Genomic DNA, 251,047 nt, shown 5'->3' with positions numbered 1-251,047 from the left:
ATTGAAAGTGAACTACCTCATGTTCATAGTTCTCAATTTTACATTTGAACTAACTTCACAGTCCAAAACAATGAACTCTTTCATTCTTTTTTTTCAGTAACTTCCTCCTACCCATCCATCCCGGCCTCAAATCATTTGCCATCAATTACTGTGCATTACCATACACTAACAGACTGTCATTACTTTTAAAATATAAGGAAAAACCACTGGGAGTGGTGTATGTTTTATGTGTACATCCGGTGAGTTTGCCTCAGGTGGAGGAACTTCGCAGCTGTTGGTTCATGGTCTCTTTCAGAAGAAGGGTCGGCTCCTTCACCTCAGTGTGTTTCGAGCTCGTTAATGAGGCTGTTTCTTCAGAGTATACAGTCTATGATTCAGACATTTTTTTCTGTTGGAATCTGCTCATAAAAGCCCTTCACATGTTTTGTATCGCAATTAAACCAGTAGTTGTTGATATATGAGTCAGATATTTCAAACCAATGTGGTGGATGGACAGGTCAATGTCATGATGCAAAAATTGCAGATTTTTTTTTTTTTCTTGGTAAAACAGGTTAAGGGACATGATTCATGCAGAGCAAAGACTTTCCCACGCTGAAGGGATTACTAATTAAGAGCTATTTGTAATTAGATAAACAATGAACACAGCGGGAAATGGCATTCAGATGTTCCAGCTAATGTGGTTCAGCTTAAACAGTGACACTGTAGATATGAGGCCTGGTCAAAGCTGTTGAGTAGCTGCTCTTTGTTTGGGTGAGATTCCAGTTCAAAGGCCATAACCATGTTAGGTCAGGGCTTCAGGCGGCTCAACAGACCTGCAAGCTACTAATGAAGGTGAAGGTGAGCTCACAAACCAGAAAGCGGCGGGAGTGAACCATGGATGTATTGTAAGATTTTTTTTTCTTATAATATTTCCATGTAATGAACCAAAAAGTTGCATTGTAGGAGTGTCACTTTGCGCATGTTGGCATTTAGCTCAAAGCACTGTTGTGTTTACAGCCTCACAGAGCATCATGGCTGTCATACTTCCCTGTTGTAGACTTAACACTTTCAGGCCTTTTATAGCATTACAGCCAAAAACTCTCTGCATAACAGTTGCAGTCCTAGATGTGTGTAAAGAGTCCATATTTCCCCATATTTTCTGAACCATTTTTAGCTGGGGAAATTTATAAAGCTTACCACATAACTGTATGCTTTGTTCACTTATACACTTTGTGTAAGCCAAGAAGTTGTTTTCAGAAAAAGAACTTTATTTGAAATTATGCCATTGAGTAGGTTTAATGAAACCGCTGCTGATGCAGATGTTTACTGACAATGCCTCGACATCCTGATGAATATCCATGATCACAGGACAGTATTCTCCCAGGCCAAAATGAAATCTGAGTTTCTATGTGGTTGGATGTGATTAATATGCAGCCTTTGGTGTTAGATTTTCACCCTGCAGCTTATCACTTCATGTATATAAAATAGTGACAATATATTACAATACATACAACACTGTGCTTGGAAATAAATACAAATGGAATGGTTTCTTTGTATGTGTACTCCGGTACATTACAAAAGACTATGAAACAAACATTACATTAAGATGCTGCTACACAGTGCAAAATAAATCATTGTAAAAACAAATTTACAACAGCTACATAGCAAATTAATACCCAGTAGAGATCCAGGGACTTTAATTGTATGAGTATAAAAAGGAATATTCTCTCAAGATTTGGCAATACTTGTGTTTGAATTATCCCTGCCAAGATCCTTCATTAACACTGTCCACCAAGAGCTCAACCATCTAAGCCCTATTTCTGTGCTCCTACAACTTCTGCGCCATTTCACTCAGGTCATCCATTCATTCTAACCACTGCACTGTACAGCAGTGCACTGGATTGCATTGACAAAACGACCAAAGAACTAACTGGCGCAGGCACTCTCAGGCATGAAACACAGAACCAAGTAGCATTTGTAAAAGAGGAGGGAAAAGCCGTGGAGAAGGGTCGCGTTACATCTTGGACTGTTTGATTTCCTTCTCGTCATAGCTGGAGTCAGAGCTCCTCCTGCGCTCGTTGTGGTGCCCAAATGAGTCCTTCCTGGCCATTTCCAAACTCCTCCTCTTCTTCTCTTCGGGCTCTATGTTGGCAAACTGGGCTTCTATCTTGGCTGGGTCAATGTAGGTATAGAAATGGGCCATTACGGCAAAGATGATGCACACTAACACCAGCAGAGAGGCGAAGAGGATGTACTCGGCCCACTAGTGAACAGAAACACACACACACACACACACACACACTCGCGCTGTTAATCCCCATGACAACTTTTAGGCAAAACAGTTTTTAAAATTGCGATCCAGGAATAGATGCCATTCTGCTGTTATAAGTTTCAACCAATATAAAGCATAACATGTTGAACTCGGTCGAGGTCAGTGAGGACCATACATGTCTACTAATGGGTAAATATAATCCACCCACCTGGTCTTTTAGCGTTGCAGCCTCGGCGACAATGAGCACAATAATGTTCCCTACGGCAACGGTTAACAGCCAACCGGCCTGCAGCACAGACTTCATGTTGCTAGGTGCCTGGAGAGGAAAAGGAGATTCAAATGGAACCACGTTACAGAAAATGATCAAAGACATAATGACATAATCCTGAAGGCCACGGGGTGGACCCAGATATCTCTTCATGGACTGCCCCGCAGAACTGGAAAGCGTTGTTGGGGAGTTTTATGTCTGGACTCTCATGCTCAACCTGCTTCCACCGTGACCTGACTCCAGACAAAGGGATCGAATGGATGGATAGATGAAGACACAGTACTATGTCTCTGGCCAAACTGACATTAGGAAAGTCTTTATTATGCAATTCCTCCTTTATTATTTGGGTTTTCTGTAGTTTACAAGCTGCCCTGACAGTGTCACGTAGGTGAGGAAAGCATCCTTTACCTGTGAGTAGGAGAACTCCAAGCCAGTGACAGAGAAGACCACCTCTCCTGCAGTGATGAGGAAATACTGAGGAATCTGCCAGGCCATGTGGACGGTGTTAGGGCTGATGTCCATCACTGATCGGATGTCCTTCGCACACTACAGGACACGGACAGGTGCTCAGATGTGCCACCTCACACAAAAACTCCCGTTCGAGCTGTTATGTGACTTAAAATGTGTTTGTGACTTACATTTTCTGTAAATACTAATGTTGGCGGGATGATCAAGGTGTAAGAGCTGCCGAAGCCCAGTTTCTGAGTGTAGACACACACGTCTCCAGCGTTATTCATGATCCGAAACTCGGGTCTGACATAACAAGAAAGACGCCGATCACAATCACAATCCAAAGCACCAAAGTGTTTTCTCAAGTTTAACAGTATGTGACGTATAGGATAATGAAATACAGGTCTTACTCTCCCTGTGGTACTCCAACATATTCTGACATGCTGTTCTGGACTATGTGCCCGAAGTCCTGGTTACCCACTGTTATATTCAAACCCGAGCCAAAGCCACTGAAAAATCTGGGGAAGGAGAATTCAGCACACGATAAGTGAGAAGTCACTACAAAGTTTTGCTATAAGCTAAACAAACTCTGGATGTTACGATAATGACATAAATCATTGTGTGTTCATGAAAAAGCAGAACCTCTGTAGCTTTGCTGAGAGTAAAATAATTATTTCAGAAGATGAAACAGAAAAGCAGACATCTTCTTCAGGCCTTCCACACAATTCTCACAAGCTTAATAACAATGTGGTACTTACCTGATGGCATTAGCGCCCTGTTCCGGCTTTTCTATGATGTCTTTGAACTGCACATAGAAAGATACTTTAGAGCCTCAACATCTTTTTTACTTAAATTTGATATAATCCATGAAAGGAAACACAAAGGGTAAACACAATGAAAGTCCAACTGAAGTCACATTTAGTCATTTTCTTTTTACTGACAAAAAGATTGGGGGCGTGTCTGTGTTTGAGTGACAGCAGCCGGAGGGGTGTGTCCATGTTCCAAGTGTGGCTCATGTGCTGTGTAGCAAACTGCATGCTAATATAGTTTAAAATGAAACAATGTAATTGGAAATTCTCCACCTAATGGTATCCAGACAAATTAAGGTAAAAATACATTTTCTGGCCACACACCCAAATAAAACGGGGGGGTGTGGCAACAAACAAATAGGGGCAGGGAGTGTTGGGTTTCATTTATGGTAGCGTAACATCATTTAGGGGGGAAAGGGCACAGTGGAACACCTGAGACTACTCAAACATATGGAGGAAGTTTAGAGTTTGCATTCACTGAGGATCAGGGGAAATTAGAAATAAATCCCTGTTTCTAACATAAGCCAAAATAAAGGCCTGCTATATTTGAGAATTTACAGTAAATTTCTCCCTTTTTTCTGATTGTTATATGTATGCTGGAGCAAGCATAAAATGTAATTTCAGTCGGACTTTAACCATCTCTGGCGGGCGTACTCACAGGGACAGGCCTGGGTAGGACCCCATCCTGAATGATGACTATGGTACTCCGACTGCCATCCACTAAACGGCCTATGTAATTGGCATTAGGACCCAGAGTCAGTTGAAATGGGCCATTAAAGGTCAGGTAATCCTCATTGGCCTGTGGGAGAAAAAAATGATTCAACACCAATATGACCTCCAACCTTTACGATCCATGAGTATGGAACAGACCTACTAAGCTTTAATATTTGGACAGTTAGTGTTGGTGTAGTGTCTTACTGTGAAGGGCTCCAAGGTAAAGTTGTTGGCTCCCGCTCTGATGGCCAACGGTTCCTCTATCATATTGATGAACTTCCCTTGGCTCTCAGTGCCTGTTGGGAACTTCGGCAGGGTTTGCTAGAAGAGGAATGTGAATTGTGCTTCATAAGGTCTTGTGTGTTGAAGTTGCCCAAATATGTGTTATGTGTGTTATTCTTACATCAATCTGTAACTGGACCAGAGCAGCAGCCACAAATGCAAGAGCAGCAAGGAACATCCCTACAGTCATCCTCTTTAACGGACTGCAGAACAAACACAAGCCTTTTATATAAACAGTATACAAACAGCTTATTACAGTAAATCAATGGTTTTTATCACACTATAATACAGATGTAAGACGCAATTGTAAGGACATTTTCAAGTGTTAATTATTGTATTTCTCAACTGTTATGTCTATCTGGTGCATAAACACATGATGAATAATTGAGAATATAATATAATTACTAAACTCACCTGAAGTTTAAGTTGCACTTGGAAATCAATGGGTAGATCACACTGTCCATGATTGGCACCAAAACCAGGATCAAGATAGGGTTGACAGTCTGGTGGGAAGAGAGCGAGTCATTCTTTTAAAGCCTATTCCATCAGCTCCCGCCAATACCAGACAGAAACACCACAACAACAAAAAAAAAAAAAAAGAAAGTAACGTGTAATCAACAGCAAGTGTCTCACCTGCATCTGATCGGGCTGGATGATGAGTATTCCCTGTTGAAGAAGAAAAGGAGAGATAGGATTTTAAAACATTTTTTCCCCTGTGGTTTCAGCAAACAAATGGTGAATTGGCAAACATGCTAAAAAATGAAATACATACAAAGTCACCGTTCATGGTGGTCGCCTGGAGAGTCCATCTTGAGCCCTGCGGAGGAGACACAGCTCTTATTTAGTCTTTGGAGGCTGCCATTTCTGTTTCTACTGAAATTTGCTATGAATTAGGGACTTTTTTGAATATCTCAGTTTGACCAGAAAGATGGAAACGTTTGTTAATGGACTTGGGAGATATTCTAAGTCTGAGTTTCATACAGGAAGTATATGAACTCGGTGGTTACCTGCTGGTCAAAGAGAGCCCAGAACATGGGCAGCGGGATGTAGAGGAATAGCACCTTCAGCACCATCTTCACCTGGGCAATCAGGAGTTTCTGGACCAAAACAGAGGAAATGATTAGGATACTTATGTCACTGACTGTGCTGTGTGTATTTTCATACGCTGGTGTGTGTATATTGTGCTTACATCGTATTTCTCATCAGCCCAGTCCATCCAGTGGGTCCTTCCGGTGTATTGAGAAGAACGATTCCTTAAGCTGTTCTGGATAGCAAACTAGAGAAAGCAGACAGGACATTTTCATAGGAATTTTGTAACAACAATCTTGTCCAAAAACATTTGGAGAAACAACAGGTGTGTCTTTGAGGAGCCACTTACCCCAATGCATCTGCAGACTTTCACCATGATGTTGCCTTGAGGGGCGTTCTTTGTGTACATACCACTTCCAACAATGAACACAACTGCAGACACACACACAAACTACACCTTTATCTGCACATATGTACATTTGACCATTTGTCAAAAGAAAATTATCTGGAAGTAAATGAGGTAATTGTCACAATATTATTATCTGTTATCTTATATTCATTATAAATATTTATGGTACCACCTTAAACCTACTTTAATTAGTGCAATAAAGGTTTTATAAACTGAAACGAATGGGTTGGTTAATGTTTAGTCTCGTATATGTTAACAGCTTCAGTAATAAGTAACCGTTACTTATTATTTTGCATCCTGGCAACCTCAAAAACTGTTCTTACAGATGGCTTATTTCTGGTCTTTAAAAAGCATTAATAAATCATTACTATCATTAAGTTGGTAACACCCACCAGACCCACAGCAGACATTATACAACCGTCTACAAATCACTTAATGTACTTCCTTCCACACTATTAACCCTCTAGACCTCTTAGGTCATCAGTGTTCCTAGGATTTAAAAAAAAAAAAAAAAAAACAGGGTGAAGCTACGTTCACTTAGTATGTTATAAACAGCTGGATTAAACTTCCAGAAGATCTTAGATGTGCCCCACATCTGGCTACTTTTAAAAGCAGGCGGAAGACTTTGTTGTTCATCTGAAGCAGTGGTTCACCTCTGCTTTTAATCTTTTAATTGCTGCTGATCATTACACTGCCACTTCATTATTTTTATTCTTTTTTTCTTAACCATTTTATTTTTCTATGCTCTGTTCCTTTTATTTTTTATGGAATTGCCTCTGTGTCTGAAATATGCTATATAAATAAACTTGCCTTCACTGATTCTGGATTTGTCAATGAAGGTGACGGAGTAGCTGTAATTTTAAGATTTTTTTAATGAAGTAACTAAAGTTTTTGTCATTATTATAATATATTATTGGTATTTTTTTGTCTGAGGGTAGAGAGGGTGTTTAATAAAGTATGCATTATTACAAAGCACTGATCTGCTCATTACAGTCAATTAAGATGCTTAAAAAATCTGGTTCTTACTCAGAGCCACCACCATGAGAGCAGCAGGGACACCAAAGGCCAGTGGGTAACACTTCTGCTTAGTGTGAATACCACATTCCTGAGCTGGAAACCACACAAAGACATAAACATACTGTTAATTTATTTCGATATGTGCTTGTCAGTTGCGTGTTTCCTGCTCTGTGAGCGACCACTCCTACCTCTGAGGATGGGGGTGATGACAGTGGACAGCAGACTGCCAGCGTTGATGGACAGGTAGAAGATGGAGAAGAAGGTGCTCCTCTGCTTCTCCTGTTAAACACAGGAAGTTAAACAAGGCTTAGACAAAAGGCACTGATGCTTGTTTATTTGTGTGTTGTGTGTGTAGGTGGGGGGGTTCAGATCATATATGATGCCTTTTTCCAAACTCTTACATAACATCTTATTTCACCAGTGCGATTAATACAGAGAGATAACCTGTGTGACTGGCCTTGAACAGTGTAATAAAGCCAGGGAGACAGATGTACACGTGGTTATTAGTTAATAGACAACTAACTGGAATGAAGCAGAGATACAAGAAGTGCTGACGAGATGCCATTGATAGCTGAGTGAGGTGTCTTTTTAAATGTTGTGTGTGCAGACGTGCGTGCAAGAAAGGGAGAGACTTAAAACCTGTGTCCCGCACGTGGTGTATGTGTGTGCATGTATGCAATATAAAATTGAAGAATTGTGTTACAAAATTATTGGTAACATTGTATTTTACAGCTCTGACATTTTCTGAAAATATTCCAGGTCATTCAGAGGAAGTTTCCTGGAAAGAACTAATTTTTTTTGGTACAAATTACACAGAAAATTCATCTTTTCGCTTCTTTTTTTTTTTTTTTTTTGAAAAGAGAACCCATTTCATAATTATTATTTTCTTTCTATATTTCTATATTTTCTTGTGATATTATTATAATATGATATGATCTCATGATTACGAAATACTTGGAAATACTTCATAACTACATGATCTGGAAATCATAATTATGAAGGAGCTATATAATTTTGTTTTGTTGTGCTTCTGTACCATTTGGACTCAAACAAATATTGTTTTACTATCATCCTATTATTGAAAACTTTATTCTTTATGTATGATGAATATTGTGCTTGTGTTTAGAAACATTTTCTAAATTAAATAGTTCTGTCTGTTTTTAGGGAATTCATCTGAAACTAGAGACCATGCTTCCAGTATTTAAGGACTATACTGGGTTTCTGCAGTGGTGTCATCTCCCCTCCCTGTGTATACACAATCTAACCTGATGGTCTTCAAACTGGTCTCCACCAAAGGCAGCCACACAGGGTTTGATGCCTCCCGTTCCCAGGGCAATAAGGAGCAAACCCACCATGGACAGAGCCCTGGGAGGAAAACACAACACAGACACAATGTCATTATATGTCTCTGAGCGTTTATGCATCGTATTTCTGTTGTGTTGCGCCCTTCTGTGTGCGCTCAACTCACACGTGGAATTTCATGTTGTCGGGAGTGCCATCCTTGTTTGCATCTGTGATGTCATGGATAGCACCCACAGCCATGACGACTTGCCCGACTGCATAAACGATGGACAGGTAAATAATAGTCCTGTGCAGAGGGAGGAAGAGAAGGAGGAGGAGGAAAGAGCGAAGAGTTAAACAGGTGTACATCTGGTTCAGATGGGGAAAAGATAAAGGGGCAAAAATCCAAGGATGAAACTTAACAGCTGATTCTGTAACATATTCTTTAACATCTACTCAGGTTTTAAAGTACCTAGACAGACGCAGGAAGGCACAGCGTACAGCATTTAAGTCGACCACTATATTAATCGAATTACAGTGTATGGACAATTAACACCTTTAATAAGCAAACTGTAAAGAAAAATGCCTTTTGGTCTGGTTTCAGGTTTAAGATTTGCAGGATCTGAGACTCACTTGAACTTGCCAAGCCATGAATCCGCCACAATGGCTCCCAGGATGGGTGTCAGGTAGCAGAGAGCCACGAAGGTGTGGTAGATGCTGGTGGCAAAATCATCATCCCACCTCAGGAAGTACTTAAAGTACAGCACCAGCACGGCTGCAGACAGCGAGGCGGGCGGAAGGAGAAATGGGAAGTAGTAAAAATGGGGTGGGTAGAGATGCAGGAAAAGGTGGAAGGCATATTCAATCCTTTTATTTAAGCAAACATAGCAATAAAACTGGAGTAATACACCATTACAAGTAAAAGTACAGATGTATGATAAACATATCCTTCAAGTATCAACAGTAAAACTAACTCCTACAAAAAAAATGTCCCCTGTGAATGTTACATTATTATTTTTTATATTATTGACTTATGCTTTTAATATATTTGTATATATTGTTGGATATTTGAATCTTTAACAATGAATCATATCATACAAAGTACTAAGTACATTTACTCAAGTTCTACTTGAGGAAAAATTGTAGGTACTTGCACATAACTTGAGTGTTTCCATAAGCTTGTAAAATACAGTGCACCGGTGGTTTCCAGTTTTTTGGGCTTGTGACCTTGTCATGTTTCAAATGTCTGTGACTTGCTAGCGTCGTCGTAACACTGTTGCCAGTTCGCACACTGAAGAAGGGCGGCCGCAATGCATGAATAAACAATGTGCGTGGAGTGCTGTCCTACTTTTGATTTTGGATTGTCAGCAGCTCCACCACAGATAAAATCCCCTCTGAACTTCTCTCAAGGTTTTGTTGTTTGAGGCCCAAAAAAAGGTGAAATTATCCAAAATTTCACGAAAAAGCAAAGATTAATTAATATTAATTTGTTTATTAGAACTTCTTTTTTTTCTCCTCTCAAAACTCCCCAGACTTATCTTGTGACCCTTTGAAGGAGGGATATGAACCACTGCACTCAGAGTAATACTTTAGTAGTAGTACTGTAATACCTAATTTTGATTGCCTGCCATTTACTTGTAATAGAGTACTACTACATTTTATCAGTGTTTTTACTTTGGTAAAGCATCATGTATTTTGTGTGTGAAGTCTTATCGGTAACTGTAGCAGAGAAGCATAAAGTACCATGAAATGGAAATACCCAAGTAAAGCACAATAATTCAAAACTATTTTTTTAAGCCCAGCACTTGAATGGCTCTACTTTCCACCACAGGATGTGCAGGTGAGGCAAAGAGAAATAAACTAAAGGGAAACTGTAAAAACTGCATCAAATCCAGAACAACCAACTCACCTCGCATGCCATAGTAGGAGAAGCGCTCGCAGAACTCATTGACCACAATGAAGAAGATGCTTATTGGGTAGCCACAGACTGTAGCCTGTGAGGAGGATGGGAAAATGTAAGGATATTATATCACTAACATTAACTGAAGGGGCATATCAAGTATATAACTAATTAGTTAAAGGCTTTTTATTCTTTAGCCAAACACAAGTGACTGGAATTGCCATTAGGATTTTTCATGATCTTCTGTTTTCTTTATTCCCAAGGGTGAGGGCATATTTATTCCTCTTTAAAATTCAGTCCTGTTGGCTAATCTAAGCAGTAAACAATATATTTCTGCACATTGTAAATAGTACAGTACACTAAAGGTTGGACTTACGCTTTTTTTCTTGGGTGTCTTCATGGTGCCGTTGTCTGCAGAAATAAGTTGTTTTAAATTACACATCACATATACTGATTTCCTCTTTCCTTGTGAACAAATACAACAATCAATGTGCAAAAAACTTAGTAAATAAAGTGTAATGCAAGATATAAACAAAGAATGTTCCTCTAAAACTAGCAGGAAAAGAAATCCCAGATGTAAGCATGGGTTCCAAAGTGGTTCTCCTCCAGCCTGGGACTCACCTGCCATGGCTGCTGTGTGTGCCTCTCCAACTGTATCCTTCAAAAATAAGAGACAGAGAGACTAGTGACCCCCTGTCCAGATTCACAACATGAAGACCGAGTCGAGGCCCGGCCAGCTTCTTATGCAACCTACCATCAAACCTCCTGCACCGCCCACTGATGCTGGACTCGCTACGGACATCATGTCCAGCGCCTCCCAACATGCAAATCACTGTTATTCCAACCTGCTAGTACATTCTCTTCATCATTATCAGACTTCTATGTGTGTGTGTGTGTGTGTGCATGCGTGTCAGTGAGTAATTACTTTATGACTCTGGGAATTCAGTCTTGCCTTACAGATAAAGAGGAATGGTCAGGTCAGCTGATAAATGTGACAATACTCATAGTGTTTTTCTCATGTCTAAGTTTCCTTATTATAAGCATGTGACTGCACTATATTAAATGTATTCAACTGGCTGTTAAATTATGGCATTACAATAAAACATGTTTTTGCAAACAGTATATGCACATACAATGAACATGAAGTGCACACTTGTAAGACCTGGAACCCCGCTTTCATTTTCAAGTGTAAACACAGATAGACTGCTTTATTCATTAGTAGATAATAATAAGAATTTAGCCTGAAGCATATGTCTACACACTTGCACACATACATTTTGTTTTGTTTTTTTCCCATACACAAATGTAGTATACTGTATGTACATATATTGAATTTACATAGGTGGAATATCTGTCCATATAAAATAATGGATCAATTTCATATATTGACATATACATCGAGTTATATGTTCATGTCTATATGCTTATATTTTTGACATGTTATGAAAATATGTATCCACATGTTGATATTATATACAATAGGGTCCAAAAATCTGAGACTACTTTCCCAGGATGGAAGATAGACAATAAAATGAAAACAAAATTTCAAAGAAAAACATATATAAGAACAGCAGCAGCTGAGTCTGGATGAAAAAATATTCAGTCTTCCGCGCAAGAAACAACATTTGTAACCTGCCTCCCAAAAAGATGGACATATGTCATTTCTGGCAAAAAAAAACAACAACTTTTTTTTTCTGTTTTTTTTTGTTTTGTTTTGTTTTGTTTTTTTTTAATCCATTTGGTTAACAAGCTCTTTGCAGCATCAACTTACAGCACTGACTACCTTCTATATTTATGAATGAATGCCAGGTATTCATTTATCAGAAAATCAAATGCGTAGATCTGACTTGAATGAGGAAATGTTTCTACATGAAAGGCACACTCTGGGGGTATATTTCTATGACAGCAGGAGTAGTGACTAAAACACAAAGATATAAAAAGACATACAGAGGCGAAGCTTACAGAAATATCAGTTATCTATCAAATATTTCACAGAATAAAAACGCATACAAACGCACACCATGAAACAAAAGCAGAACTCACGCCGGACACATGATGCTCAGCAGCCCAACTCTGACACAATGACACAGATAGGGTGGCTGTCCAGTGACCCAACAGGACACACAACAAGATATGTGAGTGTGTGTTTGTGTGTGTGTATGGAAGAAGGGGAGGGGGGGGGGGGGAGTTCTGTCAGTGATATGAGGTGGGATTAGCTGGTCTTTTGCATGACAGCGAGCACAGTGGGGATTTTGCTAGAGTCAGCATCCCGATTCCACTCGACAACGCAGAGCTCCATTCACTGTGACACTGACCAACATTTGTCTCATAGCCACACACACACACACACACACACACACACACACACAAAAAAGAAACAGATATTTCATTAAGGCTCATGTATGCAGACAGCCTAAAAGACATATATGTGGTATTTTGTATATTTTAGGTCATAAATATGCAATAACACTTTTTGCACCTCACACCAGAATACAGTGTAATCCAGTGTGACACATTATCAGCCAACAGTGTCAGCATCCTTAGAAATATATACAGTCTAATGTAGTGTAATATAGTTATGAATATGTTAATACACTTGGGTTACTCTGGAAATTGCCATAAATGTTATATGGAGATCCTCAACTGACAAAATGTGGTAAAAGGTATATAAAAAACTGAATACATGAATAATTAATACATCAATAAATGATACTAGCTGAAGGATTAGAATGATCTATAGTTAGCGAGCTAGCTTTGTTAGGGTTAGCTTGCTGGATAAAATGCTTTAGCTACTGGATGCGGTCAAAAGAAACAATGTGTACAACTTTATATTTGCTTTTACATTCTGTCTTTTTCATTTTCCACTAACATTTTTCACATTTTGTCAGTTTTGGTTCTCCATACATATTCACAGTGTTGTTGCAGCTGCAAACATCTGCATGTGTCGAAGTCGTTCAGCTTTGACATTAACAGTAATTGTCCACCAATAAGTATGTATAAGGTAGGTGGCAAATTATCTGCTCTTTATAAAAACACTGGGAATAAAATGCCTTCACATTTTTTCACACCACAAACTTTCAGAGTTAGTTTAGTTGGGTGCTATTTTAATGGTTAACCTGCATTTAAGATATAAAGAGTTAAATATTTTGATAAACTGAAGAAGTCACTTATAGATCTTCACAATTTTATAGCAGTGGTGCTTGTGAATTATCACTTGATCAGATACAGACATGAGTTTTAGGAAATGACTTTCTCAACGGCTGTAAACTGTGATGAAATTTGATATGCTAGGAGTATGGTGTTGTAACACAACCTGACCAAAATCTTACGCTTCTCTTCCTTGACTGATAATAATTGAACAGAAGGGCAGAGGACATATAAAATCAAGGCATGGAAGAAGGTATTATTACAGATTTTATTTATTTATAGGTCTTAGACATATTTACATGAGCAGTCATTAAGTAAAAATGATTTTTTTTTCTTTTTTTAATTTTATCTCACAGATAATAAAAGGCATCTACATGACAGACAAAGAAACAAAGGGGTAGATTACAAATGGTCACACCCTTATCTTGCATTGCACAGTCATCTTTCTAATGTCTTTGGCAAGAGTGGTTTTCTGTGCAGTAGGTAGCCTTGGTAACAATAGAAAATATTGCACACACTTTTTTTTTTTTTCTTACTTTTCCTAGAAAATAGGTTAAAAGATCATGGTTCACTTGGCTTTAGACAGTTTTTGTACACGTCCGTTGGCCTAAAATAGAGTGAATGATTCTTTCAAATGTTTTCAGTGAGAGAAAAGATAAACTCTGCACAGAAAAATGCATCTGCTGCAACAGGGCCTCGACGGAAAAGAACAGAAAGAAGAAATGTAAAAATACTCGGCTGAAAAGAATATGGTAAGGTTACAGCAGTGGCATTTATCTCTAATAAAAACTTTCTTTAAACACTCTCTTACAAACAAAATTGAGCTCTACAGTTAAAATAGATGAGGTTTAGACTTGGGTCAAAATGCAAATGAAGTTCCTTATGTTTGTTTCAGCCTATGGACAACATCCCATGGGTGGGGTCTACGACACCAGAACAATTAAGATAACATAATGTTGTCAGTCACAGGACTAGATGCATATCTTACACAGGATAAAACAAAACTGTCTGTATGGCTTACACCTGGTTCCATGGTCTCCATAGGAAACAAGAACGATGGGCCTACCGATAACAGGGGCGTGAACATCACATGTCCGAGCTCAGGAGAAAACAAACCAGTGGATCGTGGCTTTACAGTTGTTTTTAGCTACTGATTCCTCTCGACTGGCAGGCATGAGACCGGTGTGAAACATCCTCATCAGAGTGAGCCATGGGGGTTGGCGCTGGCCGGCGTGCCACTGATGGCGTTGAAGATGCCCATAGAGTCAGACAGAGTGCTCCTCACACCATCCTCCACCGGGTTTATCTGGGAGAGAAGGTCAGTTAAAAATAGACATTTACTTCATCCTGTTTAAAAGTCAAACGCACGCATGCAGCTTAAGTCTAGGGGCTGTAGGGAAATAATTTGGAGGGGGAGGGTCACAAAAACATGGTATTTTTCATCACCCTGTCTCCGTGTCAAGGCGTTATTTGCCTCATTAAAATGGACTATTTGCTAATGATTACTTTCCGCCACACACCAGCGAGCAGCACACTTTCATTTACCACTTTAATGCCATAAGGCCACAAAGGTGCCACATGAGACCAATCAATGTTTTGGTGTCTTTATTTTTTACTCAAATAAGAGAGTTGGAATATTCACCATATTGTTTTTTATGTAAAATATATTATTTTGAGATGTTGGGGGATGTTTTTGCTATTTTTTTTTTTTTTTAATTCAAGGCGAGGATCCAAAGTTAATGTGAATAACGCTGGACATGGTCTTTCATAGTTTTGCATAAAATGACATATGCGATTCACCCGCACCCTCAGCTCCAATAACTTCCCTCCAGTCTGCTCTGTTCCTCTACAGAGAACAACAATAACTTCAAATGACAAAAGCAGCGTTACCATCCGATCTGCTCAGGCCAGCACAAAGAGAGCAGGAGATAAGAGACGTGGTTAGCGAATGTGCAGAGGATCGCAGCAGAGACACAAGACAACATCTCGCAGTTGGTTTTGGAAGAACAGATTAAAGGACCACCAGAATAAATCCAGGTACATAAAAACACAAATTATATGCAAATAAAATGCATATAGAGACAACAACAAAAATGCTAGAGCACATTAAATTTCCGTCTTTCTATGAGTTAACTCCTGGGAAACTTGCTGCTGCTGCAGGATTCATTTTCATTTGTCACTTGCAAAATATCAGCAAAGGTGTGATGAAGCAAAGGTGCACCTGAGGACCTGAAAAAAGTTCTATAAATTCACATCAGACCTGGTTTGAATACTTTTTATAGAGTGTACTTCCTGGGTTCTAGATAGATGGGATTTGTCTCACTGGACAATAAAATATGTGTCAGTTTTCAGGTAACCTTTCTGCAGCTGTAGTGCAGCTGTTGTAAAGTGTAGAGACTCATGCAGTCTGAATGCAATAACAGCTGATTGTGACGTGAACGATGCAGCACATCTGCAGCAGAGTCTTTGGAGTTCCTGCCTGTTCGTGCATGATGTTCGACAGCTCCCTGGCCAGGTCCCGGTAGTTGGCCTTCATCTCATCATGATACTCCTGCTGGTCCTCCTTGATCAGCCGCTCGTTCACCCCCAGCGCCTGACCGCAGGCGTCCACAAACTGCCTGAGGAGAGATCAATATACATTTTTAGTGACACTTAAAAACAGGCATGAGGCAACAAGCAGACAACAGGAAGAGAAAGTTTCAGAGTTAGTTGGTTTTTTTTGTAATATGGGGGAATTGTCAGGGGCAAGGTCAGAACAAGTATTGTGTAATAAAAACTCAACGTAATATCAGACCATCTTAAAAAATGTAATCACTAAGGAGAGATGAACAACCATCCACAAAAGACAACCATAAATGATGCGTGTTAGTCAGTGTGTTTGTGTCATTAACCAGTAACATAAAACATAGATATGGGCACAAATAATATGTAAACAGACGACACAATATATATATTAGATATTTTATTTACTTTAGACTTCATTTAACTCACAGCGTACAAAAATAAAAATAGGCACACATGATCTATTTTATCAATTATGATGAACAGAACAGGCAAATATATTATCAGAGCATGAGAGACTAATGATTAACACATAATAATATTTTTATACTATTATTAGAGGATTTTATTACTGTTATTTTTGTTTTGTTGTCATGTTTGTTATTCATGGTGGTCTGTCCCTTTGTCTGTCACAGACAAAGGGACAATGCAGAGAGGGAGGAGAAGTCGTGGTTTTACATGTGCAGATGATTCCGTCATCAGTCAGTACCTGAAAACCTCTTTGAGCTGTTTGACCTTGTTGTCAGGATATTTCTTGGCACTGCCGTCGTCTAGGAAGGCCCTGGCGTAAGCAAGAGGACCAGCATTTACCTGGAAAACGGCGGGCGTCAAAGATCATACGTTACGTCTAAGTAATTCATAAGAAGTAAAATCATTTAAGGCCTTGTTATCAGTACCTGAACACTGATGCTGCCTTGCAGTTTGAGCTGCAGCCGGATCATGTCCACCTCCGTGGCCGAGCACAGCAGTCGCAGCTCGGCCACCTTGGAGCTCATCTCGTCTATGGCCACCTCGATGGGGCTCAGGTCGGTCTGGTGTTGGTACATGACCGCTATTCGCTTCTTTACGTAAGGGAAACAGTGGGTGGCTGGATGGAAACGGGGTTGAGGGAGAGAAGGTATTATTTCAAGATGCTAGCTCAGATACTAACACATGTAAACACCTCTTTTATATAGATGCTGATATGTTATTTCTTGATGTCAACATCAATAACCGGGATATTAACTCTGTTCCATGGTGCATATAAACAGTCACTGATGGTAAGGTCTTCAGCCAAGTCATAATCAGTCAGCGTGATTATTAACAAGACAACACCTGAACTTTGGGATGAAGTGGAGAGTACAGTAATAAACCTCTATCTATCTGAACGTTTCAGGTGATTGACACCAGGGCGAGACACCTGTGAGGAGGTTGTTAACCACAATAACAGATGGCAGCCAGAAAGATAGTGTTGTTCTGTGCTTCCTGCCATTGCTACTGTGATAAGGCTGGAGAGAAAAACTTGGTTTGGTCGTTTACTCCATATCAAAGCCACATTATATTTGCTATATCTTTGCATGACCTACTGGTGAGAACGGTCCGGCGTTTACACTGCTCCTCCACACCTCCCTGCTTCTTGCCCGACACGGTGAACGGCGTCTCAAACACAAAGCGCCGGATGTTGTGGCTCTTCTCGAAGTCCGTCTTCCTGTCCTCAAGCTCCTTGTCATCTAGGTACGGTGTGACATGGGTCACCTGGATGTAGGCGTACTTGGAGTCTAGGTCCTTTGGGTTCACCTGTCGATGAGTAAGGAACAAAAATGTTTTGGTTTGACTCAACAAATTTGTTCATTTTAAGCCTCAGTTTCTGAATACAGGCTGTGTTCATTTCTCTGTGGACTGAGCACTTTGATACTGTCATAGTATTAATATAGAACCTAGACCTGCTTTATAATCAAAAAAGACATGGACATCTACCTTTATACTATATGGGACCTTTAAGCTGCATGTTTTTCTGCTCCAATATAAACCACAAGCCTGGCTAACCTGGCTACCTCACTACTGTACAGTAACCTGAGGACAAAGAGCATTTCATTAGCAAACTACATTTTCTGAGAAGGTTTCAGGTTACGTTAGAACAGAGGTTCTAAAACTTTTTTCTGGCCTGCCCCCTTTTCAGATGCTTAAAAAAGTGCACGCCACCCACCCACCTCACAATTTTTTTTTTTTAATCAATCTTTAAAAATGAGAAGAGGGGCAACTAATAAAAATTCAGGTTGAATTTTAGTGAAATAAAGGTCGGCACATTAGTCACAATCAGGACTGTCACATCCACTGAATATTATATGTTTAGAGAAATGTTATTTACACAGACCGGCTGGTGAGGATGTCATTTTGCCTGGGACAATCAACCTCAGTCTTTTAGAACATGAAGTATGTAGCTATAAACATGTTTACTTGCATACTTGCAGCTTCATATGCTGAAAAAAAAACGAGAATAACAACAGAAAACAGAAAGTATGTCTCAATCAAAAGCATTTTAATCTCTGAGCTGTGGGAGTTGTGTCTTTTCTGAATGCTGTCCCTGAACTCTGCACTAGCAACCTACAGTAACATGTTCCCCAAAGACCATTGCATAACTCCATACCATTTACTATCAGCCATATAAACACACAAATGTGATCCCACCTTGCCGGAGTCCTGAATGATCTTGACATTCTCCTGTCCAAACTTGTCAGAGTAGAGCTTCAGGAGCCTCTGAGAAATCTCAGACAGCGGCGTAAACTTTGGCTCCTTGTAGATGTATTCCTTTCCATCCTCATCCTCGAAGAAGCCCTGCAGAGGAGAGGAAGACGTCAAGACATGACCTCTGTCAGCGTGAGCCGCATCATCACCTGGATCTATCTTTAAGTTCGCAGGATAAAAGGCTGAGTCAAGCTTTGAAAAAGAGTGTTTCATTCAGAAAATTTTCATTTATTTATTATTGTTATTCATTTTTTATCTAAAATATGAAAACAAACACTTTTTCCAAAATATTTTTTTATACGAAATACGATTTCTTAAATTTGACCAAAATAAGGAACAAAAATAAAGAATAAGAAATATTATTCTTATAAACAGATTGCATAGGAATATGGAAATTCATAGTAGCATGCAAATATTTAAAAGGGACCCTAGATACATCAACATGCAGATAACATCTGTTCACAGTTGGAATCATACAGTTGGTTTAGGGCCATGGAAGCAACTCAGTCACGTATGGAAAAGTACACAGACAAGGGTGTGGGTGGAAACAGGCCGGTATAATCACTGAAGGGGGGGGGGGGGGTTCCACAGAGCTTTATCACATACAGTAGATTTACAGAAAAGAGTGTCTACAGCTGAATATGCTTTTGTTTACCTACAAATATGCCAGCATGTCTGCATAACTACTACTACTCTCCCACACTACAGCGACATTATGCCACTAATATGACTAATGAAGACATCCGCCCACAAACGGTATTACTATGTAAGGACATGGAAAAAAAGACACACCAGGCTAACACACACACAGAGTGAAGTCCTTACACACTTACCGCAGCCTTGGAAGGGGGAGGAGAAAAAAAAAGAGAAATCTCTGTTAGTGCCAATGTGCATGCATGCTTTTATTAGGAGTTCTTTGTTTCCCCCTCTCTTGGAAACTTGGGCCTCACCTGTCCAAAGAAGGCCACTCTGAAGTATGTGCCCAGCAGCCTCTTGCCAGTGTGCATCACCTCCATCACTTTGGTGTAGGCACGGTGGAGGGTGTCATACAGGTGTGTGAGTTTCTGTTCCACAGAAATACAACAAAAAAAAAAAGAAAATGTCACAAGAATCATCAATCGATGCTAGTTAGCGGCTATGTAAATACACGATTATCATTATTATAGACATGGTAAATAAACAGCAGTTATGTTTCTATTGTAGGGTTATTGCAACTTTTTGAATCTAACACACACTCCATGTTGCCTGGAAGATTTATGTTATGCAATTACAACACAACTCTTATATATAAGTGGTCTGAAACTGTGTTCAAGGTGCAGAATACCTCAAAGTCTCTGCGCTGTTCATAGATGGGAATGATGAGCCTGTAGACATCAGCGATGAGCTCATAACGCTCCGCCTTCCAGAGGCCATCAGCGCACTCCTCCAACAGCTCCATCAGCACCTCCTGAACAAACAGAGGCACAGATAACTGAATGCAAACTCTAGTAAACCTTCCCCTCCTCTTTGCAGTTTCCAGCTCAGAATATTTAATTTGTTGCGAGGAGGGACATTTCTGCTCGTTCTTATTTGTCTCGGAGGTCGCAGCAAACTTAAGTCCCTGCAAAGACAGCAGACGTGGGAGGAAATGGATGCCTCATCTCCTTTGTTTTTATTGGCGGAAGACACGCAGTCCATCTCATAAAGAGAAAAGCTGCTCAGAGCAGATGGGCGGTAAATGCACTTCTCATTGCCTACAGATCTGTCGACCAACTTATAAATGCTCACACATTCTGTAGCCATCACTTTCAATTTCACTGGGATATCGGTTTGCCAGAAGACCTGGTCTCAGGCCTCTGTTGAGCCTCCATGAGCAGGACACTGAATCCTCAACACCTCTGGGAGCGCTGACCCTGAGCCTTTGTCAGATGTCCTGTCTGTTCATTCTGCCAGCTCAGTGATTTTCCCCAGAAACAACACATGCACCAAGCCCTGTGTCAAAGTCTACTGCATTTTCATTTTGTGTACTGTACAGAGCAATTGATACTCTTTACAGAGATAAGGCTGTCATTATGTGACACGTGATGCCAATGGAGAACTTAAAAAAACATCCTAAACGCTTGGTCAACACAGAGATAGATAGTCAACCCACAGTCTACAGTATATGGCGCTTAGAAAAGATTACAATAAATATCTAACCTCATTGAAGTGAACATCCTGCATCCCTACATCCTCCATCATGGCCGCCTCCTCGTCGATGTTTGGAGTGATGACGCGGAAAGCAGAGCATCCCTGTCTGAACATACCTGACAGAGAGGACACAAGCAGAGAGATACAGAGCCAAAAAAATACAATTACTTCTCACAGTCTAAAAACAATGACGGAAATTTTTTTTATGACCAAAACTAACTTAAAAGTCATCTTTGAAACCAAATACTAAGAAAAAAATGTTACATTTTTGTATTGAATAAAAGCTAAGTGAAAGGCAGATGAATTGACAAATACACAAATATATGCATCTGCATCCCAGGGATATCGCTTTGTTAACATATTTACAGACTCAAATATTGGCATAAGTTTCCAAAAAATATAATACTCAAGTTAAGTACAGATACTACAAAATGTACTCAAGTAAATGTACTTTGTTACTGTCGGCTCATTTGAACAAAATCCTTCTCACGTTTCACAACAAGACACTTTTTTTTCAAGTCATGGTGGCAGTAATAAGTTTCCATATCCAGCAGTGGCTTTCTCATGCATTTTGCAGGGTATCTCTTACTAACACGTTTCAAATTGTATGTAAAAGTTGACATTGTGTTTGGAACTGTACAGTAAAAGATTATCATTGTTATTATTATTAACGTTAAACTGCAACTTGTCATTCTGATTGACCTCATCTCAGCTCCCACTCAGAACAAATCAGCAGTAAGAGCGGGCGAGACGCCTCGAGGGGAGTTCAGCCCACTCTGATTTGACAATGACCTTTCAGAAAAACCTGTAACATTACACAACAGATCCCCTCCTCGGTCTGAACACAGTAACCAGTTTGATACGAGAAGAAACTCTTATCTAGAGAATGCAGTGTTGGAGTGTTTTTAACACGGGAATGGACAGATGACCCTTGGACAAGTGCTCAGGTGGCAGATGAGAGGGTATGTTCCTGTGTGGGCGTGTGGGTGTGTAACATGGGAAAACGCGTGCTGACTGCATTTGATCCAAGCAGCAAGAAGCTAGGAACTCTTGTAGATTTTGACCAATCTTAAGTCAAGTAAATCAATGATTATTTGTTTTTCCAATCGTCAGTGGTGTATTGATTTATTGTATTATAGAGCCACTAAAACAAGAGGAGGAATCTGCATCATTAGTCTAGTGACATGGACTCTTACAACCGCCCATGAACTTTCTTTAGAACATCAGATTTATTTAGTCTATTAAACAGTCATTCCAGGATAAGCTTCTTTCAACTGTGGTAATTCTCACCACTGACTCATTTATATGGCCTCTGTAAAGCAGGACCATAAAAATTGGAGTTCAAAAGGTCAGTGATTATATATATACTAATGAAGCATACCATTACCAGGAGACACACACTCCTATATCCACGACTCACCTTTTCTCCACAGGTACTCCGCCACCAGAGCAGCAACATGCACGTAACACATGGCTGTCTGCAGGTGCAAAAAAGCAGAGTATTAAAGTGTTGCAGCTTCCTGTAGAGCTATACCCACTACACCTAAACTTAAAAACGGACTCTTAACAAGCATTGTAAAAAAAAAAAAAAAAACACCTCGGAAAGGTCTCCATTCTTGTTGTGGATGCGCGCCATGCTGTCCAGCCAGGTCTTGCGGAGCTCGGGCGTGCTGGTGTAAGACTTGGCCAAGCTGTACTGGAGGTCCACCAGCATCTCCGGGTCGTTCTCGTGCTCCTTCATCTGCTCTGTGGCCATCAGCACTGTCCTGATGCGCTTTGTCAGGTCCTTCACATCTGAGGGAAATGCCGTATGCTGGAAAGGACAAAAGAGGCAAATCATATCAAGGATGAAAGTATCAAGGATTACACTTCCGTGGCAAAAGAAAACTGGAAAACTGGTTGTGAGGTCACCATGACCTTGACCTTTGACCTTTTTCCGCCGAAATCTAATAAGCCCATCTTTAAATCCAACTGAATTTTCAAAAAACAACCCCAAGGCGTTACTGACAAGAGTGGGACAGACCAAACAACCTTAAAACACAACCAAAACCATAAAAACAGAGAAGGCCAAAGGTTACTCCATCACTTTTAAGCCAGCCTCCACCCCTCACCTTGATGTTCTTGTCACTGTTGGCACAGTTGTTGATGATAGAGAGAGACTGCTGGAAGCGGGTACCCCCGATGCCAATGACGTCAGCAATCAGCTGACTGACAGCAATTACCACCTGTGTGAGTTGTGAGGGAAGAAAAAAAAGTGATCAACGCAACGCCAATGCATGAATTCAGAGCTCGCAGAAAAACGAAAAAGAAAAGTCGTCGTATTCATGACTTGGCATAGCACCTACCTGCAGGTGCGTCCGCACAAAAGACCTGCGGCCCGTGTAGTCAAAGTTACTTTTCATGAGGAAGTAGAGAAGATGGGCGGCATCACTGCGAATGGAGCTCAGCTTGGAGTTACAGCACTTCAGGATTTCATAGCACAGAGAGGCACACATGTCGGCGCGGCCGTCAAAGAAGGTACAGGGGAACTGGAGGACGTAGGGAGATATATAATGCATGGCAATTTATGCTTCGAATATGTTTTATTGTCATGTCCTATTTTATTTCATTGTTTTATTTATAGTATTATATTAATATACACTCACATTTATAAAACAGATATGACGGTATAAGGATTGTCCTAAGAATTCGAACATTATCCAAGAAAAAGAAAAACAAACCAAAAAAGGGGAAAAAGTAAAATAAATAAATAAATAAATAAGTGAACAGATAATTAAAAAAAAGTGAAAACTGACAAAAAATAAATGTGTCAGTGCTAAATACTGAATAATATGTAAGGTATACGTAGTCTAAACCCTGTTTAATGCTTGGCAAATTATAATTAGGCTTTGGGATATGTAAAGAAAGAGAGGAACTATCAAGTGAAATATAATAAAAAGAATTTCTAAGTCAGATCATCTGCCTGAAAAAATGGGATTTAATAAGGTTTCACCTTGTAGATGAAGGTCCTCAGTGATGTGAAGACCTGTTTGAGGGCGGCCTCAGACTGAGGGATCTGCAGGAAGCACAAATGCACCTGGAAAACTTTCTTCATCAGGGGGTTGTGACCCAGGTCTGAGGTCAGCTGGGTCTGTGGACACAGGAGGACCAACAAACCAGAATGTGAGACACGAGATGTCACGCTTTGCAGTTTTAGTGTAGCATGTACGCATGTATGACTGTCTCAGCTGACACCTTGAATCCCATGATGAAGATGCTGAGTGTGTCCAGTACAGTCAGACAGACCTCTGTGGACACATTGGCCTCCAGCAGGCACTGGCTGTTCACATCTGCTTCTGTATGAGAGTACACTGGACAGAAAGCACAAGGTCGATGTTTGAGATATCACTTTATTGGAGTGATAAATATGACTTTTGCAGAAACGCAGCACATGACCTACTTTGGTTTGATTGCTTTTGTGATAAGTATAAATGACTTATTTCTGGCAGCAAGTTCTGTGATTTTTATTGCAACTATTACTGGCTGCCATTAGAGGTCAACAAAACACATTGATTAAGTGACGCCCAGGTCCCCAAGGTACAAACATGCCTTAATTCTATCATGTTAACACGGTGCTATCCAGCTATAATTGGTTTGTTAATGTTAGATTAAAATATTTGAATAAAAGTGAGCTCTTATTTTGAAATAAGCTTTCATATGAGGTGACTCAAATTTAAAGATCAGGTTTAGGTTCTATCTTAACACTGTGAAAGTTTTAAAGAGCTCAGTCCACAGAGAAATGCACACAGCCTGTATTCAGAAACTGAGCCTTAAGACGAGCCGTCAGGACTTCTGTAACTTTGTGATGTCACAACAAAGCAGTCACTGCTCTCAGCCATGCCCCAAGCCCAGCCCACCTGGAAAAGTGTAAATGGGACCTTCAAGTAAAATTGTTAAAATCCAATTGAATACAATTTATACTTATTGTATGCAGTATACTTATACTTAGTTAATGTACATAAATATAATTATACGAGAAAGCTGTTGACAAAACAGACCATACAGTAAAAGCTCAGTGGGTTTTACTACATATTAAATAAAGATCCAGATGAAAAATGAAGTTTATTTTAAGTTTTCATGAAAGCTACGGACTAACATCTCAAAAGCCCTCTCAGTCATTGTGCGTATACTTTTTTGCATCTGGGAAAGTCCTGCTGCTTTATGTATGATGTCTTCGGTCAAATGCTGTAAGTTGTCTGACAAGGGGAAAGTAACATTACAGCACAACTGTTTGCATACGGTATTCATGTACATCTCTACTAAGGTTGTCTGTAAAGATGAGACAGGAGGAGCTTACTGTTGTTGAAGGTGTGAGCATTCTCCAGAGCTCCCAGCTGCTGGAGGCGAGCGTGCAGGATCCCCGCCCTGTTACGAGACACAGGTAGAGTCAGAGACTTCCTGTCTGGAGCTACAGGCCCAGTCCCCTCCTGGTTCCTGTTGGGGAGAGGAAAAAACACCATTACTGATAAGTTAAGTTAAAGGTCCCATATTGTACACTTTTCTTTATACATCTCAATGTAGTTTTACATCTCCCCTCTCAGGCTTCTCTCTGAAGCTCTAGTAACAAAAGGTTGGTGAGCCAATCAGAAGAGAGACGCTGAGCCTCTCCTCTGGTTGGCTGACTGTTTTCTGAGTGATTGAATAAAAATATAGCAGATTTCAGGTAAACACTCAGAGAAACTAAATCTGCAAGGTTGGATGGTGGGTTCAGGTGGGTGGGGCTTGGAGCACGGCTGAGAGTGCTGACTGCTTTGTTGTGACATCACAAAGTTACATTTTAAGGCTCAGTTTCTGAATACATTTTCTCTGTGGACTGAGCACTTAGATACTTTCACAGTATTAAAACACAACCTAGATCTGATCTATAATAAAAAAAGACATGGAAATCTCTCACTTTATACAATATGGGACCTTTAAAGTATTGGAAAGTTAATACATAGATGAAGAGGGACAAAATTATGAAATAAAGAAATTGGCAGTAAGTAATCATACAGCAGATTCACAGTTTGCTAGAATGAACAGTCTGAACTTTGGTAACAAAGACAAATGGAAGCATCATGCATTTAATTAAGTAAAGTGAGAAAAAACAGACAGGAATCTCTTACCCATGCAAGAGGGGCCTGAGGCCAGGACATTAACCACAAAACAACTTGGCAGCAGTGTTAGAGATGAGAGAACAAACCAACAGCAAGGGGTTAAAAGATTCAGTAAGAAGTTTTGTTTGTAAGTCATGTTATTGCATAGATGGTGAAAACATTATCAGTTTCAGTTCAAGAATAAACTCATAATTTGAATATCACATGAGATATGTGACGTCATCAATTTCCTTGAACAGAGCAGCATGTACTCTACCTGGCGATGAATCTCTTGCCCATATATCTGAACTGATGGAGGCAGACTCTGCAGGGCAAACACAACCAGGGGAGATCAGTCAGAGACCATTAACAGAATCAAGGCATCAGGCATTCAGGCTGTATTTACTTTATTGTGCACGAGCTCCTACTTCCAGCAAAGAAAAATAAAATCAGTAAAGTCTAATTATTTAGAACAAATATAGTCGTTTTCTAAAAAAAAACCTTTACCCTGGTCTGTAAGGGCAAAATTATTGCCCCATTGTACTGAACTTTACAGGGTTATGATTTTAGACATTTAGAAGGTCAGTTTACTCGTCACAAGGAGTACCACTCAGTAAAACAGTTGCATAATGTCCTCTGTGGTTCTGAAGGGCATTCTCTAAAGACAATATCCAGCTGCATTATGTGAATTGTAGATTTGATTCATAATACAAACTAAAAGTCAGGATATATAGGCCTCTGCTGTTTCAGGTTGTGTTTTGCACAGCTATGAAAGATGGGGGACAGTGTTTTATTATATAATTTTTTTGTACTTTGTGTTGTATTGTGTGTATTTTCCTGTGGAGTTTTGTGTTTTGCTTTCTTTATGCATTTTATTGTTGTTTTATGCAATTTAATAGCCCATCTACGGAAATACAAAGAGGGTTAGGCTGTAAGTACTGTGGTATGTGGTTTTACTTTGTGGTACTGGTTGATGCTGTATAGTTATCTCTGTAAAAGAAAGTTCGACATAAAAAAATGATTTAAAAAAACTAACAATAAATGTACCCTTTAAATATTTAAAAACCCTTCAAATGTTTGATGTATTATGTTTTTGATTTTTGACACAATATCTGAATAACGCCTTGGGGGAATTTCTTCAAATTTGGCAAGTGTTGGACTCAAGGACAAACTGAGTAGATATTGGTGATCAAAGGTCAAAGGTCAAGATCACAATGACCTCACAGAACATGTTTTTTGGCCATAACTCATGAATTCATACTTTAATTATGACACAGTTTGACTCAAATGTCTTTAAGGATAAAATTAAGTTTTAACATTGTATCCCCACAAGTTAAAAGGTCAACTTCACTGTGATGTCATTATGTTCTGCAGAAACACCTCTGGCTATTATTCAATGCTGTAACTTTTAATAGTCTGGTGGGATTAAATCAAAGGCTAATAATTATTTCCAGCTGTAATTTCAGCTAAATCTTACTCTCGACCACACATGTATGTGATCATACAGAGGTCGTCTAGTTCTGTACTTACTCTATTAACGTAAAGAAGTCCATTAGTTCTGAGGAAGCTGCTTTGTTCCAGTAAGCAAAAAGGGCCTCTGAGAATGACGAAATGGTAAGAAAATAGTAAGAAAAGGTTTACTCTAGGGCTGTTGTTAATATCAGCTTGTGTCAAAATCAAGTACAGCAGGCTGTCCTACCCTCTGACATGCTCTTGAGGATATGCAGAAAGCACATGAGCAGGTTTTTGATCTCATCCCTGTCCAGTTTGTCACAGCGCAGCACAGTGCTGCCCAGAGCCGACGCACACTGGTTCTGATGCATAGGAAGAAAGCAGAAGGAGACAAAGAAGAAATCAGACGGCAGAGTTGCAGAAAAATCAACACGTCAAACACATAAAGAACATCACTCAATCAAGCCAAATGTCAGAGATGAGAAATGTCAAGTTTTCTCCTCGGAGGAGAAAAGGACACAGGAGCCAAAAAGGTAACATTTGCCGAAGCCGTTCTGTGCTTCGAGATAGAAACACCAAGAAAGACATTTACAGCTACATTATAGCATGTGAGGAAATAAGTGAAAAGAGGTCAGTTCAACCTCCGCATCGGTAAAAACACACTCCCTCATGTGGGACACGCAGAAGAGAAGAATGTTGGGAGGATTTTGGACATATTGTACAGATGTGTTTGAATTCACTGGGACTTCAAGTACCAAAAGCATCAAATATGGTTTACTGACACAAATCTGTACAATTCTAGCCAAAACCTGCTGGTGGAGGGGTCACAAAGGTCAAACAGAATACTTGTATAGGTATGTTCTCTTCCTGATTTCCATCCACACTCTGGCCTGCAGCCGGCTTGACATTATCACTGTCACTGTCCTGCAGCAGGTCAGGCAGGGGTACTGTGAGGAGGGAGAAGTCGATGGTGACCCGCTTAGTGGCACAGTTCAGAGGTGGGGCTCGATCCTCGGGGTCCAAGGGGAGAGGGGGCACGTTGACCGAGTGCCTCCTAGTAAATCTCTCTTTTTGGTGGAGTTGGGAAGTTACAGAGCGAGGAGAAGGAGTGTGGGAGCTCTGGACGAGGGGGGGTGTGAGGAGAGCATGGATGTCCAAGGGTGCAGATTATTAAGAAAAAAGTCATGGGAATGGTGTTTAATGTTTTCACCTGAGGAGGAAATTTCATTCACTTTCTCACACTGACAACCTCAGTCAACACATTTGCACTATATATGTAAGTAAATATATGGATACTATATACACAAATAGGGACAAAAACATATATATTTTTTCAATACATCAAAACCGAAAACCAAACAGCAAGTCCATCCCTCTGAAAACAAGACCTACTGAATGAGAAAGTCATACTAGAAAGTATCATCATTATCATTAAAGGTCCCATATTGTATAAGGTGGGATTTCCATGTGTTTTTTGATTATAAAGCAGGTCTAGGTTCTATATTATTACTGTGAAAGTATCAAAGCCTCAGTCCACAGAGAAATGTACACAGCCTGTATTCAGAAACTGAGCCTTCAAATGAGCCATCAGGACTTCTGTAACTTTGTGATGTCACAGCAAAGCAGTTTCAGCCATGCCCCAAGCCCCGCCCACCTGGACCCACCATCCAGCCTCACAGGATTTGGTTTCTCTGGATGTTTACCTGAAATCTGACACATTTTTATTCAATCACTCAGAAAACAGTCAGCCAATCAGAAGAGAAGCTCAGAGCCTCTCTTCTGATTGGCTCACCGACCTTTTGTTACTAGAGCTCCTGGGAGAGGAGATGTAAAACTACATTGAGATGGTTTTTGGTTCTTAAAACCACAAATATATCTTCTTATGGATGTCAATACTTAAAATAAACACAAAAGTGTAAAATATGGGACCTTTAATGTTGCAAACGAAAAACTGTTAACAGTATGACAGATAGAGGAAATAAATTTTACAACACCCCTAATGGGCAGGGGCATATAAAATGTTGGGGATATCACAACAGACCGCTTCTCTTCCACATTGAGTGACCATTTAATCTGTATAGGGAGAAGATCTTTCATATGGGACAAGTAGTCGGCAAAGGGGATACATGTTATCTGTATCTATACAGGTCCTTTACTGCAGTCAGCTGAGGAACTAATGAACTGATGAGGATCTCTGGAAAGATTTACAGGTAAAGGAGAATATTAGATAGATTACAGAATGTGCCCAATAAAATAGAAGTTTGGACACAGTGTCCAAAATTCATGCATCCATGTACCTTCTCCAGGGAGTTGGTCTTGTCACTGCTCTTGTCCAGCAGGCTGTTTCCAGAGTCGGTGGAGACCAGGGAGCCTCTGGAGTCTGCGTGGTGAACCGAGCTGACATTGGGAGTGGAGCTGTGAGGGGACGCTGCAGGGGCAGAGCACAAACAATAAATAAATAAATAAAACTCTAGTTTGTTACATGTCAGAAGATGGGATGAAGTAAGCATGGAGAAGAGTAAATGCATTTGTAAAAATAACAAAATCATTTGTGGTGAAAAACTGGTGTAAATTTAAATAAGCCTTGGCTCGACGTATCAAACACTGTACATCTTTGTGTTTGTGAGAGAACTTCATGTGCTTGTCACTGATAATGGAGGAAGGAGTCACCTGTTCCAGAGATGACCCCAAACACATCTTTGTGGAGAGCATTTTCTATGCAACTCCCGGGTTTCTGGGGAGTCACGATGGAGTTCGGCACCAGAGAATCCTCCCTCGCATTCTGGGACAGAAAGCAACAAAGCATTACATTACAGGGCTTTTATTGTGAAATTACAATAAAAACATGCTTTCAGCTTAGGATAAAACACTAATGTTGCTTTAAAAATGTTTAAGCCAGTGACATGTTGAGCTGTCATTAACCCGGGACTTAATGTTTTGGAGGGATGGCAAGTCTGGCGCTGGCTGGGAATAGATGCTATTCAGCTTCCCAGCACTAGATGTCAGGCTTACACTGAGGTTGCTGAGAGGTGCTGAGTCCTTGATGTCAAGTCTGTGGACGTTCTCCTGAAGCAGGCCAAACAGAGGGAGGTACAGGGTGGCAAGTCTGGCCTGTTGGCTCTGGAATGACAAACAGAAGGGTGATCATGGATTGAAAAGTTGTTCAAAGTCCAACTGATGAGAAATTTAGTGGGTTGAAGTTGCGTAGAACTCACTTTCGCAGCATAGCGGTCGTCGAATGTGTGTTTGATCATCAGTCCCTTGAGCACCTGGATGGCGATCTGACGGATCTCTCGGAACTCCTGGAGAGCCCCGCCCACCTCCCTGAGCAGCAGCCCCACCAGGAAATGGTTTCGACAGAAGTCATCAGTCAGAGAGTAGTCCAGCTGGAGATCTGCAGCGGGCGTCAATCAACAGAAATCACTCTCAAATTAAAGACAGGAAGTCGTTGAACAGAACAGGATGCAGAGAACAAGCATCATAAAAATTGCATTTCACTTAGATGAAACTGTGTTAACTGTTTGGGGTTTTTTTTTTGTTACCTTGGAATCTCTGTATTCTGCCTTTTCCGAAGGGCATGGGCAGATTGAGAGGAACGTAATGCTCGTGGCTGCAAACAACCCGCAGGAACTCAAACTTGAACTCATATAAAGTCTGCCAGGAACACAAGAGAAAAGACATTATATGTAGGCTTAGACTTCATGTTTAATAACTTGGATAAAACCATTAAAGAAAAAGTATCAGCCGAGCCTTTTAACCTTTGGGTCTCCGGGCACAAAGCAGTTCATGTAGTTGTTGATCTGCTTGAATACGAAGCCTCTGTCCATGAAGGTGAAGCAGCGCTGAGTGGAAAAGGGAACAAATGCAGTAAATGACCACACGTTCAAAATCTGAACTTTTCTTTGAAATGAACTGAATCATTGTTTTAAATGAATATAAACAATCTGGAGTAAGGATGGTTTATACAGGACTCTGCAGTAGAGGCTAAAACTAATCAACTTATTCAATCACAGTGCTGCATTGCAGGTAAGAAGTGCCAACCTTGATGAACACTGCCAGGCTGTGGTTGGCATTATGAGCCGCGTCCAGGTTGTCCTTGTATTTCTGGGTGATGTGCGGCATCAGCATATTGACCAGAGTCTCCACTGCGTGATAGAAGGATGCAGAAAAACGCTGGTTCCTGGACAGCTGGACAAGAAAAAGAGGAGATGAATCAGGCTCGGAGGAAAGGGGTTAAAGAAAAAGAGAGAGAACTAAAACAAAGACCGACCTTGACCTTTCCACTCTCCATGAGATAGTGAGCCATCGATTTCACCAGAGCTTCAAAGAAGAACCACGAGTGCTGCGACATGAACACAAAGTCAGCGCAATCAAAACTGTCATAGTAAATGTGTAACAATTAAAATCACAAAATGCTTAAAAATACATTTTAAAATACATTTTAAAAAAGCATAATCTCTTCTCTGTGTGGACTGGAACAAGAAGTGACAAAACAAACACAGATTTGGAACAAAGAGCAACACTGCCACACAAAGGCAAAAAGCAGTAACCACATATTTTGTCAAAATGAAGTTTAGAATCAGACTTTTCAATATCTGTTTTATCATAAAAATTATTGAGCATAGAAATGTATAATTATCAGGTAAAGCAAGAGTGTATTTATAAATGTATCATTTATACACTGACTTTTCCCAAGCTGTTATCTGTAATTGAAAAAAGATCAAATTTGATGAACTGATATCTTTGTAAGGAGAGGCAGTAGCTACGTCCAACCATGACAGGGAAGACAGGAAATGGTAATTAACTAGCTACCTTTAAATGTAATAATATGTACTCAATGCTATGCACAAATATTTAAAGTGGACAGAGAAAATTAGATTTCCTGTTTCTATTTATATTTCTTTTATTCTGATATTGTTGTTATTGTTGTTTTTACTATATTTATTTTGCTTCTATTAGCTTACTGGTAGGTAGTTATCTTCTATTGTTAATTCTTACATTCTCTAATATGGTTAAATTTCAACATTAATCTCCCTGCACTGGATATTATTTATATATATTATACCTTTGCTATTCCCAGTGTATTTTTCTTTAATTGTGCAATTAAAGAAATACAAAAAAAGGTTTATAATGGGAGGGTAAGATAATAAAAAACTCTTTTTTTATTAATATAAGCAAATAGTTTTTAGCGATGAATGCAGGTTACCTTTAGCAGCTTGTTGCTAGTTAGGAAGTCAGTAGATGGCTTGAGTATGGCTGTCATGGCTTTGGCCAGCTCCTCGTGGACTGTCTTCACATTGGTGGAGGAATAAGGCTCTGGCTTAAACACGAACTGAGCGGAACGAGGGAGGAAAAGAATCCGATTATATCGTCTCCATTTCTACAGAAACACAGGGGCACATGAACACACCGTCTTGGCATGTCTACTGCACCTTGACATAAGATCTCAGGTAATGCTCAAGCCCCTCTTCGTGGCACTGCGCCACAACATGCACCATCACCCTGAGGAGGAAGAAAGAGAAACAGATGATAACATGAAAATATAAAAGAATAAGAAAGGAGGACGTGAGGGATTCCTAAAGGGAACAAACCAAATTTGAAACTTTATGAACTTTAAGGTGCTGACACCTCATTTACATGCTGCCTACAGACCTTCAAAGACTAGCACCACTCACAACTGAGATATCAAACACACCGATGGTGTGTGAGGGCCATAGGTGACTGAAAAAGGCTTCAGGCTATTCAAGAAAAACAGAGGAATATGCTGCTTTGAAATGAGAAGCAAATAAAAGTGGTATTATAATTTAAAAACAGACAAAAAAAATGTGTATGTAACTTTTCATAAGCGTGTGTGCACGTGTGCGTGTGGCCTGCCTGGTCACGTTGACAGCCACATCCTCATGTGTGGCTCTGGTTAGGACACAGAACAGCTGGTTGAGGACGGTGGGCAGAAAGTTGACCATCACATGACCCTCCATTGCATGGAGACTCTATTAGAGGTGAGAGACGGGAAGCAAGAAAAGAAAAAAAAAAAAAAGTTAAATGAAAGTCGACTGTGGCTCTTTACATTCCCTCGAAGGTTAGGTGAATAGATTGTATGTGATGGGGCATGAAGAACAGGGTGTGTTTCTTTTCCCTCAGGGCATTGTGGATAAGTGGAGCTCTGCATACCTTCAGGTATTTCACCAGCTCCCCCTCTGATGCTTGTTCTGACATCTCCATGCTTTGACAGTGGTGGAAGAAGTTGTGCAAGTGCTGGTCCTAAAGGAAACACATTAATCTATATTTCGCTTTATTTGCATTTTAGCCCAGTTTTTTTGTTTTTTTTTTTTTTCCATCAAGAACATCCTATAACTTACTGTGAACATACTGTAATCAAATGAGTGTCTGTGTATATACCTGAGTGTAAACCGTGGAAACAAGATGAGTTGAGACTTTGAACAGGGGTTTTCCTCCATCGACCCATTTGACCTCTGAGGCTGAGTGCTGCAGAAACAAGTAGGCAACAATTATCGTCCTGGATACCGAATAAAAACTGCACTGTGTCGATCAATACGGAAACCAGCCAATAGGAAAACAGCATGTTAATACTTTAAATATTCAAATTATTTTCAACATCGAACTGTTTCTCTATCTATAATCTTTGTAATATGGGGAGGTTAAGCTGATTCGGCATATGGCTGAAGTGTACTGTAAGATAGACTAAAATAAAAGCTTTTTAAAACAGGCTTCTTATGAAAACAAATGACATAAATTAATTCTTTTCTCAAAAAAAATTTGCTCACAAGACACACGTGTCCAGAATTATATTCAACACATGCAGTTGAATTTGAAAGCATTAAGCACAAAACGCTAATCTGATGAGCCACTCCTGTATACATTATACAAGAGTTTTAATTACATTTACATTAACCCTATTAGCCCTACATCAGTAAGACTAATTGGGATCGTAATGGTAGCGTGCTATTGATTGACTTGCAGATTTGCAAACATTTTATGTGCAAGACTTTATGATCTGGAAAAGGTCCCATTAACCATTAACCACTAACTGCATCTTAATGGTTTTGGAAATTGGTTTAGGACCAGTACATGAAAATGCTTTGACCGACAAAACAAATTAAGTCTAAAGCTCTAATATCCTTTAAAAAGAAAAATAATGCAGCAAAAATGACTTGCAAAAAAAAAAACAAGAAGGTAGCCAGAAGGTCCTGAGAGCTCAGCTCAGCAGGTTATGGGTTCACAGCACTCTCTTGACTTTTATTACACATATTCGAAAAAAAAATAAATAATAAAAATCCAACGTTAATATTAATCATCTGTTTTTCTCACCTTGGTGACACCATCCTGGGAGCTCAGGTAGCCGGCGGGTAGATTGGCGGCCACAGACAGCTGCTGTTCGCTCATGATGACTCTGCCGTCCCTCAGCAGAGGCAGCCAGGCGGAACCCACTGTGGATGAGGAGCAGGTAACAGTCGGGTACAGAAGCCACAGCACGGGGATCAGGATTTCAAATATCTCCACTTCCTGGAGCTACTCATAAAACAACCATCACACTGCGTAAAAATGTGCCTGCATCAAACTGCAGCTAATTTACATTAACTGGTTATTTCATATTTTGTGGGATGCATTTAAAAACCCCTGCTCCTGTTTCCATTCTGTGGGAGAAGAGCGAGCGAAAGCTCCCACCTGGAGTCTCCACCAGGTCTTTCTTCTTGCTGTTGCTATCACAACTAACGTGATAGAAGGTGAAGAGGAGGTGATGCTTCTCGTGCAGCTGGGTAGGCAGCTCTATCTTTATCTGAAGGTGAGACAAAAAAGATTCCTGGGGTTCAGTTCCCTAATACAGCCTGCAGAGTATTTCCAGTGGGGATTCAAACAACATGAGCAGGGATGAGAGATGCCTGCATACTTCAAAACACACTGCTGTCAAAAAAATGACATTTTGAATGGGAGCATATGTCAGAACATATTTGCGCCTCTCTACTATACTAATATGAGTAGAATGAACATAGATATCACCTCATCGTAGAACTCAGGGTTCTGCTGGTGGTGCAGGATGGCTGCATGCGCCTGCTTAGTGAATAAAGGACCTCCTGGACGTCCGTAGATGCACTGCGGGAGATAAGCAAACACGGGCAAAAGATGAGCGCGAGCTTTTACACACAGCCATCACAACACGGGATGATGAATAAGGTTCCAGTTGTCGGTTTGCAGAGGCAGGACAAGGTCACAGGGCCCTTCATGCAAGAGGAACTTTTACAAATAGATTTGTTCTGAAGTGGCACGTGCAAGAGATTTTAGAGAATTTGTGGGCATCCACAATTTTACTTGTGCTTCGAAATTTCTCTTAGGTACGAACAAAATTCATGACCTGTCATATGAGTCGTGAACAGATTGACTGGCGTCCTCACAGGAGTAAAAACACACTTGAGCTAAGAATTATAGTGAATGGATTTGTAGTTCGACATCAACATTTAATTAAAAAAATATCTTAAACTAAATTTAAGCAAACTTAATATTCTTGCCACCATACCATCTCCATTATGGCTTTATTTACTAAGAGATCTTTTAGATTTTAGTATCTTTATGCAGGTCACTGTCTAGTATCTCAATGATTGTGACTGCATCACAAGAACAATGGACATACTCATGTATAACTTTGCTTTTGAAAGTTTTTGTTTTTTGTTGTGAGTTTGGTGAATCTGACTTTGAAAATTCTGACAAACAAGCCGCGCAAAAAAAATCTGTTCGAAAATTTTAGAATACGAAAATGTTATTGCATGAGACCGATTGCTTTGGAAGTCACGAGTAAGTCACAAGTCCTCATTATAAAGTCCAAGACAACAATTTCCATGTCAAGACCAACGTATCCCAAATCAAGTTTCAAGTCAAAACCAACAAGTCCAAAGTCAAGACCAACTGGTCAAGAAAATTCCAAATTAAAGACCAGCAAGTCAAGTCAAGACCAACAAGATCCAAGTCAAAACCAATGGGTCCCAAGTCCTAAACTCGTTCAATCAGACATCAAGTCCAAGTCATTTGACTCGAGTCAACACCTCTGTTGGTTTGAATTTTGTCAATCAGCTCAAATGAAATTTTTTACATGACGTGTTAATGTACCTTCAGCGGCTGGGCTTCTTCTTCATCAGAATCCTTGAATTCAATGCAAACAGCGATATTCCTCGCCTGAAAGGGGGGGACAAAAGTGGAAAAAAAAACAAAAAAGACAGATTATAATGGAAAAGGAAGAACTAGTTCCATGATGTCCCTGTTGGCCTAGATCCAATTCCAGACTCCTTCACTACTGGGCCTCTCTGTGCCCATTTCAGACGTCCATCAGTTTCAAAATAAGAGGGAAAATATTTCAGGCCAAGGATTGCCAGCTCTTGGTAAAATAAAAGAGGGCAGGGAGACATGAAGGAGAGAAGGCAGGTTGGGTTCCTATATGGGGCTGACCTTGTGAAAATAACATCCCACTATTAATATATTAACCAGAGGCTGCTGCTCTGCGCAGGGATAATGCTATCCAGCTCCACTCTTTGGCTGAACGAGCTCGAGGCGGCTGCCAGTTGTGCCACGGGCTAAACAGGAACGCAAAACGATGAGAGAATGCCTGCCAAACAAAAGCATTACTTTCCAAAAAGAGTAAGCCATTCTGAAATTAAATTTTATGTAGATAAAGTATTGACAGTGCAGATCAGGAACCCGCCAACAGAAAAGCTTAAAATTAAAGATATAATCTGTTACATGAACTCCTATGCATTGCACACGAAGTACCTTAGCAAAGGATTTCTGCCCATCATACTTGAGGTGTTTCGGGTAGACATAGAGGTGGTTTTTATAGATGGTGAATGGTTGGGAGCACTTAGCGATGCAGGGCATGAACTCCTCCACCTCCAGAAGAGCGCTGCCTGGCCCATTGCCTTCAAAGTTCCTCACGGGGATGTAGGAGGAAGTGACACAGTCTGCAGGCAGGAAACGGGAGGAGTTGCAGAGTTCAAGCCTAAAGACTCCTGATTATAAATAGATGGGTCAAAGTGGTTTTGTAAATATTTAGAAGGGTTTACTTGTTACATCAGGGGCCACGCTGTCAATAGTTACATCTAAGTTCCCCAAGAGCACGGGGAGTTTGGCCATTTTCTCTGGTCTGTTGGGAAAACAGAGATAGAAACAGCGATTACAAAAATGAATCAAAACAAGTCACGCCGACATCTTAAAAACAGGGAAGAAAGAGAGAGGAGGAAAAAAAAAAAACAAAAAACGGACTTTCTGAAGTCAGCGAGCAGTTTGAACATGTCCTCATCTGACAGCTTGCTGCTGTCCTGTCTGTAAAGAGCTGAGAAGCGAGCACTTTTGTCCAAAGTTCCTGACGCATCTTTGAAAACAGGCCTGCAGAGACAAGAAACAGAAACATTTAATGTTTTCATTTCGGTTCAACGTTAGTGCACCTCCGGAAAGGCTGCTTTGCCTTTAACCATTTACATTCACTTTATATGCAGCATATTAAAACTTCATCACTACATGGTATCATGACAGGAGTGAGTAGGTTGCCTTGATTTTTAGAGTTAAGTTTTCCCTCAAATAGTCTGTATTTATTGGTAGAACAGCAATAAATAGACACTATTCTATTTCAAAACCAGCATCTGATAGTTCAAATTAGCAACCACAAGAATGCATTGTTTCAACATAACCAATATTAAGTTATAACATCACAATAACCTCTCTATATTGTGATATAGCTGTGAGCAGTTGATGGGCTTTTATGTGCTGGACTAGTTCTTGATTCTTGCCTTGCAACCATAGACTGTATATATATATTTGGACATAGCTTTGGCGACATCAACTTTTCCAAGGTGCGAACATGTTTCTTTCAGCAGTAAATCTTGCCATTTTAACTTGGGAGTTTTTTTGAATTAGACTTGTGAGCTACTCCTTGTATTTGTTGGGGACTGGGCCAGATCGGAAGTTCCACATCCCGGGCACACACACAGAAATACTGCATGCAGCCGGAGCCACACTCTAATGCTGGTAGCCAGATTTGGTTACTCTTGAACAGATGTTTCCAGTCTTTATGTCAACCTATGCTAACAGGCTGCTTTCTAACATACATCACAGTGGCATCAATCCTCTCATCTCACCCACAAAGTAGATTAGCACATTGTCCAAAAAGTGACACTATCGTTTCAAAGCTAATTGACACAAAGAAAAAAAGAAAACAGGAATGCACAATGGTTTTTCATACCTTGCAGCCCAAGCAAATGGCATCCTGTACTGTCCCAGTCTGCTACAGGCTGTCTTAGCATTCTTCAGCACCTTTTGCGCCACCTAGACAAGATTTTTTATATATTTATATATATTTGTATAGATTTAAAGCCACATCCTCATCATCTCTGCAAACGTGCATACCTTTGCAGAATCTGAGCTCTTCATATAGGGTTCAGTGCAGTGAGTAATCCCTCCCTGCAGGACCTTCTCGATCCTGGCCACTAGGAAGATCTCTGGATGGGGGCACGTGACTGAAAACACCCCCTGTCTGGGGTATTGGAGAGCCCCCTCAGGGAGCCCACTGGCCAGCCTGCAGCCTCCCAGCAGACCATCACCCCGGCTGCCGTTGATTTGCAACTCCTGCCCGCTCCCGGAGCCTGACGTCATCTGTCGGACCAAAGGATGATTGAGATCCACGTGGAAGTCAGCTGAGATCTTTCTACTGTTCTGGACGTCAAAGAAGGACAGGACCACATAGAAAGGCTCCACCTTTCATGAAAGAGGAGAGGGAGGGAAATATTTTTGTCAGACAAACAAAAAGAGACGAGGAAGAAAAAAAGGAAAGTGACAGTTTAAACTGATCCTCCCTAGTGCACTTCTCATTTTCCATCAAGTCAAAATGTACCATTGATGTAATTCATCCTCCCATTCACTCTTTCCACTATGCGTGTCCATTACACAAACCCATTTGTGAGTGAGTGGACCAGAGCTAATAGCTGTGGTTCCCCAGCTGAGTGCTGAGCGTAGAGGAGGACTCCCTCCACAGAGGCAGAGACGCTGGAGAGTGACAGCAGGAAACCGGCGTCAGATTGATGCTAATGCGTGGTGGGAGGCCCAGGCTGGTTGCCATGGTAGCAACAACTCCCTCTGCCAACAACACCAGTTTTGACAGGGGGCCAGCCAAGTGGGCCATCTGAACTGTCTGTGATCTTCTTAACTGATTTAGACCTCGCCCTCGTTTGCTAAAGGACATTTCCCAGAATTATGCAGCAAATACATGTGCACCCAACTGACCTGTGCCTTTCGCTGTCAACATTGATAAAAAAATAGATCAATAAAAATAGATCAATAAACACCATGAACTCTATTTGACTGTTGGGTTTTCACTGGAACATACATTCGTTGTCGGCCCCTCTTCATTCTCTGCAACGCAGCCCTGCAGGTTGAAAGACAGGTCGTTACAGGTGACCAGGACCCTCTTCCCAAACTTCTCTTCAAACTGCCGCACGTCTGGCTCGATGCCGGAAAAGTCCAGTTTCTGTGGAGGCAGGAGATGCTGTCAAAAGGCTTTAATTGCAAAAAAAAAAAATAATTAGGCGCTGAAATCTAATTGACACTGCATCGACAGACTGCAGTCAGGTGTCATCTTCGTCACCTGTGTGTAAGGATCCAGGGTGAACAGTTTCAGGCGAGCTTCACTTCTCATTTTGGACTCAATATCTCTGGCGGTCTGTTAGAAAACAAAGCAAAAACTGCAGTTTAACATCACTGGATAGTTTCTAAGAAGAGGGATGGATTTGATCGTACCGTCCCTATGAGACACAGCACATGAGCAATGTACTCAGGAAATCCAAGGACAGTGTAGATCATCTTTGTGGTCGATGTGCAAAACAATGTTAATTCACATCCTCCTTTGTCTTTGTGAAGCCCAAGTCTGCTCCCATTTTCTTCATCGCCCCCTCTTCTCTTCTGCATTCTTCTCATATGGATTTTGTTTACTTGAGACGATCATTTACACTGACCTCATCTATACAGCACTAACGACTAAATCAAGTTTTTCAAGGTCAGTTTTACTTGTGTGAAGAATTACAGTTTGCAAATTCTGGCCTTTATTTGAAAATATTATAAGGTCACATTTGAAAGGTTGTGTTTGTAAGAAAAAATGTAAAAAGAAAATTATTGTAACATGTTTGATTGCTGCCCAATAAAAATATGGCAGGTCTCGACTTACCATTAAAATACTTTGAACATGACAAACATTGTTTCTTTTTAGGTCTGTGTTCATATGTTAGTCTTTGCAAACTAGTTGTTCCACGTACAGTACCTTCCTACTCTTAGATGCATGACCTTATTTTTTGGACACTGCTGTAACCACAACATATTATCACCTTTAAAGTTGATATGGCTAACGTGTTGGAAATATCTGCTTCTATAGCTGCTAAATGCTCCACTATGTTCACCAGCCGGTTGCTAACTTTGTCTCTCTGCTGTGTGGCGCTGGGCAGGTTGTGTACAGTGAGTTAATCAGAGCTTGTTCTCCGAAAATAGCTCTTTGCTGTAGCAGAATGTGATGCTGATGAGAGCTGTGAGACTGGACCAAAACATTAAAACAGCACCCTTTAAAAACCAAAATAATAAGCTCAAAGATATGAAAAAAAAAAAAAAAAAAATCTGTAGACCTGAGAGGAACTGAGAGGAACTTTGGGTTTGTCATTTCAAGTGACCCCTTTCACGTAACATTTGACCCACTGCTGATATAAAATATTAAGTAGAGCAGCCTTAAGACTTTGCAAATCCAGACTACACCTCTTAGTGTTTGTTTTCAGACTGCCACGTTCCATTCCTGCTCAGCACCGGTGTTGGCCTCATCTGGCCTCTACATTTGGAGACCATACACAGCAAAGCAGATGTTTGCTTGGTTAGCAACAACAGGAAAATGTGGGGACCTGGATGCAGAAAATACAGCTGTTTCGCTATTCCGCTAAAAGCAAAGCCCCAGTTACAGCTTCCAGAGCAAAGCATCTGGGCACCCACGGCACCTCCTCGGCACGTGGACACAGCTAATCCATACAGGGTGAGCTGAGGCTGGTTTTATGGGCAAAAATAGTTGCTGAGCATCGTTTTAACGTGTTATTATAGATGGAAAAAACAGACTACCTGAAAGCTGTCTTGAAAACTTCCGGAGGAGAGGTCTGTTTTTCCATTCTCCTCATCTGTTGGAGAGATCAACATGAGCCCTGTGCTTAAGCAATTATATGAAAACATAATGACGTGTTGGTCTCTCCATCTCTATGAAAAGGGAAGGAGAATTACATGAGAAAGAACTATTGATAATGAAGTTGTTTATCGGGCATGAACAATTTGCATTCCTACTGAATAGAGAAAAGATTCCATGGAAAACAAATTGAAACAAGAAACATGAAAATAAACACAAACAGCCTAAGGAAGGCAAATAAGTACATGCAAAATTAATCAAGCTGCTAAGACAGACAACAAAGATGTCAAGGAAATGGAAAAGGTGCACAAAAACACACCATCATGCAGGTCTCCATTCCTCTTCTCCTGCATGGCCTGTTCAAAGCTGCTGTGGAGAATCTTGTTGAGGGTGCTGATCCACTCCTCCATCTCTGCTTCACTGTCTGCAGCCAGCAGGAACGTGCTCTTATCCTGCATCTTCAGCTCAAAGGCAAACCGACGCACTTTGCTGTTCTAAAAGAACACAAATACAAACATAGACTGTATAGAGTCCATTCTGATCCTTTCTCAAAATATTTACAAGCCCATTTTCTACAAAAACAATTTAAAGAATGCAAGCTTTAATGTTTCTAAATTCACTTTGTGTTCTATGGTTTCAAAAGCTCTAGAAAGTGAAGTCCTTTACCTGAACGACACCCATGCATGAGTCAAGGAAGATGGTTCCTTTGGGCTCTTTGGAGGTGTTTTCATCTTTGTAGAAGTTGAGGTTATAAGACCCATCTCCAAGCTGAGCCAGATGGAAGTACCTTCTCTTGAAGGACTAGAGGACGAAAACAGAGAACGTCAACATTGCAAAGGGCTTCTTACTCTCTATTATAGGCTCCCTTAAGCAAAGACTAATTTGATTTCCTTACGTGCAAAGGGAGAAAGACAAATGTTGTAATAAGATGCTACTGATTCCCTGAAATTATTGGTCCGACAACTTAAGGGAGCTATTTGTAAGAAGTTTTCTCTGCAACCAAATGTGGTTTCTCGCAGCACAATGGTTTCAAGAACGATTGAAGGCTACAGTGAGTCGCTATCAGAAAGTGACGAAGCGGGCCAGGGCTAGCTGGTTAGCATGCTAACTTCAGTAGAGGCAAAGATGTGATAGAAACAAGCGTTACCACTGGCGTTGCTTTTCACAGCTAGAGACAGCTCTTGGAGAGTAAAGGAATGAAGTCTAAGTCTAAGTGAACTAAGTAAACTGCTGTTAATACTAAGTTGGCCGACGCAGTTGACTGGTTTGTTGTGACATCACAAAGTTACAGAAGTCCTGACAGCTTATTTTAAGGTTCAGTTTCTGAATACAGGCTGGGAGCGCTTTGATACTTTCACAGTATAAATATAGAACCTAGACCTGCTTTATAATTAGAAAAGACATGGAAATCTCACTTTATACTTATACAGCATGGGACCTTTACAGTCAAAATTACCAGTCAACATTAAATGTGAAAATGGATTGCGAAAGGCTGTGTTGCTTTAAGTAGTCAAAGAAGAGAAGAATGAGGGGAGGGTAGCTGCATTTAATCACAAGTACAACTTTCACTCCTGTACTCACCCGCATAGTAACACTGATTGCACTGTTCATGTTGCCTTTGTACAGCCAGCCATGTTTAGACACTCCTCCCTTCTGAGATCCCAGGGAGGCTGTGTCCTGCGGGAGGAAACGCAGAGGACACACGTGAATGCGTGTATTCAGCCTTTCAATGAACAAAATCGCAAAGAAAGATGGATGAGAATTACAAACATTTATATCTACAGTATGTAGTGCATGTCTCGCTATCTTCCATTAATGCTCAAAACATATACACACTCCCACACACGTGTTAATTTACACATTTTGCTTTGAGCTTAAAAATCTGCCCTCAAGACCAGCGGGAGGAGAGAGGGCTGCATTGACTGTGAGACGAATCCTCTTCATTATGGTCAACATTAAGATCAACGCTGCACTTCTCTAATCTCAGGGGGTTTCAGCCATGACGGCATGTGCATTAAAGGTCACTGGCCTTCAGTTAAATCAATGCCCAAAGCGAGGTAATTATTGGGAAGGGATGTCTCTTTAAAATGCTACAAATGTCATGAAGATGTTAGTTATTCTGGGAAGTGGGTCGAGAGCAGCGACGAAAACAGCCAGGGGTGGTTTGTGAGAGAGGAGTGAAATTAAATAAATGCATGTGTGAGTAGAATAGTGTTTGTGCTCTCATGAACAGGGCTCAGTGAGGCCTAGAGGAAGTTGTACTTCCTGCCCTTTTGTTATTAAAACTTAAAGGGCCCTATCTTACACCCGGAATGCAAAAGTCCGACGCAGTTATCATTTTCCCGCCCAGCACTAAAGTTGTTTAAATAGCTAATACACATGCGCCCATCTGTTAGCTGTCGGCTATTCCTCGAATGAGCAACCAAGAACCTGGTCACAATTACGGCACAGTACTTTATTGATATTTTAAGAGTAATATGAGCCTACAAAGGTGGGTACACAGCGCACGTCCACTGTGTGCTGTGAGAAGACTGTGGGACAAACAGGGCCTCCTGAATGAAGTGGAGAGAAAGTTTGGGATTAGTGGGCGTACCTCATCTTTTTCCACATCTTCGTCCACCTCGAAGACGTGAGCTGCCAGTTTCTCAGGTCTTAACACCTTACTGAGAGGAAAGGTAGAAGGAAACTTTTTTTTTATAGGTCACAGCACCAAAATATGAACATTTGACTCACATCCACATGCACACATACAGGCAACACCCTTAATATACAGGTTTAAGGCTGGGTATTGTTTAGAAATGAGTTATTTGATTGGAAGAGAGGCACTCAAATAATTACTTCTGTATGTTATGGAAGCATGTATAGGGATTTCAGTGTCTGTCTTAAATAGATTCATACAGACTAGTCTTGGCTATGGTACAATTTTAAAAAGGCAGATTTGAGCAGATTCTTGATTTATGGCTCAAAGGTAAGAAAGAGGCTACAAACTATAAACCAAATTCTTGACTGTGTGGCTCAAAGAAAAATGCAAAAAAAAATGCAAAAAAAAAAAAAAAGGGTTTTTTAAAATGTATTTCAAGACTTCTTAGGAATGTTTCTAGCTTTACAGGATTTAGCTGAAATCCAGCAGCTGCTTCTCTTATGTGCAGCTCAAACCCCCAGACGGACACTTTGCCCTTTGACTTTTACAAGAACCCAGTTCGCTCTGGGGAGCTACTAGCGTAAGCAGTGTCAAGGCCAAGGCCAGGGCTCGTCTAGTTTTCATTCAACAATGTTTTAAACATGACACACAACATCTGTAAAGAACATTCCTGTCCTTAAGGAAAGTGGCTCAACCTTCGGACAAATAATGCACTGTGGGATTTCCCTTAGGCTTTAATGATATCAATCAGCAGCAGTCCCAGAATAACCCTGCTTATCCTTGGTAGAAAAACAAAGGAAGCTTTCTATTGTTGTAGTGGATGAGTGAGGAGCCTCCGAGACACAGGTTTCCGTGTTTCTAGGGTTCTGGCTGAAACATTCACTCTGGCTGTATACAAAGGGCAGTGTCACTGAGCACACAGCATTATCATCTGGTTCTGCCTCTTAAAAATATTTTTTTCTTTGCCACTGTGGCCGAGTGCTTGCTCTTGGTGGGAATTGGTGGGTCTCTGTAAATAATACTATAAAGAGAAGGTCTAGACCTCCTCTACTTGAAAATGCCTTGAGATAACTTCCGTTGTGAATTGGCGCTATACAAATAAAGTTGACATATTAGCTGGAAAGCACGTGCATTTATCAATCAATCAGACAATCAGACTTTATTTGTGCAGCACTTTTCATACAAAGACTGCTTTACCGTATAAAAGAAATAAAAACACCTCCCCACCTCCTCACACAGACAGAAAGACACACACACACGCAACATAAATATAAAGCTTGGAGAAAATACAAAGCTATGAATAGAAGTGTGATATAAACAGCAAGATGGCTTGTGCTTTCTAAATTAACACATTTTAATCATCTTTTTTTTTTTTTTACTTTTTTTTTTTTTTTTTTCAAATTAACACCATTATGGGAATTTATAGTCAACTGGCACAAGAGCAGATTGTTGAAAGCAGAGGAGCAGGAGGAGGAGGGGAAGGTGTAAATCTGTTTTATTCACTGCTTTAACACCGAGACGAGTCATAGATGTCTGATGTTTGTGGCACTTTTACGCCCTAACTAAAGCTAATTTATGTCATTTTAAAGAGATAACAGTCAAATAATAATCTTGTTCAGTACTTTAAAATTAGCAGCGCGTGGAGACATCCTGGAGATGAACTAACTTTTCATCTACCACCACCACCACGATGTCGACAATTCAATTTGTCCAATACTTTGGTTAATGACCAAATACCTGGTCTTTGTACATTTGGTGAACAATGTACCTACTGATACTGGGGGTTTTGGCGTAGTGAAAATTTGAGCTTCCTACATGTTTCGCCTACTGTCATACTGTTATGGGGTTGAGATTTTCAAGTGAATGAGTTGGAAAAGGTTGAGAACTGCTGCTATAGACTAATATATCCAGTCACTGTTACCCTGTCACATGGCAGTGACCTTGGCTGCACACATGCTTCTCAGTAGAGTGTTAGTAGAGTACTAACATACTGCTCTTTCACTATGAGTGAGCATAGAGAGAAATTTAAAAAGTCTCAAATCAGTGAACACTGAGATGACAGGCTGATGATGGACCTGTTAGGAAAATGGTTTGCACCTCAAAACACCTGTCAATACAGCTGAAGCGCGCGCACACACACACACATACACACACATACACACACACACATTTCCTGTGCACTCACTTTGGGAGCTGACGGAAGTCTCCAGAATACTCCTCGTACTTGTAATTGACCACATGCCAGTCGGACTTGTAGGTTTTGATGCACTGCAGAGACAGAAATTGAAGCAGGGGTGAGGAGTCGTTTCAACAGGAGCAAATGTGCTTATATACATGGTCCAGGCACGGACCAGCTCAGGTTTCTAAAATGACCTCGGAAAAGTGGTGGTATGCTTGAATTCCATCCAAAAACTATTTTTATAAGAAGAAATCTTCTTGGATGTAATTTGCTTTTGACATTCGGCTTTTTTGGTCAGACTTCAAGCCTTGACGGAGTTTTAGCAGATGCTCAAGAGTTTGGTGCTAAGGCCACAGAAATGTATTACATCCAACCGAATTAACAAGCACGAATATTCATGGTCATATACATCACTGCAGTTCTGTCTGAATGATCCTGGCACAAATTTAGCACATGAGAAAACCACAGCAGACAAAAAAAAAATCTAATTTCATTAAAGTCTTAAATGAGAGCACTTAGACACTTTGACTTACACCGCATTCAGACAGGATTAATATTAAAGGGGGGGCTGAATAATTAAAATTTCCCTTCCACCCTCATAATAATAGTCATATTTCTGGATGGCATGTTAGCCACTGGTAAATTACAGGTGCTTGTTCTGTAATAGCTCAATATGAAGCTTGATAAAATCTCACACTCTTTCTTCAGTTTTCTGGAGAACGACGGTTCACTGTCGAATCTCGTTACTTTCGTTTGTATAAATGGCGGCTGTGGCACAGGAAGAAGCGCAGGTCATCCACCAAATAGGAGGGATGGCAATTCGATTCCCAGCTCTTCCTTTCTAAGTGTCCTTGAACCCCAAATCGCCCCTGGTGTAACATCAGTGTGTGGTAGAAAAGTGTTATACGTGGAGAAAAAAAAAAAAGCACTTTGTGAATAGGTGAATGTGGCTTCCACTGAAAAGTGCTTTGAGTGGTTGATAAGACTAAAAAGTGCAGTCCATCTACTATTCTTTATTCATTTCAAAGTCCAATGACTTCTTTGGTAAATTGTAACCTTATGTTTTTTTTTGAAATGGCAACATCCGGGGCTGAAAAATGAAGCCAACACAGAAGTGATAAAAACACTCCAAAAGTGAGTCAATCCCCATAGACTCTCATGTTAATAAGTCCAACTTTACAGCAGAAATAAACATGTTTACAGCCTGGTGCAATAACAGTTTTGGTCTCTATAGCTAATTCCCTCCTTTATGACAACTGTATGGGAGGTGATTTTTTATATAACTTAACTGTTTACATTTTATTAAGGCTTGAAGTACTACATAGTTCAGCTGCACACACGCCCCAATTCTATGCCCATTTTTGGATTAGCCAAGGGGTTTGGCGGAGTCAGGTACTGCCAAGATGGCAACGGCCCACAGCTTCAAAACCGCTCTTCAGAAACCTATGGGTGACGTCGTGGAGGCTACAACTATGTTTGTTTACAGTCTACGTTTTTATTGTAGTGCTTGCAGATATAGATACGGACTACGTCTCTCCAGACCTGTCTCCACAGTGCTGTGATAGCACTGGACAAAAGTCTGGCTGCATACATTATCATTCTACTATAAGGGGAAAAAAATGCGCTGGCTTGTTGGCAGAATGCAGCGGTGGTGCCCCTGCAAAATAGTGTCACAGTGGAACTTGTTTTGGAGGACATTTGCACATCAGGAGGCGAGCACTGTCATTGAAATAGCTGTTTACCCACAAAGAAAATGCCACAAAAAGCAGCAAAGACACTTGTTGAATGTGTGATTGTATCATCCAAATCCTCATCAAAGCTTGCCATTTTCAGTGTGTAGGTTGCTAGCTTGGAGCTTGTTGTTGTTTCCCAGGCAGGGGACGTGGGGAGGCGTAGGGGTGAAAAATATGAACACTCCCCTATTTATTTCTCCCTTTGAGAAATAAATCCTGTCCAAATGGAGCTTTCCTGTATGATTTTGCGACTCAGACAAATACCACAACATTTTGTAACATCTAGTCACAAGGTTTCAAATCAACGTGTTTTTTGAGGGATTATCTTGGGTAAAAACACTTCATTCATTCTTACAGAGACAACAGGAGCCACATGTGACACAAGCATAACAAGCTAACACCAGTTGCATCACTTGATGCGTGATATTCCGATACGTTTTCATCAATTCTACGAATTCATAAAATACAAATGTTGAGTGAGGAAAGGGGTTACTTAGAGGTGGAAAAATAAATTCTGAGATAGAACATCCCATCTGTATAAGTAAAGGGTGCTGCTCCAGATGTTGTTATGATGTAATTCCTGGCTGAAGCCATGGGGGACTATCCCCTATCAGGCTCTATCAGGCCGCACCCCAACCAGCCCCAGCGCACAGCTCCTCTGAAACAACATGACGTGAACTACCAAAGAACTGTGGACTCCATCTGCGGCCAATACTCTGTCAGGAAACATGTGAGGGTGGAGAACACAAATGGAAGTTCACTTAAAGGCCAACAGCAACATTTTTGACGTGCACCGTATCGGTTTTCCCTCGTCTAGAGGTCAGCAAACATTTTTCTTTTTCACTATCTTTCTCTGAAATCTAATCAGTCTCCTTTATCTATATACCACAAACAAATTACAATGAATCTTTGGCTGAATTCATGGCTGAACATTAGAGTTCCGGCATCTGATGGGTGATCAGGGTGTAAGAGTCTGGATGGACGCAAAGCATCTGTGTCTCCGAACAAAAAAAAAGTGGGCAGTCCTTTGGTCACAGCAGAGAGGTTGAGGCTTTGGCCAAGGCTGACTGATAAATAATGAACAAAGCAGGCTTATGTCCAGGTATGTATTAGTTTTACCTCTTGGACAAACAGCGAGTCAGCTTCTTTCTCAGCAGTCTCTGGCACGGTGGAGAACAGGGTCCTGCCCTGGCGCCGCAGGGTGGAGATCTGAGGAGAGAGATGGAAAGTAGGCATGAAAAACAGACTGATAGAGGAGATTGGCACAGCGCGTTCATCCTCATTCATCATCGGGTTTCAGACTTGGGAACCCCATTGCATTTAGCGAGTTGACTGACATTTTGAACCAATTTTCAAAGTGGAGGATAATAAATCTTGTTGGATAATATTAGGAACTGCTGGAATAGGAAGTAAACAAAGTTTAAGAGATCCAAAAACTATTGGCGGAGTCTGGTCTTCAAATTAGAGCAATCTTAAAGGTATGTCTACAAAGACAGCATCGTCGTCTCACACACATCTGACCGAACAGAAACACAGGCCATGATTATGGGTTGTGTTTTACTTGTGCTATACGCCCATAAACGTGAATATTTATGCTTTAAGTCTATTTCCCTGTCTTTTATTAACCTTGGATTTCTCACAAATCCATCTTGCCAGGCTCCAAGCTATTCGCTTGTTGCCCAACCACAGTGGTTCGGACCAGTCAGCATCCTATGGGAGGAACTACTGGCAGTATCTTATATTCTTTTTACACCAAAATTATTGAGCATAAGCAGGTTTTTTGAACAGGGGTAAACCACTGCCAGCCGAGTTTGCCTGAGAGGACACACAAGTGCAGGGACCAATGTCATCACATGCAGTTACAGATGCAGGGGAGAAACAGTGAGCTACTAGCCCCGGACTAGTGCGGACTGGTGTAACAGATCCGTAGCATCTCATCCTTTGGTTGGTGCTCCTGGAGCCTCAGTATGAGACGCTTCGATCGGTGATTGTGTGTTTTTGAAACTTATTTCAGGGCTGCAGCTCACTGTTTCATCCACGAGCACAGTGTAGGCACAGTGGTTCTGGTTTAACAGCACTGTGCTGGGCAGGTGACAGGTCTGTTTACAGTGTTTGTGCTGAGAGACATCACAGCTCGGAGCGCATTAAGCCAATAATTAATTTATATAAATTATATTTTCAATAATGATTTGACCTGGATGTGAATTCAGATTCTAACTTTTTCAAACGCCAACAAAATCCTGATGTTTGTGCTGTCAGTGAAAAGCAAGAGACATAGACAGTGATAGACAGGTGGTTCATCCAGTCACCTTCCAAGTATTATTTTAAAAGTGCCTGCGCTTTTCCAACGAAGCCTTCACAGATGGCTCTGTGTAACAAACCATCTGGCACTTCAGGTTCCCATTTTACAGGCACAAGTACAATTCCAAAACATGAGTGACCTACAACTCGATACTGTGCTTGGACGCATGCTGTGCAGGCACAGACGGAGCATTGGAGCTGCTGCTGCTGCTCGGCTCACTCTACGCTTCCTATGCAGGCATGCTGTTTCTAATTTTATCTGTGCATATTTATGGACGTGTTGTCCAAATCTAGGTGTTTTATTATACAGTACGTATGCTTGCTTCAGTTGCATCTTCAACTCAAACAAAACTACACAAGGTATGTGTGTGACTCACTAAACTTTAAAGGAAGAATTGCCCAACAGTGGTTCAGGACAGTTTCAAACCATCCGTGGGTGACACTGACAGAATGATATCAATCTTCTCATCAACTTAAATAAACATGTTCCCAAAATGTTAGATTATTCACTTTATTAGGCTTTGTTTTTTTTTTTTTTTTTTGTTTTCCCTCTTACACAGCTACAACAAAGATTTGAAAGCTTTTCCAAGCAGCTCAAGTCTATTGTAGCCAAACCACTGCATCATTGACCTGAATGACTGATTTTTCCTCACTTTAAGATGTTTTAACTTATCATCACCACCAGAGAATTATAGTACTTGAAAGAACTTTATTTGAACTGTGTACAGATTAGATAGGACTGATTAAACTGAGCTCAGTGTGGGCTACTGACACGTCTTTGATGGCTACTGCAAGAGTGAACTGGACAAATTAGGGCAGGGGTTTGATAACTGTATATATTTCCCAGTGTAAGAATAGGAGACTTATGACAAAACTAGGTCATTGTGCCACTGTGTCCCACTCATCTTTGTGGCTTGAGTAGAAAAGCAGAACACTAAGTGGGAGCAATGACGGCTGCAGCGTCCAGTAGCTTAGAAGACTTGCCAGCCCAACAGTCTTGATGCCCCGAGGTGCCTTTCGCTTCCCAGTTATGGATCCTCGCTCTCCTCTCTTTTGGCTGTGTCCGTCTAATAAGGCTAACAGAGGGGAAGAATTAGGACTGGAGTAGGGGGATAGGCTGCAGAAGATTCTCAGAAGTGGTTGGTTGGTTTTTTTTTCTTTTTCTCTGAGCAACTCAAAAGAACCAAAGCAAATTCTTCCATATATTAGAATTTTAACTTTGCTTGAAAGAGTAGTTCCATATTTTGGGAAACAATAGTGATTTTATGTATGATACCAGAGCTTTGAGGCTTGTGGTGGTATTTCAAAGCAGTGAATCACTGTGTCGGAGATTGCTTCACAATTGCAATAATCATGTGAGTGATGATATTAGCAGGACATCTACTCTGATACATCTACACTTGATGACCAGCTTACTGGCTCTTGTTTCATGCTGTGTTTAGCATACAGATATACTCCAGTTTTTATCTTCTAATCAAGCTCCAGGCATGAAAGAGAATACTTCCCAAAATGTCAAGCTACTGCTTTACCGTCAATGTCATGTGGACAGGATAAGATAAAACTGCAGGGGCTAAGTTTCCCTGTGATCTGTGACCATAAAACTCAAGAATGATTAGATAATGGCAGCATTTCATTCATGGGCGAACGACCAATTCGCATAACCCACTGTAACACAGTATGACACTTCACAGGCACTTCAGCTGCACTAGCACAAGTTCTAGAGTCCATTTCTCTGTCTGCTTTTTCACCAATTCACTCAAAACAAACAATCCAACACGCAAAGCCCGTCCGTTCGACCAGCCACTCAAGGGCCACTTTGACCGAAGCGTGTAGCTGTCAAAAAACCGCGAGGAAGAACTGCTGGCTGCCAATTAACAGCATTCCTTTCACAGCCGTTAAACTTTGGGCTTTGACGGCTTCCACTGGGCCAGAGGAGCGTGTTCCCAGCAACAGTGGTGCTGCAGGGGAGGCCGGGTGATGCCTGATAGGGATTCAGTTTTCTAACATGGAGATATGCGGGCAGAGAAGATAGGGACAGGAGGAGGGAGACGTGTCTTCTGAAGTCTTTCTACTTTGAGAGATGAAAGTGACTGCAGAGTGACTGTTTTGTGAGCCCATATGGTTACATGTGTGCTGTGTCAAAACTTTGAAGACTCTGGCTGACCTGAAGATTCATTTCATTCTAACCTGACCACAATAGCCTGCTTTAAATTAAAACTTTATACTTGGGTGGTTAGGAGCTACATTAAAGCACTTAATTCAAACTCTATCAAAGGATGGGTCTGTATCTGTACTATACTGCATGAAGGGAAAGATAATCCATAACTCAACACTTCACCTCATTTTACCTCCTTCCATCATGCTCTCTTTTGCATGCCCCATTACCGTGTGCATGTGTGCGCATCCATTTGTGTGTTAATCTGTGCAGCACGTGCACATGCTAGACCCACATGTCTGGCCGGCTCCCCCCTGCTCTCCTCGGCCCAGCCCAGTGATGTAAAACATATGGCAGGTTAGACAGATGGACGGACTGGGTTGGACCAGACACACACACACACACACACACACACACAGAGCGTCTTGGGCAGTCACTAATGGCTGTGCACTGTAGACGGCCTTGTAATGAAAACCACTCATCATCTACTGATTGTGAAATGGTCTGAAAACAGACTGTAGGTTGTAGATTTCCCACCACATACCACATAAAGCCAGAAAGGAGAAGGTCTTAACACAACAAATACATAGCTTATAAAAGAGTCAGTCATTTCCGAAGACAGCCGGGCACCTGTAGCTTTTTAGCACGTTACTCAAATAGGTGGAAATAGTGCATTTGCTGGGGACTATTTTTAGCTGCAGATTAATACACATTTGATGCTCTAGTGAACTTTTACAAAAGGAGGATGGTTGATGTGGGATTTAGTCAAAATGAACCCCAGTGCCCATGTTCATCATAATGAAGGAACATGTCATCCAGTGCAACTCTTTTGGTCTAGTTTTTGGAGAGGAATAATGATATGTCAGTCTACGGATACACACAGTCTCATTAGTAGGAAGTAATCAAGTGTGATTGCTTCTGATTGATTTTTTTCAAAAGAGTTCCAGAGTTAAGGAACATTGGAGCATGAGCCTCCTCGTGTTTTCTCTTTCTCTCTCAAACTGGGAGTGGACCCCGCTCAGACCCATTCTCAGCACTGCGGTGATGTAATGTTGAAACGGTCTTTGAGCTCCTCTGAACACAAGCAAAAGATCTGCAGAGCGTGTAAATGTTTGTAAGACCTTGAGCCAACGATTACATGCAGTGCATGTACAACCAATTTCACACATGGTTTCCCCAGATGATATCATAATTTGCCTATATGCTGATCTGCTATGCTATGCTGGACCTGATTTCCTTAAAAGACACCAGTCAAATGCAGTGAAGTAGAACTTAACCAGCTTACACAGCATGAAGGACTCCTAAAAGACTTTCTAGTGTGTCCATGAACTGCACTGGGTTGCAACAGCTATTTGTTGATCCATCATTAATTTTGTGTGAGGTCCCTCCGCAGTTCTTCGTAACTACTTGATAGTAATGATTTATTCAGTTGGGTTGCACTATTAAGACATAAAAAATATATTAGCTATTAAAGGCTTTTGCAAATTGCTACCAGTTAGTGCTATCAACTAGCAATTAGCAACCAGTGTAATGCAACTACAGTTAGTAGTAACTACTTGATAGTTTTTAACTAATTAAATATGAAAATGCACATTTCAATGGGGATGGAAAATAATTTTCTAAAAGTTTAACAGTGCTTTCAAACTTCTGCATTAGCGTGGACGCAGCCTTGATCAACACCAGATTCAAGGTCGTTTCTCTTCCACTGAGTTTGACCTATGAGAGGGGGAAAGCTAAACAAAAAATTACATACAAGGCTCAATAACTCTCTCCATGTCTCACCTGGAAGTCGTCGGTGGGGAACTGTAGCATGTCCCGAAGAACATCACTGATGATCTGGGTCTTCCTCTGCAGAAGCACATTCTCATAGTCCAGAGGCTCTATGATCTTCGGCTTTACCTAAATGAGCATACGACAGAGTCAGTCCAGCTTTCCTTTACATGTTGTTGGGTAATTTATAACAAAGCTGGAGTCTTTCAATTATTTTTTTTTTTTTACACATAGCTGTACAAATAATAAGGGTGTCATTGCATGGGTTGTCACAGAGGGAAATCTGGCGTGTTCATTTTGTCTGGACAACAAGTTGCCATTGTCCTTTCACAGAGTAACTGGCTGACATCTACAGCAGCGGGAACTGGCACAGAGACAGAGATGAATGTGGGTTAAGAGAGAAGGAGACACCAGACGAGAGAGGCCAGGGATGGATGAGTATGTGTGTGTCGCTGTACCAGTCACTGTGTCATGATCTCACATGCGCAACCTGGACTAGATTGTCAATAGTGGTGCCTGCGGCTCTGAGAATTCCTAAGAATGGGCATCACCTCCTAATATCAATATCAATACCCACTGCAGGAGGATATATAGTCTTCATTCCAAAGTAAATCCTTATAACTGAGAGGGCTCTGTAAGCTTAAATGCTTGACAGTAAGATAGCTGAGCTCCTCTGACACTGAAGACATCAGCTCTCACATTCCACAGTAGAGACCCAAAGGGATCCACCAGCTTGCCCTCCCTCAGAGGGCCTGACTGTAATATCAGAAAATAGATCTTCACATATGACACACATGTGCGACTTAAGTAAACAAAGCTTTGATCTGTTTTAAAGTTGAACCAAGAGAGAGTTTTAGTTTTTAAATGCTTCAAAACGCGGACACTTCGTTATATCACAAAGTAAAGCTGAGATTGACGGGAATGCTATTAGTATTAGCATTGGACAAATTGGATTCATCCTCTGAGGACCATGAATACACACAGTTACATACAGTTTCTGCAAGCAGATATTGAGATATTTCACCAGATAAGTGAATTTTTTTTTTACCTTTGATAGAAAGTTAAAGGATCAGCAAAGTCTATAAAGTTCATTTTCTGGTGACCATGAATTTCTGTACATTTCAGTAGCAGTAGTTTGCTTTCTGTCTGGATCAAAGAGGTAGATTGACTGACAGTGCCGTCACCCAGAGCCAAAATATATATACAAAGTCGCCTGTGCTGTAGCTTTACCAGACAAAAAATAAATAAAATGGACTTGTACATGTCTCTATAAATTTTTTAGTTGCTGTACTCTTCTTGCCTGATGTGGCCATTAGGCATGAACGCGATCCAGATTATTTGGATTAGCCTCCTGGACCGTCTCCAAGAAACACATAACAAGCTGAGGCCAATTAAACAGTCGTCTGACCATAAATTTACATTTTGATTCGTCCGACCAATCCTCCTGATGACGTAATGAAAATATCCCAGCGTATCTCTCAGGCCTTCGAATGTAAAAGATCATCTGATAAGCAGAAAAGCGTCTGCTCTAATTTCCAGATGGATGATTGCCATTCAGACAGAAGATAACAACAAGCAGCTGTGAACTGTGTGACTTACCAGTAATTATCTCACATGAATACATTAGAGAGCCAGTGATGATCAAGATTGTTGAGATGTGATTGTTGTTTAGCTCTCTAAGGTCAAACACTGTTTACTAGTTTAAAAATAACCAGTGAACTATGATTTTTAATCTTGATTTGCTGATCAAAATGCAAATTTTGCAAAAATAGTAAAATAGCAAATTCTTTAGTTTCCAAATGCCAGTCCTACGTCTTTGAATAGAAATATTAATAGAGTGATAAAAGAAATTATGGCGCTTTGAACCACTGGTGAACCTCTAATCTTTATCACTGTACCAACTCTGCAGCCAACTTGTCAAAGTCCCTGACTCTGAGCCCAGGACCGATCAATGAACAAAGGGAGCCACAAGTGCTCCATTTCCTAAAAAAAGATCAACATCCAACCCCCTGGAGAGGTGCACCCTGAAGCTGCCATTTCCCATTTCCGTCCAACCCCTTTCAAAAATCTTCAAAGCTACTCTTGAAAGGGAATTTAAGAGATTAAAAAAAAAAAAAAAAAAGCTTGTTTAAACAATCAGATCACATTCGATCTATTTAGCAAGAAACTCCCGAAAGAGGGAGTGGATTTTCGAAAAACTTTGATTTACTTCTATTTAAAAGATGGCACAGCACAGACTTACCGCTGCCACCTGTGACCCAGCCTCCACCTCTGCCTCAATCTCAGCCAGGCTCTTGTACTGCTGTGGGGACTCTATCACCATCTCCCTTTTGGGGGCTTTGCCTGCCCGGCCCTGCATGGTGGTCGCTCCTGTCTCTGTGTAGCCTAAAACCAGGTGTTGAGACTCACTGCACACACGCTGCCATGGCGTAAAGTTGCCTGCAGTCTGTTGCTGGTTGTGAGAGCTTTGCCGACGTCCAGTGAGATTCCCTCTTTACTCAATCACAATAGCCCAGCCTCCCTCTCCCTCTCCCTCTCTGCCTCTCATCAGAAGAAAAGGGCCCCTCCCACCCTCACAGCTGTGCAGCTGTATGGGTGGATATGTGTGTGTGTGTGTGTGTGTGTGTGTGTGTGTGTGTGTGTTTGTATGTACAGTATGTGATTTGTGAGAGCAGGAGTGGAGGAGAAATCGACCACACCCCCATTAAAAGCTTAGAAGAGGCCCAGAGATCATGTTGTCCTCTGCCTGCTCCACCTGCCTGTTGTGTGTGAGCTGAAAACATGAAGTGTTAGACAATAGGTTTTCTCACACATTTTCAATGCTTTGTCCTGATCATAGTTTACTGTCACTGAAAAGTATCACCCATTACCCAGGCTGCAATTCCTCATGTTTTTCAAAAGACTTGATAAAACTATGAAAACTTTGGTGAATCTGGTGAATTGATCAACAGTTTGCATTTGTTATATACTGCATGAAAGTATTTAAGGTCCCATATTTCACACTTTTCCCATGTTGCATTTGAAGTGTTGATTTCCATAAGAAGAGAGGGTCTGAGCCTCTCTTCTGATTGACTGACTGTTATCTGAGTGAGTGGATGAAAATATAGCAGATTTCAGGTTAACACTCAGAGAAACCAAATCCTGCGAGGTTGAATGGTGGGTCAATGTGAGCCAGGCTTGTTGAATGGCTGAAGGCAGTGACTGCTTTGTTGTGACATCACAAAGTTACAGAAGTCCTGACGGCTCTTTTTAAGGCTCAGTTTCTGAATACAAGCTGTGTGCATTTCTTTGTGGACTGAGACTATGATACTTTCACAGTATTAATACAGAACCTAGACCTGATCTATAATCAAAAAAGACATGGAAATCTCACTTTATACAAAATGAGACCCTTAATTCTTTATGCACATAAAAGCTGGTCTAGGTTCTTCTCTAGTATCAGTTTTGATTGTCAGATGGATCCTACGTTGGATCCCCAAACTGCATTACAGCTGAAATATCTAAAAATAACTGTTAGCAGCCTCAGTAACAGTATTCAGACACTCAATCTGTGTTGATAAAGTTCCAGTCCCCGCTGATATTTCGCTCTGCTTTGAACTGTTCCCGCGTCGTATCCGCTGCAGCAGGCACCCACAGCAGGGTCTGTTAAAACACACTTCCCCCTTATCCGGCTCGCAACACACACTAACACACACTCCTGCTGCTTCAGAAACAGTCTGAGTTGCCCCTTGTGTCTCCGTCCAGTCAGCATTCCTTCTGAGGAGAATCACTGGCCTTTAATGTTTGAACAACAGAGGCACCTTGGCTTGGCCGGAGTGTGTGTTTCAGAGTGATGACATTTAAAGTTTTCAATGAGGAATTATTGTGGGTAAATTTATGCTAATCCCTGTATACTGACGATATTTTCTTTCTCTCTTAAGCTGCATTACACAACTCCCAAACCACACTGATGTTTACAAGCCACTGAATCTTTCTGACTCAACAAGCATGATTAATAACTCATCCAATTATGTCTCTGGGCTGGGAAGTTAGGGGCTCTCTTGTGCACTCAGAGTAGGGAGGGAAGAGGGGGCTGACATGTCACAGGTCGGGATGACTTCAAAGGCCATCGTCTCTCTGTTGCAGTTTCAGCGTCACTGCTCCTAGCAAAATGTGGCACAGAGGCGGGCACGGGTACGCGTGCACGTGTGTGAGTTTCACTCTTTGTACTGCAGGCTTCTCTGATGTGTGAGGCACTGTGCACAATTTGCATAACTTGTTTTAACAGTACTTTCTTCAAAGGGACTTGCTGATATGTACCATCCAGAGAAATAACCTATTTAAAAAAAAAAAAAAGACAGGAAACTGCACAGAGGCTGTAAAATAAGGGCGTTCCACTTAACCAACATGGCAACTGTGAGATGAGGCGAGGTGGAAAAAGCCACAGGAATGACCATCATGACTGGAGCATGATAAAGTACAGTATCTAATACAATAGGGCAGCCACTAATGATTACTTTCATTAGCGTGCCTTTAGAGAAGGGATGTTATGGTTTCACGTTCCATCTAGTGTTTCTGCCAGTTCTATGTTTTCGTAGTCACTAATTATCATTTTTGAACATTTCAGTAAAGACTGTTTTACCTGCCATTATCGACTGAGTTGCTCAAACCTGACACCTTTGGTCCAGACTGAAATATCTCAACAATTATTGTATGGATTGTCATGGGATTTTGTCCAGACATTAATGGTTCTCAGACCAACTTTGGTGAAACCCTGACTTTTCCTCTAGAGGCACCACAAGGTTTAGGTTTGGGGTGAAATTTCTCAACTATTGCTGTAACTACTACTGAGTGCCATTAAAACTGACAAACTTATTCCTGTTCCCTTCAGAATGAACTGTAACAGCTGTGGCGATCCCTTAACTTTTCAGGAATGTATTACGTCATAATAATTTGTCTGCTTCAGTTTATGGCCAAATACCTGCAAATCTAATTGCTCTTTCAAAAATAGAAATAGTTTGGCACCATAATTTTCTATTACATCATCAGGGGCATTTGCAGCAAATCCACAACAGTTTTTAACTATTGAGCCTATATTTACCTCAGCTGCTGAAGGTAATAGGCCTTTATTTGAGGCATTGATATATACAATTGGTCATACCGGTATTTCAGTATGAAGCTTCATTTTTATTCACTCCCATTTGCCCTGTTACTATAGCTCATTTCAAATTAAAAGCCCCCTAGCATTTCAGTGGACAGAAACCCCTTATTTCTACTGTTTACATGCTATTCAGATCTGCTAGTTTCTTTAGCAGAGCAGTTACATATGACGTCTGTCTCTCTCCCTCCCACTCCCTTAGTCCTAGTTTTGCTCGCTGTGTCTTGGTTATTCCTCTGCCTCCCTTAGCTATAATGGTACATGTGATAAATGTAGTTTATTTGCTGTAATGGAAGTCCAGTAGCCGGCATGAGCCAACCCAGCATAGCTCCTTCTCTAACCCAGGGTTGCTGGGTGACTGCCCATAACAAGAGGCGTAGTCCTAAGCCCACGGCTAGGGCCACTGTTGTGCCAACAAAGTGTTGAAAATAGCAAGATTATTTTGTTGAATTTATTAAATCAAAGCGGTTGAAATGTACATTATGCTTCACTGGCATGAACATTTTATGACAGCCACCAGGAGTTTATGTGTCGATCATTCTCCCGGACCCAGCTTTTAATTGGCTACCAATTTTTATTTCATATCCCTTTGGTGCAATTTGCTTGTGTGATGGGGGTCTATATAGCCCTGCCTCTGCTGAATTATCTTTATCACAGGTGGGATAATCTATCTCAAATAGATATTATATTGGAGATGCTGGTGGTAAACATTGTTTTGCTATAAAACAATTAGATTCTGATGCTCAAGCTGGTTGGTTAATGCGTCTTTTCGCAGGCTTAATAACTTGAACAACACTTGGAAAAGATGAAACTAAATGGCAAAACTCAATGTGTGTTGTAAAGGATATTTTGGGCTGAAGTAAAGTAAAGTAAATCCTGCACAGGTCTCTGACTTGACTTTCCCCTGGCCTCGGTCTCTACTGGACTGCTGACTGTACTGTGTCCCCGTCGTCCTGCGGAGGCCTCAGTGACAGCGTCACCAGCTCAGCATGATAATCAGCCTCTTGTCAAAGGCCCCGGCTGCTCTGAGGTCATCCCGCTTCATTCACCCACATCTCTGGAGCGCTCTCACGCCATCACGCTTCCTGGAGCTATCGCTGGTAACATGCCAGCAGTACCACGAGGATGCGTGAACTTGTGTCTGAATGTGTGTGTGGTGGGTGATGGGAGTGCAAATTAGTTCACAAGGCCTGCTGCGTAAGAGTTTGACGTAAAAAAAATTATTGTTGCAGAGAGAGAGAGTGAGGGATGAGGAGTCTTAATGGGTTCAAGCTGTGTTTTTACACAGCTTGGACCCATTAGGACATGTGAGCCTTCCACACCCTTCCCAAGAGGAACACACACACACACATAGATACATATATATAAACGCAGAGCATCACACAAGTCTGTGGAGAATTGCATAAGGCCTGGTTGACGTAATGTTTGGGAGCCGACCGTTACAGCAGGCGCCCTGGAGAGGGAAAGTGTCAGGGTGTTGCCTGAAGTGAAAAAAAGTGAAACGCCACACAAAAATGCTACGCACACAGACGCAGTAATCATATGCAAGTTGGCTCCCAGACCTAAAACTTGCTTACATGCCACGAGCCATTGTCTCTCACCCAAACTAAAAATCCAAAATGTCCTTTCATCAAAGAGCAGATCGGTAGTCTGGTTTACAGTCGACATTATATTACTTTTCCTACAGGTAGTACATGGAAAAACATATGGGACAAGTTAAATATGATACAGGAAAGGGGAGTTTCCTCAGTCTGTATGATGTCAGAGCACTCAGAGGTGCTGAGAGCTCGGCTCACGACTGCGCAGCAAACATCGGCCGAAGTGCAGAAACATCCTGAGCGGGATTAAATGTGGATATAAAACATGAATTCACTCCCATCCAGTCTCCTGTCTGTTTGACAAAGAGATGATCCACAGTTTGTGACCAGAATACTAGAAGTTTGTCTCATTGTAGCAGGACTTCTGAAAGTGTTTCGCACCTACTATCCAGTATACAATATTGAATAGTGTATATGTAACAAATTGGTCAGTAAATCATGAAAACATTACAGGAAAACTAAAAATTAAAGTGCTATAAGTGACTGGCAGCCTGGATCTATCAAATTCAGCATTTGAACACTGTCAATATCTCTCCTTCCATCTGATCTCACAACAGCTTTCTGTCCCATAAAAGATCTGGGGCCAGTTGCACGAAACACCTCAAGTTTAGATTTTCGTTTAAGTCTGCATTAAGGTTTCTATGAAATAAAAATGGTTGCACAAAACACCCAGTCTTTTTAAGGTTTCCTTGAAATGTTTACTTTAGTATTTAAGGTTTTCCTCCTGATCTTAAGGGATCACTTTAAGTCAAAAGACCTTAGCAACCAAACCAAGGGAAAATATTAAAGGTACCTCTGACCCTTTCTTAACCACAACATGACCAAGTTAATGGTATAAAAAGTCAAGAAAATGAACGCATCCCAAGAAAAGTGGGAGAACCCAATGGACACTTAACAATGAGGAACTGATTACAGATTTGACAGTCAGTTTATGATTTGTCCAACTGTCTAGCGTTGGATCCCTCCACTTTCCACTGCTGCGCTTTTTCCACCTCCTTCGTTAGTAATGATTGCTCCACAGTTTCATCCCACGGATCTTTCCAGTCAGTTACAGTCGAGGTATTTCATGTCCACAGATCAGCGGCGTGCTGGGCCACTCACCGAGCGCTTGCTGTCTGCTGAACAATGTGAAGTTCCCGTCAAAACAACAGGAGGATGAGATAGCAGCGCACTCCTTTAACGTTACTGGCCTCCCAAAAGCGATAACAGGTATCACATGCTAGTGGAAGCAGACAAACAGTCTCCATGGAAAGAAGATAATTTTACTGATGTAATTTACTTAACTTTTTTCCTTAACTAAGGAAACCTTTTAAGAGATTCTGTGCAACAACCTTAAGTAACTCCCTCAGCTACGGAGGAGTTAAACCTTAAGTGTCACACTTAATCTTAAGGTGTTTTGTGCAACCGGCCCCTGATGTCCACGTGCACTTAAAATGCAATTTACTACAGGTCCAGCCTGTAATAAATAACACCTGGGGGTGTTTTTCTTGTTTGTTGTTTTTACTGTTGCTTAATTTTTCATGTTACAGAGAAAAGATCTAACATATAAAAACAGGTTTTCAGAGGCTCATAGATGACAACAGCATTGCAACAGAGGTCACGCCCCTGCTAACAGAAGAGATGAAAGTCAAAAGACCAAATTAAAATAACCTAGCCTCTCCAGCTTAATAAATGCCTACATTACATTGTGGCCATATATTTTGTATACTTAGGAAGCACTGGATGCCAGAGTCTGCATTCTGGTTGTGAGACCAAGGCTCAGTCCTGGACCCTTCCTATGTTTTCCAGCTCCAGAATCACTATAATTTGGATTTTACTGGGCAGATATATTCCTCTGCAACTGCAGATGTAATTGTTGGGAAAGGTTACGAGAGGCCAACCACAGCTTAATGGTTGCAAAGGAAACATTGCATCCAAAAGTGATAATGGGTTCTAGTGAATGTCCTTGACTCAGCTTGCACTTGCAATCCTCCTTAACCCCCTCGCTATTGATTGTCCATTAAATCTGTTTGATATAACAAAGGGCAGGTTCCTGGCTAATGGAGCTAACTTGAGTAAAGTAGCTTAATGTAGCAGTGCATAAATCCAAATGTCAGACAACATGGCTATAGGAAAAAAAAAAAAAAAAAACTCAAAAAGAATCTAAAAGACCTAGATCCTACTTTCCCTGCTCAGTAAAATCAAACCAGCACAATCCTGAGACTTATTTCATATTTGCTTGCAGCCAAATGTTAAGCTTTTGATGTGCTTCGCCAGTAATTGTGTGATTGGGGGCCACTGAAACATACCCTCAACTTCTCCGTGTGGTTCCTCAGGGGAGTCTATTAGGAAGATTATTAGCTGAAATTCTGCTGATGTGCACAGTAACTCATGTTTAATCCGACAACTTTCCCCCCTATCTGTAAATTATTCATTTTTTCAGCTGGTTTCCATTCTCACAAAAGACGTACTGTGTTATATGGAAAATAGAAGTTACAGTAATTTCAGAAAATTCTGCTTTAAAGCCAATTTATGGGGAAATTCAGTCGGATGGACTGGTGTTGTGTTTCTGGGGCTAAATCCTCCTTATAATACATAGACTGAAATATACTTATTTATTGATTTAAACTCATTTTCACCTGTAATTTTATGTGGAAAACATGCTGGCTAACAAAAAAAAAAAGAAATAAAAATGTATAAAACAGAGGAAAATGATTGGAGATTACCCACATACATGACAGCAGAGAGGTTATATTTTGAAGTGGGCTTTACCAGGGCAGTGGTGGGAATCCAGAGTTGAGATCCCCTCAGACTCAGAGTTTCCTCTTCCTCCTCCAGAGACCCCAGCTCCATCGTCCCCTTAATGTAGCCACAGTTCCTCTGAAGGATGGAGCGCAGCCCCTCCAACAGAACCACGCTGTTGGTGCATCCCATTGTGCCACCAAACGCTCACAGCCACCATGCAGGGGAATCTCAGTGATGGAGCAGTGTTTCTTAACACTTTAATTTCAGCTCCAGGCATGTGCAGTAGTCCCAAACTTGATCACTTAACCTTGAGCTCCTCCACATCTAGAAAAAGTCCTCTTACAGGTGAACTGACTGAGGTGTCAGGTTTGGAGGATCCCCAGTCACTCCACCTTGAACAAAACCACTATCTTCGAAAGCGAATCTCAGCTCAAGCGCTGGGCCGCTGAGCCGTATCCTCCTGTGTGCGGCTCAGTGGGGAACGGAGAGATGAGGGATGAGTGCACTAAGCAGAGAAGCTGAGCTGCTCATTCACTCGCAGCAGGGCGTTGACTCCTCTTCCTTCCTCCTTCCTTCTGCTGTGGGATAAGGATGCTCTCTCCTCCTCACTGCTTTTCTCCCTCTCCCTCCTTTCTCAGCCTCGCTATCGCTCACTCATGCCCGTCACTTTCACTTCTGCCCCCCCCCCCCCCGCTCACTTTCTCCTCCTGGCTCTCCCTCCCTCGCTCTCGCAGTCATTTCTCTGACTCTGCATGCTTTGTCAACAGTAAAGGCACACTGTTAGCAACAAAGACGCACACACACTGACTCACCCACACGCGCACAAACCGACTGCTGCAGACAATGTTTTACTCTTTCCCTCCTTCCTCTTTCTCCTACTCCCAGCGACATTACAAGCGATGCAGTCATCTTTCTGATGTCATTTACATGCACTAAAGATAAAAAAGAAATGTCTTAACTCCTCTTGACCTCTGTTGCCGGGCCGACAGGAGCCTGCTACGTCATAGGACAACCAGGACAAACCTGACAGCCCTCTGCAAATCATCTAATTAACGTCACAGTTTCCCACACAGCCGCTCTAGCTGAAGGTGTTAGCTGAAGGATACAGGCTTTTTTTTTTTTTATGTAGGCTAATTTAAATGCATGCAAACAATTCCCTGGATTTTCTTCCGCTTTTCTCCAGAAGCTGGTGTAAGTATTTCATCAGCCGCTGACACACTCACCTATCCACCTAGTGTATGTGGCAAATGAGTAAAAAGTAGAGTTATGTTAAGAAGAAAGTGAAAGGAGGCTGTGAAGTGGAATCAGTATGTTAATAGTATTAGGACTGAAGACTAAAGGGTTGACTTAAAGAAAGCCTATAACATTTACTGTATAATGGAAATGACAACAGCAGGATAACACTTTATGCTAATTAACATTCGCACAAAGAGAGAAGCGTCATTTGATCAGTGAACTGACTCAGTAACGTCTGCAGTACAGAAATACCTAGAGAAATGTTAGATAACACTAGTCAACATAAGCTATACATGTCATATCAGATCCAAAGTCCTTAGCTGTAAAACCCGTGAACGTGTTGAACTGAATTTCAGCTTTCAAAAGTCACACAGACTGGCTTTAAAGCAACTTTAAAATGTACAAAAGTACATCCTTACTCTCGCAGCCTACTCCTGTTACACCTATAAAAAAGTGTTCCCAAGCAGCAAGGTGTAAGCCGAAGGTCCAAGGGAAGAGCCATCACACCAAAGACAGACTCCATGGCAGGAGGTTGTGGTAGTGCGTCACTCTGCCAGCCTCCATGAAACATAAAGACAGACAAACAAGGACGGCGACCAGGACAAAGATGCAAATCTAAATAGAGCACCGCAGGAATGACCCGGAAATTAGTCGCATCTTAGCGCTTCCGAGCCCTCGCTCCACAGTCTATGGGTTTTTTTGAATGGGTTTTTGGTTAGATGGCTGAAATAAGGTCTGTGGTTAACGCAAGCTCAAGACATTTTCACAGTTTATTCTATGAGGTCAGTAAATATCCCAGTCAAGAATTCTTTAAGCTTCTCCGTTCCCTAAAAAAGGATGGTTGCACTTTTGCAAACTATTACTAACTTTGTAACAGTAAAGGCTTTTGTAGAAGAGGTCAGAGCTAAATCAAACTATAAGTTGAAAGTTTAGTGGTGGTTTAGGCTTAAAAAAAATCACAAAAGTGATAAAAAAAAAACATGTCATCATGAACTTTTGTTTATCACAGATCTTATTTTATGCACTAATCCAAAACACGTATGTAAAAATCCCATTGGCTTTTTGTCGAGGAAAGAAAGTGACAAAAGGTGGAAGTTTGCTAACACTAGCTTACATTAGCCATAAGCCACTGGTCATACCAGTCATAATTACTCCGGCCACTTAACTTGTTTCTTTCAATGCAGTATTTTCAGACCCATTCAAAAAGCTTCGGCAGCATTCTCCTTTCTCCATTACATTAGGGCCGGTCCTCAGAGCGTGCATTAATCTAATGAAATCCAAACTGCACCCCATAATGCACCCAATAACCTTTTCACACAGAAATCTGCAAACCGGAGACCAACACCAACCTGCAAACCAACATCGCACCAAACCCCAAAAATATTTCCTTAGACTCCACAAAGTACATTCGCCACTTGTTTTCACGCGCTGTTGTAAAAACAGGGAGCAGAATGAAGTGGAAGAGATCAAATCGCCCTCAATCAGCAAGGCAAACATAACGCTCTTCTCAGACGGTCGTCTTTAAATCCACAAAACAATGGAGTACATCCTTCTTTGATTATACATTTTTTCCTTAAACTTTATGTGCTTTTGCAATGTGGATTAAAAGAAAGCTTTTCATTGTGGTGAACCCTTAACAACACAGTCTTTTATTTTGAAAAAAAAAAACAAACCCCAAAACAAAACAGACAATTAAATATCAGAGTTCAAGGTTGGTTTCCTGGCAACAGCTCTTATTTTATTATGTAAAGATGTGAATGAGGGATATGTTTGGTGGACAGCCACCAATCATGCCAATATAAATCACTGCTTTTCCCATCTCATAACCCAAATACCTCAAACCAGACTTGTATAGAGATTTATAGGGTGAATGACTAAATGAAACCCTCACTTCCATGACTAATGGCTGTGAAAGTACCACGCAACAGCTAAACACAGCACAGAAACACACTCAAAGGATCTCCACAGCTCTAAGAGAGCACAGGTCTTTGTTGGGGTGTTGAGATTCCTACAGGATGATTACAGTATGTCTCTACTGTACCTCCAAGATTTAGGAGAGAGATTGCCAAGGTAGAAGACATGCATCACTGCTGCCTCCCACAGGCCGCTCCGAACACTGCAACAACACTGAAGCCTGATGACTCACTGGAAAAAAAGCCAGACGATGGTCCTTACCTCATCATTTTTAATAAATCTCAGGAACCCTCCCTCCACTTCAAGATGAATCAGAGCAAACAGAAATGATGCCAAGCAAACTGCAAGCCTGTATAATAAAAGGCTCGAAACACGTAATCACATGAAAGCTTTTGACAAAAACATACTGTAATGTGACCCAGATAGCATGCAAAGCAGAGCGATGATTCAACACACGGCTTTGGCAGCCAGGTTGCACTGAAGCGGTTTGACGTAAGGGGCATGGAAAAAGGATCTATGGTTTGTTTTGCAAAACTAGGACTGAGAGATTTCCTCTATTTTGAGTTTTATTTTTGTCTGTATAGTCAGGCATGTGTGTGCGCACGGAAGGAATTTGATTACCCGAACAAGTTGATGCATTTGCTTATTAGCAGTAAGTAAAGGTGAGGATGAAATGTCATTAGCTTTAGCTCCAGCAGGATACATCATCTGGTGACCATAAATGTACAAATTTCGGTGCCAATCCAAAAATACATCTAAAGATATTTCCCTGAATAAGTGACGTTTTTGATGTGTGGCTTCAAATTGCTTCTAAAATTACCAGATTTTCCTCTGTTGGCAAATTAGATTTTCTCTGATCTTAAATGCAACGTGACATTTTTCAACCACCTGTTCTCACAGGGGAATTTGGGGTTTTTCTAATGAATTGTTACAATGCATGTTAAAATGCAACAGCATTGTCAATATTCCTAGACTCTGGAAGATTTAAGGACTGTACCCCAGAAGTTGCGCAGATCAAGGCACGGCCATGTGAATCAGAGTAGCTGGAGATAATTCTGTCACAAGTGGGATCTAAAGTTGGATCTATTCTAGATAATTTGATTTTTGTTAAATGAAAACTAACTTCATAGTCATATCCTTGTTCAAGGACTTCTTTCCAAGTCTCATTCAAAAGTGGAGGCCCAAGATTGTGTTCTCACTGAGCTTTTTCTATATTTAGTGCCACTTTATCTGTGATAATTCTCCTCATCTGGAACAAATGTGCCAATACTCTCATCAGGGACCTAAATTCAGGCTAACAGTAATGAATGTTGGTGTAGAATCTGGGTTACACTCATGCGATTTGAGTTTTGAGCAGCACATGAAAGGCCTGCAGGTACCCTGGCAGACTGGAACAGGATCCTTGTGCACGCTGATTAAAAGAAAGATCTCTGCCCAGGCACAAGGTTCTGGCTGCGTTCAATAGTCTTCGAGGCTAAATAACCAGTGATTGTGAAAAACTGGCACGCTGCCATTGTTTATATTATTTTCTAACTAGGCCGCTGGTTAATTCTACCTAACTCTGCCTAACTTTAACATGGATGGGAAGGATGCTAAGGCAGCCAGGAGGACCGTGAATGTTTTCCACACTAAAGTCTAATGGCTATTTTTACACATGCAGCAGAGAACTGGATGTGCAATTGTGTCAATTGGGTCAACTGGGAGTAAATTTTATGGTCACTGCTCATTTTCTTCAGACAGAGCTGGCTGCACTGCTGATTCAAATAGCAACAGTTTTGTTAATTATGGTTGTATTAAAGAAACAGAACCATTTCAAATAAATGACACCGGTTATACACATAAAAGTCAATTTAATCATCACGGACGGTCCAGCTCAGCCTGTGAAAGCAATTGTAATATGTCTTCTCTGTAACCCTGATGATGTCATAGTGATGATAGTGATGAGGTGATGTCATCAGGGTTATTTCAGCTTAGGGAGACACCACATTTAACAGAACAGAAAGTCTGCATTAAGAACTGCAGGAGCAGAGTTTGAAAGGTGTTGACCAGTGGTTCTCAAACTGTGGGCTGGGGCTGCAAAATAGTACAATTTGGGTGAAAAGATATGTGTTTTTAAATGTTTTATAACATATCTGAAACTCCAAATAAGCCGATGAAAGAAACCTGTCAAAATGAATAGCTGGGTAGCAATAGGAAAAATAAAAAGAGAGTCAAGAAACAGATGGTGAATCGACAAGTGATCTCTCCACGTCAAACAAAAGAGAAAAATTGAGCTTCTCTTCAGCTCAGTGCTGAATGTTCGATCGTTATCATTAAAATAAAAAGTGCTCTGAGAAGGTTTGATGGGGCCCCTGTGTTGTTACGGCGTCATGGGCCATGAGTTGGAAAAGGTTAGGTACCACTGGTTTGGTTTGGTCTAACAAAATAAGTTATAGGTTGATCATGGGAAATGTAGGTTCCAGCGTTTTTGGAGTTCGACCCTAGTCTCTAATATTAGTTAGTAAAAACAAGATATCTCTTTATTCAAGTGCAAAATTTAATTTCTGGAGTGCCCCTTTAAAACATTAAAAATCTTATGCAATAATATGCAAAACATGTTTTGCTCTATTCAATAGACAGTACAGTGTTTACAATATGCTTACACACTATTTTTACCCATTCAAAGTAGGCTAGCCGACTTCCTTACGGTTCCAGCCTATCCTACCATTTTTGTACAGCTAAAATACAGTTAAGAAATGCCTCTTGCCTCTGGTCGAGTGGGTGGTGACACAAGGTCCTTAAATCCTGAAGTCACAGTAATTTACTATACTGATGAATTTCCCAACTCTAATACATTGTATTGTGAGTCTTTTACTTTTACGTTAGTCTAAGTATTTTATGAATATGATTTAATTTGCCAGCCACATCTTTCCCTGAGAATTTGATTCGTTCAGTCATTTATGTATAGTATTGATCATGTCTTGAGTTTGTTTTTTTTTTTTTGCAGTAATTAACAGAAATCTGTTGGGATCGCAGTTTAAGTTTGTGAAACTTCACTACCAATCTTCCTACTTACTTACTACTGAATGTAATGCTGAACCCAAGGCAGATTCCTCCCATAAACAACAAAGTAGCCTAAAAACACTGAAGATGTTGCAATAAGCTGAAATCTCCCTCACACCCTCGCTTGAATCAACACTGCGGGCCATGTAGCAGAGAGAAAAAAAAAAAAAAAAACACGCAGTAACTATCCAATTAAAATGCTGTGGTACTCAAACAAGAACAGACTTCTTCATTTGTGAGCCTGCGGGCTGTAAAGAATGATGACAGCCCTGTTTGGTGAATTTAGTGGAAACTGGCAACACGTCAAAACCATGTCATGAAAATAGGGATTTTTGTATTCTAGCGATGCTGTTCTCTGTTATCCGTAAAGGAGGAATGAAGTTTGGGGCTCAAGGGCGGACAGATGACACTCTACGTACACAAACACACGCGCGCCAGACTGGCCTCGGGTGGTAACAGCACAGAAGCGTGAGGTAGCCTAAATAAAGAAGGCATGGAAACCACATGGCCAGGAGAGCTCCAGCCTCAGCTATTAGCAGCAGTGACTCGGAAGTCAGCCACAAACCAAATGCCCCGCTTCATCGCAGCTGCTGTATCATGACACAGATATAGGTCAGCAGTGCTAAAGCATGTGAAAATCTGCAGATTATCTCTGCCAGGTTTTTTTTTTATGGTCTAATCAGACCAAATCCACTCTTAAGTGGAGTTCCACAGTTTGAACCACTATAAATGGGAGGTGGTATTAAGGTCTTGGGATGCATGTTATGAGGTTACTGTTTCTCATGCCCAGTGTCTAATTTAGAGGGAAATAATGTACAGAAGTAGAGAGAAAGATGGAAGAAAAAAAAAAAGAGTTGGCAAACAACCCAAAAACATAACAAGACAAAGACAGGATTTGGGTGTTTGGATGCATTTTTTCTATAGCAAATATATGTGTGCACGTGAGGAAACGTGACCCTCAATCCAGCGAGGCAGGAGACGGCAGAAACAGTCTAAGTAAGCACTTCCAGCAGTTGGAAGTGCTTATCAAAACAGCAGGGGCTGTCTTTACTGCTCTACCGCTTGGCCTCCTCTTTGTTTACTAAGGTATAGCTGTCAGCCGGTCACACCAGCCCCCCCTGCCTGGTCCCCGGGCTGGACTTGGATCTACATGATTTATCACATATGCAGATATTCATAATTGATGGTCTCCTGGGTACTTAGTGTGACATCGAGTCAGAGAGGAGAAAGGGGGCGCGTTTAAAAATAGCCAGGACACTTACCATCATCTCATCCATTATTAAACACAGCCCAGAGATCTGATCTGACATCCATTATGCCACTCCACACACTGTGGACTAAGACAGAATTAATAGGCTACTATGACATAATTGCTATGTGCAGAGATGAAGATTAAAACTAAATAATGGAATGTGTTCCACGTGTGCCAGGAAGCGGTGCATTCATGATATTTAACACCTGTGGTCCATTTACAAACTACTTCCTGCATCCTCATTCCTGCGTCCTTTCGGTTTAAACCTCAAAAATCACTTTGATACGTTTGCATCATGCCAGTTAGGCCAGCAAGCCTGCTTCTTTCTGGGTGGAACTTGAGTTGTCGAGGAAAATTCTTTGATGTCCGCTATACTATACAGTATATATTTGCTTTTACCATACCAGCATGTCAGCACCATATCAAATGGGCAGGGGGAAACAGCTGCACCAGAAGCACACAGTCAAAAATAGAGGGACAAGAGAGGCACATTTTTCTCAGATGTGCCATAACAGGCGCTTAATTAGGCGTAAAAAGCATTTGCCTTTGATTCACCCGAAAGACGCAAAATGAATAGATAATGTAGTTTTGGTTAACTTTAAATAGCCATTCCTGCTAATTCAGCCTGAGCTAAATGAACCGGGGTCAGTTAAAGGTTTACACATACAGCGAAAGTCAGTTTACTATTCAAGGGGATTACTACTCTGCCCGAGAAAACAGTTATATAATGTCTTCTCACTCTGCAAACGCTTTGACAAGTCTGAGAAAATAACCCTGATGTTGTCATAGTGATGCCATCAGGTTTGCATCAGCCTGGGCTTCGAGACTTATTGGAGCCTGGGCTAAAAGACCAGGACCTGTGTTATAAACTGAAGGCATTTGAAAGATGCTGACATTTACCAAGTGAGGACAGTTTAATCAAATATGCTGTTTGTTGCATTATGGGAAAGGTAGTTTTCGGTGCTTTTGGAGTCCCCAGTATTAGGACAAAAAAAGTCCCGAAAATTGACTTTACATGAGAATCCATTCACAACGCCAAAGATGTCCGTTGTATGTCCTGCCCCTCCCACAAAACAGCCGACCATCTACTTTATAACAACCGATATCAAGTCAGTGGAGCTGTTGCACCGACGCAAGCGCACCACTGAGGTAGAGTCAGCAGCCAGTTAGCTTAGCTTAGCATAAAGTAGGGGGAAAGAGCTAGCCTGACTCTGTCTAAAAGTAAAAAGCTACATTTGGGTGACTTGGTGAGAGCACATACACTTCTCCATACACAAACGTCAGCTAATGTACTGCCCTATTGGTACACTTCTTTATGCTTTTGGTTCTTAAAACCACAAACATATCTTCTTATGGATATCGACACTTCGAATAAAACACCCGAAAAGTGTGAAGTGTGGGACCTTTAAAATCAGACCAAACTGTCTGTGCCTTTGGATTTCTTCATTACAGGATCAGTAGGCACGGCCGTAATTGACAGCAAAAGCCATTAGTTGCAGAAAAGTGGCATATTGATCGCCATTATGTAACAAGACACAGCCACAGGGGTGGTCACGACAGTGCTGTGGACAAGTCTCTAAGGATGAGCATACAGAAGGTAAACTGAACCACAAACGGTAGAGTCTACAGAGACAATAAAACACAATCCACATTCAAGGAGTAACTTATGAGGGAACAGCTCTGGTCATTTTTTTTTTTTACCTCTGTCATTGATCAGCTGTTTCTGTCAACCCTATCTGGTTGCAAGGCCAACCTGATGGGGTCAGATGACAGAGGTGTGCATGCACTGGTAAGTCTGTGCATGTGTATGTGTGTGTGTGTGGGTGTATGGTCTTTCTTATCCCTTTAGAGTTGGTGGTGTATATTTCAGTTACCTGGCAACCCCTTTGAGAAAGTTGTAATAATACACACCCAGAGGAGTCACACAACAGAGAATATGCACATATTCATGAGTGAATGGTCCAACTTTTGACTAAAAAGCACTGCCCTTGAGCAAGGCCTTGGATTTCGTGCTATATCTAGCTGCTGTTCTGTAGCTCCCTCTGACCTCTGACCTCCTGACCTGAAAATATTATTATATATTGCATGTTTGTATTCACTTTTCCTGTGTGAGTGCACAACAGCGGAGCTTTTCCTCCTACCATCAACACGGACGTCCTGACAGCCTCGGAGACGCTTTGCCTCAGCTCTGCGGCGGTGCCCGGCTTGTTGAGCCCCCGGGTAAACTTCCTCGCTTCAGGTGGAGCAGACGCCATGGCGCGGCCCACCTGTCATCAGACGGCCAGGTGAATGGAAGACCAGAATATGAGAGGCTGTGCCAAGCGGCGCTGCGCAGGCTGAGGTCCCCCGCTCCAGACCGCTCGACGCGCGTAAATGCGCCCCTGACGCGGGTTTTATCTCGACATTTACGCGTCACCTCAACTTTATAGCAGCTCGGTCGCGGTAGACATCGTGGTGCTGGATTTCCCGATGATGATTTCCCCGGCCAACAGCAGCCGGAGTGCAACATCCAAAGCCTGCTGCGCTCTGTCCCGCAAGCGGAGGTCCCTTGCGCAACTGTCACGCCCCTCTTCCTCGGTATAATAATGCCCCGGTGGGACGGCACTGTAAACTAATGCATCCATCATACCTGACGGCTACAGTAAATAACATGACGGCCTTATTTCTACAATGTGGCTGTGAGACACTGAACAGTGACTTTATAGAGTCCAAAAACACCACTTTGTTGTTTTTTTCCCCCCATCTTCTGGCTCATATAATAACATGGATAGTGTTAAAAAAAAATATCACAGGCAATTCAGGCAACAATTAATGCCTCGATTGCTGCATGAAAACGAGCCGCATAAAGTATTTGAGCAGAACTAAATGCTATCTTAAGGTTATAAAACAACAAACCGCACAGTCCTGCCGTAGGCACACGCTAACATTGCCACCTACTGGCATAATTATTGTTTTAGCCATACTACTGCAGGAATGCTACACAAACACACCCTGTGCACTAGGATTTAGGCATTTTATGGCGTTATGCGACCACACAGAGGCAGCAAAGTAATACTAATAGTTGATTCTATTGTGATGCGTTTAAAAACAATCGGGAGAATACTGAGAAATATTGTGAACTTTGTGAAATGTTAATGTTTTTAAGCCTTAAACATTGAAATCGGTTACTACAACAACAACAACAACTACTACTAATAATAATAATAATACTATTCATAATAATAAAAAAATAATAATAATAATATCCGCGACTCGGTGGGATGGATGGATGGAATAATAATAATAATAATAGTTTAATAAGTATTTTAACCCTCTCGATATTTTAGAATTTGTTGAACAAATGTGCAAACTGCTGGGACATTTGCCCCTGTTTATTTGCACCGTCACAGACTCTTTGTTTTACAGTGCATGCAACGATGGAAATGTATAGACCTATCAGCAGCATCTCAAAAATCTTTCAATTAAAAACTATTTGAGACAGCACAGTGAGACCCTGAACGCAGCATATTTTCCCTAGGTGTTGTATCCATAGTCTACGGCACAGCGGCGCTGAAGCGCCCCTCCCGGCTGTGTAGGACCGTCCTCCACCCCCAACACCAACCCACAGCAACCTGATACCGGAGACGAGCGGTCCAGACAAGCCTGCAAACGAGGCGTTCCCAGCCGCCCTGCCTGTCTGTCTGACTGCCCAGCGGAGCTCCAAACCGTCAATGCCAAACGCTGCCGAGGATCAGACGAAGAGATATCCATCTTCTTCCCTCGCCGTCTGCCAGCGCCGGAGTAATGATCTCCGTCTTTCACAAACCAGAAAAGCTCGCTGTAGGCGCGGTTTACTTGTGATTTTTTTTTTTTTTTTGCCACAAGGAAGATCGTGAAATATGATGGGACGCGAAAAACTCACTGGCTAGCTATTAGGCTAGCGCCAGTTAGCGTCGATAGCAGTGCGCTTGCAACATAACCGAGCTAATTGGCTAAGCTCTGTATGCCGAATTCCTGCCTGTAGTGTGGAAGGAGTGGATGGTTTTTGAAAGTGTACAACTGGAAATTATCTGTGTATAGGCAAATTATTTGTGCGTTGGTTATTTTTATGATATTTAGCCTGTTTGCCTAAGTTTTCTAGTGCCAGACGGTCGCCCTAGGCAGCTAGCATGTTAGCAAGCAGATATGGACGTTGGTCGCTGGCTAGTTGTAAATGGCAGATCCGTGAAACAAGTTAGCTGCTTGGTTCATCTGCCTGCGTTCTGCCGGAGCCGATAGCTGGACCGACTCAACTTTCGCCAGCAGTTCGCGCTAGTTATCAAATCACTTCAGCCGACCTCAACACAACAGCGCCCTTTTTCGCGTCGGTTCTCAAATGTGTTGTTCCATGCCTGAGAGAGCAGTTCAAGTTATTGAGCTGACGTGAGGAAATCAAGGGGGGGGGGGGGGAAGAAGACAAGAGTGGTCGCTGAAAAAGCAGAGGTACCAAGAATAAACAAGACGAGACTCGGAGGAGCTCCAACTACAGCACCAAAGTCGATGCACACTGTCATGGCTGGGGGCCGAATTACAATGAAATCACTCGCTAAATTTGGCTTCTGCCTGACTATTCTCCTGACTTCTGTGGCTGGTGAGTGGCTTATTATTAAATTGATTTTTTTTTTTTTTGGGGGGGGGGGCGGGGGGGAAGCGAAATGGGCTTCTCATAAATATTTGATGCCTTCCTTTTGGTTTCTGCTGTCTGTATTTCGTTCACATAACCGGGTTGTTGCAGATGTCGCTGCTGGAAGCGACTTCAGCTTGTACCCAAATTAAGTTCCTGGGCTGGGGCAGCCTCAGTGTTATTTTTGTATAATAATCTTTTAATATAGATAGTCTTCCTTGTGGGCAAACAATATCAGGCATAATTCTATTATATCATCACATACTTGTGTTGTGCTTGTGTGCCTGTCTGTCCCTTATCTGTCCTTTCCATCTTGCCTGTCTGCCTGGCCCATTTCTGTGAGGCTCATCTCATTGTAGTTAAGTAAACCTTCGCAGATATCGCCTCCTGAACAGAGCAGCAAATGCAGCCCTGGCTCCCTTTTAATCATTCTGTGTACAAAGGCCTGGAAAAACACTGCCAAACATACCGCAGTCCTTGTCTGCCAAGTTGTGCCCCCTGTTCAAGACTTTGGGCTGAAGCCAGGCTTCTGTGAGACCTTGAGCATGATAAGATAGTAGCAGGGCTGCACAGAGATGGAGGAACAGTGCATGCAAGGGAAAAATGCTGGAATGTGTGGGAAGGCAGGAAAGGTATTTTGCAAGATGGGAAATTTGGGTGATAGAGGTTCAACATATTGCTCAGGCTTTGGCAGTGTTTTAGAAAACCGGCGGTCTTGTGTAGCCTGGTTTCCTCATCCGGTGTTACATCTGAGTGGTGTGGGTGTGAATGTGTGTACAAACAGGCTCTTAATAATGTATTATCATTTCTGTGAGTGCGTGTTATTGTTGTGGCTCCTCCATACGTTCATAGACAGGGTATTATCAGAAGCCTATAATAATAGCCGCTCTTGCAGAGGGAAATATGTGAGTGTGGAGTGTAATTTTGAATACTCAGTGTGACTGCTCATTACTTAACATAGATAATGCTGAGAGACTCTTTCCCTATTTGCAACTATTTGCATTTATATTTGCATTTAACAGACAAGTGGTAGTCTGAGGTTGTTTTTTTTAAATTACCACTTTTAATAAAATGAAAATCAAGGAGGAAGGAAGAGGAGGAGGGAAAAACGTATTTACTTTAACTTAAAGGTCCCGTATTTTACACTTTTCAAGTGTTTTATTTTAAGTGTTGATCCATAAGCAGATGCTGTATATTTGTGGTTTTAAGAACCAAAAACCATCTCAGTGTAGTTTTGCATCTCCTCTCTCAGGCTTCTCTCTGGAGCTCTAGTAACAACAGGCCAGTGAGCCAGTCAGAAGAGAGGCTCTGAGTCTGGCTGCTTTGTTGTGACATCACAAAGTTACGGAAGTCCTGATGGCTCATTTTAAGGCTCAGGTTGTGTGCATTTCTCTGTGGACTGAGGCTTTGATACATTCACAGTATTAATATAGAACCTAGACCTGATCTATAATCAAAAAAGACATGGACATCTCACTTTATACAATACAGGACCTTTAAGATATGGAAGAGGCGTGTTTCAGAATCAGAATCAGAATCAGAATCAGAATCAGAATCAGTTTTATTGCCAAGTATGCTTTCACATACAAGGAATTTTTTCTGGTGATTGGTGCAATTGATCAGCAACAGTGGGGCTCTCTAGCCTTGTTGATGAGGCTAATAGCAGATGGGAAGAAGCTATTTTTGTGGCGAGAGGTTTTGGTCCTGAGGTTTTGGTTCAGCAGTGAGATCAGGACATGAAGCATCTCCCCCACCACAAATCATTATAAAGAACGAAATGTAATGCTGTCATTTATCCTGAAAGATTTCTCACAGTGAAATTGCCTCAATAAGATCACCTTTATGAGACGTGATATTCAAATTAGTAGTCCCCTGGAGCGGTTTAACGACTACCGTGAATGGCAGAGGATTGACGTATCCCCTCAATAATCAATACTAGGACGATTAATGGATACCTAAATGTATGCGTGCCATGTAAACAGCCAATAAATCCAAATCGTTGCACTGAGCAAAATTAATTAGGGCCGCAGTCAGACTTTGTAATGGCTGTAAAGAGACAGGACCCAAACCACTCACTCTATACTGCTGTTACATTAATGCAAAGCAGAGATCCCACCGCCTACTTCTTGGGATGCTACTTGTAATGATGATGAAGATGATGCGAGGAAGCAGAGGGCCTAATAGTCTGCAGGAGCATGTTAGTCATCTGTCTGACCTGGCACCTTTCCCTTTGCCCCCCCAGCTCCAACAACATTACCGCCTCCCATCACTCCCTTTCCCCAACTTGCCTATTACCTCCGTTCGGTTCTTTTTCAAATTATTATTAATTTCCTTCCGACTGTCATGTGTTTAACCTGTTTGCAGCGGAGCTCGGGTTGTCCTTCCGCTCCCTGTCCCCTGTGACTAATCAGCGTGTGGGTGTGTGCCTGCTGCTACAAAATCTGGAGTAGAAACATTTCCAAGCATGGCACAAGCCTGCAGACACTACCTGCGGTGTGACCACAGGTGTTCCTAAGCAGTGCCATTAGTTTGGGGCTTTTCTTGACACTCAAATTTTTAACAAGTAAAATCCAAACTCGTAGCATATTGATGCTCAAAATGTATGCCACAACCCACATCCAGGGCGTGTTTTTACTGTTGTCCCAGGTAAGCCGGAGGTTTGGGGGTCCAAAGAGGATTAGAGCAGATGTATTATACCATAGCATAAAATGGAATGCTCATTTGCTCTGCTTGTCCAAACCCTGAAGCTGTGTCTTGTAGGCCCCATACTGTGGCGTTGACAGCCAACCGGGCCGTTTCTCTGGGCCGCCGTGGGCCATGGTCGGGGGGAGGGGGCTCTTCAAGCTGTCAGCTCCGCGGTCACATTAGCAGCTCAGCAAAAAGTGAAGTTACTGGCTCGAGATTACAGACGCAATGCTTGGTGCCGGCGAGTTTGCTAGCTTAGACTGGAGCCTGCAGAATCTGATGAGTTGGGTACAGGCTGCTGTCAGACTTTGGATCTGATCAGTTTTTAATAATGAAGTTTGTCGGAGAAGACCTAGATAGGGATGAATCAGAATTACTGAAATGCTGAGGAACTGGCCTCAATAATGGCAGCTTAGACACGTTGAAAACAAGGAAAGCAAGGGTTGTAACCATGCAGAGTGAGTGCAAGATATATTTATTATGGGCTGCAACTAACAAATATGCATTGTCGATTAATGGGGATCTCCACTGATTTCACATCAGTGTGTTTCCAGGTGTTGTGGAGTACTGCAAATTTCTGAATGAACTGTTGTCAGTCTGGTCGCTTTGTGGGTAATGTAGGCACCAGGGGCCAGTTGCACAAAGCACCTTAAGTCCGACTTAAGATCTCTTTAAAATAAGAACTGATGCACAAAGCACCTTCTAAGTCTTCTCCTTAAGGTTTCCTTAAAATGTTCACTGAAGTATTACAGATTTTCTCCTTATCTCGGTCTTATATTTAAGGAATCACTTAAAGTCAGTTACGCCGTTGTGCAGAAGACCTTAGTGGCCAAACAAGGACGAAGAGTGAGTGGAATAAAACAAGGCAGCGTCTTTGGTTCATTAGGTTTGACTCATTGGACCATTATTATCACTGGATCATTTTCTCTTTCAAAAAATGACACAAGGGATTAACTGATTATAAAAAATAACCGTGTTTTTCTGCAAACAGACAATGAAAATGAAGCCACCAGCTTATACCAAATTCATATTTTTGTATGTTGGCTATAATGAAGGCCAGAGACTGTAAGAATGCAGCACGAGAATGAGGAAAAATCAAGTAATAAAAAACAAATTTTTATGCATGAGTAGTGTGGATGTGTGTGTGATGCGATGTCAGAATCAGGAGCATAACCACTGACCCTAAAGCGAAACTGCTGAATGCGCAATATGGTCTTTTTGGGATGTGATGCTGCATTCCACTGGAGGTAAACACGAGGATAATAAATGTAGTAAAAGCTCATAACATGCTAAAATCAGTTGTAAAACGGTGAAGCAGTCCGTGTGTAGGAGTAAAAATAGAGGTGGTTAAATGATGTGTTCTCACTCGGAGCCAGCAATTTGGAGCAAAGCAATTTACACAGTAAGAATTAAAAAAAAAAAAAAAAAAAAAAAAAAAAGTAGATGTAGAGGCTGGAGGGTATAACAGCACTGCACGTGCTCCGATTCAGTGTTTTGCACTCAGTCCACGTCGTGAGATATTTCATGAGATATCCATTATTTCGTGAGAAGCGATGACACTGACTGCAGCTAGAAACGGACCAATGAATGGAGGAATGGAGGGGGTGGGAAAGGGGGGGGGAAAGGGGGGGGGGGGGGGCATTTGGTCTCTAATACAGCTAGCCTTGTACTCTATTAGATGAAAAAAATCAATGTCTGCTCCTCTTAGTACCTTGGAGTTCTGAGCAGAGGTAAAGGCAAAGTGAGATACAATAGCGCAGTGTTCACTCGATCTTCTGGTTTGGCAAAAAGGAGAAATTAGTGGATGTTTTAGAAAACAAAAGGTGCAGCCTTGAGATGGTAACTCAGAGTGACAGCCTATGATTAACATGAAGTGTTCTTGACTAGCAGCGACAATAAGTCTAGAGCGTGCAATAAATGTTGCTCAGGGTATGGACTGAACTGATTTGGATAGAGGTTTTTGTGTTTTCATGGTCAGACGTATTAAAGAGACGAGTATTAGCCACTGCAAGGCTTTAAGGTGAGATTGGACCTGTTATTTTCATTCTCTGGTAGGTGGGATGACTAATCTGTGGCTATTGCTCTCTTTGTAGTTGTCCCCTGTATACCGTATATGTTTTAAGCCTGATGTGTTTCGACCTACATCAGCTTACAATAGTTGCAGCAGCAGTTCTTGGTTCCCAGTGTTACAAGGAACAAATGAAGAGGAAGAAAAAAAAAAACAGCTGAGGAGAGCAGAGGATGTTTTTTACAGTGTAATGTGTTGCCCTGTTTTTAAATCTGTCCTTGTAAACACTTTGTAATCTCTGATTCTGATAGGTGCCACATAAATAAACTTTATTAATACTATTGTTATTGTGTATAGGACAAGATACATACTTAGTGGGACATTTTACCGTGTAAATCAACTTGTGGACAAACTCCAAAATAGTGATGCTGTTTCTATATTAACTCAAATCAATTTATTACTTATCAGTCAGTATATTCAGATACAATACTTCAGTAATTAGGTACAATGGCCTGGATGATTCATTGGTGGAGCTCTAGTGAAAAGGTCCATTTGATCATAATTGTTTTAATCAGTTAATCTCGTAGTTATTTTCTCAATTAATTTAATCATTGAGTCTATAAAATGTTTAAACCAGTTTGTTTTGTTTTTTCTGGTCCACATTGCGAAACCTTTATTAAGTTTACTATGATATAAGAAAATGAAAAGCAATGTCAAAGCTGGAACTTGGAAATATTTGATGTTTTTGCTTATATACATTAATTATTGAATATCAGGTTAATTGCCGATATCCTTTTGATCTTGAATTGTTTCGTCTTTACTCTTTTTTTTTTTTTATTTTTTTTTTTTTATAAAGGGAAGAGGTCTTAGTTTGCTGTGACGTCACCACACCAGTTAGCTCTCACAGGAACAGGTGAAGCCCCGTCATACCAGACAACCACAGGCCTCCGGGGGTGTGGGCGTGGGCGGATGTGTAGGGAAAAATCAGCCTGTCATGCTTTTATGTGGGCCGTCAAGCCCGTCATTCATCCATCCATCCGTCCATTCATTCATTCAACAAGGAAATGATGTTGCCATAAACAAAGGCTAAATTCAGACGCAGCCTTAAACAAAACTTTTGCTTGTTCATAAATAATCTGAGATTATACCCCGCCCCCCCGTGGTGTGATAGCAAACACCACTTTTGTCACTATGTCGTCTGTGTTTTCGTCACACAGTCAGGAAAGTTACGGTGTAAAGGAGGAGGGAAGGATTTTGGTATAAATGCATCATGGTCAATAATAATGGAGGCCTCTGAGCTTTGAGGGTAGTATAAACCCCAGGATTAGCATAACTGTACCAGACCCAGACAGACACAGACAGAATGGTGGTGTTTTTAAGGGGAGGGGGGCAGTCCCAGGGCAACAGATGGGATAGATTAAAGCCCACACGCTCACCCCTCCCTCCCACATCTTTAAATTCAACCAGGGGACTTGGAAAATTGGGGGTGTCAGCAAATACCCTTGAATCTCATCCATCCTACCTCAGCAACAAGCGTGCACCCAAACAGCAGCAGCAGGCACGATTAGGGGCGAAGCGTGTCTCTGAGGGCGTAGCAGCCTGAGCCTTTTTTTTGCAATATTGAAAATACCGTGCACGTGCGCACAGATAGAGCCTCTGTGAGCATTTTTGTCCGTGCGCGGCACGTTATCGGTGGCAGGGTTCTCGGTGTGTGCTCACCGGCAAAGGTAAACAACGTGCAGAGAGAGACGGGGGAGGGCTGATACCGACACGGAATCGGAAGTGTTGAAAGGCAGCGCTGTGGCAGCTCTTCATCCTAAAGGCCAAGCGAGAGAGCACAACTTATATACTTCACTGGCTGCGGACGGTGCACGCGTGTCTGCAGAGGAGATGGGCTGTGCACGGGTGCATCAAGCACGTTTCAGCCTTTAGTCAAGAAAGCCTCTTCTGTTTTTTTTTTTTTTTTTGCTCCCTCCCCCTCCCACCCTCTTGTTTCTGTCTCTAATCCTGGATGTGAACTCGGAACCAGTTGTGGAGAGAAAACAGCCGACACATCAGTGCACTGGGTGACTTTTAATCAAGTCTCAGACTGCCGTGTCCTGCGTCGCTCCTGTGGGCCTTGGCAGTAGGAAGGAGAGAGCCAGATTAGATCGCTGTTGTTTTTTAGCAGCAAGGCTGAGGGGAAGGGGGTAGTCCGAGTGGGTGGGAGGGTGTGCTGAAGGCCAATTGGGGGGGATTAGCAAATAACTGGGCCATGGGTAAACACTCAGCAGTGCCCGCCATCATCCAATGAACAGGCTTGGAGCAAAAACTACTCTGTACTCTTTTGATATGACTCTCTCTCTCTCTCTCTCTCTCTCTCTCTCTCTCTCTCTCTCTCTCTCTCTCTCTCTCTCTCATCTGCCTCACTCCACTGGCCTTGCCTGCATACTCTGACCCACAATCCAATACTGCAGTGGAAGCCAAGATCACACAGCAAGCTCTACAGAGCGGACCCAGGGACAGAGCCTGCCACGACCAATCAGAGATAGACACAGACTGGCGTCCAACCAGAAACACAGAATTTAGTCAAAGAACCAACCACAGGCAAGCAGAGCTGCAGGCACACCAATGGAAACTAGCTACAGGAGTGCTCCTATGGTTCAGACTGCAAATGAGTAAAAGCTGCTTTGCCAGGGTTTGACTTCCACCCCATGTTACGCGGTCCCCCTCCTCAGTTTCCCCCATGTATTGAGCAACTAAATCCAATAAATATATTTCAGACGGCGAATATCCCCTTTTTGTTAAGAATCTGGAGGAAGTGGGAATTAAAGAAGCTCCTGTCTGATCAGTCCGTGCTTTCCATTAATCTCATGCACGCTTGTTATGTGCAGCCGCGCCGGCACAATGAAACTATTTAATGCGGTGCACGTCAGTCAGTGTGTCATAATGTTATTTCAGTCAGACATTGGTCACGGGTTGAAGTCGGCGAGGGGAGGGGGGTGAAGGTTTAGGGGATTGTGGACATGGTTCCTGGCGCTGTACTCCACCTTAGATGACATGAAACAAAGTGAAGGATAAAGGATAAAACTACTCTTCACATGCATCTTTGTCACAAAGCTTGACACCTACTTCACACCGAGACATTTCTTTTTTTTTTTTCTTGCTTTGTATTAATCCCACAAAATTGCTGTAATAACCTTTTTTTTTTTCCTTACGACAATGAAATGCAAAAATCAATCGTACTTGTGAGTGAAAACCCAAAATCAATTTCTAGATAAAACTACGCCTTTTATCTGCTGTATCAGTTTTTGGTTTTTTTTTTTAGAGTGAACATTATTATGGGGTTTTCATTTCACAGCCTTGAATTGCAGTAGAAATATTAAAAATTAATGTTGGTGTACAGAGAAAGACAGGAGATACTCTGCTGTATGGATTTCTGTTCTCTCAGTCCTGTCTATGGGTGTTGTCACCAGCTCTGCACTTCCTTCTATTGTTTCTTTATGTTTCTCCTCCTTTTACAAGACTTCCTCCTCTACAGCTCATGTCCTCTCTTTAACCCTTCGCTCCCCCCCTGATTGCTGGGTTATGCTAATTAAAAAAAAGGAAGCATATTAGAAGCAAGAAAGATCATTGTTGAGGCTGGCTTCATGTTAACCCTTGTACCTTGTCAGAACTGACTGCTGTCAAGTAATTTGTCGGAAAAAATTGGACAAGAGATTGAGTGTTACAGTCATGGAAGGCACGTTGTGTCTTGACCTAAATGAAACGGCTAAATTTAAAATTCCCAAATCAGAGCTGGTGGATGATCTTCTCATATTATCTTGTATCACACAAATACAGTTTACAAAGATAACGGGATCAGCGTTCACTCCAAAACACTCGGTCCTTGGTTTCAGACAGCTTCACGACATGTACGAAATGTTTCAAATTGACTCGTTTTTTAAAACAAGAATCTCGCAAAGGGTCTTAAATATCCCGTCAGTGGCTATATATAAACGATATCATGCTAACAAGCTCAAGGCTAAAGCTAGCAGTCAACATTTCTCAGTAGACGTGGACAAACAGAAGCAGAATAGACCTAAATAATTATTTAGTGTGATAAGGAAAAACATAACATTAGGTCGTTACTTCTTTTTAGCAGATTAACTTACGTACTTTGACCAGCACCACAGAGGTTAGCTTAATGCGTGTTTGTGTTGATAAAAAAAAAAAACAATACTTCACTTGTCACGAGTTTGACTGGTGTTGCTGGACGCAGTAGCATTTATTACTGGCTCTCACACAGTGGAGGAATACTGCACGGTGGCTGTGCTGGTTGGAAATAGGGCAGTTTGTTTGTTTTATTTGTTTTAGCTTAACCCCCATAAAATAATGCTACAAAATGCAGACACTTGTGACAAGCGCTGAGTTACTACTGTAGGAAGTAATGTAGTTGTGAAGGTCATAGCTTTGAGCAGACAAACACTGTTTAATCTATCCACTGAACTTTTGCTCTCAGCAGTACCGAGTTACTACAATTGCTGTTTAGGGGAAGGGTTTTATGAATGGTCAATTCAGATATGATTCACTGTTCTGCTACCAAATCTTCCATCCCTGTTCATTTGGAAGACAATTCACAAAAAGCATTGGCATGACAATCAACCTTTGTAACCTTTGTTTTAATGCTGAAGTGGCTTCATAAAACAAATAATTTTTTGACTAATTTTATTTCATTGTTTAAAATGATACTTACCTGAATATTATTTTCCTACTCACATATATATATATATATATATATATATAAATACACACACATAAAATTTATATTCTGCTGCAAGAGCACACTTGTCTGCACTTGTCTGTTAACATGTCCCTTGGTAGCAAGGACGGCTTAAAATACTCTGTGCTTTCAGTGATAGATAATGGAGAGGGAAATAAAGAGAACACATAAAAACTCTGCTTATTGTGCTGCAGATAAACCACCATCCCTTACATATTATCAGAAGAATGGAATACAACTTAAATAACAGTGTTGTTATGACATAGTGTTATTTTTGTATTAAGAGTTTTACATATTATATATATATTATATATTATATACATATTTACAAGCTGTCTAAGCTACATCCACACTAATATGTGTTAATTTATGTGTTGATTATTGATTGTTATAATGGAAATGATAATCGTAATACCCACAGGCAATGGTGTTATCAGTAATAACGACGATGATGATGATGATGATGAGTGTTGTAGTGGCAGATTTGGATCCTGCATCCCCAGAAAACAGAGGCTGCTACACCTACAGTGTGCTAACACACACACACACATGGACACGCCTCCATATAGTCAGTGTGTCAACAGTAGTTTAACAGACCCATGGTGTGAAATTATTCCTTTTAAAAAGTCAGCAGTATATTTCACAAGCAGTAACGGTAACATCTCAGGACACGATAGGACATGTGAAACACTCTTTGCTCACTGGCTTTTGAACGTTTCCAGCTCGCTCCCAGTGATCTGCGTCAAACAAAAACTATCTGCATACACCAGTCACGCTGCGTTCTTTTCCCCCACAAGTCCCCACAGACGTGTTGCTGCCCCGGCACTTCCTGCTGCCATTCCACATGTTGTTGTTGTTATTGTTTGCTGTGCCCGCTGTCTTCCTCTTCTGCCTTCTTCTTCTTCTCCTCTTCGAGTTTGATGTCAGACAATCTGCTCCCTGTTTACATCGTCTCACGCGTGCCCAGCAACATGAATGCTGTGTGTTTTCAGGTGCATTAGTGTGGTCACATATGAAGCTAAAACATGCTGGACATCCGGACAGAGAATGTTTTCATTTGAAAAAGCTGTTTGGAAATGAAAGCGTGTAATTGTGGACGTAGCTGAACTCCAATAGATCAGAGCCGATCCCTCCTCTGTGGTAAAATATGAATGAATATCTGCCCATTATGCATCATCTTTGGTAATCACTCTGGTTTGATGGTAGACTTGATGTTCATTTTGGGGAAAGTCTTCTGAGAACAGTTATTTTTTTCATATCTTCCATGTGAAGAGCTGGAGCTGGCTTTGAGCTCAAATGGAAGCACAGCTCTGGAAGACGACTGCTTTTTAGTGTCCTTGTTAATCTGCTTAGTATCTGTTTGTGCATTTCATGGATGGGGTAGAGATAGGATTGTTTCTAAACAGCATTGGGTTGGATAGAAGGTGGGAGATATGATTGAATCTGTGCAGTATGATATAATATCAATGATAATTTTGAAGTGTGAACCATTTGGTGGGCATTTTAACCCAGAGCTTGTTAATGTGCTGGATATAAATACAAGCGGAGGATCGTCTGCCCCGCCAGGAATCGAACCGCCAACCCTGGCTGTGGCATCGCAAGCTCATTCAAATTCAGTTTCCTCATCAAAATGAACATTCCTCCACATTTTTAACCCTCAGTTTGAACTCATTTCCCACTCTCTGTGCACACAGCATGCCTCCCCCTGTTGGCAAAGTCAGTCCCCTGGAACAGTAGGCAGTGAAGGCCCACAGGTTGAGGGCAGCCGAGGCCCACAGTAGGCCGGGGTTGATAGCTTTATCTGCCGGTGGGAGCAGAGGAGGAAAGTTGGCGCCGTGCCCAGCAGAGCTAACGCTCCATCGAGCAGCCTCTGCCCACACAGGCTAACTTGACCTTGGGCAGAGCACAGAGCACAGCCACCACCACCACCCCTCCCCTTTCCAGAGCAGACTCCACACCCTCAACTCCCTCCCTTCCGAGATGGATGGAGGAAAGGGAGGAGCTGGGAGTAATGTCATGTTTCCCTTATCTGAAATTACCCACAATGCAGGTCATGTACACAAACACACACACTCTGACAATGGCTCAAACTGTTTTTCCCTGGCGCGGCTCTCACCCTCCCAGACGGTCACTGCAGATCAACAAGCAAACTGTCTGTTGCACAACTGGATGTATTCTCTGGCTTTTCTTTACACCCGAAACACCATTTGACACGGCCTGAAGTTTCTGTAAAGACAACACAGAAAACAAACTTTGGGCACGGGTTATAAACCAGTTGAATTTGTGACGTTCGAGACGAGAGCTTTAATGTGCGTTTTCATGCTTTTCTTGCAGTATAGATTTATGCTTTTAATTGAATTGCTTTGAGCCCTTGTGCCCACTTTTCCTCTGCACCTCTATGTGTTTGCGTTATATCCTTCAGGCTACAGTATAAATTGGTATTTCTATTGATCTTCTAGTTCGTGAGAGGCAGCAGACTTTGCAGGCAGACAGCTACGAGACGCAGCACGAGTATCAATCTGTCTCTGTAGCTGCTTTAGGAGACAGGAAATGAGTGTATGTGTGTGTATTTAATGGAATTGTAATGTGTGGATGTGCATTTGGTTTATTAGGAAAGGGCTGATATGAGAGAGCGGGGTGAAAATCTCCTTCCAAAATGTGCATGTTAAGTGTCAGCGTGTCGGTGGAATGAAGCAATCGATAAAGAGATGCGATGAAACAGCATAAATGAATGTCTCCCTCTCTCCTCGCCACACGTGCTGATGAACCCAAACCCACAAACTGCCTCGACTCAGTTCCGAACCCCTCTGTCTCTTCACAGCGGCGCAGGGCGAGGAGAGGGAGTGTGCCTTCACGGACCAGCAGCAGCAGTGGGAGGTGGAGCGGGTGGCCGGTGGCGAGGGCCGGGTCTCCCCAGAGAACACCACCATCCGATGCGCCAAGGGCAGCCACTGCTTCGGCCTGTGGGAGAAAAGTCTTCCGGGCGAAGTGCGACTAGTCAAACAAGGTACAATGAGAGAAGCAGTGCCTGCGGTTTCCTAATAGACACAAATTTCACTCATGACATCCTGTGTCCCAGGAGAAATTATGAATCTCTTAGATACAAACATATTTTTTTTAATTCGCTGGACACAGGCTTAGAAGACATTATATATTTTTATTACCAATTATTCATGCCAGGATTTTATCATTTGTGATTGCAGAGCTGCAACTATTGGCCAATTAATTAGACACTCAGTTGACAGAAAATGAATCTGCAACCATTTTAATTATTGATTTTTTAGCTGTGTAATTTTTCAAATAAGAATGGCAAACATTTTCCATATTCTTTTTTTTTGTCTTCTGTACAAAAACAAGACATTTAATGCCATCACATTAAGCTTTAATGAATTGTGATGGACATTTTCATTCTTTTCTGACCTTTTAGAGACGAAATGATTGAATGAAAAAATAATTTGCAGAGAAACAGATAATGAAAACAATTACTTTTATGCACCATGACTGAAAAAAAAGGCTTTGTGATTGGGCTTTGAGTTTTTAGGAAATGTCAAAATGGCCAGGAAGCTGACTTGTTTTCCTGTCAGGACACAGACTATAGTTTTACTGAAAAGGTACACAAATCCCTGCCGGGGGGGGGGGGGGCTTAAGTAGCTTTCTAAGGGGTCACAGCTCCATCCAAGAGGGACAATAAACAATACTGAAGTCTTTACATTTATGGAGAGCCACAAAATACTGCTAAATTGATATTAGACATATAACTAGTTTTAGATTTCACTAAACCAATGAGGATTTTCAGGCAATTACAAAATCTATATATAAATCTAATAAAAATAAATAAATCTATAACTATATTCTCTATATGTATATTCTTTAAGTTGATTTGAACTTGAAAATTCAGAGCTAGAAAATTTGGAGCTCACATTTAGGGATTATAACTACATGACTGGGATATACCTAAAATTACTGTCTCATATTTGTTTTCTTATAATGATAATATTCAAAAAGGCATTATATTTAGTGGTGATTAATGTGTAATGGTCCACAAAAAAACATAAACTGCTGCTACAACACATCCATACAGTGGCCCTGAAGGTCAAAACACAATAACATTTCACAAAACAAAATAACACTGAACTGTTCTGACCTTCAGGGCCACCGTACGTCCAACAGTTTGAGCTGAACAGACGAGATATCATCTAAATTGATCCTGCCTGCTGTACTCAGTTGTCACTCTTGCTATTAAGATAGCTAACATTTGTGGAATTGCTATCAGCTAGCATCAGTCAGTACTTTACTGCGAGCTACTGGGCTCAGCTATAATCTACATTAACAAGGTAACAGCCAACACTTTCATCTAGTAGTCTGGCTAACTCATAAAAACATAAATGTTTATGTAGTTGAAAAAAATCTATAAAATGTAAATCCTGCTAACAAGGCTTGGGCCAATATTGGATAATACCTAATATCATATTTCCCACCTTATGTTTTTCTTTATATTTAATTTTTTTTTCTTTTGCGTAGTCTGCCCTGCAGCCCTCATTTTACTGCATTGTTTACTAATTTTGGATATCGCCGAAGGCTACAGCTGACTGCATTGGCTCCGACCCCCCCATCCTCACTCCTCTCCTGTCACCCCCTCTCTGTCAGGTTGCTGGACTCATCTGGGCGACCACCAGGGTTGCCGTGATGACCGCTGCGTGGTGACCAACCTCCCCCCACAGATCCAGAATGGGACGTACCATTTCTGCTGCTGCGGGAGCGACATGTGCAACGTCAACTTCACGGAGGACTTCCCGCTGCCCAGCCCCACCACTGCACAGCCCATCTGTAAGGACACTCGCCCTTTCACAGTCTGACATTTATTACGTTATCACTCACCATTGTACAAAAGATTCCAGTTATGATGCTTCCTTTTTTATTTATTTATTTATTTATTTTTAACTAACCTACAAAAGCAAGTCAGACAAATATCAGGTCATTTCAGCTGCAGGAATGAACTCCAAGAGGAAATGTATTATACTGAGAAGGTAGCTGTGATTTCTTTGATTGAAAATCTGTTCAGGCTCAGAAATGAACTCAGACTGATAGATTGATGAAACTATATTATTGTTATTATCGACATCAAGTGACTCGGGTAACTACTTTTAGCTTTTATGGAGCTATTTCATGTACCAGAGAGACTCTTAACATTTGTGCCACAGTTACAGTCATCTCTTATACAATGGGGGCGCACAGAATAAATGTAAGAAAGAAAAAAAAAAAGAAATGCGGGCCCACACGGTTCGGAAACACAAAGCTATTGGCAGAAAAGAATGAATGGATGTATGAAAGTACCTGCACCTACATGCAGCTACTTCCTCTCTCGTCTTCCTCCTCCTCCTCCTCCTCCTCTCCTGCTTCATCATTCAGCTACAAGGCTTAGCGCTGAACTTCGTGATTGCCATCCATTATGAATGCTGAGAACTGTGAATTGCATAGATGAAGTGGTTTCAGTCTTCGCGCAGAGGGGCTCGGTGCTGAATTCCATTTGTGTCAGAGTGTCTGTTCGTGTGTTTGAAGTTGTTCGTGAGGTGTCAAACAAGGCAAACAGATCTATTGTTGAGTGTTCCTCCTTCTTACGGTTCAGCTGTGAATGAAAGCTGTGTGTGTGGTGGGAAGGGGGGGGGGGAGTAGCGGCGGCGGTGGCGGCGGCAGCAGCACCTCATCATCTCTCCTGCCCACACATAAACACGCTCTCTACCGTCCATGTCGTCTCTCTGCATTCCACGGAATACAAGGCGTCTGGTCTATCTGTCTGTCTGCGGGCGTGTCAGTGACTGTTCACTGAATCAACAGATGACGAGGCAAAGACAGGAGAAAGTTGGGGAATAAAACCATTTGGTGTTGGAGGGAAGTGTGATTAACTTCCTTCCCTGATGAAGTTTGGGTGTATTATAACTCATAATCCTGCTTTTGTTTTATGTTCATTCCTGACAAGGCGGCTTTGTACCAGTATTATTATCAGAGGTAGGAAATGGTTTGAGTCACTTGGCTTTGGGAGTGATCTTAAGCTAAGAATCATGGATGACAACATTTGGGGCATGGTGATGGTAGTAAAACTTAGGTCTTTCATTTATGTAAAAGTAATAAAACTACAGTGGAGAAATACTGTGCTATTTTGTAAAGGAACAGGTACTAGCATCACAATGAACTTAATGTACCAAAAGTACAAGAGGAATGAAGAATGGCGCTTTGCTCAATAAAAAAATATTATATTATTGGGTTATAATTATTGATGCATTAATTACATAGTTATTATTTTAACTACATTATATACTGCTGGGTAGCTTAATTTATGTATTTGTCCTTCATTTATTATATTTCTAGCCTACAAAGCCTAGCCATTGTTTTTAGCGTCTCATACACACAGTGCCCTTTGTTTGTTTTCCAGAATAGCTATCGCTTGTGATTTGTATCAGTTGTGATAATAAACATGTCACAGTCAGACTGGCTATGAGAAATAGTGGGACAAATCCCGGTGAGCCAGTGGACCGTAAATAAAATCCATAAAGTTTTTACCAGCCCTCTCTGTGCGCCTGTTATCTGAAGTGGGCATTAGAGCGTGCTGCGTGCGTGTTCCGGGACATGGGCTCACTGGCCAATCCTAACCATGTCTCAACCCTAACAACAGAATTTTTTTCCTTGCTTTAAGCCTTGTGAATATAAGCAGCATTTTCATATAGCTGGCAGAGGTGGAGCACATTTTAAAGGCACTCTGTGGAATTTTCTACAAAAGCCACGTTTACTTTCGGCGTTTTTCACCAAAACACATGGTGCTTGTCGAGACGTCTAACAAACGTGTTGAAATCATTGCCTTCGAGACGTCTAACAGAAGTGTTGAAATCATTGCTTTCCTCATAAAATATTAGCAAAAACAATTTTAAAAAATGTTTTTCAAATCATGCAAACCAAACAAAACAATGGCCTAATCATGAACACAATGTTCCATAACACTGCTAGTGAAAAACTCCACAGGGCACCTTTAAGTACTTTACTAACAGTTGTGTAGTTTTATGTTAAGGAATACAGTAGATTTCTTTCTAGTGGAAACAATTAATTTTCTGTAAATTTTTGACAATATTAAGAATAAAATATCTTAAAATAGAAACACTTTCTTAAAATAATACTCAAGTACCTGAGTAAATATACTTTGCATTTCTGTGGCTTGGTGTTACTTTGATTATTTGAGATACGATTTTGTTGGTTGTATAAATGTAGGTAATAATAGTAATAGTGTGGTAGTTTTAAGCTGCTTTCCTGTGTGTGTGGGTGTGTGTGTGGGTGTGTGTGTGTGTGTGTTGCTCACGTCAGTGTGCATGTGTCTGTGTTTGTCAGATGGCTTCCTGTACAACCCTCTTGTTTATTATGAACTCGTTGACCTAGGCATTTCAGGGGACCCCTGTCATGTGTGTATGTGTTTGTGTGCCTGTGTGTCAGAGTGCATGTGCGTGTGTGCGCATACATGCTAATATGTCTGTCAGAGCCACCCTCAGGCTCTTGAAGCTATCAATTATTGATAAACCTGATTACTCACGGCAGTACCAGTGTGTCGACTGATGCAACGGAGTGTGTTTCTGTATGCGTCTGGGCAGCTTTTCTGGATCTCTAGACTGTATTTCTGCAGAGTATAGAGTAGTGGTGTATGACAGCAAGGCAAGTGCTGGTATATTTAAGGTGTGTGCGTGTTCGTTTCAAGCTCTTACAGCAAATGCAGTTTCATTAATCACAAATGCCAGACAGCTGAAACTGCAGCCACCTCAGCTGACTGCTCCTACCAGCTCCTGAAACCACATTCGTCTGTCCAGCACGCACTTTATTTTTTGCTCTCCATTTACTTCACACTCATCCTCTGTTCCTGTCTCCCTGCCTTCCTGCACTGCTTTCCAGTCTGCTGTCCGTGCTTCATGGTTGTTTGGCATAATTGGTGTTTTTTCTTTTTTTTTTTCCCCCCTTCATGCAGTTCACAACATGCCTGATCTTCTGCAGCACACATACTGCCATACCCAATGCAATACCCAATACAGTGCTAGCCTGTGTTGTTTACAATTATTGACCTGCTATCTGGGAAAGAAAAAATACAACAAACTGCTTTCAGAGCTGTATTCAGAATCTTGCAGTCATTTGCAAAAAAGTGTTTAACAGACCTGGTCACTGAAGTTTTTACCTGAACAGTAGCAGTAATTTTAAAAAGATATTCTTTTTAATGAAGCCGATTTCAAGTGGAAGATGTTACCCCAGACTGACTCTGACCTCAAAAATAGTTTATATGCTCAATACAAAACATAAGGAAGGAGTCATACAATAACAACATGTGCAGACAGAGCCAAAAGGCCTAGACGCCTGCCTCCCTGTGAGGATTAAAGGTGCCCTGTACAGTTTTCTTGTAAACAAACAAAAGTTCTGTTTACAGTCAGAGTTACTCACCAAAGCAAACTGTGTGTGTCCTTGGGGTTTAAAAAACATGTTGAGTGCATTTACGCACTAATAATCAGCTTTGCGCAGCATTTCGGATGCATTATGAAAACAAAACAGGGCTCGACTAGTTAAAACTTGGCTGCGTGGTGTTGCTAGCAGTCAAAAACATCACAACGACAGAACTGAAATAATCTGTGTAAACCCAGTTCAATAGTACATTTGAAATAAAACAAGCTAACATTTCGCATTGAAGATTTTTTTTTTTATTACTCTGGGGAAAAATGTTACAAAATTAGTAGGGATTAAATTCCAGAGATTTCATCCAAAATCCAGACATTTTTTTAAGTTTTTGAAAATGCAGGTCATAGCTGATGACTCTTTATGACCTAGCTTGGTTGTGTATGTTGCTAAATATCAAAGACAGGAGACGTGAGTGTTTTTTAAATGATATGTATGAACTAAACAACCTACTGTTTGTCAATGGAGAAAAAAAAATAAAGTGGCAGAATCTGTATGTCACCTTTAATTTACACAAAACACAGCTCTAACAAATCTCTTAAATGATAAATTGTATGTAGTGTAGTATAGCGTGTATAGCTGTATTGAAGTAAAATGGTGAATCATGTAACACAAACATAATGTGGTGCAAAATTTTCAGCATGTATCTTAATATGCTAATCATCCTTATGTTTTTTGCTGTTTCAGATGAAATCATGAATTAATAATAATTGATTATTGATATATGGTTTTCAGCTAATCTTATTACCTACCTTAACTCCCAGTGGCTCTCTCCAAAAGCACAATGTCTATATGAATGGCTAACTCATAGACAGACTTGGATGTATAGCAGGTCTGTTGCACTGGGTTGCATCAGATTGTACAGGTGTACTTGATAAAGTGGGAACTCACTGTATCGAGATCAGCTCTGGTACATGGTGTTGCTCTGACTCCGTTTACTCCACCGTCATGAAGGTCGAAGTTTGATTTGTGCCTTTATTTTGATGTGTCCCTTCCTTGCAGACCCTCGCACGCTGCGCTACGAAGAGACCGTAATTATCGCCCTGGCAACAGTCTCCGTGATGGCTGTGGTTGCTGTAGCAGCCTTCTTTGGTTACCGCATGACGCACGGTGAGTTACCATGGTGCCACGCTGTGAGGATGAGCAGAGGACATTCATTATTCAAGGCTGTTTTAAATGTTTTTGGTACAATTACAATTACTGAAATGAATGGAAGCAGCACTTTTGTTTATATTCTCAATTTGTTCGTATGTTAACAGGAGATGGTAAGCAAGGCCTTCACAACCTGAATATGATGGAGGCTGCTGGCTCTGAGAGCTCTCTGGACCTAGACAACCTTAAACTGCTGGAGGTCAGTGTTCACAGTGGTGTTTCTCTCCCTCTTTCTGTCTCTGTCTCTGTGCCAGGACTCGCTCCAACTTGAAAGACTTTTAGTTTTGCACTTTACAGTTGTCTCTTCATCACTTGATTTGGTTTGTTTTTCCAGCCCAGGAAAGAACCAAATAATTTAGTGCGGTGTTGTAGAGCCAGTTAAATGTTACGGTTACACGTTGCCATATTGTTTTAGTTCTCAATAGTAATGGTGGTGGTGTATGCTTGGTCATGTGAGGGCATTAAGGCCTCCAAAGAGTAAATCCCTCTTAACGGCATGGCTCACTACATCATTTATTCCCCCAAATCCTGTGGTTTTATACTTTTTTTTTTTTTTTTAAGCAGATGACCACTTCTGTCATTGGTTGAGGATTTTTGTGTTCTCACTGGCTCCTGCGTCTCTACACAGAGGGAGTGTAGTGTGTCAGGGAGTGCACGAGGGGAAACGAGAGTTACAAACAGAGAGGAGAAACCAAAGGCACACAGGCAAAAAGTACACCCAAAATACATCAAGGTTTATGGTTACATTTGTCGTTTCAATGTGACTTTTATCATCCGATCACAGCAGGATGCATTAAGTGACGGGTCTGGGCTCACAAAAATAGGAATTTGCTTACCCTGATACAGGATCCTGGACACCTGATACGGCAGCGGCAGAGCTCATATTGTGATAGGAAGTCAGTGGAGTCTGGGTGATATTCAGCCACAGTGACAGTATAAGCAGGGTGAAGGGATTAAGAGGCAAGCATGAGAAATGAATGCAGCCACTGATTTGAATAAACTAAGCCACAAGAGACATCGTGATTTAAAAAAAAAAAAAAAAGGAAAGACACTGTCTTGTACAAGGTAATATTTTCTGCAGTTGACATGCTCAAATATCCAAAGCAATAAAGGGCCATACATCAGATGGAAGCTTAAAGCAAAATAATGTTTTTATTTGATCTGGGTTTTATTCTTATAATTGTGTCCATTCTGACTTTGTATTCACTGCCAGTGTTGTAGAGATTTGGGAATGTAACTGCGTCGACACAGCCTATATTAGCGGCTATATTAGCAGCGTGAGCCTCCTAAAGCTCCAGATAAATTCAATTTTACGTCAAATTATTTTCAAATGCTCGTCTCTGAGTCCGACTGAAGGTAAACTCAGAATAAGAGCTCTGGAATGTCTGTTGTTGCTAACTGCACAGGGATCTTATTACCTTACAAAGCTCGCTGTTTGGTTAGCCAACTTGCAAACGACCTATTTATTGCTAAACCTTTCTACTTTAACAGAGCTAAGTGGATATCACAAACCAAACATTGATTTCTTTGTGTGCATGGTTATCATCGTTGCTAACTGTTTGGAGAGCCGACTGTTAGTCACAGTCGGTCTCCGAGGCAGCAATATTCATGCGAGCGGCAAACGCTTTTTGTAGCCAGCTCAAAGTCTTTCTATTTTCACCCGCTCCTCCTTGCAGATCACTTCAAGTTCAGAGATATTTTTAGGCCGCCTTGCAACACGCAGCATGTTTAAGATCTAACCACCCATTTTCAGTGATGTTCAAGGGGCCATTCCAAATGCTTCAAGCTTCTGGACGCAGTTCCTGGTGGATTTTGATGCGTCATTATCCTGTTGTTTCACACTTTAACTCTCTTGACTGAAAGTGCAGTAACATTTTAAGAAAGTTGTTCAGAATCCAGGGGTTGTTTTTTTTACTACTTTCCCCTTAAACAAAAGTCAACAAATGATGTCATTTGCCCAGAGGTGGCCAAACTCGTGCAAACAACTGTGTGCTTTCTTGTCCTCCTACCTCTGCCGCCCGTTTGGTCCAGTAAATCTGGCTGGCCTTCAGAGTGACAAAACTCATGACTTTCCTCAAATAGACCATTGGATAGCTGCCATTGCACCTAGTTTTCTGAATTTCCTCAGAAGACAAACTTGTAAACAAATCCTCTGCTGTTTGCTGCTGCTTCTCCGATTTGGAGCTTTAGAGACCAAACTGTCAGAAATTTAGGACCAAAGTCTCACAGTGTGACTGCTGCTCTGACCCATGTCTACAAACAAACCACTCAGAATTTGGGATTGGTACCGGATGCCGGTGTTAAACGGACCCCAGACCATAGTGTTGAAAAGCTCAGACATTATTGGTTCTGTTCTCGGCACTGGAGAAATTCAGATTTCCTATTTGTTATTGCCATAAAAGTTTTAACGTCAGAGAACATTGACTACATGTGATAAAATTAAGCAATGTTAATTCTGTTCGTAATTGTTTTTTTCCCCTCTCATAAAGTAACAAAAAGTACAGATAAGAGTACCATTAAAGTGCAGTAATGGTAAAAGTAGTAGTACTATTAAAATCTTAACAGTACTGATCCTGATGTCGAAATCAACATGAAATGATCAATGATCAATCATTTTGACTTGTTTGTTCTCCATGTCTTATTTCCCTTTATTTTTATGATTATTATTATTATTGTTATATGTACTTATATTATTATTTTTTATATTTTATACTTTTTTTTCTCAGTTTGTATGATCTAAATTTTTTTTAAGTTGAGGTGAGGCCCATGGGTTTTTTTTTTTATCTTTTTACCTCACCTACACGTTCACTTCATTAAAAATAAAAAATAAAAAAACTATATACAATGTATTTGTAATGTTTTATGTGTGCAAATAAATCAATCCAATCAAATCAATGATTGATGTAAAATTACAAGGCTTGCGCTGCTTGCCCTGATATTGTTTTGATTGTTCAGTCGTGTTTCCCAAATCTCTACAACAGAGGCAGTTAGTGGACACAGTTGAGACATTTCCCTTCAGCTGGGTCGTCTTTAAAAAACAGCCAGGCTCTACATGCTCATTTTTGCTTATTTTTCAAGGATCGTGCTGGTGTTTTTTCTTTTTTTTTTCTTTTTTTTTTTTTTTTCAGATTTCTACAATGCCTCACACCAGAACTGTAATCAAACGCATCCCTGCTTTACCACGCAACAATAACATTACTGACAACATCAGAGCTAAACACTGAGTGTTCTTATCTGTCTCAAGCAAATTTCAAGTCTCTGCAAGTTGGTTATCATGTTGCATACAAGGTGGAGCCGGTGCCAGTGGCTGACAGAAAGTCAGGAGTACACTGATAGAAATCAAAAACTCTGTGGTATGCTTTAAAAAAAATTGGCAGCGTTTAAATGAACAATAAAGCTTGCAAATGGAGCAGTGTGATGTGAAATGTTAGCCGTCTCGGACGACGACGCTTCTGCTGCGCACCTTGACATGTCAGCACGACAGCCAGCCAATCGGTGCCGAACATAATCATCCAAATACAGAGATGCAGGCTTGTTTTTCCAGCTCCTTTTGAGTGTGTTTCAGACCAGAGCACAGAGAGTGATATCTTTTCAGGCAGGAGTTGAATTCAGAACGCTGTCCTTGTACCTTATCAAATGCAGGCACACGTTCTTTCACATCAAACTCATTGCAGAGCGGGAGAAGGGGGGGGCGGTCGCACTCGCAGACAAAACAGCCATCGAGTTCTCTCACAGTATATTTCATAGCCGGAGATAAATGCTTTTAGCAGATGTGGAAGTGGAATTCGCTCAGGAATAAATTCACTCCTGAATGCATTTCTTACTCCAGTGCAGATGACTTTTCAAGCAGAGTGTTTTGATCTTAGCGGCCTGCTGTGCTCTGGCTAATTCAGGACACTAATTGAATGATTTGGACCCGACTTAGTGACATTTTAACTGTTTAACTCTGCTGTTCGCCTGTAATTTAGTTTATTTCCTCCCCTCTGCCTGCCTGGCTGGCTGGCTGGCTGGCTGTATTTTTGCTCGTACACCTCCTCACGTGTTTCTGTTTTTCTGTCTCTGTGTCTTTGCTTGTCAGTATTTCTTTGACATTTCAAAGCAGCACAAACAAAATGATCATTTCATTCCTCATTTTCCAGTTAGACGAGCAACCGCTGAAGGTTTAGAATTACAAAGAAGTCTATTAATAGTCTTGTCCCGTCCCACCACCACCTTTTTTCAGCTGATCGGACGTGGCAGATACGGCACCGTGTACTGTGGCTCTCTGGATGAACGGCCCGTTGCTGTGAAGGTTTTCACTGCAGCCAACCGCCAGAACTTCCTAAACGAATGCTCCATCTACCGGCTACCGCTGCTGGAGCATGACAACATCGCTCGGTTTGTGGCTGCCGACGAGCGGACAGGCCCAGAGGGTCGCACAGAGTACCTGCTCGTCATGGACTACTACCCACATGTGAGTACTGGGGCTGTATGAAGTTTTAACCTTAAAGTACGTGTGCTCACCCCTGCTTTTCCAGCTGCTGTTACACTCCTTAAGATTTCAGTCCTTATCGAGATGACATCACCCGTGGTTATTTTCCCATCATGCCATGAGTAACCACAATCTGCACACCAAAGCATGTCCTAACACCCAATGGTTGACAATGGCTGGCCCTTGTTGTTCCATTACTTTCTCCGATTTAAAGGTTATGTATACGATATTCACGGCCACAACATGTCACACTAGACCATTAGCATCTCAGACTAATACAGATGCTTTGCTGGCCTCAGATCCTCCTCCCTTCACATTCTCAGTCAGCAAGGTATAACGAAGTGCAGTGAACATGGTCACTAAATGGTCCATGGTCGGTCCATGGGCCGACCAGGATTTAGTCCTCATGGCTGTTTGCATGTGCTCTGGTTTTATCTATTTCTTTGTCAGAGCCTTTTTAGATGAAAACGTGGTTTCATCAGTGGAAGAAAGTCTGAAAGGTCGCTTTCACCTGAACACTGCATACTGCACTGTGCCAGCTCATCTGTGGGCAGTGCCCGTGTGTTTAAATGTGGGGAGGACCAGTGGTTGAAGAGGAGGGATTCGTGCACTAACATCAGAATCAGAATCAGAATCAGAATCAGAATCAGTTTTATTGCCAAGTATGCTTTCACATACAAGGAATTTTTTCTGGTGATTGGTGAACATACACATCAGTCTGGACCGGCTACTAAAACAAAGAAAGAAATTCAGGTCACAACACACACAATAGGGGTGTGACTTCATTCTCTGCTCAGGACGCCATTACTCATCTATATTTTTATATAGAAGAAAATTGTTTGCTGCTGTATTATTGTTTAAAAACTCATATATATGTGACCTTTAAAACTGATGATCTGACAAAAAATGGCCACTGTGAATGATTTGCAGCCAGTGCTAACCTTGGTGTCAGATACATTTCATTTCCTGTGTCCGCTTCGCAGTTGAATATGAGGCAGCAGCAGTAGGAAAAATGCTGAGTTAACATCAGCAGTAACTTAATCCAGCTCTGATACAGCTGTAGGAAAACCGACACCAAACAGTGGCGTAGATCCCTTTAAGTTAGAGTTAACATGCATGTATTCACTAACGGTGAACACTACTAAAGACAGACACATTTCACAGAATTTAGTGGCTATTCAAAATATATTCATAATATAAACGACAGGCTCTGATTTAATCTCAACTACATGAACTACAGCAACAAGACCTTGTCTGACATCAGCTAGCTTCAGCTTTGTTTGGCTCTGGTGATGCACTGAATACAGTATGTCATGAAGCAAAGTTGACCCGTTAGTCATTGCATCTGTCAGTGTACGACAGATACAATGCAAGCAGCCATGACTTTACTTTTCTTTGTGAAATCCTGTGGCAACTTGAGGCACATTCACTCTTTAGAAAAGCAGCTGTTTTATATAACTTTCACATCTCTGCTGCTGTACCTTAACCACCACGTACGTTAACAGGGTGCAGTGTGTGTTTGGGGTATTGTTGGTGCAAAGCGTAATATGTAACGTGGGGAGGGGACACAGTCCAAAGCCTAAAGACATTTAATTTACAATGACATAAAAAGAGAAATAGCAGCAAATCCACACATGAGAAGCAAAACCAGAAAACACTTTGTCCGTTTACTATATAACTGACAAGATTAATCGATCAGAATCAATCAAGCAGTTTTCCAACTACTGATCAAATCCTTAATCAAAATGATGCACTTGAGCGTAATGCAGTCAGACTTACTCCATCTATGTCTGCTCAACAGCGTTGATGGGTTGTCAGACCCTAGACCTTTTTCATCCCAGTGGAGTTTGCCAACCTGAATACACAAGTTAAAAGTGTAATCATTTCATGCATCTCAGCCTAATTAAGATGCAGCTGGTGAAGTGATGGAAAACATCGACGCTGACTGCTGATGGCTGCCCCCAGGAGCTCGTCAATATTAATGCGGATGTACCTCACAACTGAATATGTTCAGACTCGCAAATACGAGTCAGCTGACCCCCAGCCAGCCTATGAAAGGTGCCTATTATGCATCACAACCATTACTCTAACACACATTGTCATGGGAACGCAGTGCAAGCCAGGCCAGGAGACTGGGACACATAATGCATTCAAGTAAATGATAATATAATTTATTGAAAACGAACAGATGTAATGTAATTTTCTTTAGGAGCGGATGCGCAAATTGTCTTGTGATTGATTCTGAGAGAAAAGATTAAGAGCATGCTCATGTGTGTGTATATTTGGTTTTTGTGCGCTTGTGTGTCAGGGCCCAGCCAATAATGGATTATCGAGGCTGATGGAGATAATTGAGGAAGGAAATTAATAATATCCACTATAATTTCTGGTGAACATTTTTTGTGGAGCTGTTGCTGCTCCTCGTAATTTAGGGCAACTACGGGGCCTTTATTGGGTGGTGATAAAACATTCTGAAAGTGAGTTTTAATGTGAAGCTCTGGCCCCTCCTCAGGGAGGTCAGAGCACAAGGTCAGCCGTTTTGAAAGCTGTAAGTTTTAATGTGAGGATAATCTTTTCCTGCTGAAGTGTTAGACGTGACCTTTGTAGTATTTTAGTGTCAGAGGAATTTTAATATTAAAATCCAAAACCTTCAGCGTACCTCCATGGATGTGGATGTGGATGTGTGTGAAGTGGGGGTGAAGTCGGTGGCACAAGAGAAACTCCACCAACCGTTAACAGCAGCTGCAGCTGGCCACAGCAGCCCTTGTTCTGCTCTGCAGCCTAACCGAGCTCGGTGTCACGGCAGGTGTAGCGGTTCTCGACCGGAATTAAAGTCCGTCCACGGGATGAGAGACATGTCGAGCTGGGACAGCAGCTGAACTTAAAATTCTAAAGTTATTAGATATAACACCTCTTAAATACATAACTGTGCTTTCCAAATGAATACTCCATTATAAACTAAGCAAAAGTGAGATTGGTTGTGACACAACTCGTAAACAGAAGACGGCATTGAAAGAGCTCAAACCTGCATGTTTTGACAAGGAGGAGGAAAAAAGTGTGGGTTAAAAAACCACTGACACTGTTACAGAAGTGTTCTGCCATTTCTTAAATCACTGTCTGGAAAAAGCCATATGAAGTTATATGTAAAATAGCCCTATTAAGAAAGCAGGTGTTTCAACACTGTGCACTATCTAAGTTCTGAAGAAACCTACAAATCACAAGCCCCAGGCAACTACATTGGCTCACATCAGTTTATTAAACCGACCAAAGGCTCGTCACCTGCTGCACAGTACGGGCTGTGACTGCAAAATAGAGGCACATCGATATCAATCACTGATTGTGTCAGGAATGACTTCAGTTTGGCTCATTTGCAGCTGGGATGTCACTTTATTGCTTTATCAATCACCTGAGCTCGGTGTGCCTCAGAGATGAGGGCACCAGGTGCCTGGGCAGCAAATGAGCTGGGACGAGGCGTCTTCTCCTGTGCAGCCGTAAGACCTCAGCAGAGCTGCGAGTTGAATGAAATTTAACGAGGAGCTCTGGTGTTCGAGGGATATTTTGCCTTTACTCAAGTTGACCAGCTCGTTCTCTGTCGACGTTCCTCTGTAAGTTTGACTGGATGCAAACTTTTGTTGCCCACTGGCTGCTGTGTGTCTTCTACTGAGCTAATACTTTCTTCACTCGTAACTCATCCATCTTTCACATGGCTGGTCTCGGCTCAGAACTGAGCGCCCCAGGCCCACCTGTGCTTGTGTGACTGGTTCAACACACGCATCACTGTGTTGACTTGTGTTTGAAAATGACAAACGCCGAGGCAGTGATTTCTCCTCCCCTCGTTGTCGTCTTCTTCCTCTGTCAGATCTTGAAAGTGAAACTTATGATTGATTTTCTTTTTTTTTTTTTCTTCTGTGTTCTCTCTCCGCCTCCGTCTGAACTCTCTGCTCCCTCTTTCCTTTCCTGCCCCCTCTTTCCTTTTCCTCGTTTCCTCCTCAGGGCTCACTGAACCGCTACCTGAGCGTCCAGACCAACGATTGGGTCAGCAGCTGCCGCCTCGCTCACTCGGTCACCCGCGGCCTGGCGTACCTGCACACGGAGCTCTTCAAGGGAGGTGAGCTGGAGTCCGCATAAACGTGCACACACACACACACACACATAATTAATTACATAACTGCTCACAGTTTACTCGGGCTCGAGTTCCAAGGCTGCTTCTTCCATCTGTTACTGAAACACAAACGCATACAAAGAATTGTGGCGGAAGACGGGAAAGCTTTTTGTGCCTTTAGCTCAATTAGCTTAGATTATTTAGAAAGGCTTTAAATAGTGCATGTGTGTGCGTTACTCTCTCTATCCCGTCTTACTGCCTCACTGAGCCTTCTTACGGCCTGCACGCTGCAGCTCCACGTGGGTCTGTTTGGCTCGGAGCACCTTGCATCCCTGCATTTCGACTAACACGCACACACACTGGGTGCACGCCCAGCCGAGGGTATTTATAGAGTGGCCTCAAGCTAGCCTCAGAGAGAGTGAAAAATGAAGGGAGGGACAAAGCAGGGGGGAAGGAAGGCGAAGGGCGGGATAGGGATTCAGATGACAAGCGAATATTCCTGTGGCTCAGTCAGATCCGCCTCAGGACGCAGAGCTGACTAAACAGAGCCTGGACTCTTTGTTTTTTTCACTTCAGTGAACCTCAGCTGCAGCGGCCGCACTCGGCCCGTACCCCTGCTTTCCTTTCATCAGCACAGATACACATCAAACAGGCTCAGGAGTGAGGAGCGGGGAGCGTCCGCTCGCAGCGGCGTGTTAAGTATAGATCGCCAGGGAGGGGAAGGAGAGGTTACTGTTTGTGCAAGTGTGTGACAAATACATACAAATACAAAAGCTCCAGCTCCCTTTTCCTTCTGCAAGTTTATAGCAGAGGTGACGGGAGAAATGATCTGGTGTTCGTCAGCTCTGTGTGTTTAGCTGCTAACACCAGAATCTCTTGGGCTTCGGTACAGTGGACATCCTCCCCCACTCCTCCTGCACACCAGTAGCAGGCAGCAGATAACTATGGTGACTGCCACAACTTCCAGGGGGCCCCCGCAGCCTCCCTGCTCCCTCTGCTGGACAACAAGATACTGCAGACAGGGGCTACTCAGTGATATGGTCTTAATCCCATTGTAGTAGATTAGATTAGAGGGTTTAGAGTGTGTGTTGGCGGTGCAGCTTGCTTCAGTGAACAGTGAGTAATGAGGGGGAATGGGAAACTATATGAAGGGATTTTCTGGATGTTATCATTCATTAGCATAAACCACAAAAGCAGCCTGAGTACACCGTATCTAGGAAACAGAGAATTCTGGGAGCCAGGCTTAGATTAGTAATGAAAGATAAATCAGGCCATTTCTTTTGTCCCGTGTCTTCTCCTGATCCTCTCTGTGTTATCCTTGCCCCCCCGCCCCCTATCCCTTCCTCTCATTTTTCATCCATCAAGACTTGTACAAGCCAGCGGTTTCCCACAGGGACCTGAACAGCCGCAACATTCTCGTCAAGGCCGACGGCACGTGTGTCATCATCGATTTCGGCCTGTCCATGAAGCTGACGGGAAACAGGCCGGCGCGCCACGGGGAGGAGGAGAACGCTGCCATCAGTGAGGTGAGCGTTCAGGAGGAAGCGGTCCAAGTCTCATTCTTAAAGAAGAGCATCAGAGGGACGCGGTGTATCACAGTGAACTCCCATGATAATTGTATAATCATGGTTGTTGGATGACTGATTATTTCACATATTCTGCATGAACAGTTTGAGGTATTTGTTTGCTAAGAGGGAAATCAAAGTAAAACAGGAGCTCTTCTCCCGGGCTGTGTGCAAGGTGTAACAGTGATGCTGCACGCGTATATCAGATTTTCCTCGCCTCTGTCACACCTCCACACCGGCGACAGCCAGAGCCGGGGGGCTTTGTGTTGTCAGGTTGTCCGTACATCCGTCACATTTGTGTGAACGTGATATCTCAGTAACGCTTCTTCACATTTGGCACAAACATTCATTAGGACTCAGGGATGAACTGAGAACTTTGGTGGTTAAAGGTCAAAGGTCAAGGTCACCATGACCTCACAAAAACACGGTTTTGGCCTCTTGAATATGATATGTCCAGACCAGCTTGATGGAATTTGTTTAGATTTGACACAAGCATTCTTTAGGACTCGGGGATGAACTGAGTAGATTTTCATGGGCAAAGGTCAAAGGTCAAGGTGACGGTGATCTCATGTTCTTGTCAGTGCAACATATCAGGAACGCCCAGAAGGAATTTCATTACATCTGGCACAAACATTCACTTGGTATCAAAGATGACCTGATTAGTATTTGATGGTCAAAGGTCAAAGGTCAAGCTCACTGTGACCTCACAAATCACATTTTTGCCCTTAACTCATGAATTCATACACTAATTATGACACAATTTAATTCAAATGTCTAATAGGATGACATGAAGTGATGACATTTTATATCCAAAAGGTCAAAGGTCGACTTTACTGTGGCATCATCATTTTCTGCAAAAACACCACTGACCATTAGTCAAAGCTGTAACTCAGGAAGGCGAGATTGTGATCGTATTTCCTGTAACTCGGCTGGTCGGTGGAGGCATAGAACCACGGGGGTGGGGGTGATTCTAGTTTCTTCTTTGCTTTCTTGTGTCTCACCACCATTTATTCCTCCTTCATCAAACAGGTGGGGACAATCCGCTACATGGCCCCCGAGGTGCTGGAGGGCGCGGTGAACCTGAGGGACTGCGAGTCAGCGCTGAAGCAGGTGGATATGTACGCCCTGGGCCTGGTTTACTGGGAGACCTTCATGAGATGCACAGACCTCTTCCCCGGTGAGCCACGCAGACAGGGGAGATGGAAGATGGTGTGATAACTGTTTGGAGTAGATTGTGTTTGCCTGCAGCAGAGGGATCAAATGAGCTACGCGTTCTCCAAATACAGTTTTACTACCATCATTATCACAAACAGAGCAACACAAGAATTGGCCCCCTCCTGTGCCACATACAGCAGACTGCAATTAAATGCACATTCATCATAGTGGAGACGGAAACTTTCCTATTTACTGTGAGGAAGTGAAATCAATATTTCTGCTGCATGAATGATATCTAAGATGCATCCTTCCTCTCCCGGCTCTGCTCTACCTCTAGGAGAGTCTGTGCCAGAGTACCAGATGGCCTTTCAGGCGGAGGCAGGGAACCACCCAACGTTCGAGGACATGCAGGTCCTGGTATCCAGGGAGAAGCAGCGGCCCAAATTCCCCGAGGCCTGGAAAGAGAACAGTTTGGTAAATGTTGTGAGAGAGAGGAATTTTTTTTTTTTTTTTTTTTTTTTTTAATCAAAATATTTTTTTCATATCAGTCAACATCTAAGTATACCACCTAGGGCTGCACAATATTGGAAAAAAATATACAGATTTTCACCAGATGACTTCTCTTTGCCTCTTTTTGGCTTTTACACAGCTGTTTTTTTTCTGCTTTTTTTAGTTGTATTTTTTTAAATCTGCTCCAAAACACATCTTAATGTAGCGATGTGGTGTTAAAGGTCTCTGTGACTCAGACTCACTGAGCAGTCTGGCAGCAGTGCAGAGACAATTCCCTCCCCGCCCCTCTAACCAATCAGAGAAGGCCAAAGTCAGGGGTGGAAGCTCACAGCTATCAGTCAGTGCATGAACCTGCTTCTGGTCTACTACTCCTCTTACACCACTAACATTAGCTGCTGGAGAAAGCAAGCTTATATTAGCATTAGCATTAGTGGAGCGTAACAGCAGAGAGAGAGGGAGGGGTAGGTGGGAGTGTTTTTGAGGCTCATGCTAGCGGTAGCTGGATTTCCAGAACTTGCCTACTGTAGCTTTAAACAACACAGATATAACATGTTAATTGAGCTTTAGAGGTGCCGGTCGGTGGACTTTGTTCGGTTCATCATTAAATGTACCTGATGTGTTTTGGCAGGCGGTTCGCTCTCTGAAAGAGACGATGGAGGATTGCTGGGACCAGGACGCAGAGGCCCGCCTCACAGCGCAGTGTGCTGAGGAACGACTGGCAGAGCTGCTCCTCATATGGGACCGCTCCAAGTCCGTCAGCCCCACGCTCAACCCCATGTCCACTACACTACACAATGAGAGGTAAACGCACGTCATCGCGCTGCTACATTCATCGGAGTCTCACTTTCCTGAAGTTTTCTCTAACATTTTCCTCTGTTTTCTGTTGCATCAGAAATCGCATGACGCCGAAGTCGGGCCCGTACACAGACCATCCATCCACCTACATCGAAGAGCATGAGGGTGTGGCCAAGAACACACAGACTGACACCACCAGCTCTGTGAGTGGCAGAGTCCTGGCAGGGACCGGCGAGAGGAACAGGAACTCCATCAATCAGGAGCGCCAGCAACAGGCCAACGCCCGGCTCCCCAGCCCAGAGGGTAGCAGCACCAGCATGGGTCTGAGAGGAAGCCCCTCGGCCTCCACGACCACCACCACTATAATCTCCGAGTCTGACGGTCCTGCAGGGGCCGCCACAGTCCCCGTCTGCCTCCACCTGACCCAGGAAGACCTGGAAACCACCAAGCTGGATCCGAAAGAGGTGGACAAGAACCTGAAGGAGAGCTCGGACGAGAACCTGATGGAGCACTCACAGAAGCAGTTCTGCTCGCCTGACCCACTGAGCCCCGGCAGCTCCAGCCTACTGTATCCCCTCATCAAGATGGCCAGTGAGGCCTCGGGCACGTCAGACCCCACTGCCCCCATGCCCACCACCATCTTCCCTCTGCCCAAGCAGCAGAACCTGCCCAAGAGGCCGTCCAGTCTGCCCCTGCGCACCAAGCCCACCAAGAAGGAGTCGTCGTCATCTTCACTCAGGTTCAAGTTCGGACGCTCAGGCAAGTCCAACCTGCGGCAGGTGGAGGGAACAAAGATGAACATTGGTGCGGTAACGGGCACAAACACAGCTGTAGAGGCTCACCGCGGCACAGGCACAAACAACATACCTGCTCTACGGGACACGCATGTCAACGGGAGCGTTAACGGCACCGCTAACGGTCATGCCAGCTCTGGTATGTCATCCATGGCAACAGGCGGAGCAACGGGTTTTGGAGGCACCGGCGTTGCTCAGAATGGGTCCGGAGCCCTGAGGTCAGAGGACAGCCGCCTCAGCCTCGGCGTCATCACCGCCAGCCCCGACGAACACGAGCCGCTTCTGAGCCGAGAGCGAGAGCAGCCCGACCCGAGAGACACGTCCTCGAGCGTCGCCGCCCTCCGCTCAGCACGACCCAACACCAACAACAACAACAGCAACACCGGGCACGGGCAGGGCGAGGGCGAGAGCGAGGGAGAGAGCGACGGGGGAGAGGAGGAGGGGAGCGGGGAAGGAGCAAGCAGGGAAACTACGGGGCCACCAGGAGAAAGCTCGGGGTCTGGATCTGGCGCCGTGGAGGAAGCTCCGGTCACCATGAGAGGGGAGGCCCTGCTGAGGCAGCCCAGAGCCCGCAGGCCTGAGAGACCCAACTCCCTGGACCTGTCCTTCACGACGCAGGACCTAGCCTCACTAGGTGACTTTACATGCCTCACACTCGAGAAGTCCTCATGTCCAAGTGTTTACTTTGTCTCTGCAGAAATTTAAGGATGAGGCTTTTTCTATGGTTGTGTCAAAACAGATTCATGTCTCTACTGAAGACATGAATCTATAAAAAACAGCTCACAAATATATCGTTTATTTATCGGAAAGAGACTAATCAAATACGCTATTAGTTGCATTATGGGAAATGTAGTATCCATTGTTTTTGGAGCTTGACAAGAGACAATTGAGAAGCGAGACAACTGATTTAAAGTCATTTCCTGTATCTGTGGGCGTGATGGGTTTCTCCACCTCCCTGCCCCTTTAGGAGACCAGCAGCAGGTCTGAGTCTGTTCACTCCAGTGGGAGAAGTTAACGTGACCACTGATGATGACAGATTCTTAGTCACCAAAATAAATATCGGGTTCATTTGCACAAGCCACGGATCAAAATGTCATTTTTCAGACCGAAGGATCAGGAGAAAATGAACTTTATTCAGACCTGTCTCTGTCTTGGCAACACACTCTCGCGAGATCTCTTCTCTCTGTGGGTTCTGGTCTGGTTTCACTGCTGCAGTGCTGCAGACGTCACTTTCCAACCACAGGAGTCTAGAGGGACTTGAAATAAAGCTTGCGTTTCTTTCCTTAATAATACTGTTATTGTTATCATCAGTGAACTGGTTTTGGGGGGAAGACAGGGAGTGTTGTTAGACTGATATGATCTTGAACTGGGTTGATCACATATTAAGCTAGCAGATAAAAACAAGCAGCAACATCAGGCACAAATTCAAACTGCATCTAGTGTTGTATTTGATTGATGTCACATTTTGACCATGAGCAAGCAATCGCAACCACGCCCACTTGGGAGACAGGAAGTGTATCTCATTTCATACCGTTGCAGCTATTGTAATGCTTTCTCTTCTGTAGAGAGTATCTCTGCTGAAAGTCAGGGTGTCTCTGTCTCCGCCGTGTTAAGTCCCTTATCTTTATGGACGCGCAACACTGAATTACCAGGCTGCCCCCCCTTTAAGTTATAGTGCTGCTAAAGTGATACTTAGTCTTGCATGGCCCCTACACAAGGCTGGCACTGAATATGTTTCGTGTAGGCTGGTGTAAAACGTTGCCACGGGATACTGATCTCTGTCCCTTCCTGTGTTCCAGGGGAGGGCTTAGTGCAGCCAGACGGAGCCTTGGGGACGGGAGATAAGATCAAGAAGCGCGTCAAGACGCCTTATTCCCTCAAGAAGTGGCGACCCACCACATGGGTCATCTCCACAGACACCAGGGGGCCCGAGGTCAACAACAATGGGTCCACCCGTGGTCAAGGTCACAGTCAGAGCCGGCCCAAGTCCAGTTCGGCAATCTACCTGCGGGGGGGGAGCTTGGCCAGCGAGCCCAGCGACACGCACGTGTGAACTCAGACCCTCTGACAATACTGAAAAAAAAAAAAGAAGCAGAGAGCGTTTGGTTTCTGTCTGTGGAGCTCTCTGCTCTGAATCAGCAAGAGGAAGCTATGGAGTGTGTTGTGAACAAACAGTCGAGTCTGATCATGTACAGTAATTAGGTTTGTCTCGCTCCTGTGTGTCTTTCTGATGATGGCATTGCTTTAAATGGAATCCAGCTATGCAGCATTCTCATCCGCTTCTGTTTCTGCGTTTTTTTTTTTGTTTGTTTTTTTTTTATTTTGTTTGTTTTTTTTGTGAATCTCCCTCTGTCAGTTTGTTTCACGTTTCACCCTCATGAGCATAGCAACGTTTCGGATGGATTTCCCTTTTTGTTCTATGTGCACTTTGAACCGATTAAAATCAGTGTTTAGAAATCCTGTCTGTTGCGACCACGACGAGAAATGGTCTATAAACTTTAAAAAAAAAAAAAAAAAAAAGGCGACGAAAAACAATCAACACTTTGAGCGTCCTCTTTCTCGTACTTTGCTGTATCAAGCAACTCGAGAGTCGGCTCTGTAAAAGAATTGACGGTCTTAAAAGACGGAACAAACTACTTTAACTTTTTTTTTTTTTTTTAATTTCCTTGATTTGTATGCAATACCATTTTTTTTTTTGACTGTATCCATTCTTTTGTATCATATTTTTTAATTGTGCAATAGGATGTAGCTTTTAGATGCTTTCGATGTTTTCTTCGCTTCCATTACTTCGGTCATTGTTTTATTCTGTCATTATTTTTAAAATGTTAATCTCTGTTGCACTTATGAATAGTCACAATCGTTTTGTAAACAATCCAACACACACTATCACCCCTCGACTCAAGAGGAGAAAATGGATGACAATCCTCCTCTCTTTTCTTCTTCTCTGGACTATCTTTAGGGGGGCACAAACACTAACAACCGATCCCAGTGGACTGGTAGAGTGTGTTTTCATGGAACTTCTTTGCTTGCACAATTACACCAGGAATGGCTCAAACTCTGGGGTCTTTTAACACTACAATCATTCTTTGAAATCAAATCTACGGAGGGATCTGTTACAGTGGCTGACTCAATCGCTGTACCACTATCACCTGACCTCAATGTGGACTGTCTTGACTGTGTTTAGCAGTCTGTGTGTGACTGAAAGACCAGAAACACTAGAAAGCCCAGATTCTGCTCTTTGAACTCTGTCAGGAATCAGAAAGTAGTCTATTAAAAAACAAAGCAAAAAAAAAAAAAAAACCAAACCCCTCCGAAGCACGCTGGATATTATTTTCTGCTTCCTGTTGTCCCATCCTTTTGATGTTTGAATGACTGATTTAGTGAGTGTGCGTGTGAATGTGCACGTGTCGTGTTTCTTTCCATCAGCAAGCATTAGAACTGTTGGGGCCTAGCGCTGTACAGGCGTGCTGAAATGTCATTGTACTCATTCTGTATTTTCAGCGCTGCTTCAGGGCATATGAAAAGATCTCATTTATGTTTTTGTAATTTGTAATTTGTATGAAAAAAAAAACAACATGTATGTGTATTGCATTGATATTTGCATCATTTTTATGGAGTTCTGTTTTGCATTCAATGGACATGGCCTTTGATTCCATTGCTATGCGTATGCTCGGTACAGTTTCTGTAAACATTTTCAAGTCAATATGGAAGAAAAAAATCTCAATAAATGTATGAAATAATTGTTGGTTACGTCTGTTAAAGCCTCACATTGTAATAGGGGAAAATATCTGTAGTATTATAAGGTTTGCACTTCAAATATAGTGTAAAAACTTTGTTCCTGAGACAATGTGTAATAGGAGTAGTTCCATTTTCATTTTTATGGTAAATATAAAGCTACAGCTTGCAAATAATTTTAGATAGTTTAGCCCAAATTTCTTCTGCAAAAACTGAATAGCTGTGTATTTCCTGTTCCTGTTTCTCAGGAAAAACCACTGCTGTTACTATTTTGGGTCGTTTTTGCATATATCAGACAAGGGCCAAGGGCCGCAGCTTTAATGCCTGTCTTGTTACTCAAGTCAAATCCTAAATGTGGTAATGTGAGGTCTCCCTGAAGTGGACGCAGGAGGGAGACATTTCCTTGCCTCCACTTGTTTACCTCGCTTCTCCTCTCCGCCGTCTGCTCCCGCCGCCCTAGCAACTGCAGCATCAGCACGGAGCAACGCGGCGTTGGTGCGCTACGTCAGAGCGCTCCTTCAGCCGCGGCAAGTCACACGAGACGTAGCCAGGGCAAGGCCGGAAATGGACCCGCTCGCATTCAGAATAAAATAATCGGGATACTAACGCATGTGTAAACACACTCACAACATCTGTCTTCAAGACAGGGAAACAGCATCAGATACTGTTGCAGCATCCACCATGACATCGGTTGAGATTGTGCTTTAGTATTCCTAAAATATTAATAATATTTAATATGATAATAATAAAATAGTCTTGTCTGAGTTGTTAAACAGTCTAATGGCAGTATAATAAAGTAATACATTTGAGCAAAAACAATAGTTCATTAAATTATCATTTGACCCGCCATAAACTTGAAGCTGTGGAAAACTCTTCTAGGCGACAGTGTAATAATATTTTACTTTGAAAACGACAACCGGAAGTTACACTGTCACACCCGCCGCGCTTCACACTGGTCCCTCTCCCGTCGTGTCAACCCAGGCTAGCCCAGCATCACCGCCTTCTTCTTCTCTATCCCTTCTGTATTTTGTGTCCCTCTGTTCTTTCTTTTCCCGTCGTTTTCCGACACCCCGCGAACTCCGCCAGGTGTACAACGCACCTTTCTTTTTTCTTTTTTTTTCCCCCCCCTTTTTTTCTTTTCACGCTCGTTGTTTTTTTTTTCTCCCTCGACCAGAAACCGTTTCGGTAGCTGCTTCAGCCGCGGTGCCGCATCAGCCGGGAGAGGAAAAACATCCATCCACGACGACGGAGAGGCAGGGTGCGAACACAGCAACGCCCATTTCGACACCTAACTCTACCCACGAAGACGTTTTTAGCGTCGTCTCCATGTCTGCCTGCCTTTACCCACGAAGGGTTTTCTCGCTTGTAGCCGCCACTCCGCTCCGTCCGACCCTGCCTGTCACCACCGCCTCATTAGCATCTTCGAGCAGCGGCGAACATCAACAGGGGCCGGGCTGCAGGAAGAGCTCCACGCTCCCTCGCATGCAGCACACCTAGATCACATCCCTGCAGGTAAACAAGGGTTTTCCCCCTCACACATGCACATTTAACCGCAACGCCATCTGCTTGGGTGGTGCCCGTCTGGCATGTGAAGTAGCATGTGGGCAGTATTAGCATGGAATATGTTTTGATAATGGTGATGATGATGTGTGTGTGGGGAGGTAAACACGTTTGGCCTACATTGCACAATGCAAGCTTTTGCTCGGAGGCTTCACATGCAGTGAGCAAATTTTTCATTTTTATTAAAGTTAATATGCAGTCCAGAATGGGTTGATTTAATCATAAATCACAGCAGTTTATGTAGGCATGAAGGCCTCATTGTTCGTTTTTTTTAATTATCTCATTACACTCAAATGAGGCAGAGAGTGTGCAAAGGCAGGTGTGGAAACAAGAGGGGAAATTATGAATTGATTGGTCAATCAACAGAGAATTAAGCAACATCTATCAGTGTAAATAATTTTAAGCAAAAGTGTCTAAAGTTCACTTGTTCCATATCTCAAATGTGTATATTTGCTGGTTTTCTCCCTCTGCTTTAATGTATTGGAAATTGTACATATGTGGGGTTTTTATAGAGTATGGAGGTATCCATTTAGGCTATTTAGGAAATTTGGATTGAGGGATTTTTATTTTATAAACTAAATGATTAGTTGAGAAAACAGTGCATGTACATCCGGTGTTTATTGCTTCGTGTGGAAGCAGGCTGTCCCACTTTTACCCTCAATGGATCAATAAAGCCTGCCTCATAGTATGAACTTATCTGTTACAAAGTGACCTCGCTGTGGGAGCGGTGTAGCTCTTTCAAAGACTCTGGTTTTATATCCCCGCACAAACTCAAGACGCCGTGAAGTAAAACCTCTGAACAGGTTGAGAATATTGTGAATTGTGTGTCGCGTGGATTGACATTTAAGACAGAAACATGGCAGCAGGCTGAGCCACTATACTGCCGCCACTGCTGCTGCTGCTGCTGCTGCTACTACCAGCATTACTATTGCCATCAGCCCACAGTACAGTAGTAGTAGTCTGCTGATTTGTGGGCACAGACTGAGACAGGAAACGTGCCCGTCAAAATAAAGAGAGCTCTGCATTTTGCTTGCAGACTGCTGAGGGCCCAAAACCCATGTTTACTTACACACACACACACACACACACACACACACATGTTAATGAAGATCAGTCGGCCCCGTTCCCTAGCAACAGCGATGTGCGCTGGTCAAGGCCCCTGCCAAATTTAGCTCCAGGAGCAGCGCTGCCATAGAGTGCTGTGTGTTGGTACGTATGCACACATGCAGTGTGTTATCAATAAGATTGGGCGGCTTTCCAGTCCCCATGATGAAAAAAATGATATATATATAAATGCATGTTCTTTATCCTGCAAGGGGCTTTGCATCCATCCATGGATTCTGTAGCTTGTGTGTGCATGTTTTGCTCCACTACAGCTGCATTGTTGTCCTCTTGACGTAAATGGTAACAAACACGATATAAAAACCCAGATTATTAATAAACGTTTTTTTATATCCGTGAGCATCAGTTTGATCATTTAACATAATTTGTCCCACTGTCCTACACTGAATAAATAATTTTTTTGTAAATTACATAACATTGCAGACAGATTAGCGATAATTTGGAAACCCATGACCAGGGTAATTATAGTCAGAAAGAAGAAATAGTAAATTGAAGAGCTGAATTTATTAAAAACACTGCCACAGCTTTAACTTCTGGTTCTGGTATGACCATTAGCTTAATGTTAGCACTGTAGATAGATGTTGCTGTATAACTGACATAAGTGAGACAGTTTAATTACTTCATGTCTAATTTACTTATGATACTATGTGCTAGCATTTACCATCGTCCTGCAACTGTCACTTCTGTTGTTTTGTAGGTTCCTTTAAACAAACAAATCAACGTCGTTATCCAAAGCATTGTTTTTCAAGGATATGAATTTCTACATTAAAAATAAAATCAGAGTTAGTCAAATTGAATTTTGTCCAGAATTTGCAGGATGGTCCTGGTATCCAGAGAAGAAAAAAAACAACAACAGATTTTAGGCTCAAAAGTCTCTTTGCACCAGAATGAATGTAAGACAAATGCCCCTATTTGAATTGGCATTGGAACCCACCCACCCCCACTCATATTTGGGCTGCAGTTAATTTATAAATTTTTTTCTCCCAGTCATAAATCCATGGTGACATTTATTTATTGATCATCTCAATGATTACAGATTCATTTAGTGTGATATTGTTCTTGTGTTTATTTTTCTATGCAAAACCGGAATCTAAAATGAGAATTTGCTGATGCTGGCAGATCCCCTGCAGGGGCCCATGGCTGGATCCATGCACTGATGCAAAACATCCTGCTGCAGCTCTGAATCGGGGTCAGTCGGGCAGAAGCAGGCACCTGCCCTCAGTGCCCTCAGTGCCCTCCCGCCCCCATCCCTCTAAGCTGCTCTAATGCCCTTAACCAGGGGGCTGTATGTGACTTAAAGGGGGGCATATCCTCTCTACCCAGCATGAGAGGGATTAACATCAATCTGGCAACACACTCTCTCATAGACACGGATGCGTGCACGCACACACACACACACACAAACCTAGACAGAGCAAGACGGCCATGAGCTTATCCTGCAGGCCAACTGTGTGTCTGTTGATTTGTTTATGTGTTTACCATGTGTTGACAAACAACTTGTTCACATCTCCAGGCTGACCTAACTGCTCTTGACTCCTCTCTCTCTCTCTCTCTCTCTCTCTTTCTCTCTCTCTCTCTCTCTCTCTCTCTCTCTCTCTCTCCTCCCTCAGACTGCATCAGTGGCCTTGACCTACCACATCTCTGTGTGGTTCTCCTCCGTGCCCTGTGGTGCCCCCCCCACCCCCCCTCCCTCCCTCTCTGAGCTCTCTTGCTCCTCATTCTCCTCTTGGTCCCCCGCCATCGCGTCCAGCTGTGGCCCTCACAGGGCGCGATCGCTGGCGCTCACCTGACAGGTCCCTGGCCTCAGGACGACAGCCAGCACCAACACGTTCCCTACATGAGGGACAAAGCGACGCAGGTGAGCGCTGTGTGAGTGTGTGTGCCGATGTTTAGGTCACAGGTGCACAAGTGTAGTTTAGTTACATCTATATTTGATAGAATTTTCTTATTCTAATTCTTTATTTTAATCTTATTCTAGCTCTTTATTGCACACTAACCTTTTTAGCACACCTGTAGAATACACCCCTCTGCATTTGACTGCATATATTGTTGACTCTTGTTTTTTTTTAAATAGTAATCAATGCCTTTTAAGAAATGTTGAGATATTGAAACAATGAAGAGGAAGGAATTTGCTGCTCTAGAGTGAAGGAAATAACTCGAAAAAATAAAGTAGAAATATTCTCACTGCACTGGCAGATTATGTCACATGTTCAAAGGACTCATGTTACAAGCAAAAGCCACTTGCTAAAAAGGATATTTTTGCAATAATCTGGTGACCCCTCTTAATTATCTTGAGGACCCATATGGGGTCCCAACCCCCAGTTTGGGAACCAATGCATGGACAGATGCTAGATGTTCCGTCAGCATCAAGACTTTACAGAGGCAGCATCAGCTGAGTCGCCGCTTATTGAAAACAAAACTGATTTGTCTTTTTCCACCAGACTTCATACATAATTTATACACTTTTATTATCATTACTTTAAACTTAACAGCACAAAACAATGGCACGTTGGAAATTGAGTTTGAGGATGTGAAGACTTAGTATGTAAACCCACCTGTGCAACAAGTTAATTACATTTATACATTTAATAATCCAGGTCTGGTTTTCTTGATACCTCTTCCTCCTGTGTCTCCTAATTTGGCTGTTTTATTCTAGTCTGTTTGATATTTAGCTCTGACCTGTGTGTGTTTGTGTTAGACCCCCAGGGCCTGGGCAGATGAGAGGAGGAGGGGCTCTCACAAACGCTCGGCCTCCTGTGGGAGCACCGACCAGCTCAAGGAGGTCAGTGTCTAACTTGGCACCCAGCTGCAGAGAAACATGCTCTTCTGTGTTTTACATAAATGCTATTTTCAGAGCGACCATTAATGCCTGTGTATGTCTGCATTACAGTGTGTGTCTCTCTGTGAACCTCTCCAGATTGCCAAATTGCGTCAGCAGCTTCAGCGCAGCAAGCGCAGCAGCCGCCATCGGAGGGACAAAGAGCGCAAGTCCCCGTTCAATGGCAGCCACACCATCATCCAGTCGCAGGTGATCAATAGAGAGTGTGTGTGAGAGAGTGTGTGTGTGTGTGTGTGTGTGTTGCCAAGCGGTCCATCTCTAGAGGAACTAGGTTGGGAGAGTTGAGAACGTCCCAGTTTTCCTCATGTCCCTCTTTGCCTCTCCTCTTGTGTGTGTGTGTGTGTGTGTGTGTGTGTGTCTTAAACAACCTCTAGTCTATGCAAAGTCAGTTAAACTGTGTTGCTCTTATATTTAACACACACACACGTTGCTCTGTGACGTGGCAGGGCCAGTCATATACCCTCCCTGTGGAGTGTGCTGAAGTGCAGCTGTTCTGCTCTCTGGGCCTAACCATGAGACAAAGAGCCAGAAGGACTTCCTGACATATCATGCAGCTTTTACTCACAGACCTCATTCACTGGTAGTAAAACACCACCAGCTAGCAGAAACACACTCAACCTGACCAGAGCGGCCTAACGATCCCTCTGCTGATTGCAAACAGTAATTATTTATTTTCCTTTTTAAAAGAAGGTGGATAACTTTAGTTGTTGATTGTCAAATTTTTTTTATTTTTACTTTTTGTTACTGGGGGGAAATGCACAAGTTCCAAGAGATTCAGACTCTGAAAAACCCCTGGATTAACCTCATTGCACCCCCAGTCTGGAGGAAAACAAACAACATTGAAATAAGGGGAAAAAATATAGTAATGATTGATGACAGGTATCAGACCTAAAGGTAGAAATACAATAAGGATAATGAATAAATCACCATTTAAAAGTAAGACATCAGGAAGACTAGTAATACATGTGAACAATCCCACATTTAAGTTTTGCGAGGAGCAGTGTTTTCTGAAACCTGCTGTATTAGATCACTCAGAAAACAGTCAGCCAATCAGAAGCGGGGCTGATTCTGATTGGCTCACGGGTGCAGAATCTGTATTAAATGCAGACAAATGTGTGTGTGTGTGTCTTCTGTGTCTTCGCAGTCGCCTATGCCCAAGACCATTCTGATACCCATCCCTATATCCAAGTCATCGGCCCCTCGCTTCCGCAACAGCGTGGAGGGCCTCAACCAGGAGATAGAGCGCATCATCATCCGAGACACCCCTGAGAAGGACGAGACCATCGTTGTGAGTGTTTTCTTCTTCGCTGACTAATTGACATTCAGGGATTCACAGGATTAAGATGTCAGTGCGATGTTGTTATTGTGACCTAAATTGTGTGTGTGTGTGTGTGTGTGTGTTCGACAGCCACAGGATGTCCCAGATGGGCACCGTGCACCCCCACCTGTCCCCCCGCAGCGCAGCAGCAGCACCCGCAGCATCGACACACAGACACCCTCAGGGGGCGGCCTGAGCGGTAACCATAGCAACTGCAGTAGCCGTCCCGACTCCATCTCGCCCTCCTACCTCACCGTCCTCAACGACACGAGTGGAGGCAGCCCCTACGAGGACAAAGGTGACACACACACACACACACACACACACACACACACACACACACACACCCTGCATATTTGAATGTATGCATATTTCACACAGGCTCTGCCAAAGCCTCTTAACACATGATGTGCCCCCCCCCACCATGTCCTCAGAGCTGGGCCCCTGCTCCCCGCTGCCTAAATACGCTGCCTCTCCCAGACCGAACAACAGCTACATGTTCAAGAGAGAACCTCCAGAGGGCTGCGAGAAGGTCAAAGTGTTCGAGGAGTCCATGTGAGTAGAAAGACAAAACGGCCAGCAGCTGGTTAGCTTAGCTTAGCTTAGCATAAAGCCTGGAAACAAGGGGAAACAGCTAGCCTAATTAACACTAATGAGACGTTTAATTAATCTGTACGAAAGATGAAATGTAAAAATGTGTGTATGTGAAACTATTTCTTGAGGGGTAACAGTTGCTGCTTCTTTTTGCTAAGCTAAGCTAAGCATCTCCTGGCTCTAGCTTCATATCTGTAGAGACACGAGTGTGTGGCGAGGGGGATGCAAGGGACCAACAGGCAGGATCTCGGCCTTATCTGTAAACTGTGAGTCCTTTAGTTGTGTGCGGTGCGGCGACACCACACGCAGGCTGTGCCACTTCCCTGAATAACAGGAAATGAAATAATTGGCTTGAAATCATCAAAGAGATCCAAGAGATTGACTTTTCTTATTAAAACTGAGGAATCACTGGGGCAGCATTTTATAAAGGACACAGCCGCTCAAGTGATGAGATGATTACATTAACAGAATATAACATTAGACATATTAAGGTTCAGCTAAATTGAAGAGGCTGGTTAAACTGGTGAAACATCGAATCGGGTTTCCTGAAAACAGATCATATCTCTGACCTTTCCTCCATTTAATTTCTGTTTGTTTTATTCTCTGACATCAATGAGGAATGACAGGAAGACTCACTGTCCATAATGTACGGTGTTTGTGATATTGCCTGGCAACAGTTTCTGGCAAGATTTTCACAAGATGTGTTATGAAGGTTAACGTCTCCCTGCATGTGTGTTTCCAGGCCCAAGCCTCTGCAGGAGATCCCGCCCTTCCTGTGTCCCGACCGCAACAAGGTCAACTTCATCCCCAACAGCGGCTCTGCCTTCTGCCTTGTCAGCATCCTCAAGCCCTTACTCCCCGCCCCGGACCTCAACTTTCGCCCCGGGGTGGGCCTGCGAAGCCTGTCCCCGTCCCTCGTGCCTCTGTCCACTCAGCCCTGCCTCCTTGAGGAGCCCGAGAGCTTCTGACGAGGCTTTTATTTTTATTTTTTTAAGTTACCACAAACCCCAAAACAGCCACCCACGAAAATCAGAAAACATTTGAAACTAGGAAACAACCCTTCAGCTCCAAAAAATGCCTTCAGCATGCCAGCTAAGCTCTCTCTGATGTCCTTATCTTGTTGAAAAAGTGCTTCCCACTGCCTCTCCTCCTCAGACAACTACAACGTGAGAGTCCTGCAGCCCTGTGCGGGTATTTGCAGCTAACATTTCATCGCTTTCTTCTACCTTTAGTGCTGGTTATGTTCCTGTTTTTTTGGGAGGAAAAGGGTAAAAGGACAGACTCTTTTATTTCATCGTATTATACCACATAATACGCCTTTCCACGGACATATCTCTTTTTCTATCTGTAGTTATTTCTCTTGATATAAAATATGCCTTCCATTACAAAAAAAAAAAAAGGCCACAGGTTTCCTTGGTGACCAAGAGATTGACCACAGAGGCTAATTTTGGTGCTGCCAGATATAACGTAGCAAAACCTGAAAGGTCGTGACAAGGAGAAGTTAAAAAATGTGCCTGATATTTTAGACCGCTCAGTTTCCCCAAACCAGCTTAGTGCTCAGATCGTGTTTGGTCTTAAGCAGTGCACATGATCTTTGCACTATGATGGCCATAGATACACACAGAGGAGCAGGGCCAAGCTTAAATAACACAGTATCTATTCAGACCACCTGTGAACCAAATCCAAACATCTGTTTGTGCTTTTATCTGCCGTTTACAAGTGAAGGCCGACTGTAAATGGTACAAGCTGATGCCTTCGTTACACTAACTGGTAGCAGTGAACTGGGCCCCTGCTGGGTGGTGTGTATCTATGGGAAACACAGGCCAGGGCTATGATGTGTGCAGCGTGTTCAACCTGTGTCTGCTTGCCCCTCCTTCCCAAAGCGCAAGCCTTTGCTCACAGTGTCTTTTTTTTTTTTTTTTACTCCACCGCCATCACAGCCAACTCCCCCTCCCCTCTGGTCCTCCTTTTTCTCTCCTTTTCTTTCCCTCACTGTAATGCTGATTTCCTTCTGTCTTGCTCAAACTGTGTTGTTGTGAAATGTGTCCAGAAGGGCCCTCGTCCCCCACAGGACAGGCCTCCTCTGGCTTGCAGGGCCCTGGGCGTGGAGAGGTCAGCGAACCCAAAAACTACTGTGGGAGTGTGATGGGTGGATTGATATTTTGGTGGAGACCAAAAGGGAGCTTGAGGAAGAGCAAACATTGGACTTAGATTCATCAGATGGCCACAAACACATCCACTAATGAATGCTAATGTTGCTAACAAGTGCTGCCCCCAAGTGGCCAAAAAGAACAGTTAAGGCCAGTTTAAATCTTTATGACTTAATAAGCGACAAAGTTGAAGTAGAAATAGATCAAAAAGGTTTAATTAGATTTGATTGACAGCAACCTGGCAACACAAGACTTTATCATCACTTTGACTGAAAGATACTAAACTCTGATTGGTGCTGCCCACTTAAAACCAGCAAGAAAAGCAAGAAAAACAAAAAGTACAGAAATCTCTCATGTAAAATAACCAATAGTGTTGTTAGTTTGGTTGAATATTATGCGATCATATACGACCTCATTACCCATCACGAGAGGCTGATTGAGAAAATATGATTTCAGGGCCTTTAATTCATTTCCATCCCAGTGTCAGACCATCTGATGACTCTAATTCTCAACCTGATTAAACATCAAATGACAAGAGTAATTGGATGTCTGGGGGTAAGTTGATGTCATGTTGTCATGGTGATTCAAGTGTAGTTGTGTTGCTATACTGACAGCCTCTCCATGCCCTGGTCCATCTTCCTGTATATGTCATTACTACTTGACTGTGCCTGCTATGGTGGGATAGGAATGTACTGGATTTGTAAATATAGAGGCACACTGTGTTTGTATTATCAGCTGACAAAGATATGTATCTGAATGAGTCAATAATTGTACCATATAATACCCCCCCCCCCCCGCCCAACCCCTCACCCCCTCCTGTTCCTCTGCTGAGTACTGTGAATTACTATGTCTCATTATTGTGAATAATTATGTATTTATTTATCAGACAGGAGTGTAATTGGGTCTTCAGAGAATTTTAATCAAGAATAGATTACATCATCCATCTCAGGTTGTAGTGAATAGGATATAAAAACAGATGAACTTACTTCTCAGTGCACACTAACAAGTCTACACTACAATAAGTGAGCAAAACAACAGCTGCTATTTATGTAGCCTCACACGGTGGAAACCCTGAATGATGTAAACCTGTAGCAGAGTAGAAGTAGAGGAGCGTGGGTGTCATTTGTTCAGTGAGCTGATTGGAGTTGCTCAAATGGTTATGTAACAAAAATGTGTTTCAGAAAGGAAAAGAGTCTGTTCCAAAATGAGAGATATCCACTTGCTGGAAAACAATCACACCTACAGCGTTTTTAGAAATATGTTTACAAAAAAGAAAAAAAAATGAAGTAGTTCAAAAGAGCAGATTCATATATGTCAAAATACAGATTTATTTCAAACCTTTTTTTTTTTTTTCAAAGTGGATAAACAGCATTTTGGAATGAGGCTCCACACAAGAAAACTCAACGCAGTGATTATTTGTTTGCTTGTCCAGTTTATTGGAAACAGAACTGCCAAGTTTTCATCTGTTAAACTCCTTCAGTGAAATAAAAAGGCATAGTTGGATTAAATGAAGCATTTGTGATTAACTTGAGAAATACATTCTTTTTTTCTTTTTTTTTTTTCCAACAGGGATAGTGTAGGTTATTTGACGTGGGCTTGTGTGATGTATTTATCTGTCATTAGTGTATTTATCACCTGCAGCAGATTCAGATCAGTGCGCTGCCAGTTTGCTGCGGACGGGCTATCCGCAAAAACGTGTTTTAGCTACTTTAAAACATGCCCACGGAAAAAAAAACAAAAAAAAAGCTAACAGCAGTTCAAGTGTAGGTTTTAGTGTGAATATTTTAATGCTTTATCTTTATCTCAAACAGCACTTGCCTTTAGAACTACTTTTTTTTTTTTTCAACCGTTGAACTACCGTATTCCTACGCACAAGCGCACCTGTGCTTAAATAGGTGATCAGCGGAGTAATACAGTGCGCCCTGTAGATGCGCTTGAGCGTCGTAGTACGGTCGTTCAACGGTTGAAAAAAAAATGTAGTTCCAAAGGAAGTGGCTATTTGACGGCAAGCTAAAGCGTTGAAAATATTCACAACAAAGCGTACGTTTTTGTTTTTTTCTTTATGTGGGCATTTTTTAAAGTAGTTAAAACATGTTTTGCGGATATCCCCGTCCTACAGCAAGACATCCCTCAGCTACTGTGGCGGTGCTCCCGGTGCTTCTCTGAACTGGCGGCGCATTGATCTGAATCCACTGCAGGTACCGCAGGTAAATACCTCACACGACCACGCGTCAAATAACAACTATCACTTTAAAGCCTGCGAATCAACAGTAAAAAGTAAAATACATGAGGTGACACGAATACTAATACAGTAGTTCATTTTTCCTCCAAAAATGTTGCATCAGAAACAAGAAGGGAAAAAAAAAAAAAAAGCATAGACACTAATGTGTATAAAAAGTGTTTTCGTGAGTTGTCTGACTCACAAAACGTGAGGAATTTTCCCATAATGCACTCTGATCACTTTAGCTCGTGACTAATACGGTCACACAAACGTCATAACCGAGCATTTGGTTTCGGTAGGTATAACCTTCTCGTGACATTCTCCATAAAACAGAGTTTAGAAAGCTTTGCATCGTCATTTTTGCGCTAAACTGATACACAAACATTCAGAGATGTCAGTCTTGGTAGTTTTTTCCCCTTCAAAAACAATCAGAATCAGTAAATCAGGGTAAATTCATGAGATGGTAACAGCTCTCCAGTGTTGCTTCCTCTCCCATACAACAATAGATATCTGTGCATTTCTCAAAATACACAACGCAGAGCTCAAAATATGAAGTATTTTACAGCGGTATTTCATAGTGTTACTTTAGTTACCTTTACAGTGTAGTGCAAAACAAAAACATATGATTTTGCAAACTGTCAGTGATATAATCAGAAAATAAATACATTTTTTTGCTGCAGCTCACATTCTGTTATTTGTAGATATGTAGGACTTCAATAACCCACTAAAAATAATAAAATCCCTTTGTCCTACTTTAAAACTTCCTTTGAGAGAAAATGATTACAAAATAAATGTTTCATCCTTCACACATATTTCTTGGCTTTGGACTTGTGATTGTGAAATTTAGACCACAGATGGGACGGGAGATGATTTCAAACATATCCTGTTTTGACTCTCACTACACTCAGCCCAACAGAATCTGGTAAACAGTGCCTGTAATCGGAAACCGTCGGTCCTCTCCGGGGACCAGATGGTTCACAGACCAGCGTTGGCTGTCGACCACTGTACTGAATCCCTCACAGCTCTGGAGATCATTCACGTTTAAAAATAAAGCAGAGCATCTCCTTCAAGGGATCAATAAAGCATCACATAAGTTATCGAAGTGGTGGAGTCGTCAAGATAAGACAGTTTGTCCAGGGGTCTGTGTCACAAAGTGAGATTAGTGTATGAGCTCTCTGGAGTTAACCTCCCAGTGTCATGAAGCTTCTCCAGAGCAGGTCGTCTTTTATACGAGTCCACTCTGGGTTTAAAACAACAAACCAATAGCTGCGTGAGAAGTGTGGTTAGCTTTTTGTTCTATTACTGCACCTCAGGATAAAAGGAGGAGATGTTTTTTGTATTAAATCTTTTTAGACTCAATAAGACTGTAAATGAAAGTATACCCTCTGAAAGCTTAGCAGAAAATAAACATTGCATTATTAAAAATGTAACATTTCTGCTTTGCTTGTGACTGTTTAAAAGGTCCCATATTGTATAAAAGGTAAATGACCATGTGCTTTTTTATTAGGTTCTATATTAATACTGTGAAACTATCAAAGAGCTCAGTCCACAGAGAAATGCAACACAGCCTGTATTCAGAAACTGAGCCTTAAATTGAGCCATTGGGACTTCTGTAATGTTGTGATGTCACAAGGAGAGGCTCAGAGCCTTGGCTCTGAGAGAAGCCTGACAAAGGGGTTGTAAAACTACATTGAGATGATTTTTGGTACTTAAAACCACAAATATTTCTTAAGGATATGAGGACTTCAATTAAAACACCAGAAAAGTGTAAAGTATGGGACCTTTAAGTGTCTCAGTCATTCAAATGTTTGTTTATTATAACACAGAGTCCACAGGTAACAGCTCTGTGAGGGTGTGCTTTGAGCTAAATGCATGCTAGCATACTCATTGACAATGATGACATTTAGCAGGTAGTGTTTGCCATGTTGGCCAACTTAATTTAGCATATGAGTATGCTAACATTTGCTAATTAGCATTAAAACAGAAGGTACAGCTGAGGCTGATGGGAAATGTCTTCGCTTTTACAGGTAAAGTCAGAGGATCACATAATTAAATTTTACTTGGTGCTACTTTTTTTTTTTACACTTCTTAAATATGGTTGAAAATACCAACCATGTGTAGGTGGATCTATATAATAATTCCTAAACTTGTTTGCAGCCTTACTTTTAATATTTGAAAATTAATTCTATTATTACTAATAACCTTCTTATTCTCATTCGTCATATTTTCCCACCTTCGCTGTGACCACTGTTGAAGCTCATGTCATCTTAAACTCATGGTCGCTCGTGGTCCTGATGATGTTGCATATAATTGAAAAACTCTGGCTCTTTCACATGAAGATGCTCAGAGCCGGATTCAGAGTTAAACCAGAGCTGACTGACAACCAGCTTCATGATACTTGAGGATCACTGATGTGAGGCTGAACTAAACTGAACTTTGTGACACAGACCTTTAGTGCAGTTGGAGCTTTGCTGCTGCTGCTGCTGCTGCTCTTGTTGTGTGCAAATAGAGGCTCAGTGACAGGCACAGGATCCCAACTCATCTCACACACACTACGTCCAGTGTGTATAAATATATATACGCTCTTCACTCCTATGTGACAATCATGTGCTACTACATATAAACAACGTTATAGAGTAAATAGATTTGTTTTAATATCCTGTGTCCTTTGTGATGTGTACACACACCCAAACAATGCAAACATTAATAAAAAAAAAAACAAAACAAAAAAAAACAGAAAAGCACACAACGCTGTCCAAGATCAACCTGCAACCCAAACATTCTCTAATTGACAGAAGCTGCGGTGACAAACAGTGAAGAGTAACACAAACCACATGAGGTTTGCTGTGTGCACATGAGTCAGTGGCTTCTTGTGTAGTGTTAACAGTCTGTTTGAGAGCGGCAGAGAGCGGCTGTGGGCCGCCGGCCGAGAGAGTTTAACAATCATCTCGATCGACAGTGTTTTCTTCTTCCAGTGTAACACAAATATGATTGTATTTTCAAGTGTGGACACGTACACACGCCTCTTCTTGTAACAGAACTGTGCGTGTGTGTGTGTGTGTTTTATGTTAATGTTAGATCATTTACTTGGTTGCTGACATGAAAAGTGAAATCCAGATCCTTGGAGAGAAATCATATACCACTAAAGACACACACACACACACACACACACACACACACACACACACACACACACACACACACACACACACACACACACACACACACACACACACACACACACACACACACACACACACACACACACAGCTTCAGGCATTGAGCAGCTCATCCGCAGAGCGTCCAATGGCATCTGGGTTGGAAAGAGGGTCCAGGTCTGCGAACAGGTTGAACCAGGCAGACATGTCTTTGGATCCACTTGGAGCAGCTACACACACACACACACACACACATATATATATCAACACTTGTACATATGGGACCTTTAACAAGCTAAACTGATCATGAGAGTAAAACTGAAAAAGCTCTTACCATTGGCTGCTGAACTTGGAGCTGACGGAGCTGATTGGTTCTGACCAGAAGGCGGCTGCAGGGGCGGAGCTTGGAACATAGGTGGGGTTGACCAGCCTAGAAGATAAAACCTGTTATTTATAATGCTGATGTTTTTGTAGCACAGCGAGGAGGCACTCGGTGTTGGGCAGTGAGCTCCTCCCTCCAGCAGAGTGCAGTGTGTCTAACCTGTGGCGCTCAGACTGTGATCCAGCAGCTGGGAGGGCAGGAAGCCTGTAGGGCTGGGGGGGTTAGAGGGCAGACGTGCGGCTTGCCCACTGCTCGTTGCCCCTGTGCCTGCAGGTTGGACTTTGGGAGGGTCAAACATCCCGAAAGCATCCTGCCACTCTTTGCTGAACTCATCGCTGGCTCCTGGACCTGGACTGAGGAGATCTTTGAGGAAAGCCATGTCGCCCTTCTCACTGTCCTCCTCCTCTGGTCTCACCCCTGTCCCTGCAGGGTGGGGTGGACCACCTGAGAGAGGGAAGAAAAGAGAAGAGGGGATGCTTCATCAGACCGGAGTCAGCTGATTCTGGAAAGGCCAATAGATCAGGATCTAAGCAGTAATAGAGACAGTTAACAAAGTTAAAGTTTTACCCTGAAAAAGAGGAAATTGAGAGGAAATATGGCTGAAACACACAAACTGCTACTGAGGGTTAAAACCTTCGTCATCCAATCAGCTGTGTTTTCCAAATCAGAAAATCCAAGGTTAAAAAAAATGCACTTTTGTATTTTCAGTGCAAATATAATCAGTGTTAGTAGAAGAAAACTTTAACACGCAACAATATGGCTGCATTTGCCGCCATTTGAAAGAGCAGCTGCAGAGAAATGAAGCTCTTTAATGAATAAGGCAAACGTCCAGTAGAAAATGTGGAGACATTAAAGTTGAACAGAGCTTTTTCAAAGCAAACAAGTACAATTCATGGCATTAATTGCTGAATGAAGCCGTTGTTAATTTGCTTGTCCTAACACAACAAGTTAAACTGTCTGCTGTGAAGAAGGTTTGTCAATCTGATTCAGTTGAGAATAATAAACAAACTAGAAGCTCTGATGCAAGCAGGGCTGTCAGGATTTAGATTGATTTAGATACAGCTGTCACTCAAACTGTCAGCTTCAAAGAAATAAGGTTTTTTTTCTCCTTAGGGTTAAATATAGACATACTCAATGTGGTTGTTACACATTATAAGATTAAAATGTTTGGTTGAGATAATAAGTAAAAAATATTTACCTGAATAATCTTACTATAATTACATATAATGTAATTTAAATGTGCAAGAGGTCTCATAAGAGGTGTCACTCGACAGTCGTGTCCGCACAATCTGTGTTTGTCCACTTCTTGATTATGCAGATGGGGTTTAAAGTCAAAGTAGTTGCCCCAGGAGTGAAGCTACTCAAAACACGGCCAATCGTTTATTTCCTGGATGTTCACAGATATTAGTAACAAGTACAAAATCCTACATGTAGCACAACAACGGCGTCGGTGCGTCAGGCTGTTTCTCAGCCAGGACCAGTATCTGGTATGGATCAAACGAATGAGATAACGTAACGTGTTAATGAGCTTTAAAAGGTGCTGGTAGGTGGATTTGTTACCTCTGAACAGAGCCAGGTTGGCTGTTTCCCTGATTCCTATCAATATGCTAAGCTAACGGGCTGCTGGAAACAGCTACATGGTGTCAATCTTCTATTGCAAACCAATATGTCAAAGTGTTCCTTTCAGCAGGTCACATGAAGCTGTTCTAACATCACAGAAGCTCAGACTCAGGCGTGAGGCAGACACTCAGCTGTTTTTCCTAAATGACAAAGGTGAGGGAAACAAAAGCCTCTTGCACCAGGGAAGCAGACAGAATTCAGGTCTAAAGTGCAAAGGGAAGCAGAGGTGAACAGGAGAGGGGTTTCTGTATCAAAGCAAAAAAGTCAAGAAGGAAAGCCGGGAACCAGTGAGGCAGCTTGAAGGTGGAAGAAGAAGCAGACGGTCAGCTGGTTTACCAGTGGCAGGCAGCTGTGAGAGGCTGGACTGGAGGCTTCCGAAGCCCCAGGGCTCATTCTGGTCTCCACCCTGAGGAGGAGGCAGGAGTTGGGGCTGGAGTGGGACATTTGTTGGGGCTGGGAGCTGAGGCTGTGGCAGATCACAGGCCATGAGCATCAGGGCGTCATCAGAGCCCGCCGACAGTCCTCTGAGATCGCGCAGGGCTGAGGTGGGTGTGGTGGTGTTTTTGTGCACTGGGATCAAAGTAGCATAAAGCCAACAGGTATCCAGGTATCCAGTCAGCAACAACAGTCCCAGAGTACACATTTCAACTGTTTACACAAGTGCTGGCTACTGAAAATACCTAACAATACAGCTGCTGTGACGGTTCTCAACACACACACACAGACACACACACTTACCATTGTCACTGGCCTGGCCCTGTCCATCACTGGTGTGAGCAGGATCTGGAAAGGAAGGAAGATACATCAAAAACAACAAAATAAAAGTCTTTCTTTTTAATTTGACAATAACAATGTGACAATAAAGGAAATATTCAGACCCGCAACACGAGCAGCAGCAGCAGTATCTTACACCTCTGCTCATGTGTTGGTGTTTGCAGGCGTATTTATTTTGCAGGTGAGTTGCTAAGCACAGATAAAATGCTCTGCCTCTGTTTCCACAGTGGACAATCCATCCGTGTGTTTCAGCCTACAGGGGGCAGTACATACCTGCGTCAGAGGCACTTCCCGACGGCTTGTCGTCATCCAAGGACACCAGACTGAGGAAGAGAGAAGGAGTGAGGGAGGAGGAGGAGGAAAAAAAAAGATCTAGCCGGCGAGACGTGCTTTTGCTATTTTTAGTGACACAGCCACAGACGCTGTTTGATTCAGAGCTGCACAGCACAAGTTTTGATTCAACAACACTTAAAAAACACACAAAGGACAGAACCAAGAGAGTGTGTGTGTGTGTGTTTTAATTATGACAGGGCAGGCCATGAAAACAGACAGCTGGTAAGGCAGAATGTGTGTGTCAATGGCACACATCCGACTGTAGTTGATTTATTCATGATAAAAGATTTTCTCGTCACGTGAAACGATCTCTATTTACTGAAAGAAAAAAAAATGTCAACATGTGTGTTCAGCGTGGTCTCACTTGTCTGCGTTGCTCTGCGGGGCCTTCTCCTTCTTATCTGCTTGTTTCTCTGAGTCTGTGATCTGCTCCAGGGGATCTCGCAGGTCCTGTTTGAGGGATAAATGCCAGTAAATGTCATTTAAAGACACATTGTTATGAATGAACAACAATCAAACCCCCTTGTGACTGTTGTGGCACAGTCGTGTCTCTTCAGGTTGAGCTACCTTGAGTGTGGTGAACTGGTATGGTACGTGTCCTTGGAAGGCCTCGTGGATTTCCAACATGGCGTGGGCCGTCTTCTCCCAGAACTGCAGCAGAGTGGTCTGCCAGGACAGGCAAGCATGAATCACACGCACAAACCAGCAGGTAGACAGATAAAGACACTGCACATGAGTTAGCCCGCAGATAAAGAGTTTATTACAAAATCTGAAAAGTTAAGATTCTGTAAGTCTTAATAACACTGAAGAGTTGAATGGTGTAACAAGAACAGATATCCTTTTAATCTCGTCATTACAAAAGCCTTGCAGGTGTCTGTCTCACTACATTTTCCCACTGCATCTTATTTATCTAAGAAGCAAGTTATAGTTTTACAGGGCTAACGCACACACACACACACACATATATATATATATATATATATATATATATATATACATATATATATATATATATATATATATATGTGTGTGTGTGTATATATATATATATATATATATATATATATGTGTGTGTGTGTATATATATAGACGCACTGACATCCTTAAGTTTTGGCTGCTTGCATGGTCAGGAAGTTACTGCAGGAAGTCAGGAGATGGTCCTGCATGTTAATTAGTGGGTGTTAGAGGTGACAGTATGTAGATTCTATTACCTGTGGACACAGCCAGGCTAGCTAGTGCCCCCCATTTCCAGTCTTTACGCTAAGCTAATCTAATCCTTTAAACACACACTCACCTAGCACCTTATTAGGAACACTTACTAAGACCAGTAGCTGCATGTTTATATGAACTGCACTGCTGCCACATGATTGGCTGACTGGATAACTGCATGAATAGGCAGGTGTGCGGTCGGTCCTCATAAAGTGGTCAGTGAGTGTAGCTTAGCACAATGAGACACGCACCTGGTAGGTACAGAGAGAGTGGGAGAGCATGTTGCAGCGGCTCGCTCCCAGCATGTCCACCTTCTGACATACATCATTCTTCAGCTTCTCGAACTGGCTCTTCGTCCCTCTGACCTGGGCTTGGACCTGACCACAGAAAGACAAGACAAACAGACAAAACAGTGTATTAGATCTTTGACAGAGAGAACCAAACCACAGTCTTAAAGTCAAGTGGACGTCCTGCTACCTTGCGGAACTTTTCCAGTTGCTTGTAGGTGTCTGGGTCCAGCTCTTGGGAGATGTCCTTCATCCAGAGCAGAGCTCCTCTGTACTCTGTGCGGGACTTCTCCATACGACTGACTGTCAGCAGCGTGTCGGCGATGGCGCGCCGCCGGAATGTCTCCACTTCCTGGTGCAAACGGTGCAGCGGTGGACAAAGTGCCATCCTTTAGGGAAAAAAGATGAGTATAATCACTTTTAAAATGATATACAGAAACACAACGTCCAGATAATAACCTGGATCTGACAGATATGTGTATAACTGTTTGGCCATTCTAGTTTGTAATGTATTGTGTGTTCATTTCTTTGGCACATAATCATTGGGCTGCTGCTGACCTCTGCTTGGCAGAGGTGCACAGGGCCTTGCTGGTGGCGTCCATCATGTTGCCGGCCTTGGTGCGATCATGTTCAGCCTGGAAGCGCAGAAACAGGCCGAGCTCGTTCTCCTCCTGAGACAAGCCTGTTTTACAGGGGAAGGTCAAGGCTTTACTAAATCAACTGAGCACACCGCAAAACATGTTTTTAAAAAAAAAAAAAAAAAGAAAAAGAAACAAACAAATGGAAAAGAATTATCCCTCTCCGGAATGAACGTATTTCCTAAAAGCAACGTGAAGCTAAGACGATTGTAAAATCCCTCTGACCTTAACAAGTGTTTCCTATAGTAATATATATAGTGCACTATATTTACTGTTCTCCATGTTTATTTGGCAGTCTTAATGTCTACAGGTGTAAATTTACCCATTATAGTATTGTCCATTACATGTACAATACATTCTGTTCACTAACCCACAATGCAATGGTGCTTATTTTAGAGATGGGAAAACTACCGATGTGCACCACTACACCTGACAGGGACGATGTAAAATTACTGCATAGTATTAATGACTGATAATTAAGACTGACGTAAAATAATGAGTAACTGTCTGAAATCTCCACTTACTGCTCACTACAGAGTAAACTACTTTATGTCCATATACGTAGGGAGGAGTGAGTGAGGGACTGAGTTTTAAGAAGCTCCAGGAGTTGGAGGTGTCAGTATCCACTGAATCATTTACATCAGCCACTTTCTGTTGTTGGCATCGTCCTCTCCCTCTTGTTGTCATGCCAGGCTCTTAATCCCAGCACTTTGACAGAGAGATGTGATATATATATAATAATTGTAATAATAATAATATATATAATAATTGTGTTTGCACATATTTGTGTTGAGGATGAAACACAAATAACACACCCACTTCAGTATAGCTAATAAACCAGCAGCTACAATGATGGTACAGGACTCCCAGCAGCCTGAGTCAGCTGTAACACCTCAACACCATATGATGCAACTGAGAGAGCGTGAAAACAAGTGAGCAGGCAAGCTGAGTGTTTGACATAGAAAGTAACAGAAGTGGAGTTAATATGTCCCATTTTTGACAGTCAAGTGGTAGTAGCACAAACTTTACACAAAGAGCAGAGCAAACTCAAACAGGCTGGTGGGGGAGGTACATCTTCATATCATCCACCTCTGATTGAAATGCCACCATACAGATATTCTGTTTCCAGTTTCAGTATCTGCGCTTTTCTTTTAATTCTAGTTTGTGCTGTTTGCCGTTTCTTTATATTCATTATGTTACAGCTCTAACCAACCCTAACCCTTACCCCCCCATCTGAAAAACAACACCAGAGACTAGATAATTCATTCTTATCAGGAAAACAGCTGTTGAAAGAACAGGAACATGATCATAAACAACAAAAAACATTAAGCTGCATCTTCTATTTGGGAAAAGATGGTTAGTTGTATGTCTCCTGACGAATCTGAAAATGATGCCTCCTCTTGTTAGTCATGGAAGAGATATGAGTAATAGGTTTAGACTGTCACTCACGTGAAATCCTGTGCTGGTACTTCTCGATCACCTTCAGCAGCTCTGTGCATGTGGACTGAACCGAGCGAAAGAACTGCAGACACAAACAGGCTGAATGAGAATATTTCACACACACGTCTTCCTGGCAGTCAGTCAGGTTTCCATGTGTTTTTTGATTATAAAGCAGGTCTAGGTTCTATATTAATACTGTGAAAGTATCAAAGAGCTCAGTCCATAGAGAAATGCACAGAGCCTGTATTCAGAATATGAGCCTTAAAATGAGCTGTCAGGACTTTTGTAACTTTGTGATGTCACAACAAAGCAGTCACCACTCTCAGCCACGCCCCAAGCCCAGTCCATCTAGACCCACCATCCAACCTTCCAGGATTTAGTTTCTCGGAGTGTTTACCTGAAATCTGCTCTATTTTTATTTGATCACTCAGAAAACAGTGAGCCAGTCAGAAGATAGGCTCAGATCCTCTCTTCTGATTGGCTCACCAGCCTGTTGTTACTACAGCTCCAGATAGAAACCTGAGAGAGGAGATGTAAAACTACACTGAGATGGTTTTTGGTTCTTAAAACCACAAATGTATCTTCTGATGGAGATCAACACTTCAAATAAAATGCAGGAAAAGTGTAAAATATGGGACCTTTAAACTTTTATCCTATGAGACTTCTCAATATGCTGGACTGAGTTCTTCACAAGCCAAAACCCCAAACGGTGCTCACTCAAGGGACATCACATCACACTTCACACAGCTTTGGACATACAAAAGGCTTTACACAGTGTTTTTCACATATACAGTAGCACTCCCCAACACATGTGAACAGAATGATGTTCCCCTTTATGAATTTCCTTCAGACAACACAGTTTTAAACCTTCAACTACAGCTAAGCTAATGACAAAGCAACTACTACTACTTTGTCATGTAAAGAAGTGCTCCTTGCTTTTTCTACCTGCGTCCAGGCAGGATTAAGACTGTGAGAGAGCAGAGGGTGGAGATGATGTTACTGATTAACTCTAGAATAAACAGTCACTACCTTCAGTCCGCCTGCCTCAGCAGAGGCCAAACACCTGTCACTGTCAGCAGTGGTTCTCAAAGTGTGGTCCAGGGAGCCCCAGGGGTCCTTGAGGGAGTTCCTGGAGGACCCCAGCGAAAAGGGGAACAATCATTTCATCAATTTCATGTTTGTGCACCCATCGCTACTTTTACTTCTGTCTATCTCATGGTGATGTCCTGTGTCATTGTCAAAGTTCACTGCATCATCCAAAGAAAAAGACAATGATACTGACTAAATATAATCTGATGTCTCATTCAAGAAACCCACAGGTTTCAAAATAAAAGCAGCTGGGATGAAATCTGAAAACGCACCGAGGCAACGCTGTGATAAGAAGCAGATAAACATCAGGTCAGCTGTAAGGCTGCCGTCCAGAGCCGGCTCCAAATCTAATCTGTCCTGGTGATTTCAGAGCTCTGCTGGATCACAGACGGCTCAAAGTTGAGATGAAGTTTGTGAGAGAGACAGCGAAAAAGCAAAAATGCAACAAGACAGAGCTGCTCTTCTAAAATCTGTCTCTGTAGGTGGGAGTCCTGACTTGCAATTTTTTTTTTTTTTTTTTTGCCCTTCAACACATTCCTCTATTTTCTCATTCTGTGTGTGTCTCACAGGGGCAGAGTCAAGGGATAATGAGAGCAGGAGGACAGAGAGGCCTGATCTTGTTCCAGAGCAAACAACAGCCTCACAGTGCATCTCTAGCAGCCCAGTGAAACTCCACCACGTCACCGCCTCACAGGACCACACAGCCAGACAGCCCTGTCACAACTAAACACCAGCCGGGATTCAGCCAATCCAAACTGTCCGCTCTAATTTGTTGCACAGGTGAGGAATGACACAGAGGCAGAGGGACTCACTGTGCCCTGCTCACATAATGTTCACACTTGCGATGTGGTGTGAGACACCTCACGTATAATTAGAACTGTTTAAACTACACAGCAAGAAAACAGCTCTGCAAACAATGGACGCAGTGTAAATGCTGAGTTTCTTTGTACTAACTATACAATGTGTGCACCTTTCCAAAACTTCCCACAAGCTTCATTTTATTTTTAGAAGCACATACTGCAGGAATGGACGGCTGAAGCCAGGGTGTATAACTCAAAGACTGAGCGCTGAAAAATGGTGAATCCCATTATAGCTCAGCTATTCTCTGTAACTAAAGCAGTTTTGTCACAACATTCATACCCAGTTTTCCCCTTTTTTCCTCGATAAGCTTGGAAAGCACATCAAATATACAAGTAACATACAGGATCATATTAATTTACTGACGTTTAAACTGAGTGAGATTTTCTCCCAAGGAAATTTCCTATATGTCTTTTGCATCATAGTTGACACCTTTTCTCCATATTTGGCACCTTAAGATCTCCGCTACAATCTTAAATAAACCAAGTCTGCTCAACATGAGTTTGTACTGACCTTCTCAATGTAACTAAGTACATTTACACAACTACTGTAGTTATCAAAACTGTATTCATTATTTCTATTGTGTATATACAGTCAGGAGACACAGGATGACAATGCCCCCATCTATAGGATGTGAGGGGTCTATGAATGGTTTGATGAGTATGAAAATGATGTGTATCATACGCTATGGCCTTCGCAGTGACCAGATCTCAACCCGACAGACGTGTTAGACAGTGCTCTCCACCACCAGCATCAAAACACCAAATGAGGGAATTTCTGCTTTTCCTATTGTATACATCATAAATCATTTTAGAAGTTGTATAAATGGATATCAATATGTGTATCAGAACTTTTTTTTCTTCATGTCTTCTCCTTCACAACTGCTTGTGGGTTGGGAAACACTGGACTAAATTAACTGCTTACGCGCTGATGCATCAGTCTTAGCAATAATAACACATCAGTCAAAAAGAACTTTTACTGCAGAACAACTACTCTTAATTTTTAAAACTTTAAGTACATTTTGCTGATAATACTTCTGGACTGAATACAAGACTTTTACTTAGAATGGAATATTTCTACACAGTTCAGCGAGAACAACCCTAGCCCTCTATTTAAATGAAAGGTGTGAGTACTGGTTCATCACACCAGCTGTCTAATTACTCGCATTCTCAACTGCTCAAACATGATCTGTTACTTAATTACCCCCCTTGTTAAAAAAAAAGACTTTTGAATCTTTTACATGTGCAAACATATTTTCTTTTTGCTTGATACAGGCCAACCACACATGGGAGAGACGGGGGCATGGTCTCCACAAGCAACAATTCACACAGAAAATGGAACTGTGCATTCATTGAGCACCATTTCTGGTTTGCTGTCGAGCTTTCAACTGAAGCAAAGGTTTTGGCAGGATGTAATGCTCCTGTAGTTTTTGGAATTAGAGAAGAGAAACCACACATGGTTCCCTGGAAAAGACAATAATGCTTAGGAAAAGGCCATCACTGGGAGAAAACGCTCAGTAATGATATGGCAGAAGTAGCGGTGAGTCTTTACAGGATGACATCTGCTTACAGCAATAAACCTAGATCAGATGGAGCATTTACATGACTCAATTTTACCTGTCTAGTTAATTATAATGAGGTTGGTATTAACATTGGTGGAATAAGAGGAATAGATGGGATAATCTCTCCTACCTCAAGCTTGGCGTCCAGGTCAGCGTCTGACGCCACCACATACTCGTCCTCCTTCTTGCCCGTGGCTTTGATAAGGACCTGCTTGGTCTTCCAGAACTTCTTCTGCATGCGAGCCATCACCGAGCTGTCCTCCCCGAGCAGCGCTCTGCTGCCGCCCAGCATGTCCCCTGCAAACCTGGCCCCACAGCAGCAGTCCAGTCAGTGGCACTACAAGGATACAGCCTAGTTTCTACCTGGCTATGTGATTGTGCTTATAACAACAGTGCTTTATATCATAACTGTAGTATTGCTGCAGTTAGCAGTCATGTAGTTAGATATGAAATTCATACATACCCATCCATCATTGGATATTTGCCTTTGTCTGTTATGACAAAAAAGACAAACAGAGGAAGAATAAATGGCCAAAGATATAATAATTTAAATGTGAAATAGTGTGCAAGCTCATTAGGATTCTTTTATTATCTATTTTGCTTTATTAGCTTGACAAGATTTGATGTAAAACTGATTAACGAACAGAAAAATTGAACTGCTGCTGGCTTTCCTGTTGAATTTTGCAGAGATACAAGACATCACCGAGCACGAAAACTGAGCCGACAGCTGTTTCCCCCAGCGAGTTATAATCGAGTTATGCGCCGTTATCACAGGTTACCTGTGGCTGAACAAAAACTAATCGGAGCTAAAGGCTAAAAAGCTAATCTAATATAGTTGTAGGAGCAGGGATCAAACACCTGCGACTTAAGAGGAGCGGAGAGAATTGAGAGCCAGCTGGCTGTCGGGCAGGTGTTCAGTTACAACAAACGCTGGCTTGAAGGCGCAGGAAGAAAAAGCAGAGCGACATTCCCGCATTTATCAGTATTGCGGTATTAATTAACGCCACGGCCTTAAAATGTGAAATAAACGTAACAGCCGGGACAAGCTGCCAGAAAATGTAAAGGAGCTTGTGTGCTAGCAGCAGTTCAGCTAGTAGCGGGTGTCGTTGCCGAACCAGCGTAACGTCTTGTGAACACTTCAAGCGATATATTTCGTCTCTTGTAAAAAAGAAATGTCATTAAAACATCCATCTTAACTCTACCTTGCTTTAAGTTTCGTCCAACAGTCCGAGCATCTATGCAGCGCAGGTCGGTTAGCCTCCTTTCCCGACAGCCATCACCATCCTCTGAGTCAGAGAAACAGGATATGCAAAGTAGCTGTGACGCTGTTTGGACACACGGGGTCGCTGCTGTTAAGGTCACGCCAAAGATCGTCTGTTGAAAAGGTGTGCCACTCTGGTCCTAATCTGGTATGACAGTAACTATGCTTCGTGCAGAGTTGAGAGGTGGTTTAAAAACCGAGAACGAGTTTAAATTTCTCTTTGTATGTTCCATTTGTTTGAACGGAAGAAAACAGGGGAGATAAATGAAGCAGACTCTGGTCAGCCAACTTTGATAGGGTAGTACGATTTGACCATAGAGAGTGACAGCTCTTCGTTTCATCACATCTCTGGTTAAACCTGTTTGAGGAGGAAAAAAGTCTAGTTATTCACAAGACAATAGACTTTTTTTTTTTTTTTTTTGGCTGTTCTTAAACATGAGGAAGTTCATAAGTTACACATTGTAAACGTGTAAAACAGGTTAGATTAAATTAAAATTAATTAATTTGATTTAATTAATTTGATTATTTCCATAAATTAATTACATTATCTTTTTAAGTATATATAATAATGAATTAAATACGTGATTATTTTTCATTGTTCTTTGGATTGTTTGCTTAAAATGACAAATGTGGACTTATGAACTGTAATATGGGTTAATGAATTGTATTCAGGTATTTTACAGTATAAAACCAAAACATGTCGATAAAAACACAGAGCAAAAAGAAATGTTGAGCATCACAAATCTCTCTAATTAATTGATGCAAGATTTTGGTTTTGTATTAAAGATAACTTGAAAATGCAGAATGTGACATGTAAAACAACCTCAATTACCGATTTAATGGCAAAGTAGTATTAATAATTAATTATCATGGAGTGTTACTCATTTCTTACTTCCTTAATCAAAGAGTAATCCTACCTTGACAGAAAAAAAACAACACATAAAAAGATGCAATGGCTGACACACACCAAACACTTAATTAGGAGCACCATACTTGCACCGGGTAGAGCTTTGCTTTGCTCTCAAAACAGCCTTAGTTCCTCGTGACGTGGACTCCACAAGATGCTGGAAACATTCCTTTTTCCAGTTTCTGCTCCATGTTGACACGATTGTATCGAATCATTTCCACAGACAGCTGCACAGTCATGCTGAGCCGTTCACTGAACCCACTGTAACGTTCACGAAACCAGTCCGAGACAGCTTTTGTTTCCTCATTCTGATGTTTGATGCAAACGTGAACTGAAGCTGAATCAGCAGGTGTACAGGTGTTCCTAATGAAGTGCTTTGTGTCAAACATTTCCAGACAATATTCAGTATAAATGCTGTTGTTTTGTTTTGCATCTTCAAATGGCCTTACACATGGTTATACAATTAAGAACCACCATCATAATATCACAGAGAATTATGAAATACAATCAAATGCACCATTAAGTTCAAGAGACAAAATTAATTTATATTTGTTTTTTTTTTGTTTGTTACAGGAAAACAAAGATAACCCATATGAAAATATGTGTAAAACCGAGGGGAGTAAAAAGAACCAGGACAGCAAAGGATAAGGCAAGCAAAGTTTGTACAGTACAAAATATTGAATCACTGCTGCCTTTATCTAATCATCACTGGTGTTGTGCGTCTGTCCATTCTCATGTCTGTGGTGATGGTTCTGCAGTCCAGATGACCTCCTGGCCTACGCCCCCGCATCTGTCTGACAGGCTGAGTATCTGTAAGTGTACAGCTTGTTATCTGCACCTCCACTCAACATCAGCTGAAAACAGAAACAGATGACAGAGACAGGAAGTTAAACATTGATCTCACGTTTGACGCGTCTGTGTGGAGTCGCGTGGAGCTGGTGTTGTTTCTTACCCCGCTTTCTGTCCAGTCCACGCAAAACACTTTGTCCTCGTGGGCCGCCACGTCATACAGAGGAGCCTTGCAGCTGGAAGACGACACAGCAACGTTATGGTGTTATATTTATTCACTGGAATAGTGATCAAGTGAACCAAAAATGCTGCAACGGCTCCTACGTTTTATAAACAGACAGTGTTTTATTCTGACAAAGACAGGAAGCTTGTTCCAGACAAAGGCATTCCAGACAGTTGTTTATTCTCAGATGTGTGGAATGAACAGGATGTCCTGGCATAAATGACCTTTCACACTGTATCAGCGTTATAATGATAATGATCCAGCTTATGCTCTCATTAGCTACAGAAAATTAAGTGAATGTCCAAACTGACTTGATGTGGCAGACACATTAAAAACAGGCAATGGGAGTGTGGGTCGAAGTTCATGGAGTAAACCATGTATCTCCAAAAAACCAACTCTTCATGAGCTGCGAAACAGCCGTGTTTTGCGATCACGCGTTTCACAGCTAATCCAGAGTAATTTAATGTTTTAATTTGAGAATGGGAGATTTTTCCCAACTCCATCCTTTAGTGTATTTGAAAAAGTGACAGTACATCAGCTGTCTTCTGCAGTGGAGGTCCAGAATAAGAAGCACCATAAAATATGACAAAAATAGTCCAATCAACACACTTTAAAAAGGATGTAGTTTCTTTTTGTAAACAAATTCCATGAAATCCAAACTAATACTGGATAAATTCTACCAACAAGTATTGCGTGTCTGATATATCCTACTCCTCTGTGCCATAGAGCTCCCTTGTTGTCCAAAAGCTATTAAAAAGACACTGTGAGCCACACTGTTGCTCTGGGTGACACAAAGAGTGTAGTTTATTTTGACTCAATCCCACACACAGTGCTGCTGCCCCAAGTACTCAGTACGGCATCAAATGTGGATTAATCCGCCACAGAAAATAGTCCCAAACACATGCACAATTTCTTCCTACTCGAGTAATGTTTGATAAAAACTACAGTGACCAGCTGTTTAAGGAGTTTTGTTTTTTTTTTTTAATTGAACAATATATATAGGGTATGTAGTATATGTTGTTAGTTTGGATCTTTTCAGGGAATTTGTTGACAATTAAAAATATATATAGATTATCAAAACCGTGTCCTTTAAGTTCCAAAGGGAATATGTTTCTGACTACTGATTAAAACACAAATTCAACAAAGTCAACTGTGAATAAGGTGCTGCACAGACCTTCTGGTGTCCCACAGTTTGACAAGGTTGTCAAGGGAACCGGAGACCAGCTGGTGCTCATGCGAAGGCGCCCACTTCACCGCGGTGACCCAGCCAGTATGGGAGGTTAGAGACAGCAGCACTAGCGACCCATCTGAAGAGAGAGAGGAGACCAAAGGGCTTGTGGATCGTGGGAGAACTGCAGTTATTTTATAATCTTATGAGACAGAGAGAAAAGGATTTTTGACATTAAGATGTCTGTCGTGTGGAGCAGAGTCATACCTTTGGTGCGAGGGTCCCACAGTCTGATGTGTCTGTCGGTGCTGCCTGAGGCCAGTCGTCGACACAGAGGGGAGTAGGAAATGCAGTTAAACACTTTACTGCCCGTCTGCGGAAAGGACAAAAATGTCAGCTTATTACAGAAAATACCAGATAAAGGGCATCAAAATGTTTCCAGGTGTCTAACATCTTCGCTAATGCATTTGTAAAAATAGCTGTGACAATCACTGCATCTATTAAATAAGGAGGATACAGTCAGTCTCAAAAACAGCAGTTTAAACTTTAAGTTATGTTAAAGGTATGTTGAATGTTAAATTATGTTGCCTAAAAACACATATATATATACACTAAACATAGTGTGGTATTGATATACCAGAGAGAAAAACATTACACTCCTGGTAATAACTAATAGTGACTGATATGACCCGTTTTTGTTCATTTCACGCTCATATAACCATGGAATGAGAAAAATCATTTACTTTGAATCAGTGGCGTTTCAGTTTGACCCTCTACAATGTGTTGTCACTGTTTCTTTCACAGTCTCACCAATGTAGTCTTCATTCCTCCGGTCTCAACATCCCACACACGGATGGTGTGGTCCCAGGATGCACTGCAGACTTCTTCACTGTCACACCAGAGGACAGAGGACACTGCCTCATTGTGTCCCGACAACGTCATCAGGGGAGTCTGAGTCAGTGTGAGAACATTGTAACCTCATTTTGACATCTCTTCACATGTGCCATTCAGTGTGTTGACTTTAAAAGTCCCATACTGTATAAAGTGAGATGTCCATTTGTTTTTTGATTATAAAGCAGGTCCAGGTTCTATATTAATACTGTGAAAGCACCAAAACACTCAGTCCACAGAGAAATGCACACAGCGTGTGTTCAGAAACTGAGCCTTAAAACGAGCTGTCAGGACCTCTGTAACTTTGTGATGTCACAACAAAGCAGTCACCGCTCTCAGCCATGCCCTAAGCCCAGCCCACCTGGACCCACCATCCAATCTTGGAGGATTCGGTGTCTCTGAGTGTTTACCTGAAATCTGCTATATTTCTATTTAAATCACTCAGAATACAGTCAGCCGATCGGGAGAGAGGCTCAGAGCCTCTCTTCTGATTGGCTCACTGACCTGTTATTACTAGAAAGAGGAGATGTAAAACTACATTGAGATGGTGTTTGTTTCTTAAAACCACAAATATATCTTCGTATGGATATCAACACTTCAAATGAAACACCAGGAAAGTGTATAATATGGGACCTTTAACACATCACTTCTTATCAGACAGTAGTCTGACTCTGCACTCACCCTGGTCAGGCCCAGCTGTTGAGTCTTCTGTTTCTTCCTCGGTCTGTCAGCAGGTTCTTCAACCTCGTCTGCCTCATCCGTGGGCACTGACAGCAGAGGAAAAGGTTGTCACTTGACAAAGATTTGCTTTTTGCTCAGTAACAGTCAAGAGTCATTCGATCATTCTGGGCACGTACCCGCTGACCAGATTTTCAACATTTTGTCCCAGGAGCCACTGCAGAACTGAAATGGAGCAACAGAAACATTAGACTTATAATTTAAAGCTTGTTCTTGGCCGACTTTTTTAATTTTTTTTTTTTTATATATCCGCTCCAACTTTACCTTTGAGCCGGTGGGGTCTGTGGCAACAGTGTCAACGCTCCCCACGTGTCCCCGACAGCAGTGTCTGGCTTTCACCTTGTTCCTCTCAGAGTTCCACTCCCACATCAGGATGGTTTGGTCCAGAGAGGCCGTCAGAAGCAGAGAAGTCAGACCATCTGCAAAGAGAACACCCACAGAGAAGTTTTTAGAAAGGTTGTGATTATTATCAACAGAGTCAATGTCCACCATTCTGTCCTGCTCACCTCTTTTAACCCAGGCAACATCTTTGACTACGTCGGTGTGTCCCGCCACCGTCATCACCGCCTTGCCCTCCACAGACCAGATCCTGGCTGTCTTGTCATATGACCCTGTTAGGATCCTGCACAAAAAATACAGAACCACAACAAACTTACCACACTAAACTTAAAAATATCCCCCCTTCGTGCTGCTGTGAGGTTGACAGTGATCTCCGTCTTTTTACCATTCAGCATCTGCATCTACAGCGCTAATCCAGTCATCGTGCATCATACACTCCTCTGGCTCTGGGGCTGTGATTCGCTCCACGTACTCGATCTCCACCACTTCTTCCTGAAACATGGACAGACGCACTTGAGCTGTTATGCCGCCGTTTGTACATTTGGGTTACGACACTGAACCGAGCACGTAGCATATCCACCGGGGCTGGTCATACCGTCGATATGCCTTCTGTCTCCATGTGAAAGGACAGCGACGTTCGCAGGAACTGACCCCTGACCAGGAAGTCGAAGTCCACTTTACTGTGGGATGCTGTGGAAATAAGAAAACAAATACAAATAAGCATTGAGATTTTGAGATTCATCTGATATCATCTTGACTCAGCAGACACAGCTGGAACAACAGAAACTACATATGTAGGTGGTTTTTAAACTAGAGTATATTTTACCATCTTTAGCCAACAGTAGCTGGTTGATGACATTGCTGAGGTCCTCCACTTCAGAGCCAGCTGGGATGGAGAATGGAACATCATCTATAACATACCTGCAAAGATATTGAAACAACAGTTAATGTTTTTGGTAAAGGTATAACACAGAATGTAAATATATATATATCTTTGATAACAGGATAGGAGAACCACATTTCCCAGTACACATGCGTTTGTAAGAAGCAGAGTAATCACTCATCACAACGCTACTGTTTACTGTAAGTCACAGCTAGTTAGCCAGCCTGCTAGCCATTAGCTTTGGTTCGTTAAAGGGCTTCAGAGCTCACCTCCTGTTCTCGGTGAAGAACCTCGCCTGTAACTGCGACATTGTTCTCGCGTTCTTGTGTTACGTCCTCGTGTTTCTCTTTTAGACCACCGGCTGTAATAATGGAGGCTGCTTAACTCTGTTTCTTCGCACCACAACTGTGTGTGGTGCAGTCACGCCATGTGGTACTAAGCGAGGCGCTGCAGTCGAACGCAGATCGAGTCGATCGGTGATCGGTGCTCCTCTAGTAATGCCTGGCGATGTGAACAGTTGGATTTTTAGCTTTGGTGCTTTTTTCCCCCTCTCTCTTATTCACCACGGGAACTTAATCTCTTAAAATGAACCAATAAGAACACAGAGGCTCATGTTTCTAGCTTGTGCTATAGTTTCCACAGTCTGAAACCTGGCCTCATTATCTGGCATGGAGAAGATCTGGTGGTGTAATCTAATCAAAATCATTTTCTGCCGAGTTAACCAAAGGGTGTGGTGACCAAACAAGATTTTAATGATAAGTTTTGACATTTCTAAACCAATACTACAGCGGTTTCCAACCTTTTCCGACTGTTTCAGGAGTTCATAAAAATTGCAGTTTCTGGAAATGATTTATTGGCCCACTTGCAATACCATCGCAGCCCACAGGATGGGATCCCCTGCATTTAGTATCTTTTCTTGAGGTCGAAGATTTTCACGATACATAACAAGTCACGACATGAACATAGATTCAGTTTTGTGGTTGTGTATATTATATATAATATATATGTTAAACCTACGATTAGCGCTTGAAAAGTGCATAGCTCCAGATGTTTGACGTAGTAGGTCAGCAAACTGATCACAGTAAGTTACACATTGTTTGCTGACGTTAGCCAATATAAGCTACACGTCACACAAAACCAGTTCAATGTTATTAATGCTGTAGTGCAACAGTATATATACAGTACATCTGCTTTTATTGCCTTTTGAGCCTCTGTTCTTGCTTTTGATTCCATTCTCCAAGCATTTTGTAGATCTTACCTTTCCTAACATTGTCAACCTGTAATTGCAAAATCACCGTATTGAACTAAGTTAAGGTGCATTTACTATTTGTGACAGGGAGTTCATGTTATTGCCTCTTTCCAAAGTTATTCTGCCTTTAAATGTATATTGTAGCAGGAAAAAAAACTGATTAATTATTCCATACAGTGCAAAAAAAATGATTAAAACTATTTTTTTCACTTAAGATTTGATGATAAAATTCATTTTTACATCTACTCCGCTGCAGTGTATTCAAGCAAACCATAACATAACAGCAAAAATGTTTATTTCACTGGGGCAGACGGTCACAGTCTTTGACAATAAAGAGATTTGTCACAAGACAACTGGGAAATGTCATCAACTCGTTGCTCTGCGCTGAATGTGATACATGTCTGATACAGATGCGTTAACAAATAAAAATCAACATAAAATCTGTCAAAAGAGGATAACAGGTTACAAACTTATTAATCATCTTAACAAAAAAAAAAAAAAAAAAGATTTGTCATTCTTTTTATGAAGGGTGGGATTTAAAACCACACCTCACTCAGTTATAAAAAGGTGACAATTATAATTTTTCTCTGAAAAATGACGTCTTTTTCTGGTGTCAAACAGACAATACAGTATTGCCCTTATTATTAGTAAATTCATAACATGAAACTAAAATGGCATAAAAACTAACAGAAAATATATACACACACACACTCTACTCCTTTCAGTCGTCATCTTCTTCCTCCTCCTTCACCTTCTTTTTCTTCTTCTTTTTCTTCTTTTCTGTTGACTGGAGAGAGAAGAAACGAGAACGGTTAACAAAATAAAATAAAATAAAGGGGAAAACTTCTCAAAACACCTGTGAATCATCTTAAAACTATGTTCACCTCTGTTACTGCTACCTCCTCCTCTTCCTCCTTTGGTTCCTCAGTTTCCTCGTCTGCTTTCTTGTCCTTCTTCTTCTTCTTCTTTTTCTTGGGAGTCTCCTCTGCTGCTGCTGATGTTTCAGCTTCTTCCTCTAAAAAAATTTAAAAAAATGAACATGGAGACTAAACACCTTGAACATCATGAGGCCCTGGTGCAGATAAATAAGACAAAGCATCAGGTTCTCACCCACCTTCTGCTACTAGTTCCTTTTTGGCCTTTTTTGATTTGACCACAGGCGTTACAGGCTCTTCAGCCTCCTCCTCTTCCTCCACCTCCTCAAACTTCCTTTTCTTCGAGGTGGAGGGAATGGTGGAATCGCCAGAGGGATCGTACATTCTTACTTCGCTGTGGAGGAAAACCATCGGCATTTAACTTCTTTCATATTTACTTATGGAAATGTAGAAACTTTGGAGAGGAGCCATTTGTGACTATTCACCTCGTGTGCTGGTATTTGTCTGCCTTCGCCATTGCTTTGCCTGTTCCACTGATTCTCCGGATCTGAAAAGACGTGGAGGGAACGAGATCAGACCAGCAGAAAGAAAAGTAGATATAAACACTGATTTCTTTTACCAGGACGACATTAAAGTTTTTAAAAGCTAAAGAACCAATGGATTTGGTCTGAGAGTAAATAGACTAAAACACTAGTGTCTTTGAATGAGATTTGTAAACAAGACAGATATCGCATCCTTTAAGTACAATTTAGAACATTAGTTATGATCCTGAAATGGTAAACATCTTTTTGGTGTTGTACTTACTCCCTTCTCTTCCAGCTGCCGCAGCCTGGCCTCCAGCTTGGCACGGTTCTCTGCTCCCATCTCTGCGTTCGTGTCCTCTCCCAGGGCGTCATAGCGAATCGCCAGGGCTGCTTTGGCTGCCAGCATTCTGGAGATCTGGTCCGAAAACAAAGGCCCGCGTTTACTTTCTAACCATCAGACTGGACTCGCAAATCACTGAAGGTGTCTACAGACTGAGAGTTCAGAGATCTTAAGCCACGCTCTGCGACATGGATCTAGTGTGATGTTTGTAGACTGCGCCATGATGACACCTACTCAATCAAGTAAGTATATGAGAATTAAATGTGCATCGTCTATCTGCTGTGGTGGCTGATCAGTGCTTCGTTTCATGCTGTATTCCTACTGGCTGGTTTGCAGACATTGTGAGATGGTCATCCTTTAAACTCACCTTGCCCTTGTTCTTGGCAGTGGTCTGGCCCACTAGGGAGGCGTGGTATATGAGACCATACTTGGGTGTGTCTTTGCGGGTCTTCAGGGCTCTGAACAGAGCCTTTTCTGCACCGAGGATCTGCACCGTGGAGGCCGGATGCTTTGCCAGATTCAGGAGAGAACCTTAGCGAAGGAGTAAAAGGAGGACATGTAAACCCGACGTTCTCACCAGCACCTGCCCATTGAGAACTTCTAATACAAGCTCAGATGAGGTAGTGACTTAAAAACCATCAGTTGTTCTCAGGAAAGTGACGTAATGTCGTCATCATCACTGCTTGGTTGGCTTTCGCGCAGGTCACTTCTTCGTGACTTACCGGCGTGGGAGATGAGACGGGCGCCGACCAGCTCGCCCACCATGACTGTCAGGTTGGGGGCGATCGCCATCATTCGGTTCTTCAGGTAGTCGTACAGCTGAGCGCGGTATTCTGAAATCTCAATCACCTGTGGAGGAAAAAAAAGGGAGGTACACTTCGTAATCCAACCGCCAGCAGATAATAAGTCGTCGATTTATCTTAGATCAGTGCTGTAGTTTAGAGGAGGGGTCATGGCATGTGACTGTTCAGATGAGGTAGTGACTGAAAACCCACATCGATTGTTTCAGGGCAAAGACAAATGTCGTCATCATCACCACTGTCACTTCAGCTCTCCAATGGTGAAATGCAATGAGCGAGTACATTCTGATCTTAACATTTAATGATAAAAAAATAAATAAAATACCTGATCACACAGGTGCCTGATGTTGCCGATGTCCTGCTCCGACACCTCCGTTCCCATGGAGATCTCAGCGGCCAGTTTCACCTCAGCCTCGACTTCCTCGGGGAGAGTCTCCGACAGATCAGAGGTGGCCACGTTTGTGCGATCACCTGCAGACGCACAGAGACACTTTTAGCTAATCAGGAATTCACTTTTATATATGTAACTGCTCTGAGGAGCATTTTATAAAATTTAAAGGGCCACTCCACCAATTTCACACATGAAGTTCATGTTACTCATCAGGAGACATGCCAATCAGCCAATAAAATACTGTTGTATAGTCTTTTGCTGATCCAGGAGAAATTACCCTGATGATGTCATAGTGATGTCATCAGGGTTATCGAAGCTTAGGTTTAAACATGCATCACAAACTTGCACAGTTTGATAGATGAGGGTGTTTACCAGACAGGAGACATTTTATTTAAGTGCAACACTAAGTCAACTGGGTGCCCCTTTAAACTTTAATGTGCAGATTCATTTTTTTTTTTTTACCAATCTTGCGGACAGTTTTGCAGTAAGCCAAGTTGTCTGTGACGATTTTTCCGAGCTCAGGGAAGTGCCAGCCGTACCACTCTCTGCAGCGCATAATGTAGTTGTTGAGCTCCTTATCCAGGTCGTCCAGGAGAGCTAAAGAGACAGGAACATTTGTTTTTTTTTTTTTTTACATAACTTTATTCAAAGTCAAACTACATATTCACATACACAACAGCAGACTTATTCATCACCATAAGGGAAACAGTTGTGACTTGACTGCGTAAATACTAGATGCTAATATAATCTTATATTCACTATTCTTCACACATTATAAATAGGGAGAAAAAAAAACTTACAAATGGCCTGAACAATCATTGTGTCCACTTTGTCTGGACTGAACTTCAGCTTGTAGCGCGATAAACTGGAGAAACAGAAAAAACAGACATTGGTGAGTTACTTTGCTCACTAACAGTTGTCCTGCATTAAGGGTGGGAGACTGCTGCCTCAGTGGTAGTGACGAATGCTGAGAAAAATCTACAGGGAAGATTCAGACAGCAAGTGTAATCACAGGCAGCAGTCGTGTTCACGTAACACTGTATATGTACCCACCTGTGAGCTAAACCCAAAGACATGGCACTGATCTCCTTGGGTGGAAGTCCAGTGATGAGACTCTCCATCTGGCTCCTGATGCATCTCATCAGTTCAGCCACAGCAGGACTGTGGACACAGCTCAGGTCCAGTTTGTCCTTGAAAGCAGAGATTGTTAGGGACACAACTCTTGCAAATAATGCTTAGTTGGTGAATGTTTATCATAGAGGCCACTTACTTTGATAACTCCACCAAGTTTTGCATCGCTGATAGCCAGCTGCTCATGAGCCTCCTTTGCGACGACCTTCTTCAACACTTTCTTTAAACTCTTACCAATTTTTCCCTCAACAAGGGCAGTGGCAGCTGAGGGGCAGAGGTTAAGAACACTGCATCACATAAACTGTAACACCTACATAGCCTAATGCATATCACCAGACAACTGTCAACCTAATTTGCATAAGGGGAATTGTAAAAAATATACAATCTGATTCTGTTTAAAAAGTTTTATTTTCTGTCACTGCAAAGTTAAAAAGTGCCAACTACCTTTCTTCATCTAAACTACCTGCCGATATGAAACAATGTGGTCTCAGTGGTAGTGACGAATACTGTGAAATGCCTCATGTTTTAAATCAGACACAGAAACACATCACAGACCACAAATCTTAGGTGTTCCTTTCTGTAAAAAGACATGTCATTACCTGCTAAGGCCTCTGTTGTGTCCTGAAACTTCTCAAAGTGCTTCAGCTTCACACTGGTTCAGGGAAAAATGACACATTATTAACTACATTAACCGTCAGCAGCAACTCATGGGTTGCACATGATGTATCAGCTCCTCTGAGCGGTCAAATGCCTCATAAACACTCACATTTTGTTTGCCTTTTCAGGCGTTTCAAACTCCTTGTACAGGCTGTCGACCTGTTGCAGCTTGGATTCATCGAGGACCTTGAATATAACAAAACACTTCAAGTTAGTTTGCATGCATTACAAAAAGGTCTGATCAGCACTGACCGTATGCACAAAAACAACGATAGTAGATAAATGTCTTAACTCTAGTAGATAACAATCTCACGATTTCTTCTTTGTTTGTTTTTTGTAAATCATTTCCACGACGCATGCGATCACCGAGCTACCTAAAGCGCAGTCAAAGTTACCCCCACGGTGCACACGTGGTAACAAGGCCTTCAGACTGCTAACTTAACGTTAACCTATGCCTCGGCAAAAACACTCGTACACCGGAAGACAACTTATATTTGCACATTGACGCACTTGAATACTAATTAAAGGACTGTGTTTTCATTTTGCGCACTGTCAGCAGTGTTTCGTAGAACTGAACCGACATGAGCCGTTCGTGACTAGCATCGAGGCTAAGCCAAGCTAGCTCAGGTAGCGACTGCTGTAAAATCTAATTTTCGGTTGGCAGGGAAACAAAAACAAAAAAAAAAACTGAATACATACCTTGAATATCGCATAACCGGCGGCGGTCTCAAATAACACGAGCATTTTTGCAGCGGCTCGGTTGTTTTATAAAGTTTAAAGTGTCTCTACCCTGGGAAGCCCTCACGTCTTCCCCACGCTGCCGCTCCTTCTCTGTCTAACACACGCGGCGAGAGAGAGAGAGCACCAGGAAACTGCTGGGTTGCCAGGTCCGCTGAACCGATTTCACCCGTTATCAGACAGAATTTTAACAGTAGAACTGATATTTCAAGATAGCCATCGCATTTTCTTCCCCCCCCCCCCCAAAAATAAATAGCTTCTCAATGCTGTTTGTGTTTCAACAATATTTTTAATATTGTATGTTCGTTTGTATTTTTAAATTCTAAAAAAAAAAAGAAAAGAAATACAGAGTTGCGGTATAATGTAAATGTGTGCCGTATAGTTTATGACACTATATACCTACATAAAGGGCTCATAAAGTCGTTATGTTTAATAAAAAAAAACTCATTAAGCGCCCTGTTACTTATTCACATTTTTCTGCGGGCGAAAATATATTCCTCATAGGTTTTCCCGTCAAACCTGGCAACCAAAGAGAAGCTGTACGTTAAAGCTCGCGAGAAGTTGTCGCAGACCTGCCGGCTTTTAAAAATTACACCTTCAGTAAAACCACAGACAGCGTTGTAGGTGAGCACAGTACGTGCAGTTTCCACAGAAATAGTACGACTTTATTTAAAACTACGCTTAATTTTTTTTAATTTTTTTTTTAATTTTGGGTTTGTTCGTGTGGTTGACGGATGGTTTTATGTCCTTCCTGTTCTCGCGGAAGTGACGAAGTGTGTATAAACTCGAGCAAAACAAGCACATGTGAGAACTGCGCCGTGAGGAAACACCACATTTAATTGAGAAAAACGTCACTGTCGACGCGAAGAAAGGCTTCGAGGGGATGAATGAAACTGGACATTATCCCTCGCCGGACTTCGGCAGTCCTCCTCCCAACACCATCCAGCGCTTCCAGCAGCAGCCCCGCTCCAGCGGCTTCGACCCCAACATGTGGACTTGGTGCGAGGCGCCCTCCGAGCCCAGCTGGGACTACAGCCCTCAGGCGGGCTGGCATCAGGGGGCACCGTTTGGTTTCCCACCTGGTCGTGGAAACTATGGACCTAAACGTCCCTGCGGTGAGTATCCCATACAATAGTCTGTTAATCTGTTATTGGTGGTCAAACTCCAAAAGTGATCCCCGGATTTTATTGTAAAGTTGCTCCTTTCTGTAAATGTTTCTGTAAAGAGCATATTTTTTTTTTGCTGTGAGAGCTTGATCTGTATTTTTCCTTGAGTTGATGCAATTGCTGTAACTTAATCATCAAATTTACACCCAGTCTTGGTATCAAAAATAAAACTCCTCCAGAGCCACAGAAGACATGATACATCTTTTTTTTTTTTTTTTTGACACCCTGAGCAGTACTATGAATGACAAGGAAACCGCACATGGTGTGTAAAATCAGTGGTGTGCTCCTTTTAAAGGTCCCATATTGTATAAAGTGAGATTTTCATGTCTTTTTTTGATTGTAAAGCAGGTGTAGGTTTTATATTAATACTGTTAAAGTATCAAAGAGCTCCGTCCACAGAGAGTGGGCACACAGCCTGTATTCAGAAACTGAGCCTTAAAACGAGCCATCGGGACTTCTGTGACTTTGTGATGTCACAACAAAGCAGTCATCGCTCTCAGCTATGTCCCACGCCCAGCCCACATGGACTCACCATTCAGCCTTGCAGGATTTGGTTTCTCTGAGTGTTTACCTGGAATCTGCTCTATTTTTATTCTGTCATTCAGAAAAACAGTCAGCCAATCAACAGAAAGACTCAGAGCTTCTCTCCTGATTGGCTCACTAACCTGTTGTTACCATACCTCCAGAGAGAAGCCTTAGAGAGGAGATGTAAAACTACATTGTGATGGTTTATGGTTCTTAAAACCACAATTATATCATCTTATGGAAATCAAACAATGGAAAGATGTCAAATATGGGACCTTTAATTAATAGTAATAAAGAAAATATTGATTCAGATTGAGATGTTGTCAGGCCTATAACTTCTGCCATCTCTTCAGGTCAAAACTTTGGTCGCGAATGGCATCAAGGCGGGAGACAGAATTACGGACCCCACGGCAACCATGGAAAAAAGGTCAGATCATGAAATCCTGATTATGCCTTGGTAGCACGTTGTCATAGAGCCGCAGTTCATTCTGCACAGTACAGCTATGTGGTGACCTTCTCCGTCTTTAACCCGCAGCAGAGAAATAAGAAGGAACCAGAGTATTCCCATTTTTGTGACACTTGTGACCGGGGTTTCAAAAACCAGGAGAAGTACGACGAGCACATGTCCCAACACGTCAAGGTAATTTGTAACATTATACTCAGCTTCACTTCTTGTTCTTTATGGTAATGAATCTTCGCATCTTCCTGACTGCTTCAATCTACTCTCTCACTTAGTGCTCTGTGCCCGACTGCAGCTTCACAGCTCATGAAAAAATAGTCAGCATCCACTGGAAGAATGTAAGTGAAACCACACTGTGTAAGACGGTGAAGACTCCCGGTGTTGTCATTTGCTAATATGTATGTTTTATACCTTTGACTACAGAACCATGCACCAGGAGCAAAAAGGATCAAGCTGGACACACCAGAGGAGATTACAAAATGGAGAGAAGAGAGGCGCAAGTCAGTATTCACAAGAAACAATTTATCTCTGAACTATTAATGACATTGTATCATGAGATGGTCCACATTATCTGTGTTTTACATGCATTTGAGATTAGATTTTGCCTGTGATGTCTACTTACAGTCGGCAAAATGTAATGGCTGCTATATTTTTCCAGAAACTATCCAACGCTTCAGAATATCGAGAAGAAGAGAAAAGTGATGGAGGTGCGGGAGGAGACAGGAGGCGTTCTAGAGACAGCTCAGTTTGGGTAAATGCACAAATTTGATGTCTAAATGATGTAGTTTGTGCACAAATTTTCTATTTTTATCGCAACCAGGAGCAAGAATTTATATTGACTCTCATTTACTTTGTCACAAGGCCAAATCTAAACATTAATATTTTATCCACAGACGAATGAGAGGCAGAGGACGGGGACGGGGGCGGGGTCGAGGTCGTGGTTGGGGTAACAGAGGGTTCCACGATCGACACCCTCAGGGCCCTCACTCGTTAGACAGCAGTGGTCCAGAGAGACCTCCAACGCTCTCCCAGCCCCGCAGGGACGGGGATCCACTGGGAGCACTGGCCAGCAGTGACCACGGTGAGTGACTCATGTGGTGGGGACATAGAACAGGCTTAGACAAGACTGTGTCCTGTAAGAAAGGCAGCTTATGTCAGCTCAACTGTATTGTCACATCTGTCATTTTATTTTTTATCAACAGTCAAAAAAAGCAGCTTACAGTCCTGACAGGAAGAATTTGGACAGTTACATGTTTTTTGCCCAGGAAACATTTAGTAGCTAAGTGTCTAATTACTTAAATGCAATTTGGGCACGACAGGTTAAAGGGGCTATATCTCCCGCACAGTTTTTTTCTATATTAATGTAAACCTACTCAAATTAAAGCTGAGACTTAGCACTTAAAATATGTAACTGTCCAAATACTTGTGGTCTGGACTGCATGTAAAAAAAAAAAAAAAAAATAGAAATCAAGCATAAATTAATAAAATGAATGCTAGGAAAATAAACACAGTGTGTGCAGCAGTATACCTTCTAAAACACTGGAATTCCCCTTCTTAAATATTATAGAAAACAAAGAACAGGCCTGAAAAACTTGTCGAATTCATTGCTTTTTTAAAATTTTCCTCCAGATTCTGACAGAGAGGAACCAGCTTCTGAGACGAAGGCTGGTGGCCTGGTTGTGGCCCCGAAACAGATGAGCTCAGCTCTGGGCTCCTTGGTGGCAAACTACGGCTCCATGACTGAGAGTGAAAGCGATGAAGAACCAGAGAGTGAGTGATTATCTTGCACACAGCAGCAGTGTGTGTTTGTTAGAATGGTTTGGATTTAGGCACCAAAAACCACCAGTCTGTTGATAATGTCAGTTAATTTTTGAACATTTTAAGCTAAAATACTTTCATATTGTCCCTTTAAAGTCTCCATCACTGAACTTCCTGTGTTCCTATTACCTTATCCCTTGTGCTTCAGCCATCTCTATTCAGAAAGTCAAAGACCTTGTGCAAGAAAACCAGGTTCTCCTGCACACAATACCACCGAAACCCCAGGACGGAGGGCCCTGCAGAGGCATGGAAACCTCTTCACAGGGGACAGAAACTAACAAAGTCCCACAGCCTGACACTGCCCTTCACACACCTAACAACAGGAGAGGAAGAGGAGGCAGAGGAGGCAGAGGAGGACGGGGTGGTAAACACCAAGATACATTGCAGAAACGGTCTCCAACTCTACTTGAGATGGTAAGGAGACATCTGACATTATACAAGCATACAATAAAATCAGTAATCAAATAGACAATGCATCTTCTCAGCCTCCATGACCTTCTCTGTTTTCTTCTTCTCCGTTTAGTTACTTGCCCCAGATATCCGCCATGAGAGGAATGTCCTCCTGCAGTGCGTGCGCTACGTAGTCCGCAACAACTTCTTTGGCCTGGAGGGCAGAAAGCAGCAAAGGCCATCAGAGGAAGACAGGGCTGTGTCCGAGTCCGCCTCTCTGGGTGATAGAGGGAGAGGCTCAGCACAAAATGGCACAGCGGTCCCAGAAGTTGGCGATCAGGAGGATTTAGAAACAACTGGAGCTATCGTAGTTAACCAGCCACAGAACTGTCACGACCAGGATTTACATACTGAACAGGCCTCGTCAGAACAATCTGAGGATCCTCCTGTGGACTCGGCAAGTGGTGAACAGGTTGCGGGGGCTTTCATCCTAAATGTTGAAGAGACAACTGCCAGCGATTGCCACAGCCTTGATTTGAAACCCACAGATAAAATCACGTCTGTCTCTAACGTGTATGATGATGAAATATGGGAGAGCCCTGGTGCTGTTTTTTGAAATCCTAGCAAATTACTATAATGGATCATTTGCTCTAAAACATAAAACTGAAATATTGGTGTCATTCAAATTTTATGTTAATATGCTTCTGTCCACAGAAATTCTGGGGTTTTTTGTTTTTTTTAGTTTTTTTTTATTAAGGAATGTCTTTTTATATGACATGTTAATGAGACTAACTATGAAGTTATATTTTGTAACATACTATGTACTTAACAAAGACTGTATTTTTTTTTCTGGTGAAATAAATCACTGTAATCAACTTAATTCATAATTACACATTTGCATTGATTTTTGCAATTATGTATTATCTTTGCAATAACAAAATACTGTCTTACATGAAACACTAAGTGATGTGTTAGATGTTAGATTGATTTATTTATCCATGTGGCAAATTATAGTGTTCCACTATTCTACTCTATGGAAAGAAACTGCAGTTTAAACACTAAGAAAGAGTAATAATAATATTCTGTCCTGTTTATCCACCGCATCAACGTCATGTATATCCAGTCAATTAAACAAGAAACTACGGTTTACTGTAAAATAGAAACGGTTGTCCCGTCCACCTGGACTGCTCAGGGTTATAAAACGAGCGCAACGACGGTAGCCGTCGCCTGGAAACCACCTGAGCCTCTGTTTTTAGTCTGCAACATTGGTATTAACGTCGGCGTAGCAACGGTAAAGTTGACTGTCGGTATGCGAGTCAATAAGTTGACAAAAGTGTACGAAAAATTAGATAATAGACACGTTACTGTCGGGAAACTAAAGTTTATGTCATTTGGCGTCTTTAAGTAAGTAGTAACTTCAAAGTCACGTCATGGCTTCTAATAATGTGCGAGTTGACCCACCGACTGTCGACTTCAACGATGTGAAAGTCGGGCAGGTTTATAAGACAACGGTCACGGCGACAAATGTCGGCAAAACTTCGAAGAAAATAATAATTGAAAAGCCTGCATTGAAGGTAAGGTACATATCTCAGGTGTTTTTAACAACTGTACGAAATTAAAGCATGAAAACCGATAACGTTAGCCACGTAAATTAGAATATAAGCTAGCTAAATTGCCTGTTAGCCAATTAACAATTAGCTTGCCGAGTAACACATTACGCTAGCTGGGAAGCAAACTAATTATTGTGATGGAGGTTTTTGGTTAAATACCCCCACGTCCAATGATATCTGTTCAATAATATCGTCGTTACCTGTCTGTGATCATAGTTAACTTAACATTTTGGGGGAAAAAGATAAATAATGATATAATAACTATTTGTTTAACAATTATTCTTCGAGGATTATCTCACTTTATCTTTTTATAAAAAATTTTGATGTTTGAAGCTTTTCTGAAAGAGCCCCATCTCAACATTTTTACGTTTTATTCGCCCTCTTTTCCTTGAGAATATTAACATTTGGCCAGTTTGATGCTTGCCTATGTTTCCCTCCATCTCTTAAGATGTGTCTCCCTCTAGTTCTTCCCAATTCTTTTCTTTGTTCTTGCAGTCTTTCAAGTTCATATCAACTAGTCCAGCCATGGTAGTGGCTCCCGGTCTGTCTGTAAGTGGCTTGCTGCAGTTCACTCCAGAGGAAGAGAAGGTGGTCAGAGACTGCCTTCTGATCAATGTAGATGATCTGGACACCATTGAAATCCCCTTGCGGGGGTAAGCAAGCTAGACATACTGTATGACATATATTAAAGATGTTCAGGACAAAACACACTGTCCATGAGATAGTAAATCGTGTTTTGTTTTTCATGAATGCACCTTCACAAATATTTTCATGTTAACTCAGTCCCACTGTATCTACTCCTCTAGGTTTCCCAGGGCTTGTTCCCTCCTAATGGACTCAGTGCTAGACTTTGGTTGTATTGCTGCCAGCAGTCAGTTAATCAGCAAACATCATCCTATAACTAATCAAGGATCAGCACCAGGTAAATCAACCATCTCTTTCTGGACTTGGTGATACTGTATTTAACCTGTTCAAGTGGGTATGACCTAAATAAATGTATATGTATGGTTGACCGCATGAGACAGAAGTCATGTAACATTGTAAGATAATTGTGTATTATAATAGAAAGGGAATTTTAGTGTCGAAGTAAGTCACGTGGAGTTACTGAGAAATGATACAACAGTTATTAAAATCTGAAAGTGTTACTTCTATAGTAGGACACATGGTAGGACACTGAACTACTCAAGCAGTTAATCCTCCATGTGGAAATTTTTTATTATTGTGTGCAATTGGTGTGCTGATAATATGAACTGGAATTTGTTTTATACTAAATACCTTGCGAGTGATAAGCAGCTGTCAGTGGAAGAAGACGATGGTGTTTGTCTGTACCTTTGCTACGATCTTATTAATCATTTGGGACTATTGAATGTGAATGTGCATGTATGTGTGTGTGTGTGTGTGTGTGTGTGTGTGTGTGTGTGTGTGTGTGTGTGTGTGTGCGTGCGTGCGTGCATGCTTGTGCATTGAAGGTATGTTCCAAGTGCAGTACAGTGGAGACCCCTCAGTCAAATTGTCACCCTGCAGTGGAGTCATTGCAGCTGGCGCCACCCAGTGGTTGAAAGTTGAACTGTGCACCGATGGACCCAGGCAGATTGAGGAGAAGGCTCTGTAAGACAGACTTCATAACACCAGTTCAAGAAAGCACTGTGATTGCAACTTCTTATACAGAAAGAAAACTATTTTCTATAAAAGACATGTGTTAAGGTTTTTGTAGAAGCTCTTAATATTTGCACATGAAAAATCATTGTAAATAAAGGAAAAGTGTTCAGGTGGATCAATGCTGAGAGCACACGTAGGTGCTGACAATAGAAAATTTACAGCTCAATGGAAAATTCACACTTTAATTGGTGGTTTTGAGTAACAGTTTTTCACCTCCTCTGTCCCAGGATAAAACTCCAGAATCGCTCTGCTGTAGCTCTTAGTATCAGGGCTGAGGTGGTGGACCAGCGGCTTGAGGTCTTTGACCTGCAGGTAATCCAGTGGTCCAAGAAGAACTAATTTACGACTTTAGATAGTGTTTACACGACACTCTGTTGATTCTTGAATTGAATCTTCACCTTTATTCCCTTCCTCATCCAACTGGACTTAAACTAGAAGTTATTATGAGGATTTCCATCTCTAAAAACATAATGCCTTTCTTTTGTACAGGGGGCCCCACTTTCCTGTCTGTGGTTTGGACCTGTATACTTTGGGACATCCCGTGTGGAGAATTTGGTTCTGAGAAACACTGCTACCCAGGCCTGTGACTGGGTCTGCCTGCTCCAGGATACTGCTGCTGGGACTGAGGTGGTGAGTGAAGTGTGAGAAGTTGGTGCTGCCAAACATCTGCACAGGTGTTTTGCAGATATGTTTGTAATTAATCAAGAAATTAGATTTAGATTAGAAGTTAGATTGGTTGATAGTTCAGACAGGTTATATTATATTAAGTAAAAACACAGCTGGTATATAGTGATGAATGAAGGAAGGATAACAGAAAGGAAAACTATCCAATTGTGATTGATTTAAAACATATCGCCCAGGCCTCAACATTCATGTTCCAGAAAGGGTTTTGCTTATTAAAAAGCAAAAAAGCATAAAAAAGCATTTCGTTTGGTTTCAAATAGATTGCACATACCCTAGAATGAAATGAGGCTTTGACTGTGATTTCTGTGTAGGGAACAGATCTCCAAAAGAGCACAGACGCCACCCTGCTGGAGAGAATGAAGAGTTGCAGCGAGGCACGTCAGGATTTCTCTCAGGTCTTGGCGTGTTTCCCTAAGCAGGGTCGACTGGGGCCGTATGAGACAACCACTGTGGCAGTACGCTTCAGCCCCATTTGCAAGAGGTAAATTGTTTGTCTGTATGTTTGTTTGTGTGTGTGTCCAAATGTGTCTGAAAAGCAATGAAATTATGTTTTTTTAGAATTTTATGTCAAAAAGTGATCCACTGGTCTAAACATAAATATTGAAATAACCAGTAAATGTCAAGGTACCAATGTTGTACGTATAGAACTATTGTAAAAGAAAACAATAGATTAGATATAATATTAATGTAAATTATAAGGGGAAGAAAATGTACAACTCCCCGTCGGGGAATCGAACCCCGGTCTCCCGCGTGACAGGCGGGGATACTCACCACTATACTAACGAGGATGTTGTGAATGCTAAACAGGAATGATCTCATTTTGACTAGACTACCACAAATGCCACACCCTGTCTCTTTCAGTGGATGTAAACAGAAGAAGCACAGTTGCTCAGCCAGCCGGCAAGACTATTGTCTTTTCCTGCTGTTTGAGTCAGTGGGGAGCAGACACGGCTTCACTCACCACAGTGGTACTCGCACACAATACTCACACATACTCGTGTTGCACAGCTTAGTGTGAACTGATTATTAGTTGAGAGTAAACTCACACTGATATTTCTACCTTTTTTTTGTTTTTATTTTATTTTAGGTAACAGCCACGTGGAACTGGCAGTGACAGGCTCTGGGCTCCCTGTGTCTCTGGTACCCAGTCATCAAAGATTTGATTTCCTAACCTGTGTGACAGGGCAATGTGTGGATCTGCTGTGTGTGCTGCAGAACCTCTGCCCACAACTTCCCGTCAACTTCTTCTTCCGCAAGGTGGCCCATTTCACCGCCAAGCCCTCCACAGGCACTATAGCCCCTGGGCAGTGTCAGGTAGGATGGTGATGGATTCAGTGGTGTAATTGTAAATGTAAGCAGAGCAGTGAAAGTGCAAACTTGTTTCTCTCCGTTGCTTTCCCCAGGATGTAGTTTTGTCTTTCACTGCACGGCAGCAAGGGAGCTTCCAGGTGTGTCAGATGGTAGATGTCTTAGGTCATGTTGTTCACCAGAGCAGTGACAACACTGAAGCTACTGAACTTGAGCTTCGCAGCTTCCACACAATCACTCTACACCTGTCTGCTGTCGTCCACAGTGAGACCGTACACGCCGCCCCCAAACTTAATCCTGGTGAATACTGAAAAAGCAACACTTGTGTTTTTTAATGTACCACTCTAGGGTTCTTTGTGTAGTTGTTATGTTATGCCACTTAAGTTATTGTCTTAATTGAATTCAGCTGTGTTTTGTGTGTCAGTGTATCAAAATACATTGAATAATTAGTAATTATCACGTAAGCACCATATTGGCTAATGAGCGCATATAAGCACAAATAAACAAGCATTTGTTAGGCTGAAAGAGTGTAAACATAGTATAAACAGAAAATATTCACTTCAATTGAAGAAACTGTATTTGTCCCCGAGGGCAATTTAAAAGGCTCATAAAGCAGACATAAAAAACACGTAAAAACACAACCAGTGTAAGACAAACTGTACACAGGAAAACAATGACAATGACATAGAAAACATCAGTGCAAAAACAATAACCTGTAATATTCTGATAATGAGAGTGACAAGGTAGAATTACTTTACTAGTGCAAAGTAATAACTTAACACACTTTGATTAAAAATTAGCAGCATGCAAAGATAATCTTACTGCAATAAAAAACTATTATATATATATATATATATATATATATATATAAAACTATAATATATTTTTCATATGAGCTATATGTGTGTTTCTTTGATCATTGAGTGGCTGTAATTATTTAGATGTCTAACATGCTGGTATAACATGCCTGTCCCGCTTTCACTGGCCACTGTGCAGGCATCACTCCAGCAGTGACCAATCCAACTGGGTCACAGCCTCACGTTCGGTCCAATGAGCTGGCTCGCTGTCATGTGATGGCGCGTGCTGCTGTCGTCAGCACCAACAAAACACGACTCCACACACATCGCAGGGAGAGGAGTCGAAGCGCAGAGGGCGAGGAGTTCCTGGCCTTTCCTAACGACCGAGCTGCTAGCATCAGGCCTGTCTCTTCACCCAGACAGTACAGGTAGCGCTTAAAGAAACACACAGATTCACAGGTTCAGCAGGCAGATTAATTTGTTAACCGAATCATATCACATCCAATCACATTTCCAAATCCTCCTAAAATATGACATGACATTGATAAAACACCTCCTATTTAGCTTTTGACAGATAGATGTGGTTTCTAAATTTAAGACTACGTTTTTAAATATTCAGCCTTAATTGCTACACCACTGTCATGTCAGTGTTGGGTTTTAAAACATTTTTAAGTCTTACATTTTGGGCAAAAAGGAGAGAAGGAAAGAAATCATGTCAAAAAAACTAATTACAATAGTTACAATAGGCACCTGATACAAATTTGGTTGGAGCTGGAAAAATGTAGAAATGTAGAAAAAGAGGAGACAGAGAGGAAACATATAAAAATGTGTAATATAACATTCAGAGGAATCTTGTAATTCAAGCCCTTGGGTGATGAGGAAATCTTTAATTACAAGTTGTTTTCCCTTTCTCAGTGATGGGCTGACATTTTCACTACCACAGAAACTGAAGTTTAAAATTGCAGAGTTGCTGATGGATGTAGAAGCAGTCTGTCATACATCTTTGTGTTTTTCCACAACATTCTTGTCTCTGTCCACCTCAGGACCATCTTTACTGGTGTTCCCCGTTATAGCTATGTGGACACCAGCTATGCTTACACTGAGGAGGAGGAGGAGCAGAAACAGCGAAACCGACAGATTTACACAGACTTCATCAAACAGCTCAGGCAAGCACGGCTATCGAGGATCAAGGAGAGGTATGCTTTAATTTGTAATGTCAACTGCTGACCTGAAGGCCTTACAGGCAAAGTTTCAGTGAGTGTTGCAGTTTTTATTCCCAGTTTTTACTTTGCAACAACCACTAAAGTTATGACTGGCATCTAACTCAAACATGTGCTGACCTCTGCATGTGCATCAAAATTAGATGGCCCCTTAAAGTTGAATATTTGTGTCTCTTTTTGGATGCAAGACAGCAAGAAAAAGTGGAGCATGAAGTGGACATTGGGATTATTCCTACTCAAGGGCTTGTTCCCCCTAAGCTCAGCAGGAGTGACATGGAGAGCAGGAAGATCTCAGAAACAAAGCCAAACTACAGCTATGCTTCCACAGGAACCAAATGCAGCTGCCCCACAGACAGGTCATCCATCACCCAGCAGGTAAACAGTCAGGTGAGAGCAAAAGAAGAAAACCATTTCTAATAACTGACATGGTAACAGATCAGTCTGCCGCTCCACAGAGATTTCAGTGCAGAAGTCAAGGGAAATTTTTCTTTCTGTGTCCTATGTTCACTGTAGGTGTCAGAGGTAATGAATGCAGTTCCCTCTAACAGCCAGGAGGTGGCAGACTGCAGCAGGACTCTGACAGCTCGGGAGCTCTACCAAGTTGTTATAGGTTGGAGATTAAACTCAGAAGTACTTGAGTCATTGTTTCTAATAATAGCTGGAGTACAAACTGTGAGATACAGCAAAACACCAAGTATAACTAAGTAGTAGTGTGTTTTTGTGTCTGGTTCTTTGTCCTTATGCCCTCTCTGAAAGGAATGTAATCTGCTAACATCAAAACATCTGCATTTAGTCATCATGGTGATTGTAAATAATCATATAATCAGAATTTCATATTGTAAAACAAATTAAAGTATAGAGAGATTCTTTTCATATCAAAAACTAGGTAAAAATCTCACTCTGTCCTCATTAGGTCCCTTGTCAGTGGACTTTGGTGAGGTGTGTGTGCAGTCGATGTGTGTTCAGAAGCTGGAGCTGACCAATCATCTGTCAGTGTATGTTTGGGTGCAGCTGCAGGTGGACTGCCCAGAGTTGCAGGGCTCATCACCCCTCTCCCACATCCTGCCACCCCGCTCCCACAACACCTTATCTCTGACGTTTCAGAGCAACAAGCTGGGTCGCTTCTGCAGGTTGGAGGAGGAAACAACTGAATATATTTTACTTATATGAAAATCAGTGATTACAGTTCAAATGCAATGTAGTCTATTTCTTTATTCCAGACCTGTGCCCTACTCTGTAAACCAGCAGCACCCTGGTCAGATACTGGTCCAGGCCCAGGTTGTCCCTTTGGCTCTGGAACTGTCCACCGACCTGCTGGTGCTCCACCCCACCCCCACCCTACTTGCCAAGTCTGGATATAGAAGTTCAATTACCCTTCAAAACCGGCATAACCATGCTGCAGAGTTCACATGGAGACCAGTCGTCACAGAGAGTGGCATCCTGTTCTCTATTCGACCTGCTACAGGTGCTACAAGTGCAGCTCAGCTACTTTTTTTTAATCAGCCAGAAAAATGAATAAAAATATTGTGTAAGTACCTTTATTAGCATTTTCTAAGCCTATTATTAAGGTGAGGTATTCTGTCATCCTTGCATTTTTCTCACTCTCAGTTGTTTATCCTGAAGGAGCTCTATTGTTAAGAAGTGTTATTAATTGATAGATTTGCCTATTTGAATAAGAGCTGATGCAGCAAATATAATCTATCCTCTCCAGGTGTAGTGGAGCCATACAGGGAACTGGACTGTGAGGTGGTGTGGCATCCTTCCTTCTCTTCCCCTGCAGAAGGAGACTTTGACTTGTGTGTCCACGAGGGCAACACACAACGCCTACGCTGTGTTGCTAAGGTCTGTCTACAATTGGCAAGACTACTTCGTATGATCTCCTCCTATTTACCATTTGTAGGCAGAAATCAGGTATCTAAACATCCATAGAAATTTTTAAACCCACTCCTACATCATATTCTACTTCTCCACACTCCAGCTGTATCAGGGAATAGTATATACACACTCATTGACAAAAGCAAATTGGGGTTCAGGATCTTGTTCAAAGACACTTCAAAACACAGCCTGCAGGAGGCGGGAATTATACCACTGACCCTCCGATTTGTGGAAAACCTGCTCTACCTCCTGAGTAAATTAGCCTGTCACCAAAATCCAACATGTGAATATAAAACTCTGAGCCCCCGTACACTTACAGTAATAAGTTTGTGGTTTGTTCCTCCACAGATAAGAGTAACTGTGTGCAGCTTGGATTTATGAAGTCAAAATTTTTCACATTAATCAGGAATGTGCCTCGTCCTGGGTCAGTGCTCTCATTTTGTGCTGTCAAATTAAATGAAATAAATAATCAAATCAAAAGAGCCTCTTTCCTGCATTTCCTTTCCTTTTTTATTTATTTCTGTTATTCATTTCTTTTTCAGTGACTGGAGTAGAATTGAATGAGGCATGTTAAGGGAGAGCAGTAAACTACAGATGTAGGGTAAAAGCAACACATTGAATATCACAGGACAATGTTGTATAACAGTGCTTTTTCCTCTCTGTCCTTCTGTCAGGTTGGATCCACTAGTGTCCAGCTGGCAGAGAAACAGGTGATATTTGGATCAGTGCCTCTCAGCATGCCTTCTATCAGAAGTGCAGTCTTGCACAACACTGGACAGAACCATGCCTACTACCAGGTGCCCACACACACACACACACACACACACACACACACCCATACCTGTTTTTGATAATTGTGAACCTCAAATCATCAGTGTGTCTCTCTCTCTGTCTGTCTGTATGTGGCAGGTGCTAGACGTGTGCCCTCTGCCAGGCATGGTGGTGAGTCCATCTGAGGGTGTGGTGCCATGTGGGGGGCAGACTGTGCTCAAGATCCACTTCAGCCCTGACTCTGTCATCAAGTTTGACACCAGAGTCGAGGTGAGAGACAGATAGAGAGAAGAGAGAGAGAGAGGTGTGTGTGTGTGTGTGTGTGTGTGTGTGTGTGTGTGTGTGTGTGTGTGTGTGTGTGTGTGTGTGTGTGTGAGAAAGAAAGGAACTGACAGTAAGCATGTGTATGTATTACAGATAGCTCTGAGAGACATGAAGTCTATTGAGCTCAGAGTGGGCGGATCAGTGGAGCCTCCAAATGTAGACATCAGTGTGGTGAGTTTCTGTGTGTGTGTGTGTGTGTGTGTGTGTGTGTGTGTGTGTGTGTGTGTGTGTGTGTGTGTGTTGACATCGTGTTGATAGTTTTTTTCCTGAATCACTTAAGAAGTGAAAACTACAGCAAAGCCCAACAGGGAAAAGGAGATTACACACACAACACAACAGTCTGTTAACATAAAAGCATTTATTAACTTTTTAAGTCCTTTTATTTTCAGGCTTATATTTTTATATTTAAAGCAAATGATAAACCAAAGTGTGAGCTAACTTTACAAAACCTCACAAAATAACTTTTGCAAACATGCATTTATCTGATTTCTATACTGAATGCACCATAAAAATCAGCAAATAATAGACAAAGCTCAAAATGTGAAACATTAACAATCATGTTCAGCTTTTACTCTGCTGATGCAGCAAGTAACTGGAAGCTGTCCCTTGAGTAATAGAAAATATTCCTTAACATATCTTAGACCCTTTTCAGACCTGGTATGTTTTATTCAACCTTGCAATAGGTTTGGGACAGTAACATAACGATGCAAGAGAAAAAGATTTGCATGCCTAAGTATTCAATTCCTTCAGGTTTCTAGACGACAGGGGCTGAGACTAAATGAGCAAATAAAATAATTTAACGAGATGGCTTCATTTTTATTCCGGTTTCTGTTATATCCTGAACATGAGCTAAATGGTTTGATTATCTTAACACCTTTGGGCTGATCAGATACTGTTAATAGCATATCATCAGCGTATAAATTAATTTTGAGCTGATGTCTTCCCTCAGAGATACCCAATAGCTCTGGGTTTCCACAAATAGCACAGGCTAAGGATGTAAAGGCTGACATAAATATTAAAGGGGGCAGACTGAGGAGAGTGGCTCACGGTAGAGCGCTTAAAACCATTTCATACAGATGGGACCAAAAACAAATCTGGATAAAATATTAAAGATGGCCATCCTATCTGTCAAGGGCTGGCAAAGAGCTGGGACTACACATTACCTCCTCATGTTATTTGCTGACTGACACTCTGCTACAAATCCCACCTGGTCCACATTCACTACAGATGGAGGAAATTTCTCCAAATGGAGTGGAAGGACTTAGATAAGCACTATATATTCATTGTTTAGGACACTTAAAGGTTAAAGATTGCTGATTAGCTGGTGGTCTTTCCCAGGTTGTGGAAGAAGACACATTGTGGCAGTTAACACTATCAATGACACTGACTGATTTTCTATCATGTCACTGTACAACTTAAGCAACAATGAATAAAGTATTTATAAAAATCAATAGTGAAGCCATTACCACCCGGGGTCTTAACCAGATGAAAGAGGTTTTATAATAGACTATTTCATTAGGTATAATGGAGTCTCCAATCTGAATTACATTGAATACCAGAAATAAGATGTTATTCAAGAAATGATCCAAGCTATTGTCCTGTACTGTGCATTCATCATAGTATGAACTGGAGTAATAACCTTTATGTGCATGGTTAATTAACTTTTGATCATTTATAATGATACTTCCTCTTAGAGCAGGAATTGACTGTTGCTCTCCAATTATTTTACCTGAAGATCAAGCATCTTCTGCAGCCTGGTTATATCTTCTTAGGTAGACATTCGCTTAATGCCAACAGCCGAGTTTGAGGAATTAATCAGGAAAAAATGTCCATTTAACAGTTTAATTTTAATAAAGCCAGATGAGTAGCAATCACCAAGCTAATGTCCTTCCCTCAGTCTTTATCTTCTGGCAGGTTCTTCCATCTCTGACCTTTGAAGCTGTGTTAGAGAGCATGGCAAAACACAGTTGTGTATCAAACACCGTCCAGTGTTACAGCACAATGAAATTTCACCTTTTTGGGTTTGATATTTTGTTGATGGTTTACTGAAATGGCATATAATTGGAAAATTAAATGTCTGGGCAAGACAACTGAGTCACTGATTTCGTTCACCCCAGTGCACCAAAAAAGCTGGCTTAAGGCCATGTAATGCATCCAATTTCTCCATGTTTTCAGATATCTGCCTTTGGGATCTCTGTGTTTTTTTCATCTACTAATATAATTTCTCCCTCCCACTTCTCAGTCCCATTTTCAGTTCTATGGGGTCCATGCTGGTTCTCAGCGGGCGATACCGTTCACTCTGACAAACCACTCATCAACCGCAGCCCAGGTCACCTTTGACCTGTCACAATATGCAGACTTCTCTCTCCAGCTCCCTCAGCCCTCAGCAAGTATGCTTCAACTTACACAGTCCAGCATTTCACACAGGGTCAGAGTGGATATATGGTGGTGTGTGGATACAGTAATAAGTGCTTATAATGAGGGTTTTGTACATGCAACACAGCACATAGTATTGTATTATTGAATTGCTGTCTGTATGCAATAATGCAATACAATGTAAGTGTTTACCCACTTTATATACACAGCAAATCGTCTTGTGTTTGCTGAGTTTTTGCATGTGTGTGCTTTTCTTTCCCTTGTACAAGCAGAGAAGGAGCCAGGTGTGAGTTTTATGGAAATGCAGGGCCACCAGACTGCGGACTGCTCCCTTATCTTCTCACCCACCCAGGTGAGATTTTGACCAGACATCTTCCAGAATAGTTGCAGTAGACACAGTATCATGAGGATTTAGAAGATCAGCTTAACACTGTATACTTAGTATTCGTGAATTGACTGTTTACTAAATCCCTTCTCCATCCCTCTTCCATAAGCTTAGAAACTGTAGCTGTGTTGGAGTAAACCAGGGGTCTAATTTTAAACTTCAATCTTTTGGCAAAAAACAATGCAGTGAAGACACTAGCTAGCTAAAAGCTGATCTGTCAGAGACTTTGAGCTCTGAAAAGACAATGGTTGCTGATTGCTAGAAATGAGAAATAATATGCTTTTGTCCACCTCTGCCTGAAATCAAACAGCCATTGTTTACAAAATTACCTTTTCGTCTTTATTGTCAATAGCAGGCTAGGCTCTGGAGGCAGCTACACAGAAACTTGAGACTTTACAGAGTTTATACTCTGGGTATTAAACCTATTTGTTATCTCCACAAACATCACTAACATCCAGTCTGTCTTCTTCTATACTGAACCTACTATATTCAAAAATTGCTGAGGTAATCCTTTTATCACTGGCTGACCTGTGGTCATTCAGAAGTGCCACTCGTTTTGTAGCAGCGAGGGCAGGGAAAGATGGCTAAATGCAGTGCAGGTGCAACCATGACACTGAATCTCTAACAGCTGGTAATCAGACAGTAGCAGATGGTAGAGATGCCTTGGTAAACTTTAATTTCATTGCCGTGTTGCTGCAGCATGTAACAAAAGTGTTGCTGTTAATGTGGCGCTCAGAGCTGTTGTTTCAAGCAGGCATGCTGTTTTGAACTGGAGTGGAAACCATGGTACAAACCAGTTGAGTTTAGGAGCACAACCAGTGTAAACGACATGTTCAGTTACTCATCTTGCTCTTTCTTATCTTATAGCTTTGAAATGTTTGTTTAAAATTATGAGCTCTGTGAAGGACAGTCAAGGAAACGTCTTCCTGCAGGCAGCCAGCTATGACTTTGACCTTCCACTGATGGTCAACGATGTGAGATGGCACGCTGTATCTCCATCTCCTTCCCCCACTCGATCCTCCTCATCCACCTCCTCCTCACTGTCAGCTGTCAGCTGGAAGCACATGGTGAAACCACTTTTCAACTCTGTCACCATGGTGACACAACAGTCACAGCGCATACAGGCCACAGGTGGGGTCATTGATGTAAAGCTGTCGTGTATTTGTTAGTGAGTGATACTCTATCTGTATTTTGAATACAGCTTTTTCTACAGAATCATTTTCACACATGGCTCTAGGTTTGTGCAGCTAAATGTAATGTTTTTGCTTCCCTTGCTGTTTTGAAAATGTTTTTAGTGCTGTGCGCTCCACTGGAAATGTCCCCCTCTAGTCTGCAGTTCCATGTGGACCCATTGGCACCACAGTCTGATGCTTACACTAAGGTATCATCAACTGTATAGCTGCAGCTTATCTTTTCCCTCCTTCTTTCCCTGTATTCTTCTTTCCTTCCACCTTTCAAACCTTCTTACTGGATTTCCTGTATTTCTTTTCTCCTTTGTTGTCATTTTCACTTTTCTCTGTAACCATGAGGGAGATCTTGTCTTGCAGTATGTACCTTCCCACTGAACCCACTGTAGAGAAACAAAATTATCAAAATTTTTAATCTTCTGTGTTGTTGTTCTCTGTTGTTTCCTTCATTCCTTCCGAATTTTCTCTTTTTTCTCTGATTGTGTTTCTCTCCGTAGACATTGGAACTGAAAGCAGTGTGTGAAGAGAGTGTGTGTTGGCTTGGTGTCGTCGGGGAGCGCTTACACTGGTGGTTTAACCGCAGTGCAACAGCAGTACCAACAGAGGACAGAAGAGAGGGGGGGATATGTGCGGTGACTCCATCATCTGGCTCTCTGGGGCCCAGCCAGTCCATCTGCTTAGCGGTCAGCATCAGGCCTGAGGCTATCAGAACAGGTGAGAGATGATTGGACACGCACACACACACATACACACGCACAGTATGATGGATTGCTTTATCTCTTTCTGCCTTCTCCTTTCTCACACATACACACTTGGGCCGCTGTAGATATAATTTTTCTCCCACACACATTCATGTCAGGGTGAAAACTGGATAATAAACCACATATGTCACAGTGTAATAGAATGCACCATCCCCCAGAACATAATTTCACATGGGCCGAACCTAAATTAAAGTTAAACATAAACTAAATCTAAGTTGAAATAATACTCAGATAAAGAATATATCCTGCAGCTTAAGCCTTTAAGCCAAGGGGCCTTAATAATCTTTAGTGATGGACCATATGTGAGGAGTTATGTTGCTCCTGGACCCAGACTCTTAAAACAAAACCTAATTTTGTCAAGCTAAGAGCCAGCAGAAATGGGTCAGTGCTTCTTTTGGTCCAGAAGTTTTATTTTTTCACCTCACACCAGAGTGTAGCCATGAAGACAGAAGACTTCCTTACACTAGAATGACCCATGGTAACAGCTTTATCCACAGTGAACATGGTGATGTCAATATTAGGTAGCATATTTACACACATAATTATTACATAGGAATTTTCAATAAAAAATGTGCAATATAATCACCACTAATGGCTGATCAGAGAGATCAAACACAATGCTATTTATTTTAGACACATTCAAAACTAATTCATTAAAGTTTATCCAACTGAAAACTTTAGGGACCAACATATATATTGCTGAATACCTGTTGGTGGCACAGCTGCAATACTACATGCAAGTATCATGATCAGTGTGTTTGCATGCCGTCATTGACTTTGTGATATTGAACGACGGTTGGCTACACATATACCTGAGATACATCCAAGGTAACTTTTTCTTTCTTTATATATTTTCTCTTTTAGTGTCTGGCAGAAGAATCACACTGTCCCTCCCTCTTTACCTGGGAGATGAGGGTGGGAAGGGGATGGCAGAGGAGGTGGAACATCAGCCCTACAGAGAGCTGTCCATCACCATTACTCTCCAGCTTCCCAGTATCACCATCCACCCCCCTCAGATTCTTCTTACCCCAGTGCCCCTGGAATGCAATGCAATGGCTACACTCAACCTGGTAGCTGCAGGATATCCAAGGTTAGTTTACACTCACACACACATTCACAATAATGATAATGTATTTTCCGAGCTTGTGGCAATTCACAAGCTGTGTTGAGTCACTGCAACTAAATGAATGCAGAGGAAACAAAGCCACACTGATATACTCGCTACATTATTAATTTCATGGGATTTTTTATCAATAAAGCCAGGACTCATTAACTGGCAGGTCTGCGCTCATGTTGCATTTTGCTTACATTGTAAGCCAGCAAGCTAATCCCCATTCCTGGGTGGTTTACATTGTTGTTCTGATTTCAGAGTGGACAGAAATCCGGCTGCACTATTACAGTTCAGGCTGTATTTTCTGACCCACATCCCCATGACTGAAATGAGATGCATAAAGATCTTTATTCTTATGAAAACTTATCTAGGGTCCTGTTTACACTTTATATAAAACAGGAAGAAAGAACTTTACTTTACTTTGTACCCACCAACAATATGGAGATGGTGTTACATGTGAATACACTTGTATCCACGTAGCTGGATGCACTGCGTCCATTGGTTTCCTTGTAAATCATTTAGATTTCACTGTTAATAATACTATAATTATATTGTTTCATTCAGTAGGATTGCTATGCTACTCAAACTGATCATTTTCTATTGCCATTTTACCACTGTTAACACAAAAAAACTCTCCATTGCCATTGAGCTGTACTACACAGAGACTTAAAGACCTGATAATAACAAACAAGAGTGCTGCTACATGTAGTGAGTTTTGCACATTTACAGCAACGTTACAGTAAATGCACTCATTTGATAGGAATACAGAAGAAAACACATTTAGACCGATTGTCCTCGTCTTCCTGGAGGCGGGCCTTACTATGTGCAAGTGCCACCATGACTGACGAAAGCTGTCAATCTCAAAGAAAACTGATGGATTCCCTTGCAGAGACGTTACATCACATATTATTTAAAAAAGTTATTTTATCATTGAAAATGTCATTGCATTGCAGTGGAACCAGGGTATCGACTGAAGTGGATGAGGTGGAACTGGAGGATGGGACAAAGATACAGCCGGTTTCTGTCATCTTTCCTGATGGTAACTCCATCCCTCCCCAAAACCAGGACAAGGTACAGTCCCTGTACTCAGACCAGTTTACAGTATTATTGAAATAGCTACAAGAGGACCATTTGACCAAAAAGTGATCCTGTTATTGACACTTGCCTCTCAGTCTCTCTCTCTGTCCCTCTCTCCATTGACAACAGACCCGTCTGTCAATGCATGTCTTTATTTGCATATAGGGAAGTGAGATCCAATCACTAGTGGTGACTCAAGACACATATGGAGATGCACTCTAACGCCAGGTGTAAATTGACAAACTTAGAACTGTCCACTTGTGATTGGATCACCAAAGACACATGTTAATGCCAGGTCTGAACAGGGTCACCAGGTGGCTCAGGAAATGAACTAAAATAACTCCTCTCTGATACTAACACATGAAAGCAGATTTCATTTTCAAGACTCAGCAAACAGAAGACACTAACAGAGTGAGTACATATATAGGAAACGGGTGAAAACAAGGATTAGCCGAGGTGAAGAGAGCAGCAGGCACAGCTGTGGAGAACACCGGGGAGCACGGTTCTGACAGATATCACACACACTGCACACCACACTGCTAAGCCATCCTAAATCACCACAGAGGAAATTCCTTCACTACAACAGACCTAGTTGTAATGCTTTCTAGATGAAATTGGTTTTAATTCCATTCACAAAGTTGCAATCTCTAGTTTCCATATTTGGCAAGACCCGTGCATTTCAGATGCAATATTCTCAGAGCTTGGTGTTTTAAAGGACTGCATTAATGTGCCTCTCCAGGAAATCAGAAAATATATTATGCATTCATGTCTCTTCATTCAGTTTTTGAAGATCTTAAAACAGTGTGAGCAAAACCCAATTTTGCGCATCTGTCACTGAATCCATCTATCAGACAAAAACTGGATTAAAATGACAAGTGTGACTGAGTTTCCCTGCTGACACTTGAGCAGAAATGCACTTTTTTACTCTGTCTGTACAGGGACATCAAGTAGACATCCACAGCCAGGAAGCCAACGTGACCTCTCTGATCTGCACCGTGTCCTTCTGTTCTGCTGCTCCTCTCTCCCTCTGCACCTCTATCACATTCACTGACCACTTCCACAACAGGTAATGCACTGTTGTATAATGTCCTGCTTACCAAGCAGTACAGAAAATGTCAAGTGAGATAAACAATAAAGATTTGGCTTAAGCTATGTAGGCCTTGTACTCATCGTGTTTCTTCACAGCTATATAATACCATAGGAAATCCTTGATTTAAATGCATAAATTTAAAGTCAAACCAATCTTCCAGCTTCTTTTTCTCTCTGACTCTGTCTCTCTGCCACCAGGTTTAAGGTTAAGTTGTGTGCTGTGGCTGACAACTGTGTGTTGACAGTCTGGCCGTACATGGCTCTGCACCACTCTGAGCAACAGATAGTTCTCAAGCCTGGTATTGTATAACATACACACACACACACATCCCTAAACCAAGTATGTGCAGTATATAGAGAACATGGAGACCTCATGAAAGCTTTGAAAAACAGTTGGTTAGTGGTGGATGGGAGGGACAGTGCCAGGTCAACTTCACTTTGTTGTACTGAAAATCTCTCAGAATTCAGAGTAATTGCACATGTAACTGTGATTTAGGAGCCACAGCTGTGGAGGCGATCCTTCAACGCTATCACACACCGAGTCCTGCTTCTGGCCCAGCGTCATCATCATCCTCATTTGATCACAACAGCTCAACAAACAAGAACTCAGTGTCAGGTCAGTAAGTGAAATGTACAACACTGTGTGTGTCTGATGTGTTTATGTGATTGAGTGTGCATCTGTCTTCTTCAGACTCCTTTCCAGGCAGTGACAGTGTGAGTGGTCAGACCAGCAGGAATGAAGAGGTCTCTCCAAACACACAAACCCCAACTGATCTCGGCATCCCAGAATTCCCTCCTGCCAACTCAGATGAGGGACTATATCACCAGAATGTGTTATTGGCTGTGGAGAGGTGGTTTAGTCTCTTTGGCTGGCCAAGCGGACCACATCCTATCTCTGTACCACACACACTCAGAAGGTATTCAAGAGATTTCCCAGTAGTTCAGCTCAGGGGCCACATTTGGTTTACAACCTGTTTGTCAATCAAGCCAGTCAATCAATCCATTAAACCCTTTGCTCCACTCACCTCTCTCCCTACAGAGTTGTGTCAAAAATTCAAACGAATCATTCCAGTGGACGGACTTATCGTGTCAGTCAAAATAAAGACTGCAGGTGAGTGAGTGAGTGTGTGTGTGTTCTCGCGCTGAATTTTGAGTACACACACTTTAGCAGCCTGAAATTTGTAATCATTATGTTGTGGAGTAGTAAAGCTGAAATAGTTAAGATTATCTCAGTAACATAGAAGTAAATATTTAAACTTAGTCAACATTGAGAGGATTGAGAGTCTGCACCTTGAAGGCTGTTTTGTTTTATATGGAGATCTAAAAAAAAAAAGCAGAAGCTCGCAAATAACGATTCTGTGTCCTAAATAGCAGTGGCCAGTCTCACCAGGTTTGTATTCATTATTATCTAGAGGGTTGAAATGCATCAAAGAAAACTACTAGAATATTATAACTACTATGGCTATAACTACTAGATGATTATATGAACTAAAACTCTAGTGGGATTTGATTAATTGATTTGGCTCCAGATGCCAGGGACGTAACTGTATTGCATTGCTGTCTAGGTCTGTAGTGGACATGCTTCATCACCTGACTGGCAAACCGATTCCTGGTATTCCTCGCTGTCAGACATTTTCCAGTGATAAAGACCAGCGCACCAATCAGCTGTTACAACAGCATGAAGCTATGCTTGCTTTTCTCAGGTAGGCTTTACACACATACACACATTTATGTAAAAGTAACCATAGCGTAGTACCAACACAACACAAGATCAAAGTGAATACTGTCAGCAGTGCAAGGTAGAACTTTCAAAGTCATAACTTAAGTGCATCCCTTAAGAAAATCACATTAGTTAACTAGGAAACACTGGGAATAAGCCAAATTTAAGTTATTGAGTGCAAAAAAATCTATAAATAAAGAAGTTGGGAAAAGTACAGTAATAATCAGATCCTCTTGTTTTACATAAGCGATTTGCAAGCACTGGCAAAAACAGAGTGTGACTGGTGGCAGTGTCAAATTTCAGAAATTTCTGTCCAGTTGCATTTCCATGTCCTGCACGGCTTTTGCATACTCATACAGGGGTCACAAGTGGTGTTAGTTTTGATTCGTGTGTTGCAGCATGCATGTTGCAAATTGTTGAAACAGGCTACTGAGGTCTAATATCATATAAGCATTGTACTTCTTTCCTTTAATGTCCCGTCATGTCTGAATTAAGCTGTGGGGAGTATTTATGTACAAAATGTTGTTACTTTTTCTGTTCATTGTATTTGTGTGATCAGGGTGCAGGGAGCCTGCCTGTGCCACATCAGACCAGAGTACTTGTTAGATGTGCAGGAGTTCAAACACTGGTGCTCCCTACAGGTATAAATACCCACACACACACACAACAATTAAGTCCTAGAGCTACACCACGTAAATTAAAATCCATGTCCTCTAAATCAATTTTTGGAGCAGTGGGAGACTGTGTATGATTGCTTTGGTGTAGCGTCTCTGCTAACAATGAAAAACTCATCCTGGTCTCACTCACGGTCTCCCTCTTTAATTCACACACAAAGTATTTACAGCTTCTTGTGCTATATGTGTGTTTGTGATTCTCTCAGCCAAATGAGGAAAAGCATGGTCTGGACTACAACAGTGTTGACTATGAGTCTCTGAGCAAACGATCCTGGACTGATGTGCTGCTACAAATATACAAGGTGAAACACATTTCCCTAAAAAACACACACAGCTTACAAATGTGTCTGCCTGTGTGAATGTGGAGTCGTGCCGAAAATGCTGAAAAGCATCAACATGAATATTCCTCTGCACATCCGCAGGTGTTGGTCCTGTGTCGTGTATCAGAGAGTGGTCTGAACACAGGTTTGGTCCGGGAAGAAGCAGATGAAGTCCCCACTGTCAACTCACAGCCACTGGTCAGCAATGTCTACACTGCCTGGGAGCTCCAGTTGCTCTCATGGCTCAACAAGCACTACCAGAGCATGAGGAACACTGTCTGGGGTGCAGGTAGGGCACAACATGTACACAGACGAACACAATTTAGATCTAATGGCCCACCACACTGTGGGGCTCTACAGTCCTGATCAGACAGTTCCCACACCAGTTGGAGATGCCCCTACACTTGAGGGTCTTCAGAACCCACCAGAGACTATTTAAATTTCTCTACCTTTAATTGCCTGTGGGGACCATGTCAGATACAGTCACTTTCTCTCTCCAGAGTCTTATTGATTTTCTGAGGTGTGCAGTTCCTCTGCTGCTTCCTACCAAAACCCACAACTAGCACCTTGATTTTGCTGACATATAGATAAGAGGCTGTTTCACCATAGTGACAGTTCGCTCACCTCTTCCAGGCAGGCCTTCTCATCATAGATTATGATCAATACAACTACAATTTGTTCATACTCTTTGTGCTGAGCCTGTTTTAAACTATTTATAATTCTCTAAAATATTTTTTTTTAATTAAAAAACACCCCTTCCCCTCACTGAATCATTCTGCTGCATGTATAGACTAAATTTTGAATTGAAATTAGTTTGAATATGAACTATTCCCCCCCTGTTTAGTGAATGTTTGAATTTCAAATTAAAGGTGACAGCCCTACAGAGATGAAAGGTATTAGGTTAGGTTTTTTTTTTCAGTACCTGCTGATGCTTTATTATGTGTCACTGATTGAGGTAATTTCTCCATGGTGATGGTTGGTAGGTGGAGTCCCATCAGCACGCTGGATAGTGAATTTTGACCTGGACTTGACAGATGGTCTGGTGCTAGCTGCTCTGATTGCTGCCTACTGTCCTTATCTGGTCAGTGTTTGTGTAGATGTGTCTGAGTGTGTGTGTTCATTTTGTGCAGATCCTCTTCAGTGTGCTCGAGTCAATGAGGGATGTTGGTTAATGTCTGTAGGTGGCACAGTGATTGATGTGATGAAGACACAGTTAGTCCTGAGCAAGATAAGGGAAGCTTCTTATCATGCCAAGCACCATTCATTTTGTGTGTGTGTGTGTGTGTGTGTGTGTGTGTGGGAGTGCTACTCATCCTGATTTTTTAGCCAGTAGATGTGGTTTGCTTGCAAGAGTTTGACGAGGAAAATTTAACCAAAGTCCTGAAGATGTTTTTTCAAATCCCAAACTTTGAGCTATGACAAGTTAAGTATGATTCAAAGCCTTCAGACGCATTGATACCGAGCAATGTGTAACAGGCAACAGAGAAAATGGCAGAGAAAGTGGAGAGATCATCCATCTGAAACGTGAAGTTACAAATGAACCTTGTCAAATTTCTTACATCCCACTTACCCACTGTGTTCCTTATTAGATCTGCAGCCACTTCAGGAGGATGTACACTGCAGCTAGCAGCCTGGAGCAGATCCTCCACAACAACATCATAGTGGTCCAGTGCTTAACTGCACTGTCTCTCAACATGGACATACAGGTAAAAACCAGAAGAACGTTTCATAAGCTGATTTCATGCCCTGAAATGTTCTAGACATTTCTCAGAGGAGTTGAGTGTGTGTGAACACAAATGTCCAAATCAGTTGAACCGGACATTAAACAGACTTTACCTTTCCACCTCCCTGGTATAAAGTCTCTGTATTGTGCAACTGAGCCCATGTGTAATTAGAGCAGGTCATTGTTCAGAGAATTTACAGCGAGCAAGTGGGCGTGTAGATATGTTTCGATTATTTCTCCTGCGCTCTTTTTTTTGTTTGTTTTTTTAAAGATCAAAATTGATGCAGCAGAATCACAGATACTGTCATTTTTATAACGCATGTTCATCCTCCTATTTAGTTGGAGATTCAAGTCTTAAATATGTCTTCTGTGAGCAAGGATGGACAAGTAGATAGTATATAATATGATGTATACTGTAAGTAACTGCATAACACATGCCATCAGTATTCTTTATGTAAAGATGGATGTCCCATATTGTACATGAATTTTCAACAGAGATGAACATGATTAATCTGCAGACACAAATCCTATAAAATATCTAGTTTACATTAATTACCACCCACATTTTAATGTAATGCAAATATTTTGACATATTTACTAATTAGTGCATTTATGATTTAGCATAATTGGATCATTATTAAATATATCATGATGATTATGTCAGAGACTAGGCATTGTTTCCTGTTGTGACTACTCCTGTTTGTCCTTGTATCTGCATGGGTGTGGGTGTGTGGGTGTGTGTGTGTGTGTGGGGGTGTGTGGGTGTGCGTGTGCGTGTGTGTGTGTGCAGCCCACAGACCTGTCAGATCCTAATCCAGTGCAGATGTTAATGCTGTGCGTCCACCTGTATGAGAGGCTGCCTCAGTACCTGCCACTACAAACCATCGCTCTATCAGGAGCCCTGCACACTTCTTTCAGCAAACAGGTAACACATCGAGTGCAGATGTTAATGCTGCGTGTTGCCCAATATGAGAGACTACCCCAGGCTAAGTGCTGTGTGTACACCTGCTGTCCACACTAGTCCAGACTTTTGGAGCACCTAAAATGGAGCTTTTGGAATTTTTCCTTTTTACACCGGTTACCACATGCCCAGAGTACCTGAATGGTCATGTATGTGTGTGTTTTCGGGTGTGTTAGTATGGACGGAGATAGTTTCTGATACAGAGCTAAAACAGAGACTGTTTCCGTTTTAGACCATTTTAAAATGAAGACGTAGTAGTGTGGACGTAGCCTCGGTACCTGTCACCACACACCATCACTCTGTCAGGACGCCTGTCCAGTTCTTTCACAAAGAAAACACATGCACACAACTAGCACTTTGGTCTTAGACGATACTTAAAGAAAATACATGCCTTGTAAATCAAATTAATGAGCACTGTCAACACTGAAATGGACTTGGATAGTCAACATACAAACACTGCAAGTGGGATCACACAGAGGCACACATTAACAGGATTATAGACACACACACACACACACACGCACACATTAATAGGATTATAGACTCACCCACACACACTAACAAGATTACAAACACAGACTAATATACATCTGCGTAATGATCCACGTTGTCGGCCACATTACAAGCCTAACAAAAATAGATGTCAGTTTGTCATTGCTAAGCAAGACAGATGTCATTGTAGAACTGTTTTCTGACAGTGGTGTGTTTGGCTCGGTGTTTGCATGTGTATACACTTGTGTTTGTTTAAAACTTGGCTCTGTCTGTGTGTGTGTGTGTGTGTGTGTGTGTGTGTGTGTGTGTGTGTGTGAGTGAACTGCAGGTGCGACTGAAAAGCCCATCCTCTAAGCCTGTCAAATACCAAGCCCTCCTTTTAGGAGAGGATGCCAATCTCTTCTCCCTCCCTGATGGATCTACTGTCACTATTCCTCCAAAGTATGTTATATCACACCACACCATAATCTGAAGAACAACTCTAACATACTTGCTGTTAATACTTCTTCTCCACTACATTTCAGTGGCAAATATCATGTTTTTTATTCTGCTACATATATTTAACAGCATCCATAACATGTGAACAGCTTCAGATCATGTCTTGGTCTCTAAAAAGACTTTTAAATCTCATGCAATTTGTCTTAAAGATTAACCTTCAGATAGTAATGTAGTAGAAGTGTTTCCTGCCCTGTTCTGCTCCCTAAGAATCAAGAATAGTAAATGTGTGAGAGTATGCTGCTTCTTTTCATGATAATCATGCACCTAAACCTGCCAACACTCAATGGTAGAAGGTTAAAACAAACATCTTAAAAGGACAGTTTTATACTTGAGCAACCAGTCTAGAACTACCTAATGCATATTAGTAGATTGGGAGTCAGACTGAAGTCACCTTTCCTTGGGTGACTAATTGAAATGTGAATTATTTCTATTTTAATCTAAGAACTCAATTTTTATGCCGTTCTCTAAAGTTGATCTGCTCAGGACACACGCAGTATAAAATGAAGTGTGTGCATGTTTTTTCCAGGTTAAGCATAAATAAACTTGAAGATTAGAGTCTTGTGCAACAAAATTGTAATTATGACACACTGTTGCGTGCCTTTGTAGTCTGCACCAACAACACATACTTGACTAAAACTGGCATTGTGAGCATGGAAGTGCTGTCTTTGCATCTGTACTTCCAAAATAACTTGTTTGAGGCAGACCCACAATATCCTCTTCAACTTCTTCAGCTCAGAGTTCAAATTGTGTAAATTTAGTTTTTCCTTCAGACTGTACTGCAGCTCATTAAAATATAGCAGTTATGCCCTCAAGTGAGGCCACTGTGTAAAAATAGCCCATGTCCCATTTTCGACTCCTAGCTTCACTTTCAGAAATACTGTCTTGAAGGACAGTGCTATTATGGAGAAAAATAGTGTTCTTCTTCATTCTTCTGATTTTGACTGTGTTGTTGACTGTGGTGATTTGCACAGGGAAAGCACTGAACTGACCGTTCAGTACAGCTGCTCCTTCCTGCAGCCAATGGAGGCCGTCCTCCTGCTCATCTCCAGCTCTGCTTGTGGGCCGCGTGGCGCCACTCTTGCCTTCAATATAAAGACCCATGTCAGTCACATCACACCCACAGTGAGTATAATGAACTGCAGGCCTCGACTGACTGTCATGCTGGAGCTGCACTTACTGCACCACTGACGTAAGAGTTAGCTTCAGGCCTCACTTACTGATTTGTTCATGGCTTGAGAACAGTCTGTCAGTCTGACTAAATCACTCACTGTCCTGCTCTGTCTGTCAGACATCACACATCATTTCTGAAGACTTACTGTTACATAGGCTGTGGCTGCTGCTGCAGGCTGATATAACTAGATGACAGACTGTCTGCTTTCTACTGTCTCTTCAAGAACACCATGAAGTGCAGGTCTCCATGCTACCAGCAGACAGTGATCCAACTCCCAATAACTAATCCTTTCAATAAGGAAGCTAAATTCAGGTAGGTTTTGTTGTCCAGATATTGTGACTGTTTAGTCAGTTTCCTGGATGTAAAAGTGAAAATAAATAACAAAATGTTATTTATATATATATATATATATATATATATATATATATATATATATATGTTAGGGCTGTCAGCAGTAATGCGTCAATCGTGATGGGATTAAGAACCGAGCATAACGTGTTTTTGCTTTTTTTAATCATGTTAATCGCGTGCCACCAAAGATTCTTTATTTTACACCGTCACTGGTGCTGTTACCAAAGATTCTAGAGCACTATGTTCTATAATAAATAAAACATTGTTGTGAAGCTGCCATTGACATTTCCCACAAAGATTTTACATGGCAGAGCAAGATACTTCATGGGAAGTTATGTCTATGGGAGCAAAAGGGGCGGGTCGGGAGACCTAAAGTATTTAAATCCAATGCCTGAATGTTGGTGAAGATTGAATGAGTTGGAAAATAAAAATATAACTTACCCAGAACATCTTCATAATTACACGTCAGACATGTTAACGTTAGCTTCTAGTTCAGACAGACTGACAGTTATGTGTTGTCAAGCAAGAGAAAACAGTTCTGAAATGCAAAATAATAGAATTTTAATCATGATAAAACATGCGATTAATCGCAATTAACTCCTGAAATTCAGTGATTAATCGCGATTAAGAAAAAATGAATCGTTTGACAGCCCTAATTTATTAAAAGAATAAATAAATGAAAAAAACAAATGTTCCATCTGGTAGAATCAACCAATCCAGATAGCTTTGAGTTGAGACTCTGTGTCTGCCTGTGAGATTTCTCTCACTACACCAGTACAATGGAGTTGAATGCAGTATTGTTTCTGTTCACTCACTGGATTTTCAGAGACAAAATCCCAGTACACAATGCTTTTTGTGTTGTGTGTTGCTAAATTCAAGAGTCTCTGCTGTGTGTGTGTGTGTGTGTGTGTGTGTTTAGGGTAGTGCTGGTGGAGTCTGTGTTCAACCCACTGGAGCCTGAAAAGAAAAAAGACGGTCTCGTTCAACAGGCCTCCAAAGCCAAGTAACACATGCACTACTTACACTCAGCTTAGTGACAGCTAATACACAAACACTATATTTTTACACACTCTATATTTTTGTGCCTCTATACCTTCTGACTTCACTACTTTGTCTGTGGCTCTCAAACCATTTGGCTCCTTCTGAGGACATGAGTCTTCAAAACCATCTCCTAAATATGTAGTTTCATTTTTAAAAATGGCTTAGTAACTTTTTAAAACAGTTGGTCAGTGTAATTTTTGTCAAATGTTATTGAAGCAGAGGGAAATAGTGTATTTGTTAGAAACTTTGTTTTGTTGTTAGTTGGTGCATCAGGACGTGTATGTGGGACTGAGTCAAGACAAAATCCAGCTTCTGTGTCCATGGTAATGAGGGACATGCCATGCAGTGCAATGGTGTGTTTTTACGGCCCTCTAAAGCACAAAGGAATAAGACACAGGCTTTTTATATACGCACAACACTTGTCAGTATGATCAGTTCATTGACGGTGTCGATGTCCAAATAAACAAAATAGAAATCACACACAAAATGGAAAAGGAACAGATCATTCGAAACAGATTTTATGTTCCTTACAGATCAAAAAGTTTTTACTTTTCTCGCAAGAGAACATTTGTAGCACAGTTTACAGTAAAGAAACACCTCTGGTGGCAAGTACAGGAAAATCAGTGGAAACTATAGATTGTTTGTACTGCGGCTAATATTCTTATAATTGTAATTATATACATATATATTCAAGTTTGAAGATGTAAGCCTTTAATATAGTCCAATTTAAAGGGACGAAACAATATTAGTCTCTGTTTCCCATTCATTTTCCCATTCAAATTGTGTGTTATACCAATTCTGTTGGAACTTCATTTTTGGAAGACACCCCCGTTATACATCTCTCACCACCCGAGACTTCAAAGCCAAACATCCCAGCTCCTCCTCCTAATCGGAGATGACCGTGACGATTTGTAGAAGGAATAAGGTCATCTGTGGTTCAGCTAAATCAGGTGGTGTAAAAGTGATATCCATCTAAGAATGACCATGTTTCTTTGCTCCTCCTCTTGCAGCATAGAGAAGACCTCAGACAAGAGCTGTGGGGAGGACATGGAAGGGAGACACTCAGCTCCCAGTGAGCTCTAACACACCAATGTACACATGCTCTGCACCCTGAGCTACCTTCATTACTGTGTATGAATAAGTGTTAACGCTCTGCCTTTATTCATGTCTGATTGGTTGTGGTCTATATACATTGGTGCCCAGATGGTGAAGGCAGTGAGTTCCTGAGTGCAGTGAGGAGTGTTTGTCTGAAGCCAGGCCAAGCAGACACTCTGAACATCCACTACCTGCCCTTCTGCCCAGGCACCAAGTACTGCTCTGTGCTGCTAGTTTGCCCGCAGGTCAGTGTGTCTGTTTGTGTCCAGCTTGTGTGGCAGTCCCCTGAAATACATTTTTTAAAATGATTGAATTTTAATTTTCACTTTTTAAATTGCAGATATGAACTTACGAAGTTTGCACTTTCCAAGAGTGTAGAAAAAATCTGTAGCGCATATTAAATGAAACTAGAATTAATTGAATGAAATATTCATCATGAAGTAAGTGTGTGTGTGTGTGTGTGTGTGTGTGTGTGTGTGTGTGTGTGTGTGTGTGTGTGTGTGTCCGTGTCCGTGTCTGCCCATTTTCTGATTGTGTCTACAGCAGAGTGCAAAATGGGAAGTGTTTGGAGATAATACAACAATATCCATTGCTAATATTGTACACACACAGACTGTGGTGACCGAGGTGTGTCCTTCACACAGTGTCACTTTGTGTCAAGAATTACTTTCCTGTGTAGAACTGATTTAACACTTACACACTCACCTTGACATTGGGCAGGTTTTCCATTGCCACACATGTAGTGTAGTATTTCCATTACAATGTTTCCACATCAGAATAAGGTATAAATACTAATGTGATAAAATTTGTCTTATCATGATATTGGCATTGTGTTTAGGTATTTAGGTCAAGAGCAACAACACACAATTTCAATAATATGAAAGTGGATAATATTACCTTGCATTACTCCTCAGAGAAAAAGAGCAGAGGCCTATCTTTCAGGTCTGACAGCAAAAACACTTCTTGCCCTCATGTTATCTTAAAGACACTACCTGTGTCCCAACTCAGGGGCGGCGTCCCTCGGAGGCGGCAGTCTATGAGGGTGTGGCCCTTTGTAGCTGTTGCGTTGCTAAGTGCAGGTTCTTGTTGCCTAGCAACCTTGACATCACTTTTTTTTTTTTTTCACAAAACTTGAGGTTTTAAGGCCTTGGCTTTAACAGTTGTACCGTTAGCTGTTGAACTGAGCTGAATACAAGTACTTACATTTAAAAGTATAATCCTCGGGCTCTCTCTCGATGTTGTTTGCTTTCATTACCGGTGTGCAATGAATCTTGGGATAGGTTGAAATGAAATGAAATGAAATAGGGATAGGCCACAAAGGATCCATCTTTGAAACAGCCTTCAACATGTGACAGCCAAGGCGCACTACCGTGACGCAATTAGTCTTAAAATGCAGCCTTTGACGGATGTGGCCCCTGAATTGGGACACAGTTACTGACAAAGACTACTTTCATGATTGGATGTTATTTATTAAAAACTAAGAAAAAAGAAATTAGTGGTAAAAGTGGAAACAATCAGCCACTACTATGAGGGGATGTGTAGGGAAATGCTCTGCACACAAGCAAAGGATCAAGAAACAAACACCAGGCTGAGTTAGTTTCACCCAATGCAGTTTATATCAAGTCCATTACCAGCCAGTCTGTCTCTGTGTGTGTCCCTCTAGGCTGGCGACATGGTCTATATGGTGAAGGCCACTGCAGAATTACCTCTTCCCTCCCCTCTCACAGCCAGGCCTAGTTCTAACATTATCTCCATCCCCAATGACTCTGGTAGGAGCCTGTGGCACCAATCTTTCAACCAAACATTATAAACATTATTAACATTATAAACAATACTCAGGATTACACCAACACTGCTATTTAATAATCATCAATTATCATTTAATCATTACACATTTCAATTCAAATGTTTTTCTTCAGTGGGCATATTGTTGACTGTTATATTTATATCATGTTTGGAAAGAGAGGAGCATATTCACATTTGAGAGACACCAGTATATTATATTGTATTGGCTCCTAAGCTGCAGTGTATGTATAGTGAATAGTGAATAATATACACACTGATGTTTCCATCAAAAGGCCCAGCTGTGTGCGTACCAGTACTAAGCCTATGCTGTAAGGTGGGTCAGGTGTGCGAGGAGGTGGTGCGTGTGCCGCTGATCAATATGGCCTGGGAGCAAGCTCTGGCCATCTGGGGTCAACACAGCATGAGCACCGACGAACACAGGAGGCGGATGCTGACGCACACTTTGTGTAGCAGCACTGTGAGGGCAACCGCAGCCATACGCAAGCACTTCAAACAACAGGTACACAAACAGACGTACTCTGGTAAGCAGACCTGTGGATATACATACTCAGCTGTGTGTGGTTGGCGGGCAGGGGAGGGAGATACATCAGTATTGTGAGACATTTTCCTTGTTGTCTGTATTTTACCCAGTGCTCCTCTTCTCTTGTTTTCTGTTAGGCCCAGCTGATGAGAGGAGACGACCACAGTGAAGTGGTAACATACAGTGTGGATGTCTCTTTGCCGCAATACTTCACTTTACCCAGTGCTGTTAAAATACCTATCAAAGAGGACACCAATATACCATGGGAGAATCCTGCAGGTACACACACATAAATGCCTGCACCTTATGTATCCTAAACACAGAAGAGTGATGAAGCCACACTGACTGTACCAACTTCTAAGTCAATGTCAAATAGTATAGAAGTACTGGAACCAAAAACTAGGAATTGGCAACTGAACACCTATGAAGATCAAACTAGACTGATGACTGATTTTAAAATAATGGCAGTGTTTAAGAAAAAATGTAACACACATGCTCTCAGCTCTCTCTCTGTTTATCCTGTTGTATTTAAACTAGTGTTGAAGCGACAACATAACTTTGTTTATAACTTATTTGATATTAAGGTTATAAATGCCTGACCCACATCCTAATAATAATAATATTATTAATATATCATTAAAACTGGATACTGGCCTTCAGATGGCTGCCTGTTCACTTGAATGAATATTGCCCATTGAGCACATAATCCAAAAACATTTTCAAGCTTTTTCTGCTTTGTGTGGCTCAGTGCACATGTGCATTAGTGTTTCACCATCCGTCCACAGGTTCCTGGTTGTTGATGCACTGGGACATTTCCTGTGATTGAAATGACCTTATAGTTTCATTCATCTCCATGTCATTTAATTATATAAACAACAATATCTCCTCTTCCCTCTGTCCAACAGATTGTGGCTGTGTGGACATCCCGTTACGGTTCCAGGCAGACCATGTGGGGCAGTTCACATGTCAGGTGGTCCTGAAATCTTCATGTGATACCAGGGTCTACATGCTGGAGGCGCTGGTTACGTCACAGGTATATGCCAGCTGGTATAAGTTAATGCTGGATTGCTTGTTGATTCATGTGGTCCATGATTAATATAACTAAGTCTGTCTCCTTGGTGACCACAGGGAGGATCCATTCACTTGGACTTCAGTTCACCTGCTCACTGTTCAGTCATGCAAGACATACCAGTGGTAAGAGGCATGGGAATTCTCAAGTATTAATCAGTCTGTGTGTGTGTGTGTGCGCGTGTGTGTGTGTGTGTGTGTGTGTGTGTGTGTGTGTGTGTGTGTGTGTGAGTGTTTGTGTGTGAATAATGATATACTATAGTTTATTACTATTACTTTCATAAGGAGAAACTGTTTTCTCAGAGGAGAGGGGTAATCTTGACTATCACTCAGAGAGCATGGCTGAAATGTGTTTTTGTGGCAAAATATTTACTAATGATGAGTTGAAGTCAAACTATCAGGCCTGTGTGTCTGTTTACAGCACAACGAAACCCACCAAGACTGGAACATGCACGCCGAGGTGTGTGGTGAAGGATTCTCTGGTCCAAAGTTTTTGAATGTACCAGCTGGGACAAAAGTATGCTACCCCCTCTCCTTTCACCCTGCTGCGCAATGCATTGTCATGGTAATGCTCTTTTTTTGTTGTGGTTTCATTGTTTTCTTTCTTCGTGTTACTGTGTTTGTTTGTCTGTCTCCTCCTTTGTCACATTTTTGCTGTTTATCTTCTCAGCATGATGTACACTTTCTGATAAACATGAAATCTTTACAGCATGGTCTTTAGTGTGTGTTCAGGATCAGCAACAGCAACAATGTGGGTAAAGTCTGCTTTGAAAATCTCCCTGGTACCAAGGCTCATCTGCCAAGCCCTGACATTTGGCGGTACAGCCCCTGTGAGCGCCTCAAACAGCAGCACACTCTCCGCTCTGTGCGCCTGTTAACATGTAAAAACTGACGGGGGAGGGAAAAAGTGTTATGCATTGGCCGGGAATCGAACCCGGGCCTCCCGCGTGGCAGGCGAGAATTCTACCACTGAACCACCAATGCCTTCCTGCTCAGGGGAAAGGGGGTGGAGCTCAAGAGGGAAACATGCTGCAGGAGGTTCCTGTGTTGGTTTTTGCGTTGTCTCTCTGTTTGCTTGTCTGTTACACTGAATGGCCTCAATAGCTTCCTCTCTGTATACTGATAAAATACAGATGCTTTCAAATACTAACTATTACTGGAATGAACCCAGGGTTTTTCCCAGGGTTTCTGAAGGGCTATGGCTCACATTGGTAAACCAGATCTTAAAGTGTTTGTATTTGAACTGTAATTTCCTCCAATTGTAACAGTGCTTTGCAACTTAACATAATTTCTGTGAAATTGATCTGTAGGCTGGTCACTTTCTCAGTGGGTGTAATCCCTGGGCAGCTGAGTGAGTTACTGCATTCCTCTCTCTCCCTCTCTCATTCCTCTCACTCTCATTCTTCCTCTCTCAGAAGCAGCATTTGTCAGACTCTTTGAGCTCAGAATCTGTGACACTCGTACTCTTTGGCCATTTGACAGATTTTGTTCCTGGTTTATTTCGACAGGGAACATGTTGGGAGACATTATCAACTTGTTTTTAGTTGTAACCTGCAGCTTAAACACTTTGAGGGCTGACCAACTATAAAAGACTCTATAAATGGACTTAAACACTTACTAGCCTAGCAAGTCTGGAAAAACCCATAATGCATAACTCTTGTTACTGTCTCCATTCAAAAAGAATGTATGATGTAATGAACATGTTACTGTCTTGTGCTCAAAAATAAGATGACACCCACTTTTCAAAGCTAATATCCAGAAAAATTACAATTATATTTGGGCTAATACTTTTGTTTTTGCCACCGTGGTAGAGAAATCTCATCAAAGTTTTTTTGCTGCTCATTCATCTTAGGCACTGAACAAAAATGCTTAGATGCTGCATGTAAGTCTTACAATGATATGGAAAACCTATAAACCACAATGTGGAAATGACGCATATTAAGAATATTATTAGGCAGGAAATATCATCCTCTAATTTATTGCAGATTAGATTTGAAAATTGTCACTGTCTTATCCATGTATGCATGTATGTATAATGTATGGGGTTCCCCGAAGGACAAACCACAAATATTAAGGGTGAAATCACAAACATTAAGGGAAACACACTTCAAATCTAGAAATGCAACAAATGTGAAAATATGTACAAATTGGGAAAACACATGCAACAAGAATTACTACACTTGAACTGCTCCAAGACCCCAGAGGGAGTGATGGCTTGAGTTGGATAAACCGCAATGGCCAGATACTATCTGGGCTATATGTGCCTAACCTAACGTAACCTAACCTAACCCCTTATTAAGCTTTTACATTTTGTTTAGGCAAGAAAGCATCTATGAAGTTTTTAGTTTCATCCATTTATAATGTCTGTTTGGAAATTAGCTCCAGCGTTTTTAGAGATGTGAGGACCCTCATGCCAGGTAAGACCAGCCATCAGCTCAGCGGGTTGCACTCCTGCTCCTCTGAGGACTGGCCAATTACTGCTGGCCGTTGTCCCAGGTAGAACAGTGTTATCTTGGCAAGTCCTTTGGTAATTTACTGTTGGCTCTATTGTCCGTAGCTTTTTGAAATATGTTATAATTCCTTATGGAAGATAAAATTTGGTATTTAATCTTTATAATATACTATTTGTTGCTGCCAGTTCATCTGAAGGTAAAGCTGAATAAATAATAAATCCATGTTTTATTGGACAGTCTAAAGCTGGGGTAGGCAGATAGTTAGTTGGCGTTAGTGAGCAAAAATTCCATAATCGCCTTTCAGCAAATTGTAATTCAAGAGGTCTGGGAGCAAACGAGACATCTGCACCTCCTCTTGGCTCTGTTTTCAGACTTTAGGAAATGTAGCCCATGATGTGAGACTTCGGCCAACTTTGTTTTCCTGTAGCATCTAAAATTGTTGCAGTGGTTGGTTGTGTGGGTAGATTTACCATGAAAGCAGGTGATGAGTGGCTGTGTTGAAAGTGCTAATAGTTTAGCTAAAGGCTCACACCTGCAAAAAATATATATAAATGAAAATGAGTTCCACCTATATTATCTATTACAGTTTTCCTTTTATATACATCACAGATTGGACAACAGATGTATCTTTTCAGATTTTTCCCCCCTATGAAGGCTCTTTACTAGAGCTGAGCTGCTGATATTAGCAAGGATGCTGCTTTTGAAGCTGCAAATAGTTTTCCTGTTCCAGGGAGTTTGGACTCAACAGCTCAGCTGGGCTCTGGTGACTCTACCTTCCATACTGTGACAAAATAATCTTCAAGAACTCACTGTCAGATTTCTTCAGGTAAAAGGGTCTAATTGACAGTGAGTTCCGAATCAAGCCCATCACTCACCACAGAGCACTTACAGTGTAGCAGTTGTTGTTGCATGTGTTTTCCCTATTTGTTTGTGTTATGGTGTGGTATTTGTATCCTCCCTGGATTTCCCTTGATGTTTGTGCTTTCACTCTTTTCTGTGCTTTGTCCTTAGGGGCCACCGTAGTAATCAGCCTCGTTCATGCATCCGTGTGAGAACGCTTGGCTGCAGCTGAGAGTCTGTTTGCTGTTGTTCCTCTGTGTGCACACTTCGCACTGAACACCAGTTAGTGTGTCTGACTGCCTGGACCTGATCCTAACCCCCACAGGGCAAGCTGTCCTTACATAATGACTGTGACGGTACTGAGCACGTGTTTACCCTCAGAGGAGTGGGGGAGCACCCCCTGCCTGTGGACCATGTGGTATTACACTGCCCTGTTGGAAAGACCACACACACTCAGTTGGATGTCCCCAACTACAGCCAGGATAAACTCACTCTCAAGGTATAAACACAACTGCTATACATACTGTTACATACTGTTACTGATGCACATTCGGGAACACACAGGAAACTCACACTCATTCAGTTTAATGTTTGTACAGGTAATAATGCCTTTTTGCTTTGTGGTTTTATTTTTGTTTTGTTTTTTCCTTTTGTATAAAAGAAGCAATAATGAATACATGGACATGTTGTGCTGTTATCATAATTAATACAATAATTGAAAAACCAAATTTGTAAAACATAAAATAGAGTGGAGGAATCACAATTTGCCTGTGGTCTGACAGTGTGATGAACTGTGTTGTGTAACCTCAGTGTGTATTGTGAGCCATTTGCAAGTAAGTGTCTATTTGAATGCGTGTGGATCTTATAGAGCACATTTTTATTTCATTCTTTGTGTGTGTGTGTGTGTGTGTGTGGCTGTTTTGTGTCTTGTGTGTTTGTGTATATTCATGTAGGTGGTGACAGATCTATCTGTTGTGAGTGGCACCCCCTCCCTGGAGGTTAAACCTGGTCACAGCGCTCCATACATCCTAGCTGTATCACCATGGAAACGAGGGAAACAGATCGGTGATTCTTTCTTTCCCCCACCATGTGTTATGTGTCTGATATTGTTGCATTGTGTTGTTTGTTAGTGTGTAACGTGGAAGACAGCTGCTGTCAAATGCCGGCTAAATGAGTTTATCATGTTCTATTATATTTGCTTCAACAGATGCTCACAGACCATATTCTTGGTGTTCTTAGGTTTAATGCCTGCTTTAAATACTGTGGTTTTACTGTGTGCACCACTGTTGTGGTGTTTGTTTTGTATGCCTTTAGGCAAACTTGTATGTCTGTATTTGTGTACACATCTACAGTATGTTTGAATTGGCATGACTACTAACATGAATTTAAAAAATGATTATAATTACATAAATAAAACAAACAAAAAAAATTAACTGAGCCCTTCATCCTCAACCTGCAGGTTGTGTGTCATTTGTTGAAACTGATGACATTCAAGAGGCAGACAACGACAAAGGTGAGCTCAGTGTTGTACCAAAATCTGTGCATGAGCCACTCCGAGCTTAGAGAGCTTCAAAAATGTTTCACAAATAAGGGTTCTTTTGATTCTAATGTTAAGTGTGTGTACGTGTGTTTGCATTCATACCGTATTTATACATGTGCACGATTGTCATTCAGGACACGTACTCGGACGCTATGAAGTGTACTTCTCTGTAGAGGTTATTTGTGAGCCACCAGCACCTATCAAGGTCATAGATGTACGCTGTGCTGCTCAGGTAGGTTCTGCAAACATACCCAAACTCTTAGGGTGAAAGTCACAAAGCCTGTTGCATATTACCTTCAAGGGAACACAGTTTTGTAACACCACATTTTTTCATGTCAGCAGAGAATTTACTAAAACTGCAGTGGTAAACCACCACAGCCGTGTGAATTTGTAGCCTACTTCCACAGATATCATCGTCTTCTGTTATAACTTTACTTTGTAACATATAAAGAAGAATTTCAGTCTGTCTATCTATCTATCTATCTATCTATCTATCTATCTATCTATCTATCTATCTATCTATCTATCTATCTATCTTTCCTCTTCAAACCACTTGTTAGTAAGCACACTAAATTCATACTGGCTTTAAGAGCAGTGTTCTGTAGCTGGCTATCTGAAGTGAAAATGGTAAATTCAGGTCAGAATTAATAAATCAGGTACTCTTTCTGCTGCTGGCGCCTGTTACAGGAAAACTTGATCTTCCCTCTGCACTTAGATCAAAAGACTATCAGAACATCACACGGAAAAGCAAAAACAGGTGTCATCTTTGAAATGTTGTGTTCCTAGAGCTCAGTTGCCATAGAGATCCCTGTCAGTAACCCACGAGGAGAGCTGCTGATGCTGGATGTGTACCTGGAAGGAGACGACCTGAGCGGAGCCAAGTGGGTTTCCATTCCCCCACAAGACACTCACACTTACAAAGCTACGTTCTCACCTGGCAGAGTAGGGAAGAGCACGGGCAGGTAAGACTCACCGCACTGTAGTTGACCCGCCCTCTTTTAAGGGAGGTGGTAAAGGGAGGAGGTGACTGATTTCCCTGGAATTGATCCATCAGTTTATTTGTCTGCTTTGAACACTGTGATGAATCTGTTGTATACAGTGTTCACATAGGTTTGCTGTGTGTTTTCTGCCAGTGTGGTGTTCCAGTCAGAGCTGGTGGGGGAGGTCTGGTATCAACTGGAGCTTTATGCTCTTCCCCCTCCAGTCATCACACTCCCACAGACCTGCTGTCAGCTGGGAAAGTAGGTGCACACACACCAACACACACTGTCTCACTGCCTGATTACAGGTTAACATCCCACATTATTACATTATTACATTTTTTTTCCTTTTTTCTTATACAAAATTGAACTCTAAACTGTCGCAGTGAAACATAGTTTATAAAGGAACTAAGAAATGTTGTAAGTGTTGGTTCTAGTTTAGACCTTACAGTGCTATTTCAGAGCTGAATGATATGAAAGACAGATACATACTGTACATTCACTTGTTAACCAACTTTGTCTGGTAGGACATTTGAAAAGATTCAGTTCATCCAGTCACATGTGATGAAACAATTATCTTTAGATTTAACTCAAGCTTGCTTACTATGGTAACCCATTCTGCACAGCTAACCTGCTAACTCTACCTGTTATTGTACATTTCACCTTGGTGAATAAAACTTTCTGAGTGTGTGTGTGTGTGTGTGTCTGTCTGTCTGTCTGTCTGTCTCAGATGGACCAGGCAGACCATTCCCCTGGTTAACCCAACAGCTAAGACTCTGGAACTGATTGCAACCAACAGTAATCCCAGAAATTACACACTGGAAATGGATTCAGGCCGTAATGTGAGTACACACACACTCACACTCATCCTTAGTTATATCACGTTGCACTTGCCCCTGAGGAAACTGATTAACCATTGTGTGTGATGTTCATCAATGTTTAATGGATAATTCATTCATTTGCCTGAGATTTCGTCTCGGCTCAGTGTATTAAGACATTTGATGACAATTGTTGTGTTAACCAAGAGTCACTATTGTCATTTGGAAGGAAGAGACTTGTTGTATATCTGGATAGAAAGTGTGGGTTGCCTAGCAGTGTGATTTAGAGGTTTTGTCTCTTTTAGCATTAGTGTGTTTATCCCTCCTTACTGTACCCTTGACAGCTGTTCTGTCTTTGTTTGTGTTTGTGTGTGTGTGTGTATGTGTGTGTGTGTGTGTGTGTGTGTGTGTGTGTGTGTGGTACAGCTTATTGTGGAGCCCCACTCCTCCACCGAGCTTGGTGTCTGTTTTACTCCGTCATCCATCGGAGAAGGGAGCCACACAGCAAAGATAACTTTCACATGCCCTCAGGTGTTTACACACACACACACACACACACACACACACACTCACAATAACACATACAGATACACATAGAGTAGGCACAGGGATGATTCACTTGTTTTTAATTTACAGCCTCATCAGTCCCAGTCATCCATGTCAGGCTTAGAGTAATCAGATTACTTCATAAAACTTTTCATTGGCTCAGGCTGTACATTTCATTTAACACACAAGAGGCTGTTTAAACACTTCTAGAAATATTTCCTCAATAAGAAAACTAGAAACCTTCATATCATACAAGTTACATAGCTTGACAACAAGCTAACAACCAATCAAATTGCAGAATCAAAACTATTTCTTACCAGTCACATGATAGTCTTTTATGAACAGGGAGTCCACTTCCTGAGACAGGCATAGCAGTGTTGACTGAGTTAGCCAACATGTTGTGGAGTGAACGTCAGATAGAAAGACAGAAGAGAGAAGTGTCAGCACAGAAAGTAACATCAGAAGACAGAGCTGAAGTCAGAACTGTCTTAAAGCATGTCCATTAACCCAGGGTGAGACTAGAGAAATTATCATGGGACTACAAGATGGGTGGCCTCCAATTTCACTCTTTGGCAGCACAATTGAGATTTCTGTCATCTTTATTTGAATGTGACTCTGCCCGCTCTTGGACACCATTAATTTACATGATCTTTTATCCCTAACCAGCTGTTTCCTCCTGTCTCCACTTTTTATGTTAAGATAATGTCCCACTGCTGCCGCTAATTTAATATTTAACAGACAGACATGAGGATACGAAACGGATTGGTGATGTGTGAGGTGTTACAGTCTGAAATGCAATCAAAGACCTGTACTTTGGAATCACTTTTTTCCCAATATAAACACAACAAATACTGTTGCTTTGTTAAAACAATATTTCAGTATTTTACAAATAATTTGCATCGCTGCTGAGAAAATTGATATCATTCACATGTACACAAATTAGTGAGGTTTACAGGTGTTGGCAGGCTGTTTTATTAGGTTAACTTTTTTCCCCAGTTTCCAGTCTTTATGCTAAGATAAGATAACTGTCCTGGCTGTAGCTTCATATTCAACAGATATGCGTCTGGTATCACACAGTACTTTTCAAGAATGTAGGCTCTGAATCTTGTAGTAGGAAATTATTATTGTCTACAATACATCTGTAGAATATTTTCTAAAATGGCATGAATGTAAAAATGGGATTCATTGTTGTAGTGAAAAGGGAATGCATACGACTGTTCTCTCTCCAAGTTTCATCCCTTGACCACACATTTTCTTTGTCCTCCCTCCTCTGTATTCCCATCATGCTTTCTCATTTTTTACTTCATTGCTCTCCCTCTGGCCACCTGTGTATGTGTTAATCTGTCTCTGTCATTCTTCAGTTGCAGGAATGGTGTGTGTTGTTGAGTGGGCGTGGCCTTAATCCAGAGAGCGAGGAGCCTCTTAGCATTTCATCCGTGATTGGCTCCAGCACCTCCATCACCATTCCCTTCACAAACCCCACTGAGCTCCCAGCCACGCTCAGTATCACACTCGCAGGCTTGTCTTCCTCCACACGTTGTCACTCATGTGTTGCTGTTGTGTGCATGTGACACACTCAGACATGTTTGTAACACTGTGTGTACTTGGTATTTTTTCATGTATCAGATGAGGACCCAAGTGGTGCCCCTGACCGCCACCCAGCCACAACAGACAAGGAGGTCTTCTCCGTCCCTCTGAGCCTCACTGAAGGTGTGATAACAAAGTGTGGAACAAAGTTTTACCAGGCAACACATACCATTCCAAAAACTATTTAGAAAATTGTTTCTTTGAAGCAAGATCAGAGCTAAACTGCAGTCACTGTACATTTTTACATTTTCCTTGCAGAGATTTCATTCCTGATTAATTTGGTGTTATCTATGCTGTAGTAAATGCAAGTGGCATTTAGTTCTACAGTTTACAGTGCAGCCAAACAAATTCATGTTGTCCTAATAAAAATCTATTAATCTGCATTTTCCATTACACTGCACATAGTACAACTGGTTCTCCACACAGCAGCAGGACCCAGTAAACAGAGTAGGTCAGCTTACTGAGGAGTTGGCCCGTCACCTGCAGCTCTTCATCTAACAGCTCACCGTGGCTGCTCCTCACCCTTCCATTAGTCTCTACAATATTTAAAAACAATGCCCGAAGCAGTTTTATTGAACAATCACCGTCAGCACTAACCTCGGTGACAATTAGTGTTTTGTTAATGTGAGGAAGCAGCAGTAGGATGCTCTGTTTGCATGAGATGAAATTTAATGCACCTCTGACATGATATAAAGAGAGTGAACAGTAAACAATGAAGCTAGACTCCACCACTAACAATGAGAACAACCATATAGAGAGGTAATTACAGAATCTAAATACCTTAAATGGCTGTTGAGGAAAAATGCCAACTATAGTAATATTAGTATAAAAATGGGGTTTGATTTCATGAAAACATTAACCATCCTAAGGAAGAAACTCTTTCATTTGGCAACAAAACAAAAATATTCAGCAGATGTTCAGTATGGCAAAGATTCAAAAGAAGCCATGATAAAAGTCCCCCTGCACTAAGTGGCAGTAGGAATGTGGAGAGCCTTTAGTCTTCATCAGCTTCTAAATGAGTGAACCTGAGACTATATCCCACAGAAATGAGTTTTCACACAGGTCTGAGTTTTTCTTTTAGTTCAGCAGATATCAGCAACAAATGTGAGAACCATTGCAATTATTTCAATGAGTCTCGGTGTGCAGAGTGAGCGTTTGTATTTCTCATTTTATTACTGGGCAGAAAGCCTTAAAAGATACATGTGATTGTGTGTCTGTTCTCCATCTTGGCTGCAGGTGTACACATCGGCGAAGGGGCCAGTTTGGATGTGCCCGTTGTGTTTGTGCCCAACTCTATGGAGCTGCAACAGGCCTGGCTCTGCATCACTATGAAGCCCCTCAGCAGCCCAGGCAATAACATTATCAACAACATGAGGTGTGTATGCATGCGTCTTATTGTCTGCATGCTCACTGTGATGTTAAAGGTGTTCTGTCCATTCACAGGATTTGCACTGTGTGACAACAGTACAGTGTACATAGAAAGTACCATCTCCGCTGCAAGTATTGTGTATTGGGTGGAAGAGAAATAACACCCAGGACACGTCATCTGTCACAAGGCTAACACACTGACAAACACATTCACACTCTCTTTGACAGCTTGGAACACCTGGAGGAAACACCAGGGAGTGTAATCCCTTATTATTACGGGATTGTCCAATGGCTTTGGCTCAGTTTTCACAACAGAGTTTCAATAGAGTTTCATTCTTACCTGCAGAATCCCATGCTCAGACCTCAGAATACAGACGCCTCAGCAAAAGAGTCAGTGCACTACCCTGATGAGCAGCATTGCTACATTACTGCTAATTAGAAGAGAAATGAAGTTAAAGCATTGTAAAATACTGTAATCAAGCATACTTATATTTAATATTTTAAATATATTTGACTAGATTATGTCTAATGGACAAAATGTTGGATATTCAACCCATTCTGTCATTCCGTTAAAAGAATATAGGAGCAAAAGCTCTGTGGAAAAGCAAAAAAATAAATCACTGTGCTCTGATGACTTTCTGTGTACAGCTGTGGCTCTGGTATTAGCTCCTGGCAAAGTCCTGGCACATGAATCTGCGCCTGGCATATTTTCAAGTCAAGTTCTGGTTCATTGCTGATCCCAAATGCTGAAGTGTGAAAACTGACTGCACTAATATTTCAGGTCAGAGCAGGAGTTGTCAACCATCTGTTGGATTTACCCTCTCTGTGGGATTCCCATGGAAGTGCCTGTTGAGAACTCACCACTTGGCGTGGTCCAGTGTGAAGTGGGCTGCCAGCTGGAAAAGAAGGTGGATGTACTGCTCAGTGGATGTGTGCCGGGGAATCAAGACCGGAAAGGACAGGATGGTGTGTGCCAGTTTGTGATTCTTTTGTAGTGCGGACTTGAAATATCAGAAAAACAATTGTGGTGATCATTTTTAAAATTTGTTATAATGATCAGATAATTCAAGGGTCATGATTTAAGGTTGACATTCTCTAATAGTTGGAAATTGTCTTTACTGTCAGAAGTTAAAGGAGCAGTAAAATCTTTTTTCTTCATCACTTCAAAAGTAGAAAGATGAATACTTTATGATAAAGTCTCTGCTGCAAATTATTGTTACGATTATAATGGGTTTATTAGTGCTTAATTTTATTAGTTATCTAGTAACTGCACTGATAACAAGATGAAATGCTTCAGGGTCTGTCTGATTCCGCTCAGCAGGTGATTGATTGATGATCACATTGCATGTTTTCCTCAGTTGTGGTCATAATCACATGCTGATGTGTAGCTGCACAGACATTAGGCTGAAGTTAGTTTGATAAACACCAGTAGTGATTTTTTTTTTAACATGTAGCATGAAGATGTTTTTTGGGGTTTTTTTTCCAGTTAATGCACTTGGTTAGAGGGATTGAAGGAAATTAGATTTGTTAAAATTCACTCAGTCAGTCTAATACAGCTGATCTATTTTTGGAGAAAGATCCTTTATCTCTGTTTCCTGTCAATGTGGTAGTTTAATGGTGGGGGGGCAGGAAAGGCGAGCCTTTTGGACCATAAACTCTTAATGTCCTTACTGTGAGCTCTTTAATAGCTTGTGACTGATGCCGGGCCAGAGGTGTCCACTACATCCAATAAATGTCTTACTCAATAGAATCTCATTTGAGCTGAAGTGGGTTTAAAGTTTGTATTAACCAGCTGGACACGTATTGCATTGTTGTTGCAAATCTTTACCATATTCAGACCAGAGGGCAGATGCACCATCACATTCAACCTCTCAAATACATGTAACAAATGCCACTCCTGTATAATGACCACTGGTGTTATGTGCAGATAAAGACCTGAAAAACTGTGCTGCTGTGAGTAATAATAATCAGAGTCGATGCTGCTCTCACTGTCCTCTGTGTGTCCACAGTACAATTGAGATAAAAGCTTTTTCAGCGTAATTACATGCTTCTGCATTTCTTCATCTAACCACTTCACCTGTCTGTGCCTCCCTTCTGTTTATCTTGTTTCCTTACAAACCAAAACCAACCTGCTTCTTTGTTTGTTTTCTTTTAACTGGTGCAGAAAAGAAAACTCGTGCAATGTGTTTATAACAGCAAACTGTGGCTTACTATTTTTATAAGCAGGTCTAAATTTTCTTGAGTAGGAATAATGAGGAGTTAAAGTTTGCAAGCATTGCAGACATTTCTTGATGTAGTTGCTCAAGTACAGTCCACTCCAGCACAGCAGCTCAATTAGATCTTTTCAGTTCCTTTTCATCCTCAGTCCTCCCACCTCTTTACATCTGGACAGTTTCCCAGGTGACGGTGGAAGACTTCCTTTGCAAGGTGTATTCAAACAGCGAAGCAGAGCACTCTGAGGTGAAGGACTACTGCCTTTCTGCCTCCATCGAGTCAGTGAGGAGGGACCCTGAGACAGGCAACGCAACACTCACTCTTAATCTAGTCTACGCTCCCCTCAGGCCATGCAGGTGACTGTACAACACACACACACACACACACACACACACACACACACACACACACACACACACACACACTGTTTTCAAAGAAAACATGAGACAGAGAAACAAGTATGCAGGAAAATGGAATACGCACTCATGTACATTTTTTATTACAAATTATTATAATTTATCATTATTACTGTTATTATATAAATTATATAGTTTTACTAGTTAAAGCAAACAAACACTTTGCACAGAAACACTCCAGAAAAAGAAATATACACACAAATACACAATAAAAAAAGGAAACAAACAGGCCCATTTTGAAAGACAAATCACAGTCACACACACCACATTAAAAATCAAACAACAAAACACACACAGATGCCTGCACATTGTGAGACAGAGAGAGCTGCAGACGTACACAAACACTCATTACCAGAGAGAACTAAACACACACACTGTGAGACTATTATATGGACTCCGAGGGAGGAAGACAAACGCTTCAGAAGTTGAACAGCACACACAAACGCACACGTACACAAAGGAAAGAGACAAAATTGCGCACACTCAGAGAAACAAATATGCACACCTCCTCTGTGAGGGGAAAGGAAACAAAAGGATGCTAATAATAAAACAGAGAAACAAAACAAGCATATACAATGCTAGCACATTCTCTCTCTCTCTCTCTCGCTCTCTCTCCCTCCCTCTCCCTCCTGCACACACACACACACACACACACATACACACACAGGGGATAAAACTGTTTGTTGCTCTCTCTCTGCTGTGTAAAGTACAGATAACACACTTGAGTCGGGCGTTGTGAGTAAAAAACTGCATTCATTTATCTCTGGTCTTTCTCCCTCTACCTCACTCTCTCTCCCACCCTCTCTCTCTCCGGTGGGTGTGGCCTCTGCATTCATTTATTATTGTCTACATGTGCTGAGTCTTAATGTTTGTAGCTAAAGGTTGCAGTGCTCTCTCAGAGGTAAAGGGGAAGGCCGACTCATTAGTAGCCTCTGCTTTAACGATACTCACCATGTTAGGTCAGATCCCCACAGACTGCACATTAACTTTGTTTTGACCTGAAAACACATTTGATGCTTCTTTTTTTTTTATTGAGACACCAAGGATCCTCCTCATGCATTTATAATCCTCCACACGTATTTAAAAGCATATTTTGACCTTTGCTTCCAGTGGTTGAATTCATGCCCACATTCACCTACTAGGCCCATACAATTCATGTATAGGGCCTTGGAGGCTTGGGTGATACAAAATTTAATGTCTCGATACAGTCCAGCCCAAATATCACGATCCACGCAAAACTACACCAGATAGTATTACTATATTATGTTATTATGTTTTTAAGTGTTTTTTTAAATAATACACAATTACATTATTGTATTTTATGTTTCAGGTATAAGCGACGCTGCTACTAAGTAGCAGTTTAAAGTTTTATTTGTCGCGTGCCATATGTACAATGTACAATAAGCAAAGCAGTGAAATGAGGGTTAGACTCAACAGCAAAGCAGACTGCAGAATAAATAAACAAAAGTGATGATATTATGAAAAATATTGCACCTGGCGAGAAATATGTTTATATATATTTGATATTATCGAATCTCGGTCCAGGCCTAGTGCCTAGCTGGAGATTACTGGGTAATCAGTTATTTACTGTTTATTTCATTATGTTCATGCACAACAAAATTAAATCAGTTTAATATTCCACAAAACAAAACTCGTACAAACTCATACAACCTCACTAATTACTGGACCAGCACTCCTTCCCTCTAGTTTCAATTTTCATTCATTCCAACTGCCTGGATGAAATTAGGAGTGCCCATCAGTGCTTCATATACAGCACACAAGCAAATAGGAATTAAATTATTCACAACTTAATGTCTTTTCATTCTTTGCTTGTGAACTGAAGGACCTATATTGTAGGCAGCAGAATTGTCTCACAGATGAGAACACTGATGGGGAAAATGTATTAGGGGAGTCACAGTGAGAAGAAGGAATGGGCATATATCTTGTTATTGTTCGTTCCTGATCGATACTGGATTTTTTAGCCTCATTTTCGAGGTAGGCATCTTCTTGATATTGTAGACAATTACAAAACAAATTTTGATTATATTATCAAATTTGCATTTGATGATACAAGATGGCATTTCATCCAAAAATGGTATGTATAATCAACCAACTATCAAAATAAATAATGGATATTTATATCTTATTTATATCTTCACCCAATCTAGAGGTGTTCATCAGTGGTGCCCGTTGTCTCCATACTCATACATACGTAACTGAAATTTTGGCTCTAACAGGTTTAAAACCAGATGGGATAGCAACAAAAATAACATTATACACAGAAGATGCTACAGTCAGAAGATCCTGACTTTAATCAAAATGTCATGGTTAAAACCAGACTTTGAAAAAAGCACTATTATGAGAACAGGACCTTTGACTAAACAATCTTCATTATGTAGATTCTGTAATGGCATTGCATTTGTTTTTCTATTATCCATATGTTGTAAGGTTGTGGACCAATATCCAAGATTGGCTAGAAATTTATTTTAAATAGGCGCCTTTATATTTATATGTTTGGGGTTCTGGGTGTTAACTGTTGCCACATAACAAATACAATTATTCTTTGGTATTAGGTATTTTAGGTATAGGTAGTAATATTTAGGTATTTTAGGTAAAACATTTATATTTAAAGCTCAAGAACTGATTTGAACCAGAAAAAAACACACTGCAAAGCCAATGTCTTGAAAAAAAAAAAAAATGCTACAAACCATCATGAAATAGCACAACACAACATGAAATGAGGAAAGAATTTCCTCTGGTGAAAAGTGGGAAGATTTAAAATTGTAAATATACTTGCTTCTGTCATATGTACATTTCACTTCCTAAATGCACTGCATTGTCAGTGTGATATTTGAAATACTGAAGGGATTCTACAGAATTACATTTATCAGGGTTAAAATCCATCACTGATGCAGTCTGGGAGAGAACAGGAAACTCTCTCCTTCCTTCATATCATTACTTATCTATCAAAGTGCTAAGTGTCATGCAAGCATCATGATTAAAAGGTCCTGCCATGTCTGAATAAAGATGTGACTGAAACTCATCACTTTAACAGATAGATGAACCCAGCTTGTCATGTAATCTATGTCTGAAAAGAGCTATAGATGTGACTGCTCCAAATTACAGATTCATCTGTTGTTTCTATTCAGAAACTTAATCGCCTGAAATACTCTTGTAATTTCATCTTAACCTGTGTAAAGTTTTGTTCATATGGCTTCAAAAAAGCTTTGATGATGAGAAATACTTGTTGCTCCTGTAAATCCTATTTTTATTGAATTCGCTGTTCGGTTCTTAACTTTTTCTACACTTCTAAACTATTATAGCCAGGAGTTTAAAATTATTTTGGTCTGTTGGTAATGTAAAATCTGTCTTGCTTGAAACAAATACTGTTAATCTGCCACCAACAGCTGGTGCTCTGTTGCTAGTAGCCAAGTGTTTTTGTAAAGGAACAAAACTTATGTTTACATTCATTAAATCCTGGATTTGACTTCCTAGCAGTCTTCTTCTGCCCTGCCTTGGCACTTTGCACAAGCACAATACCATGATAACAATAACCTTCCTAGAGGTCAAATACTCCACAAGGTACCTTTAAATGACCGTTACTTCCATCTGTTGTGCTTGGAATATCGATTGTAACTTACATGTAATAGAAATGTCTGACCTCCTTGTTAAAAGTTAGGAATTACCCTATTCTCTACCGTCCTCTTTACTGTACATTGCATGTGGCATCCTTCTGAATGATGAGTACATTCATTTATCAGCCCCCATCTTCATCTGCACAGTCCATTAATGAGGCGTGCCCTGGTAGAATCAATACCTCCGAGAGCTAATGACTTCTCCACGAGGAAATGACGGGGGGTGTGGCGCCGTTAATAGGCTCTTCCATTATCCACGTTACTTCTGAGCGGGTAGTGAGATGAGAACAGCGAGGATCATAAGCGGGAATATTTAAGATCGGTTTAGTGAATCATATTTTTTTCAGATAAATAGGAATGCTCAAATTCCACTTTTCAAGATAGATTAGGGTGGAAGAATGATTTGAAGAAAACACGCGTGGAGAGCAGACTCTAAATCAAAGGTATTCGTCTTTGCGCCATGGGGGGCTAACCTCATACAGGTTTTTATTCCAGCGATAGCCGGCAGCAGCTCATTTCACTGATTAGTTACCCATCTCTGAATAAAGTAAATCAGTGAAATCAGCCGCTGTACTCACCGGCTGAGATATAAACCTGCATACATTTCACGCCTCATCACATATAGAATATTCCTGCTGTAACTGATGGTTTTAGCCGCGCTGGCAGAATGGCTCCAGGTTTGTCAATCTGTCGGTCAGGCCACCACAAAAATGTTTCAACTGCCAATAAATGGATTGCTGTGGAAGGTTCTACATGTCCATAGTCACCAGAGGATGACTTTGTGTTGTACAGTTAAAGTCTGTTCCAATTTCTTATCTGTGCCTTAGAGTGAAAAATGTCTCCAGACAAATACCTGAAAGCACAAGGGCAACAGAAGGGCTTATGTTTAATCTGTGGATTAATATGGATCAATATGTGTATGTGTAAATGTGTGTGTGTCCAGGCACTCAGTGGTCCTCGCAGTGCAGTGTGTGTCCGGCAGGATGTGGGAGTTTCCCATTGCTCTCATCGCTACAGAGTCTCAGGTGGATGATGTCATCCTCATTGAAGCCACAGAGGTGGGAAAGACTTCAGCTGTAGGCTTCCGCCTGACCAGCACTACAAGGTGTGTGTGTGCGTTTTTACTAATTTGCTCTTATTGCACCTAAGATTCCTAATTATTAAAAACAAACTGCAACTCACTGCGCCTCTAACATGAAGTTTTGCCCTTTCTGACCAATAAGTGAAGATTTTTTGGCTGTGAGTACTGTGAGAGCTACTGTGAGAGAAATTTAGTTTGCTGACAGACTTTGCAGATTTTATGGACAATAACAACATAGAAAACAACAACATAGCGTCACCATGTTGTTCATTGTATTTATGGTGGTGCAGTGTTTGAATACATGGAATGACTGATTGCAGAAGGTAGAAAATGAGACTGAAACCTCCTACTGTTTCATCATTGCTCAAGATGTCTACATCATTTATTCATCCAATCATACTTATGTTTTAGCACCATAGCATTAGCTCTTAGCAAGTATTAATGTGAAGTTTTGGTTCCAGGAGGTCGGAGCCATTCACAATGTCGCTCCTGCCGGGCAGCAGCAGTGAGTTCACAGTGACTCCAGCCTCAGGTGTGTTACCTCCTGTTGGTTCCAGTGGAGCCCTTATCACTGTGTCCTTCACACCCTCCACACACAACAAGAGACACGAAGCAAGACTAACAATCCAGGTACTTAGATTTCATTTTTTAAAAATAGTGCTTTAAATTACAATTTCAGTTTCATTAATAAATGTCAAGCAAGAAAAAAAAGTGATTAGTTAATTCACTCTCGCTGAATATCAGAGGTGGGGGATTTGACTCACATAACTTGATACTATACAACGCATAACAACACTGATACAAGACTCAAATTGAGTTTGACTTGTATTCATGACTTGAGACTTGAATTGACTTTTTTAAAATTTAATATATTTGCATTTTTCTCAATACTGAGAAGTTCCATTTGGTATTTGAAAACTTGACTGGGTGATTTCTAGCGCGATGACCACAAACCAGGCAAACCTGTTAGGATGCAACAGACCAGCACAGGCCAATGCACAAGGCAGCAAACGTCAAAATGACCACCTCCTGTAATCCACTAAAATGTGGAGTGAAGGAGGAAAGAAAACAGAGCACAGTGCAACTTCCACATAGAGATGTAGAGTCATAGTTTGGTCAAATCAATTCAGAACTTTTTGGGTAATCCTGCTGAAAAATGAACAGACACGGGTGAAAACATAATCTCCTAAGTGGAGGTAATGATAATAATAAGACTGATAAGACAGATCCAGACTCTACATTGCCACAAAAAGTCAAATATCAGTGAGATTTATAAGGTGTAAGCAGCTGCAACAGTTTTTTGTTAATGTTGAAACTAAAACTAAACCTGTCATGACCACTGTCTCTTAACTGATTTAAATGTAGAAACTGGGGCTGATCATCAGAATTTCCTATAACTTGACTTAACGCGGGGAATCGAATTGATTCTCACCACAGTAACTTGGGAATTGACATCAAACAAACCAAAGTAATTCATTACCCACTTTTACTGCTTCACCAGACTTTTGTTTAGAATAAGATAAAATGTCAGGATTGTGGTTGATTAACCTGCTGAACAGGATTTTCCGTGACAGATATAAAGATCTATTATACTGTTCAAAGGTAAAACTATGCTTGCCATCATTCACATGCAAACCTACAGTAATCAGAGTTGCATTAATTAACAGCTGACCACTTTTATTACAGGCAGCAGACATGCAGTGGACCTACGAGGTGAAAGGGAAAACCCCTCATGACTCCCCACCCCTGTGCACATCCACCAGTGGCAGCTCCTCTGTGCTTCGCTCGGCCAGTATACGTCAGAGGAACTTTGTTTCCCGCAACCTTCGACTTCCCTCCCTCGCTAACTCATCCCCTCTCAAAGTCCACAGATAAAAACATCATACAGCTCTCTCATACAGCTAAGGATATTCAGTTTATTCTCATTTCATATCTCTCTTACAGCCAGTGCAGTTTTTTTTTTATTTGGCAACATTTACCACACAATGTCACCTTCAATTTAGGAGATGCCTCTATATTTTCAGAATGAACTCTTGTTTGGAAAGGCACAGTGCCACATTGATGGTGTTGTTGATGGGTTTCACCATTTGTACTTTTTTGGGCTCATTAGTTAGTGTTTCTCATCTGCAGTTTTAAAGAGCTATTTTTATGCCAATGCAAAGATGGTTTCTGCATGCCTCGTGGCAAGTGATGGAAATTTTAGCAGGGTGACGATGATAACTATCTTTTATTGTAATTAACCCTGTAGTAGCTCCTTAATTTGAACAAATCTCTACATCTCACAAATCTTAACATCTCACACATGTTGAAACGCATGACATGACGCTGCATGCACTGTCATTGCCATGTACACTAAAGCCAGCACTTGCAAAAATCTGTTTCTCCTCATGTCTTTGTCCTTCTGTATAAGTGGTATAGACTGAATCAGTAAAATCTGTAAGTTATAAAGGCATTTCCGGGGTTTCTTTCATCAGTGTACCTCATCAAAAGAGCCTGTATCCCTGAAGTTTTACACATTCATGCAGGTATCAGATGTATGACAAGCAATACATGCTAATAGGGGTTATGTCTCTATTATTTCACATCAAGTAAAATGTTACCAACCTTGTTTTGTTCCGCCCTCATGATCCCCTGTTAGATTACAGAAAGGTTCTGAAGGGAATATAATTTATGGCCAAACTGTTGGTCCATGAATATTGTCACCACAAATTATATTACACTAACCAGGACAACCTTGAAATGTACATCCACCTTTCAGAAAACTTCAGCCTTCCATTCAATAAATCAAACCACAGGAGCCTTTTAAGGCTGTCCAGTGTGTGGGTCTGTGCGCATACTAATGTAGGCTACACATCCAGCATGTCTACATGGCTGTGCTGTATACGGTTGAAGCTGCTTTTTCAGCCAAAAATCTGAACAAGTTGTCTCGACAGATATGTGAAATTTTAGTTCCATTTCCTCGATATTTAAATGTTTTATACTGTTCTTATATAAAGTCAAAGTTGTTGTTTTATTGTTTCCCAACATTGCGTTTAATGTGGCTTTTTTGACACTGATCCACATGAAAACTGTCAAAGTAAAAACCTCAGTCTCACTGATCCATATTAATTATATGCCCCCCCTCCTGTCATAGAATATATTTAAATCATCACTGGCACAGCTAATTTGTTTTAGCAGTCACATAAGTAGTGAAAAGATGATCACCTGTGTGTAGTTAAGGGGTAAATACTCTCACCAAGCTCTTTATTAGGAACACCATAATAATACTGGGGAGATCCTCCCTTTGCTTTTAAAACAGCCTCAGTTCTTTGAGGCATTGACAACATGTTGGAAACTTGAGACTCCGCTCATCACCTCATTTCTGCACATTTGTCAGCTGCACATTCTAGCTGCCAATCTCCTGTTCTGCCACGTCCCAGAGGTTTTCCACTGGATTCAGATGTGGAGACTGAGGAGGCCAGGTTCATGAAACCAGTTTGAGACGACCTTTACTTAGTGACTTGGAGCATTATCCTGCTGGAAGTAGCTGTGATAAGACGGTAAACTGTGACTGTGAAGGGGAAGAACACGGTCAGCAACAATTGTCACTGAGACTGTGGCATTCATTCATGGATTCTGACCCTATCTGCTGCCTCAGTGAAAAACAAGATCCGTCAGACCAGGCTACAGTTTTCCAGTTTTGCTGAGCCTGTGTCCACTGCAGCCTCAGATTTGTGTTGTACGCTGACAGGAGGGGAGCCTGACGTCTTCTGTCGTTGCAGCCTCAAGGCTCGACATACACAGTTGTATAGTGGTTATTTAGGTTACCATAGCCTTTTCTGATCAACAAGGAGATTCCACAGAGCTGCTGCTTACTGGATGTTTTTTGTTTTTGTCCGCCTGGTGCCAACAATCATCCCATGGTTAAAGTTAAAGTCACTCAGATCACATTTTTCCCCCATTCTGATGTTTGATGTGAACATTGACTGAAGCTCCTGACTTGTATCTGCATGATTATATGTATTGCACTGCTGCAACATGATTGGCTGATTAGATAATAGCATGTATAAACAGGTGTAAGCAGTGTCTCCCAGTCTCTGAACTCTACTGGAGGTAGAGTTCAGGTGTTCAGTTGAGCTGTGGTGAATGTGAAGGCCGTGTCATGTTATTCACATCATTTTCACTCTCATCAAACCGTGCAGTGACCCTCTCGTGCCCTCTGGATGGGGAATCATCATCCTGTTTCCTCATTCTTCATGTTCTACCACTGATTTGTCACCCTGTGGTATCTGCAGCGTGGTGGTGGCGCCATCACGCCCTGGGGATGCTTCTGTGCAGCATGCTTCTGAAGGTGTAGGGTAAAGATAAATGCAGGAAAAGGGAAATCCATAAGGTAAACCTGATGCGGTGTGAAAGAAACCTGTCACTTGGAAGAAGATTTGTGTTCAAGCAAGACACTGAGCCTCATCCCAGGACACATTTGCGTTCTTACTCTAAAACTGTCAAAAGTGCTGCAAACTGGAGTCACCAAACTCTTAACTGCACAAAACAGTCATTAATTGTTTCAACCTGATCTCACCTCACCATTAGGAGGTGCACATTTGTGAGATTTAATCATTTGCATAATCAGTGCTCCCAAAATTACATTATTACCATATGGAGCTGCAGAGCTTCAAGCACTGTTATCAAATCTCAGTAGACAAACAGATAACACGTTTAGCAGTGTCAGTGGTGCTAGAGGACCCAAAACAATTAGAAAATGTTAACATTACAGCTGCCAACAACATATCAGAGCAGGACTGTGTGGTAACAGACACACAGGGGGAATGAGAAGTTAAAAGACATCTCTCTAAAGCAAAGCGGTCCTAACTAATAAAAGAATATTAGTTGCTATGCTCAAATATCCCAATAAAAATAATAAAATCTCATAAAAAAACCTTTCAGCATTAAATCTACTCCACATTCTTCTAGACAATAAAATACAAAAACTCACAATATACTTAAAGGCATTGTATTTCAATAATTAATCACTCATCCATTCATTCATTTTCCACTTGTTTAAGGAAAAACAAAGATTTTACAGTAAAACAAAGTGATAAATTATGATGAAAATGTATTTGTGTCATATTGGTTTAAGATTTAAACGTGTGGATAACAAATGTGGATATGTTAGTACATACTGGAGCTTGTGTCCACCTGTGTGTGTGTGTGTGTGTGTGTGTGTGTGTGTGTGTGTGTGTGCGCGCAAGCGTGCACTTACCTTTCTGTGTGTCCACATCATGGAGCTGTCCTATGGCTCACCTTGTGCCTGTGGAATTATTCACGAGGCAGTTATGCTCACTTACGTGTCCATTAAGCACCATCTGCGGCCTGCTGGGGCAAGAATGGAGAGAAAGAGAATGGGAGGAGAGAGGTAAGATGGAGGAAGGAAGCAAAAGATAGGAGATAGAGAGATAGGAGAGAAAGAGGGGCACGAAGGGGGGAAGCAAAGGACATGGTTGGAGTAAGACATGATGGAGGGAGCGAAAAGCTGAAGGATGGGCGAGGAAAAGATGAGAGCAGCAGATAAAGTGATCAGTAAAATGCGGATGTTCAGTCGAGGATGATGGAAAGACACTCTCTGCATGTATTTTGCATATCCTGTGGGATAGAAATCAAGAGTGTGTGTGTGTGTGTGTTTGTGTGTGTGTCCCTGCGGAAGTCTAGTTCTGTCTGACAGTGTGAATCAATGAGTGTGTTTGTGCAGTTGTTGATTTCTGTCCACAGATTACCTGTGGAAATGAGCTCTCTTTCTTACCTTCTTATGCGGGCGCGTCGCCCCGGCAACAGATGAGCCAAGCCAGCAGTAATTGGTGGAGGGTCTGTTATGTTGCCCGCAGTAAAAGGAGATCACGCTGCAGTCAGACCCATAATAATGTCATCACGGTGACAAGCTGCCAAGTGCTGACACGCCAAACGAAGCAGACCCACTCAACCACTGTGGAAGAAAACACCCTTGAAGTCCAACTCTTCATAGCTACAGTCTGGATTGTTGACCTGGTCTCTACGGGTATGAGCTAGTGAGTATGGGACAGAGGTACGGCTTTATTAAACAGATTTGCAAAGACACCCACTGGACTTGTATGAATTGGACAAAATATTCTTCAGAACCCCTCCAAGGAATCGCACCAAAAGTCAAACTATAACTTTATTGATCTCTGCAGGGAAATAGATTTTTCTCGACACACAGTTAGGAAAGAGTAAATGAGTGACTTTTCGTATTACATACCTGAGGGGCCTTTAACTAAGCTCTGAGTTCATGCTCTTGCAGACACAGCTGGTGCAGGTTGGCCATTCAAGGTAAATAAACAGAAACTTCACTTTCTGTCTGAGCGTTCATAAATGATTTAACTTTTTCAAACATTAACTTTTAACAACCCTATTATTAGAAATAACGGGTTAGGGCTCCTAAAAAAAAAGATGGGTCAATCCCTGAGATGAGAAAGGTGATAAAAATGCTTTTACTCCTCGTCCTAAAGGTAGGACTGAATTTGCATCACTGAGAATTGACTTAAGAATTCCTTTTGTTTGCCTGCAGTGCCTCTTTGTCAGTGTAGTCTGTACGGGTTGTGTAGTTTTTCTGCCCTTTGTCGGAATACTGACAACCTCTTTGTTGGATTAAGTGTTTATTTTTCCTTTGGAAATATCACATATGAAAGTTTCATCACTGCTAATGGTGGAATTCAACCTTACATGACCCATTTTTGTAGCAACGTTTGACCCTTCAGGCTAAGAATCATCTTTAATATGATGTTTGCATTACTTTGCTGCTGTGTGCATCATCAAACATTCCAGTTTAACGTTAAGTTATTCCCTGTGGCCGATGCTAATGTTGCTAACAGTTAGCAGTGGTGTCAGTATCCTGTTTCAATTGTTGGGTGAGGAAATGTTTAAGTTTTCCCGTTGGGACCGTCTTCTGAGACGAAAGCTCAGTTGAAATGTAACATCAGCTCATCAAAAAAAAAAAAAAAAATACTGAGTCTAAGCAGGGGACAATAGACTGGCAGCATGTTCTGATGTGCCTGTGGCTGTTTTTTTGTTTTTTTTAGTTTTTCAGAGACTTAAGAGTTCCAGTTAAAAGAGCGAGAGAGAGACTAAGAATGAAAACATTTTAGATTTCACGCAGCTTTGATGTCTTCTGACGGGCGAGCCATATGGCGCGGCATTAACTAATCCTTCTCGTTTTCCCAGACATTCCTAAATGGATTATCTACTCGGCTGCTTAATATTATTTCATTTTCATTCTGTCACAAAGTCCTATCCCCATACATCACTCACACTGGGATTCAATTAGCATGGCAGTAATTAAGCAGGGGCTGTTTCTCTCTGAAATGCTCGCAAAACTATTTGACAGCCTGCCAGCGCAGTGTGTGTGTGTCTTTTTGACAGAGAGAGAGAGAGTGGGTGATAAAAGAATGTAAGAGGAAGATACTGTTCCGTCAAATGTTGTCAATTTGTCTGATACCATCCTCTCTTGTCACTACACAACGTTCTCATCTTATCCAGCTCACGCACACAGCTGTAAATATCTGACAGTCGAAACTTATTGTCACTTACCTCTGTTAAAGTTGGATTTTTTTTTTATGTGGCATCAGTGGGACAAGAGGGACATATGCCAGTCTGACAACACTACAAACTGGCACAATGACGCTGAAACAATCTGATAATAAGAATCTTGTAACCGTGCAGCAGTGTGCAGACTCAGTAAGCGACAGTGAGATTCTAGTCTCAGACTCACAGCTCAGACTTACATACCATCACCCACTTTCCAGTCACAGCGGTGCTATACAAACTTTTTTTCGTCTTCAGGCCTAAGCAGGAAAAAAAAACCAGGGCGTCGCTTGAGTCATTTTCTTGACTAGACATATCTCCTTCCAGAGGCGCAGAAGATATTAGACAAGTGTTTATAGGGCCTACATACTGCTTAGTACTCCCTGTAGCTCATAATTATAAGAATGAATGTACTGTGATGTGTAAATGCCGCGTAAATCTGCCTTTTTAAAAGGCTTCTGAATTGTAGTGTTAGATTTAAAGGTACAGAATGAGAATGAGATTTTTTTTTTTTAACAGTCTTTTGGTGTTTCGTGTATCATGGTCTTCATCTCAGGTGTGATGCAAGCTGGGCGGCCTGCCATTCCCTGGGATCGTAGACTAGTCCTAGGGACATTGAACGTCACCTGTCTGAAGGAGCAGGAGGTGGAGCAGTACCAACTATTTGGACTCACCTACCTGGCACCGGCTCTGGAACCAAACTCCTGGGGAGGGACCGGACTCTCCTTTTCCAGAGTTTTCCAGGGTGTGAGGTGCTGGGCAGGTGTGGATACACTCATGAGCCTATGGCTGAGTTTAGAGAGTTCGGGGACTCTATAGTCCTCCTCGGGAGCCTCAGTGCTCACACGGGCAATGATGGCAAAACCTGGAGGGGGACAGTTTGCAGCTGAATGTTAAGTGGCTGCTTTCAGTTGGGAGCAAGTTGCTGCCTCAAGTAAAGGAGTTTAAGTATCTTCTTGTTCATGAGTGAGGGTAAAATGGAGCGTGAGATTGTCAGGCGGATTGGCGCAGCGTCAGCAGTAATGCAGGCGCTGTACTCGACAGTTGTGGTGGAGAGGGAGCCGAGCCAGATGCCGGAGCTTTCCATTTACCAGTCAATCGGCATCTCAGCCCTGACCTACGGTCATGAGCTCTGGGTAGTGACCGATAGAGTGAGATTGTGATTACAAGCAGTGAAAATAAATTTCCTCCATAGGGTGTCTCACTTATAGATAGGATAGGAAGCTCGGACATCCAGAGGGAGCCTTAGAGTAGAGCTGCAGCTCCTTCACATCGAAAGGAGGCAGTTGAGGTGTTTAAGGCATCTGATCAGGATGCATCCTGGGCAACTTCCACTGGAGGTTTTCTTAGGTTTTCCACTTGTTAATCATGACTCCTGTCTTTACTTGTTTAGTTTGATGTCAATGTGATGGATAATACTTCAATAATTGATTTGATCACAAGCTCCAGGTTGGTGCAACTGTAGAGACTAAGCTGCTGTTTTGCTGGCAGGCCCCTGCCCCCTAATTGTAACCACCAATCACAGAGCGCAGGAGCGTGGTCTGGTATCTGCGCGTACCCACAGTTCCTCACCTGCTAGCCTGAGTGGCCCGCCACGCATTAGCCCCATCTCCCACTGAAACAACTGCGTGTCTCTTTGAAGTGAAGTCTAATTATTGCTGCGGCGCTTCTCCGCAAACGCTGCATGTGCGTCTACACTTCTGCCTCCGAGCGTGACAGAGTGTGTGTGTGTGTGTGTGTGTGTGTGCGCGTACACCTATCAAACCTCCCTCTGGTGAACATGACAGAGAAGATGGGGAGAAAGAACAAGCTGCTCAACCCTGCTTTCATCCTCCCCCCCCCCCTTTCCACCGCTTCAAAACTGAGCTCTGACACACATAAGAAATCATCACGTATGAGTGTGTGTGAGACATTGTTACATATTTCATGCTTCTGATGACTCCAGGAGTTATCTCTCTCTCTGTACATTCAAGTGTTGGATGAAGCAGCTTCGGCTGAATGCTGTGCGACGCATTTGGAGACAGCTCTGATGACTTGGCAGACTGCATGTGAGTGTATGGCACGCGTGCTTTCGTTTAAATGCGTTATTACCCTTTTTGAAGCTCCTATCCTGACGGTTTTGGGTGCATACCTCTGGCGAATGACGAGCCCGAATTGTTTGTATGTTTACACGCTGTGCGTTGTGTCCGCTTTTCTCATGAAGCTGCCCTCACTGAGCATTCGGCACCTGTGTCTTGTCTCGGCCCGCCGATGGAGACAGATAGGGCGCCGGAAACACTCTGCAGCAGGATATGAAATATGCTAATGATCCAACATAATAAAAACCCCATCACTGCACGCACAGTGGAAAGAAGATGTTCAACTTTGCAGAGGATTTAGTCTTTTTTTTCCGACTTTGTCTCAAGACAAAATTTAAATTATCTTCACTGAGGGGAGCATTTGCTGGTTTTGAGAATCTGTACTTACGCCATTATGGCCCAGCTGCCTTAAGACATAGGGACATTAATCATAAGGAAGTTTGTTTCAGGGAACACACCAAACATTATGGGCTCCTTACAAATCATTACAGTTACAGTAACAGCATTTCTGAGCTGTTTATTGCCTGCACGCGCATAAAGGGAGTATGCAGTGAAAAAGCCACCATTCCTCACACAGCAGGGGTACATGCAAATAGTTAATGGTTATTACTTAGTGGCCTGTGGTTTGTGTATGCACATCCCATAAAAAGCCCTGTCTCCAAACTTCTCCATCATCAAGTACAAACAAAACAAAAGACTGTCGTTATACGGCAAAAAGTATTTTAATTTTAAAACCCCTCATTTTTGATCTCTCTGTAAAACATGAAATGGTTTCCATGACTCATTTATCCAATCCGATGTGATTCGTGGGTGACTAGCTTACTGCCTGTCATGCAAAACCGCTCTCAACTTGTGCGTCACAGTAGCTTGCAGAGCAATATCCTAGTGGGATGTATGTATGTATGTTGATGTCATTGAGCAAAAATTACAATAAAAGAAAAAAAAAAAAACTACAGTGAGGGAGGTGTGTATGGAGACCAGCAGTCCTCTATAGCACACTTTTTTCTGAAGGACCCGAGGGATTTTATTTAAATCTGAAACAATGGAGACTCTTGACAGATCGCTGTGACTTCCAAGGAGTGGGTCACTGATGTAACTGATGGAGTTAGCCGAGCTAGCGACAACCAAGATAAAGGAAAGAGACAAAGTAGTGGATCCAATAAGGACCAGTGTATTTACTCTGTTTGCATTTCCATTTCCAGGGAGGACAGCATAGGTGGTTGTGCTGATGAAAATAAAATAGATAAAATAAAACAAGGGCTAAAGAATACAGTCCCAGACAAACAGACAAACAACATTCGCTCGTGATGTCAAAGTGAGGTCACAATGGATCTGCGGCGGGACAAAGAGATGTCACGCTCCTAACCTGCTCCCTCTGTAGAGGATTTGGGTCCCTTACAATCAAATCAGAGCGAGGGGGAAGAAAAACAAACAGAAAACGCGGCCCCTGGCTGGCATCGAACAACTAGCCAGCTGACCACAGCTGTTGGCTGTGTGAGCCGTTAGTACCACGTTATCTTAAAGGCCACAGCAGCTGGGGGTATGACTTTTATTAGGAGCTAAAGGGACAGTTTGACACTTTGGGAAAAACACACCGGCTTTCTTGAAAGTTAGATGAACTCTGATATCGGCGTCAGTCAGTGGTGACTCAAAAACCAAAGGTAGAGGTATAATTACATCTTCCCATTTCGGCTTTGTTCTTGTTAAAGAAAAAGGAAATGACTGAGAGTTAGGAGAAGTTGCATCTGTAATTCATGGAAGACACCTCGGGGCCAGGTAAAAGGTGGATATATAGTTAGGTGGATAAATAGATAATGACGCATCAGTCATAGGGTCTATTTTTGTTCGGATTTTGACTGCAGTATTTTCACATGAATGTATTGGTACTTTTACTCCAGTGAAGGGCCCGAGTGCTTTATCCCTCACTGCAGATCAATATTACACTGACTCCTCAGTTTTGCTGGAGCTGTCAGCGTCTCATCTGAACAGCAGGGCATCCTGCAGCTGCTGCTCAAGTGTCCTTGAACGAGACACCGAAGCCCTCCACTCACAGGTACTAATACATTCTTGTTGTCAGCGGCATCTCTGGACAAGGAATTTACATCTGCAGCCTTCTAATGGATATTTGTGTAGATATGAACTGCAGGCCGCTTCGTCTGATGTGTTCCAGAGAGAAGAGAATGTTAGGACCCAGAGAGACCAGGGTGCCTTCACAGTGAGGAAGCTTTTGAGTTAATACCCATGTTCAACACAGGACATGCAAATAATCTAAAGTGATTTTCATACCTCATGTGCCACATGTTAATGTAGTGGCACGGCCTGGATCAGATTATATAGATGATATATATCGTGGTTTCTGACACTGAGTATGATCTTTGAGTTGTATGTGAGATCAAATGACTAAATAATTAGAGATGTGAAGTATTTCATTAGACTGAATGGACTAATGTGTTGTTTTCTCATGACTTATTGAGTTTAGTGTGAAGGTCCCTTGGTCTCAGTGCTCAGTTTGCCTAAAATACAAACAGTCTTTATTTTGTTTATGTCTAAGACAGAATACACATTAATCATAGGGTGTTAAAAAACAACATGTAGCTGACAGGACCAGCTGAAAAAAGGACCACGGACGGCTTTAGGAGAGAAAATTGAGACCGGGAGAGAGAGACAGACTCACTACTTCGTTAGGAATTTGGACCTGTTTCTTGTTTCATAATTTGTTAGTTCATTTGTCACTGTGTGGAATTTGCTATGAGAGTGTGTTTCTATGTAAATTGTATTGCAACATCTTTCTTTAGTGGCTGACACAAAGGAGGAACCAGCTTCGCAAAGTCTAAATCTTGATCTAGGGAGTCACTTTCTGAATTTCAAAATTATGAATTAGTGAGAAATTATGAGATATTCAGTCTGAATTATGGCATAAAAGATCAGATCTACTATTTGTAAGTCATAATTTGACTTGCTAAGGTTATTATCCCAGAATTTTGAGATTTTAAGTAAAATTTTTTGATAGTAATCTAGAATTATGAAATAAATAAATTATGAAATAAAATTGAAATGATGAGATACTGAGTAGCAATCTTGACTTGGTATGCATATTTTTATTATTATAATTTTGACTTACTATTTTCATCTTGTATATCTTTATAGCTTTTCCTGCCAATAATTTCTATACATATCATATTGAGAAGCAATTTACTCTCCATAGTTAATAAACATAGAGAATAAAATAACCTTTTTGTCTTTTCTACTTAACTTACATCAGTATAGTTTGAACTCTCTCCTAGACCTTTGGATTGATTATTTTTCTTTCTAAACTACATAGTTACTTTCACTCTGGGTACATTTTAAAGAGAGTTTAATTTAACTCATTTTCAAACCCATATACAGTTGTTTTACTTCCTCTGACACTATTCTAGGATTTATTTGATTGCACAGCGTTGGGCAGGGCAAGTACAGTTAATTGCGTGGTGCTGCTTTTCACCTTTATTGATCCAGGGAAGACGGACTGAGCTGCCTGTTCTTGTATAAGCAGCCCCTTGCCTCCATAATCACACACTTACATACATTCACATTAGGACGCTACCAGTGCAAGAGTACATAGGAAGTAGTTGTTAGAGGTGTGGTGAATGCTTTTATTCAGTACCCCTGCTTATGTAGTTGATAATATTTCAAAGTTAAATTTATAGTGAATTTAAATAATTTCGCTTGGGACAGATGAACAAAACCACCACTTTTGAACCTGTTCTGTTTTCTACGATCGAGATAAGTCACTTTCATTGGTTTGACATCAGAGCCATTTATTACACCACGGCACCACCAGACAACCATCTGTTATGTTAACAACTGGCCATTAAAGGGGCAATAATAATCAAACAGAAGTCACAGTCAATAAACTCAGATTGTGACAAAGTGCCATGTTAATAGGAAGGACCCACCTCACCGAGAGAATAGCTTCTTTAATTTACAGTTTCCACTGTCAGTGTCCAAAGGCCTTTTTTATTTTTAGAGCTGCTGACATTGTGTACACTAACGAGATGAGTGAATTTAACTGAATACTACAATCATTCCTCTCCAAAAAGTTTAAATATCAAGCCACTCATTGTAGGTAGCTGATGGGTGGTACATGGTTTTTGGATGGCTTGTGTTTCCGGGAACTACAACAACCAATCACCAGTCTCTCTGATGGCACAGAGGTATATTCTATTACTGTTTGACAGGTGAAGATCCAGGCAACTAATCAAAAAAACGCCAACTCTGAATAGCATTAAAACTGGGTTTGATTACACGAAGAACCTAGACCTGCTTTATAATCACAAAAGACATGGAAATCTCACCTTATACAATATGGGACCTTTAAAAAAAAAAAATCAAGGCAAGCATTGACATTTAGGGTGAAAACCTTTGAGTGAAAACATCTTTGCCTGTCCCTGGAGCTTTTCATCAAGTTGCAATCAGGATAAGGCCGTACTGTGTGTCTGTCCCTTCTGGATCTGTCAGCTTATAAAGAATATGAATACAATTTGTCGAGTGCATTCATTATTCTTCCACTGAAAGTCAATATTGGTCTGAAAGCAAAGCGAGGAAAAAAAAATGTCCTTGATAAAGTTGCAGTGAAAGGCCCGTGTAGCTTTTACTTTATTGAGAAAGTAATTTAACAGAATTACCTCCCTTGCATAACAGCTACTCTATATCATTTCTAACAGTTACTGAGTCCTACATAATACATTTCTTTAAAGTACAATTTAAGTTAGTATAAGTCTCATTATTTAACAGCCACACCTCGTCTATCTATCCCTTTATTGTGTCATGCCTCAAGCTTCAGGTCCCTTTGTTCAGACAGGCTACAGTATATTCCACTCATTTCTACCATTCAGCCATGATTTATTTACCAAGTGGCAACCCACACCACTGTGACGCCACCCACTGGTTTGTGAACTGCCCTTTCGAATTTGCAATTTGGGCGTCGCCATCTGAGGTTTTCTTGAAACCAGAAGAAACCATATTTGGACAAGAAGGTGGAGCTGAGGAAGAGTGAGGGGTGGATTCTGACCTGCTCTGTGCTCTATCCTGACTGTCAGGCAGGTCGCCATGTGTGGTACAGTCTGTCAATCACACAGTAGCCCCGCCCTAATGCATGAAGAAGACTTGAAACTAGCGACTGAGACCATAAACTCATTAGGAAAACGTTTACTGAGGTAATAAATCAAGTGAGAAGTAGGAACATTTTCCCATAGACTTCAATACAATCAGACTTCTTTTTGCAACCAGTGGAGTCGCCCCCCCGATGGTCATTACATTGAACGCAGATTTAAGGCTCTTCAGCATTGGCTTCACTTTTCAGACCCGGAGTCTACGTCCAGTTTCATAAACAGTCTGTTTATTTGATAAAAGTAAAGAAGATGGACAGGATGGGTTTGGTCTGAGAGGCGGCGTCTTGGAGACAAAACAGCGCCAGGAGGTATTTTCAGCTGTGAATAACTGATGTGGATCAACAGTGAGTGGGTCTATTCATTAAGACCTCTATTAATACCCCATCTCTTTCTCCTCTATCTGTTGCCCTCCCCCTGCTCTCTGCTTTACTCTCCTGCCTCCCCCCGTCTCTCCCTCATCATCACTCATTATTGTCCTAACGGAGGGTAAACAAGGCCATCATTTCCTCCCATCACTCTCTCCATCCCTGTCCCTGTCTTTCTGGTTGAATAATCATAAGGCTGGCTCTCCCTCCCTAAACCTGCTCACCTCTGCTTCCTTGGCCTCCTTCCTCTTGTCTCTGTCTGTCTCATCTCTGGCTTTGGCATTAGTATGCGGAAGAAACAATAATATTCCTTCATGTGCCCCCTACTTTCTCCTGTTCCGTCACCGTGTTTGCTCTCCCTTTCTCTTCTGCTCTTTGCTGCTCCCTCTACTGCAAAAGAAATCCTGAATATTTAATCTCAAAATGAATCCCCAGAATCTAATATTTCTGAAGTCATGTGGAAATAAGATAATTTACCTTTTTTTTTTTTTCCAATGATCAATTTTCCTAAATGTATTATATTTTCCTCCAGTGATGAACTCATCTTCCCTATTTTACAGTTTCAAGGTGACACCACTCACTTCCCTGAAACAAGCAGGATTCAAAGCGAGACTATATTACTTTCAAATGAGGTAATAACACTTACATAAAAAGTAGAATGTATAAGCAGTAAAACACATCCTTGCTCAGTTCACTGCACGCAGGGATTTTGCTGCTTCAGCCTTATACTGGTCCAGTGTGACCAGTAGCTTGTGGTAGTTACTTTAGCTAGATTTTTTTTTTTTTTTACGACCTTCTCTATAGGTTTGCAACTTTTACACAAAGTTTTAGCATTACCCATACCTCTTATCTTTTTAGGGTCATGGTGAGGCTGAAGCCGATCCCAGCTGACCCCAGGCAAGGGTGGGCTGCACCCTGACCAAGTCACAAGAACACAGAAAGGCCCCGATTGGCTGGAAGGTTTGAACCCAGAACCCCTTCTTGCCTGCTCTGATTATATGTCAGTCATATGCTGTATATACTGTTTACAAAAAAAAGAAAAAAAAAACTGTTAGTGCAGGTTAAAATCATTTACACACATATTCCACTTGTTAATGTTGTTGTGTTGTCAATTTCCCCTCAATTAAGTCTCAGCCTATCTTAACCTGAGTTTTAACTAAAGGCAGTTCTTATTTAACACCATAATAAGGCGACAGAATGTCAGAGAAATCTGGGCTCAACACCTGGTACTTTTCAAATCCTTCCTCCGCCCCGATTGGGCGGGGTTTCTCTCTCTCTCTCCTCCTCCTCCTCCTCCTCTCTCTCTCTTTAGGACCCTGTAGCACCTGCTGATCCCTCGGAGCCTTGACGTCAGCGCTGTAAACGGTGGAGACCTCCTGAGCGCGGCGGCGGCGGCGGCGGCAGCGGTGCCAACAGGCGGAGCGTCCGTCCAGCGCGCAACGCAGGGACCCGGCGTGGCACCGGCAGCATCGACGGCACTTTGCTGAGACTTCCCCGCACGCGTCCACACAGCGTGAGGGAGGGACACATCAACACACACTCACACTCACACTCACACTCACACAGCGGCATCCTCCCTGGGTTTTTGAACCCCCGCCTGCCGGTCCAGCCTCGCCATGTCCTCTGCTGTCACCGAGACGGAGGAGTCGGCGCGCAGCTCCCCGCTGACGCCGCTGAAGCTGGTCGGGCTGGTGTGCGTCTTCCTGGCGCTCTGCCTGGATGTGGGAGCCGTGATGAGCCCGGCGTGGGTGACCGCCGACGACCAGTACTACCTGTCCCTGTGGGAGTCCTGCTGGAAACCGGCGAGCACCGAGAACTGGCAGTGCAGCAGCACGCTGGGATCAGGTAACCAGGAGGGGGGGGGGGGGGGGGTAAAAGTCTCAATAAATGAGCTTATGAAGATACTAACAACCATCCATCCAGCCTGTCCCGTACGCACCGGACAGGGCACCTCCATCAGAGCATTACCTCTTCTGCCATGCATTAACAACTGTTTTTATACACTAGAGAACAAAGAGTTGTTCTGATTGACACCAAGTAATGACTCTGAAGCTGATCAAGATGATGGAGGGATTCCTCATCACCTCTAGAGGGGCAGTCCTGCAGGGAAAGAAGCCAGTGGAGAGGTGTTGTGACTCCCCACTGTCTCTATCCAACCATATCAAAGCCTCATCTTGTCTTGTCCCAGTCAACCTGCGACTCCGGTGGGATCTCCACATCAATTATTGTGGAGGTGAAACGCCGGAGTGCACTTCAAACAGAAATCACACTCCAAACAAGTTTGGGTCATTTGATCTTGAGCTTTTGATTATGGAGAGAAAGTGGATCATTGGTGGAAATGGAGGGAGGGAGGTGGATGAGCGAGCAGCAGAGCAGCAGGTCAGTGCTGGTCAGAAGGGGGTGAATTACCACCAGTGGGCTGCGAAGTCTGATTATAAATGCATAAGAGCTGGAAAGATGAGGTTGTTAATCAGACGGAAATTAATCTGACACAGTTTTGATACTTGATTAATTAATTATTTATTTCATTTTTAAAGCGAAGATGCCATATTCCTCTCAGAATATATTTTTTATATATCTTTATTTTCTATGATTGTTAACTAAGACTGATGCTGCGCAGAACAAATCAGTTTAATATGTCAGCATGGCTGTTTTTCACTGTTTTCTGACATATGAATCAAACCATTAACTGAGAAACGAATTGCCAGATTCAATGTAATATTAAAATAATGAAATAACACTAAGTTGCGGCCCTAAAATGCAACGTTTAATTACAAATGAATGTTAAAAAAAGAGGCATCTCTGTGATAGTGGATGATTACAATTTTGCACTAAAGAAATGTTCATACACCCGGGGCCCGTTCAGGGAAACAAAAATAACGGTTGCTGCTCAGTTTCAGCCTGTTTCTCGCAGCTTCATGATGATTACCATCTAGATTTATAATGCTGCAAAACTGCCACCACCCTCAGGGGAAAGCACGACAACTCTGCAGGGTGTTGCCACTTACCTGCACCTAATTAATTCATTTTTCAACACAGGAGAGGGAATGGAGGGAGAAAAAAAAAAAAGGCAGATTATTATGCTGGATACAGAGTTCAGTCTGTCTCGTTCTGTTTTTTTTTTTTTTTAATTATCCTCCCCCTTTCTTTTGTTGTCTAGTAAACGGCCTTGTTGTTGTGCCCAGGAGAAGTCTTCCAGTTTTAGGGCAGGAGAGGAGATGTTGATCTTGGTTGGATGTTGGATCGGTTTCCAGGGAAACGGAGTCCACGAGCGTTACTTTAATTGAGACGAAAGTGGCTTCATTTACGACCAGTGTGACACTGATGCTGACTGGTGCTAATTACATTATGACGACATCAGGAAGAAATCAGACAATACCACATCTATCCATCCATCTATCTATACACACACACACACACACACACACACACACACACTGTGTCTACCTGCAGAGCTGATATTTGACCAGACCACAAGTCTGTGTTGCTCCCTTTGTGGGTAGGATGGGATCATGATTGTGTGTGTGTGTGTGTGTGTGTGTGTGTGTGTGAGTCTGCATGTGTGTATTTGCAGCAACTGCACAGTGTGTGCGTATCTCTGGATGCAAGTGAATAACTGTGTCTCCGTTTGTGTGTGTGTGTGTATTTTTTTGACAGAAGGGGAGCCTGGGTGTCTGTATGTCAGTGTGTAAATTGGTGTGTGACTGTGTGTGTGTGTAAGTGTGTGTGTGTGTGAGATTGTGTGTATATGAGTGTGTGTTTGTGCCACTAAGAGGCTACCACGTTGAGCAGACCTATTTCTGGACGGTCTCCTCTGAAGCCCAGCTGAATATTTCATGTCACACTCTGATTTTTCTGTTGTTGCATGTCTGCACCTTCTCTCCTAGGACCTAGGCGCGCACACGCACGCACACACACACACACACACACACACAGACACACACAGGCACACTATGTGACCACAACTTTCAGCTGTTCCTTTCTGTCTGTGCTACTCACACACATGCATACATACCCAGACCAGGACTCCTTAATTAGATGTCTTGGCGCGGCGGGGGTGTGTCGGCTTGTGTGTGTGTGTGTGTGTGTGTGTGTGTGTGAGCCTCACCAGTGCACACACATTGATCTTAAAAAATAAATCACTCTGTTTGTGCCAGCTCCCCTGGCTTGTTCCAGAGACAGACACGGACCAAAGCAGCAGTTTCTGTTAACTCAGCTCATCCTTTTCAATCATTGGAACGATTTGCTTGTTGTTGTCATGTGAAACTGAATTGATCACTGCAGAAAAATTGTCTTTTTTTTTTTTTTTTTTGACCAGGCAGGGCTAAAAAAAAAGGTGGAGCTTGTGGGTATTCATTAGCTTGCACATGGGAACTTCAGCACAGGGATGTTTGAACCTGCTGGGCTACCATACTGCTCAAAAAGAAAACTAGGGAAAGCTCAATACCCAAATTCCTTTTTATACATGCCTCTAAGGCCTGGTCACAGCAGATTGTAATTCACTCCAGTGGAATCACCAGGATCAGTATTAGAGCAGATCAGTGGGTTTGCTCATGGGAGCAAAGCAAAGCTGCTTGAATTTTCGACGCCCAACTTTTGTTGAATTCGGCTGATAGCAAGCCGTCTTGACAGACCAGTGAGTGGAGCCGCACAGTCCAACATGGAGGAAGCTATCGTAGCTTATTAGCTGTGGCTGTGTCCACTTTTGTTCCTCAGTTTATACTCTGACTCCTCTGTCAGAGTATAAACTGCTCCAGAACAGAGAACTTATCTGTAGGCAGTTAGGAGACAGGGGTTGATGATACAAGTAAGCCCACTGAATGAACCCTGTGTGAACTTATTATCCCGTTAGCAACAGAGCAACGCTTACAATTTTGCAAAAACTGAACCAGCTCGTTCCCCAGTTCACTTAGCTAATTGTTATTATAATTGTGACATATTATAAAAATGTTGCACATTATTTACAGGATTTAATCTGTGGTGCACGGGTGTTTTGTTTATATGTATCCAGGGTCTTTAGAGACCTGTCATTTACAGGTGGCAAAAGGCATTATTTTCAAAAGTTATTGATATCTTTTAACATAGTCGTATTTTATTTTTATGCTTCTGCAACAGGTTGTCCATCTGTCCGTATGTCCCATTCTTGTGAATGTGAAATCTCAGTGACACCTTCGAGGGAACTTCTTAAAATTTGGCACAAACATTTCAAGGATGAACTGTTACGATTTTGGTGGTCAAAGGTTGAAGGTCAAGGAAAGCATAAATCCACCAGCCCTGGCTGTCATAAAAAAATGTTGAAGGCAGCCAACATGTGTTGAGCTGTGCATGCAATTAACTCTTCTCCTGGTCTCTGTCACACCTATACTGTGTTTTAATGTACATACAAACTGTTCATCTGCTTTTATTGAATTATTTTCCTGTCTCTGTTGTCAGAAAACGGAACGAGCCGTTTGATTGTGGCCCATAAATCCTAAATAGAGCAGGAAAACTACAGCACTTTGTGTTGCCTTGTTGTTGAAAGGTGCAGTGCAAATAAACCTGCCTTGCCTCCTGCACTGTTGTGTTAAGACACTGGTTAAATTACGCTGTTTTTCTGCACATTCATTAAAAACTCTTCTTTTCCTGTCAATATGTTTATTGACACTCACACTGCACAAAATACCCCAGAACCTGGAGATGTAGTTGCCCAGATATTTCCAACTATGACGCATATTTGATGAAATCTGGACTGGACACGGTTTGATCACGGCATTGTAAGATCACATGTCAAAAAATTCTTGGGGTTTTGGCGCAATGACAGGAAAATGATTATTAGTAATTGGTGTGCGTTGTTGTACGTATTTATAGGTTGGATGATGAAACAGAGGGGCTGCCGCCGCTCTGGGAGGATCATCAGCAGGTGATGATGAGCTGTGTTTATGTTGATTCTGTCAGACGACTTCATTATCATAATCTTAACCAGCGTCTCAGCACACCGGTGCAGGAGTTAGAGTTTGCCTCGTTAGCAGGTAACATTAGGATTAATGAGCTACTATCAAATCACTGTTCATGCTCATTCAGATGTTTAACAACCGAAACAGAAGAATAATTGAATGAAACAGTGGGAGTGTGCACTAAAACACAGTATATGGGGTGATGGAGGGCAGGAGAGGAGCTAAACAGTTGGCTCTCTTTGCCAGTTTGATTTCTGAGCCAAGGAGGAACATGAAAAGATTTTGCTGTTTTTCCAGCTGAAAAGGCGTTTCAGTTCCGTAACAAAGACGACACTCACCGAGTACTTTATTAGGAACACCGCAATAACGCTGGTTTGTTCCTCCCTTTGCTCTCAAAACAGCCTCAGTCCTGCTCTACCACATCCCAAAGGCATTCCACTGGATCTGGTCTGGAGACTGGGGAGGCCACTGAAGTTCACTGAACTCACTGTTGTGTTCATGAAACCAGTTTTAGGCTACGTCCACACTGCTACGCTTAAAACGGCATTTTAAAACGAGAGCGGTCTCTGTTCAGACAACCAATTCTACCTTTGTATCAGAAATGATCTGCGTCCATACTATCCACACCTCAAAACGCATACATACATGAGCACTCAGGTACACTGAGCATGCACGAGCCAGTGTAAACAGGGAACAGGTTGTCTACTCTCAGTTGTACTCAGCTGACTAGGAACAGCAAAGGCAGCTGTAGCTTTAACCTGCAGAAGTTCACTGCACAACAGCTGCTAGCAAAGACAACAAGGTCAGTAACACTTGTAATTCGTTCCTCATGTTGCTTTCGCCACAGGTAGTCGTTGTTAGTCGTTACGTCATTGTTTCCAAAGGTGTCTTGTTCTTGGGGCTTTTCAAACTCCATAGTTGGGATGGGAGGCGAAAACGTAGCAAAATAGATGCGTTTTAAAAGGAAAATGTAGTAGTGTGGATGTAGCCTTAGACTTTTGCTTTGTGACATGGTGCATTATCCTGCTGGAAGTAGCCATTAGAAGATGTAAACTGTGGTCATAAAGAGATGAACACGGTCAGCCTGGACTGTTGACACAAGGCTGGTTGGATCTATGGATTCATCTTTTTGAGCCTGCCATCTGCGGGCCTCAGCAGAAACCGAGATTCATCAGATGAGCTTGTGCTTTTCCAGCCTCTCAGTTTTGTTGAGCCTGTGTGCACTACAGCCTCAGATTTCTGTTCTTGGCCGACAGGAGTGGTTGTCCTCCATAAGGTTCAGCGTGTCCGTTCTGAGATGCTTTTCTGACCATAGTTGTAAAGAGTGGTTATTTAAGTTACCATAGTCTGACCTCTCTCATCACTAAGGTCTTTCTGTCCATAAAAGTGGATGTTTTTCATTTTTGGCACCATTTTCAGTAAATTCCCCACTCTGATGTTTGATGTGAACATTATCTGAAGCTCATGGCCTTTATGCATTGCTGTCACATGATTGGTTGATTGGATAACAATACGCAGGTGTACAGGTGTTTCTAATAAAGTGCTCGGTGAATGACAAAAAGGCATCAATTTAAACTGACACATGAAGCACGTGTCAATTATTTCATGTCAGCATGTCCACACACACACACACACACACACACACACACACACACAGAAACACTGCGCTCTGCCGAAAGGTGCTTGAACCCTAAGAAGTTATCCCTGGAAGCCAACCTACTTTCTTTTTTCTCTTTATCCCCCCCCCCCCCCCCGGTAGACTTAACAGCCACCTCTTCCTCCTCTCCATTCATTCATCCCTGCCTCTGTTCCTTCCATCTTCCTTCTTTTCTCATCTGCTCTTCTCTTCTCCCATCCTTTCTTTCCTTTTCCTATTTTTCCTTTTTTTTTTTTTTTGACAATTTAAATTTCATGCATCATAATCAATTAAGAATGTGTGTGAATTGGTTTTTCAATGCCTTTTCAGTCAAAAAAAATACACAATCAACAGCTTCAAATGCAACAACAACAAATAGCTGACAACAAAAGATGTGCCATTTCTACCAGTAGGTTTGTCATTCGCCTGACCTTGAGAGATTTCCCAGGCACACTGCTGGATTCGGTTACAGCTTGAGATACTTAAAGGTAGAGTAAGTGATTCTAATCTGAAATCCATTTTGTCATCTTCAGTGAATACCTCCTCATGGTCTGCTAGCTAGTCTGTTCTGTGTGTGTGTGTGTGTGCTGAAGAAAATATTGTGCTCCTACACAGCCCTGGCTTTGTAAATGGGATTTAAAGAGAGTCGCTCGGACCAACAGATCCAGCAAACCAGTGCCTAGAGTGTGTTGACCCATTTTATGCATTTTATTTTGAGTGATGTGTGTTGTATGGAGGATTTTCTATTGGGTTGTTTCTTGTCATTTCAATTGGATTTCTACAGGTCTGTCTCTAGAGGTCGGCATCAGAGGGGAGAGATAAATCGTCTTCCCATTTATTGGCAGGTGGATATAACTGTCTATTGGAAATTAGTTTATATAAGTTTGAGAGAGTTTAGCTAGTTGGGGTGGAAGGAGGGGATTGTTTATGACATTGATTCTATTTTTAATGACTGATTTGATTTGTAAATATTGTAAGAAATTCCCCCTTTTTAAAAAAAAAAAACTTTATGGACGTCTTGGTGGTCCCCCGACACCTTGCTGCAGCCGCCAACCGGGATTTGTCCTGACTATGGTGGAGAGACCCTCAGATGACAGGCATGAAGGCAGATGTGGAAGTTGGTCTGAACCTCTTGGGTAACATTAGTCTTGCAATGTTCAGCAGAACCATTGCTTTGCCTCGTTTGCTAATGTTTTTGATGGCTAACCCCATCTGGATAGTTATCCAGCAGGTACCAGTAGCTGTAGTGGCAGGAGAGTTGTTGTTGATTGCTGTCTGGAGCTGGTGTGCCGGCTGAGGGGAACCCTTTCGTCCTCTCTGCATGTTAGCATTGCAGCAGCATTGTTTGCTCTGTGTGATGGTTTTTGTCTGTACAGAGTGTGAAGGGTTTTATAGCCACGAAGCCCTAAAAACCCAATTTGCTAGCACAGTGGATATTTGGTTGGATTAAATTTGAAATGCTATGCCAGGTAGCATTAGCTTGCTTGTTAGCCTAGCTACAAACCTACGGCCCTCTCTTCTGTTACTGTAGTGTTGTGAAAACAATCCGAACTAACTAACGTTTCCTAATTTTCACTCTGTTGTGTTTTGGATGTTCGTGTGCTTCGGCAATACACGCCCAGGAATTTGGGGTGGGGCTTCTGAGGGAGCACTGAGGGAAAGGGTGTATTTGTTTTGATGTCTTTCTCCAGAATTGAATACTCCACCTTTAAACCATCGCTAGAAACCATACCAGGTTTTCTCTGTCTCTCTCTTTCTTGTGGTTTGTTTACCATGAATTACAGAAACTCTGGAGCTTCTTTAGCATAGTAACCAAAATTGCATGGCCAATATTTATGCATTTCAGAATAAATGCCAAAGGATGTACTCGATTTAGTGGACAGATGGGATTTTAAACACATTTAGTGCAGAGTGGTCGATTGTGTCCTGTTCTGACCCACATTCACCAGTCTTTGTTGTCACAGATTTGAGATCATTCATCACTGAAGACCTAAAAACCTCCATAACTGCCTACTCCTCGCTCTCTGCCCTTCTCATCTTTCTCTATCAGTCTTATCGATCCATCGGTTGCTTTTACCTGCCCTGGCCTTTCATCTGTATTCTTAAATGAATTGTCTTTTTCTCTGTCCTGAATCCTCCCTCCATTTTTTTTCATCTCCTTTTTGTTTGTTTGTCAATCCCTTCTCTCTCCTTTCTTCCTCTCTTCCCTTCTTCTCCTTCCTTTCTCCTCCCCTTGGGCTCCATCGTTACATTTCTTATGTTAATCATTTTACCTTTGTGATTTCGCCATCCTCCTTTTCCTCAGCCCTCTCCATCTATCTCCTCTTTCCATTTTCTCCAAGGGTCAAACCTCTCCCCCCTTTCCCTCTCTCCCTCCTCTCCTCCTCCCTTACCCACTCCCTCCCCTCCTCTCCTACGACTCCATCTCTCCTCTCAGTGAGCCCCCCGAGACACCCGGTCTATTTGTAGCGGCTGAACGAGGAATGGGAAATGATGTGGCATTCAGTTCTGTAGCAGACAGACAGACAGGGGAATAGCAAGGAACCTACAGCTTCCCCCATCCGCCAAACCCAAAACACACACACACACACACACACACACTGGGGGCATGATGGGGAAAGGGATGCGCGTGTGCTCAAACTCACATAATCCACTCGGTGCATGCAAATCATGCATTCTTCAAAGCACTTCCAGTATCACAGCAGCAGCATGTCTCAAAATAAACAGATTCTAAATTATCTATGGATATAAATGTGCAAAATTGTATTTAATATAGTTTTGTCCTCTGGTATTAAAGGTGGAGTAAGTGATTTTTAATCCAGTACAGTTTTTTTTTAAATCAAATTCAGTGAATATCTCCTCTGGGTTCTTTGTGTGTGCTGAAAAAGAATCAGATTTTTCCAACTCAGCCCTAGCTCTCTAAAGCCACTTTTAAATGTGCTAACGCCTGCGAACATGGAGCTTTTGCTGTCAGTCTGAAAGCGTACAATCAGCATTCACTCGCGGGTCAAATGACTCTCTATGGGTATTTATCGGCTACAGCCCCGATCGCTAATTTTTGCCCCTTTTTCCATCTTTCGGAGCCAGGCGCTGTAAACAGGCCTGTCACCTGCCTAAACCAGAAACACAGCGGCTACACTTTCTGCTGTGAGTGTGTCATGCTCGGGGCTTCACTCAATAACTTTAAAAAAAAAAAAAAAACACACAATCACCGACCAAAGCGTCTCACACGGAGGTGCCGATACTATAGGAGCCTTAATGTGGGGATGAGACGTGACGGGTTCATTTTACCAGTCTGCATAGCAGTTAGCAGCTCACTGTTTGAACCTGTGTGTCTGTGTCTGTGTGTGTGTGTGTGCCCTGTAACTGCTCCCTGGAGTTGTGTGTCTGTGTCCCATGCTAACATTTGCTAATTAGCACTAAACCCAAAGTGCAGCTCAGGCTGATGGGAATATCATTTACATTTTTTAATCATTAAAATTTTTACCTGATGATGATGATGAGTGCCAGATGAAAAGTCAGAGGATTAAAAGTATTACATTTCATCCTGTGGGGAACATAATTGCATGTAGAGATAGAGATATTTCACAGGACGAGTGAAAACTTTGAACTACTGGTGGCAGTAGAGGAAAAGTGAGAGGATCACTAAAATCAGTAGGATTCATCCTCTGGGGTCCATGAATGTTACAAAATTTCATGGCTATCTATTCAGTAGTTAGATATAGATATTTCAGCCTGGATCAAAGTGGAGGACTGACAGACTGACCAACATCCCGCCTACTTACAGTGGTAAGAAAAAGCACGTGAACCCTCAGGAATTACCTGCTTTTCTACACTGATTGGTTAAATATTGTGGTCTGATCCTAATGTAAGTCTCGAGAGGAGCTTGTGTGGCCTCCTATCTGTTGGCGGCACCTGGAAGTTGCTCTTTGTCATCTTGATTGTCCATGTTATGTTATGAAGTTATATTTTTTATATTATAAATTTTGGACCAGCTTCAGCTCAACCATATTTTTAGGATGTCTGGTGTGAACAGTTCTCTGTGGTTATTCCACAGCGTCTCTATCTAAGATCTGGGCCGTCAATGCACTCTTTGGCGCGCAGTCATTTTCTTCTGTGGAGAATAGGAGCCTCCTCCATGCTCCATGCAGCCATGCACAATAATTTTGCATGTGGTAGACTCATGAACTCTGTAAGCGTTTCCCGGTTTGTACAAATCAACAGCTCTCGATTGCAACTCTTTTTTGCAAGGCATCATTGATGAGGCTCCTGACTGCAGTTGGCCTCTGTTGATGTCATTCACTGAGGGGTTCACATACAGACAAGAGCAATACATTAATTTGAGGGTTTGTTTACTTTTTCTTGACACTGTATATGATGTGTAATCACGTGTTGTATAGCCACATGTGTTCGTTCTGCAAGCACAACCCCTTGACTGTCTGATTGATTGGGATTAGAGTCACTAACCTTTACAGTGTCACTAAATCTAATGACTGAAATGCTAAAATGATACCTACCTGACAAACACACTGTATGTGTGTTCTCCAGATTTCGCATTTGCAGCTACATGACTGATAGGTTCTGTTTCGGATACAAACACCCAAAGTACTGAAGCAGCAAATCAGTGTGACAGCTTGGAGTGGCTTTAATGTAAAGAGAAAATGTGACGGTGCGGTGTAGTAATCCTCTCACACGGCAAACTGTCACATTACAGCCAGAGTGTGGGTGAAAAAGAGAGAGGGCGGTTCACAGCACAGCACAGTGTGTGTCAGTGTGTGAGAAAGTGGTACAATGAAAGCACTACTTTACAAGTTACATGCACTTGATGTGTGTGTGAGAGAGCGAATGGATGTGATGGCGCTTGTGGCAATTTATACTGTTGCCTACAGTGTATGTGTTCATGATACAATTTGAAAAAGCTGCCTCAGGGTGTGAGAGAAACAGAGAAAGGAGGCTTTGCACATTGCACGTGCATGACAGATAAAACTTACTGTTGTAACGTGAACCCTGCAGGGATGCAAATGCATGGGTGTATTATTATACATGTATTATAATACATCCATGCACACTTGTTATTGAATGCTTTTAACTTCAAAAGTCACAAAGCATTGAACAACAAGTGCGTCCCAGCAGGTTCATCACTTTTTAATGTCCCCTGGAAACACTTCTGTTGTTGTCTGTTGACAACACAACACTGTTGTGTTGTCATCAATTTGACAACACAACACTGTTGTGTTGTCAAATTGATGAGGATGTTTTCCGAATTTGTGTTTTGTCTATGTGCGTGTATTTCCTTAGGCAGCACCGCGCTGAGCTCTCAGGGCCACCATAGGATTGTCCTTAAATATGATGCTAAATAATATGCTAATGTTAGCTGACTTGCTGTTACCAATGCTGTCAGCATGGCTGTGGAGCATGTCACAGCAATGCTAGCGTCGGCTAATGGTTGTGGCATTTTGATAGCATAAAAAACTTGTATATTGCCTCTTTAAATAAATTTTAAACGTATTAAATTCCAAATTTTAATATAATTAAATTTGAACCTTACATTTTGAATCCACTCCTGCATATTTTGTTGCATTGCTTATACAGGGAAACATCTTGGGCAACTCTCGGGGCATTTCAAGGCTGACTTCAAGTCAAATGAGTTTTTTGCCTGAAGGACTTTGCTGAAAACATGAAGCAAACATGCAAACAAACCCACATGGCCGAGAGGCAATAAAAGAATAATTTTGTTTATGCCAGGAAACATTTTAATGAAGCTGAATAGATGTTTGTCCAGACAATGACCTACGGTGTCACCTTCCTAATCAGCAGCATCATTCAAACTGAAAATAAGCAATTCTTTGGGTTCTTTGCATTTGCAACAACATAACAGATGCTTCTGATCATACCATATATCTATCTTTTTATACACCTCTCCTCTTCTTCTCTATCACTCTCTACCTTCTCCTCTCTCAGCTTTAATTTCCTCCTTATTTCTCTGCCTGTGCAACTCTGCATCTCATCTTCCAACTCCATCTCTGCCCCCCCCCCCCCCCCCCCCCCCCCCCCCCCCCGCCTCTAAATCTCTCATCTTTCCTTATCTCCCTCCTCCACCATCAATCTTTCATAAGCGTTTTTACCACACTAGAGCAGTAAATTTAGGCATCGCCTGTATTTAGACAACATGCATGGCTGTAAAATAAAAAATTAAATTCACTAAAATAGCTCTTCACTATACTTTTGATGCTATCTACTGTGCAGCGGCTTCGCATCTGCGTCTGCGCTGACAGCTACATTTCTCTGTCAGATGCGGTTCATTGATGTTTTATCCTGAACTTGCAGTTTGAAGTTTATCTTTAAAAAGGTACTGTATGTCCTCAAAGAGCGCAGATTCTTTTATTTATGTGTTTTGTAATAGACAGTGGAAAGGAAGAGAAGAGGAAACGAATTCACCCCCATTTATGCATGAATTTGTCCTAAAATATGGTCTACAGAAGCCTAAGCTACATGTAGGTGCACTTGGGCGTGGAATTTTGGAGGGATGAAAAAAAGCATAGTGAAAATACAGAAAAATGAATATGTGAATGTGACACAAAGGCCGCAAAGGTTTGGTGTTGGGCTGAATTATTGATTGATCTGTTTTTTTTTTGTTGTTTTTTTTTTTTTTTTTTTTTACAATTAATCATTTAATTTAATTTTTAAAATGTCATTTCAAAATGTCCATTATCACGATTATATCATTATTATAAACTACGTCACCGCACTTTTCCCTTTGCTCCTGTCATAATTACTACAACCATTAGATGTCGCCTAGCAACAAAATGTAACTATGGGTCATAATAACCTGCTGCACAGACGACCTGTGGGCCAATGTACCAACTGTACGTACATTGGCTGTAATGTAGCTGGCGAAATATGCACGCACTGTGTGTGTGTGTGTGTGTGTGTGTGTGTGTGTGTGTGTGTGTGTGTGAGACTACCCTCAGAACTCACCAGGAACTCCACTTCTTTCTGTTCTCTTTTTTTTTTTTTCCTTTTGCTCTGGTTAAAACATTTTCAGCTCCTCGTGTCCTCGTGTGACGTGACAGAGTTTCACATCCAAACGCGTCGCACCTTTTTTTATTCCCTTGGTATGCAATCGCCCTGCGTCTAACATCTGTCTGAAAACAGCTGAGAAGAGTGAAGTGGGAAATTAGAGGTAGCAGTAGCAGAATACTCACTAATTTGGGAATCGAGCTTGGGTGTGACTTTATATGTGTGTGTGTGTGTGTGTGTATCTGAGTGTGTGTGTGTGTGTGTGCTCCCTATATATAAATTGGGACAGATTTTTGATAAGATGCCAGCAAAGCTTTTTAGCGGAGGCTTTTTGTCAGCTCAGGTACAACACTAAGTGCTTTCTCTCTTCATTACTTTCACTCAGCGCTGCTCTGTCCCCAGCCCCTTCACGCCCTCCTCACCTCCTTTTTTCCTCCTCCTCCCTCCTCTCCCCTCTGCCTTCCCCACCCTCCTCTTCCTCCTTCTCCTCCTTATGGCATTTCTTTTCATGCTGCCCTCTCTGTGTCCTTGCAACATTACGCCGGTGCCTCTCCACTTGCATGTGTCTCCTCTTTTATCGCCCATCACCCGCTCTGAGTCGCTCGCCGCCTCGTTGCGAACGCACCTCTCTTCATCTCGCTGTAACTTGTCAGTCCCTTTTTCCCCAGGTCCCCTTTGTTCCTCCATTCCCTTTGTTTTTCGTCGCTCTCGACACTCATTTGTCCCTCTTTTGTTTCCTCCCTCTTTCCTTTCTCCCCTTTGTTCATCCACCTTCCATTCTTTTCTTCCTTCCTGCCTGTCCCCTGCTACCTTCTTTCCTTTCCTTGTCTTCCCTCCTTTCTCTCCTCCACCTTTCTATGCCTTTGTCCCTCATACCTTATTTCCTTCCTCATTCTTTTCTGTCCACTGTCTGTCCTCACTTCCTTCCTTCACTCCCTTCATCCTCCACCTATCTCTTCTTCTCTGTCTCTTTTTTTCTGTGTTTACTACCCCTTAATTCATTCCACCCTCTTTCACTCTTCCTTTTACCTTTCATCCTTTTCTACCTTCCATCCTTCACTACGAGTCGTTTTATTTTTTCCCTCTCAGTATAATTTAATTCCTTCGTTTATGACTTTCTTTGAATCCTTTCCTCTCTCTCCCTCCTCCCTCCTTTACTCTCTTCTCTCTGTCCATGCTTCCTGAACTTCATTCCCTTGCTTTCCTCCTCATTCCCTTCTTTCCTATTCATCCTTGCTTACTTTTTCATTGCCTTTATTTCATTCTTTTTCTCAATGTTATTTCCTTCCTTTCCTTCCTTCCTTTCATCTTGCCCCTCTTTCTTTATCTTTTTCTTTCCTTCTTTCTCTCTTTCCATTCACTTTATATTCACCTTTTCTTCCTTCCATCTGCCTACCTCGCAGCTCTCCATCTTTCCTCCTCTCATCCCCCTTTCTTCTTCATTCCCTTGTATTCTGTATTTATTTATTTATTGAAATGAAATGAAAATATATTTATTTTCATCCATCCTTCATCTATCCCTCCTTCTCCTCTTTCCTTCTGTATCCCATCCTTTTCTCTCTTCCATGTACCTCTGCTCTCCCTCTTCCTCTCCCTCTCACTTCCCTCCCTCTTTCTTTACTTCCTTCCTTTCACCACGCTGCCTGTTCTCCTTTGATTCCTTCCTGTTTCTATTTTCACTCCTCCCTCTCTTATGCCTCCCTTCCTTCCCTCCTCTTCCTCCCCCTGATCAACATACTTAATGGAGGTAAAAGCGGTAATATATAACATGTCTCTTGTGGCTCCGTCTGTCCTCCCAGGCCACACCTCAAGGTCTTTTGCATTTCATTTTCAGCTCTGTTAGCATTTGCTTTATTGTATTTATTCATGAATGTTCTCTAAACGTTTATCAGGTCACTTTTTCTTTTTTTTTTGCTTTCTATGTCTCTTAACCACTTTTTCTGTCCACCTTCCTCCCTCTTTCCCTTCCCAGACTGGCAGGTTGCTACGCTGGCCCTGTTGCTAGGGGGCGGGGCCCTGGTGCTGATGTCATTCCTGGTCGCTCTGGTTGCCGTGTGCATCGGCACGAGGCGGCGCTTTTACGCACCCGTCGCTTTCATGCTCTTCGCTGCAGGTCAGTGCACACATGCGCATGAACACATGAACTGTGGTCCGTGCACAATCACACCGTCAGCAGGTGTGGGTTGAAGGCCGCTCACTCATTATCCACTAAAATACTCATACTTAATGACACACAATCACACACACACACACACACACACACACAAATAAGATTACTTAATTAGCTAATTTAGACAAGGTAACTGGAAGGTTGCAGGGTAATCACATTGAAAACTGACATGCATTCAAATGATAATCCGTACTTACTGATTAAACAGGCACACAGACAGACTCCACACACACACACACACACATTCACACACACAATTCCTCTCTCACTCAGACTCATTTAGAGAAAATCCTATTTTTATGATTCGGGCTCAGCAGGGTTGCAGCGGGCCGACACGCCTGTCCGTTTAATTTCCCCAGTCAGCCCCAATCTCAAATTGGACAACTGTGAAGTTTTCCACATTTTCCACTGCACGTTCTCACCACCCGGAAAAAATTCGAACAAATTTTTAAGACGTATGTTTCGTTTTGCAGAGCCGGATGTGTCGTCTGTGAGTTTTCTCTCAATCATATTGTGCATATCAGGGAGACACAGCAGTGAGGTGGTCTTCTTATCCTGAAAAATACTTTCAACACATTTATCACTAATGAAAATGAATGCATTAGACATCCTAATTATGCCTGCATTGACATTTGACTGCTCGTTCAAACACAGTCATTTCATGCTGAAAAGCTTCTCTTGCTTCAGCCTCTGCAAACAAGCAGACGCTGTGACATTTGCAGCTTAAATATCTGTGGAGTCATGAAGTTGGATTACCGCTGGTTCTCAGTGTGTTTTTTTTTTGCACCATAAATTTCATTTCAAAGTTTTCTTTAGTTATATATTCTATCTTTGATAAATGTCTTTAATATAAAAGCGCAGGAGTCACCTGGATCATTGATGTAATGGCTGTCAGTTTGATTTCTCAGGGGTCGTGTTTTTCCTTCAACAGTTTTGTCATGGCCGGCGGCTTAAAGTACTCAGCCTCAGCTGCATATACAAAAGAATCCAGTCAGAGGTGCAAATCAGAGCTGTAGCAAATTCAAAAAGGTTTATTGTTCTGGGACCGCAGGGAGAGAAAGCCCAACGTGCCCCCACCATGAATTTTGAAACGTTAAACCTACAACATGTTAATTTGGAGGTTTTCAATTTTGGCGACCGCGACTGGTCGTTCAAAAAATATATTGTGGCAGACGACTCCTGCCAGTGGGACTTGAGTTGGTCGGTGGAGTTGGGCGGGTCGTCGGCTCGACCTGACCAGCTGGGCGGGGCTTCCAGAAGGCGTAAGGGACAGCCCTCCTGGCAGTGTCAGTCTGTCTCTCTCAGCCATGGCCTGCTGCATCCTCCTCAGCCTCCGTTCTTTGTTAGGTTTAGTTAGTATTTTGGTAAATATGAGCTGAATAAATATGAGTTGAATAAATTACTTTTTTGAATGACACATCTGTGTGAGGCCTCCCAGCTCTGAGCCAGGCAGCAACACAATGCACTAATGCTCATTTCTAAGGGATGCTAAGGGAAGGACTCATTTTTCCACAAACAAAAACTTCTGCCGTCAGAAGAATTTTAAATTTATTAGTTGGAAAAGAAAAATTCATCATTATGTTATCATCATGATATCTCAACATGTTGTTAAAACTCGTATCATGGTTTCAAAGCAAACCAAATGTGCTCATATCATTTCTTACCATATCATTTTAGACTTTGGGAAACAGAAACCATCTTTAAATCCTTAGCATACAAACAAACAGAAAACTTTCAAACACTAACCGTCAAAAATCTGTTTGTTTTACCATGACAGGGCACAAACAACCTCTTCAAACGACATCTGAAAAGCCGAGCACAGAGGCAAAGTGTTTTTGGGTGAACTATAAAGCGACCCTCAGTGAATGATAGATCACATGCACACTTCTTAACAACCATCCACCTCTTTAAGCCTTGTTTTTCACACCATCTGTGTTAATGTGTGCGTGTTTGTGGAAATTATGCATTCTGTGTAGCTTTTGCTTTTCACGCGGGGAAGTGCCAGAGCTTGTTTATGTTCCCACAAGATGAATTCCCTTTGAAGAAGTAATGATTGATGTGTTCTCCTTTGTTGTACTGCCATCCATCTCTGCCCCTCCCCTTTCAAACACCTATCCCCCCCCCCCCCCCCGTTCCCTTTCACCTCCCCTTATCCCTCCATCATTTCCTAATCTTGACCCTTAAGTCCAACACTGATCCATATCCAGCATATCCTCTGTCCTCTTCTCCACCATCAGTCCCTCTCCTGCCCTCTTTTTTAATCAAGTTTGATTTATTTTGTTTTTCTAAAATGTGAAAAAATGGGGCTTCTTGACCTAGTTGATTCTAATTTCTGCTGCTTTTTAAAAAATATATATATATTTCTAAACTCTTTTGTATGTGACCACTAAAAAGTGTAAAAGAAAAAAAGTGGATGTGACCAAATCTCATAAAACTCATAAAACAGACCCATTTTACATCAGAGAAAGTTTAATCAGAATGTAGTCTTTGAATAATCATTAAAATTAGAATAAAATAAAACAGCTGTTTTACAATTGATAATGATTCTTCTCTCCTCCTGTTTCTTCCAGCTGGCACCCAGGCTGGTATCTTTTTGTAATACAGACACTGACTGCAGTATATTTTTAGTGATTTTTCTTCTCCAATCTTCCTTCCTCATTATCTAGTTCATCTCCAACCTGCTCTAAACTCTAGTTTTAATAATGATTATACACAGACTTCCTGTTAACAATTGTGGAAACACACAGCAGGGTGTAGTGTGCTCATTGCCACAATGTCATGATAAATAATATATGGACATTTTCACTGTAAAACATGCTCACATTCGCAATGCTAACATGCTTTGTCAGATATAATGTTACCATGTTCATGTCATTAGTTTTGCAAGTGTTTGCTCATGAACCAAAGAATTGAACTAATTAAAATCTTGTTAGTTAAAAGTTAGCTACAAAGATCACCACAGTTATTGCAGTTCATCCTAATCCATGAATGTTTGTAGCAAACTTTTCATGTCATCCCATCCAGAAATTGAGATATTTCACCAAGAACAACAAATGTCAACTTCATAGAAGTGTTTGAGTCAAAGTCAGGGGGGCACAATAGTGTTTTTTCTTCTACTAAAGAGGGCGAATTATAACCTCTCGTCTTGTAAATGTAACAATGAACGAAGCTCTTGATGAGTGTCCTCCACCACCCGCTCCTGGCAAGAAACCACGCTCAGCAGCAACGAAGCACTACATTGATTAACAGTAGTGGATTTGCAAGGAAGTGGTTGGAGTTGATGGCTGGCCTACCAAGCAACTGTCACACCTTAGACCGAGGATGGCGTCGATAGTCAGTAGTGCAACAAAAGGACTTTGGTTAGGGTCAGGGAAAGATTGAGAGTTTTGTTAAACATAAATAAACATGCTGGATCTGAAGTAACTCTTAACTTATCCCGTGTTAAACCAGACCACGATCTTTCCCTAACCTTAACCAAGTGCTGTGACTGTCCAAACATAACCATGAAAAGGTTTTATACGGCTGTAGTCACTAGAAGTGGACACTGTACTGCAAGATTGGGAATTTGGAGGAGATTGTGTTGCGCTTGTTATATTAATATCAATGTCTGGCTCATAGTGAAAAATGACCTTATGTGATGCCTTTTCCATTCAAACACATCAACCTGCCACCTTTATCAACTGTCACCAAGCCCAACCTTGAACTCTAGGCCAAAGTCAAACCGATTGGCAAAGTGTTGGACACAGATCCAGTGTGAGCCTTCGTATTTTAAACCTGGCTTCTTCTTTTGTTGGAGAAATGATACTTTCTCTTGTATTTACCATCTCTGTGTCTCTTCCAGTTGTCCTTCAGGCCTGCAGCTTGGTCCTCTACCCCATCAAGTTCATCGAGAGCATCAACCTGAGAATCTACCATGAGTTCAACTGGGGCTACGGCCTGGCCTGGGGGGGAACCATCTTCTCCTTTGGCGGGGGTATCCTGTACTGCCTCAACCCCAAGAACTATGAGGAGTACTACTAGGTCAGATATAAGCTGGAAACCCAACAGGAGAGGTATTCAGGGGGCAAGGATGGGGTTTTTGGGGTTGGGGGGGTGGGCTTTTAAAGGCTTGATTCTCAAGAACTGTAAGGAATGTTTTACACTGGATTTGAGCCAAAAACTGAATCGCAATTGGGATGAAGCTGCCGGTCAGAAGATTTCTTTTCTTGCCCCAATAAAAGTGTGAGCGCTGATACTGATGGGTATTTGAACTGGCAGCCCATTATGTCGGCTGGCTCGTCCATGGCAGGGGTAGGGGATGGGTCGGGGTCTTACTGGTTTATTTCCAGGACTTGTGCCACACCTGGGACACGCTGGCAACAACCTTCCTTGTGAACAACACTACAAGAACTACAGTTATTATGTCACTAGTGGCAACCCAACCTATTGACTCTGTTACCTAGGAAACAGGATGTCAGACTGGGAGGCTTTCACCGCACGTTTACACATGCATGCACATGCAAAAAAAAAGGAACGTGTATCTTCACCTGTAAACATCTAATACTCATGCTGGAGATCTTCAACAATCTAATCCACAGTCTTTTTCTCCATCAGTGCATCACCATCATCATCATCATCAGTAGTACTTAAGAGTTGTGGCATTTTGTTTCCCAAAGTCCTCTGGAGTTCTTAAACTTCCACAAGGATGTGAAAAAGGATCAGACGCTATAGTTGCACTTCAAGACAGATAGATCCCTCTTTGGGGGGAGGGGGGAATAAAATAAAGACACCCAATCAATATTCTGTTATCGAGCCACTTGTCTGTTACTGTGGCAACCCACAGGGTGTGCACACGTAGCTGTCATGATTGATTAGCCATGGTCGGAGGTGTGAGACAGGACTGCGCTCAGATGCCTCCAAGGGTCTGCTAAATTTCGATTCCCGATCGAGCCAAGTTTCTCCGCACCGTGACGTTCGGAGCATCCTCCCTCCTCCTCTGGTCCAGGCAGATACAGTCTCTCAGTGGCCATGTTTACATGCACAACTGTACTTTAAGAAAGTTAGTGTATCTGCTCTGAATGTAATTACGTGATTATGTACTCAGCTGAAGTACAATCGCAGGAAAACATATGGAGAACTGTGACAGAACTATACGTATAAAAGAGTAATCATTTTGGGGCAAACAGATCTTTGTCTCATTTCATGATCTTAGGTTGTGCAGGTGGCCAGCTCAGGTGGAGGTGGGGGATGTGATGTGTGGACTTTATGGAGTCAGGGTTCTAACTTAATTGTAATCATCAAAATAAATTCATAGGAATATAACAAATTATACATAATGATAAAGTTGATTATCAAGGCCTGATAATACAAAGATAATGTTTTTGCACCGTTACTAAATAGAGGAGAATACTAATATATAAATTAAAATGACAATTTAATTATTATTATTTTTTACAGCACTTAAACACTTAAAACAGCCTTTTTTCAGCCCTGAATAGTTTCTAGAGATCCCCCTATTAGACTTCATGTGAGCCTAACAAATGTCATGAGTCAGAGCAGCAGAGTATCCACAGGAATTACTTACATATTGGATGTTTCTGCACCTCACAATTTACACCCAATGCCAACTTTCAGTGCCAATGTGGGAACTAGTGTGCACATCGTGAAGCAAAGCAGAAAGTTGAGTCGTGGAGGTCAGGGTGGTGGGTGGACATGATGTGGGTGAGCGGACACACAGAACTTCTTGCCTTTTTACTGACCTTCTCTAACCTTGACCAAATCTTTCAGTTGCCCATCCCTAAACATACTTCAACTTTAGTTTATTTTCCACGACTATAATCTTTCCCGAACCTTAGCCATATTCTCTACATGCAGATATTGGAGAAAGAAAGAATTTTAAAAAATGGTATCTGATGCTTTGCTGAATTTCCCAGCATCAACGTTCTTGCCTGAAGAAAGAGTCATTTCTTCAGGCAAGGTAATCTTTTAGCATGCTATCAGAGTTCCTATCATTAGCTTATCATAGTGATAGGCCTTAGTATGAGAAAAAAAAGTTTTTAAACACTTGTCATGTTTTTAAAGATCATTTTGTTTTAAAAATGATTTGTTGGCCCTCTGCAACACCTTTGCCACCCACAAATTGGCCCTGGTCCACAGCTTGGGAACCATTGCTCTAGAGCTTATGAGGGCACATAACTCATATGGATGTCAATTTTTTTTTATCAACTCCTCTGTGCTATCTGAAGACACTGACTTTTTTCCAGTAAAAACCATGGTGGCTGATTCTGAATAGAGATTTTTTGCAGGTGCCAGAGAGCAGGACTTAAAATTGCCTGGTCGGCAAGTGATTAAGGCATGAATATCAACTGACCCCTAGATTTAATGTATTCTAAAGTGAGCCTGCAGTCATATATTACACCAATATTAGGTCAATCTGTCCATAATCTTCTCATAAGTGAAAACTGATAATACGCCTACACACAAGATGATGGAAATTTGAAGTAAATTAAAAGTAAAAGATTGGGGACCAGGCATTGGCCACCTTGAGGCACTCTGCACTTACACATTGTCATAGCTACACAGACCTAAACCAATGTAGAGCCATTAATATCCGCAAAAGCCACAATACATGAGGGACCAAAATCTTAATTCACTATGACTTTATTATTTATTTTGCTGGAAATAGTCAGTGAATGAATAAGGGAGAGATTTTGGATGGAGTTTAAGTGTTGTTCGAAAATTTGTGTCGGTAAAAGCAACTTTTTAGATTATAGATTATATTAGATTATTCGGAAATCAATTTATAATCTGAAAAAAACTGTTTTGTTGTTAAGGGCACAATGAGACAACTGGTTTATTCCCAGTATGAGCATATTAACGCATTACTTTGTGCATGTAAACACAGCCACTGAAGCTGACTATCAATGAACTGGATCAGTGTTTCTACTGATAGGTTGAGGCCATGTTTCACTGACACAAGATTGCTGTCTCCTTGTCTGCATTTTAATGTCAGGGATCAGCGTTGCATCCTGTCTGTGTAGATTGTGGTGACGTGCATCTGTTGGCACAGGGAAAGCAATTGTCAATATCAATGTCAAATGTCACTATTGATGGATGCTGGGGATAGATATAGACAAAAAGTTGCATTGTATCTTACATCAAAGCATCTTCACTTTACAGAAAAGATCACCTGACAAAAGCTGCTTATTTGAATTTATCTAATTTCCACTGTTTCTCCTGCCCTCTGGGTTTGGCTCCCAATCAGCAGCTTGGGTGGTTGCCATGGATCCAGTGTAATTTCTGGGTGTAAAGACATTTGCAGAAGCAAATATTGTAACTTCTGTGCGGATTTGAAATTTGAGATTGGCTTATAAAGCAGGTGATAAAGCTATTTTTCTGCTGCCATTGTGCAAAAACATTGCGTCTCAGCTCCCACGTGTGGCGAATTACTTCCCTAACCCTGTGACCTCCAGTCTCCATTCAAAACATACTCTGTAATTTCAGAAGTGCACAGGGAGTCCAATGTAAAATAAGAATTCTCTGGCTGACATTTTGGAGATACAAGCAGCACCTTATCAGTACTCTCCATTGTCATATATTTACTGTGGAGCTGACAGGCAACCATCACCCAAAAATAGGATCTAGGCTTCCTCCCTCGCCACCAGAGCTGTGCAGCCGCCACACAACTCATGCAGCTGACAGAAGTCCATTCATTTTATATAAACTGACACATTGAAGTTTACTACAGACAAAAAAAAAACAAAACAAAACATTTTTCGTCTGATCTTAAGGAGGATGTTGTTCGCTTTTGGCAGTTCTGGCCGTCAGTACAACGCTACTGCTTCTAAAATCAGCTCACTCAGGTTCAACATCTGCGGCCTGATGCGGTAACACTTTAGATTACAGCTGCAAATTACAGTCGGATTTACGATATAAAGGGTGTCAATAAAATACCTACTGGGTACCAATATATAGAGATAAAACTGTGAGTGTAAAATATATAAATAGGAAACCAAGGGTAAACAACTTTGTGTTTAAATGAGACTCTTAAGAGGGAAATGTATTGCACTACAAGTATTTTTCAAATGACTGAGTTCCTATTTAACAATTACAGGATACAACAATAACTGGATTGGAAAAATGAAAGATCACAGTGCAGATTTTACAAGGGAATGAGTTACAGTATCATTCATTTTGATATACGGCACTTAGAAATGTAATAAGTTCTTGAGGAATACGTTTTTAAACATGGAGTATGTATTAATTATTAATATCAGGGGTGTCATGCATTCAGATTTTTTTTTTTTTGAGGGGGCACAGATTCTGAATCCCATGGCATTGTCATGAAAACTAAGTTGATCATGTAGATAACATCTACAGATGAGACAATTTGTTCTCCAGTTAAAAAAAAAAACAAAACAAGTATTATCGATCTGGATGCAAGAGACGAAGCCGAAAAGATCCTGCACCCTTTATCAGTCTGTTGTCTCGCTAAATTCATTTGTGTCAATTTAATGGAAAGCTATACAGCAGCACAGATTTGTAATTAGATAGTGGGCTTACATAATTGCTTGGATAATGGAGTCCAAAAAAGCAATAGATGCGGCTTTTGACTGCTGATGTCTTTATTTTTACAGATTAATATGTCATAAAATACATTTATTCTTTTATTCAATATTAAGCCTAATTGCCCAAACACAATGTAGTATCACTCCCAGCAGTGTACAACTGTATATACATCTTTACAAGACAAAATAAAACAAAAATGTACTTGGTGTAACATGCACAGTCATCATCCCTTCGTCTCTCCCTCTCCCTCTTTATTTCTTTGTTTGATCTATTTCTCTTTCCGAATGTTTCATATCCCATCTTGTGATGAAGGGACTGTGGGAAATTAAATACATTATCATCCACATGTCCTCCTTCTGTAAATCCTGAGCTAGTCCCCAATTCAGTCCTCTACATTACATCAAATTATCTCGACGCAGCCATATACCCAAATAGTTCAAGTTCAGTTTGTTCAGTATTTGAGATGCTGTTCTTTTTATCAGAGTCTGCCCTAGCAACGGCCTTCAAACCTCTAAAAGGCACGGTCTGTTTCTCTTCTGCTTTGACCGCTGATCATCCATCAGCCTTGCTTCATCATTGTCCTCACTGAAGGACTTCTCATGGTTGCAGGCAGCAACTGGAGGAGTAACTATGAGCTGACATAGCACACCCATCTCTGGGTAAGCTTGCAGAAGATTGTTCTCCACAAAAAAACCTGGGACCTGTGAACCAAGAGCTTGTACTCCTTGTCTGCGTGACACAACTGCTCGAGGTGAGGGATTTTCTGTCATGTGGGCTTTGTGAGACAGTATGTGAATCTGAGAAACTGTGAAATGTCAGGACTGTATCTGTCAGTGATGCTTTGTGTGGTCAAAGAAGTTCACTTTCAACTCATCCTTTGGAGCAAGCAGCGCCTGAGTCTGCTTTTTGGAATCTTTTCTTCTTGAGACCTTTGTCCTCTTACTGAACATCGATCTGTGATGCAACAGTTTGGGCTTATTTCCTGATCTCCTCAAACACTTCATCAGTCTGCAGCTCAGAGAGCTCTGATTTGCAGTCAAACAGCCCAGTACACTTGTCACTGACGATTCTGACCAAAGCCACCAACTGTAGACAAATCTCAAAATCAATGGTCTTGCTCGGGGCCAGTGCTGTGCCTGATGTGTCATGGTCAAAAGCATCACTTGTTTGGATCTGCTGTAAAGTCTCCACCAAAAGGACAATAGTACTCAGGACAACATTGCAGTTATCAGTACTGCTAGACCATCTTGTTGTGCTGAGGGCTTGTATTCCCTGTTTCATTTTCTCTCTGCTCTTGCTGGACCTCTACAAAAAGGCCGTATGTTGCTTGGCAGAAGCCTCGACGAAAGACTAAAGTTGCCCATGACGCCAATGAAATTATGAAAAGCAGCAAGGTCAAGTCTTTGCGTGAAGCAGTGGACGAAATAGGCCTTCTCATTGCTCTTCTTCCTAAGAGCCTGCACACCTCTGTAAATATTTGACATAGCAGCACAACCATCATAGCCTTGGCTTCCTACATCAGTGACAGCAAGGCTAATTTATCTAATGTCTACCCGAGATATTTAGCCAGTTCCCGATGTGTCCTTTGCACTGACAAAATCATTGAGACACTCTTGAATTTTTGCCATTTTGCCATCATATCTTGATAAATGATCTTTGCTTAGGTCGGGTGTTATTTGGCTTCCTTCACTTCCTCAATGGTCTTGCGTATGACATTGATTCTGGCTCTTTCCTGAAAGATAACGCGGATCTCCCTTCGGATTTTCCTCTGTGGCATCAAGGTGTTTTTGAAGTGTCTCGTCACATCATCAGACTAATTCTGTGATTTCTTCAAAGACTCCTTCGTTAGTTGAACTTTCAGACTCATAACGAAGGGTAATCTCAACCTGGCCAAGGTGTAAGTTATATCTGCCGAGCGATACAGTCTTGTATCTGTTCTCTCTCCTCCTTTCTGTTTGGCCCTCTGTTTTGATAAATGTTCGTCAATACGTATGGCAGGTCTTCCTGCTATTTTCTACAATTGTCCTGATGTTTCTGGCTTGCACTATGCTATGCAAAGCCTTCTCCTGCCTCCTTGCCCTAAATCAACCACCGAAAAGACTTTGCATCATAGCTAGCAGGTGGGCCCCCCTCCAAATACTGAATATTCCAAATAATGAAAAGTATCTGTGGACCTCTTGTAGTCATCATGGGTAGAAGAGGAACTGGTGTGTCCTCTGTCCCTGATTCACTGCTTGTTGCAGTGTTTCCTGCAGCTAATAAAATGATGCATTAAGAAGATGCAGTAAATCTGTCACAAAAACCAGGCTTATCTTCACAGAAAGGAATGACACTGTTGGCTATTATCACTAAGCCACAGTCAGATTGTGGTGATCCTGTGGCTCTGCCCAACTCCCGTACTGTCTCTGCTCTATTTCTCTGTCACCTGCATGTTTCTATTAAAATCAAACCTTCAGACATTCAGAACCAATCATCCGTCCAATCGTGTGTCCCCTCTGGTTGAATAGACATGACGCCTCTGATATACATCATTGTTGTTGGACAGTAAAACATTACATAAGCCTTAAATAGTGTGGAGTCCTGAAACTGATTAAAGGCAGTAAATACCTTATCAGACAAGTCAAAAATATAACTGAATACAACTATAAATAACTACAGAAGCCCTGAAAGGAAAATCTTTTTTTTAAGTCACAATTAACAAGAGGCTACCCCAGTCTAAATAGGACTTTTATCCAGATTATTTTTAATTTTTCCATGTACTCTAAACATAGATACATAAACTGAAAATAACGCATGAAATAAGCCAATTAAGTCCTTTAAACTGCACATCCACTGTGACCTGCTCCTCACATGGGCTTTGCAGCTCTTTATATCTATCTCACCTGACTTCCGTAAAGACTTAAAATACATCTCTGGCCAAAAGACAGAACAGTAACGTTACATAACTAGCTTACATTGAGTTTTTACATTACATGGAGGAATTAAGAATCATCTTCGGGAAAAAAAACAAACTTGGATCCCTTTAGACCTGTTCGGACTGGCCGAGTGGTGCACCAGCCTCTTGTGGCTGAAATGAGTATTACAAAAGAAAAAAAAAAGGCTAAGAAAAACCCTGACCAAAAAAAAAAACAAAAAAAAAAAATCCTCATAAAAAAATCTTTTGACTCTTAGGGCTTCTGTAAATAACACAATTTTTTGAGCTGTCATGGAAAAGAAGAATGTGCATGTTTTAAAAATGATAATGAATTAGTGGGGATCCAATATAAAACTGATTTAAGAGAAGCTTTTATCTCCTATCGTATGATCAGATTAGATCTGCTGGTTAATTAAAGTACTTCCTGTGTAATTTTTTTCTAGGTACACTACCTCATAAGCATTAATTTGTTATCTCCTTTTCCATCTACTGTACTTCCTCCCTGGTACCTACCAGTAGGTACCTATTACATATTTCATTGGTTCCCACGTATGTATAAAATATTTACACTGCCATTTACGAGCTGTAATCTAAAGCATTACTGAAGAGGGTAAACTTGTGGGCTGTAGTAAATGAAGTAAATTCAGTGTAGTCTAATAAGTAGCCTCAAACTGATGGGTGTCCTATGAAAATATGGTCTTCTGAGTGGCGACAAAATCCTTCAATGTTTTTATGTGGATTTCTTTTACTTGTGCTGTTTACTCAACGTTTTATTCAGCAGTGAGTGAAAACCAAAAGAGCGCTCACTGTTACAGCCATTATTCCATTAGTCATACAACCTATATGGGTCAGCAGATCCTGCTTTTCAGTGTCAAGTTTGAAAGGTATCACAACTCCACTGTGTTCATTGGTTGGGGCTCCAGTTAATCAGTGTTTGGCTTTGTTGGGTCACTAGATTTTGTGTCAGGTCACTGACGAAGCACTTTGTGTCACCTGACTCGGACTCCATGCGGCCAGGGTGAAGCAGAAGTCCTGACACAATGGAGAAATGCTGTAATAGAGGTGATCAGTATGATGTTCGATATGGCTGCTACTGTATTTAGTACTGTGTGATCACGGCTTAGTGGGGGTGTTTTTGATACCTAGAAATGTCTCCGTGCTTAGGTGGCATAGAGGAGCCTTAGCTTAACACTGTAACAGACCTGGGTTAAAATCTACAGGAATTATTTCAAATGTCCCCATAAATATTAATGGGTGGACTAAAATAACTAAAACAATCATTTTTTAATGTGTTTTTGGAATATGTGTCAGCAGCAACTATGAAACTGAATATTTGATGTCCTGAAAATTCTGTTGATTTACAGTGTTGGTCTGGTATAACAGCATTTTTAGTTTTAATTCATCTGCCAGATGCGTAAACACTCTCTAAAGGAGATAAATCCCCTGCCAGATCAAAGACTTACTGCTTTATTTTGTTTAGCAGCATGCAGCAGTTTTTATCAGTACATCCTTTATCCCAGAAGAGACAATACTACACTTTCAGATTTGTAGAGCAAAAAAAAAAAAAAAGGAAAAAAAAAACATATGGCAACTTTGAACAGATGCAGTTATAGTTGCTGCATGTTTTGATGTCTTAATTGGGAACTGAACTCAGCGTCACATCAGCTGTAATTATGAGCCTCTGATTGTAAATGACAATGCAAATATGTTTGCACCAGTTTCAAAAGTGACATGCTTGAATTTTTAGTGTGGTCGTGCGCAAATACGATTTCTTGTGTCTTTCTATGGAGTTTTTCACTAGTTTGATGACATGCTACAAAAAAAAAAAAAAGAAAAAAAAAAGCCCCTCACAGTGTTATTCCTGTTATTTGTAGCCCTAGGCTTTCTGACCCATGCTGGTTCTTTGTATGTTTTAACCCAGGTCTGACTCGTAGTCATTAGCATTTGTTTGGTTATTCATTTACTGATGAAAAGTAGATGCTCACAAACAGAGACGGCTCTGTTTTATGCATCATCTCCCAGTAGATCGGAGAGAAACACTGTCTAATGATGTGCATAGGGATTTAGGATAGTTTGTATGTGTGTGAATGACAGTGGGGGAGTGTAATTGTGTTTGATAGAGAGAGAGAAAGAGTGTGTGTGTGTGTGTGTGTGTGTGTGTCTGTGTGTGTGTGTGTGTGTGTGTGCACATGCGTGTGTGTTGGCATGTTTTAGATGCCATGGTAGAGATGTCAGTAATCAGCATTTATCTCTTTGTACGTCGGCACATTAAAGCACTGAGCAGAATATCTCACACTATTTCTCGTTTTGTTGTCACGTCGTCCTTCTGTCATCTTTTTCCCGCTCTGAAATAATCACTGTCATGCCTAGGTCACTTTCAGTATTATCTGAGAGCCAGAGATGTTACCAGCTAGTTTCCAGATATGCTGAGTTAAACTTAGACACAGATACAGTAGCACGGGAGCGTCCCTTAAAGTGGGAAAGTAGTAAGATAAGAAATAAGACAGGGAGCTTAACAGGTAAGCATATTTTTCCTTATTAATTTGGTATTTTAATTTAAGACCCTCTCCGATGAAAATCAAGTGTTTATCCTCGATTTGATTTGTTTTAACCTCGAGGCTGTTTTCTGAGTGATCTAATAAAAATAGAGCAGATTTCAGGTAAACACTCAGAGAAACCAAATCCTGCAATGCTGGATGGTGGGTCAAGGTTGGCTGGGCTTTGGGTATGACTGAGGACAGTGATGGCTTTGTTGTGACATCACAAAGTTACAGAAGTCCTGACGGCTTGTTTTAATGAATACAGGCTGTGTG

At 41.7% G+C, this 251,047-nt stretch overlaps 9 protein-coding genes, 2 long non-coding RNA genes and 5 other non-coding genes across 30 annotated transcripts; 6 read left to right on the top strand and 10 right to left on the bottom strand.

The window, feature by feature from the left end:
• Window positions 1-1,226: 1,226 nt before the first annotated feature.
• On the bottom strand, window positions 1,227-11,154 carry slc15a1b (solute carrier family 15 member 1b). The gene is made up of 23 exons (XM_071464616.1): window positions 11,032-11,154; window positions 10,787-10,821; window positions 10,420-10,504; window positions 9,144-9,285; window positions 8,698-8,817; window positions 8,495-8,594; window positions 7,418-7,508; window positions 7,239-7,322; window positions 6,153-6,235; window positions 5,964-6,050; window positions 5,782-5,871; window positions 5,547-5,591; window positions 5,408-5,440; window positions 5,189-5,277; window positions 4,896-4,977; window positions 4,697-4,813; window positions 4,437-4,577; window positions 3,728-3,774; window positions 3,380-3,487; window positions 3,158-3,272; window positions 2,928-3,065; window positions 2,460-2,567; window positions 1,227-2,242 (listed from the first exon to the last, which is right to left on the bottom strand). Exons 1-23 carry the CDS (start codon window positions 11,036-11,038, stop codon window positions 1,994-1,996), a joined length of 2,196 nt encoding a protein of 731 aa, XP_071320717.1. The 5' UTR covers window positions 11,039-11,154; the 3' UTR covers window positions 1,227-1,993.
• A 2,652-nt stretch (window positions 11,155-13,806) lies between these two features.
• On the bottom strand, window positions 13,807-75,034 carry dock9b (dedicator of cytokinesis 9b). 6 transcript variants are annotated; one of them, XM_071464600.1, is made up of 52 exons: window positions 73,602-75,034; window positions 54,570-54,686; window positions 49,451-49,540; window positions 46,605-46,687; window positions 44,372-44,441; window positions 43,360-43,455; window positions 42,445-42,579; window positions 42,098-42,272; window positions 41,721-41,776; window positions 40,219-40,293; window positions 39,961-40,101; window positions 38,985-39,332; window positions 38,821-38,903; window positions 37,845-37,967; window positions 37,646-37,725; window positions 37,356-37,543; window positions 36,699-36,764; window positions 35,598-35,690; window positions 35,265-35,376; window positions 34,908-35,026; window positions 33,978-34,064; window positions 33,750-33,839; window positions 33,453-33,568; window positions 33,011-33,080; window positions 32,785-32,910; window positions 31,849-31,920; window positions 31,620-31,766; window positions 31,337-31,420; window positions 31,121-31,232; window positions 30,794-30,972; window positions 30,591-30,698; window positions 30,249-30,360; window positions 29,876-30,006; window positions 27,826-27,940; window positions 27,657-27,723; window positions 26,404-26,451; window positions 25,349-25,485; window positions 24,247-24,362; window positions 24,005-24,142; window positions 23,358-23,540; window positions 23,124-23,237; window positions 22,610-22,825; window positions 22,433-22,490; window positions 21,022-21,128; window positions 20,168-20,290; window positions 19,794-19,907; window positions 18,787-18,933; window positions 17,685-17,895; window positions 17,016-17,206; window positions 16,829-16,929; window positions 16,037-16,175; window positions 13,807-14,863 (listed from the first exon to the last, which is right to left on the bottom strand). In XM_071464600.1, the coding sequence occupies exons 1-52, from the start codon at window positions 73,713-73,715 to the stop codon at window positions 14,756-14,758; spliced, it is 6,231 nt and encodes a 2,076-aa protein (XP_071320701.1). In that variant the 5' UTR covers window positions 73,716-75,034; the 3' UTR covers window positions 13,807-14,755. The 6 variants fall into 6 exon arrangements, with proteins under 6 accessions (XP_071320701.1, XP_071320704.1, XP_071320699.1 ...); XM_071464603.1 differs by having other exon boundaries at window positions 25,349-25,416; XM_071464598.1 differs by lacking the exon at window positions 73,602-75,034 and adding an exon at window positions 64,044-64,657.
• Window positions 75,035-75,063: 29 nt separating this feature from the next.
• LOC139609715 (bone morphogenetic protein receptor type-2-like) lies at window positions 75,064-112,290 on the top strand. The gene is made up of 13 exons (XM_071464614.1): window positions 75,064-76,069; window positions 88,358-88,543; window positions 90,184-90,363; window positions 95,011-95,118; window positions 95,268-95,359; window positions 99,383-99,613; window positions 103,622-103,736; window positions 105,096-105,256; window positions 106,325-106,472; window positions 106,788-106,924; window positions 107,589-107,761; window positions 107,853-109,183; window positions 110,349-112,290. The coding sequence occupies exons 1-13, from the start codon at window positions 75,979-75,981 to the stop codon at window positions 110,600-110,602; spliced, it is 3,207 nt and encodes a 1,068-aa protein (XP_071320715.1). The 5' UTR covers window positions 75,064-75,978; the 3' UTR covers window positions 110,603-112,290.
• Window positions 112,291-113,229: 939 nt separating this feature from the next.
• On the top strand, window positions 113,230-124,219 carry fam117ba (family with sequence similarity 117 member Ba). 2 transcript variants are annotated; one of them, XM_071464628.1, is made up of 8 exons: window positions 113,230-113,796; window positions 116,577-116,824; window positions 117,665-117,748; window positions 117,884-117,994; window positions 118,950-119,093; window positions 119,214-119,421; window positions 119,558-119,678; window positions 120,460-124,219. In XM_071464628.1, exons 2-8 carry the CDS (start codon window positions 116,804-116,806, stop codon window positions 120,683-120,685), a joined length of 915 nt encoding a protein of 304 aa, XP_071320729.1. In that variant the 5' UTR covers window positions 113,230-113,796; window positions 116,577-116,803; the 3' UTR covers window positions 120,686-124,219. The 2 variants fall into 2 exon arrangements, with proteins under 2 accessions (XP_071320729.1, XP_071320728.1); XM_071464627.1 differs by having other exon boundaries at window positions 117,857-117,994.
• ical1 (islet cell autoantigen 1-like) lies at window positions 123,135-139,988 on the bottom strand. Of its 4 annotated transcripts, XM_071464619.1 has the most exons (16): window positions 139,692-139,988; window positions 138,640-138,723; window positions 137,901-137,928; window positions 137,568-137,742; window positions 133,939-134,011; window positions 132,410-132,533; window positions 132,042-132,240; window positions 131,816-131,941; window positions 130,923-131,021; window positions 130,720-130,805; window positions 130,296-130,345; window positions 129,987-130,031; window positions 129,585-129,818; window positions 127,788-128,072; window positions 127,581-127,676; window positions 123,135-127,476 (listed from the first exon to the last, which is right to left on the bottom strand). In XM_071464619.1, exons 3-16 carry the CDS (start codon window positions 137,909-137,911, stop codon window positions 127,361-127,363), a joined length of 1,719 nt encoding a protein of 572 aa, XP_071320720.1. In that variant the 5' UTR covers window positions 137,912-137,928; window positions 138,640-138,723; window positions 139,692-139,988; the 3' UTR covers window positions 123,135-127,360. The 4 variants fall into 4 exon arrangements, with proteins under 4 accessions (XP_071320720.1, XP_071320719.1, XP_071320721.1 ...); XM_071464618.1 differs by lacking the exon at window positions 139,692-139,988 and having other exon boundaries at window positions 138,640-138,762; XM_071464620.1 differs by lacking the exons at window positions 129,585-129,818; window positions 139,692-139,988 and having other exon boundaries at window positions 138,640-138,762.
• LOC139609726 (uncharacterized) lies at window positions 134,037-140,316 on the top strand. Its single transcript, XR_011685336.1, has 5 exons — window positions 134,037-135,496; window positions 135,588-135,798; window positions 137,151-137,415; window positions 138,651-138,822; window positions 140,179-140,316. It is a non-coding gene; the product is annotated as an uncharacterized lncRNA (long non-coding RNA).
• Window positions 140,135-151,440, bottom strand: LOC139609721 (ribosome biogenesis protein wdr12). Of its 3 annotated transcripts, XM_071464625.1 has the most exons (20): window positions 151,303-151,440; window positions 150,713-150,789; window positions 150,546-150,598; window positions 150,086-150,210; window positions 149,869-150,005; window positions 149,616-149,680; window positions 149,278-149,412; window positions 148,750-148,895; window positions 148,347-148,473; window positions 147,992-148,155; window positions 147,565-147,699; window positions 147,246-147,307; window positions 147,000-147,154; window positions 146,770-146,900; window positions 143,358-143,429; window positions 142,596-142,736; window positions 142,053-142,158; window positions 141,792-141,924; window positions 140,558-140,630; window positions 140,135-140,459 (listed from the first exon to the last, which is right to left on the bottom strand). In XM_071464625.1, the coding sequence occupies exons 1-20, from the start codon at window positions 151,345-151,347 to the stop codon at window positions 140,382-140,384; spliced, it is 2,160 nt and encodes a 719-aa protein (XP_071320726.1). In that variant the 5' UTR covers window positions 151,348-151,440; the 3' UTR covers window positions 140,135-140,381. The 3 variants fall into 3 exon arrangements, with proteins under 3 accessions (XP_071320726.1, XP_071320725.1, XP_071320724.1); XM_071464623.1 differs by lacking the exons at window positions 140,135-140,459; window positions 140,558-140,630; window positions 141,792-141,924; ... (1 more) ...; window positions 142,596-142,736; window positions 143,358-143,429 and adding an exon at window positions 146,164-146,672; XM_071464624.1 differs by lacking the exons at window positions 146,770-146,900; window positions 147,000-147,154; window positions 147,246-147,307; ... (9 more) ...; window positions 150,713-150,789; window positions 151,303-151,440 and adding exons at window positions 143,534-143,579; window positions 143,679-143,833; window positions 143,921-144,036; ... (2 more) ...; window positions 144,580-144,674; window positions 144,906-145,135 and having other exon boundaries at window positions 143,358-143,443.
• On the bottom strand, window positions 148,229-148,312 carry LOC139610461 (small nucleolar RNA SNORD11B). Its single transcript, XR_011685771.1, has one exon. It is a non-coding gene; the product is annotated as a small nucleolar RNA SNORD11B (small nucleolar RNA).
• LOC139610459 (small nucleolar RNA SNORD11B) lies at window positions 148,585-148,668 on the bottom strand. Its single transcript, XR_011685769.1, has one exon. It is a non-coding gene; the product is annotated as a small nucleolar RNA SNORD11B (small nucleolar RNA).
• On the bottom strand, window positions 150,422-150,510 carry LOC139610458 (small nucleolar RNA SNORD70). Its single transcript, XR_011685768.1, has one exon. It is a non-coding gene; the product is annotated as a small nucleolar RNA SNORD70 (small nucleolar RNA).
• A 181-nt stretch (window positions 151,441-151,621) lies between the features above and the next one.
• Window positions 151,622-156,580, top strand: nufip1 (nuclear FMR1 interacting protein 1). The gene is made up of 10 exons (XM_071464617.1): window positions 151,622-152,456; window positions 153,386-153,459; window positions 153,568-153,672; window positions 153,768-153,830; window positions 153,916-153,992; window positions 154,151-154,243; window positions 154,386-154,573; window positions 155,122-155,262; window positions 155,459-155,724; window positions 155,834-156,580. Exons 1-10 carry the CDS (start codon window positions 152,225-152,227, stop codon window positions 156,314-156,316), a joined length of 1,722 nt encoding a protein of 573 aa, XP_071320718.1. The 5' UTR covers window positions 151,622-152,224; the 3' UTR covers window positions 156,317-156,580.
• Window positions 156,581-156,741: 161 nt separating this feature from the next.
• Window positions 156,742-207,460, top strand: LOC139609711 (cilia- and flagella-associated protein 47-like). Of its 4 annotated transcripts, none has more exons than XM_071464597.1 (67): window positions 156,742-157,274; window positions 157,806-157,963; window positions 158,117-158,232; window positions 158,780-158,918; window positions 159,197-159,281; window positions 159,459-159,599; window positions 159,965-160,134; window positions 160,515-160,621; window positions 160,741-160,967; window positions 161,057-161,261; window positions 161,958-162,186; window positions 162,802-162,954; window positions 163,167-163,365; window positions 163,492-163,588; window positions 163,892-164,108; window positions 164,199-164,443; window positions 164,690-164,820; window positions 165,528-165,650; window positions 165,763-165,894; window positions 166,042-166,119; window positions 168,191-168,338; window positions 168,594-168,676; window positions 169,642-169,840; window positions 170,005-170,090; window positions 170,394-170,610; window positions 171,522-171,747; window positions 172,722-172,839; window positions 173,784-173,911; window positions 174,133-174,233; window positions 174,431-174,550; window positions 174,626-174,851; window positions 174,974-175,045; window positions 175,500-175,637; window positions 176,214-176,295; window positions 176,535-176,630; window positions 176,751-176,937; window positions 177,632-177,729; window positions 178,238-178,354; window positions 179,162-179,296; window positions 180,153-180,265; window positions 181,294-181,444; window positions 181,717-181,805; window positions 182,764-182,847; window positions 183,896-183,957; window positions 184,089-184,225; window positions 185,644-185,749; window positions 186,059-186,285; window positions 186,444-186,585; window positions 187,212-187,339; window positions 187,435-187,500; window positions 187,796-187,891; window positions 190,993-191,166; window positions 191,621-191,732; window positions 192,127-192,180; window positions 192,342-192,439; window positions 192,994-193,169; window positions 193,341-193,448; window positions 193,918-194,029; window positions 194,432-194,536; window positions 195,913-196,069; window positions 196,178-196,261; window positions 197,375-197,513; window positions 198,288-198,472; window positions 199,899-200,076; window positions 204,715-204,876; window positions 205,314-205,482; window positions 206,539-207,460. In XM_071464597.1, exons 1-67 carry the CDS (start codon window positions 157,131-157,133, stop codon window positions 206,725-206,727), a joined length of 9,276 nt encoding a protein of 3,091 aa, XP_071320698.1. In that variant the 5' UTR covers window positions 156,742-157,130; the 3' UTR covers window positions 206,728-207,460. The 4 variants fall into 4 exon arrangements, with proteins under 4 accessions (XP_071320698.1, XP_071320697.1, XP_071320696.1 ...); XM_071464596.1 differs by having other exon boundaries at window positions 156,743-157,274; window positions 163,167-163,353; window positions 187,796-187,939; XM_071464595.1 differs by having other exon boundaries at window positions 156,744-157,274; window positions 168,597-168,676; window positions 187,796-187,939.
• Window positions 160,370-160,441, bottom strand: trnad-guc (transfer RNA aspartic acid (anticodon GUC)). Its single transcript has one exon. It is a non-coding gene; the product is annotated as a tRNA-Asp (tRNA).
• On the bottom strand, window positions 188,288-188,358 carry trnag-gcc (transfer RNA glycine (anticodon GCC)). Its single transcript has one exon. It is a non-coding gene; the product is annotated as a tRNA-Gly (tRNA).
• Window positions 207,461-208,636: 1,176 nt separating the features above from the next.
• On the bottom strand, window positions 208,637-217,555 carry LOC139609710 (uncharacterized). The gene is made up of 3 exons (XR_011685335.1): window positions 210,629-217,555; window positions 210,092-210,201; window positions 208,637-209,176 (listed from the first exon to the last, which is right to left on the bottom strand). It is a non-coding gene; the product is annotated as an uncharacterized lncRNA (long non-coding RNA).
• A 3,800-nt stretch (window positions 217,556-221,355) lies between these two features.
• Window positions 221,356-250,527, top strand: LOC139609807 (transmembrane protein 47-like). Its single transcript, XM_071464786.1, has 3 exons — window positions 221,356-221,859; window positions 236,576-236,716; window positions 240,615-250,527. The coding sequence occupies exons 1-3, from the start codon at window positions 221,631-221,633 to the stop codon at window positions 240,791-240,793; spliced, it is 549 nt and encodes a 182-aa protein (XP_071320887.1). The 5' UTR covers window positions 221,356-221,630; the 3' UTR covers window positions 240,794-250,527.
• Window positions 250,528-251,047: the final 520 nt, after the last annotated feature.

The sequence above is a fragment of the Trachinotus anak genome, unplaced genomic scaffold (genome assembly GCF_046630095.1).
Source record: "Trachinotus anak isolate AG129_WGS33_773 ecotype Australia unplaced genomic scaffold, CSIRO_AGI_Tana_v1 ptg000026l, whole genome shotgun sequence".
Taxonomy (NCBI): Eukaryota; Metazoa; Chordata; class Actinopteri; order Carangiformes; family Carangidae; genus Trachinotus; species Trachinotus anak.
This window is presented reverse-complemented; position numbering and strand designations above follow the sequence as displayed.

What these genes read in the sequence shown, in the direction of transcription:
- LOC139609807 (XM_071464786.1), top strand. Translation starts at nt 221,631, where the DNA reads ATGTCCTCTGCTGTCACCGAGACGGAGGAGTCGGCGCGCAGCTCCCCG. An exon ending in CAGCAGCACGCTGGGATCAG is followed by an intron (nt 221,860 to 236,575) that starts GTAACCAGGAGG and finishes TTCCCTTCCCAG; the next exon opens with ACTGGCAGGTTGCTACGCTG. An exon ending in TTTCATGCTCTTCGCTGCAG is followed by an intron (nt 236,717 to 240,614) that starts GTCAGTGCACAC and finishes TGTCTCTTCCAG; the next exon opens with TTGTCCTTCAGGCCTGCAGC.
- nufip1 (XM_071464617.1), top strand. Translation starts at nt 152,225, where the DNA reads ATGAATGAAACTGGACATTATCCCTCGCCGGACTTCGGCAGTCCTCCT. An exon ending in CTAGAGACAGCTCAGTTTGG is followed by an intron (nt 154,244 to 154,385) that starts GTAAATGCACAA and finishes TTTTATCCACAG; the next exon opens with ACGAATGAGAGGCAGAGGAC. An exon ending in ACTGGCCAGCAGTGACCACG is followed by an intron (nt 154,574 to 155,121) that starts GTGAGTGACTCA and finishes ATTTTCCTCCAG; the next exon opens with ATTCTGACAGAGAGGAACCA.
- dock9b (XM_071464598.1), bottom strand. Translation starts at nt 64,205, where the DNA reads ATGGGATGCACCAACAGCGTGGTTCTGTTGGAGGGGCTGCGCTCCATC. An exon ending in CTGCTCGCTGACTTCAGAAA is followed by an intron (nt 37,726 to 37,844) that starts GTCCGTTTTTTG and finishes TTTTCCCAACAG; the next exon opens with ACCAGAGAAAATGGCCAAAC. An exon ending in ACCCTGAGTTCTACGATGAG is followed by an intron (nt 35,377 to 35,597) that starts GTGATATCTATG and finishes TCTCACCTTCAG; the next exon opens with ATAAAGATAGAGCTGCCTAC.
- LOC139609711 (XM_071464594.1), top strand. Translation starts at nt 157,131, where the DNA reads ATGGCTTCTAATAATGTGCGAGTTGACCCACCGACTGTCGACTTCAAC. An exon ending in AGTTTGACACCAGAGTCGAG is followed by an intron (nt 165,895 to 166,041) that starts GTGAGAGACAGA and finishes TATGTATTACAG; the next exon opens with ATAGCTCTGAGAGACATGAA. An exon ending in GTAGGGAAGAGCACGGGCAG is followed by an intron (nt 193,170 to 193,340) that starts GTAAGACTCACC and finishes GTTTTCTGCCAG; the next exon opens with TGTGGTGTTCCAGTCAGAGC.
- fam117ba (XM_071464627.1), top strand. Translation starts at nt 116,804, where the DNA reads ATGAGGGACAAAGCGACGCAG. An exon ending in GCACCGACCAGCTCAAGGAG is followed by an intron (nt 117,749 to 117,856) that starts GTCAGTGTCTAA and finishes TCTGCATTACAG; the next exon opens with TGTGTGTCTCTCTGTGAACC. An exon ending in CAGCCCCTACGAGGACAAAG is followed by an intron (nt 119,422 to 119,557) that starts GTGACACACACA and finishes CCATGTCCTCAG; the next exon opens with AGCTGGGCCCCTGCTCCCCG.
- LOC139609721 (XM_071464625.1), bottom strand. Translation starts at nt 151,347, where the DNA reads ATGCTCGTGTTATTTGAGACCGCCGCCGGTTATGCGATATTCAAG. An exon ending in CCGGTTATGCGATATTCAAG is followed by an intron (nt 150,790 to 151,302) that starts GTATGTATTCAG and finishes GTTATATTCAAG; the next exon opens with GTCCTCGATGAATCCAAGCT. An exon ending in TCAGGCACCTGTGTGATCAG is followed by an intron (nt 148,474 to 148,749) that starts GTATTTTATTTA and finishes TTTCCTCCACAG; the next exon opens with GTGATTGAGATTTCAGAATA.
- ical1 (XM_071464619.1), bottom strand. An exon ending in CCGCAGAGCAACGCAGACAA is followed by an intron (nt 130,346 to 130,719) that starts GTGAGACCACGC and finishes TCTCTTCCTCAG; the next exon opens with TCTGGTGTCCTTGGATGACG. An exon ending in TCACAGTCTGAGCGCCACAG is followed by an intron (nt 127,677 to 127,787) that starts GTTAGACACACT and finishes TTTATCTTCTAG; the next exon opens with GCTGGTCAACCCCACCTATG.
- LOC139609715 (XM_071464614.1), top strand. Translation starts at nt 75,979, where the DNA reads ATGCACACTGTCATGGCTGGGGGCCGAATTACAATGAAATCACTCGCT. An exon ending in TCTCCTGACTTCTGTGGCTG is followed by an intron (nt 76,070 to 88,357) that starts GTGAGTGGCTTA and finishes GTCTCTTCACAG; the next exon opens with CGGCGCAGGGCGAGGAGAGG. An exon ending in GCAGGACCTAGCCTCACTAG is followed by an intron (nt 109,184 to 110,348) that starts GTGACTTTACAT and finishes CCTGTGTTCCAG; the next exon opens with GGGAGGGCTTAGTGCAGCCA.
- slc15a1b (XM_071464616.1), bottom strand. An exon ending in GACAACATGAAATTCCACGT is followed by an intron (nt 8,595 to 8,697) that starts GTGAGTTGAGCG and finishes TTTTCCTCCCAG; the next exon opens with GGCTCTGTCCATGGTGGGTT. An exon ending in TGGAGTTCTCCTACTCACAG is followed by an intron (nt 2,568 to 2,927) that starts GTAAAGGATGCT and finishes TTTCCTCTCCAG; the next exon opens with GCACCTAGCAACATGAAGTC.